This window comes from Python bivittatus, unplaced genomic scaffold (assembly GCF_059951505.1).
Source record: "Python bivittatus isolate LINGU-HERP-01145 unplaced genomic scaffold, Pbiv_v1 ctg000700_np1212, whole genome shotgun sequence".
Classification (NCBI taxonomy): domain Eukaryota; kingdom Metazoa; phylum Chordata; class Lepidosauria; order Squamata; family Pythonidae; genus Python; species Python bivittatus.
Window position 1 is genome coordinate 30,387,904 of NW_028277098.1, and position 288,358 is coordinate 30,676,261.

A 288,358-nucleotide genomic window follows, 5' to 3' on the forward strand; every position below is an offset into this window, starting at 1 on the left:
AAGGTTGAGAAACACTGCTCTTAAAGGTAGCAAATAAATGTTTTAGGAATATCTTTCATTTATTTATCAAGTGTGGTTTCTGTCTGCCAGATCCATCCGACAGAGATACATATATATCTCACCAGCCAAGCTGAAGCAAATGATATTCATCAACTTGCATTATTCTGCATGTTAAAAAAGAAGCATCATTTTGGTTGTTCCAAATTTAGATCATTGTAATAAGATGAACAGGTCTCAAGAACAGCAATCTAATTGTAATCTAGGGTGCTATCCAATAAATCCAACATGGAATGAGGGTCTAAGAAGCTTCAATACATTTCAAACTGGGAAATGGCTGAAGCAATTGGGTTGTGGTATCTTATCTTGTATGGCAATAAGGTGTGCTGGAATGAGATCCAGCACAATTCTCTCTCTCTGAAAGTTGAACTTGAGAAGGACTGCATACATAGAGATCATTATCAACCAATTACAAATAAACAAAGAGATAAGTTTTATTCATGAATGTATTTATATGGTATAATTTGAAAAATAGTTGTATCAGAAATACTGGGGTTAACTTTTTTCATTATTGTTCATTAGCGTGCATACACAAACACATTTATTCAATCAATGATCAGAACAATAAAAGAGTTGGACAGCAAAATTACACTGCAGTAATGAGAATCAGTTTGGTGTAGTGGTTAAGGCACCAGGCTAGAAACCGAGAGACCATGAGTTCTAGTCCTGCTTTAGGCACAAAGCTAGCTGGGTGACCTTGGACCAGTCATGCTCTCTCAGCCCTAGGAAGCAGGCAATGGCAAACCACTTCCAAAATCTTGCCAAGAAAACTGCAGGGACTTGCCCAGACAGTTGCCAGGAGTCAAAAACTGACTTGAAGGCACACGCACACACAAAAAAGCATAATAAAAACTAATTTAAAACCATATGTAAAATTCTACTGACATAACATTCAGCATAACCCACCCTGGGCAAAATATTTATTCTCTGTTGCAGCAGATCTAATTCTATAGTAATTTGTTTGCATACTTTAATAACTACAGCAGAAAATGTAGCGCCATTATATGTGACATTAGGCTTATTGTCTGATAAGAGAAAAGCAAGATAAAACTTATCATCCTGGCAGATGTTCCAACAAGAGAAATGAAAGATTGTCAGCTACCTTGGTAAAATATGAGCAGTACAACAAAACATGTTGGGTGGTTTCTATCAAATTTGAATTGCAGGGACAAGTTCTTCTAGAAAAAGGAATTTTGGCTAATCTATCACTGAGAACTGCTGTAGGTAGAGCACCGTGTCTGGCTCTAAAAAGGCTCATTGCTGAGCAGGGGATATAAGCATGATTAAATATCTGCTTGGTTCCTATCTAAGGTGTTTTAAATGATGTGAAATTAAACTAAGTTTATTCTGTTGTTCAATATCAAGTAATCTTTCTTAATCATTTGAAAGGTTTGCTTATATTCTGAGGACAATAGCTGCTCAAGAAGAAGGCCAAGACAGGCAAGTTTTCTGAGTAGTAGCAGATACCAGGAATACTGAAATTGATCTGTCAAAACTAGAGGGATCAATCCAAAAAATGGCACTTGAGCCAATAATTAAATATGAGTAGCCATGCCTTTGCTTCTGCTTTCAGTGATCCTACCTCCAGTCTTAGTGATGCATTGGTACACATTCAGGTACATGGAAAATTGCTTGTATGAACCTTCTTTAGACTGTTTCTAGGGAGTTATAATTAGGGAATAGTCCTAACTGAGTGCCATAAAGCTTTGAGGCCATCACCTTTGCCTCAAATAACTTCAGTGCTGCAGGAATACATTCCCTGCCTTGGGCATGAAGGAAACTCAGTATTGCTGCTGAGTTCCTGAGGGCTAATTATTTCATGTAATCTATATGAGTTTTCCAAGAGCCAATAGCATGTAGGACCATTTCTGCTCCTAAGAGTTTAAAACTCTGAACTTGTTCAATTTAATTCCCACTTAGGTTTTTAAGGCTTTTTAGCAAAGATCACGACTTTAGTTTTCTGGTAATTCATTGCCAGTTGTTGTTCTTGGTGGTAGTCAGCCAAGAGATCAACTAAGGCCAAATGAGATTTGTGAGATAATAAGTTATGCCATCAGCATATAGGAGAACAGGTAAACTAGTGCCTGCAATCTGACATAAGGGTATTTTTGTTGTTGCTATTGTTTATTAGCTACAGAGATACATTCTTTTATTTTAGTTTATATGACTGTGCAGATTTATTCTATATCTCCAGACCCAAGATTTCTACAGTGGGTGACTGTTCCTACTAACCTTGGCTGATCTTGGAAAACCTACAAAGGAGTGGACCTGGTTAGGACTTGGAGATGGACTAGACAGGGAAGTAAAAGCAAAAATAAAAAATAAGGCAATAGCAAATCACGTCTGTATTGTTGCCAAAAAACTACATGAAGCCACCCAAAAGTGACTGTGATTTGAAGGAGATTTTATTGTTACTTTCTGGATGGACTGGGAATAATTTGGAGTGATAATAACATTAAAATGTTAACCTGTCTCAGTGAAAATCATACCTTCTTGCATCTTGCTATGTACCAGGCATATCTTTTTAGGAAAGAAACAAGAGAGTCATGCAGTGCCATGAAGGCTAAACAAATGGTTATAGCAAATATTTGTACTATTGAATGGCAATGATGATTTGTTAGTCTATAGTTCCACAAGGCAGTTTGTTCCCTTGGCTGAAACAGTTGAACATGATTACCACTCAGGAAATTCATTCAAAGGGAGGTCCCAGGTCGCAAAAGCGGCCCAAATCATAGGGACAATATGACTATGAACAGACCTGTTATGCCTTCAGAATGAAGTACTCCTTGCTAATTTCTCTTCAAGACACCAGCTTAATTGCATTTTAAACAAATGGGCTGCTTTGCTGGCCAACTTTTAAATGAGATAACAGCAATGTTCACTCTCCAGCGGTGATGAGTGCCTTGCAGTAGATTCAAAACTCTGTTCAATAACAGGTTTAATCTCACACCAGCAGATTTACTGCAGAATAAACTGCCACTGAGCTCATAATTAGTGAAAAAAAAAATCAAAAAAAAAAATCCAGCCTACTAAATATTATTTCCAAAGCAGCAGGCTCTATTTTAGTGAGAAATTTCCATCGTGTTCTTTGTGTGTTTTATTGATTATATGTATGATATTGGGAATTCATGCTATGATTTAAGATAATGGTCTTTATCGATCACTTAAGCAGTTGTTTAGCTACGCAGTAACAAAATGATGCTCCTATTCATAGAACATGTGAAGCAGACAGCAGGGAGACCTCAGTGCTTCAATCTTAATGTTTATTTGTCCCCCCACCCCCCATCATATTCACGGTTGGAAAACAGCAATAGCAAACATTTGTGCTTCAGAAACAATCTTCTCATAATTTCTTTGTTGCAGCTATTAGTAGCCAATTGTCATTCCCCAAAACCCGGCTCAACAGATGTTCCAGAAGATATTCTGTTTAGTATGGAAACAAATATTAATGAACTAATAGAGACAATTGAGAAAAAGAAAACAGAGAATGTTTATTTCACAGAGTGAAAGGTTGTGGCTTTTAATTCCCCATCTACCAAGAGATGGCAATTTTCAAGAAGGCTTCAACCTCCAACCCTATTATGCATGGAAGTTTGCAGATTTTTTTTTTAAAAGCTTCTTTTACGTTGATAGAGTAGTAATAAGCACCCTAAAACAAACTTTAGAGAACAACATCCAGGTTTTAATGGTTTGATTTGGAAAGGATTCTTCTTGTCACCAAATATCTTTTCCTCTACTAATGATACTAATAGCTTTCTCAATACAGAAATAAAAATCTGTCCCACAAAATGCATCAGTTACAGAAAATTAACAGCAAAACAAAATGTAACATAAATACTGTATTTTTTCCTCTTAAATATATACACATATAGGTGTTGCCAACTATCTTGAGCATCCACAAAATAGAAGAATGTAATATGCAAATTGTCTGATCACAGAAAATGTTCAGCAACTCTTTAACATAGGCATTCTCCTCCACCCTGCCAATTTTGGTTTGAGCAGAATGAGACCTCTAGATATCTTTCTTTCTTAATAAGCAAGTTTTAAAAACTAAGTAGGAATCTAAAGGTCCCAAGAAGTTATGGAAATATTTCCATATTTTGGTTTGTCATTCCAGTCTTCTTCATATATCACTATGGAGGAGATGAGGAATAGATGTTCTGATCCCCATTCATCTGTCCCTGATCAACTGAAGCCTGTCTTCAGAGCCTGTTTCATCAATAAGGAAGATCACATGTGAGCATCCATATTGTGCTCCATAGTTCCAAATATTTGAAGGTGACATAGGTAATGATGACATTCTTAAGAATACCAGTGTATGCTCTACTCTGTGCCCATTGACTGAGGATATGAATCGTTGTCTTCATATTTTCATGATATTATGGCACTGTCACAAAACTAATCAGAATAATGATAATGTTCCTTGATCCTGTTTTAAGAATTCTTTATATAAAGGGGTGATGTCAGAACTTCATCTATGGTTTGGCAATACACATTTCTCAACCAGCGCTCAGGAGCTAACTGTGGCTTGGATAAATAAGTTGTTTTATTGCAGACACGCAAAGCTACTGCAGAATCTAGCAATCCAGCCCACTATATGTAATAGCCCCGAGGCTTAAAACTTACATCTCCCACCCTGATGTGATAACATATTTCATGCTGTTCATTTCTCATCCTTGGATATAGAGTACACCTGTCTGGTCTTAGGCTCTTTGTTTCCAGCCTGTGCAGCTTCAGCCCTCGCAGGTGACAATGTAATCGGTTGTCACAAGGTTGCCCCCAGGCCTCTGCAATAATTCTTTCTCCGAAAGAAAGAACTGGCATTGGAAGTGGCACTTTGGAAGCCAAAGACTCAACTTGAATTCCTTTATTGGTGCTAAATAACCTTAGTGAATATGAAGAGTAGCTTTTGACAGGCCAAGGATCTGGTTGCATGTATATGCATGCCCCATGATTTAATATGAAGCTTCTTTCTCTCATTCTTTTGTAACAGCTGCTTGCAGTCTTCTTCTCATGCTGGCTAGTTGGTTGCATCTGGCGTTTGTTTACAGAACAGTAGATTTTCATACTTTCCATCCCCTGGTTCTTCGTTTCTTACCTTATCAACTCCAATCTGCAGAGCAATGACAACATCTTGGACTGCATTCACTATAGTTCTCCAGTGACTACAGATACTGAAAGGTAGGAGCTGGCTCATTCAATATTTACTTAAAATAATTTTACTCAATAATGATTTTCTTCCCTCTTTATATATAAGCTTATTTCTGTGGATGTATTTATATATACAAATGAAATATTTATTGTTTTATGTTGTAACTCTAATCTAAGCTCTTGCAGCCCAACTCATCCTAAATTCTAATATAATTAGAGGAGTATATCAGATTCATCCAATTTCAAAGCCAGAGTCAAATTAAACAGCTTTAGAGTGATTATGACCAAATTAGGTCCATCAAAAGCCATTATATGCTTTGAGACATAGGATTGCATTCAGGTTTACCCTGGCAAATTTTAGGGACTATATCTAAGTCAAAATATGTGTCACAACTTTTTTTTTAGCATTCTTAAATTAAAATACCACCCCCCCACCCAAAAGAAAACAAAACTCTTCCATGAAGTTGCCTGGTGTTTGATATAATTTATTTTATATTGTTTGTTATGTTTTATTTTTACAAGCCCCTTCATAGATTATTACCTTATAATGGGGAAGGGGCTTGTGAATTCCAAAGACAGTATTAGTTACTTAATGACAGGCAGGTCACAGACAAGGAATTAGACTAAATACAATGCACTAAAAAAAGAAATGGCAACCCACTCCAGTATTCTGCTAAAAAAAAACTAAACTGCCAATTGCAACCATGATACTGGAAGACACAGGACAATGTCAACATGATAGTAGAAGAGAAGCCCCAGAGGTCAGAAGGTATCTAATAAGCTGCAGGGAAAAAGTAGAGGGCAAGTACAAGTAACACTAGTGAATTAAAGCCAAAAGGACATCTAGCTGCTTATATGACCAGAGGTAAAAGGAAAGTCTGAGGCTGCAAATATATATGTACAATTGCTACATAGAATGTCAGAACCATGAACTAAGGCAGACTTGAGGTTGTCAGAGCAGAAATGTCAAGAACTGAAATAGACTAGAATGGGTCATTTTACATCAACAGTACATCAGATCTTTTACTGTGGACAAAGAGACCATAGGAAAAAAAATGAGTAGCTATCATTTTGAACCAAAAGTTGTCAGAGTCAGTGCTTGGATACACCGCTTTCCCACCCACCTCCCAGGTGATAGAATGATCTCAATTCAAGTCCAAAGCAAGCCAATCACTATTGTGGTAATCCAAGACTAGGTTCCACTCACAGATGCAAAGGAAATGGAAATTGCAAAGTTCAATTTGCAACACTTTGTCATTACAGCACCACAAGAAGACAACATGCTAATTATTGGAGACCTGAATGCTAAAGTTGAAGGTAAAATTTAATCCAGAATAATGGGAAAATTTGGCTTTGAGGTATGAAACAGAGTAGGAGACTGAGTAATAGAATTCTGCCAAGAAAATGCAATGTTTATATCAAGTATCTTTTTCCAAACAACCTAAAATATTCCGTATGATTATGGAGTGGCAGTAAGTTTTAATAGATTAGATTTGATAAACAGACTGTCTGAAGAACTGCAAACTCTGAATTCATGACATCATTAAAGATGAAGCAAGCAAAAATATTCTGAAATGCAAAAAGCAAAACCAAGTGAAATGGGTGTCTACTGATATATTGAAAATAACTGAAAGGTAGAAAGCAAAAGGCAACGGAGACAGAAGAAAATGCTGAGTGCTAGAAAACAGCAAGAAAACCCAAGAAGTTATATCTAAATGAGAAAGGGTTTATTTAAGAAAACTAAAGAAATCAAGGGGATTTTCTATGCAAAGATATGATAAATGACAATAAAGGAAAGATCTACAGGAGAAATAAGATATAAAGAAGGGATTACATAATTATATTGCAGAATTGTGGGGGAAAGATCTTAAAATTGATTAAATATTATGATTACTGAATTAGCATCAGATATTTTAGAAAGTAAATATGGATTCAGAAGAGTCAGGGACACTCATTGCTAACATCCAGTGGATAACAGAAAATGCAAGGGCATTAAAAAAAATCAATTATGGTTTTATTGATGATGCAAAGACCATTGTGTAAATCACAACAAATTCTGGCTAGTCCTTGAAAATATGAGTGAACTGGGCTACCTCAACTGCCGTATTGAAGAATTTATGCAATCGTCAGGAAGCAACTGTTAGCATGGAATATGTAGCATCTAAATGATTCAAAATTGGAAATGAGTGCACAAAATATGCATATTGTTATCTTGTTTATTTAATTTGTGTGCCAAATATATCATGAGAAATGCTGAACTGGAAGAAACAAATTTGAATTAAAATTACTGATTGATGGAGATGAAGAAGACAAGGAAACCCTTGTTAAAGATGAAAAGAATGTACAAATCTTATCCAGTCTGCTACACAATAGAGAGATAGAGAGACAGAGTCACACACACACACACACACACACACACACACAGAGGGAGAGATCCCTAAGATTATATTAACAGGCAACGCCAACCCAATACAAATAGGTAGATAAGATGTTGGACTTTAGTGACTATACACATGAACTAAAGACATGTTTGCTATTTGGGAGAAAAGCTATGACATGCACAGACAAAATGTTAAGATGCCCAGCCACTGGCAACAAAGGTACATATAGTTTTCTCACTTGTAACATATGGCTGTGAAAGCTGGATCATCAAAAAGGGTGAATGTAGAACCTTTGAATTGTGCTACTGGAGAAAACTACTTGTGAATACCTTAGATGGAAGGAATACATTGTACAGATTGTACAATGGAAACACTAATAATGAAGCTAAAGTTGAAAATATTTTGAATTCATATTGTGAAGGCAAGAATCATTGGAGAACACGTTGGTGCTTGGAACAATTGAAGATTTTTTTCATCTTCGAAAAATATCAAAAAAGGCTGATAGAAAACAAGGTGACTTGATATTATTATTGACACAAGCATGAACTTACTAGAATGGAACAGAGCAGTTATAGTTAGACAGTACTGCTGGCTTTAGCATTTTGAGGTTGGATACCAAAGATTGTGTACACAAGGGAAGACACCAAGATGATTACAAATAATAGAAGTTTATTAATAAAGTCCTGATACTTATAGTATCACAGAGATTCCACCTCAGCCTGCTGTGGTCAGCCAGAGTAGCAGCAAAGAGGAAATGGCATGGTACCTGCTCATAAAGGGGTTGCTTTCATTGGGAAGGTTTGATAGCCCTTCAACCTCTCTCTCTTCCCCACCTCCCCCCAGTGGGTTAGTTTGGGCATCAGCAAGGGAAGATTACATATGAATGAAGATTAGCTACATTGTTAAGTGTTTAGCAGGTACTGGGTGCTTAGTTAAGTCAAAAGAGGGAAATAATTATCTAAGAGGGGTTAGGGCAGAGCTCAAAAATAAACAGGAAGAGCTAGCTTGTCTAAGCAGCCTCTATTCCAAGTGTTAATTAAAAAATGTGGGTCAATCACAGGATGTCCACTGGGGCACAAAGAGTTGGAAGTGATTAAACAACTGAATAACAATTTTCCCAGAAGGGCAGATATATTTACAAATAGAATTTAATTCTGTCCTACTGCTCCAATAGATTATAGCTATTTATTGTTTAAAGTCAGAATTTAAATAAACCTAATTCCAAATATCTTGTACCTTTTTATCTGGCACTAACTGTTTTGGCTAACTTTTGCAGTTTTCATAAATATGGCCCTATAAATAGTTGTAGGATTTTTTTTTTTAAAGTATCCTAAACCTGTGAAGTTTTACTTTTCATGACATTCCTGATCTTCTTTGTCAAATATTTAGAATGTGTTTTTCATTAAGCAATGTTTTTCATTGTTGTTCAGTCGTTAAGTCGTGTCCGACTCTTTGTGACCCCATGAACCATATTGCGCCAGGCCTTCCTGTCCTTCACTGCCTCCCTGAGTTTGCTCAGTTTCATGCTCATTGCTTCGTTAGCAATGGTAAATAATACTTGCAGATCATTAAATAATGGTCTGCAACTATTATTTAATCCTGACAAAGAACAATAGTGTTTCAGTTTCGTAAAAAGAAAATAATTAAAAGAACCATTGCACTTATTTCCATGGAGACAGTCAGACTTGATGTCATAAAAAGCATCTCCTATTCATGGAAATTTTATTCCATTTTGTTTCCATATAAAAATGATAGCTGTTTGTGGTTTTTCCCATGTTGGTCCATGAGTGTCATAGAGCTTGCTTTATCTCAGATCCCAAACTCAATTCAGTAGCCTTTGATTCAGTCTGAGTAAAATCAGACTATTTTGTAAACCATAAAAGTGGGCAAATTTGGTGGACCATACACAATATCAATTATAAGGCAGCCTAAGCTTTCAGTATAGCAGTTGTTGATGTACAAGTAAAAAGAAAGGGAAGAATGCCTTCAAGCCATACACAACAACTAATGATTGCATCTGTGGACTGTTCTTGCGGCTGTCTTCTACCGAAGTAGTTTTTCAGCTTCCCAATCTAACCAACAGCCCTGAAATTCCCCGGTGGTTTCCTGTCCAAGAGCACGTATGAGGCTGGATTCTGCTTTGCTTCCAAGATCAGCTGAGGTTGGCTAGATGCTGCCACCTGCTGAGGTTAAGACATGGAGCTAATTGTCTGCATCTACTTTAATATTTAATACAGTGCAGACCAGGAATACAAACTGATTTATTTTAAGATAATCAACCCTCAGCTTTTGAAGCTGCTCTCTTGCTAATAGGAAGAACTGAACCAAGCTATTCTGGCTATCTCCTCTCATTTCCTGCATAAAGCAATCTAGTGTTAACACCATTTCGTTAGATACAGTATGTAAGATCTGCACAGGGACCTATTTGCAACAGATTATTTCAGAGTGAGATAATTGGTTGAGAAGATTAATACTCTGGCATAGCCCGTATCTCAACATATCGTGCAAAAGACATTAAAAAGCAGTACATGGATCCTTTAATTTTGCATAAAATCAGTATTAACCTCTTTTTGCAACCCTTTCCCCAGTATGTAAACATAATACATCTGAAACACGCTTGATTTTAAATAAATAAATAAACCCCTTAAACTGTGACAGGATATGTAGATGCTTTTGAGGGATTTGATTGAAAGAAGCAGGGCCACCCAGCTCTTCAGTCAGTCAGTCAGTCAGTCAGTCAGTCAGTCAGTCAGTCAGTCAGTCTCTCTCTCTCATATTCAGATAAAAGACAATCAGGAACAATTTCAGCCAAGCTTTATCAGAAGTCGAGCACTTTCACTTTCTCAGCTCCAAGCCTCACTAACAGTTTTTCATTCTTTCACTAACAGTTCCCCTTCTTGAATGATAGCCTAACCCAGCCTGATGCAAAAGAACTGAGTAAGTATTCTTTCCTGCTCTTTACTTGTAGCTTCAGAACAGCTCTTAGGAAGTTATGATATTAGTTTAACATCAATGTGTATCTAGCATTATGTACCTCATTATGTTGCTAATTTCTACAACGATTCCTATCTAGATTTTAAAAAGGGCTTATAGAACTTGGTGGTGAACTTTTCTTCTCTTTAAGTCAAATGAATGAGCAGTTGACCTGGATCCAGTTGGTGACTCTCTTCAATGTTCTTATCTTCTATCTATCTGGGTCAGCCCCCATACTGCTTTTCTTTTTTGGTGAGTCTTCCTCCAGGTCTCACTTTTGCACACTTTGTGGACTTTCCCCCAAACTAGGAGCTGCTCCTTCTTTCTATCAGCACTATGTCCTGTGAGAATCTAAACTTCTCTTATCAGCAAAGCACGGCACAGAAAGTTAGTACAAAGCTTGTTTGGATACAAGAATATGTGAAGCACCAGAGAGATGCTATAGGGGAAAGCAGGCTTAACACATGAACTTTTTTTCCTCTTTTTCTTTAATAAGCAGTTACTTAGCTTCCATTTCTTGCAACATCTGAACATGCTAAGTGAGTCAAGTGTGGGACTGCACTGAAGAGGCTGAGAAAAAATGATTCAAGAATATATCCAACTCTTCAGTTAAAGGACAGGCCCTTCAGATTAATTTTTTTTTTAAGAATCAAGACATAAATGTAAGAGCTGCAGATTGATCTTAACTACATAAAGTGATGCAAGTTCAGTTGTAAATAACTGTTCAAAAAGGAATTTTGTGGTTGTGATACATAGCTGGAAGATAACATTAACCCAATGTTGGAATTAACTTGGCTGTTTTCCTGTAGACATTTCATTACCAGACTAGGTAGCATCATCAGTGCATGGGAAAGTGAAGTTTGTTGGTTGTCCATATATAGCAGCTTGTCCGGCCAGTATTGGTTGGGGTGTGGATTGTTCCTTGTCGGTTCCTTGAATACGGTGTTGTTTCTTCCCTGATTGTTTATCTGGTGCTGTTTTCTGCATATCTAGGTATTGACTGCTAGGGAGTATGAACTGTGGGTTATTTGTTTCCTTCCTTGACTTTTGGTTGTCTCTTTTAAATGGGATGTAGATGGGATTTGTTGATGACTAATTCATCACAATGGGGCAAAGGCAACGAAGTGGATAAGGCTAGAACAAAAATGTAACTAGGTTTCATACAAACATAAATTTAATTTACGTTAAAGTAATGCAATACAATTAATACAATTGCTTTAGATGTATGTAATCACTTCCTCTCATGTATTGCATAATTATAATGTTACTATGTAACTTATGTTATAATTTAATAATAAAAGAATTATATTAAAAATTACAAAATTCTGCTATAGGTTTTTGAAGGGACTTTAGAAATCCTGCACGCAGGATTTTGGATGGTGAGTTGCAATTACTTATGGTCTTCTACCCTGCATATGGTCTACCTTGCATCTTGTTACTTAAGGCCTTGATTTCTTTTTTTTTAAAGCAAGTAAAAGGGGAACTTCTTGATGATTTATATAATAATTAGAAAGACAGTTTTGTCTGTCTTTCATTAAAAGTGTGGTTATCCAGGGAAGATGAATGGTGGGAAATTTAAGACAGACAAAAGGGAAGTACTAACAGGACTGCTCTCTATGAAAGCACCATGTTCCACTTGATTCTCTCCAGTCTGAAGAATTAACAGGCAAAGCCTGCTTGGTATCTCATATCACGCACACCTAAGAATTGCAGCAAGTGTTATGTAGGTTCTTCCCCAGTCATATCCCAATTGAGGGATGCTCTCCCCAAAGAAACCAAAGAGCTCTTCCCCACTGCACAGTTGCCCATGAAACTTTTTTGTTATGTAGTCCTCCATGGCAAATCTACACTTCCTGCGGTCAACATGAATTTCTTCCTATTCTCTTGAATTGCAACCTGGTGATATGAAACATACAATCCAAGATGAGGACATCAACGTGTATAGAAAGTGGGGTTCAGGGAAGGGCTGATATTTAGATTAGCTAGTACTTCTTGTGTCAGTGTCAGTTGCTGCAAGATTAATGCCATGAGCTGGCTAACACTTGTTCACAGTTGGGTTTTCGCTAGTCTTTTTCTGCAGCTGCTGCCGTGTGTGTTGACAGTTGTTTATTTGGCTTTGGCTGGATTGTTTTGGCTCTGCAGGAGTTTTCGGCTGCTCTCTCTGCTTTCCAGCCATTCATCATGTATTTGGTTTATTTCCATGCATTCTACTCATCCTCAGGCCTTTTTGGAAGAGTCAGAATTGGCTGGCAGTGTGTGAATTAACTAATTAGAAGACAACCAGTATTCCCTGTGGAGAAAACAATGTGCTGGTGGCCATTGACTGTGGTGTACTGCTTTAGGTAGTTGTGACCTATGTTTTCCAACTCAACCAGAAGAAAAAAGAATTGAGGAGGTAGAGAGGAAAAAGCATTCAGGTTTACACTAAGTAGGTTAGGGGGTTACAGATGTCTATCCAAATGGTTCAAGAGACTCTTAAGTGATCCCACCTGTAGGTCACCAGATAAAATTCTGTCCACACTGATGAGGTCTGTAATTATTTAGTTTAAGAAGTGTTAGCTGGCCTTGTAAATATGTGGAAGATCTAAGCTTCAGAGTGATCTAGGCAAATGTTAGGGATCTGCAAAACCAGTGTCATGGTGGTCTGAGCTGAAAATATCTGACTTGTTTGCGAGAGAATGGGGCGTTTTTATTGATCCTTCTAGGGACAAAAAGGAAGGAAAGTTCAAATCTATAGTAAGAATGGAGGTTGGACAATTTATCTCTGCTTTAAAAGCTCATCTTCCAATAGACTATGGGTTTTTTTTCCCCTATTAAATAAGCATTTTCAGTCTGGGAATGCCTTTGTTCATGTTTAATGGGTCTAAGACAAAAACGTTCTGGAATTATGGCAATTGTGTTCATTATAACAAAGAGGAATTAATATATAAAAAAGAGTGGAAAACAGCAGCAAAGAGAATGCCAAAAAAAAAAAAAAAAACCTGACTACATCAAACAGCAAAAAGTAGTTGAGGGAGGAGGCAGAAAGATTACAGGATTACATTAAGAAAGCCACAGAAAAGATTAAACAAAAGTGTTCAGAGTGGGTGCAATGAGTAGAAAATGTCTATTAAGGCCGCAACGGGATAATAAAAATTAAACTTAAATATTATTGGCATTATTACCAATATTGTCATCATAATTACTACTATTACACCACTGATGGAAATAGTAATGGAGCCTTGAAATAAAATATGCAATGACTGGGGCTACCATACCAAGATTGCAAACATCCAGACAACTGCTAGATGTCTTTTTGCAGCTATTGACTGATCATGTGGATTTGTGCGGCCCACATAAGACTGTTCTATTCTACTCCATTCTCCATCACTGCTTTTTTTGGCCACCTCTGTATCCCAGCTGAGCTTTCCAAAAGTCTGAGGCTACTAATCATACCCAGCATTAAACTTCCTCAACTGAACTTTTATTCCTTCCAGGTGGAGTGGATGGATTCTTTGATATAAAATTAAGACAGACACATAAGGATATGTGCATCAGTCTAAATTCAGTTCATAGTAGCTGAACTTCAGTTCATAGTATCAGATGTTCGCATATGATCCAGTTTTATCACCCATGGGGCTACTATTTTTAACTCTTTTTAATAATGTTAACAATGGTTCTTTGTGTGATTTTTGAATGGATATTAAGCCTGTGTAAGATGGCAATGCTTTTTCCTGACAAGGAGCTTAGTTCCTTGGAAGCAACAAGACACTGTTCAGAAGGTGACATGATTCTAAGGCATTTGGAATCTTCTCAGGACCTGCTATGGTAGGCACAGAGGCTGGAAGAAATTTCTATCCTGTGCTGAATGTAAACTTTTCCAGCACTTCCAGTAGCTGATTGGAAGAAACTTCTCTGTGTACACAGACCCTCTTTTGGCTATTAAAACTACTTGATGAGGGGCTTGGCATGACACACAAAGAAGCAGTACAGTGATTTTGCTTTAGTTTTAGACATGAGGGTACAAGGTCAGTTTTCTTGCTTTCAGAAGCAGCTTCAAAGGTGGGGACTCTTTTGTCAACATTCCACCTCTTAAGTTACTGTTGGGCTGCACAGTGGAGGGGCAGATAGTCTCTTAAGTCTTTCCTTCATTTTTTTGCAATTCTACAAACTTGGCAGAGTCTGCCAAGAATCTCTTGTGCAAGTATGAGAGCCAAGGCTCTGGGCTATGTTCATAAGAGTACATGAACTTATCTTGGTATTTCAAAGAATGAGGTGTTCCTACTTTGCTCCTCTACTCAGAACCGTTACATCAATGAAACGTTATCAGCAGAATATATTTATTTATTTATCTTTTGAATTTGTCACCGCCCATCTCACTGCAGAGTGACTCTGGGCGGTTTACAGTAAAAACAGAATAAACATTAATTAAAATAGATAATTAATTAATTAATTAATTAAAATATGCTACAGTAACAAACGTCCAATATAATACTTCCAAGAGGCTGATGTTAATTAGGTGTTAATGCACTCAGGGAGTATCTTCAAGGTACCAGCCACCCCCGGGTCAGTTGTATCTTTCCACACCCCACACAAATCGGCAGAGCCAAGTCTTCAATTCCTTCCAGAAAATTGGGAGGGTCAGGGACTGCCTCACCTCTGGGGAGAGAGTATTTCATAGGGTGGGGACAACAGCAGAGAAGGCTCTCCTCCGAGGACCCACCAGTTGACAGTCTGTGTCAGTGATGGGATCCGCAACATACCTTCTCTGCTGGACCAGGTGGGATGGGTTGATGTAATGGGGGTGAGACAGTCCCTCAGGTAACCTGGACCCATACCATGTAGGGCTTTAAAGGTGATAACCAATAATATATTGAAAAAAGTATTGATGAAAAAGAAAGCTCGCTCAATCTAAAAGAATGATAAAGACAGAGAGACAAGTCTCTTCTGATGTTGTCTTTCCGGCAATTACTACCCCATGGGTATATCTGTGCTGTATTTTCTATCCTTTATTGTTCACTTGTGTCCTGTTGCGATTTCTGCTCTCTGACCATGAAGTCTGAAGTATTTAAGCCATTCTACATGTGAAAGTTTCCTTTAAGGTTTAAGCATTCTGAAACTGGAGGACATTTAACACTGAGTTCCAAGAGCAGGCTTGAAAACAGTTTGACATGGGATAATCTATTTTAATCCTGGAATCAATATGCCACCATACACTGAAGATCCATGGTGGGGAAAAGTGTGTACCTAGTATGGTGGGATTCAAGAACAATTCCTTCAGCAGAGGTCTTAAAACTTCTATCCCAAACTGCATATTCTCTGTTTCCTTAAAAATGTGACCACACCTTCTCTGGATGTCTTGAACAGCTAGAAAGCTACTTTTCAAGTCTATAGGTAGTACTTGATTATGTATCATCAGGTAGGTGTTGACTCTTAATAACCACACAGATAGACCTTCTGCAAGAAGATGTGTTTCCAACCTGGCCCTTGAGGTCTCCCAGTGGTGCACCCATTGCCACTGTAATCAAATCCATCTACCTTGCTGCTGGTTTACCTCTTCTCTTTCCTTCTACCTTTCCAGCATTATTGTAGAAAACATGGGGGATGATCTTGAGGGAAATAGGCAAGAATCATTATCAAGGGCTGAAACATTCCTTAAGTCCCAGAAAATAAGATAGCATTTAGAATAGACTCAAGCAGGCTTCTCCCTGATTTATTGAGATATAAGACATAAAACATGGCCAGGCTTGAAATATTCTGTTACTGTAGCCTGTATCAATAATGTATCGTTCAATTCTTCCAGTCAAGACTGTTTCCTGATCTGGTCTACCCTAAAGCATTGACAGTTATGAACTTCTCAAAGAAGCTGGGTCTTCACATAATGTATCCAAAATATGATAATTTGAGCCTGATCATTTGTGCCTTAAGTGTTTATTTTCTTGGCTATCCATGTTATTCTTAGAAGTCTTCTCCAATACCAATATTCAAAAGGGTTGATACACTTTCTATCTTGCTTCTTCAATATCCAACTTTTACATCCATAAAATGTCACAGGGAAAACCACTGCCTGCACAAATCTGAGCTTTGTAGATATAGCCATATTATGACATCTGAATATCTTTTCCAAAATCTTCATTGCTACTCCACCAAGTGCTAGTCTGTAGCATATTTCTTGACTGCTGGTTCCTTCACTGTTGATAGTTGATTCTAAAAGGCAGAAGCTATCCACCACTTCAGTGTCTTAATTGTCAGGTGGTTGCTGTACCTGTTGTCATTAGTTTGGTCTTCTTTATACTTAGTCATAATTCAATTTTTTCACTGTGCTCCTTGACTTTCATTACTAGGGCTTGGAGATCATTTGCGTTTTCAGTTACCAGAGTAGTATCATCAGCATAAGGCAGGTTACTGAAGTTTCTTCCTCCAGTTTTAAAACCATGCTCATCTTCTTCCAGTCTGGCCTCCTTCAGTGTGTATTTTGCATATACTGTAGTTTGAGTAAATAAACAGAGAGTATACAATGTCAGGGTAAGCGGCTTAATGACGCTGAAAGTTGCCGGCCAGAAATGGTCGACGCTTCAGCGGTTCGAGTCCAGCCTTCGTGTTAACAGAGTGAGCTCCTGTTTCCGCCCCAGTTCCTGTCAACCCAACAGTTCGAAAACTCACGTGAGTAGATAAATGGGTACTCTCACTCTGGTGGGAGGAAAAATGCTGGCGGCGCCTTGCAAAAAAGGAGTCGGGAGCAGTTGCCGGTAAGTGCGAAAAACCGTGCGCGCCCGAAAAGGGCACGAAGCAACGGAAACCCCGCCTCCTGTGCTCACCAGCTGGGCTCTGCTCTAGGAAGGAGGCTCTGGCAAACCACTTCTGAAACAATTGCCTTGAAAACTGCAAGGACTCGTCCAAGCAGTCACTGCAGAGTCGGTAACGACTGGGCGCAGAAAAAAAAAAAAAAAAAGCCAGGTCAGGAAGCAGGCACCACAAAGACCACAGGAACTTCATTTTATTGCTGAAAGGTATAACAACAGAATCTGGAAAGTCTTTCCCTCTGCTCCTTTTTATACCAAAGAGAATCAAAATGGGGTTATCTTGAGTTTCCTTCTCAGCCCCTCTTCCTTTCCAGGCTAAGTTTATGTTTACTTAATTTTTGTTATGTTCCTTCTTAAAGGTTAATTCCGTACCTCTCTATAACAACCTTGTCTCATTCCTTTACCAGTCTGGAGCCAACTTGTTTTATAGTGATCCACCTGGCCTCTGGCTTCCTATCTTGTATATAGGTTTCTCATGAGGACAATGAGGTGTGCTGAGATTCCCATTTTTCTTTCCATTCCACAGGTTGACATGGTCAACACAATAATTGACTATTTTCTATAGTCAATGAAGCATCTATTGACTTGTTTTTTATATTCTTTGGTTTTCTCAATTATCTAATATGTATCAGCATTGATGTCTCTTGTTTCTCAGCCTTTTACAAGTACAAATAATACATCAATATTATTATTTAATGTATTTATTATTATAAACATCGAATCACACTGATTGCCCATTTCCTTTACAGATGGTTATTCAGAGCCACTTTCTAAAACAAACAGAGATTCAAAGCAAATTCTCTTCTATTCACTAGGCTATGTTATCTTTCCAGGTGCCCTAACGGCATACTTAGGCTGTATTAAAAAGATACCTTAATTATCTGAAAGTTTATAAAAGCCAAATTTACTATGTTCAAAGAAATCATAGTACAGCTAGGCCTACAATAACTATTACAGTTCAGCTTCTGTCAGTGTTTATTCTGCAAATCCCTTATTTCAAGGATTTACAGCTGTGCTGTAAAAATTCCTCAGGGATGAAATTTGGCAGATTAGGGCTAAGCTAGAGTTGGCCTTTCCTTCTTTTCATTTTTCTTTTTTTCTTTTAAAAATATAAATGTGAAAAGGAATGGGATAATTTGGTTTCCCATTATTAATTATTGAATATATCTATTTAATATTTCCCACCACATCAATGCAGTAGAATCCTGCAAAATGATATGAATGAAAGAATAACAATTTCCAATCCAATCCAATCCAGTCCAGTCCAGTCCAGTCCAGTCCAGTCCAGTCCTGTTTTGTTTTTGTTTTGAGCCTTTCAGTCAGTCTTGACTCCTGGCAACTGCCTAGACTAGTCCCTGCAGATTTCTTGGCAAGATTTCGGAAGTGGTTTGCTATTGCCTGTTTCCTAGGGCTGAGAAAGAGTGACTGGCCCAAAGTCACCCAGCTGGCTTTGTGCCTAAGACAGGACTAGAATTAAAGGTCTCCTGTCTTCTACCTGGTGCCTTTAGTATTAGCTTGTGTGTCTTTGGTTTCCAAGTTTGGTCTACCTTGCAGGGCAGACATCAATCTTGCAAGTTTGAATGCACTTCTCCCTTCCCTCCCTTTATCTTCATGAAAATTAGGGAGATCCTTTCTCAATTTGCATTTCTGCCCCACACTCAGATTTCTTTTATCTGACCATTATCTTGGTTGTGGCTCTTCCTCCTCTTCCTCAAAGTGATTCCTTCTGCCCATTACCCTTACACTAGTTGAAATGGATTGTCTTTCAAATCAGAGAACTAAACTGGCTTTAGTGACAGTCTCAATTTTATGAAAGTACTGCTGCTGAATGCTGGGTTCATTAATAGGTAAATAGCCATCTAGGATGTCCTAATTAGGCAAGGCAAGATTGGATGTCATGGGTTTATCAACCTGAGTTCTTCATGTAGCAGCAGACAAGATCTGGGCAGTGACATGATGGAGGTGCATAGTTATTTCATGATTCTGTCACCCTGACCAGATGCCCCCTTCTGCAATCATCCAGTTTTATACATGAACATCTAATAATTGTTACTGGAAGGGGTGGTATGTACCAATGTGTCTCAACCTTGGCAACTTTAAGATGTGTGGATTTCAGATCCAAGAATTCCCTCATTCTAGAAGTTGAAGTCCACACATCTTAAAGTTGCCAAGGTTGAGAATCACTGGTATATAAGACTCCTGTTCATTGGTATGGCTGCAATGTGCCATTTGTATTTTTTGCTAGTAAACAAAAATACATGAAACTACATGAAGCTGTCCAGTAATATGCTGATAACATCCAAGCACAGGGGTGCTTTTAGTCAGCTGAAAGACTGATGAAGAAATCAAGATTTAACCAATGCTGGTTGAAGTTATACTCCCTAGAATCTCAGATTCACAATTTATGTCAGTGTTCTTTTATAAAGAAAACACTGTTTGTACAACAAGTTTCAACATGGGTCATTTGTTTACTAGTTGCTGCATAACAACAAAGTTCTTTCCTTCAGTTTTTTTAAAATGATAATGATAATGTACAGCTATTAAATGTGTGTCACTCAAAAATGAATTAAAAGGTAGCCTTTTCAGATCAGTAAGTTAGCTGATAAATATGGATTATTACCCAATCATGTTCAGTAACTAAATCCACTGATGATGATGGGGCTATAAAGACATTTCTGTATGGCTGGCTGGGGAATGTTGGGAGTTGAGGTCCACATATCTTAAAGTTGCCAAGTTTGAGAAACACTGATTTAAGTTTTTTATGTCTTCTTTGGGGATATTTAACGAATATTGCATCTCTATCTAAAAGGCCACAGCATATAAAATTATGAAGGAATTCATGTGCCATGAATAAGGGTATGTGTGTGTGTGGACTCATATTGAAAGAAAGGATGGTAATGATAACTCGTTTGTAATTTTTTCTAAAGGTTACCAAGTCTTTTTTTTTTTTTTTAATCCACAAGCTGCTGTTGGGATGTAATTGAAAATTGTTTAAAATAGATGCTGGCTAATGAATTCAGAAGATTGCCCAAGCTTTTCTCAATGGCATTTCTGTGGTCAGTTTTCTTCTTTTTCATAAAGGACATATTGCAACTTCTCAAAGCATTACAATAAAGTCTTCTTTGAACTGAACTTGACTTCTTGTGACGGCAACCATGTGGTTATTATTGCTTTCTTCCAGGATGCTTTTTCCCACCTTCTCAGTCTCAGCTGCATCCTAGGTATTTCATATACTGTATATTGTCTTTTCTCTGATCAAACAAGTCAATCTGGCCATTTCAGCAAGTTCTATCACCTTCACCAACCATCCCTTCATTGTAGGTATTGTTGAATTTTCCATCTTTGTCCATACAATAATCATGCTGCGGTTATCATGTAAAAAAACAAAGTTCCATGACTTTTTTCCAACTGTTTGTCCACCAGTCTCTAGAGGAAGACTTCTGGTCTCAATTGTATATTAATCTTTCAAATTCTTTCATTTCTTCTGTTTCAAATTTCAATAAAAGTTTATACATTTTAGCAATTACATGTTCATCATTTATACACAATTCTATTTCAAACTCAGTCTTACAATGTTTAAAACCATAAACTCTTTTGTTAAATTTAAATCTTTCTGATAAGTGTAAAGAAGAAATCCCTCTGCCACCAATTGTTCTTTTGATTTTATTTTGTATGTCCCTTGACAAAATTGTAGTATCTCACAATAAGTTAGCCATTTGTGTTTGCCTATTATTTCTCATCTATAAAATGCTTCTCATGCTGAGAGCCACAAAGGTGTTTTCAGACAAAACCTGGATTTGTATCTATCCCATATTCTCAATATGACACGTCTAACATAATGATTTTTAAAATCCACATTAACCTTGACTTTATTGTACCACAAATATCCATGCCAGCTAAATCTCAGGTCAATCCTTCTAACTCCAAAAGCCTTCTAATTTCTCAGCAACACTCACTCTTTCATCGAAACCAAATAGCAAGCTGCAAAATACCATTCCAAATCAGGTAAACTCAATCTTCCTCTTTCCTTTCCACCTTGTAATACCTTATATTTAACTTGTGTTTTTTCCCTTGCCGCACAAACTTAGTTATATCCTTTTGCCACTGTTTAAGTGGTGCATCAGTTGTCAAAACAGATATTGTCTGAAAACCCTAGGTATTTCCTAGAGATCGTCTTTCCAAGTTCTAACTAGGCCCAACCCTGCTTAACTTTGAAACCCAGGCAAAGTCAGCTAAGGGCTGCCATCTGATAAGACATCCAAACATAACTCATTGAATAGCAGCCCCTCTTTTTCAAGGCAAGGGCCTTGTTCTGAGATTAGTGTTAAAAGGAAAATATTTGCCTACTGAGAGTGTGGAAAAGAATAGAATGTTTCTCTAACACAACCTCCCTCTACTTAGATCCAATTGCATTGGGACTCAGCTCCCATATTTCTGAATAATGGATAATACCATTTTTACGGTCTCTCTCAAGAAGCCCTTCTGCCTATGGGGTATGCACAAGCAAGAGAGTAGTGACACAACATGTTCTCAGCATGGGAAGACAAGATCAGCCCTGGCTGTCCAGAAATGCTTTTTCTGAGCAGCTAATCTCCTTTGATTAAGCGAGATAGTTAAATTCCATCATAGTTTCTAATCTGAGGAGACCCTTTACACTGGATCAATTTAATACTTTACCTTCAGCTGTCCTTGAAGGAAGATACAAGAAAGTGCCATACACCCTTCAATTATGTCCATATGATACTGGTTATGTAGAATCTCCTGCCCATGTATTATTCTACTGTTGGTTCTATAAAGACATTATAGTCCATTTTATTTCCCCTCTTTTGAGAAAATATCCAAATCGTGCCAATTTATTTTACATGCAACTCCTCTTATCAGATCAAATAGAGTCTATCTGTGGACATTGCCAGATTTCTTTATGGTGCTAGTAAAATTAGAGGAGAGATGATTGCTTCTCTGACTTCATGAATATTGAAATTTTCAATTTAAGTTTTTCTTCTTGGCTTGTGTATCTTAAGTCTAACTATCAGTTTATAGTAATAGATTCATAAACATAGATTTAATGGGAATTACAGATTTATAGTTTTAGTATTAACAATAATAGTTATTTTAGTCTTAGGAGTTATAGTATTAGTAGAAATAAACATTTTGTTTTATTCTGTTACCTTACTGATCTCATATTGAAGCGCAGAGTTTCTGGCTTTGATGACTTTGTTCTGATCAAATTTCAGGTTGTGTAGTGCTATGCTGGTCAATTACCAAAATAAAGATTAGATTGATTAATTGATTGATTATCTAGCCAAAGGCCATATTAGCTGAAAACTATAGGAGATGACTAAACACAGGAATGTATGTATTTTGGCTTCAGGGCAACATATGGTCCACCAAAGCCTTGAGTGTAGCTTTATCCTATACAAGTTGCTACCAAATTGCAGTTATTAATATTAACAGAAGGTGAATGTCATTAAAAACCTAAGTATCTCCTTCATTTTATTTTAATTACATTGAAATGAAATACAATCACATTTAGTTTTGTTCTAGCCTTCTCACCTCTTTGTTTTGGCTTTGTCTACTTTGGGAAGGATGTAGTTGTAATATATATGGAGAGTATCAGCCTGAGGACCAGCTGCTCTAATTATAATTCTTTTTGAAGACTGTCCTGATTTAGCAACTTGAAGGAGATATATTGGCCTAGCCAGTATTATTATTTTCCAAGATTTCATTCCACACTGGAGTTAACAATATTTGAAAGTGTCAGGCCCAGCCCAAGAACAATGATAAAACAGTGCAGTCGAATACAATTCCTTTATTTGCTTATACCTTATAGACAGAATCTTGCCAAACGAAGTCTATACTACAGCAACTAGTGGATATACCCTAGGAGATTCTAGGGAGTGGCCATCCTGAACCTCTTTTGCTTCCCACACTCCCCCTGTGGACTGTGTTGTCTTTTGTCTCCTTTCCCCTGCTGGAATGCCACCCCTCCTTCCTGATAGCCTTGATCTCCCTCTCCTCCTCGTAGATACATTCCCTCACAGAAAGCTTACAATGACATGGACTTTGCCAGTTACATGATCTTTTTGTTGATCCTATGTAACCTTATGATTAAGTCACAATAACTGGGCAGAAAGGATGCTCCTAATTGGCCCCATCTATATGGTTCTACCTTGCGCTAGTCTTTACATATGTTTTATCATGAATATGTTGGATAAAGTCATTGTAAACTTAAGGGTCTGTTTCCTTTGGATAGATGCAAGGGTGAAAATGAAACCAGAGAACACAGTCTCATTTCCATCTTCCATATAATTACTATTGTAAGACACAAAGTATTATCTTCAGACTCTTTCCCCACCTAATGTTGTCATCAAGTCAAGGATTTGCAGTCCTAGAACTAATTCATTCTTTAACTATTTTCTAAATAGCTTACTAGACAGTAAAACCAGTTACACTCAATGAGTTTTATTATAAGATGTATTAGTAATGAAGTACATAAGGAGGGGAGGTGTTACCCTCCAGATGGTTGGAACTGTAACTTCCACAATAGGAGAACTACTGCCAATGCTGTCTAGAAATTATGGAAATAAAAATCCAAAGCTTCTGAAATCCATGAAGCTATTCCTGACCTAGGGATTAAGTCTCAATTTAGGAGGATTTTTTCCCCCTTAACTCAAACAGTTGGCTATGTTACAATGCTATCCACCAATCCTTGATCTGGCAGAAAATATGGTGACATTAATTGAGCTGACCCCTTTGCCAATCATTATTTTGAAACAGTAATAGGCTGGTGAAGGGTGCTTCCTTACATACCAATTGAGGATCAGTTTAAGGAAAGAGGTTGGTTGATTTCTTCAGCTTGGTTTCTTCCCCAGACATGGATGGGAAAAAAAAAAAAAAACACTAATCACTCCCCCTGATGGGGATGAGGCATGACTGGGTGACAGTAGGTGGTTATTTAGAGTGACAGGTTTAGCCATTTGTCAAGAATCCCAACTAACAAGTCATAGGCATCAGGAGAAAGAAATGAGACACCCCCCTTCCCCCTGATGCTTCTGCTTGTTATAATCTCTCCTTCATACCTGAGACTTGGGCTAATTCTATGGCCGTTCTGAAAGGGTGCTTAAATAGTGGTCTAAAATAACCCAGCTGATCATTCACAAGCATGGATGTGGATTGAAAGATGAAACAAGGGTTAATGATGATGAGTACACTCCATCTTCAACTAGTGTTACAAGAGAATTAGAAATCTGGCAATGAGTGTTCTGACCTCCTACTCAGAAGTAGCTGGTGGCTACCCATGGAGAATATGCAGTTGTGATTACCCCATGCATTGCTCTCAAAGATGTAGTGCTGTCATGGTGTAGTGCTGTCAAAGCTGGAATGAAGTAGGTAAAATGCTCCCCTTCCAAAAGCAGTCATAAGTATGGCAACGCAAAACCACATGTGGGCAGAAATAGTAGAAAACCTATAATGCACCTAATGGTGACAGATCCAGTAATACAAAGCTAGCAAAACCTGACTTTCTTTCGTGATTTAAACCAAACGTCCATAGAGCATATGACTAGTGCTCTCTTAAGAGCTGTTAAAAGAACAAAAACGAAAACAAAAGAATGCGACTTCTGTGTTTAAAGAGCAGAAGTAGTACTCTTTCAAAGTGGTGTTAGACCAATTTTTAAAGAGTCTGGATGAGACCTGACAAGCACTTTAGAAAATGCTGGTCAAGCATTATGCTGGCATATCGTTGTGCTAGCCAGATGTCTGGTCTGTTTTGCAGACCAAGCCAAAATAGCCATGGATGGCAATTTCCAGCGACTGGAGGATGGGCTCAATAGCACATTCCAACCCCTGACTGCATCAACAATGTCAGTGTTTCTCAACCTTGGCAACTTTAACTCCCAGATTTCCTCAGCCAGTTGAAGTCCACATAACCTAAAGTTGCCAAGGTTGAGAAACACTGGTGTAGATGAATTATGCCAGAATGTATGCAGAGCAAAAATGATATCAGGAAAAAAGGTAAAACTTAACTAAAATTGAAATAACTAACAATGGTATAAGATTGCCTTGGCTGGAGATGAGATGAAGGCAATGTCATGAGAACATGGCAGAAAGCATTGGTTCCCAGGCATGATGGTGCTGCAGTTAGGTGGAAGTGAGCCCAAAGATAGGTAGAGCTGGTTAAATTCACACATATGTAGAACCTTTCAATTATTTGCTAAATCCATTTAGACAGCACTTCATATATCAGGTGTCTTTATTTATTTATTTTATTTGTATGCTGCCCATCTCCCCCAATGGAAATAATTAAAATTAATCAAATGGATTCTTATGTTGAAGTCACTGTTAACATAAAGCCATGGGAGGAAGTAATTAAAAATATTGGAAGGCAAAGTCTGTACTGGACTCCTGTTAATTATTGTGGCTGTGAAATTTCATTGGTAAACATCATGATTGTCCTGTTGGTTCATTTGGGATGGAAAAAAAAATATTTATTTTGAATAAACTCTAGATTTTCCTTTGAAGCTAACCAAATGTTTAGAGCTAATTATTTTCAAAGATATAGGCACACATTAAAATGTAATGTGCAGGTGAAGCAAAGGCATGTTTGTAACCTAGGTGTCATACAGGATGCTTATTTGAGAGCTACGATTGGCACGTTGAGTGAGTGATGAACAATTCAGTGATTGTTTATTTATTTATTTATATGTCACATTTCTATGTCACAATTCTCTGAAGTCACATGCCTGAATGCACTTTGTGCAAGGAGCTATATTCTGTCAGCTGGTTTCGATTAAGAGAATTAAAGCTCACTTCAATGTAATTAGATCTAATGAGGTACACATGGAAACTACTGAGGCCTCCTTGTAACCAGATTATATGGACTCAGTTGGTATTTTAATCAATTAGTTTGACCTTTTCTGCAATCTATAAAAAAGAAAGGAGTTCAAAGTCAAGCTACCTAGTTACCTGATCAGAGTGTGAGAAAAGGCATTTGCTACTGGATTAACCACCATGTATGCAAAGGGCCTTTGTAAAAAGGAACATATTCCCAGGGGCTTTGAAACATTTGTCTATTGCACCAGTTAAAGCACTGTATACAATGTTGATATCCACACTGCCATTCTACCATACTGTTTGTGCATAAAGTATGTAGAGGAGCAGAAGGTTACATTTCTTGAGAAACAGAAGACTACGGTGCCAGATTAGAGGTCTCCACATTTTAGGTATCTTTGCTTGTTTTACCTGGATTCACAATATCCTTTTCATTCTCTTTCTTTCTTATATATTTCTGTCCCTTTAAAATAGAACAGTTTTTTCCCTTATTGAGTGCTACATTTCCTTCAGGGGAATCTGTTTGGGGTTTAATGTGTGTGGGACTGAAGCAAAGGAGTGGATTAGTCCAGAAACGGAAAATGTGTGTGGACACCAATCCTCTCTGAAACATTTTTTTCTTTCTTTTGCCAGCCTCCTCTCATTCTCTTACTCATTTTCTGACACCCTCTTTTCACTCAGGTAGGTTTGGAATAGGCAGATTTTCTTTACTGATCATTTGCAAAGAGCTTTTGAAATTTGGTTAAGATCATATCCACCCTAGGGGCAAAGTTGCCCACTATGGCTTTAAAACATTGGTGAGCAATGTAGCAATGGTGGCTAGCCCAAGTCACCCAGTGGTTCTCCCCAGTCCAAATCCAGCATCTCTCAGGCCAATTTATCTCATAGGATTGTTTTAAAGGTAAATAGAGGGGAGATTCCCCTATGCACAGTGTCCTTTCCTCCTGGATAAAAGTTATGACATACATTCCATAAATTCCTTCCCCTTGTTCATTTTCTGTTATGTCTTATTTTGTTGGTGTCTAAAGCCATGTTGTAGCATATCGCTATATTTTTATAAAACTTACGTTCTTAAACTTTATTATAGCAAAAAAAACACCCAGCACGGAACAGTACAGTACAAAAAAATAGAAAAATAATAAAATGAAGGGCAAACATACTGAGGAGAAAAACAATTACTGCTAACATTTTGTAGAAACCAACATCTTTCTGATCTTACATGCTGCCACACTAAAATTTCACCACCTTATAAGCTGTGGTAGTGTTCTTCTTGGACATTAGGAGAGATGTATAAACATGTTGGGGCAAGCTGGAAAATCTGCTAGCAATGATGTAATATACTGACTTCATATATGGCTATAATATTGACAAGCAAGTAGGACACAGTTGTTTCTACTCCCCCATCCTGATCAGAGACAATAGGGTTTTTTTTTTTTTTTTAATATCTTTCCTGTGGCACTGTGGAGGGAAGAGCACCATATCTTGCCAGGGTGAAAGCTGTTCTGTGCCTCTGGATAAATCAATTTAGTGAGATATCAGGCAGGGTTTAGGAGCTGTGCCTAACTCAGCTTGGCACTCCACATCCACAATTCATGTTGTAGTGGTAATGCAGAAGACCATTGTTATTTTGTTAATTTGATTTCTCTTGCATATGTTAAGAAAGCTCACTTTGAATCATAATAATATTTAGCTGGCTTGTTTTTCACTTCTACTTAGAAATGGGGGGGGGGCGGGGAACCCTCAGGATTGTTTAGGTTAAGCACTAGCTTATCTATATAGTTCCCAACTCTAGATTCTTTGGATGAACAGGTGTAACATCTGGTCAAAGCCACTTTCAAAGCCCCTGACTCCAAAACAGAGTCATGGGATTGCAGTGCCAGACTTTGATAAAAAGCACTGGCATTACCCCTGGAATTTGGAGCATGGACACAGGCCTTGGGATTAGGCACTGTGTTGTCTAAACCATCTTGGGGTCTCTCAGCTGTCGCCTTATGGTAGCTCCTGACATTAGGCAAAGCGTTTTATCATCTTGCTTGGCATGTTATGCTTTTATACTATGCTTATGTATTCCTGTTTAATTCTATTTTATGCTCTTGTATTCCAGTTTAAATCTGTTTGCTAGAGTTAACAATAAAGCTTAAAATCTTCTTACCTACTGGTGTGTTCATTGTCTCTGGATCTAAAAAAAACTAAAAGAACCACTTGTCTTGCACCTGGCCAGTGGTTTGACAATTGGCAAAACACATGTCAAGGTCACAATAAACAATGTTGCTTGATCATAGTCCCTTTGTAATACTTCTTGTATGGGAAGACCATGTGTCTGTAGTGTACTTTCAAGGGAACTCATTCAAGAGGACTTATTTGACAGTATCCAGGGGCAAGGTCCTCAGGTACTTATAACATGAAGTTCCATCACAACATGGCAACATGACTCACAGAGCCCCATTTCTCCAATCTACCTCAACTGGTCATTTCTCTTTGCTTTCTGCACACATGCAGCAATGCACAGAAGCCATGGATAAATTTCTTATTCAGCTTTTTCAGCTGACTACAGTGTGAAATTGACCAAGGTGTGTACAGTGTGGGTGTGCTTGCTGTGCATGTTTAATAAAGATGTGTTAGGTTTCCAAGTCAACCTTCTTCCAAGAATCCATTCAGTGTTCCAGCATATAAACACCAGAAAAGAGAAACAGAGATTGCAGATATCAAGTAAGAATATGAATGGGCAACCTGGGGGCCACATGAAGTCCTCACATGCCTTGAAGATGCCATCAGGAGTCCCATTCACTCTTGTTTCCAGGAAGATGATTAGCTTTATCTGCTACCCAGTAGAGAATAGAATGTTGATTTCCCATTGCTAATATCAGTGAGAAACTAGTGATCTGTAACATAGTTGATAGAAAGAAAATGGAAGTCTTGCTGTTGGCTTCTTTTACTAATAACAGTAATCTGCTGTGGGGAAGAGAGGTCAGGATTTTCCCTTTCCAAATACCTTGAATATATGTATAGTTAGTGTGTAGGTGTTGCAATATACACATGCAATTGTGCATGGTCCCCAGCACTGCAACCAACATCGTCCCCGGAGCAAAAAAAAGTTGCTCTCTCTGCCACCCCCCAACCCCCCCCCCCACTTTAAAATAGTCTTCATCATCCTGGCACCCTCCATATGTTTTGGGCCTTGTGAGGTTAGAATTTTGGGATTCTTAAAATTGTCAGGCTAGGAGAAGGTGCCTTAAAACATCAACCTGGGAAACTACAGATCTGTCAGCTTGATTCTATATTGGGTAGTTTTCAAGCAAATTATCAAGCAGAATGTTTCTGAAGACCTGGATAGACATGCTACAATTAAGAGAAGCCAGGGTAGGTTTATCTTTTATCAAGTGTGCAGATGACACAAAGTTGGGAGTGGTGGCTAATACTTCCCAGGAAAGAAAAAAATTCAAGAAGATCTAGATAGGCAAAATGAACAAGAAAGAATTTAACAGCAAGAAAGTAAAGTTCTGAATCTGGATAGGAAAAGTGAAAGGCGCTAGTGTAGTAGGATGAAGGAGACCTGGCTTGATAGTAATACATGTGAAAAGGATCTGGGTGTCCTGGTCAACGGTATATTAAACACGAGGCAACAGTGTGATATTGCTGCTAAAAAGGCAAATGCTCTGTGCATTAACAGGAGCATAGAGTCCAGATCATGGGAAGTAATTGTTTCACTCTACTTTGCCCTGCAATGTTGTTAGGCATCACAGTATAAAAAGAACTGATAAATTGGAATAAATTCAAAGGAAGCTATCGGGCTGATGAGGATTCTGGAAACCAAGCCCTGCATTGCTGTTTGTCTATCATGTAGCAGCAGGTGGACCCCGTATTGACCATCCTGCCACAGAGTCACCCTATTGTGATTTCAGACCAGCATCTCTTTCTCTGAATCTGCACAAAGCATGCCTCAGTGATGAGGAAAAGTATTGGATGAAGCCCAGTGATTGGTCTATAACAGTGTTGTCCAAACTTGGCCACTTTAAGATGAGTGGACTTCAACTCCCAGAATTCCCCAGCCAGCCATGCTGGCTGGGGAATTCTGGGAGTTGAAGTCCACTCATCTTAAAGTGGCCAAGTTTGGACAACACTGGTCTATAAAGTGTGCAGTTGAAGGAATGAGTGAATCTAAGCGTGTGTGAACTGAATCAATACCCGGATTAGAGATGCATGCAAAGTTAACTATTCAGAATCAGGGATACAGAAATTATCAGATGAGGCTGTTTTTTCTATTTGTTTCAGTATTTTCTCTTCTGCCTGGCAGAAGCTTTCCAATGTTTTAGGCAGACGGAGGTGATTCCCATCTTTTAACTGGCAATGCAAGGAGACAGAACATGACATTTTCAGATGCAAACAACATGTTCTACCACTAGGCTACAGCTTTTGCCATCTAAAAGGATATATAATCCAAAGAGCAAAAAATTAGATAAACTTCTACATAGTATCTAAAGTAAGTTTGCAAACTATTCTTATTCAAGAACAATAGGGTTTTTTTTCATACTACACTTTTAGAAAGAGATGATGTATGAGAACATGTATATTTCAACAGGAATTGAGTATGAATTCCTGGGTATGAGTCACAATAAAGAGCATTGTCTTCTTTCCAGCAAACAATTCAGAATAATATAAATTTCCTTCTTTTTATGAGCCCCTAAGAACAAAGAAGAAGAAGAATATCTCTTTTTATCTTACTGGCAACCTGTGGCCTGCATACAATGACTTACAATCAAACTGATAAGAGGACTGCAATGTTTCCAACTCATTGTTTGAGAGAAACAGACTCTGAATCCAAAGTAGAGCCAATTCACATGATAACTATATTTTATTCTCTTTTTGGCAGAAATATGTATTCATCTTATTTTGTACAATCTATTTGCTTCCATAAATCCATGTATGAATTATGAAAGGTTGATCTGGCGATGGACACACTTTTGATTTGACATAGAACTGACTAAGGGAGAAAGTTTTCATCCAGCAGGATGAAAATGAAATACAGGTTTGTGTTTCCACTTGGGAAGCAATCAGACAAAGTTGTAGGGTATTCACTGTTTATTGCAGTGGAGACTTGAGAAGGAATACAGTGAAATTCCTACTGAAGTGAATGGAGAGATGTTCCGTGGAATACCATCCCTGCTTCCTAAACCACATTAGGTACGTTGACCTGTTTGCAGATTACGTGTTTTTCACTGTGACCTCAAGAAGAATTATTGCTACTTGCTAAACCACTTTTGTAGTTTGGTAATTGTACTCAACTATTTTTGAAACATGAAAGTGTGTGAGTACATTAAATATATATGACATTTATGTGAATAATGAGAACAGCAAGAGTTCAGCTAAAATCTTTTTATGAGAGCTATAAACCAACAGGCTTTAGGATATAAACCTATTTTTCTGATATCCTGGGATGAATGATTTCCATGGCAGCCGAATGTTAAGTTTCCTACTCCGTGTCCATAGTGTGTAATGTAAAACCTACCCACGTCTAGGAGTAATCTTACCTATTATAAATACTAAATATAGTTATTCCAGAAAACTTTACAGAGAGAAATGTGATTTGGGTATGGGAATACCTTTTCCTGAACCCCTATTTATTATTACCTTTGCTTTGCTGATTATTCATTTTTACTGTCTAACAAAACCATTATTGTTCTTTTGGAACTAAGCACACAGGACTAATTATTATTACCATCATCATCATCATCATTGAAGTGATCATTATATTGGAAGCAGGAAAACAAACAAACAAACAATATATAATGAATTAAACAAAACAGATTTCTTCATCCTTCACTCACATTTTCTTCAACCAATATTCTGTAATTATAATAGCTGAAATTGAACTAATAATTTCTGTTTTCTAACATCCCCCAAAACACTTATGTGTATGTGTGCTATATATGCATACATACATACATACATGTATGAGACAAATAGAAAAAGAGGTTGAATGAGAAATAGAAAGTAACAGTCTGGTATGTGCATAGTAGATATTGAGTCTAAATGTAGTGAATAACTCAAAGCTTTATAACATGAGAAAGCAATGTTACAAAGCTATAACAAAAGTTTATTGAAAAGCCAAGGGCTATGGGTTTGGCAACAATATAGAGTAGACACATCAGTCATCTCAGCAGATCTGGACTTTTTCATTTTTCTAAGTTTTTCGGAGCAGTTCAAATTTTTTGTAACTCTGTTATGCATATCTTAACTCTTACCCTACAATTTTCATGTGTTTCCCACTTGAAATGGCAGGAAACAGTGCAATTAGATTTTAGCAATCATGAGCAGATCTGGCTCTGGTAATCTTAAAAAATGGGTTTGAATTCTGTGTAGTCCTGGGAAACAGATTGAGAATTCATTGCATATTTTTATTGAGCATCTATGATAACTGATTCAGAGCTCTATGAAATAAGTGAAATTTTTATAGAATTCTAATCTAAAAATGGAGGCTAGAGTAGAGTGAGCATACTCAACTCTTGGCTCAGACTATCCATTTTTCCCCTTGGCCTTGCCCTATTAACTATGAGGGATCATTTTCAGCCCACATGGAAACAGGCAGTAGCAACTAAAATCTCATCCTTGGGCTTCTCTCCAGGTCTTCTATTCAGCATGGGATATGATCAGGCCAAAGCTCTCATTAAACAATGTGTAGCAGACACAGAGTACCAATTGGAGCTAGCCAGGTCCCCAACCTTTATTGCCAGTGAATCCAACAGGTACTCTACCTCCCCTATGGTATACTTAACTAAACGTGAAGTACCTAAACACTGGAGGGCCTTTACTCTGGTATGATGTCATGCCCTCCCTTCAGCTGTCCTTGAAGGCTGATATAGGAAGATCCCTTACCTGGACAGACAATGCCCCTGTGACTCTGGATGCATGGAAACAACACAACATGTGCTTCTCCAGTGCCTGTATTACGGAGACATTCATACTAACTTCATTTCACCATTACTGCATTAATACCCAGAGTGCAAAGGACAAATTTACACCTCCCTGCTGCTTTCAGATACCAACCCTGCTACAACATAAAACATTGCCAGGTTCTGCGCAGCAGTGATTAAAATTCGTCATGTGATGATCTGTGGCATAAACTAGACTTAATGAGCATATATTTTGTCATACTACGGTGCTCTAAAATTTGATATAGTCTGCCATATACTAACCTTTATGCTCCCCCACACCCATCTAATGCTTCTACCCCACCTTTTTTAGGTCCTTTTAGATTCTTGTTTTTTATATATACTTTCTGTTTTATATCTTTTAGCTTTTCAAAACTTTTTTTAAAATAAACTTTGATGTATCTTTTATGCTTTTTAATTGTACCCCACCCTGTACCCCACCCTCCTTATGCTGGTCTATAATCATAATAAAGATTTGATTTGATTTAACTAATCTATAATTAGATTTAAACATTCTTTTGCTATGGGCCTGTTTTAAGCTTTTGCCAGAGACAGACTAATATAATTACTAATTTATATTAACAGTGGTCTCTGAAGTGCTCTATAAACTTTGATATATATATATATATATATATATATATATATATATATATGTGTGTGTGTGTGTGTGTGTGTGTGTGTATGCATATGCATATGCATATGCATATGTATATGTATATGTATATGTATATGTATATGTATATGTATATGTATATGTATGAACTTATGCCCCACAATTTTTTTGACAACTTATTTCCATCTCAAAGATTTGGCCATTCTTGGGCTTGTCAAGATTTATTGGACCTTAAAAAAATGTCCTCTAGTAATGCTTGGTTTGCTGTTGAATTGAGATGAATAACTTTTGGATTAAGAAGATACAAAATTTTAAAAAAACAAAAAACCACTGTAGGTAATTTATTTGAAGTGACTTAAGGAAAAAAAATGTATATTTGTTCTAGTGAACAAATCAACTTCAGTTATGTTTGTAGCCTTGGTGGGAACTTTGGACGAAGTTTTATGGACATTTTAAGAATATTATTTATTCTATTATTTAAAAGCAAATACTTTCTATCCTATTGGTTACATATTATATGCAACTACAAAGAATCAAATTGTCTTTATTTATAGATGCTGAATACAGTTTGGACCAGATTCTGTATGAATTAGACTAGATTACTCTATTCAAATAAGGAAGTTGATTGAGATTTGAACTAATTTCCTTCTTTTTGGAGGAAGGAAAGAAGTCAACCATCTGTTTCCTGATGCATTATATCTATGAAAGTACTGAAAAGAGCAGTATTTAATAACCTCATTTAACTTTTGATTTCTTTAAATAGTTATCTATTATAAGTAGATTTATTTTTTTTATCACAAACAGATTTTGCCAACTGCATTGAACTGAGCCAAAATGTACTTTCTCACACAAATATACCTACACACATAAGTAAAATTGAAATAACTGAGCTTCACGTTTTAACTAGATGTTATGGGGAATTCATGGAAGCCACACACTCATCTTATATCTCTCTAATACACATCTGGAAAGAATGCAAGAGAGTGCTATTGTGCAGTATTTCAAACAGGGCCTGCAATATCAGGTTAGGCCGGCCTTTCATTGATACCTCCCCCCAGTCAAAACAAGTTAGTTTCACTTATTTAACATAACATTTTGTCTTGTACTCTGCTGCCATAGATTGCTAGAAAACCAATCAATGAAAGTGTGATAAAAGTAATAATCAAGTGAAGTTTTGGGGGAACTCAGTATGTCCCTGAGAACAATATTTTTATTTGTTTGTTTGATTATAATTTTTAAAACAGAAACAAAAATGAACAAACAAGCAAAAATGGAAAAGAAGGAGAAAAAAAAGAAATTAATTGGTACAGAAATACAACATATGTAACTGGACAAAGTAATTACCAAGATTGTACAGTTAGTGTTCAGCGTATCTTTGATTAGAAATTAACTATGGAAAACATTAAATTATATTTAAATGCATTACATTTTTTGTTTAAAAATACACAAAAAAGGGGAAAAAACAACTAAAAATATTATGGATAAATAATAGTTTCTAGCTTCCCCTTTATCGTACTCTGACAAGAATCAAAATATTTCAAGTATTACTAATAAATTAATTAGACTACCCAATTTATTTCAAATTCTCACAGTCATTAAATTTCATGGTCAGCTTACAGTTCATGGTTTACTTTGCAGGAGCAATATGAACGCTTATGTCTTGATGTGCTACTGGCATCAGTCGAAAAGATTAAATGCAGTCATAGTAAATTACCACCACAAGGAACTTGTAGTCTGGTGTAATAATAATGTCCAAGGTTATGGGAGAGAAGTCTGTGGCACAGTAGTTGACACATTATAGCCACCTGATCAATATCATGTCCCTGCGCAGGCTTTTACATTCATTTTGCACATAAGAGGCTTCAAACCCAGAATTTACCAAAATGAGAACTGTCAGAGTCAGAAATGTTCAGATTCTCATCAGCTACAGCCAAGATCTGAGGCATGTCAAAATATAAGTACACCTATTATTAATACACTAGATGCCTTCATCCATTTGATTCAAGATTCAGATGTGACTGCCAGACCGAGGAAAGCAATAGGTGAATCAGCATATTTTTGATTTATTCCAATTCTGTCTGTGATTAAGTCCCTTTTCTCCATATATCTTCCCATTTTTTTTGCAAGATAATCTCTGTATGCATTTACACACGTCTGCACAATAATGTATTTAGTTATACATTTTAAATAAATGTCCTTCCTCTTTTCCTCAATATACCTTTGGCTGTATAAAGAGATTCTTGAAATCTGGCAGATTGATCAGATTTGACCCAAATATTATTATTTTTTCTTTCTCTGATCTATAGATTCAGTGCCTTTCTTTAACCAAAGAGGTTTCTCTCTACAGTGATGCCAACCAATTTGAATTGGTCAATTAGAACTGAAATTCAGGTCAAATGCCTCAAGCATCCCTAACTGACAACCCAATCCTAGTCAGAAATAAGTTCCATTGTGTTAATAGAGCTATTTCTGCATTATATTTCTATAGAATTGATGCCTGTAAGCGACATTGCCAGGCAGTATTCATAAGAAGGATATACAATGAAGTGATAGCATTATATTTATTCTGAGCAAATCAGATACATAACTTCCTAAAGCAAAAATGCTAATTATTTCACTAAGATTTCATTGTAGCCAGATTTTGTCTTTAGCTTAAAAAAAAAAAAAGTTAGTGTTCTCTACTGCAAAAGCATATTCATATCTGGATCAAAAATTGTATTCAGCCAATTTGGCCAGTCTGTCATAAACTAAATGCAAATATACATCTTGATATGTATCTGCATACATATTCACTGTTTATAGAATATATACCTTCCTAAATCAGGATGTCCCTATCTTATTTCTTTTTCTTCTTTTCTTTGTTCTCAACAAGATTAAACTAAGCTGTTGTCAAAATGATACAACTAATAGGCTTTTAAATTTATATTGAACTCATTTGCTTCCTTTGTAATTCATTTAAAACACTGAGATGGTTTTCCTCCTAATCTAAAACATTTTCATTTAGGATGTGACCTACAATGCCATGCGTATACAATGTGAATGATGATGGGGGGCAAATCATAATTAATCTTATTACACATGTTATTTGGTTTATATGATTTGTATTTGGAAATAATTATCCCAGCAAACTAATGCATCAGAAACATTTGCTGGATATTTGGTTTCAAACCCAATTAGAATGAGAAAGAAGAATAGCACATTACAATATAAATGTGATATGTAGTTCTCCTTCAGGAGATATTCAGTTTGTAGTTTTCAACAAATCCCTGAAAAGCTTTAGGGTTCTTAGGATACCAAGAGTCAATCTGGAGCATTTTTGTGATTTTCTACAGAGATTCTCAATTCAAACTCAATAAAACACTGAAAGGTAGTGTTCTGAGCTGCAAAGCTTTTTAAAGGTTCTTTATGTCAATATGAGATCCCAGGTGGATAAAAGTAAGATGTGAATAAAACATCTCATCGTCCAAATGAGAAGTAAATAAGATAAATCTGTTAACATTCCTAAATACAACTTTGCTAAATATCTACACATTTTCACTGTTCTCAAAAGAGAGTTTTCTTCAAATCAAACAGACAGATGTATACAAGTTTGTGTAGAGAAGAGATAGGTAATTTGATGCCCTGCAGACATTTTGAACTTCAGCTCTTATTGACCCCCATGGCATAATCAATGGCAAAGCACTCTAGGATTTTTAATCCAAAATATCCAAAGATGGTTGTCTATCTCTTACTTTCTGTAATTTTCTTGTATTCAAAATAACCAAGGATTGATAGTTCACTTTAACTGATTAATTTCTATCCCACAAATGTATTGTAACAAACTTATTGTAAGGTGGCTTACAATCTTCAAACAGTGAAAAGAGATTGTCCCATCAACACCCAAACAGCCTCCGGACACTAGGAGAGGATATTTGTATCATCTCCAGCATGGTCAAAGATAGAGATGCATAACTGGGTATCATCCCTAGATGGGAAAAATGCATTGGCTCTAGTGTCATTTATGCATAAAATAGGTCCACTAAAATCAATAGAGCAATATGACTAAAATCAGTGGAACTGGAATTGGCCATGAGTATCTCAAGTCTATTGAGATCAGCAGGTCTACTCTGACTCTGACTAAATCTAGATCTAACCTTCTCCAGGTAGACTGGACTGGACTATGAAATCAACTCCACAAGAGGGCTAAAACTACTTTTATTTTTGTAAATAGTAATTTTATTAAAAATTATACTTACAACAATAAAAACTAATACAAAGGAAAAGAAAAGAAAAAGAAAAAATAGAAGGTGCAGAAAAGAAAAGAAAAGAAAAGAAAAGAAAAAAAAAGAAAAGAAAAGAAAAGAAAAGGAAAATAGAAAGGAAAATAGAAAGGAAAGGAAAATAAGAATATAGTAAAGGAAAAGAAAAGGACTTCCAGGGAAGAAATGGTGAACTGAAGACGGCTCTGCTAAAAGCAGAGCCAATGACTGCAGTGGAATGAAAAGCAGGTGGCTTTTCATAGTTCCTCTCTGGACAAGGGGAAGACTTGAGATTGCCCATAAGTGCTCCAGGCAGTTGCTCCTTGCTATCTTCAGTTTGCCTTTTCTTCTCCAGAAGTCCTAAAACTATTTTTACTGAGATTGGCTATAATAACAGAATCTTGGAAGTCTGATTGTGCTCTCTGTCTGAGTTGCTTCCAAATATTATCTAATTTTGGACTTAAAAGTATTTTGGCTCCTTCTGTATATCTCCATCAATGTCAACTCTCTACACTATCCCACTCATCTCACCAGATAACCTAGTGTTGTCCACAAGCCTGCAACAATCAAGGCTGTTCTTTTCTACCCCCAGTGTTATATAAAAAAGGAATTTCAGTCATAGCTCTTGTGACTACTATTGGGTTGACTTCATTTAGTTGAATGTGTATAGTTTGGAAAAAACTCTCCAATGCATATGTCACCAATATCATTCAAAGTTTTGAAAGGCAAAATATTAGAGAAATATTAAGATAGTCAAAGGAGTTTTGAAAATATTTTTTTACTATTGTGGGCTAATATAGAATACCAGTATAAATTTTCTTCCTCAGTATTAATACTTATGTAGCAGAATAAAATAGGATCATGACTTTTTTCTCTTGGAACGTCATTAATCTGTAACGCATAGCAACTTAAAACACATAAATAATGGAGCTGTTACACAGGTTCGATCAATCCACCTTAGCGAGATGTTTTGCTCCAATGGAATTTGATTCTGTACATGCACTGCTTTGGACCGGTGAAGTGAAGTCACTCCAGTGAGAAACAGGATGGCATGGCATCTCACAGAGGTATTTTGAAAGACTTTCATTTGAATGTTCACCTAAGCAAACTATCCATTTGAAGATCTGAACAACACACGTGCACAAACTTTTAGGAATAGATATTTCATTGCTATTTTCCCACTTTATCACTCTCTTTAAAACGTACTCAGCAATATTGTTGTAATGCCCACAGTGATTAAGAAGTACAATTTCAGTGGCACAGTGGCACACAGGCCAATGCAATATTCTGGTTTAATATAATCAATTCCATTGTAAACATTGACTTGCCACATGTATCTAATAGAGTCCATCTGCAACTGACTGAAAATTTCTGGAGTCAATGAATTACCTTCCTTTTATTCCTAAAGCCTTTTGGATAATCTCTAAGTAACCCCCCACCTTACCTCTGAAGTATTTAATTTCTAGAACTAGAAATTGTCATGATGAAGGATATGTAGAATTCTGAATCCCTTGCAGTGAGGGGGAAGGAACAAAAATTAGTGGGGTGTTCTGAAAAAAGGTCTTGTTTTAAGCATGCATAGCATTTTAGTAACCTCTTGATATAAGGGTGTGCCAATATTGGTTGTTCTGAACAGTGCCAGAATGATAAGTAGAAATTAGTATGCAGAAAGCACATGCTGCCAGACCCTTAAAATGTGATCCCATTAGATAAGGTTGCATAGCATGTTGCTGTAAAAGGCAAAGCAGGGGCTTCTTTGCTTGCAAATGATAGAGTCCTTTTTCACTCTTCTTGACAATAACTCTACTTCAGCTGGACAAACGGTCCTAAGGTGAAACATTACTTAGTTTTCTTTCAATTCCTTGGTACTAAAAAAATTAAGTGAGCATACTGGCGCCTTGGTGTTATTATTATTATTATTATGGTTGGTTGCACAGTCAGCCAGATGTTTAGACTGGATTTGGCATTTTTGTCCACCTATTGAGTCTTTCCCAAAGACCTGGGATAGGCAGTTGTTGTTTAATAATATTAAAGGTATTGTTGCAGGATGTAAGCTTTTCCAAGTAAAGCTGCCTTTTGCAATTGACTGGTGGTGATTTTGTCAATGCCGATGGTGTTCAAGTGGTACTCCAGATGTTTTGGAATTGTACCCAAGACGCCTATTACTATCTTTGCTTTCTTTTGCCACAGTCATTCTACTTCTATTTCCAGGTCTTTATATGTTGTGATTTTCTCCAGTTCTTTTTCTTCTAATTTGCTGTCTTCAGGTATTGCAATGTCTACTATCCAGAATTTTTTGTCTTTCTTATCAACAATTGTTAAGTCTGGGGTATTGTATGGCAGGTGCTTGTCTGTCTGAATTCTAAAGTCCCAGAGCGCTTTAGTTTCTTCATTTTCTATTACTTTGTCTGTTTTGTGGTCCTACCTGTTCTTGCTTGCAGGCAAATGGTATTCCTTGCAGATATTCCAATGTACCATGGTTGCTATTTTGTCATGCCGTTATTTGTAATCAGTCTGTGCAATCTTCTTCCAGAAGCTAACTAGATGGTCCACTGTTTTTTCAGCTTCTTTGCAGAGGCGACATTTGCTGTCTGCTGCTGTCTTCTCAATTCTGGCTTTGAACGCATTTGTTCTTAAAGCTTGGTCTTGTGCAGCCAGAATTAGCCCCTCTGTCTCTTTCTTCAACTTTCCTGCTCTTAGCCATTTTCAGGTCTTGTTATCTGATTTGCCTGCTAGTTTTTTTTAATGTACTGGCCATGTACATTACCTTACCATGTCTCTTTTCTATGCTTCATTTGATCTTTCTTATAAGCCAGTTTGGTCTCTTTGGTATTCAGTAAGCCTTCATGGCGTACTAGCTTCAATGCATCTTCTTCGCTGTCCTTCAGATATTCTTCCAAGGCCCTTTTTTCTTCTTCAACTGTCTGGTGTACTTGCAACATTTCATGCCCACCAATGCTCCTTGGTAGGTAGAGTCTGTCAACATCACTGTGTGGATGAAGGGCATGAGTCATTGTTATTATTTTTCTGGTCTTCCTATCCAGGGCTTCTAATTCAGCTTGTGTCCAGTCCACTATTCCAGCTGTATATATTTAATGACTGGAATTGCCTAGGTGTTAATCACCTTGATGGTATTTCCACCACTGAGTTTGAACTTTTAAATCTTTTTCACTCTCATGATGTAGTCACTACTAACCTTTTTGACTTCAGTGTGCTTGATATTGTCAGCCCGAAGGATGCCCAAGTATTTGTAGTGATCTCTTCATCCAGACTCTTGATGTTATTTCCATTGGGCATCTTATTTCCTTCAGTTTTCACTATTTTTCCCTGTTGATGGTAAGGGTGGCATATTTGTCCAGTCCAAACTCCATTGTAATATCTTGGCTATATATTCAGACAGTGTTTAGCAGTGATTCAGTTTCAAATGATGTTTTTCCATACATCTTCAGATCATCCATGTAGAAGAGGAGGGATAGTCTGGCAGATGTTTTTGATGCTTGATAGCCATGTTCAGTATTGTTGACAGAGGAATCAATGCAATGACAAAGGGTAGTGGTGATAGTGAGTCTCCTTGAAAGATTCCTCTCTTGATGTTAACCTCTCCCAGCCTATCACCATTGACCAGCAACTACGTCTTCTATTGCATCATTGATCTTTGCATGAAGCTTCTGATGTTTCTACTGACTCCTGAGTGGGTGCAGACCAGTCAGATGTTTCAGCCAAAAACCATGCAGTTCATCTTCACCTGATGCTGACCAATTCTTGATCTTCCTTGTTCTTTTCTCCATCATTTCTGCTGTTATTATAAGTTATTTCATTTCAATTTCTTTTTTTTCCTTCTCCACCTCCTTTATCCAAGCTACATTCTTGTTGTAAATCTTTGGGTTTAATCATAGCTGCATCCAGACCTGCACTGTTTCTTCTTTGTCAGGTGTTGGCTATAGCTGTTATTTGCTGCTTTTTTATTTCCAGTGCTTCCCTGATCTTCCTTGTCTCTAGGTGATATTTCCTGATCAGGTATTCTTTGGTTTTCTTGTTCTTCAGCTTCTTTTCTTTCATCTGTTCTAGATTGCTTGCATCTGATCTTAGTGTGCTGATTTTATTTTCCAACCTGATCTTCCATTTTGGTGGTGCATTGTTTGGCTTTTTTTCTTGTTTGCTGATTGTGCATCCAAGATCTTCAGTTATAACTGCAGCTGTGCTGTACATGAGTTGGTTTGTTTCTTGCAGTGAGGTGTGCTTATATTTGATATTACAGTATTGGCATCTTTTAATACTTGTGCAAGCTGCTTTTTTTTGTAACAAGCTTAAATGCAGGTAACCTTATTCTGTTCTTTTTGTGTTGTTTTAGATGCTCAGTTATTCTTTGTTTACGTTCCTCTTGTTTTTCAGTTAGAGAACTTTGTTCTTTCTGAGGAGAAGGTAGAGGAGAGGGGGGTCTGATTTAGGAATGAGAACGGTTCAGTAGTGATGCTGACTTCCTCTACTACTAACTCCCCCGTCTGAGCTACTACTGGCAAGGCTTTGATTTCTTTGCCCTGGGTAGATCTTTGCAGTTCTTCCAATTCCACCTCTGTGAATTCTTTATTTCATGTTATAAATTGATGATCTGCTTGTCTCTGTTCTGTTATTTCTGATTCTGGATGTTCTTTCCAGAACTGGTGCATTCTTTTCAGATATCCTCTTCTCATTGGACTTGATTGGTAATAGCAAATCATTATTTCTTTGTTTTCAGTCTTTGTATATTTGTGATGGGTAAAGAACTTTTCTTCCAGTAGACCTGCAGCTGCTGGCCCTGGTTGCTCAGCCAACAGTCCTGAGTCCTGTAGCCCACTTGTTACCAGATGACACCTAGTATGGTCCTTGTTGACCTGGGCGATGACTGATCCAGTACAGGTTTCTGTAAGTTATGTCTCATCATATTGTTTATGGGAGAGACACTCTTCATCTGGCTCCTCTGATGAGACCTGTCCAGAGTCGAACCTCTGGCATAGCTCTCATCTTCCTCAGAGCACAGAAGCCCCATAACCACATCAAGGTAGGGCCTCACTGGAGGATGAGGAGGAAGAAGATGATGATGATATTTATTAATCATTCCAGTCTTACGACTCTAGGTGGTGTACAACTAACTAATAACACAAACAAAAATAAGACAGAATAAAACATTTTAAGATAATATCAGCCAAATATATAAATACAAAGAAGGGCATTTACAATCCTCCAGCTAAAATCTTGTTGGAATAGGACATTTTAATAATCTTCTGAAATGTGAGAATGAAAGAGGTTGATGATGATATATTGCAACAGTTTGGAAATCTTAAAGCAAAGAAATCCAAAACTTTTTTGAATGGGCCTTGGGGCCTCCTTAAAATGCAACTGCTGAAAAGTGACAGCACAGAGAGGAAAAATATAGCTAAGCTCTAACATAGGCTTCACACAGGAAGGAAGGAAGGAAGGAAGGAAGGAAGGAAGGAAGGAAGGAAGGAAGGAAGGAAGGAAGGAAGGAAGGAAGGAAGGAAGGAAGGGATTCCCTGTATATAACACAACCAGCCCATTTGCATCTTTGTTGCACACAAGCTGTCAGCCAACCTAAAAATGTCAAGTGAGGCCTCCAGCCACCAAAAGGCTTACTACCCATCAGAAAGATTTAAGATGCATCTTAGAAAGCACAAATTAAGTCCACTAGAGTATTATCACTTGTGCAGTATGCACTTATTGTGCTCATGAATTCCCTCTAAATTTTTAAAATTTCATAACAGCAACTTAAAATTGTTTAGATTGTTTTTTCAATGTATGTGTTTGTTTTTAATATAACATTATACAGACACACGTGTACATCAAGATTATCAGCTGAGTAGCGGGTGCTTGGAAAGTACTACTGCATTGGAAAAGATTCCCAAAGCAGTAACATACTCCAGGCAAACCCACAGATCACTTGCTGGGAATAGGACTGCTGAGTTCCCACTGTCAAATAGACAGAAGGAGGAGCACTGCTAGGAAGCCTTGGTGACTGGACTGTCTTTGTGAAATAAAGGGGAAAGCCATGGTTTCTCCATTGCTCCCAGGAACAGTGGTAAATCTTATAGGGTAGAAATAAATGGGAGGAAAGGAACATAGTAGCCTATCTATTGGCCTTTCTACTTAAGTGGCTTGAGGTCTTTTTTAAACCAACTGGCCCATTCAAAGCAGAGGAGGGCTTAGGAACTATAGAGTCAATTCCATGGGACACATAATTACAGCTTTTGTTTGTTTAGGGAGTGGATTCCATTTAATTTTCATTTGATATTTTCCCCTCATCTATACCCATGTGTTCGCTATATCGACACACATATTCACACAAATACAAATTGACCAACAATAAGAAAAGGCTATAAGCAGTGCCCTGCTGGATTGGACAACCGGCCCATCTATCCAGTAGTCTGTTCTCACAATGGCCAGGCAACTGTACAAGGAAGCATGCCAGTCTCCCAGCAGATACATGAAATGCTATGTTACAATGAACTTCTTTATCAACTTCTGATTATTTTCTGGAGGAGAGTAACATGGCTACCATACAGACAATTAAAAAAATGATTCATTATGATATTCAAGCAAAATTTAATGTAGGGAAGAATGACAGTGTGAAAAAAGAAAAAAACAGATTACAATTGTATAAAAAAAGTTCTTCCACAATTAAATATATGAACCAAAAAAAAAAAATTTAAAATACACATCATTTCATTTATCTTAGTTACCATTTGGTCTCCATCCTCAAAAAGTTACAAGAATCAGGATGTCAATCAATTCTTTTTATTTCTTCATCCCCCCCGCCCCCAGTCTTCTACACTACTTACAAACTAAGCAAATGGACCATTTAGCCAATGTGTTAATAATTTCTACTGGCATCTGCAAATTTAATCTTATCACTGAATCATGTAATTTGGCAAAATAATTTCAGAGGAGAGAATGAATGGGAGATATTTTTTTTTCTTTTTAGCTTGTCATATAAATTGTTTTACTAATCCTGGCTGTGCGTTACCGTCTTGAAATGATGCCTCTTGGTGACTAAATAATTCTTCTCTGTGGAACAAGAAATCAGTTTCAATAAATATAACTGAATCACCACCTATTGTGTATGCGATAAGCAAAACTGAAGGTGTCTGAGGTATATTATACCACAAACCTAAAGAGACCAGCTTATCAAGCCTTTTGAAAAGTAGAACAGTTTGGATAGGTGTTTATCTGGCCTGGTTATCTCTATCAGTGGCATTCTAGTTGTAATCTTATACCTACTTGCCTGAAAGTAGGTCCACTGAATTCAGAAAGGTTTACTTTTGAATAGGGGTTTCTTGGATTGCACTGTTAATCAGTGTTTCCATTTCTTAGGTACTCTCTGACCCATTCGGCGCAAGGATATTTATGGCTGCCTGTTTGCCCTCTATGTTCTTGTTCCTTTGATTAACAAAGCCAAGATCCTGATTCGGTTTGGCACAAAATTTGTACTTGCACTGAAATTTTGAACTCGGTTGGGGAGCTGCCATTCAGGCAAAATTTCCCCAGAAATGTGGAGGGAAGGTTTTTTTGTTGTGATTGTTTTGTTTTTAAAGTAGTTTGATTCAGAGGGTGATATTCCACAGGAGTATTGGCTTTTGCCACAAGGGGCATTCAGGACACGTTTGGAGCATCTTGTCAAGATGAACCATTTGTAGGAAGTTCAAAGACAGTCAAAGAGCATCAGACCAGCAAAAATTCTCAGCTTAAAAGCACTTTTGCCATTTACAGTCATTGTTGCTTTAGATGAGAACCTGGTGTTGCATCTGACTAATATTGTATGGTTTGCGGACTGTGGTACAATATTCAGCTAACCCTCTTGTCACTGTGTCACACATTCCCACTTCACCCACAGCAAATCTGTCATAAATGACAGGCAAACTACCAGCATGATTATCACAATGATAATGGACAACCGAAGAAACTAACAATGCTTTGTAGCCAATGCCAGTCTTTATAATTGTCTTTCCATTTATCCATGATATGAACATTTTTTTTTTTTTAAGTTTGGATTAGGCTGCTTAGATTGCAAAGTTCAAAGCAATATTGTGTGCAAAACAAATGGGCACAGCTGCCCTCCTAATCTTAATTCTCTCTTGCATACACTCACAAGAGTTTTTTAATGGGTGCTTGGAGCATAGATTTGTTGAGATGGCATTTAGATCTCCCACAAAGTCATGTTGCATCCCCTGCTAGCATCTTCTGCCCTTAATTTTTCAAATGCTATTTGAACGATCATGATATGCAATATAGATATATTCTTAAAACTAGCAATTTTGGTCCTGATATAGCTGCCATGAATCTAAAACATGGGAATGAGTGACTCAGTCTAATTCCAATATTGTATCATTTTTGAGTGTGCTTGCACGTAATCTACACTTTCACATTAATTTGTTTTAAAAAGTGTGAAATTTGCATTTATATGTCAAATACTACTCTGAACACATTTCCTTTAATAATACTTTGATGTGGAGTATGCATTTTAAGCTGCATCAGAGAGGACAGCAATGACCTGTACGAAATATGGTTAGCTGTGTGTTAGTCCATTCTGAGAAGTGACAGTCAAGTCACTTCTATTATGGATAAGTAGTTGATCACATTTATGCATTTGTTTTTCTAAAATGTCCATGTGCATTTTTCTATTAGTACGTTTAATTTTGGTATGCATTTATTTTTTAAATAAATATTAAAATATTTATTTTTGTGTGCATATTTATTTATTTATTTATTTATTTGATGCACGTGGCCACCCCTTTTGCCATAGTGACTTTGACTAACAACATATAAAAACAAAAATAGAAAATGGCATTGAAAGCAAGCAATGTATAAAACCTATAACGACCACTGAGGTGAAACCCAGTCTACAATAAAAAAAGAACGCCACATGGACTCCAGCTAACCTCCTGACCCCTATGGCTGGTAACACATCCAAGGTTTTAAAGCTTTGCAAATGTTGGCAAGGTCGGGGCCAATCTAATCTTGGGGGATATGCTAAAAAGTACAGTTTTCAGCATACATTTTTGTTCAGGTTCAGTTGTAGATTGGGGAACTGGGGATTTAGATTTTTAAAATCTTTTTTATTATTATTTTGTTTTCTAATGTACAAAGGAAATGTGAAAAATTTTAAAAAATAGAAGAAAAATAAAACTGGATCTAGGATAAAGAAAATACACACCAAAACCTGTATATAAAACATAAACACATTATAGACTGCCTTATTGTTTGAACAACAAATGAAAATTTGACCAGAGTCTTATTGATCAGATTTTCCAGGGTCAGTTCAAAAGCAGAAACTAAACAATTTTTTTTTCAGTCCAAGATTTTACAGTTGAAGTGTAGTTTCTTTTTAGTCATGCTTTATTATCTTCTTTGCCATATCTCAGGACTGATTATGCCCAAAGTTTCTCACAGATCAACACATTTCAAATGTTTAGTGTTTAATTTAATATTACATACACAGCTTTAAGCCTTAATTCTCTTTTCAATGCTGTGTATCAAACAAGCAAAATGGGAGAACCAAGGAAAAAAAATCAAAATCATTTGTATTAAAAAGGTCCTTTACACTAGCATGAAAGAAAGAAAGAAAGAAAGAAAGAAAGAAAGAAAGAAAGAAAGAAAGAAAGAGAATAATAATGACAGCCAACGTCTCTTGAATGTCTGCTGTGATGTCCAAAATGAAAAATATTTTTTGATGAATTCATTTCATCTTAAGACTATAAGACACATATCTGACATTATTTAGAACTCAAAACCACTGATTTGATAAAATAGGATATTCAACTTTGTTCTAAAGTTTTTGTAAGTTATCAATGTTTATTTTATTAATGCTCTTTAATTACTGATATGACTGAGCTGTAGCTTTAGAGTCCACTGAGATCTTTTCCAACATGCCCCAAAACTGAGGAGTTTCAGAAGCTGACAATGTGTCAGATTAAAACTGAGAGATCAGTAAATGTTTTAATTGTATATGTTGCCATTAAGCATTTTTAGGCAGTACAAATTCTTTTTGCAGTGACTTAACTGTTTTAATCTTTAAAGATCAGTTGATCTAAAGTATTGATTCCCTTTTCTATTCAGGTGCTTCCCTCCCCACCCCCCCCAAAAATACCTGCCATGTGTAAATTAGAATTATCTCAAAGAGTCAATTTCTTCTGGGAACAAAGATCAAACTTTGATGCCTCGGACCTGCACCAGACACCCCAGTTTATCCATAGAAATTTGGATTAATTGCTTTCAATAATCTTAAAATATCTCAAAGGAATTAACACTGTAATTCCTCTTAAAATATTTATTCTTTCCCACAAATTTATAGGAATTATAAGCCATCTGTTTGTATCAAAATTTGAACAAATGTATTTTCTATCCAAAACAAAAAAATTCCAGACTACAAAATCATTCAGGTAGCCCTAACTAAATATCTTGTCAATACCAGTTTTTATTTATTTTATTTATTTTTATTATCTTCACACATATGGGGCATTTCTCCCACAGTTTCCACCAGACACTATCAGTTCCTTGGCTAGAAGCTCACAACTGTGAGATGGAGTCAGTTTTCTATTGTCATATTGGGTAGCCAGAAATCAGCAACATTTTTTCCATAGGAGGGCATGGAATGCTATCTAGATGGTTTGACCTGGTTCTTCTGAACCAGTTGTTTAATTCTTGCTCTGAGGAACAGAGAGAGGCTAAGCAAGCTCAGGATGGGTGGAGAACACACAATCTCTAGCAGCAGGGATGGGCTGCTAACCTTCCTGCTGTCATTAGCTGTGCCCTACCAGCTGCTTCTCTACAGCTATGGCGTCTATTGGTACATGTATTGCTGTGGTCTGAGAAGAAGACTAATCTAGTTCTCCACTAGATAAGATCCAGAACAAAAATCCAGCAGGCTTGCCAAGCTGGAAGAGGAGGAGCCAGGACAGAACTAGTTGTTGCCATCAGAACAGTTAATTATATTATGTAATAAGTCCCACCCTCATGGTTTTTCAGGTAGTACCATGGTGTGATTCCTTAGAAAATTTCTCTGACTGAGATTTTGGGGATTGTAGGCCTCAAATCTGTAGAGGACAAGACAAGAGTATGCATGCTTCTTCAAAAGTGATTATTTGCTTTATAGTTACATAAACCAAGTCAAAACAGATAACCTGAATGCCCATCTCTTACCCACAGCAAACAAATTGTCCAAATGGTGGCCAATTCCATGATGTAGACATTTCTTGATGGAAAGTTCCCTCCTACGGCCCTTCAAAAGATTTTCATCGTCTGAAAAGCTAAAAACAGCCAGATGGTTTCTAAGGCAGAAATCCAAAATGAACTTTTTTGGCCTCTGACTGCTAGTGCTTGTGACTGCTAATGGGAATCTGAGGGAAGAGGAATTCTCAGGAACCTTCCAAGTGATGGGAAATAATCCCAACTGTTTTGGTTTAAAAAAATGTATTTGGGGGAAATGAAGTTTTCAGGGTTTGTTGAATAAACAAGCTGCTGAATGGCACAACAAAACCAGATGCAATCCATCTGCAGCTCTATTTACAACAGGCAGCCCAGAATTTGTAAAACCAATGACATAAGGGCCACCAGAAGAAGAACAGAAGAAGAGTCAAAGCCATCTGGGCTGGGGGATAGACAGCATCTGTACTGAGGGAACCAATAATGACTCCACTCTCGTCAGGCTGAGTGGATTATGTCTGACGGCTGGGTTTCCAGTTGCACAATGTAAATTTTTTATGCACTGTGGTTAGTGGCTAAAACCATCATTCTTAAAAATGTTCCCTGTGACTAAAATAAGCTATGAGTTATAATGCATACTTCCCAGAAAGCCTCACAGCCATAACTCTCCAGTATGATGCCCTTCACAATGATGGATATCCACATTTCATTTTCATATTTTAAAGAAGACTTGCTTTCCCTCATTGGCATTACCTGTACATAACTCTCAATATTTGGAATGCAGGTGGTGACTGTTATGAAAGTACACCTTCCTCTGTGGGGAATGATGGATGGGAAATAGATACACAGGGCTTCTAAAAGAAAAAAAGGGGGAAACCCAAGAACTGATACCAGTTTTTATCATACCATAACATAACGGTGTGAAGCCTAAGTTTCATAATTACATTTATATTCCACTTTTCCTTTAAGGAGCAAAAAGTGGCACTGTTAATGATACAATTTGTACCAAGAGAAGCTTTTGTCCATATTTTAATTGTTCTAGGCATATTTCCTTTGATATCATACCTGAGGAAGGAAGAGTTCATCCTCTCTTCCCCAAATACCACATTTCTCAGGACAAGAACCAATTCTTCCAAGCATGCATATGTACTAGATACTTTTTTTTTTTTTTAATCTACATCATTATGAGTCTGAAGCAGAGATGCACAACTATGGGTGGGGGCAGAGAGGCACCAAAGGCTATAAATGGTGTTAACCAATATGTTGGGGGCTACATTCCCCAAGTAGACAAGGTTAGGAGAAGGAAGTATCTGGATGTGATTTGATGTAATTAATTAGCTAATTAATTAAAATATAATATAATTGATGAGTTGATGTAATTGTTCCCCATGTAATTTTCCTTTCTGTTGCATTAAAGATTACAAATTGGCAGTTATTTTTGGAGCAGAACTTGGCTGATCTCAAGGCATTTGAGAAGCATTTTGCCCTTAGGTCTCAGATTATGCACCTTTGTTGCAGATGTATATTTTCTGTGGGTGAAAAAGAGAGGGATGGTCCCAAGACCATGCAGTAATTTTCATAACCAAACAGGTCTTTCTAGACCTAATCAGATAATCTGTTCTTACACCATACTGTTTCTCATTTTTACATTATATCTGTTAAACTCATCTGTCCTTATAATAGATAGAACTTCCTTAGTATCTAAATCAGAGAAATTATATCTCCAGATTTTTCGATATTGCTGGTTTCACCATCAGGTGGATAACTTTATCCCAATGTTTCCAGTCCAAGGAGGCTCTTGACATCCTAAACAACTGTCAGGAGATATTAATAAACTGAATGTGATCTAGCAACTGATCCAGACAAAACAGAGATGCTCTAGATTACTACAACTGTTCCAACAGTTCTGGAATGTACTTATTTGTATAAACATTTATATGCCACCTTAGTTCAAAAGATTGATGGTTCAGCTTATGCTGAATGGGGTAACAATCCCAACGGAAAACACAGACTCATAGCTTAGGGATTCTTTTAAACCTAGCCTTGAACATGGAAGTTCAATTATCAGCAATGGCCAAGAATTCCTTTGCCCAGAGTAGACTGGTGTATCAATTAGATTCATTAGCAGAGAATGCAGGTGTACCTAGAGTGACACATACCTATGATATACCATGGCTGACTTATTGCAAAGTACTCTGAGAAGACTGCCTTTGGTGAGGCTAAAAATTGGTCCAGAATGTAATATTCCATTGCTGGCAGACATGGAAAACATGGAGTGCATTAGACATATTTAGATATATATTTAAATAGATGGAACATATTTTGAGAGGAGCTGGACTATCCTCCCCATCTTCCAAGATTATTTGTAAGGCATGTTCCTCTTATGAAAACACTTGTACTGGTTTCAATTTTTTTTTTTTTTAATATTTAAAGTGGTGGTGTTCTAATCGTGGAGTCCTTGGGGTTCTCTGAGCTTGGTTTTCTTCTTGAAGATCTTTCATTACCTGGCTAGGTAATGAAGATGCTAGCACTGAAGATGTTACTTAGCCAGGTAACAAAACGTTTTCAAGAAAACAACCCAACTCAGAGAACCCCAAGGACTCCGCAGTTCAACCCTGAACTACATATATTCTCTTCTATTGATGCTTTAATCCTCAAACAGTTTAGGATCAAGATATTTTGTTGGTTTATTACATTGATATACTGCCTCTATTTTTTTACAATTATGAATTAACCTTGGGAGCCTTCTTGTACATCTCACTAACCAATGAGATCTCTTTGATTGAAATTAGAAGGAATTTTAGGTGGCCATACTTGAGGCAAACTTCTGGGAATTGGTGATGACTTTCCTTTTTATGAATGCCTACTTTATGTAACTCTCTCTCTTTTTTTTTACTCTTTTAACCAATTTTTATTTTTTTAACCTGCTATCTTTTTTCTGCTCCTGTTTTGTGTTCTTTTTATATTTGTGTTTTGGAGTAATGTTTTCAAGTTTTATCTGCTGTGTGCCCCTAGAATTCTCCAAAGGACAGGTAGGTGGTAAGTATATTAAATAAACAAATACAGATAATAAAATGTTAAAAGTGAAATTAGCATCCTCCATTGGAAATTCAGGTGCAATCAAACAGCCAGATTCATATATTCAATCATGTATCAAAAAACATAAACCCATCTTCCCCCAATGCTTTTAAGACATACAGTACTGTGCAAAAGTTTTAGGCAGGTATGAAAAAATGCTGTAAAGTAAGAATGCTTTCAAAACTATATATTGCAATTGTTTATGTTTATCAATTTACAAAATGCAAAGTGATCGAACAGAAGAAAACCCAAATCAAATCAATATTTGGCATGACCACCCTTTGCCTTCAAAACAGCATCAATTCTCCTAGGTACGCTTGCACACAGTTTTTGAAGGAACTTGGCAGGTAGGTTGTTCCAAACATCTTGGAGAACTAACCACAGATCTCCTGTGGATGTAGGCTGCCTCAAATCCTTCTGTCTCTTCATGTAATCCCAGACCGACTTGATGATGTTGAGATCAGGGCTGGGTGGGGGTCAAACCATCACTTCCAGGACTCCTTGTTCTTCTTTATGCTAAAGATAGTTCTGAATGACATTGGCTGTATGTTTGGGGTTGTTGTCCTGCTGCAGAATAAATTTGGGGTCAATCACATGCCTCCCTGACGGTATGGCATGATGGATAAGTATCTGCCTGTATTTCTCAGCATTGAGGACACCATTGATCCTGACCAAATCTCCAATTCCATTTGCAGAAATGCAGCCCCAAACATGCAAGGAACCTCCACCATGCTTCACTGTTGCCTGCAGACACTCGTTATCGTACCGCTCTCCAGCCCTTCAGTGAACAAACTGCCTCCTGCTACACCCAAATATTTCAAATTTTGACTCATCAGTCCAGAGGACCTGCTGCCATTTTTCTGCACCCCAGTTCCTATGTTTTCCTGCATAGTTGAGTTGCTTAGCCTTGTTTCCACATCGGAGGTATGGCTTTTTGGCCACAATTCTTCCATGAAGACCACTTCTGGCCAGACTTCTCCAGACAGTAGATGGATGTACCTGGGTCCCACTGGTTTCCGCCAGTTCTGTGCTGATGGCACTGCTGGACATCTTCCGATGTCAAAGGGAAGTAAGCATGATGTGTCTTCCATCTGCTGGTTTAAGTTTCTTTGGCTGACCACTGGGTCTACAGTCCTCAACGTTGCCCCTTTCTTTGTGCTTCTTCAAGAGAGCTTGAACAGCACGTCTTGAAACCCCTGTCTGCTTTGAAATTTTTGCCTTGGAGAGACCTTGCTGATGCAGTCTAACTACCTTGTGTCTTGTTGTTGTGCTCAGTCTTGCCATGATGTATGACCTGTGACATGAAACTGTCTTCCACAACCTCACCTTAATAACAGAGTTTGGCTGTTTCCCACCCACTTTTAAGCCTCCTACACAGCTGTTTCTGTTTCAGCTAATGACTGTGTTTCAACCTACACATGAAATTGATGATCATTAGCACCTGCTTGGAACAATTGGTTAATCATACACCTGACTCTAATCCTACAAGATCCCTGACTTTGGGCAAGTGTACAAAGTGTGCAAGTGTAAGAATTGATGCTGGTTTGAAGGCAAAGGGTAGTCACAACAAATATTGATTTGATTTAGATTTTTCTTCTGTTCACTCACTTTGCATTTTGTAAATTGATAAACATAAACAATTACAATATATATTTTTGAAAGCATTCTTACTTTACAGCATTTTTTTACACCTGCCTAAAACTTTTGCACAGTACTGTATACTTCAGTCACCTACTACTTCCTTGATGATCCCCTATTTGTCTCCTTTGCCCACTTGATGGTTGGTCATTGGGATGTCATAAAAAGCTTGCAGTGTTGAAGGCAGTTGTCTTGGTATAAAACAATACAGTGTAAAGAGAAAAAAAGATGACCATTCTCTCCATCTTTCAAAATCATGTTTTAAGGTGTGAACCTCTGCTAGGCAGTTGTTTGTGGCTGATCTCATTGGCTATCATTTTTGAAGGGTAGGTTACAAGCTTGCCCAAGAAAATCTATGTTGTAATTTATAAACTGCTAAGAAGTGTATAAGATTCTACCACTATTTTCCAAAGTTCTAATACATGTGAATCAGTTATATGAGTAAATGGTGTTCTTATTCTCAATCCATGAAAGTATAGGGCCTATCCTAATATTAGACAAATGAAGTCATCTCAAGTGGTAGTATTGGGAACAGTCACAGGGGAACCCCCCTACTATTCCTCCCAGACCCAGTCACAGTCTCTTTTCTTGTAGGATAGAGCTCTGCTTATCATTCAGCCTCTCTCACATTCCCTAACACCTGCTGCCCTTAGTGTTGCAGGAGACCATACCCCGATGGTACAAAAGTGAAATTCTCATCTACTTTTCTCTGTGAGAGGATTGGAGGTACCATATTGTCTTTATTTCTGATCTTGGAAAAGAAATTAAGCCATTGATAATAAGAGTCATAGCATTAGAGAAAGTTCTGTATAGTAATTATCTCAATGTTTTCTTGAAACAATACTGTGAGGGCATGCTATCATTATTACTACCCATGTATTTAGGCAGTGAAGATTACCCCTTAAATAACTTGGTTTGAGACAAGATTCGAACCGAGGAATTTTCTATTTTAAATTAAGCCAGTGCGCATATTCACTGTGCATATTCAGAATGTTTAGTAGAAACTCTTCTAGAGCTTCTCATAAATTTAGAAAATTTAGATTCAACATGATATAATAATAATAATAATAATAATAATAATAATAATAATAATACTATCTCACACTCTTTTCTTTATCAGTTAATGAGAAACTGATAACCAAACTAAGCATTTGGTTAAAGGTGAAATAGTTGCTGAATTAGAATGGTAACCTTATGAAGAATAACAGGAGTTTCCTATGTATCACTAAGTAATGAGTATCAGAGCAAAAAGAATAACTTGTCTGTTTCCATTCCTGTAATTCTTTCTTAAGTAAAAATTTGGATCATATGCAGTACAGGGTGATTCTTCCCCAATAAAGGTTTTGGATGACATTTAGTGCATTGGCTTGTATTCATTCTTTTAATCTGGGAGAAGAAATAATGTTGGTTTTCCAGTTCCTCGAAATCTGGCACATCTCTCTACAGTTACATCCCATAAAATATAGGCAAAATAAACCATTCCCATGAATTGCTACAATAGCAGTGGAAAGTTTGGGAAAAAAGAACAAACAAATTATGCTAGTCTGCACAATGGCCTTTAAGGTAAAAAAAAAAAAAGTTTGTCAAATATAATAAAGATTATTGATTTCCTTAGCTAGTGACATTGGAAAATTAATTTCCTGAAATCTGGATACAAATCAACACATACCCTCTTCTTGTCTTTAGCCAATTTCACCACAGTGCCATCTAGTTTGTTTTGGGTCCAATATCCCAGTGCAAGACCATAGAGTCTTATTTTCTGAGATGTCAGGATTGAGTACAGGACCTTCAGCTTGGAAAGCTTACACTCTGACACTAAGGTAAGGAGCCTCCCAGTGTTTTAAATCCAACTGCTTTTCTTTCCCACCCTTTGGAGAAAAGTTAATTCCCTCTAATACAGGATCCTATGTGAAATTATTCTTCTAAAATAAAGCATAGTAGTCATGGGAACTGTGCCTCAGACCTCAGATGACATAATTGCAGAGAAATATCATTAGGAAATTATTGTCAAAATTGGCCAAATTATGTCACACTGAGGTCAATGGGACTTACAGTATTCCTAAGGAACTGAGCATGACATTTCAGTCTAAAATAACCCAGGGTATCTGGACTCTAATATGAAGAACCGAAAAGGTTTAATTCTTCTTCCTCCATGACCTCGATGTCTAACCACCAGAATTTCTGCTATGTAAGAATTTTTAGAAATCACACATTTTTTAATAAGCAAAAATGGCATTTGAGATTTGGCTATTTTCAAATTGTTACCTTTTTCTGTTTTTTCTTTTTTTTAAGTATTTATACTGTTCTACTCCACTGATACCATATAACTGCTGCTATTATATTATCATTATATTTTAGAGCCATTTGTCCTTTACAGATTGTGGTTTTGTGACTTGTAATATGATGAAAAGTATATACTATAATATGCTCTGCACCACCTTGAGAAATTTAGTCTCAAAGTTATATAATATAAATGTATAATACAATCTTTCGTTAAATAAATTCATGTTTGTTTCCTTCCTATTCCCCTTCTCTTTTCTTCTTCCTTGTGTTCTCATCTTTTCTGTCTTCTTTCTTTGTGAACCTGGATCACTTTCATCCTTTGTGCATCACTTTTCTTGCTGCTCTATTTCTGTGATACGGATTGCTTTTTCACATCCACAACAATTTTGGCTACAACTTTTAAGCAGCATTGGGAAATGTACCTTTTGTCACAACCTTTTGATCTTTGGCCTCATCCAGTCTCTTCTTTTGGTTCCCTGCCTCTTTTATCATCCTCTTTCTTCTTGTTTGTTCTCATTAATATTACTTCTGGGTAGGAGTGAGAATATTTTTATTCTTCATTGTTTCACTGGTTCTTTTACTGTAAACTGAATTCCAGAGTTCATGAATTCTGAAGAAGCACGTATAACTGACTGCAGACTATTTGGGCTTATTTGTAATTCTTCCTCTGTGTCCCTAATGTCTGTGTATGCTGTAAAACAATACCACAAAAAGGAGCAAACACCACTGCACATGAGTAAAACTCTATGCATGTGAAATCTTGATACAACAGTGTGTACAAACACATCAAACCTGTTTTGTGTGCCAACTGTATTTATTTATCATGCTTGTTATATCATTAGCTTTAGACAGGCAGGCAGGCAGGCAGGCACAGACAGACAGACAATGTTTCTAGGGCCTTTAAAAAGCTGACAAAGAGCTCTATTTATTCAACTCTGCAGAAACAGCATTCCAGAGACTTAGGGCAGCTAACAGAGAAGGTTCAGCACTTGATAATATAAGGAAATGAATTCATGGCAACTGGAGGTGGATGATGCCAATAAGGTGTATGTGGAGAGTGAGATCACATAGAAGGAGGTGTTTTGTCAAGTAATCTGCAGCCAGTGTCACCTTTTGTTACATATTTATATGTAGTCTCATCCAAAGATTCTAGCTGGTTTTGACAGAACAAAATACAGCAGTCTGTATTTTGTTTGGAAGTAAACCAGTTTGTGTGTAATATCTTTATCACAGGTTTGATATTGCCTCTTTGAGTTCCTCCAGATACCACTCTGGCAGTTGGATTCTGCACTAACTGAAATTTCCAGTTTAGACACAAAGAAATTCCTTATATTCAAAGAGAATACACTACATAGAAAAGCCTGGAGCTTACCAGCCTGATTTTCACCATTTTAAAACAGTTGTTGCAATGCGTAAGAGCAGCTAAGCACCATACCAAAAGAATGTAATGTCGCATATGTATAAACATATAAGAATTGCTTTTTTGCATGTTTGTATAATGCATTATAAATGCCACATTGGGTTGTAATCAGTGGAAGTTTGAATAATGTGATATTTGATTTAGTGTGAATTGTAAATTGATACCAGGTCACATTTAATGTGACCAACATTCAGTTAATGTGAGGCTAGTGCGTGCAGAATTGAGGCTAGCACATTCACAGTCACAGGTGGGGTTTTAGACACCGCTAATGTTCATGTGTGCAAAATGGAGGAAAGGAAGATTCCATCAGAGGAAAAAAGTAATGTTCAAGTGAAGGAGTTGACCACTGTTCAGGAATTTGAAGCTATCTTTGAGTGGTAGAAGTCATGAAGCAAACAATTATGAATGCTGACCCTAACTTCGATCAAAACATGCAAATTCACCGAGATGTGGCTAAAGCACTCTGTGTCTACCAGCATATGTATAAAGATTTAAGATTTAAAGTAAGAAAAAACTTGAAGTTCAGTCTACACTGCTAAAATATTTTAGACAATAAAGGAGTTTTTGTCAGTGTAAGCTTACCTTTAGGAATGATATTTAGATTTTTTTTTAATGTTGCTTTCTATAACTACACTGTGACTTTGTTAGCCATAAATTAAATTATAAGTACATTCTTTTTATCCTTTACTGTAATATTTCATTAATATGCATATAAAAATTTATGTTTAAATTTTTTCATTGCCTATTTCCACTAAGCTGGAACCAATTACCATATTTTCCATAGAAATATCACTTTGAATAGTCCAAATTCAAATAATACTACCATTTCATGGGATTCATTAACCGCATTAATCAAGACCTACCTGTATTAAAGTATGTGTGGTAGAAAAAAAAATACAATTTTGATTTTGTTGATGCCATTATAATACAAAAGTCCAACATTCAGAATCAGCAGAATTTGGGCTTTCTCATGCTTAGGGAATGATTCAGCCACTTACATTACCATAGTTGCATGCAGAAGTTTAAATGCTCCTGGTCAAATTGTATATTTCAGTGAATCCCTAAGTGAACAGAATCTGATACAACCTCTTCATAATATGAACATAACATCTGTCCAAAATATTTGATGCATACTTACAGTTTATGCAGAGTTGTTAATAGATTCAAAATAAGAAACAGTGATTATCACAAGTGCAGAAGTTTGGACATTCTTTTCAGTCAGTATTTTATAACACCTCCTTTGGCAGAAATAACAGCTTCCAAATGTTTCCTATATCAAGCTAAGAGTCTTTCTATTCTTACTTTTGGATTATTTCCTCACTTTTCCTTTCAGAACTCTTCCAGCTCAAAAATATTCTTAAGTCTTCCTGCATGCACTGCATGATGTAGATCTCCCAACAGATTTTCAATTATATTTAAGTTTGGCAACTGTGAAAACCATTACAAAATCTTTACCTTCTTTTCTCTAAATACTTCATGGATGATTTGGAGATATGTTTCAGATCATTGTCTTGCTGAAATAGCCAACCTCTTTCACTTCCATGGGGTATTAGCTTCTGGGATTTGTTGATATTTAGTTGAAATTACTCTTCCTTCCACCTGCACAATTTTTCTAGTGATACCAGCTGCCCCACAACCAAAAAGCATAATAGAGCCGCCCCTATGCTTCAAAGTTGGCATACAAGGTATTCTTTTCTTCTAATGGGTGATTTTGGCTGAACAATTCAATTTTTGTTTCATCAGTTCAAAACTTTTCAAGCTTATCAAGGTTTTCCTTTGAATATCTGAGATAATGACTTTTGTGATGAGGTCATAGAAAAGGTTTCCTTCTGACAACTCTTCATGCAGATCATGTTGTATAAGCAATTCTGTATGGTAGACAACTATTCCAGGGTTAACTAGAGTTTTCAACAGTCTGCTTGCAGTGATTTGACCTTTGCAGCTTTCAGGCAGTCCTAGTAGCTTCTCTTGGTCTTGATCTTCTAGATCTTGCCTTGACTTCCAGAGTTCCATGTATATTGTGAGTGTATACCTTTAATTATCACACTAAAACTTGCTTAATCAAACTAGTTTTCCTTCCCTCACCACGATTAGATAATTATTCCCTGGCGTTGTCTTAACTAGGTACCCAGTCCCTGCTAGGCACTTCACAATGTAGCTAATTCTTGCTCAGATGTCATCTTCCTTTGCTGATGCCTAAACTATGCAGCTATTTCCTGACTTATTTTCCCAAAAGCAATCTAAGCAACCGAGCGGGGAGGGTATGTGTGAGAAGCTGAAGGGCTATAAAATTTGCCCAACAAATTTCACCATGGCTGACTACTTCCACTGTTTGCATCCATTGTAGCTGATTGGGAAAGGAACTCTCCATGTAAATATACAGAATGAATCAATAAATCTATACAAATGTTTGTTTAGCTTTTGTCATTCATTCCTTTTTGGAATCCACACCGCATACACACACATGCACACAGATGCCTTTCCTTGTTACTTTGTAACAGTGAAGTATCCTCATTTTCAAAAGCTTAGAAAGATACTTAGAGGAGCCCATGATTGTTGAATGTAGACAGAACAATTACAACCATGAGAGGTTACTTATGGAATTGTCTTCAGCTGGTTAATTGTAGGCTAATTTTTGGGCCTTATTAACAACTTTATAGACAGAGATGAATCAACTGGAAGAAAATCCAGTTTCTGCACTTGCCATATTCAGAGTTTTCTTATTTTGAATCTCTGAACAACTCCCCATAAATAGTAAGTATGCATTCAAATTTGCAGAAAGATGTCATATTTAATTTTGTACAATGTAGAGGTTGTGTCAGCTTGTGTTCACTTAGGGATTCATTGAAACATACAGTTTGATCAGAGGTGCCTAAACTTTTGCATTCAACTGTATATAAATCTATTACTATCAATAGAAAAGACATTGACTTTCTTCTTTCCAACTCCTAGATAATGAGGAAAAATAAACTCTAAAGAGATGGACTGTATTTCTTAGCCAAAACCTCATAGCTGTAAATCTTAGAAACAGTGCCAGAATATTCTATCAAGAGAATCCAGGCAAATCTAAATTTTTGGATGATGATTTAAAATAGAAGTCTCAGGGACAGTGTTTAAAATAATAAGAAGAAACCAGTTGCCTTACAGACACTTTCAGACAGGATGATAAACATGTGTACACACAAACATTTTCTGGCTTTTTAAAAAATAATTATTTTAAAGATAAATAACATTGATATGCACAATACATGATGTTTTTAATGTAGCTGTAATAAGATGCCTAGAGTTATTTGAGTCATACAAATAATTGTAATAAAGAAATTTACAATTTAGCTACTCCACTGGGATGATTTTCATAAGAAAAATTGCATGGTGAAGAAAACTTTAATCCATGGTCCCAATCTGAATAGTGTCTCTTGAGAAATAGCTGCTAGGATAATCTCTTACAAAATTTTGGAGATCCTGTTCACAAACTCTTCTATCATGTCTAGTTCAGTTCATAGTTCACAGCATAACCAAAGCTTAGGAGGGCTCACATTCTAAAGTACAAATAACCACAAAATGAACAGAAAAATTAATTCATAAATGAAAAGATCATTGAGATTTTTAATCAGCATTTTTGAAGAATTGTTAAGCATATCTAAAGGTAATTAGACTGAATAAAAATAAAGATTTGTCTCACTACAGTATTAGATATCACAATTATAGCTAGTATTTCATCCTTTCCTATGCAACATATCTATTGTGCTACTGATCAAACATGGGCAATGGGTCTGGTGAATACACCTTCAGTGTGCTATGTGAACAGACTAGTAGGCATTGTATATGTGTATGGTATATTTATGTCTCGTTCCCTGATAGTGTGCCTGTATAAATGTTGAAATCAATAAAAGGAAATGGGAGAGAAAATATATCTTCTTTCATCTGATTTGGGAGGTTAACTTTATTTACTCTGTCATCATATATTCAGCTTCCAGCTTCCTCCAACTGTTATATCAGCTTCTGATAGCATTAATTTTCAACTGAGTTTCTAGGTTTGCACCAAAAATACCCTTTTAGGAATCAATGGTTATGCATTATGACCATTTAATAAAGGATTCCCCCAAACAGAGTGTTTTGCTTTTAAAGAATGAGATGGATAGATGAGAAGCATGTGAACTTTGACCCTGAAAGGTAGTGTAGATTTTAAATTTTACTTTAATATACATGAGACTTCAGTGCATTCAGTATTCCCTACTTTAATTACTCATATGCTTGAGAACACTAAGTCCCAATCATTAGCAGCCATTTCCCCCCCCCCCAAATTATTGCTATCAGCATTGTGGATAAAGCTATCATTGTTATAGCGAAAACAATTCTCTGTTTTAACCATCAACTGCTGCACTGATTCTGAAAACAGATGTTAAGAGATATAATCAGTAAACTGAAAAGTATGGTCTAAGCCACAATTTCCTCTTTCATATATCAAGAGCACAAAAGAACAAATCATAATAACTTTATAGATGTTTCTAAATCAGGATTCAGCTTCTAACAAAAAAGGGTGTATCATAATGTTAATACATCAACTCTTGGTTGTGAAGTTACAGAACTGGTAAGAAATTAAAATAGGAAATATGGAAATTAAAGGAATAATTATATATTCAGGCTAATAATACAAACCTGTATTTTACAATTGAACATAAAGCCAATACCCTACCTCATGGATTTAAATACATAAGCAACAAGCAAGCCTACTTATTGTTTAGAGTTTTGACTGATGTATTATTAGAAGTATTCAAGATTTTGTTTGGAATCTGATGCACACATCCTCCCTTAAAAATCATAGGGCAACCTGTTTGTTTACTTCCAAATGAATTATAAACTGTTTCAAATTCTGTATTTATCTGGATTTGCAGTTCAGCCTGAAAACAACAGCTCCAGTTTAATAAGATTAGGTGTCGCTCTCCTCCCCATTCATCTTTTTGCTTTGCGGAATCTTCTGATAAAAATAACACATCAGATCCAGGGAAATGAATATTACAAAAACCTATTACTCTCACAGGATTCTTTTTTTCTTAAAATATCACTTTACAAAACCTACATCTTTTATTAAGATGACAGATATGATCCACATTTCATTGCATAATTTGATTAATTTGAAAATTAAATGAAATGAAAGTTGTAGAATTGATTCAACATAGAGCTGGAATAGAAAGCTTTGGGTGTGCATTTGTGTGTCTGTCTGTGTGTTTATGGGGAGGAAATTCTGTAGAGTGTTGCACTGGATAAAAAAATAAGATGTTCATGATAATATTGATAAAGCAGTATCTTAACTGTATGTCTGTGACATAATTTTTGAGATGATATAATCCCTACTTGGGATGAACTTCGCCTTTTCTTCCAAAAAAGAATGCAAGATTTTCATGGCCACCAAATACATACCAATAACTGAATTACTGAAATTATAGAGAGTTGCAAAAGGTGATTTTGAGAATGGCAAGTTTCCTATAAAAGTTATTATTTGTTTTTATTAGATTTATATCCCATCATGCCTGGAGCTCAAGGTGGCTTACATAGGGGTTTTATGTTACTCTTACAACAGCAACCATGTGTGGGAGGTTGGGCTGAGGGTGACTGGCCAAAATCACTGAGCTTCCATGGATGAGGATTAACGTGAACCTGGGGTCTCCCTTCTCCTAGTCCAACACCTTAATCACAAAGGTGATTAAGCACTTTATTTAATAGACTGGAGTTTCTTTAAATAGATTAAAACCAAATAAAAATGTTCTGTAGTTTCCATTCCTTTATAATCAGACATGGAACACAATAGTTCTACTCACATTTTCTTAGGTCAACAGTTCAGGGATTGGCTGCCAGACCCTCTGACTTTGTCCAATAAAATCGAAATTAAGTTTCCTTTCTTTTGGGGGAGAAGGTTAGGAAAAGCAGTAGAGTTTATAGCACAGAGAGAAAGGGGGGTGGGGTGAAACTTTAGTGTTCTCTTTCATTGATATCCCATATTCCCAGGCACAGGCATTTGGAGTACAAACATTGAAGTGTCAGTGACCAGTTTCTAGCAGGGACATCTATGGGTGTGTGTATGGGAGGCAGGGGGAATAGATTAATACCATCAAAGTGATGTGACCAGACAATTGAAGACCCACCCTTTTTTACTTGCATATGATGCATGCAATCCATGTAAAAAGGGGTGGTGCAGTAATCACCCAGTCACACCCACCCTTATGATATTGCTGATCCCCTCCCCCATATGCACATTCCTAGCTCCAGAAAGATCTCTTTCGGATTCCAGAATAAAGTAGATTGATATTTGTGTTAGTTTATACAGGTAGTCCTCATTTAACAATTGCCTCAGACAGCAAATGTTCATAGTTATGACAGTGATGAAAAAGTAACTTTGCAACCAGTGCCTGCATTTATGACCTTTGGAGCAGCTCTCTCTCAGTCACACATTCACCATTACAGTCAGTTAGGATGTGTTATTCTGTGCCTGACCCTTTCCCCCGCTCCTCTTTCTTTCGTTTTCCTCCCGTCACAGACTGGAGAGATTGCCTAAACAGGTTACAGTATCTCTTCCTGAGCTGCTTTTCTCCACTGGGAAGCTGTCCCTAAAAAGTGCTAACTGCAAGTTAACAAGCTCAGCTGTGACCTTAATTAGTTGACTAGCCAACCCTCCAGATGGCTCACAGCTGCTGCCTGATACTGACAAGACTCTAATCAATTTCACACTGAAAGCTTGCTTTTTTGCCTCCTAAGCTGCTGGTGGCTCACAGCTGCAAGTGCAGCAGGCAAACAGCTGGCACTAGTGCAGTTCTTTCAATGTGTATTGACCATTGTGTGCCTGCTTACTCTCTTATAATCCCTTCCTCTCCAATGAATGGAAATGCAATTCTCTTCTTGCTAATTATCCCAAGGCTGGGGAGTGGGGAAAAAGGGCTGTAAGATTTGCCATTTTACCCAGCTTCCTCATGAGTCGTGTTCCAGAAAACTTCCCCACCATTTGGGCTCACCTGGCTGTTTGGTGTTGTATTCTTCTGATGCTGTAAAGCAAAGGAAAGTTGAAATAAAATTGTAAGCACAATCAGTCACATGATTTTTCACTTAGTGACCACTTTACTTTATGACCAAGTTGTCAGTCCTAATTGCTGTTGCTGAACAAAGACTACCTGTATTTCTATCCTTTTTAATATGATTATGCATTTTGCAACTATGTATCTTCTTCAAGTTCTGCCTTATTACCAGTCTTGTTCATCAAATTAAATAATTTGGAAATTGTTAATGAAGCTGTTTTGAATTCAGGATCTTTCTGTACTCCAAGGGGAACAGAAGGGGAGGCCTTGTAGGAGTATGGCCAAAGGGTTATTCCTTAGTTCTGTATATTTAATGTATTGAACCCAGTATGAAGAAAGTGTTGGGGAGTTTTATTTGTCCTAGACAGGGGGAGACAACAGGAACCTGGGCAATTGGCCTTGAGGAGGATAAGTGGTGGAGACCTAGCTAGTGAACCAGCAGATCCAGAGTTGTATTCAACCAGAAGAGACTTGGGCAAAGGAAGTTTCTCTGGCCTACTGGTCATTGCAATATAATTTTATTAAAAGCCAGAGGCTTGGTGTAGTGGTCAAGGCATCAGGCTAGAAACTGGGAGATAGTGAATTCTAGTCCTGCATTAGGCACAAAGCCAGCTGGGTGACCGTAGGCCAGTCATACAAACATCTCTCAGCCCTGGGAAGGAGGCAAGGGCAAGCCACTTCTGAAAAACCTTGCCAAGAAAACTGTGGGGACTTTTCCAGGCACTCCCAGGAGTCAACACTGACTTGAAGGGATCGGGGGTGGGGGGGGGGGGAAGGCCAGAAGTAAGGGAACAGAACCTCAGTACTAATAGCGACTCATCCCAACAAAAGATCTTGCATTGCTTGATGATGCAGTGATGCAGGATTTTATTAGGTCCATATTAGTATACAAAGTGATCTGATGTACATTTCTAAATTAATATGTGCTTTGGATTGAAATTTTCCTTTGGTTTTGCACTTCTTTGAATTTAACAATACAGTTCCTGGTTAAAAAGGAACGTTCCAGGATTCATATAAAATATATATTAAGGGTAAAACTCATAGGAAAAAACACATAAAATAAGCGTGTTCTGTGAAATATATGTTCAAAAATAATGTAATTTTTTATGCTGTCTTGTTGATGGTATGTAACTAACTTCATAGTTTTCATGTCGGATGCACTTAACTGATTTCATAGATTGATGTGAGAATAGGGGAGAACAGCCACCTGTGAAACCGCCAATGAAACAAATTGTGCAGCTTTGCATATCATAAGAAATGCATCATGTGCAGAATTCCACAGATAGTAGAATAATATTCTAAATTATATTACAAAGTATGGTTATTAAATCATTCTAAGTGGATGGTAATTTCAGGTATCAACTCAAACTGAGTCCAGTAACAAATAATACTTAATTCCATACAAAAGTAGTCATTTAAGATTTATTGATGGAATATTGCCCATAGCAAAAACTCATCGTGAGGCAAGGATAAACTCCATGTACAAATAATATGTAGATGCAAGATGTTTCTGCATATAAATTACAAACAACAAAAATCAGAAGAAATTTCCCTTGCTATATGATCTAATAAAAGTCTTAAAAGACTTTGTAAAAAGGCAGAAATTACAAAACCATGCCTTTCCACATAATTCCACATGGAAAATATAAGTAAACAGTTTTGAATCATGGTATGTTGTCAACAAATCTCAAAACAGAAACAATTTGGGGTTTGCCTAAATAATTAGAGTATAGGGATGCTTTGTTTGAAAGAAGGCCAGACAATCCCACTTCCTGTAAATTACAATTCCCAATCTGTTTGAAATGCAATGTTTCTTTAATTGCATCCAGACCTCTCGTAGCAGGACTAAGGATATGAAACCTGGCTTTCTGTCCACAATTTACTGGATATAGCAGCTGTAGATGCAGAACATTTTGGTGAAAACAAATCTTATAATCCTCCAAAATCATGTCCTATTTGGAAACCAAATCAAAATGTGTGGTTTAGAAACTTTGTATAAATCCTGCAAAATGCACAGGGACCGTAATCATTGCAAAATATATTTGGTTCCAGCATATGTAACCACCAGTTGTGTAAGGTTTTATTCAGTCCCCTTTTGCTGTTCAGCCAATTTGTTGGTGAGATGGGGGCTTCTACAGCATTTGGCTTATATTCCATAAAAAAAATCCTCCATTTGCAGAAGCTTGTATGCTCATGTAGATAAACATCCTATCCGCAACTCAGAACTGGTAGGTTCTGGGGAGGTAAGTTAAAGCAGTTAGATAATGCTGGCTTGGAATGAACATGACGTCATTGTGCTCGTCATGAGTCCACTGCATTCCTTTAAAATGCAGAGAATGACGTGCGGTGAATCTGTATAATGAAACAAAGGATAAGGATAAGCTTACCCGTGCTGATGGCACACACATGGACCAAACTTTTTTCTTCCTCCTAAAACTCCAAGAATGTTGTGTCTTTTTGACCTGAAAGAAGGCAGATATAACTGTCCACGGCTCTTTTAACCATCCGTCCCTGAGTTACAGAAAGTCAAGGAGGTTATGTGACAGATACTCCTTATTTAACATTGGCCACAGATTAGAACTTGACTTATTCCAGGACACACTATATATCCATTTAGCCGAATATAATCAATGTTAATGTTAATTGATGATATTGGACTCTAAGTAAAGGGCATTCCCACAAATTGACCTTTTTAGCTTCAGATGTCAGAAAAGGAATTTAGAATCTTTTTAATGCAGGTAACGTAGCCTGCTGCAGAATAGAGATGGGGGATTATATTTCAGCTCTCACTCCTCACACTTCTATATGAAGTGAAATGGTATTATACAATATACAGTGGGCCACTCTCCAAATGCCTATGTAAGGAAAGTGAATACAACTGTGGTTCTATTGGCAAAAGGAAGCACAGGAATGCATTTAGGAGAATTATTTGCAAAAACACATATATCTGGGAAAATATCTGTATCAAGTTTTGTAACCAAAAGAAAGTCTATATACAGATTGATGCAGAAATTACTAGGAATAAACAAAAAGTTAGAAAAACAAATAACTTAAATCAATATAGTTATCCATCCTTAATATGGTTGGATAAGCTATATTCAGGATCATATAAAATATATATATAATCTGAGCCAGAGTTAGGAAACAAGTACCTAATTTGACATTGAGGACAATATCAGTTAATGATAAGAACACAGAGTGAGTGCCATCTAATATCTGATACTGACTATTTCTAATACATTTCTTCTCTCTTTCTCTATCCTAAAGCTATGGCTATGTTTCTCGTATGAATGATTTGAAACACAGTGTTTCCAAATGGTTGGGTTGAGGAAAGCAGATTTGGTCTGGGGAAAACAGATTTGATCTCAGATATGCAATTTTTATATTATTATCCTGTTCTAGCTCCCCGTCCATCCCCCTTCACAAAAAAACAATGCTCAGCATGTTTGGCAAATCAGGAATTATGGAAGATGCGGGTAATTTGGCTTGGTGAGTTAAGAAGTGTTGGTAACACTTTAACCCACAATATTTGAACTTGAAGAAAGTTTGCAGAGATTTTTCCAAAATTCACAAGAATTTCCTCTGCATGGGTCCTTTTGAAACAATAAATTTTACACATAGTTGTCCTTTCATATATTTTCATCCAGGAAACAGAGATTTTGGAAAAATTCAAATCAAGTCCTAAAGTTGTAAGTCTCTAAATTCTGAGTGTTAGTGATACTGATCTTAACTCACCAAACTTGTCCATCTCCCAGGAAATATAATCAATTATGGTTCGGATTGGATTCTGATTTTTTTTCTTTATATGTCAGAAATATTTAATAGAGACTGGGCTCACACAACACAGTACATTATACCATGGTGTGTTTGTGGCTTTTTAAACCCAGCATTGTGGATTGCAAATTAAGGCTTATGATTTAGCATGTTCAATGAACCCAGCCAATTATGATTTATTCAATATGAAACAGCAAGCCATAGGTTAATGCTTTGAATGAACAACAACTATTGTGTAGGAATATCTATCTTTCCAGTTTTGCACTGTTGGTTGTTGAGAAATTGTGCAAGTATTCCAAATGTAAGCAGGAAAGAAAGCAAAAACATTAATAGTCTAAAATCAGGGAGATTCAAAACACAACTCTTTGTCTGGGATTTGGTCAGCTGGAAAGTTTTTTACAAGAGAAAATTAGGAACAGATGGAGATCATCCTTCTATGAAATTTCAGGCCAGGATGATGTCAGTATGCATTTGCCTGTTTTACTTCACATACTGGTATAAAGCAAAAGCAGAATGCCTTCCTTCCTTTGCATCCAGGTGCCTCCATGGTGTGTGTGTGTGTCAGAAAAGTCAAGATGGAAGCCATGATTGCATAACTGAAGCCCCACCCACACTTTTATGTTTGTAACACATAAATAAAGGTGAGGAACTTTGATCACACAGTCACAGATACTATCTTGACTTTCCTGACCATCTCTTCTGAGTGGATGCCTCTGTTAACATCCTTCAGGTGTGAAGAGTCTTACTTGTAATTTAAAATATAACAGTCAGTGGATCTTGAAACAAACTTCCTCTCTGTCCTGATAGCTTCTCAAAATCCAATAATCAGCTGGACTCATCAGATGGATCCACTAGAACATGTGTGCTGGTATCTACTATGATATGATGGCAGCAACAGTAGTGTGTGTGTGTACCTGTGGTTGTTTTTTTTTTTTTTTTTGTCTGTGGTCAGTCATTACTGACCCTGCAGTGACTGCTTGGACGAGTCCTTGCAGTTTTCAAGGCAATTGTTGCGGAAGTGGTTTGCCAGAGCCTCCTTCCTAGAACAGAGCCCAGCTGGCAAGTGCAGGAGGCGGGATTTCCGTTGCTTTCTGCCCTTTTCGGGAGAGCGTGGTTTGTCACTTACCGGCAACTGCTCCCGACTCCTGTGCAAGCGCCGCATTTTTCCTCCCACCGGAGTGAGAGTACCCATTTATCTACTCACATGAGTTTACAACCTGTTGGGTTGACAGGAACTGGGGAGGAAACAGGAGCTCACCCTGTTTAGCGCGAAGGCTGGACTCGAACCGCCGAAGCGTCAGCCATTTCTGGCCAGCAACTTTCAGTGTCATTAAGCCACTGCGCCACCGTGTCCCCCTTGTACCTGTGCGCACACATGTAAATGCAAGCATATCCATGCTTCTTCATCTTGCTTGCTTATTAGGTTACTATCCTGCTTTTTCTTCAGGAACTCAAGGTGGCCCAATAAGGATCTCCCTTCATTTTACTCCCATAGGAACAATTTTGCTATGTAGTAGAGAGAGTGATTGACCAGCAGGTTCACTTCAGTCTCCTTCCTGCAAGCTGAGCTGGTACAATCCAGCAACAGATTCAGTATAGAAAACCACTGATAATTTTTGTTTTATTAATGTATTATTATGCTGATGTCCCTCTTCTCTCAAGGACTTCAGGATGGAATGCAGAATCTCTTGTCATTTTATTCATAAAAGAATAAACTTGTGTATTTGGTTGGGTTGAAAATTGGTGACTTCATTGTTGCCCCATGAACTCCAGATGAAATGAATGGGTCTCCCTGTTTCTTGTGCTACTTAGTTGTACGAACTACACCCACCAATCCAAAGTAGTAACGTTACAAGATGTGGTTCATCTCAAAATCCAGAATTGTGTGCTTGTGTTTCCTCATATAGAAAAATGATAGGGCTATATTATTAAAGCTAGGGCTAGTGACTATGCCCTGAGAATGGGCTTTTTAGTCTAATCCATAAGTTTGCTTTTTATCTGATGCAGTGACATTTTCAACCATAGGTAGCATTTAGTCATGTTCTTTAGGAAGCCAGTAAAACACCTATATGTGATTTCCTCTATTCATTCTCATATAGTACAGTCCCCAAAGACCTTCAGGATTTTGGAAAGGAGAATCTTAAAACAGTAAGGGCTACAGGTGTAAGTTCCTAACCACAGTGATAACAAAATGATGACATGCCTGCCATGACATCTTGAGTCAAACTTGTTCATGACTTTGCAAACAAATATGGAAAGTGAGGAGTTTGAATTGTCACATTGCAGGGCATCACCCCCCTTTGTCTGCCCCTTGCTGATACTTATGGCAAGAGTACTTGTGAATATCTGCCTTGATTTAAAATCCCAGATATACTGTCTAATACAAGTCTGGCTACTTGTACTGGCCTGGGGCTCGGAAAGGCAGCGGTCTGAGCATTGAGGGGCATTTTGCTCCATGGAATAGAAGAGGTAGCTACATTGAAATGAAACTGCCAAAGACTCTCTGAAACATTGCAGTACTTCTGAATAATGAAAGTTCATTTAATAGGATGTTCAAAACTTTAAATAAATATGAGCATTACCATACAAGAGATGCTGCCACTCAAGTCAACATCATGTTTGGTTCATCGAACTGAGAATGTGCAGCAATGTGATATGTTAAAAAAAAAAACAACCACCCTAAAACTCAGAGTGGTAAGGAACAATAATTTCCTTCTCTTGACATGATGGGAAAAAATGCTTACGTAAAATTCTAATTTAACCTAATGATATTCATGCATGCACTCTGGTTCCTCCTAAATGTTGAATATCTGTCTGCTGATATGCAGTTTGAATTGCCCATTTTCCATTCCACTGCTAACTTTTTAAAGGGAATATTGCCTTTTCTCACTTTCTCATTCTCCCAAAATAAAGATTCCAATTCATACTTCTAGTTTAGAGTAGTCTTAATGCTAACCAAGTTTGACAAATCTTCATGTCAGCTTCAACTGTGAATGGCCAAAGGCCAAGTGATGGTTAAATGGATTTTGGCACCAGATTAAAAATTAAATCTGTTTCTATTTCCTTTTCTTATGCTAGAGATACATTCTTTTCTTCCAATGTTTTTCAGTGTTACATTGTGTACTTTTGCTGTGGGTTGGATGATGAGGTAGAGGAGAGAGAATCTCTTTAAAAGCTCCTTATTTCAAAATGTGCTCTTTGAAGAATTATACCATTTCTGAATGCCTACATTTGTATTTATTTCTTATTCAGTCATGCTAAGAGGAGAGGGTTGGAGAATACACCCTATTGGCTTGTAAAAGTATTTGGTTTCCTTTGTCACTGTGAATCCTTCAGCAACTCAAAAGCAGATGCAAGGAACCGCAGGGTGCCACATCTCTCTAGGTTAATATTTATGTATCAGACAGGAATGTTTTGTAAAGTTCACAAATCCATTGTAATACAATGAAACCTTGAAGGGAAAAGAAAAATTGGGGCAGATTTGACTGTCAAGTGACTTATCTCTTCCCCAGGAAACAGCCAACTTGGATCCTGAGCAAAAATTGGCCAATTAAAGTTGAATGACCAATGAATAGCTGTACTGGAAATGTCTTTCATTTTTGGAAGAGATATAAAACGTAAGGATTTTCATCAGTTGAAAGATGTATTTACTTCTACAGGAAGGAAAACCAGAAATTAAATCTGTCACTAAAGCTGCCTAGCTTGTATGGAGGGAGAGAGAAAGAGAGACAGAAATAGTTTGATCTACCCCCAAACAGAGTGAACTAAAACTTCTGTTCTGGAGTGATTGCTTCCTGTGTCAAAGTACTACAGTTCTGAATGCTAGCTAGCACGCCAAAAACTATATGCCATCTGCATTTTCTATTTTATGGACATTTAGCTCAGTAGGTGAGAGCATGCTTTTCATGCAGGAATTCCCAAGTTCAAGCCTTACTGTCAGCAGTTTTAACAAAAAGGATGAGATCATCAAGGGCATTTAGAGTAGACAGTGCAAGGATAAATGTGACACGGTGTAAGACAGTTTCTGATTTTCCAGGAGATATTTATATAAAAGCAAATGTGGTCATCCAAATCCACAGACAGTAGCCTAAAGGTGGGGAATATGTAATTTGAAATTTTACCTTAATTTTCTCTAATTTCCATTGTGCATTCCATTGTTCCAGTGTACCATACAGATAAAGAAGTTATTTCTTTACTGAGATTCCTTATGTGTTATGTGTACTGGAGATATGTCTTGCAAATACAAGCATGCTAAATGGAAGGAGTTCTTCATCTTCACATGCCTCACATTATAAGAAATATGTTCACATTCCCTATATTACAAGAAATATGTGAATGCCTCTGAAATTGCATCAAATGCCTATTACATTTTACTCTATTTCACTGACTGCTACTGATAGAAAAAGTCTCCACGTACAGAGAAAGACTACAAATAGTGGAGGAATTATTTTATCTCAGGAAAGGAAGATATCATCAGTGTATCTCTCCTCCTCTGAACGCTTATTTCATCCTTCTCCCCCTTCTTATATATTTCTTTCACAACTGATTACAAGAGGAAGAAAACTAGGTAAGAAACCTTTAGACTTTCTAGTTTTGGAATCACCTTGGTGTAATTCTGTGGAAGTTGTGGAAGCAACTTCTCTGACGTACCTCTAATATGCCCAGGGGTATATTGCCAATTTGATAACAGGCCCTCCAGTCACAAATGGGAGGATCAGGAAGGGATAAGATTTATAACTTAGTGGTCTAGAAAAGCAAAAAACATCCTGTTTCTTTTACTTTCTTTGCCCTGGAAGCAAGTTAATTGAGAAAGATGACTCATTAATACCACCAGGTAACTCTACATGAGCCTGCTATCTTGGGTCTTCCACTTGTGTTCTCCCATCTGGTAACTCTTCCACAGAATTGAGATGCAGCTTTTATAATACATGCATTATTTCCATCATCCCTGCAGACACGACTAGGCTGCTATGAGCAGACTTCCTTGGCGCTCTTCTGTACGTTGTCTTGCCATTCTCCCTGGTTGCAATATCAAATGTTATTTCTTTTTAAAGAGAGTGTCTGATAAAGAATGGTTTGCAGTTTGAGAGTGTTCCTTGATTCCCACCTGTCATTGGATTTTCAAGCATTGCCTATAGTAAGAACCACAGCTCTACAATTACAGCTAGTACGCTAATTGCAGCCTTTCCTGGCTGGCCAGACTTAATGACAGTTATCCACACCTTAGTTATAACCTGTCTTGATTACTGCAATAGCTGTACATGGAGCTGTCCTTGAGAAGCAACTAGAAATTGCAATGAAGGCAAAACATGGTGTCCAGACTGCTGACTAGCACAAGGGACTGGGTTCCTATGCTCCCTCTATTGAAAGATCTCCACTGGCTTCCAATCACCTATTGTGCAACATTTAAGGTGTTGGTACTGATCTTTATAGCTCTAAATGTCTTAGATCTGACTGTCTGTGGGATCGAGATCACACTGTGACCCTACCTACACCAAGATCACACTGTGACCTACATACACTGTGACCCTACATGAGCTCATCTAGATGATAAAGGTTTTTTATCAAGGTTTTTCTCCTGTATGTCTCCCAGGCTACAAAATGCACTCCCTAGTGACATAAGCTTGACAACCCTTCTCCCATTTTCCAGAAGGTTGATGAAATCACATCTCTTTAACTAAGCTTTTAACTGTTAATATGAATGATTGATTTACTGTATATACTTGTGTATAAGCCCATCCATGGATAAGCCAACCCTTGAATTTCTAACCAAAGTACCATAGAAAATGCACCACCCACAGATAAGCCAATCTGCATTTTTCATGGTATTTTAGTTAAAAATTTGAGGGTCGGCTTATCCACGGATGAGCTTATACACAAGTATATATGGGAAATATGGGTACTTTAAAAAAGTATTACTGAATTTACTTGTGGATAAGTCCATCTGTGGATAACCCAAACCCAATTTTTGGGTGTATTTTGGCACATAAAATTCTTGGTTTATCCGTGAGCATATACAGTAATTTATTTTCTTTAAATGCTTAACTTGCATCTGGGTTTGATCTAGATTGTTCTTTGGTCTACATTTTGTACTTCTTTGACTCTTGTAAGCCATCATGATAATAAAATAGATAGGTGCAGTATAACATCAATGAAATAAAATAAATAATGGTCCCATCAGCTCCAGCCATGTCAGGTTCAGCCCAAAGAACTCCACAAGACAGTACAGATATAGTTCTATCACATTTATTAGCTTCCACCTACAAGACAGAATCTCACCAGACTGAATCTAAACTTCCCAAGCCAGCAAGCAAACACTGTGAATTCCTTAGGGTGGTGCCAGTCTCATCCTCTACACCTTCCCACACTCATTCTGGGGGCTAAGGAAATGCTTATCTCCCCAAGCGCAGCCTTCACCAAACCATTCCATCACAAGCCAGCATGGAATTAGTGATCCAAAATGTCAACAGGGAGACACCAGATTGCCTTCCCACCATCTAAGTGGCTATCATACTTTGTGGAAGGACAGACTAACTGAGCAGATTATAAGCCCCTGTGTTCCTTCCTCCCCCTCCCTTTTGGCCCTCCCCCTGTTGTCAGGACAACACAACTGCTAATCAAATAGCAGCTTCCAATCAGGCAGCAGCAGATCCACCTTTCATCTCATTTTCAAAGCATAACAGAAAAAAATTGTCGATAGTTGATGGGTCAAAGTGTTGCACCTGTATGCATGGTTTTAAGAAAACATAACCCCTCTGCAGCAAATGCAAGCAGCAGCACTTTCAGGGGCAGGAGGAGGGGAGGGAGGGAGGGTGGGGTGGGCTTCATGGACCATCCTAATGAGGCAGGAGAATCCTAAGAATCAGTCTTAAATTCATCTTTATTATGGTTTACTATTGTTTTTGTTGCTTATGGCTTTTACTTCCATAGTTATAACTTTCTAACCATAGATATCTGTGAAGAATTATATGGCTCTGACTTTTGTCAGAGGAAATCATTGACTTCACACTATCCTGACTAATAGGAAGGGGGGAAAACATGGTCTTTTTTCTATTAGGAAGCTTCATGGGGAATCATGTCATTCAGTGCCTGTCCAATCTCAGTTCATATAAATGTGGCCCGTTATTGCACTCAGGATGGCGGTTTTTCAAAAGACTGCAGGCCCAGGGTCACCAATAAAGGAGTTGCACAAGCATCTGGCAGAAATCCATTTGAAGGCTGATCCTGGAGGCTCACACATACCATCTGAAGCCCTGCTAACCCAAATTGTAAAATAAATCAGAACCTAAACCAATCTTAACCTTTTACAGGACTCTGAAGGTGTTCAAATTGCCATCCAGTATCTCAAAGTTTCACAAACCCACTCCTGTTATTCTGAAGATCCCATACTTTGTGTAAGTCACAGTTTAATTTGAAAAGCTTGAGCAGTCTATCAAATGAATGTAAGGGAAGCTGTTGTTATAAATCATCACAACTGTAAGATATGTAATCTTTTCTTCTGTTTTTTTTTTTTTTAACTACACATACTAATCCCCGCAAAAGTTATTCAAATATCACATTTCCCAAACAATTCCTGGAAAGAAACCCAAGGCATGCTATGGAAAGACAGCTACCCCCAAATGATCTTTATAACTTATTGCTCCATGTATGACAGACAAAGTAAGAGTCATGAGAGGGATGCCTGCCAATTCTGAAATTCCAAAATAATGGAAGAGCCCGCTTTTTAAATTGAAACCTATATTCAAAATAAATCACAGAACAGAGCAGGTATGTTACCTCAATACCTCAATTAATTCAAATTATATGTCTGAATTAATGTTTTCGGTAAAGCCATTCATGCTTAATTGCACAAGCAATTGATGCAATATACTCATCATGGCAAGGACTAAATATTCTGTAATTCTAATATCTGCCTTAGAAATAGAAGAATTGATGTGGCTGAAAAAGTAAAATCACTTTATCAAATTTTTGTCTTATCTTCATTCTTTTCAGTAACATTTTATGACCTTTGTAGCTTTTTCTCTCAACAGCTTTATATGCTTTACTGAAGGAGTGAGCAGCTGATCTCAGTCTTGGTGGAGGGAGGGGACACTCCAACTTTCCATCTTGTCTAAGAGTCTCAGGAAGCAAAGCCAGTGATATTATTATAACAGAGTGAAGGGGAATCTAGCCTTTTCAGATCCTTTTTTATGCTTTGAGGGATTAGAAGAGGAGTGTCTCCTGGGAGGAGGGGTGTGCTAAAAAATCAAGATGGCAGCTACAACGATGCAATTGAAGCTCTGCTATGTTTTTACATGCAAGGTTGTGGCCACCTTCTTGATTATTTTTGACTATCATCTGGATGCCCCTGAATCGGAGGAGTTTTAAAAGGGAAAATGACTATAGTAGTCCTTGGGTTACGATGGCAATTGGGACTCCAGGGACCTGTCGTAAGTCCCCTCATTCAGCACCATTGCAAGTTTGAATGGTTGCTGAACGAGTGGTTGTGTGATGGACTGTATCTACAAAGGGGAGGGTGATGTGGTAGATTACAGCAGAGAGCAAGGCTATCAGGAAGGAGGGGTGCATTCCAGGGAGGGAAAGGAGGCAAAAGACAACACAGTCTGTAGGGGGAGTGTGGGAAGCATAAGAGGTTCAAGATAGCCACTCCCTAGAATCTCCCAGGGTATATCCACTAGTTGCAGGAGTATAGATTTAGTCTGGCAAGTTTCTGTCTATAAGGTATAAGCAAATAAAGGAACTGAACTCAACTGAACTGTTTCACAGTTGTTCTCGGGCAGGGCCTGACAGGTTGTAACACAAGGAGCACTTGTACCTTACACCTTGCAGATGGTTAAAGCTCCAGTTTTGCCTTTTAATCCCCTCAGTAACAAAAAGCCTTAATCCTCTCAGGATTGTCACTGAAAACCCCATCAACTCTCCTACCAAAACACAAAAATAGTTTAAAAATGTCACCCCTTCCCTTTCTGATGGGTACTTAGGGCTATAAATAGAAGTGTAATGGGCACAAATTTGCGCACCCCTATTTTGTGCAAATTGCCCATGTCCTCAGTCTCTCTTATTTGCACTGGTTTATTTATTTATTTCCTCTGGAGCTCAAAGCAGTTGTATTCATTTTATATCATCTAATAATAGTCAACCATGATGCCATGGGCTACCACAGGTAATTAAGTATGCAAACTAGTATGGACAAATAAGGCTAATGATTGTAATGTCATGGAAAGAGAATTGTGCAAACACCAACACCACCTCTGCTGTACATAAAATATTACCACTAGTATGCACAAACCAGAAGCATATTTTAACTTTCACAAAAATTACCAAAGATATCCAACAATTTGGGATCAACCCTACTTGACGATTTCTGATATCATACAATATCAGCAGGTGAAATGGCTATTGGAGGTTAACTATTGTAGATAGAGCTTCTGCCTCTTTCAGTGTGGAAAAAAAGTAAATCTGTACAACTATATTTATAGTTTAATTTATTTATGAGTCTTTGGAATTATCACCTTTGCATGCCTCCATCTATTTCTCTATCATGTTTCTATCTAGTTCTGAAAAGAATGGTCTTGAAGCACCATGAAAATAAAAGGAAACTGGCAGGCACATTTTGAAATGACAATTATATGTAGAAATGTAGCTATCTAAAAATAATAACCATTTATTTTGATATGCTCTGTGACAACCAACTCTTTCTTATAGATTTTTTTTTTTAAATCTGCTCTCAATTAATGTGGAAGCTTCTCTGGGGAGCTTCAAAATGAGAAGTATCACTTGGCTTCAGCCATGGAGTCCAAATAAGCATTTGTAAACAAACCACAGTAGAAACAATGGAATTCAACTAACCCCCATTTCAGTGTCTCTGGAGAGAGCAGCTGCCTTGCTAGTAAAGCTTCCTTCCCGCACTGCAATTGTGACTAAGCCATTAATATTAATACTCCAAGTCTCTCCCAAAGGCCACTGGATTTTTTTCCCTCTGCTGGAGTCTGGCACAGTTCAGCATGCCTGGCTGTGTCTTCTAAAGCTTGGCCAAGCCCCAGAGCAGCAGAAGGAATTGCAGGTCAAAGCTGTGACTCAATGGCAGCATTGAGAGACTCTTGCACAGGGCTGTCTGCCTCCATTATGAATGGTACAGACTTGAATTTGTCAAGTGTTATATGCACTAAAGCTCATCAGAAGTACAAAATACATGTAGGCGGGTTCATCTTTCTCTCTGTTGCAGTCTGAACAATATGATGCTTTGATGGCTGTTGTCAAAAGTGTTGCAGTGACCCAAAGCTGAATAGTGTCTCGTGCAGGGCAGAAGAAGAATTTCTGGAGAAAGCAGGGTTTGCTTCAGCTTTATTGTTGCTGCTGCTGCGCTGTTATTGTCATTGCCATTATTATTTTGGTAGGATCCCTTTTTTGTAGAGTAGTTAAGAGAGGAGTCATTGACAAACAACTTGGCTGCTCACTTCCAACCCACTCAGCAGACTTCCCCTGCCAATTCAAAGGCCAATTCATTCAGTGAGAAAACAGAATGTCAGTGGAAAGCATGTTGATTTACCATTACACAGTTTTAGAATGCCTACTATATATGCTTAGTTTGGTATAACCCCACTGAAACTGTAGGTTTACTTTGGAGTAAACATGAAAAAAGTTGCACTGTTTAAAGCCTTTATGTTTTTATGGAACTCAGCTTAAGCAACCTCTCATGAAGCCAACAGATCCAGACCTGTTTTGCATGTCTCCCTAGACCAGGAAATACGTCATCCTGCATCCTGATTAGTGCTGTGCTGACATCTTATTCTACACCATGTTCTGTGTGTGTGTTTAACAATTCTCATTCAATTTGAATGGAAAGAAATTGTTTTATTTCATGGCAAAGAACAAATGTTTTCTTTAAACTAGAAAATGATTTCTCTCTATTGCTTCAAATAATTGGCAATTAAGTTGTGCTTTCAGGGGGTTGTATTGGCTTGGTTGGTTGATTTTAGCATTCCCCCACCCAGGAAAATCAAACCACACTATCAGTGATGGACAGCATATGCTTAACATGTACATCCTTTTAGGATCCCCTTTGAAAAGTTCATTACCGCTTTTATGCAGGTTTAATTCCTCCCATGCAGAATTAATGCCTCATTTTATTGTATGAATGCAGCCTTAATACTAAATATACTGTAAATTTAGTATGATAACAACCTGTACCTGGCTGTTTTAATTAATTTGTTTAACCTGAACATGCTGCTTTAAATTTATAAGACTCAGTCTTGATAATACTCATAATAATTGGCTGTTCCACCACATGAATGTGCTTTCTATTGTGCAGGATATGGTCTAAATACTGCAACATGCCAATAGAAATTGTCTAGTTCCTGGAAACACACACTGACCCTTAGCTGTGTCTCACACAGTAAATAACCTTCCAGGGATCAATATTATCTATCTATGTGGCATAATGTAGATGGCAGTTGAAGAGAAGATTAATATCACCCTGTGTGGTACTAGAATTTCTTCAGTCTGGAATGTACCATGATTAATGGAATTCATCAGGTTTGCTCAAAGATGATATGAGTATATTTGAAGTGGAACAACAGGCTAGCTTGTGGAGTTCTATTCCTCAAGGCTCTATCAACCAACCCAGACTGCATTCCTGAATAACTTATATCATCCAGGGCATTTTATTTTTCAAAGACTATCAAAAGCAGCCAAATTATTAGGCGAAGAAGGGAATCCCTCACCAAGTACAAACATAGGAGAAAAGCAGAGATGGGAGTCAACTGAAAAAGACTACTCTTTGTGAAAGTTCATAACATTAATCTCCTTAGTTTTCATGCTGGTGGGTGAGAATACTGTTTCATTGGTTTTTAGCTGAAATTGCCAACATTTGCAAATTTCTTCCAAAGAAATTTGTACTGAAAACATGTGAGATTACAAGAGCAAAACAGGCAGATTTATGCTTCCAGGTAGAAAGACTTTTTAGTGCTTAGTTTTTAAAAGTCTGAGATTTATTGTATTTGAACTACTGTATAGCGTATAGAGTCTGTATAGATTGGGAAGGCTGATAAATATTGTTAAAATACATATATATGTGTGTGCATACATACACACACAAACACATACATAAACAGTGTCATATACATATACTGTACAACAGAAAGTATAAATATGACTAGAAGCATGATAGCCATGTTAAAACTATGGGTTTTTAATTCTCTACATTAAATAGTCAAAACAGAAGGTCATCTACATTAAAACGCCCCTTGATAAATTTTTCAGGCTACTTTTTCTTGTTTGTTCTGATTCCTATCTTGAGATTTCATCAAACCCCTGCAGTTCTTTATATGGTACAATAAATGCCTCCCTACAATGTTTATTATATATTGCATTGCTAAACTTGAAAGTTACATTCTGTTTAATATATTAAGTCCTGGCCAGTCAGTTTGCTTTTGCAAGTTAGAGGATCAAACTACATGTTACATTAATGACATAGCATGCAGCTGATCCTCTTAAACTAAGATAATTCACTAGTGATGCTTCATTATTTTGGTCTACTATCATTTCCATAACTCTGGCCACAAAGAAGATGGGATTGTTGAGGGCTTTTTTCAGGACACTATAAATAGGCCATAAAGACGAGCTCTCCCACATCATAAGCGAGGGAGCAATTAGAGAGTGTTTCTTCTCAATAGCCATTTCACAACCCTCTGAAAAAAGGGTGTCAGTGAGCTAGCTTTCATATTTAAAGATACAGAATGAAGAATGTGAAAATGTTGTCAGCCAAGGTGACATATACAGAAGCTTCATTTTGTATTTCTGTCAAATTAAACAGCTTCATAACAGCTTTTCTCTTCTGAAGCAGTAATAAATAAATTGTATAAAAGCACTTTAATGACACTGATGTTTCTTCTGCCACATCACAAATCTACCTCTCTCTGTTTTGTGTGTTTCAGTCAGTTATGCATTAACCTCTTCCCTCTCCCATTCCCCAAGCCAGATATCTCAACCAGCTTTAGCATTCTTCCCCACTCTTGCCAAATTGTTGATTAGGACAGATCAATTTTTGAAAATGATTCCTATAAACAATTATTTTGGCAAGTGTGTATCCTGGCATTTGTCCAGTAGAGACCCTCAGATGCAACTGTTATGAAAACCTCATTCATTTACTACAAGTAATTGAAATAATAATAATAATAATAATAATAATAATAATAATTCCCAAAACTTCTAGAGCACCACTTGAACACAATCAGCCTTGACAAATTACCATCAGTCAATTGCAAAAGACAGCTTTACTTGGAACAGCTTACTGTATATCCTGCAACATCATCAAACAACATCTGCCTAACCCAGGTCCTTGGGAAGGACTCGAGAGGTGGATAAAAATGCCAAATCTAGTCTAAACAACTGGATGACTGTGCAACCAACAATAATAAAATAGCAACAATGGTGCACTGGAATATCTGCAGAAAATACCATTGGCCTGCAAGCAAGAACTGGTAGGACCACAAAACAGACAAAGTAATAGAAAATGAAGAAACTGAAGTGCTCTGGGACTTTAGAATTCAGACAGACAAGTACCTGCCACACAACACCCCTGACTTAACAATTGTTTATAAGAAAGACAAAAAAGTCTGGATAGTGGACATTGCAATACCTGGAGACAGCAAAATAGAAGAGAAAGAACTGGAGAAAATCACAAAATAGAACAACTGTGGCAAAAGAAAGCAAAGATAGTACCAATAGTAATAGGCGCCTTAGGTGCAATTCCAAAACATCTGGAGTACCAGTATCATCAGCAATTCCAAAACATCTGGAGTACCAGTATCATCGGCATTGACAAAATCATCATCAATCAATTGCAAAAGGCAGCTTTACTTGGAACAGCTTCCATCCTGTGACAATACCTTTAACACCATCAAACAACAACATCTGCTTATCCCAGGTCCTTGGGGAAGGACTCAATAGGTGAATAAAAATGCCAAATCCAGTCTAAACATCTGGCTGACTGTGCAACCAACAATAATAAACAACTTCAGTTTTTGTCCCCCATTTGATATTCCCTACTAATGAGGGACTCAACATTTTCAGCACAAAGAATGGGTATTACAAAATATCCCCAACTGTAAATTAAGTGAATCAATCATTTCAGGTTTCTGAGAAGGAAAGCTTTGCACATTTTTGCCAGAGAACATCATTTATAACAATTTCCAAACCATGTACAAAGCATGAATTACCACATTAGAATTTTTAAATTTTATTTTAGCAATATGATAAAAATGGGACATGTTCACCAGTAGTTTAAAACCAATGATTAGAAAACAAAAACAACAGCCAGACTTTTGAAAAATCAAGGTGAATTTTAAAAAGCCCTCCAAAGTAAAAGAGAAAATTTTAGATAGAGAATTCCAAAAGTGGTGCATCACCGTCAGTTTGATTGGACCATCTGACAATCCTCACATACTCACAATTTACTGAATGTCAGAAGGTATCTGAGGCCTTGGGAGGTAATTATTCTATTGAACTGGCAGTTCGTATGAACCAAGTAGTCCTTTAGGTCTCAACTGACACAGGACCTTCCAAATAAGAACTAGCAGTTTGAATTGCACTGACAAAATACTGGCAACTAGGAGTGTTGTTGAGACAGTGACAAGCCTGGCCCTACCATTACCATGAAGTGGCTACCAGTGAACCTGAAGGACAGAACTATCTTGAAATGCAGATGAGGATGCTCCCTTACTGCCTATGTTGACATAGGATGCAATACCAGACCAGTTTTTATGTGTGAATTTAATAGGAGAGCAACATCCCATCTTTCATATCAGGCAACAAATGGCTTGATATAAACAAATACATTTCCAATGTCAGTTCCCAGCTAAGATCTAGTGGCAACATATTGCACTTCTTGATTCCTCAAACTAAGCTAACTACATTTAAGTCATAAAAAAGGTTGAGTAACCTGTGGTCTTCCAGATGATGTTGGACTACAGCTTCTGTCATTCCATACCACTAGCCATGCTAGATGAATTAGAGGAATGTCAAAGTTCCATAGCCAAATCTGGACAACCTCTGCCTTAAATAGTCATTCTGTTGTGTGTGAATATGTATATATTGCACACACATAGACATATACACCTTTTTTCCCTTAAACTTGCAATTCTAAAGAAGTTCAGATTTTCATCTGATGTCCAACTTAATTATATCTTAACATATGGAAAGTACATTTCCATGCTGACTGACAGGCTCTGAAAAAGCTGAAAAAGCTGTCACTTATCAAATGCACTACATAATTTGTGAATAGTGTTTTTCCCCCTAAAAAAAACAGTATGAAAAGTGGTGCTTTCCTTTATCTTTAACAGTAAAGAATGTACAAAAATCCTTGGATTAGTATTGCAGCTGAAGTATATGAAATATGATTTCATGTACACCTACACATCTGGTTGGATCAACCATTTAAAAACAATTCCTTGCTGATTTTTCCTCCCAGCAAAATAGTGATCAGAAGCATATATATATACATAAAAAAAGAATAAAATGCTCTACACTTTTATTCCTCCTGGCAAATTTATATTGGATTGAATCCTAAATTAAGCCTACTTGGAGAAGTTCATGGCAAAGTTTTCCAGTTCCTTCACACACAGAGCCTTCACACACTCTTTTTCAAGACAACTGGGCATCTTCTGAACAATTGGGATGGCATATAAGCTGTTACTGAGTGACATGGAATTGCCTCAAACACAGTAGTTATCTGCTCAGTTTTGACATACTGTTGAATACAGGAAGGCGAGTACATTGCATATTTGTCCTGTATTCACAGATGCCAGTGGATAGACTGCAAGGCAACTAGTATAAGAATTGCTTGGAAATGTCTCACTTCAATAGTTTCTACTTTGGGCCAGTTTCCATAGCTTTCCTAAAAGCAATTTGTTTTGATATGGAAGAACAAATAATGGCACTGATAAATACAAGGAAATAGATTCCAGTTCCATTACTTTAATCACTGACAGTGAAGATGATATTTGCTAACTGAAGGTGGCCTAAAAGTTTCCCCTTCTAGTGCACCAAGGCAGAAGTGGTGACTTCTCCCTGTCCACAAACCTTCTGCTAATTTGGGCTCATACTTCATCACTATAAGATCAATGAGGGTGAAGCTACAGGAGGGAGTAGAGCTTCATGCAGGTGAATCAGGGGAGATATATCTTTGGGGATGGGGCAGATTTCATTGAGGGAGAGAAGCTGGTCTTCTGACAATATACCAACCTCAAGTTGGTGATTTGAAAGTTCAGGAGCTTAAAAGGGTTCCCCAGTCCCATATTTCTTTACATCCCAATATATCTACCAAATACTAGAATTTTGAGAAGAATTTTAATGCTCATATTTTGCTGGGACATGATCTCTGCACTGAAAAATGTTGGATCAAAAGTAAGTTTAATCATTGCAATCTATGCTAGATGGCTATTATATAATGAGGAGATGCAGATCAGACAAGGTCCAGTTCAAATCCAAGTTTTACAAATGGCAAGTCTTCATTCAAATCTTCAATCTGAGATTAAAAAACAATGAGATTCAATTTGAATCAGTTCAAGATCTGATTTCAGAAGATTTACCTTTACGCTACAATAGGGCAACATCTAAACACTGGCAGCTGATTCCTTTTTGGGCATAATGTGCTGAAAATAGCAGAGATAAGGGTCCTTTCAAAGATAGCAAGTTTGAAAAATTTCAGCCAGATAGCTTGGAATATATAGGAAATACTCCCCTTACACTTTTAAAGTCCTAATAGCAGGAATGAAGAAAGCCTAGCAGTCTCCAAATTATCCAATGAAAAGCTTATAAAGGAGTTATGCTGAACCATGCAGAAAGTGTACCACTCTAACTTAAAAAGGGAAAAACTTTCACAAACATTTTAAAAGTAAACCCTGAGCAAAGATTAAGAGTCCACCATCTCTGATTGCTTGTATTTTTGAGCAGGCATGCTGATGAGCATGGCTCACTGCCAAGGTTAATCTCTTTTGGCAATTATGTGTTACATATTGTTTCTTCAATAATTCCTTAGACATCTGAGAAAGAAGTGTGTCATCAGTATTATGTAAATAATATACAAGATATGAATTAAACTATATATGTGTAATAAACACAATAAGCCCATGATTTCAGATGACAAAGACAGATGACCAAGATGGACAAGAAGCAAAAAATAATTTATTTTTGGGTTGGGGCAGCTGAAAAAAATGAAAGAGGGACTGAAAGAACTAAAAACACTGAAGAAAAGCTTGATACAGTCTAACAGAAAGTATTGTCCAGGTCAAACAGGCACTGAGTTAAGAAATTCTACAAAGAGGGTACAGATTTAGGAAATGTAGAAGAACACACAAATCAACTCAAGAAAGAGTAGCAGTATAATTTTGAGTCTCTCATTCTCTCTTTGCCTAAACAAATACTAACCAAAGAAAGAGACAAAAATAACAGAGCAATGCTCCCCAAGGACTTTAACAGACAGGTTTTGCAGAAATAATATTCACTGGATAGCTGATCAACTCATGTCAGTTTGCAGAAGGAAAACTGCAACACTGTTTGAGGCTGTGCAAAGCTGGAACATCCACTAAATCTACCAGTGGCTTTTGAATCTCTTTGAAATGATCAAAGCACTTAATTTTAACACTTCAAATTTATTTTAAGATTCAATTAAGTAACTCAAGTTAATCTCATTCAAATGGAATCAGCCCATCGAAGCTTCACACAACCTTTTTATGTAAGAAACTGTCCATTGTAAAGAAATAGGATGTTACTAAAGAACATGATAAAATGTGCCAAGTGATCAGTGATCCTTTTATGTTCTCGACTCTTCCTGCTTTTCTTGCAATTTTTCTGCCATGGTACATCATTGCCTTGAGTAAGCAATTCTTTTTCCCGAATGGAATGGCCTGAATTGTGATCACATATGTTTAGAACCATATGATCCCTAGGCTATGCAACAGGTCAGATCAGCTGTCATACCCATGGTAAAACAATGCTGGACTGGCTACATTTGTGGTCCCCAATCTTCACAAATTAATTGGGATTGTGAGAATAAATGAATTAAAAGCATAAATTAGTGTGCTCAAAAGTTGCAGAATATAAACATACCCTGAGAAAGAAACAGTACACTATTGTCAAAAGCTCTATTGTTTTTCTGATTTCTGCAAGGACAACAGTGGTGACCTGGAGGCTTTGTTGCAGGTAGCCTGGAATGAAGGGAAGATCAAGTGATTCCTTAACTGATAGCCCAGCTTCCAGACTCACAATATTAAGTTCCTCAGCTGTCCCTTAACAAGGATGCATTCAGAAAAGCTGCACAATGGTGCTATTGATTTTTCTCCAGCTTAAGTCTTTCAAAAGCTGGAGCATAAAGGAACTTAAATGAATCATATGCTTATAAAAATGAAACTGAAGCCATCTCTTTTTTTCTAGTTTTGAATCTCCTGCTGGTGTTGTTGATAGTATGTTTTCTAAAGTGGCCAATGACAGTCAAAGACACCTGGCGTGCTAGGCAAAAGAGAAGAAGCAGCACTTTCCTCATCTCCACAAGCCCGGTAGAAAATAGTTTGCTTGTGAACAGGGATTTTAGAGACTTTTCTTTTTACTACATTCTAAGAGGGTTAACTGTTTCTGCTTTGACATTTTCCATCCTTTGTCTCCTCAAGGAGTGGCATAAAACTTTCCCATTCACATCTTGCAGAAGCAACTGAAGTTTTTACTCCACTTTGAAAATCTTCTCTTGACCAATTATGCTTAAAGGCCATGCTTGCACCGTGGCTTGGATCTTTCAATGGCAAAGGCAGGAGGCCTGTAATCAAGCAGCCTTGACTCATAAGGGCCCACTGCTTTCTAAATTCTACGTTGCTACTTTATGCTGGCCCCCATTTTAAATATTGGCCAAATTCCATTCTAGGTGCTTAAAGAGCCACAGCAACCTGGTAATTGTTTGTACATATCTATTGCTTTTGTTTACCATAGTTGATCACCTAAGCAACAACTAGGGGTAATTTGATTTCCTCCAAGAAAAGAGTTGATAGAAATACTGACCATCCCCCACTTGTCCACATCTCCTGAGCATAAACAATGTGTTTCCTTTATTCAAAAATCTTATTTTTATAATGTATGTTGTCATAAATCCACAGATCATGTGGAGGAAGAGGAGAGAGAGGGGCAAGGCCCAGACTGGTTCAGTCAAACTTCTGAGCCACGTTGTGTTTCTGTCCTAAAAGAATAAATACATTTTATAGCATTCAACCTAAAATATGGCATAATTAAGAAAATGTATTTATTCAGCTAAGAGTCAACACTAACTTGACGACACATAATCAATGTATTCACCTTGGGTCACAATTGGGATTTTTTCTGCTATGAACCATGTGTGTGCACTAGTAGTAAAGGTCTTTATTCACTGAGTAAAAAGAGTTATGATTCTCCCCAGTGTCTATGTAACTTTATTTTTAAATTTCTTTAGAGGCTGAAACGTGGTGTAGCATAATGGTTAAGAGATCACACTACTCATTAGGAAGTCCCTGGTTTGAACTCTGTTTCAGCCTTCAATTCAGTAGGTAGCCTGATGCATGCCTTCATCTCTCAGCTTCATAAAGTGAATTGATTTATTAATTTGAGTAAGCATTACAATTAGATGTGACGTGCTGTGTTCCTGATATATTGGAATCCATAACTGGCAAAGGATTATGGGAACTACTGTTCAAGCCTCTGAAGCACACTGGGTTAGAGCAGGCTACCATAGATGATGCATCTGAACAGCTTTGACATTTTAAAAGGACTGTACAATTGGTGAATGTTATTATCTGGAGTCTGTCAATGCTATCTGGATTATCCACCAAGGAATCAATGCCTTATCACGTTATAATATTTTTAATACTTTGCCTGCTCATTTTAAGTATGGCTGTGCAACATTCCTCTAATATGTTTCATGCATTTGCTTTACTCCTTTTCCTCTCACTGTCTACTCACTGTGTGTATGTGTGTATTCAATCATTCAACCAATAAAGTTTTCTTCTGTGGTAGAATGAATGAGATCAATATGAATTAAGTCAAAATCTATCAAGTCTATCTACAGGAAGTGATTGCAGACATGTTGAATTTCTGCCTGCACGATTATTATAATTAGTGGAACATGGGCAAAGCGCTATCCCTTGTACAGATTCATTAGATACAGTTTCATAAGATTTATCTTTATCAAGGAACTGGGAAAGCTGAATCTCTTGAATGCTTACCTGGATATATCATTCCCCAGCCCAAGGTTGACCTGAAAAGCCAATCCAACCTAAAAAAAAAAAAAATACCAGTATGGGGTTGCAGAAACCTTGATTTCTAAATCCATTATTCCCTGCAAGAGCGAATAACATCTTTCTAGATTATGTAATGCACAACACAACAGCTGATTTTATTTTCAGTTTCCTTGGTTTTAAAGCACCAGTGGCAGTTTGAATGGAATTGTTTGTACCAATTTTTTTTTTTTTACTTTGTCCTTTGTCACACTTGTGTTTTGTTTTTGTTTGTTCACAATCCTTGCAAAATATGTTTAGATCTTATATGCTCTAAAATGATATCATGGTATTATTTAAGAAAGAATATTCAGGTTCACATCCTAGATGGTGGCATTTATCTCCTCTGGCCTGAGAACTGTGACTGGAAGAGTGATCTCAACATGTGTCTGTGTCTTCTATCTCCAACTATTTATAAGAGGGAAACTAAATATCCTACATATGGAGTAAGAGCTTAGCACAAATCTTTTCATTAAACAGCATATCCTTAATACATGTGACTAGTATTGTTTATCAATGTCTGTGGGCCTTATTGGGTATAGCTAGCAAACATACAGAGCACTCATACCTAGATTCTGAAGTTCAGGTCTCTAACCCACGACTACAGCTAATACGAAAAACTGTTTAAATTAATTTCTTGTAGCAGACATATACAGGCACATAAGTCATGCGTTGCTAGTACTACTTGCTTCTCATTTTCAAGGATATTTTTAATTGTGTGCTTTGATGTAATAGCTCTAGGATAAGGTACAGCAAACATTAAGATTAAAGAGGACAGTAGATAGAATGGAGATGATTTTCAAAGCAATAAAACATCCAGAGCTCCAATTCCTGAAAAGGTTCACTTTGCTCAGAGATTTCCTCTAAGTTAAGCAAAGTGAATTTTAAAACCACATTATATATCTTAATTAGCTTACCCATGAAAAAATGTCCGTGACACATCTGAATGGCATATTGCTTATGCGTTCTCTATTTCATTTCTTTCTGGCTTTGTTGTTTAGAACTGTTACAGATTTTCTGGCACTTTCATGCACCAGGTTCTGGAATGCTTGATTGCTTGTTTTTTATTCGTGGGACCAGCATTTAAATATTTTCTATGATAGTTAATGGCAGAACAATATTAAACAGGTAAATATTAAATGATATAATACCTTAACTCTTCAATTTTTGTAAGCATGCAAGCATATAAACTTAGGGATCTCCATCTCCTGATTTGTTGGGTAATGAGATTAAGAGGAGACAGGGAATATAAATTATCAACCTTTATATCTATTTAAAATATACAAAAAGGAAAAACTTAAGCATAAAATATATCTTCCACAATACAAAAGTGACAACAAAGAATATAAATCATACAATACAAATATACCAGACAGCAGGGAATAAGCAGTGAGCCTAAAAAGGTAAAATCAGGAAAGCAGCAGAACAAGTAAGAAGAAGGATGCTTCTCTTATACAGAGTTTGCCACCTGATTCTAATAGTTCACAGCCAAAAACAATCTCTATAGTTAATACTGTTAAAGGTGTAGATCTTGCAAGTGTCCAATACTAAGAAGCATGTGTACCTTCAAAATCCCATTGTATCATATGCATTCTCCCATACATATATACACACACAGTGGCACACGTGCATACATCCTGCCATTTACACACCAACAGTATCTGAGGTCGCTGATGTTTCTTCCAGACATTTTATTTCTAATTTTTATTTTTTCTAGTTTAGTATTTCTCATGATCTACATAAAAGTTAAATAAATAAAGTGACAGTGTACAGACATGATATACTTCCAATTCTGAACCATTTAAGTGCTCCATATTTGGATCTTAACTGTTCCTTTCTGCTAAGCATGCTCCCCCGCCCCCAATAAGCAGATAAGGTAGCTAATACGCCTCTGTTTTGAATTACTATCCACAATCTGGTCAACACCTTACTATAATCAGTAAAGCAAAAATAGAAATAATTTTGGAATTCCCTTGCTTTTCCATTATCTTCTGGATGGACAGAATTTAATTTCAGGTGCCCCTGACTCTTCTGAATCCAGTTTCTATTCATAGTCTCTTTCTCTCAGTTTAATACAAGATGATTATTATCATCATCATCATCATCATCATCATCATCTATTTATTATGAATAACAATTGATATCTTGAGACATGCTGTCATAATCTTGTGAATCTATGACCCAATGAAAGCATCTTGTGAATCCATAACACAATGAAAACTTATGCCCTTCTGCAAATTTTCTCTGCATTTTAAAACCATCCTAATTAAATCTGATGAAAAATAAACTATATGCTTGGTGAAATACTCAGGACTGGGGTATAAGTTTCTTGTATTTGACTTACAAGAACACTGAGAACTGTGAGCCTGTCCTGCTTTTCACAGTGCAATCATATTTTGGGGAACCTGCGGGCTTTCACCTTCTCAGGCTTCAATTAAATCCCAAGGGAAAACGCCACCCTTGAGCTTTTTTGCGGGGGGTAAAAAGGGGGAATCGTGTAAAGATATATAACAAAACCATAGTGATACCTTATTTCATTCTGCTACAATTAAAAAAATGTGAAAAAGGTCGCCAAAAGAAATGCCAAAGAAATTTGAAATCTTAAGAAGGAGGTAGAAATATAGTAGTTTCTTTTACAAAGATTTTTTTCCAAGGAATTTGGAGATCAGTATTTTAATACAGTATTAATATAAAGAATCATGTCGCTTTCTCTTCTATTGGAACCATGTCACTTTCCTTCCCCAATGGAGAACTCTTTTCAGTTGCAAAGCAGCAAATATCACTCTTTGATTATGTGTGACTGGTGATTGACCAGAAAAGAGGTCATGGAATGATGATGAATAGTTCAGTGAAAATGTCACTCCAATGTGGGGTGGCTGTTAAGCAGCATTCCACACTTGGAATCTTCAATAAAGGAGTTGAAAATAAAATAGCTTATATAATATATAACCTTATATTTTATATATATTATATTATTATTATATTATTATATATATTATTATTATATTATTTTATATATATTATATTATATATTATATTATATATATTATATATATTATATAACCCTAACCCTAACCCTTATATAAACCTATTGTGATATTGTAGTTGGAGCATTGTGTTCAGGTACTAACCTGAAAAAGGATATAATACTATTGGAGTAGGTGAAAATCAGGAGAAATACAATAACTGGGGGACAGAGCAGTTCCACTAGTAAGAAAGAGTATATTATCCGGACCTTTTTACTGTGCAGCAAAGACAGGTCATGAGAGATGTGATAGCTGTATATAAATCATACATGATTTACTGCCCTTCCCACAATGTTAGAATTTAGGCATCCATTAAAATGAAAGATTCAGGAATGATAAAAGAATGGTCATTCTTTGCACAATGCATAATTATCTGCTGACATCTGATGTCCCTATGACCATAATTTTAAACGGGTTCAAGAAGGGACTGGACAAATTTATGAAGGTTTGGGTTATCAGTCCTCCCTACCACTAATGACTGCTTGCTACCTACAGAATCACAGGTAGCATGCTGTAAATACTAGCTGCTCAGGAGTTAATATTCCCCTCCTGTCTAAATTAGAGAGCATCTGGTTAGCCTCCATGTGACACAAAATGCTGGACCAAAGGAGTCATTGGCTTAATCCAGCAGGGCTGTTTTATGAATTTATGTTCTTATTTGTATCAGTGTGACTTTCACTTTTGTGAATCCATAACTACTAGTGGAAAAAAAAACCATCATCAAAACCTTCTTATTGTCTAGAAAGGCTCTTAGAGATGAAGTGGGTGGCTCATCTAATAAGGATCAAAATGTCATAGTTAGAATGTTCTCACTAATTGCCAATACCATTTGCCAGCATTTTGTAAAAAGAAAAGTAAAATTAGCATAGTTGTTGTGGCACTTAGTATGTACAATCACCTTTGTTTTGAATAGCAAATTTCTAGTTTTTCAGCACTGCAGTATGTTACTAGTGCCCCAAGTTCACCTAGAATCAACAGAACATACAAGCAAGATATGCTGCTTGTGATTGGAGACTGGACCAAAATTGGAAATATTAAGATGGAAAACGTAGTTGAACTGTATGGCCTAGAAAGCTGAAATGAAACAAGAGAATGACTTATCAATTTCTGCAAAATAATGACTTCTTCATTGCTAACACAGCCTTTGAACAACCAAAACAATATCTATAAACATGGACATCACCAAATGGAATACACAGAAATCAAATTGACTCTGTTACTTGTAGAAGGAGCTGGAAGAACTCAGTTATAAGAGCAACGACCTGGTCAGGAGCTGTCTGTGGAATAAATCACAAATTGCTCGTGTGAAAGTTTCAAGTAGAGCTGAAGTGGAAGATGAAAGCAACCAGCTTCCAATGATATAATCTTGAGCATATACCCACCATAGTCAAAGAGAACATCAAGAATCACTTTGAAGTCCTGAACCTCATTAATTAAGAACTAGAGGAACTATGGAATGAACTTAAAGACTTGGAGATGTATGTTAAAAGAGACTGCTAAAGATTAAGAAGAAGAAAGAAAACCAGATATCAGAACAAACCATGAAGATTGCCAGAAAGAAAAGAGAAGCCAAAGCCAAGAAAGACAAAGATTTCAGGAAGGAATTTAACAAATAATTTCAGAGAGCTATTAGAAGAGACAAGAAGCAGTATTATAGCATCTGTTAAAAACATCAAAGATGGGGAAATTTTTTTTTTCCAAAAGATCTCTGAACTCAGAAGGAGATTCCAAGCTTGAATTGATATGTTAAAGGATGTCAATGGACAGATAGTAATGGATTCAAAGAAGATCAAACAGAGATGGAAGGAGTATACTGAAATTCTGTACAGTAGGGATGTTAATATCCAAGATACCTTAGAAGATATTCTCCACTTATAAAAACTTCTAGTACTAGATGATGTTAGATCATTACTCTGGTCATTACCAAGTCAAAAGGCTACAGAAATTGATGGAAGATCTACAGAAATATGACAGAAGAAGAATCAGTAAGGTTTCTAACCAGGTTATGGCACAGAATAACACAGTGGCCAACAGATTGAAAGAGGTCAAGCTACATACCAATACCTAAGAAAGGAGATTTAACAGAGTGTGCAAACTATTGTACAATATCTTTCATTTCACATGCTAGCAAAAATAATTCTTAGGATCATCCAGTGCAGATTAGAGCCTTACATGCAAGGGGAGATACCAGATGTTCAAGCTGGCTTTAGAAAAGGCTGAGGAACACAAGACATTATCACTGATGCATGCTGGATAATTAAGAAAGCCAAAAAATATCAAAAAGAAGTTAGTATGTGCTTCATTGATTATAAAAAGGCCTTTGATTCTGTCAATCACATGGAACCTGTCAATCACATGGAACCTGCTTAGAAACATGGGAATTCCAGAACACCTCACTGTCTTCGTGTAAAACCTATACACAGGTAAGGAAGCCACACTATGGACAAAACATGGTGAAAGAGACTGACTCCACATTGGCAAAGGAGTGAGACAAGGCTGTATACTCTCACCTTATTTATTCAACCTATATGCAGAATATATATTGAGTAAAGATAGATTGGAAGAAAAGTGTGGCTTTAAAACTAGAGGAAAAAACATCAATAATTTGCACTATGTTGATGACACTACTCTGATAACCAAAAATGCAAATAATCTAGTAATGAAAGTCAATGAACACAGTGAAAAAATGTGACTAAGATTAAATATGAAGAAGATTAAACTAATGACGACAGGTACAGTAACCACTCTTAAAATTGACAATGAAGGTATTGATAGCATCTCTCTTTTAAGTTTGATTATCAACAGTAAAGGAAACAGCAATCAAAATTAGCACTTGATAGAATAGCATTGAAGACCTTTAAGATTCCTTGATGTGTCTATATCTACAAAGATCAGAATCATGAACTCAATGGTTTTTCCTGTGACATTCTATGAAAACAAAAGTTGGACTCTGAATCAGGGTAGAAAAAGTATTTCAACTGTATTGTTATTAGAGAAGGTTCCAGAAAATACACGGATAGCCAAGAAAACAAATAAATGGATGATTAAACAAATAAATCCAGGCTCAGATTAATATTATGTTTTGGATACATTATGCAAAGATCTAAGTCTCTTGAGAAGCCTATAATGCTTGGAAAGGTAGAAAGAAAAAGATGAGGATGACCAGCAGCAAAGTGGATGCCCTTGATTATAGCAATGATGGATGCACTATTGAAGAACCTGAAGGACCAGATTGGGGACAAATTGTCCTGGGGGAAATCTAGCTCTGTGACTGCTAAGAATTGATACTGGCTCAATGACCCTTAATCAATCAATCAATCAATCAATCAATCATCAGATGTGAATGAGTGAACCAACTAATCAGCATTTCTGCTCCATAGGCCTACATTGGCAACCTTCTGGAAAAACTGACTTTTGTCAAATTTTTGAAAGAATTCTGAAACAAATTGGTTTCCATTCTTTGTGAGTTAATGCTTCTACCATAAAATACATAGCATATGAATTGAAGCCAAGTAAATAATGCTGTTGGAAACTTATTTTTTTGGCCTTTCTGTGCTTATAAATGACAGATGCGAGTTTGTCTCAGATTAGACTGTCTTTCTACATGCACACACATGTACATGCAGAAGGAGGGAAAGATATTAATTCAGTCTTAAGATATAGAAAATTCCTTTTTTTAAAAATATATTTTTCCACTATCAAGACTCTTTTGTTGCTTTCCAAAGGCAATCAAAAACACCAGGAAGGGTGGGGGACCTACCAAGTACAGATGGTCTCAACTTCCAGATGAATAGCTCAGCCAGCTGCAAAATCATGACTTCATCAGGTTTCCAGAGTCTTGCACAAGACTACAGTTCTTGTTTGGAGCCTGTTTTTAATCCATTAAACCTTTGCACTATATAAGCATAAAAATACACCCACACTACCTCAACTCACGAGATGAGGACTGAATGGAAACTTGCTTCCAAAGTTATTAATCAAAGGTGAACTCTTGGTTTTCAGAAGTTCTTTGAGAGAAGTTCTCTCAAAATGACTTTTATTTGGGGGAAAAAAATAAAAAGGGAAAATTCCCTTTGATGTGTAGAGGATACTAAATAGCAGAATCTTAAAAGTACTAAATAATTATCTAACTTTTACAGGAGAGGGCATATGTCTGACACTTCATCATCATTATTATTATAATTATTATTATTATTATTATTTCTAAAACAAAACAAAAAGGGAGACATGAGGAATCATAAACATTCAATGAGAATCTGAATGTTTGCAGAATAAAAAGATTTTGGCTGGAAATGTACTTACTTATATTTACTTCCAACATTTATATCTTGCTTTACAGCCTGAAAGGCTCCCAGAGAAGCTTTACAAGATAATAAAACAGTGTCTGCTTTCAGATTAAAAATCAACAAAGATGTGACACTGACAGAAAAGAGGATGGCATGAGAAAAGGATAGTAAGTTTTTAAATGGTTCAAAGTTTATATTTGCAATGAAAATGGAAGGGACACATAATACTCCCCCCAGCTGTTGGTCCTTCTGTTCTTTCTAGAGAAATTGACTGTTGTAAAATGTACAAAAAGTTACTCGCTGAGTTTATATTTTTAATAGATATAAAGTCAATTTTTTTACATGTCTAAGGCCCATTGCATTTGTATGCTATATATATGGAAGGGGAGGAAACCCTCATTATATTCAGTAGGATTTTATCGTAAACATGTATAAGATTCCACTACTAAATAGTAATGTTTCACCAAAACATAAAACTTTGGAGTGCAATAGCGAATGTGGTAGTGGTGGGGAGCCCCTGCTTACCCATTTTTCAAAACAATGTGGGGAATAAGGCTAAGCTGATTTCTTCCTTTTGACATGCCATGTATGCCTTGTTTAGTTGTTCTGTTTTGTTTTGTTTTAGGGACTGGTACTTTAAAAAAAAGGGAGCCATGGAATTGTGGCTTTACCATAAGGGTAATAAAAAATGGCCTTGAAGAACAAATGAAAGAGCTTATGGTCTGATAAGAGGGTCTTTAGCCCAGGCCAAGAAAATAACTTGAGAAAATGCCTCAGAGGAACCCCTCCCTCATTCACATGAATATAAAGTGAGGGAGAGGGAAGCACATTCAGACTTGCAAGATACTGTTACTATAGCTGTTACAGTAAAAGTCCTGACCTATATGGCATTGGTTTCTTAGTCTGGTCTACCTTCCTGGACTGACAATGGGCAACTTTTCAATTGTGATTGTCACATACAATGTTAAGTGATAAATTGGTGGGAGCAAACAAGTCCACATGTTCTCATCCATGTGCTCACTCCCTCCAACACACATCCAGTATAAATGAATTTAGAGGTGAAATAACCTTGGGGAAGGTATGAAAGAGCCATTAAGGGGATAAAGATGGAATGAGCCATTAAGGAGTAATGGAGAAGAGATTACATAGTCCTGAGATAGAGGAACATGTGAGAAAGAAGCTCAAAATAATCCAGCTTTGATTTTGTTTAGTATAAGATGGGATAGAGTGTGACTTGAGAGACTTTCAAGATTCTGTTATTGTACCTTACTACACTAAAGAGCATTTCTGATTCCCTACCATGCCTTGACTTGGTCTAACCTGAAGGGCTCACACCAGAAGCAAAAGACTAGCCTAAGAGATTTACTACCTGAAGAGAAGGATAAGGTAATATCTGTTGTCTATTCCATGTTCAGAAGTTGACTAGCCTGCCAATCAACTTACTTCCTTTTTAAATGGCAGCTGGCCATTTAAAAATTACAGGACAGATCAGGAAGGACTCAGTTAGAATCACTGCAGAAAGGAGAATATGGCCCATTCCTGATGAAATCTGGGCCCTCTGAAGTATTGAGCTCAGCTCAAGGAATCACCTGTGAAATTTAGAAGTGTATGAATTACAAATATCCAGAGCTATAGGTGACACTTCTGAGAATTTTCCCATTTCTGTGGTTTCCCTGAATGTATCTTATATGCCAACAAATGTTTACACAATATAATCTCAATTATTCAAACACCTCAATAATGCCTAAGATGCCTGAGATCTTGAATACAGTTCATTCAACTTGTTAGAAAATTGTTGTAGGTAATTTCCAGTTTAGTTTGCCCCCAGCATATTCACCCTCAATCCCTACATCTAGAGCACAGCAAGAACACATGCCACAGAGTTCAGTTAGTAAAACTGTAGTTTGATGTTTCTTTATTAAACATCAGCAAACATCAAAACAGTTAACTGGCAAAGTGGGATAAAAAGCAGCCAAAAACAATGAGAGAGACATCAGTGACAGGCAAGAGTGATCTTGCTTGCTCTCTCTCTCTATATCTATCAAAAGGGTCAGAACTTCTCAGAGGCTGGAAACAATACTGTGGGTAATTAGCATAGACAATTCCAAAGGGAGTGGCCTTTTCTTGTTCTGGCTTTAACCCTTTCATGTACATGAAGGGAGAAAAAGAGAGACAGAAAGTAAGACTCCAGATAATCCCTCATCTATTCTGCACCATAAAGGAAACAGGGATGGTCTACCCAATGAAGATGGTATATTGATACCCTTATGTTAAAATACTGTTACTTAAGAAATAAATATGGAACAAAATAGATCAGGGGAATCAAACAGCCAAGATCATATACAGTAAAAGGATTCTTTTATTATTCAGTTATTATTATAGCATTGCTGTTATTGTTAGATATGAAGCAAAGTATCAAATATGATACTTAATTTTATAGCATCTGAAACCTAAATTTGCATGACCTGCTTGCTAGCACACCTTTATATTTATACTCTTTTTAAAAGGAAAACTCCTTTTACATTAAAAAGACTGGACTGTACAACATCAGGAGGAATACCTATCCCAGGAAATTATTATTTTATAATTTCACATTTATAATCGGTTAACCAATAGATCCATGATATCTTAAGACAATCAGATTTTTTTAATGGATGCTATCAATATACTTTCTAATATAAATGTTGTCAATGGGCTTTATCTAATCATTAAAACAACCAGTAAAAATGCAATCAACATAAATTTTAAACAACTTAGTAGTAGAAAATTTTGGACTGCTAAAACCCATGAAGATAGGATGAGTTTCATGCTAGCAGTAATATATTTAAGACTTATTATGCAATTATTCTTAATCAGGCTATGCAGTGTGAACTAATCTTTTTTATCATGTAAAACCATAAGTCTATTATCTGTTAAAGTTTATACCAGCTTACTCTGACTTATTTGCTTTGATCCATTCCACAGGAAGTAAAATCACAGTATGCTTAAAATAAATGTTCGGGCTTCTGGGGAACTTATTTTTAAATTGGTGTAAGAAATTCTAGATCCAGCTATAGCTACTGTCTCTGAAGATCAGAAGAGAGCAACATGCAAACTGTCTAATACAAATTAATGCAATGTTACATATCCTGGTGGCAAAATATTAAAGAAACACAACTTGAAGGGCAAAGCAACCCAGCAAATGGACTATGAACTGCATGTAAAGTTAATGACAGAGTTTGTCTCAAATGCACTCTGCAGTACAGAACAACAACTCTGGTACATTAACTTTGTGGGAGTGCGATAAAGATTCTATATTATCTCATAAGACCTCTAATTGCAAAGACTGTCTAAAATAAATGTATTCATAAAGGCATAACTGAAAAGGTGATTGAAAAGGACCTAAAATATCCCTTCATTGGGGAAAAAACAACAACAGTGACTTATATGACTAAAACAAGACAAATAGCAGGCATGGTTGCTGGGAATTCTTGCATTATAGATGCCATTTCAGAACTATTGGTTATAAGGTGTTGCATCCATTTAAGCTCAAGCCAAATTATCAAATGTGATGCTTTCTTGGAATGACCAATTGTTTTCTGATGGGAATCTTTAAGTAACATGACTGTGTGGCTGACCAACATAGTCCAAGAAACCATAGCGCTTGGCTCATATGCATTCAAGATCGTTCATATAATTCTGCTCTTAGTTTTATATTATTACTGATCAAATACAGGCCAGAAAGAAGGAATAAACCAGTTATTAACAAAGCAATGTCACTGCTTCATAAAAGTTGCTTAATAGATTTTTAAAATTGTTGCCTTTATCAGAAAGAGAAAGGAGCCTTTTTTGTCATCTTTAATCCAAGAAAGAGTATTTAATTGATCTTCATATGTCTCCAGTAGAAGATAATTTATGTAGCTCAGGGCTGAACTAAGGAGTCCTTGATGCTCTCTGAGCTTGGTTGTTTGTTCGCAGACATTTCATTAGCCAACTAGGTAACATCATCAATGCAAGTGAGAGTGGAGTTTGCTCTCTGTTTATATCCATAGCTTTCCCTGCCAGTGTTGGTGGGGGGTTGGAAACCAGGGAGAAAAATGACAAATGAAATTTTAGTCTGCATCAACAGAAGTGTAATTTTGAAATCATGAGAAACAATAGTTTCAGTTTATTCTGCCTTGCATACTGTATCTATACTTTGAGATAGATTTAGACGAACTGGAACAGGTTTAAGAAAGTGTGAGAAGAATTATCAGGGGACTAGCATCAGAATGCTTTAGGAGTCACTGAAGGAATAGGAGAAGACAAGACTGAGAGGAAAAAATGATAGGTCTCTTGCAATAACAGAAAGGATGTTACACAGAATATTCTCTGTTATTCGAGCAGAGAGGATGGAATAATGGATTTAAGTCACTGGAAGGCAGATTCAACTGAATGGTAGAAAATCTTCCTAACACTAAGAACAGTTCAACAGTGGAACCTATTACCTAGGGAGCTGGTAGATTGCTATTCACTGGATATATTTAAGAGGATGTAGAAGCCATTTGTCAGGCATGCTTTAATTTCTGCACTAAGAAAGGGGGTAGATTCGGCTGAAATGGCCCCTTCCAGACATTATTGTATCCATCATTGCTTCTTTATGGAAATAAGTTTATGACTGTAGGAAAGCTTCATTCCAAACACTAGAGGAAGTAGCAGACACCTTGAACATTGCTGATGCAGATAGTATCATAGCCATGAACATCAGCTCCCTGCAGTTACAGTCTTGTCCATGGACCTTTGCAGGCTGCTCGATCCTGTCCTCTGTGATAAAGAGCTTCTGTGATACGGGGGAAAAATAGCACCATTTTTTTTTAATGCAAACAAAGTGAATCAAATACTGAAATTTGAAAATTACAGGAAGATACCTTGACCCTGATACTGCTTGGAGTACTAGTAAAATAAAACCTGACCTAAAGATTTTGCATAACTAGATATAGTACTTTATTGCTGCTGGAAACAAAATGCTATCGCAGAGCTGGATTATTGAAAATGCCAAAGGTGTAAGCTGTGCAAACACCCTGCTAGATTCCCACATTATCTGTTCTGCATTGTATCTTCTTGATATGCAAGCAAGATGCATACTGCCTTTTGAGTGACTGATCTCAGAATTGCAGATGTTCAATTGATCCTTGCGTTGAAAATCTCCCCAAGCTGACATTGCACCAATAAAGTGATATGAGAAGACAGCTTGCCCAAATTGATTATTTAAATATGTGTTGCATACAGATAAGGGTGTTGCTATGATCAGAATGTAATCTTAAGATGCAGGAGTCAGGCTTCACAACCTTACCTGCCCAATTTTATTCTGTTTCTGAATCAAATTGCACATCATAATGTCAAAGTAGCTGCCACAATTATGTATCTGATTCTGCATCTTCTGGTAAATGTTTATTTAAAGAAGATGGCAAGTCAGCACTGGTATTTCATACGCCATTGGTTGCTACTTGCATGGAAGGGAAAACATTGAATGAAGCAAATCTGCTTTCTCTAAACATTTCCAGGGAGACATGGGTGATGGGTAGAATCAAGAAGGTTGTGTAAACATAATTATAGGTAAGTTAGCCCTCTGAAGTTCCCAGATCTCTAAAGGACTGGATATGACTGAAATATGTCCAAAATGAACAAGACATCTCCCAAATCTTATGAGAATGGGTATTTGAGGGACCACATATCTACTAGTTTTTGTTTTTGTTTTTTAAAGTCTGGTAAGAGCTAGCAGAATTGGTGTGCTCTAGGTCCCTTCAATTAAGCCAGTGCTTCCCAAACCTGGGTAAATTACCCAAAATTGGGTAAAAGTGTTTTTTTCTTTCGGTAACGACACATGACCCCCTTACCCATCACAACAGGGACATTTAAATTGACTTAAAGATTGCCACGTGCACTAAAATATATTCAAAAATCTCAAAGTATTCCTATTAAGATGAAAATCAATGAAATTACCAATGGTAATTTGTTGAAATAACATAAAGATCATTGAGTGATATTGTTTTTATAATACAGGTAGTGCTCAAGTTACAACCATTCGTTCAATGACTGTTTGAAGTTACGATGGTGCTGAAGGAAGAGACTTATGACTGGTCCTTGAAGTTCTGGCTGTTGTAGCACCCCTGCAGTCATGTGAACAAAATTCAGGTGCTCAGCAACCAGCTTGTAGTTACAACTGGTTGCAACACACTGCAGTCATGTGATCACCATTTGAAAACTTCCCTGTGGTTTCCAACAAGCAAAGTCAATAAAGAAGCTAGCAAGGAGGTTGCAAGTCACTTGGCTAAGTCTCCCCCACCCATCCTGGCCTTTCTTCGCTCACTGGCACTGCACCCTCCTTCCCACTTCGCTCACTCACACGCACCGTGTCATCCTTCCCCCTTTCACTCTCACACATGTACCTACCAGCATCCTCCTTCTACTAAGTGGTTTTGGGTAATGAATAAAAAAGTTTGGGAAGCGCTGAATTAAGCAATGTCATCTATTGAGACCCTGGAAGTGTGCCTTCCCTATTATGGCACCTGCCTTCTGGAATGAGATTCCCCCTAGAGATCTGTATGGCTCCCACATTGATGGTGTTCCAGATGGCTTTGAAAACCAGGCTGTTCTTCCAGAGAGACTTCCGGTGGGGCCATGGTGAGCTAGACATCCCTGTCTTAGTACGACAGCATTCACAGCGGAGATCACAGCCAGATGCTGGATCATGGCTGGCAAATTCTCTCCTGAGAAAGGAGAGAGTATGAGATAGTCCATACACATTCTGGAATCCACTCCTTGTGTGTAAAGCACAGGAACTGAGGTTTTTGCGGTCAGCTTATTAGTTGAGAGGCTGGGAGTCAAGGGATTCCATCTAAGCTCACAGTCGTGATGCAGCCTTTATGGACAAAAAGCTTGATGGGCCTCATTTCTAAATTACCTTTGAAATTACTTTTTGCTGCTTTTGAAATATTAAGAACCTTCAGAATGGCAATTTTTTATTGCATTCATTGGGTGAGTTTCCTTCTCCTTCATGAAAGAAGCTTTAAATACGAGTTTGAGAATTTAGAAAAAAATATTTTTCAACAGAAAAAGGGTGTTTAGAGTGTTGATTTGCAGAAGATAAAAATGGACTAAGGTTCCAGATGGATTTGGATTTAATAAGAATTAAAAATTAATTATAAGAATCCTTCCCATGGGAAACTGTGGTTGTTTTGGATTGCTGGGAAAAAAAGACATGATAAGATGGGACTTTAAATGTTGGATACTAGAGGGAACCAGAAGAAATTAAAGATTACAATTAAAGGAGAAGAATACTTAGATTTGACACATTAATACAGAATGGAGCAAAACACTTTAACAGTGGATGTTTTTATGGAGATGTGTGAACTATGAACTCAGAAATTAATTTTAAGCATGTAACTTCATAGATGGATGGTGTCCAGATGTTGTTACACAAGAGGGACAAGCTATACTGGATGAAACTGAAATTGATTTGAACATGCATTTAAACATGACAAGTAATACAAATGCTGTAGAAAAAGATGATATACTGGATATACAAATGAAACCAGTTGATGTCTTGATATTTGAAAATGACATACAAGTATCAAATCAGAAGACTGTTTTAGATAATTTTTTTTCACTGGATTTATAAAGTTTTGAAGGATTTGCTGAGAGGAAACAAAGAGAAGATGGAAAGAAATCAAGTTCAAGGACATTATTTGAAGGGATTAAAAGCCAAGATAATTAAAAGTACAGGGAAGAATATAGAGTTGGCTTATTTGACCAAGGTTAAAATAGTTATGTAGTTATCTCTGGTAGCCCTTAATGGACTTTTTGCTGACTAGGAATGAATGATGAGGCTTTAAGATTTATAGTTAAGATGTGGGAAGAAGGGAGCATTTGTTGTATTCTAATAGATGTACTTGTTATGATGAAGGGGGGATTTACTTTTTTTTTCTTATTATTTCTTTTTTTCCATATTTTTCTCTCTTTTTATTTCTTTTTCTGCACTTTCTATTTTTCTTTTTCATTTTTATACTTTTTGTAGTTTGTGTTAGTTTTTATTTTTTCTAAGTGTAATCTTTAGTGAAATTATTTAATAAAAAAGAAAAAGAAAACCAGGCTGTTCTTCCAAGCTTTGGGGTAGGCTAGATATGGTCTCCTCGTTAGCTGTGTTTGTTGGTGTGTTGTCTGGATAGAAGCTGATTTTTTGTATGTGTAGTATTGTACATTGTATTCTGTATATTGTGGTTTGGCTTTAAAATGTGAGCCACCCAGACTCAGTTTGGAGTTGGATGGGATCTAAATTTCATGAAATAAATAAATTCTATGAGGCTTTTTAAAGTTTGGTGTCAAGGCACGTAGCTATAGTTGCTGCTTCTGAAGCTGATATCTGAAGCTACCCTAAAGGAAACATCTTTCCTTTGTCCACAGGGCTAATATTATGGTTGAATACAATGGCTAGTCTACCCTGGTTTCCTTGCCTCCTATTTTACGTATCTTTTGTATTTCCATAAGTCTGCATTCTACTTCAGTCTGTTACCATTTACATTTAGTTCTAAGATTCTTCCATCTATAAAACTTATTTTTCTTCCAGCCTGTTCCACCCCTAACATATTAATCTAAATGCAGAAGTCTCCATGTACATAATAGTTTGTTGTGTGTGGGAAGTACATGACACTTCAATTTCTGTTATTTTTGTCAGTGGATTTTTTTCTTTGTAGTTTAACTGCAAATGAAAGTATTATTTGTTTCACAGTAGCTGCAGAAGAAATAATAATATGTAATGTTGCAATATACAGAAAGTGACAGTAGGTGGTGAGCAGACTGTAACCTAGGCAACAAAATCTTTTTTTTTTAACAGCAACAAAAAAAGCTTGCAGTTTAGAGAGAGTTAGCTAGCTGAAGTAAAAGACATTGAGATCTTGGCTATATGATTCACTTATCATGTGAAAAATAGCCATGGCTTAGCCCGACAATGATTATGGAACATTCTGAGAGCTGCCCTAGAGAAGGGCGGAGAAAGAATAATTGAAGACTCTGTAGATATTTGGGCCATTTGTCTCCATCTGCTGTTTATCCAAGCTTGTCTTTCCTTCAGCAGCAGATTTTCTTGGGGGATTGGGAGAAAAAGGGCCAGTGACAATTAGCTATTAAAGAGGACTAAGTTAAACATAGATAAACACTTAGAGAACAAAGACAACTGTACCATCCTTTCCAGCGTTCTTTGCCTAAAGTCTAAGGAAATCAGAATCATCAGAACCTAGCTTAGATGTGCTACCTTTCTCAGGAAAAGTTAACATCTGTCCAGGATATATGATCTAAACATTTGCAAGAGATCCCATAAGATCTTTAAGTAAAATACACAGTTCCTAATATAACTTGCCTATGGGTTGCAAGTGAAAGGAGGAAGAAAGGAAGAAGGATCCTGTACAATGCTAGAAAGAGTCCTCAAGAAGCCAGCTGTGTGCTAGTCTATATCCCACAATCCTTTTGCTTGAGAGTCTATAAGGATTATTTTTCATTGTATTTTAAATAAGAAGATTTCTATAACTATCTATAAATTCCATGCTTCAATTTTCCATCTAAGCACCTCTTTCCAGAGGATAGGAGGTGGCATCATTTGAAGATACATGGGTTAGATGATAGACCATATTTCTTCTGGGAAAAGAAGGAGGAGGAAGATAGACAGACAGACAGACAGACAGACAATTCCTTTCTAACATTTATTCCCCAGGTGCAGGGCCTGCTTTTTTTTTTTTAATGATCAACCAAATGTTGATCCATTGGTTGCAACAGGAATTGACTGACTGGCTTGTTGCCCTTGGCTGATGTCGTGGGCTGAGAGAGAGCCCAAAGTTACCCAGCTGGCTGTCATGCCTAAGGTGGGACTAGAACTCACATTCTCCTGGTTTCTAGCCTGATGCCTTAACCACTAGACCAAAGTGGCTGTCCAAAGTTCCTAATATATGACATAATAAATAGAAATGGTTTCCAAATTGCAACCAATTTAAAATCAGCTATAACTTTGCATTTACTTGTCTACTCAGTTTACTAATTTCAGAGACTAACCAAATCCTAAATCCTATATTTTTTTTCAAAACATTTTTTTCCAGCAGGTCATGAAATTGAAAGAAGATTTGAGTTTCTGGGCTTTCAGGGGAAGAGGGCAGACTGAAGGCAGCTCTGCAGACAAGTGGAGCTGATGTTTGCAGTGTTCTACAAGGGAGCCAAAGCAGATCAGCTCCTACAATCCTCTCTGATCAGAGAGAGATGTGAGATTGCCCAAGCTGTTTCTCCTTACAGTTGTTCCTCTTCCTCGTGAAGAGACTGTAAGTCAGTGATCTTGGGTGGGGTGGGAGGAAATTGGGAGACAGGGGAATTCACCATATTTGCTCTAATAAATGGAGCCTTTCAAAGGACACTAAGTTTGTGTATTTCCCTTGCTAACTATTTTCATAAATTGCCTAGTAACTGTTTCAAAGAAGTCAGACACCTGCAGAGTGACAAGACTGGAAATACCAGGTGAGTCCTTCCATTCCTCAACATAAGAATATGAAAATCTATTTTTATAATGTTTAAGAACTTAAAATAAACAGCAAAAAGATAAGGTTTTGGCTACAGAAAGTTTTAAGGGCTCAGAAAACATTGGAGTTTTGGACTTCACACATTAAGATTTTGAAATTAATAAAAAAATTATGTCTGTGGAAAGAAAAATTGTCTTTGAGATTGAAGTTATGAGACAAGCAACTTATAATGGCGTTTAGAGATGTATTTGAAGAACTGCGCAGAGACCTGCGCCATGAAATGTCAGCTATGTTGTATCTTCTGGCGAACAGTTTGTTCCCAGACAAAGGTGTTACAGAACAAGATATGCAGCAAAATTTACTTGAGGAAAATGTGACTGAGACTCTGAATAAGAATCTGTCATCAGATATAGAAAGAAAACTGGATGAGGTTTTAAAAATCAAGAAGGAAAGAAAAATGATAATCCCAGAGAACAATTGGAATAATTTCCTTTTGTTGGATTTACAAAAGAGACTGCTTAAAGTGCTTAAGAAATTTCTAACAGTGGAGTCCTTGGGGTTCTCTGAGCTTGGTTCTTTTCTTGCAAATGTTTCATTACCTGGCTAGGTAACATCTTCAGTGCTAAAATGGGATGGGGTTTGCTATCTATTTATATACTGTGGCCTGCCTTGCCAGTGCTGGTGGGGGTTTTGTTTTGCTCCTCTGATAGTTCCTTGATTCACATATGTTTACTGCTTGATTGTGTGCCTGGTGGTAACCTTTGCTTATCTGGGTGATGACTGCTGGTGAGGTGATCTTCTGGTCTTTTGTCTCTTGAATAGTATGTAAATGCTGTTTATCTCTATGTGTCTGTTAATTTCTGCCTTGTCTGAATACCAGGCTTCCAAAAATTCTCTTGCATATTTGGATTTGGCTTGGTAAAAAATGCTGACAGTTTCCCAGTTAAAACTGTGGTTGAGTCTGTCCATGTGTTGTGCAATTAAGGAATTTTCATCATGTCTTCTGACTGCTAGTTGGTGCTCGTGGATGCGCTCTGCTAGTCTTCTGCCTGTCTGTCCTACGTAGTGTTTGTTACAGTCCTTACACTGTGTGTTGTAGATGACTCCTCTTTTTTCTTCTTGTGCTACTGGGTCTTTTGGTTTACTTAAGATATTTTGGAGTGATTTTGTTGGTTTGTGTGCTACAGAGATGCCATTTCTAACAAGGATCAATAATCATCTGAATGTCGTACAGAGAAAGACTGCCCTGTATAGAAGAAAAAAGGACCACAAAGTCAGTTTATTCGTCTAGTGATAAAATGGGATATGTTATTATTCTAGGTGTTTTTTTCTGGCTTTATTGATATCTTAATTAGAAAAATGTGATGTACTGGATTTGCTTAGAGAATTTATCTTTTTAAAGGAGAAATTATTTCTCTTCATTTTATTCGAAGAGAAATAATTTATTCGAAAATAAATAAATTTTAGTCTTTGGTTTATATTAGGATACTGGGATTATTTTATATTTATGAAATGTGAATGTGCTTATAGTTTAGAATGGAGATATGGAATGTGCATTTGAATGGGATAAGTTGTTATTTGGAATGTTGTATATTCGAGCTTGTCTTTTGTAAAGGAGAAATTGTCTCTTTTTGTCATGTTAAACTTGGGTTTTTTCATTTTTTTATATACATTTTTTTCTTGCATTTCTTTCTTTCTTTCTTTCTTTCTTTCTTTCTTTCTTTCTTTCTTTCTTTCTTTCTTTCTTTCTTCTAGTTTCTATTATCTTTTATTGTTTTATTCAAAACTTTTAATAAAAATATTTGGGGAAAAAGGAAGAAGATATGAGTTTGTGATTCATTAACAAATATCCAAGGTAATTAAGTTAAAAAAGAAAAAAAGAACTTTAGTTGCTAGACAGGTATACAACATATAAATGAGTCATAAATTGGTTGGCAAGCTGAAAGCAGATCTTAGAATTTTTAATCCTTCCATCTGGAAAAACTACATCTCATTAATTCCATTAATACTCAATTATTTGTGTTCATCTTGGAAACTCCTTTATAGTGACAGCATCAGTCCTAGATATATGCCATAGGATGTTGAATTTTAACAAGGTGCATCATATTTATTTTGATGGCAGTGATTAATGGTGCTATCATGAAGTCAGCATTCCCCAGTGATGAGATCCATCTGAGAACTTTCTTGAGCAATTGTAATCAAAACTCAGCTTTTTGAAAAGAAATATCCATGTGTTTTTCCACATATGGATTACCAATCCAAAGAAATTGTATTTGTGTTCTTTCAGAGTAAATGAAGTATCTTTCATTACCTTGTCCAATGTGTTTCTGCCTTCAGCAACAAGTTACTCAAAAGCAGACATTAATTTTAAACAATATGTAAATGTTAAACTGCAGAAGCTTAGTTCCAAAGGACAGTGAACAAGGCTCTGTTTTGTTCACCTAAGCAAATCCAGGCACATATTTTTAAGGGGTTATGGTTTGAATCAGACTTCCCATTTAAATAGGGGAGGGATCCTTCCTGTCTGCTCCCAGAGAATGACTCCCAGGCACCTGAATTCTGGAACTGTTACAAACACAAGGAAGTAAATGATCTGGCAAGATTCAGGATTGCAACATGTCATCGTATCATTATAAGCACCTCTCAAGCAGCTCAGTGATGTTGGTTTTCTAAAAAGCCTTTCACTTGGACCTTTCATGCTGATTTCACAGTTGACAAAAGACAGAGCATAGCTTTTCTGAGGAGAGACCAAAGCCATTACAAAACTCTCTCTCTCTCTCTGTGGAGAGGAGAGAGAGAGAGAGAGAGAGAGAGAGAGAGAGAGAGAGAGAGAGAATATATATGAGAGTATGAGAAGCTGGAGAAGTACCAGAGCCTGAAGGAGGAACTAGAGAGAATGTGGAAAGTAAAGGCCAAAGTGGCCCCAGTGGTGGTAGAAGTGCTCGGGGCTGTGACTTCTAAGCTGGGAGTGGGGCTCCAACAGATCCCAGGAGCAACATCAGAGCCCTCTGTGCAGAAGAGTGCAGTGCTAGGAACAGCTAAGATACTGCGCAGAACCCTAAAACTCCCAGGCCTCTGGTAGAAGACCTGAGATTGAGGAAGACAGATACCACCCATAGGGGTGAGAGGGGATTTTTTTAATATATAATACATATTTTGTGTGTGTGTGTGTGTAGAGAGAGAATAATTTAGGTGCCTCTTTATAGACTGATATTACTTCCTCTGAGTTCATATCAAAAGAAAATGTTTGCCTAACAAGCAAGGGAAAGAGAAATATAGATAGGTGAGGAAGGTTGGACATGAGTGCTATTGCTACCTAATTCCTAATTCCTCTGACACTTATACAAAATCATAGCATTGGACAAAGGACATGTTTAACCTATTTCCTTTTGAATCTCTCTCTCTCTCCTTCTCTCTCTCTCTATCTCTCTCAATGAAAGTTGAAATCCTATGGGGTCCCATCTCATTTAATGAAATACATAAAGATAATAAATTCAAGTCCTTGTTATACATTTTTCTGTAGTCCTGAGTGGAAGTGAGTGTTCTTTTTAAGCACACACTAATTCAAAATTAAAAGAAAGAGACTCATTTTAAAAAGTTGTTATCTTGGAAAGACTGGACTAGAATTCATTTCTCAGCACTGTGGGTTAGGAAACAACCTTCCAATTTAATGTATTTTTTTTTCCTTTTTAGAAAAAGTGTGGAGGGGAGGGGGAGACAGGAAAGAAAAGGAAAGAAAGATCACCATTCTCTTAGTTCTGTCAGGAGAAGTCTCACCTCACCAGTCCACTGCCATAAGCTAATAACCTGGAACAAAGCTCATATTCAGAAATGTCAAACATAATGAAAAAGGAAAAAAAGTTGAAAGAGAGAAAGTTGACCACAGGTGCCCCTCTGAGGCCTATCCTTCTATGCTCCACAGGTCTATATACAGCAGCCACACCCCAGCTTGGTGATCGGTAGTGCTACCAGTTGGAACTGAGGGGTCATCCGTCAAAAGAAAAGTGCCTGATAAACAGCCGGGGGTCAGGGCTCTTTGCTCACCCAAGATAACAGTCTTATTACTGAAACTTGGCTGGAAACCTTTCCTTTCCTTTTCCATTCACAGCCTAAAAAATAAAGTTGAAAAAAAGGAGACCGGCACCCATTATTAATGTTCCTGCAGTAGGAAATGGCTCCTACATTTGTTATCTCACTCGATCCATATTAACAATAATAATAGTCATCATCATCATCATCATCATCATCATCATCATAAAAAGAGGGGAATGATAACACTTCACTGGGAGAATAACAAGAGGGATTGAGAGAAGCAATGAGGAAAAAAGGAAAATCAGGAATGAGAGAGGGATAGTTATAGCAGGGGGCAGGTAACCAAGAAAAGGAAACTAAACTTACATAATCTTTTTTTTTCTTTTCTTTTTAACCCATATATGATCTCCACAGATTGTCTAATATGACTCTATGGCTATAAGAATTAAGACTTGAGGTATCACTGAGTTGTGCCCCGACATACTTTTGATGGATTTACAAATCATGGACCACATTAGATGTATGTCTGTGTCTGTGTCCTTTTTTATCAGAATGAGTAGGTGGGGAAGAAGAAGGAAATCTATTCCCTAATGTATCTTAACTCATCATTTCTAGCTTACCTTGATTAGTTTCTCCCTGAGAAATTTATTTCTGGTGTTGAGTACTGCTATCCATCTATCCATCTATCCATCTATCCATCTATCCATCTATCCATCCATCTTATCTATCCATCTTAGGGTACTTTTATATTGCCCAATAACAGAAGTTCTCTGGGTGATTGCTGTTGTCCTGTTGATTGCTTTGGGTTTATTCTTGGCATCCATTGTATATTTTTATGATTTGTTGATATTCTTTTTGTTTTTAATGTGTTGTGAGCCATCCAGAGTCACATCTGTGAGATGGGCAGCCATATAAATTGATATAAGAAGAAAATGACAAACAGTGTCAAGCAACATAAATTCCAGCACAACAAACAAGATAAAAATTGGGTGCAGCAGTACTAACAAGGATAGCATGAAATCATCATAATTAAGCAGAAACAAAATATCGATGTCCTAAAAGATCAAAATAGCTCTTAGAATTCTTGGTAAAAATAATTCACTTGGCAGTGAAAATACTAAAAATGGAATATCACCTCTGAAAGGGCCTTTTCTCCTGCAAACATCTGCCTTCACCATTGGTAAAAGCAATAAGAAGGGTGAAAATCTCATGGTCCTGATAGCTAAATATGGGAAGAGATATTTCAGCCTAGTTACAAGCCTTTGAAGGTTTTATAAAATAATACAAGTACTTTGATTTAGGCTTGGAGACACCAGCGCAGATAGCACTGCTCCAGCAAAATGTGATGGTATCAACCTTTTCCAGTTAGTGATCTAGCTGTCCTGTCCTGACCATCTTTTGCATTATTTTCAAAGGCACCATGACATATTAGACAGTGCAATACTCCAAATGAACAGGGAGAACAACTCAAAGTAGTCATGTCAGGGATCAAGCTGAGAAAAGGATGGCAAGAAAGGAATGAATTTCTCACCTCTCCCCCACATGCTTGCTTTGGTTTAAAATGTAGCCTCTCAGTAATATGCAAGTGTGTCTTTAATTGTAACTTTCTCTACTTATATTGGTTCAGGTCATGGCAATATGAGAGATTTGTGAAAATTTGTTACATTCAACCCAGGACCTTGCTAACATCTAGAGCTAGGAAGCCTACTTTTAGAATTTTATACTCCAGGGGAATTTGGCTGAGAAGATCTGAACTTTCTTCAGCTCCCATGATTTCTTGTCCCAGGTATCTTCCTCCTGTGCCAGCTGGGAGAAAAACACAACTGTCCAGCCTAGCTCTTAACTGCAGACAACATCTTGACGATACACAGTGCGCTTGCTGGTTTCCTTATGATTATCTTTTTACAGCACAGAACATCTGCTACCTACTTACTGATTGCTGCCACTATTAAAAAATTGATATGAAATCTCTTTTTCTCTTTTTTTACTCCATAACAACCCCAAGGTAGTAATTACACAGTCTCATATCTAGACTATTAATGATCCTATTAGCCAGGAATATAGCCTCATTAAAAGCAAACCTAGGAAGAGGTTTATTCCCCTTGATCCCTTTTCCAAGACAGGCATTCTAGAAAGTCTAAATAATTGGGAGGGCTCAATAGGCTCAGCCACTAAATATAGAGTACAAAAGATAGGGGAGGAGTTCTTTCCAATTGGGAGCCAATATACTGTTGCTGTATCACTCTTCCTTTTTCTTGTCATATAGCCAGGCAGCCTGTATGATACTTCTAATCTGCACAATAGTCCAAGTTATAATAAACCATAATAAAAATAATAATTATGGGAGAGTCTAAAATTGTGACTTAGTACAGGGAAAAGACACAAAGGAAGCAATCTTTTCTTCCATGTTAGGAGGTATTAGATATTGTAGGAAAAAATATTTGGCTTATATTAGGTTAATTCAGATATTATGCTGTAATACTCCATTCATTTTAAGAGTGATCCTTTGTTGCAAAGAGATTATTCATTAGCCATCTTTGGGATTTTAATAGATGTATCAGAAGGTGAAAAGCGAAATAATTCCACCCTGAACATATTCACAAAGTTCTTCATAGAACTCATGTATGTACTTCTATGTGATTGGGAATCCATGAAGACAGAAAACCACTCTTTTGCATACATCATTTATATATGTAGGTTTTATGCAGGTTTTTGAATGAATGTACATAAATCTGGGCAACTTATCCCATCAGGATCTCATCCTTTTTCCAGTGTATATCAGCACTACTCAGACATTTTTTTTTTAAAGGAATTAGAGTGGGAGGCAGGATCTCAAATACTGGTACCTTGATAGAGATGGAGATATCCAGTTTATAAGAACTATGTATGAACAAATGGTTGAAATCTAGGATTTGCTCACATGGTAGATTCTTGAAGAAACAAGAAACCCAGTGGTGGACTTATGGATGAACCATAGGGTCTGATATTAGAAAATATGTCCTGCGCTACACTGGTAATATATGACCATCTCTGCAAGGATTGGTAGCATTACATACAGCAATACTAACAAATTATTTTACATATGATGACTGTTAAGATGGGCATTTAGTACTCTACAATGGGTTGTTTGTATCTGAAGCTCTGCTTCCTTCAAATATGATTGAGAAGAAATGTCCCTGACCTTGTATGAGCATAAGCACAGTACCTTCCTGCTAGCTGTTAAAGTAGCCTGTTTTTTTTAGGCTTCCAAGTTAGCCCAAGAAATGCATCTGTTTTAAGAAGTCAGTTCATTAAGCTGAATGTATCTCTTAAAGCAGCCACAAACTTTTTCAGGCTCATTCATGTATGTGCTGTTTTAAAGAATAGGAAATAGGTACAGGTAGACCTCAGTTTAAGAACGAGTTCCATTCCCAAGGTCTGTCCTTAAGTTGAATTTGTATGTATGTATGTAAATATCATTGTATAAGTCATATTGTGTAATTAACTTGAACCATTGTGTATTTAACTCAAATCATTATGTATTTAACTCAGATTTTGCTACAATAGGCTCTTTTCTTAACTATGGGTCATCGTTAAACTGGGTGTTCTTAACTCGGGCACTGTACTTGGCACATGTACTTGACACATGCAAAGTCCAAATCATGTTCAGTCCTAATTCATATAAGTATCTTTTTATTTCTCCAGTAAAATGTTCTTGGAGGTGTTTCAAATTCCATTAAATAATTTCCCTCACCCCCAGACCTATTTAGGATCCAGTCTTGTACCTTGCAAGGAAAACTTAGGACAGCTGATTTTTTAATGGGTGGCTTAAAGCAGATTTGAGGCAAGCTTATACATGTGGGCTCTTCCTGTTTTTTGGCTGCCAAAAAGTTTTTGCCCATCAGTGAGTTTCGTACACCAGTGTTGGCTTATTTCAGCTGTCTTTTGCTTTCCCCCCCCTCTAAATGGATTAGGGCTAGATTTAGGGTTAGGGTTATTGATGATGGTTAACAGTTTGAATTTGTACCCACATCATAATTACAAGGCTATTTCACCAATTGGTCACAGCTGCAGTGAGTAAAAACTTTTCAGACATGATTTTAACACTCGTGGTGGCCAAAAAGGAACAAGAACCCATATGTATGTTATTTTAGTAACAGGATTCTGTTTCAAAACTTCTAGCAATGTTATTCATCTACAGAATCCCAAAACTCAGATTACTGATTGATAGTTTTACTTTTTTTTTTTTTTTAGTTTCCTTGGTTCTTCCTAGTTGAAGGAAGGCTCCTCATTCATCAGTATTTACTCTTGAACTTCATTTTGTATATGGTAAAGTTATCCCTTTTATAACCATATGATTATTGCTCTTCTGTTTACTGCTTTTGGTAAAATTGCACCTTTTTCCTAATGTACTTCCTCCCTCCCCCCCCCCATTGAGTTTAGCATAGTGTCTCTGTTTCTTGCTCTCTCCTAATTTATCACAACTTTAAATAAGAGAAGTGGGGAGGCAAGGCTGGTGCGACAAGTCCAATCTTGAGTACTTGCCATCAGCAGGAGTGGCCTACTCCCTTTAGCTACTGAACTGCAGCAATCATTTAATCATGCCAGTATTTTCAACACAGTAAGTAGAGATTAAGTGAGGCCCAGAATATTTGATGCATCGCAGACCTAGAAAAGATTTATGATTAATGTTCAAGTAGTTCTATTTTTCTTGTGTTTATTCAGAAGAAGGCGGCTGTTATAAACCATATGTTAGTTATCATGTGATAGAGAATATCTGTGAATGAACCTGTTGCCCAGTCCTCTCTTTCTATGGAAAAATAAGTAATCGCTCATTAGGCCCCATTTTCTACCAAAGATATTCAGCCCTTCTACATTACTTTTAATTTAAACAGCATTTTATATTTACATTTCAGACACCAGTGCCTGTAGTTACTTGTATAAGGTTACTTGCCTACAGTGGCATGACATACAGTATAATAACAGATTAATGATAGTGCAACGTAGTAGGACTATAGTAAATAATACCAGCAAGAAGATGACATTAGATTCACTAGTTTTTGTTCTGTTTTAATCTTTCAGTCTTAAGAGGATTAACCTTTGTAAAAAAAAAGAAAGACAGGGTATTATTACTGAGAAGGCAGTGTGGCTAACCTGAAAGAATTAGCTTTAAAAACTTCATGAGGTAGTTCATTAGGATCCTTATGACAAAAATAGAATTTTGTCAGCTGCAAATCCCTAATTTTCTCACAATCAGTTGCACAGATTTCCATTATTTGACAAGGTAGCCCACACAGTTTTAGGTCTTGTTATTATTTATATTTGTTATCCTTTAAGATAACAGAGTAATGCAAACTTATAAAATAGAATATACATTTCTGGAAAAATCTATATCTTATAATTAAATCATGAGGGTAAATGAACTCTGGACAATTTCAGATTAAGCACATTTTAGCTGTTTTATGGAGAGAACTGGAAGTGTAATGCATATCGTTTACTAGTAACTAGATAGCAGCCACCTTATTTCTCATTCTTCTGCTTCTGTCTGTATTCCTGGAATGTGCTTATGCCAGAAAGAAAAGAAAAGAAAGAGCAAACAACAATGCTTTGGGTCAAATCCTAATAATTCAATAACTTACTGCTAAGTTACATTTACTTAGAGCAGTTAATATAAAAAGCTTGTAAGAGTTTCCCTTGTATTTACTTCTTTATTCCCACATCAGCTGTTAAAGAACATTCTCATTTTCCACATCAAAGCCACAGGAGTCATTTCATAGCACAAACCAAGCAGATCTGATGCCAAAAGAATGAAGTGAACGAGCATCTGAATGGTGCTAGTTTTGCTTTGCCCATAGGATTTATATTTACATTTATTCTGCTGAAGGTCCTCAGATAATTTAACTGCTTTGCCCAGCACTGCAGAAAGAAAGCCTCTTCTGTTCTGTTGTATGATTCTTAAAATTGTATGTCCAAAGCAGCTTTCCTTAAATTAAGTGGCATTCATTGTGCATTAGAATAATCAGGAGAACTACACATTTTAAAGAACAAAGCTATTTTAGACTATAAAAGGAGGCCTAAAGCAAGATTCTAGAAATGAATGCTTGTGAAATTAGCATGCAGAAAATAGAATGTAGCCAGCTCATTCCCGTCCCAGTAAACTGAGAGTACTAAGAGTGGAAAATCAACATTAATTCACATGTTTGGACTAGAACCTGAAAGGTGGGCAACCTGTGGCCTCCAGATGATACTGAAGTACAATTTCCAGGAGCTCCACTGTGTCCTTGTTATCCCCTTCCATAAATAGTGGATCAGAGAGAGGCTGCTTCAGAGGTTTCTCTTCTAGTCTTATAGTGAGGATCTGTTAAGAAGTTGATTCCTTTGTGGCTTTAGTCCTGCAGCTAAGAGATGATATGCTGTGAATATTTTACAAGCCCAAATATGCAGTTGCCAAATGGCACCTTTGCTAAGAATAGGCCAATCTTCCCAGCTAGCTCAAGGATTAATTAAAGCCATCTCCATGGGAAGCAAATATATTCCTTCAGCTAAGATTGGGTCCTAGGTGGGAAGGACCCAGCTAGCTTGTTTTCCATTCATTTCTTTTTTTTCCTCTTGCTGAGTGGAAGAGTGGTGTCAGATTCCTCTGCTAATCAGAATGCCTGTTCTGCCTCTTCTCTTCTAGTCTGCTTCCACTGACCTCTGAGCTTCTCAGGCTGGCTTCTCAGCTTGACCCAATCCTCCCAATCTCTGCTGCTGTGGTTCTGCATTTGGAAGCTGGCACGTCCCAAGTTCACATCAATTGTCATTGCTTTTCCAGACAACAGCCTATCCAGAGTTTCCATCAAGTAATGGAGGGGCCATTAGAACAGAAAGTCTGGCAGCATCTGATTTGCAGTCAGTACAGTCATTATTAAGGGATGTTGGGTGTTTAGCAACATCTGGTATTCCACAGTTTCCCTACCACAACCCACTGATTCCCTGTAGTTCATGTGTGTAAGTCTCATTAAATCCCAAGACCTTCCAGATGTAAGAAAAGTGAAAGAGCTTTGCTATCATCAACTGAATGTCAGCATTATTTTCAAGGTTCATGTCCAACTATATTTTTAAGGTGGGTGAATATGATAATTGTGTAGGCGTGAATGAATGAGGCCCCGAACAAACTAAAGGAAGCTATACTATGGAAAACTCCAGTCCCTCTAAATAAGAGCAGGCAAAGCAATAGAAATCATTCCATGCTTTTTTTTTTATGGCTACAGCCAGCCCTCCCCCATTAGGAGGCTCTTCTACCACCATCTCCCTAACAGAGAAGTTAATCTGAGAGTTAATATTAAGTCTCAGTTAATAATACCAGCTATTTCAAGATAAAATGGAAATCAAACCATCCCAATTTATTAGGAAATCTGGTAGAGAAACTAAGGGGCAAACTGCCTCTTCCTCTCCCTTATTTCTTCAGTTGCTAATTGGGAGTCCAAGACCTTCAGGTAAAAGTCCAAATAAGACCAATATTATGAAATAAACAATGTTTTATCATACAAGCTAAACTCCAGTCTGTTATACCCAAGGTCCATCCAAGGAAAGACACAGCAGATCTAGGAGTCATATTCCTAATACAGCTGGTTCTCTCTCTCTCTCTCCCTCCCTCCCTCTCCCTCTCTCCCTCCCTCTCCCTCTCTTCCTTTGAGTCAGTCTTGACTCCTGGTGACTACCTGGACAAGTCCCTGCAGTTTTCTTAGGAAGGTTTTTTGGAAGGGGCTTGCCATTGCCACCTCCTTCCTAGGGCTGAGAGTGAGGGACTGGCCCAAGGTCACCAGCTGGCTTTGTGGCTTGGGGGAGGGGCTTAGAACTCACAGTCTCCCAGTTTCTGGCCTGATGCCTTAAACACCAGACTGGCCCTCTGGTATGGAGTAATGCATAAAAATGCATAATATATAATAGTCATCATCATCATCATCATCATCATCATCATCATCATCATCATCATCATCAATGCAGCTGATTAGCTGGTCCTAAACCACTTATTCTCCTTGCTTTCAGCCTGTTTCGGAGGTCTATCATTCTGGCAGTGAGACAAGCTAGGCCAGTGTCCTCCACCATTGAATCTCCAGCCTAACTGGAATAAGCCAAGTTCAGATGACCACCATTCTTCTGTCTTTTTTTCTCATAATAATCCTTTCCCAGCCAGTCACTTATTCAGACTAACAACTTGAAGAAATTCCTTCCTCAGCAGATTCAAGTGAAGGCTGCCACCTCACTGTTTTTATTAAATGTATAGCTCATCTTTTTTTTTTCTTGACAACTCAAAAGAACGTACATGGGGATACTTCATATTTCCATAGCAATGCTTTTGTGGGATAGGTTAGACTGAGAGAAAATGTCTAGCCCAAGGTCTTCCAGAGAAGTCTGTGGTTGAATAGAAATTTAAATCTGGCTTCCTCAATCCGAGTCAAATATTTTAAGTCCTACATTAAACTGACAAGAGTCAGGCTTTGCCAATGCCTCACTTTATTCAAAGGAAAAATGCTGCTTCATGGCATTAACAGCACCTTGAAACAAACTCCACAGAAGAGAAGAGCCTGACCTTCTGGACTTCCTTGATGTGTCCCAAGACAGATGAGAGCCAGATTTGATCTGCAACTAGAGTTTTCCCATCCCTGATCTAATTCATTCTCTCTCTCTCTCTCTCTCTCTCTCTCTCTCTGTGTGTGTGTGTGTGTGTGAGAGAGAGAGATTAGTTTTCCTTAGAATTCGTATTTGTTTTGTCTGTTTGTTTTGGTACCTTTGAATCAGTCTTGACCCTTGGAAACTGCCTAGAAAACTTCCCACAGTTATCTAGGTATCATCCTCAGAAGTAGTTTGCCTGCTTCCTAGGGCTGAGAGAAAATAACTGGCCCAAGGTCATCCAGCTGGCTTTGTGCCTAAGGCAGCATGAGAATTCAGTCTCCTCATTTCCAGCCTGGTGTCTTACCCACTACACAAAACTGGCTCTCTGGTGTGGAATAAATAACGAATGCAATATATAGCATTCTCTGTTGTCTAAATAGGACCTGGAGGATAAGACCTTCACATTTCAAGTGACCACTGCATGTATTTTTGAGTTTGCCATTGTTTTATACAACTTTCCCTTTAATATTAAAGGTGCTGTTCTAAGCTGTATACCAAAGATTCTTTCTAAAAATGAACAATTGTGTGTGTATGTTTTTAAACACACACACAGAGAGACATATATACCACCATAGCATTTTTGTTACTGCTTCACCTCTTTGATACTTGTAGGAGTCTATTGAGAGCAATGCTCTGAAGCCTTCATTAGGGATGTATGATACTCATAGATTCTGGGCATGAAGCCAGAGGGAATCAAGTGGTAAAATATTCAAAGCTAGTAGTGCAACCCTCCCCTTTACACTCACATATGCCAAGGAAAGCTGCTAAGATCTGTGGCTCTAAGAAATGGGACTTCATGTCTCTTGGTTAGATTCCTTTTATTTTGGAAAGATTAGGAAAATCTGGTATGAGAAAGCTCCTCTCCCCCCCCCCACACGCATAGAGTGTATGTTATATTTTTATTGAGAAGTTGTGGGGAAAATGTCCACCTTTCAGAAGAACCAAAGCATTTGGAGATTTGCAGCAAAGTGACTTTATTATCATGCAAGAGAATATAGTGATCATTGAGCTCCCAAAGAAGCTGAGAGCCCCAAACATTCAAAGAAATAAATATTATACAGTAAAGAGGAGGATGCTAAAGGTGTCACAAAGATGTCATGAATAATTAATTTATGATTCAGAGCTGCAAGGACAACAGTCAGATAATATGAGTAGATGGTACTTGTCCTTGGTAAGTTGGCACCTTCATTTCCATAGAAAATTCCTGCTGCCTGCATTTTACATATCAACCAAATAATAGTATAAACATTCCAGAATCAGCTATCCCTGTACTACAGCGAGAAGATGACCTTCACACTGCCCCAGGAAATACCATGCCTGGGTTCTATTATCTGTCTCTTCAGTAATTCACCCCTAAGAGTCACTGGCTCATTGGAAATGCAACACCCACCACTCCACTGTGAGACGATTGTAATCATTTTGCTGGCCCAGAGCCTGGTTGATACTTACAGAAATTTAATATAAAGAGAATATACCTACATTAATGGAACTTAATGAAACACAAGTTGAATGTCAGTTAGGTTCAGACATACATATCTCTACAGAGATGTTATGATATATTCTAGCCTCTCTTTAAATTGCTCGTGCAGAGAATGCCTTTTGGATTTATGCATGTGTTAAGCATTGGAGAGAACTACCAAAGAAATAGTAAGATGACTTGCAGTAAGATAGATTTGACATGTAGAGAAGAACTGGGTCATTAAATAGAGTGCACTTTTAGTTATTTTATTCACCATCGCTAAGAAAGTTAGGATGTTCATTGTGTGAATGGGAGCATGTTTTGGGATCACAATAGGGTTCATGAAGGGTAGGAATTTGATGAAACATTGTCATAACTTCAAGGAGAATAGTACAAATCAGTGCCAGAAACGTATACAAGGTCCTGACTTAGTAACAGTTGACTTAATAACAAAGAATAAAACCAACAGTCAGAGTCTGTACCTCTGCAAAGGAATTTAGGCAGATGATAAAAAAGCCAATACTATTACTATGCCATCAAGGCACATGGCCCATCATATATGAGAATAATCCAAAGAAATGTTTCTATCTCAAGAGCTTGCAGTCAAATGAGAAGGGACAAATGAGAGAAGTAATAGAGGGAGGGCATGATGGAAAGGAAAGAAAGAATAAATCCATCCAGGACTGAATTTGAGTCATTTGAAGTTCCACGTCTACCTTAGAAAACTGGCTTGGGAGGATAGGGACAGCGGTGAAGGCTGTTTTACAGGGAGATGTGGTTATTTCAAGCCTAAAGCAACAGTGATGGTACATATATTGGGAAGAGAAAGAGAGTGAAAAAGAAAAAATTGGGGTGAGTCAATGGGGGCATGTACAATTATATATGAATACTGTGAATGTATGAAATACTACTTTTTGGGGACTCCGGTTCTATTTCATGCTGCTGCACAGCCAGCTACTTACTTTCCAGAAGCCAAAGCCAATAACATTTCCTGCTTCTCTCTTAGATCATATTTGGAAACCTATACTTGTATTGCCTTACTAATCTGACAGAAGGTGGCCAAGTTGGGCCTCTCGATGATGTATTTTTCTCTCTGATTTTGGGATGTTTTCCTTAAAAAAGTCAGCCTGGTACCAACAGTGTTGAATTGTCAGTGCCACATCAAACCATACCAGTGCTGTTTTGGTTCAACTCATGATCCTGCCACCTGGTTTAATTTTTGACACCTCAAGTACATAATATTTTATGATATTTTACTATTGTGTGAATTACTGGACTTTTAAAAAATCCATCTTTTGTGGGTTTTGTTTATTTTTGGTTTGTGGGTTGTTGTTGTTTTTTTGCAGATTTAACTGTTTTATTGTGTGTTGTGAGCATAATAAATGAATAAACACCCAAGTACATAAATGTAAGTCATTGGTTTTTCAGGGTTATTGTTCTGCATTCTATTCACAGCTGGCTGTGCCTCACTTAGATCTTCCAATATAAACACAATATTTGGATTGCTTTCAAAGTAATAACGCCCCAAAGCTAAATTTAATATAGAAAAACAGTGTTGTTTGCAAGTCAGTGCAAGGAGCTAGAGAATGTTTATTGCTTGGCAAAATGACCGTAGGTTACCAGATCAATGTTCCTCCCTATTATACTGTATCAGTGGAGAAGTCTGATGAGTGTCATTTTTAAGTTTTGTCTTGTAAGGAGTTGGCTAGAGCATTAGTGCTTTTATGTATGACAAAGTGCCCGAAAGGAATGATTAGTTAGCCTCATATCAATTAATTTAATAGCCAGAGATTAAAAGTTATTTGAATGGAATGCAAAACTGAGCCAGAACACTTTTGCAAATAAACGTGGAAGGACGTCGTTAGCCTGTGCTTTGTCTTATTGTTAGATGTATTGAAGGATCAAGGAAATACATACAGAGGTTACAACACAGGATGGGAAACTGCTGGTTCAGAAAACCCATGGAATTACTCCTTGCACAAGAAGTGCCATTAAGTCTCAAATTCCCAAATGTTCCATACCTCTTCCACCTTTGGGTTTCCTCAAGGAGAAGTTCATTCTTTACTACAGCCATCAGAACAAAAAAGAGTCACTCTCCTGTAGATATGGCAGTCCAGTGAATAACTGTCCATACATCTGAAGACAGGAACGTGTTGTCCATATGTGAATATGTGTAGGTCCAAATTGGTCATGGAGTTCTAAAAGGGGAAGTGTAAACATGGCCACATAAGCTTAACTAGGCACTTGTATACACTACAACAATGGAGCCTCCATTCACTGAAAGTAGGCAGTTCCCAACACATCTGTCAGCATAAAATGTGGCTCCCCCAGAGCCAGCCCTTGTTTACAGGCTAAGCATTCATTCCTTGGGATGCCTGCCAGCAATAAAAGAGTGTACTAATATAGGCCTTAGGATGACTATTGTGTATGTTAATGCCTTTTAAATCAAAAGTGAGGTGAGGTGCAAACTAAAGGCATTAGCATTTGACTTCTAGCAGCAAGAGGACATTATAAGCCCAGCTCATATCCTTTCCTTGCTTTTTGGTCTTATATGATGTAGCCCATCTCTCCTATCCTGTGGCCATACAGGAATAAAAAACGTCCAGTATGCTAGAAAAACTAGAAAAAGCTAGAAAAACTAGTTGGAAGGACCAAAGGAGTGACAAAGCCTATTCCATTATTAGCGGGGAAGTAATTTAAGGTCTTAATATACTATGGCCAAACCAGAAAGTGCTGATAGGGTAGAAAAAAAAAATCTGTTGGGAAATATCTGTTATTCTTTGCTGCTACTTACAGCCATTTTGACATTTACAACCAGGTAGTGGCTATACTATCAGTTGATCAGTCTTCAGACCCAAAGCTGTCCTATTCCTGCCACTAAAGAATAGGTATTTCTCATTCAGCTTCACACCAATGGCTTTCTTTTCCGCATCCAAACATAATACAACTAATCATTCAGGAGATTTTTATTTTTAAAATGGAATATTATGTTGTCCGTTTCCAAATGCAGAAAGAAGTACTATATTTATAGGAAATGATGGGATATGGGCTTCAATCATTTCCAGGTATACCCCCCCTTCCATTTTTTTCCCCACTCCTGTGAAACTAATATTCGCTTATGATAGAAGATGACTGGATTCCTTTCACTCTTAGCATATTACAATGACAGCTAACACCCTCAACATTTCATCAGATTGTTTCCCTTCTAATTTACCAGCCTCAAACTGAAGCTGGTTTTTTAGTGTGGCACTGAACTTTAAAAGAAAATCCCATTCCAATCATCTTTTAAGATCATTTTTATTAAGATCAAACTGCTATGTAGTGAGGAGGGATTATATCACTTTTATTTTGTTCTGTTTTTGCATGATTTGCCTTCAAGGAAGGAACAATAGTACTTATGCTAATTCCACAAAAACATTTGTGTGAACCAAAGAACAACATGGAGAAATACGAGAGGGGTTGATTTGTACCAGTGAGTATAAAGTGGCATCCATGATGTCTTTCAGGAGCTGTCATACGTTTCCCTTTTATTTTGCCTTTCTTAACATTCAGAAGTTTCTGGACAACATCCTTATTCTTGTGTAAGGCCTCAGTTGTACAAGTACAAACATGAGACAGATGTGCAATCAGTTGGACCTCTCTGATACACAGAGATCATCATATGCCTTTGTATCATTGCTGAGCTAAGCTATAGCTGAAACAACAACTTGCTCCGTAAGCAGTCTCCTTGCTGTCAGCAAAAGTGCTCATAACAGAAAACTCCAGCTGCAAATTAGGAGATGGAAAGATATAAGAACTAGTCCAAAGGTGAGGAAATTAGAGAGCACAGGAGTGAAAAACCTAACCAATAAATACAATTTTTAAATAAATAAATGGAACTGTCATATTTGTTCCCCTCAAGATTGTCCCTGGGAACAGTGACATTTCATAACAAAACAGCATTCTCATGGAGCTTCCCATCCCATATTATAAAGCAAATACCTCTGGGCTGGTGCAAGCATCCAAACCATTGCTAAAAGTGGCTGTAAAACTCATCTCTCTCTCTCTCTCTCTCTCTCTCTCTCTCTCTCTATCTATCTATCTATCTATCAATGGATGCAATTTTTTGAGTGAAGAGCACAGACTGAAAGGCTCAACAAAACAGAACACTGGATTCTTGATATTGCTAAGACTGATCTGAAGCAGTTTAGGAGGAAAGATTATAATGGCTCATTTAACATATTGCATTGTTAGTATTTTCCCCTATTAATAATTTAATCAATTTAATTATACGATTAAACTTTGTTTACTAAAGCTCAGTTGAGATGTTTTAGGAGATATAAAAGAAATAATTTAATAAGCCATTCCTGCATTCATTGCCTTCCAACAGTAATGGACAAGTGGCTTAATCCCTGGTATGACGACCTCTTAGAGTTTGAAGTCTGAAGAATGGCATGAGAACAGTTTTCCAGAACTCTGAAAGCTGATGTGCATCATGTCCAGGTGGTGTTTAACAGAAGGGGTCACCGCTTGTTTAGGATTGCAGCAGACAAAGGCTAAAATTGGAATTTGCCATTCCCAATTAAAATGTGTTGATTAATCTGCCTATTAAACTGATTGAAGCTTGCTGCTTTAGTTAAGCATTTTTTAAAAAGTTCTGTAGTTGAGTCATAGCATGCAGCCAGCAATGTCCCTCTTAATAAGCTGATTATCCTGCACTACATCTGGTCTCATTCAGTAGTCTTGAAAAAGTACTCATGGTCTAATTTGTTCAATGGGAATAAAAACAAAGGCTACTAAACAGGGAATGTGCTTTCTCTGTCTCTCTTCTCACAGAAGTAAGCTTCACTTATTTCCATGGAGCTTAATCTTAGGTAGGTGTGCATTGACTATATGCCCCCTATATATTAAATGTGAAGATGCATAGGTTTGTCTTTTTTAAGCATGACTATCACAGTGTAATTATTTCTTAGTTATCACACTCCAAATCCTGAAACTTAAAGGAAGAGATCACGGTATGTCTTATGCTTCAAGCATCGTATGTACTGCTCATTAAACTTCTCCCACCTAAATGTGATTTCCTCTGTTCCATCACGACATTTCATCCTAGAGAATAGGGATCTGATTCCAGCATCTTGACATATTCTAGGCCAACTGTTTTTTATTTGCATTTGTATGGTAGAACTTAAAAAGTGGAGGAGCAATGTGTCTCCACAATATTGCAATGTCTGTCTTTAGGGACATACCATTTTTCCACAAGTACAAATTAACTCAATAAGACTCTTCATACCATAGGCCTTGGTAAAATGCAGAGGATATCTAGGGACAGAAAAAAATATTGCATATTTATGTGTATAGCTCTATGAGTAGCCATATTTTTTATATACTGGCTGGAACATGTTCCAAAGTTGGGATCTCCCAACCATTTCTTATCAAATTCCTACCCAAACTCCTTTAACCAGACTGCTACCAACTTGCCCATTGTCAGGGGGTCTAAGAGAGAGTACTGCCTCCACAGATCCAATCCGACTTCAAACACTTATAGTTGTGAATGGGCAACACTCTTTTACTTTCTTGCTTTCAGTACCAAAGTTTGAGAACAGGTCTATTTTCTTGCTGCATTAAAACAATAATCATAAGGATCTACAACCAGATTTACTCAGATACAAGGCTAACTTTACACAACAGTGACTACTGAACTCCATGCTCAACACCTCTCTCACCTACTCCATCAATTTCCTGAAAAGGGAAATACATTTTCAACCGCATAGTACATACAACTTTCCCTCTGACAGAGATACTCAGACATAGCTGCCTTACAACATTCTCACTTTAGGTAAGTCGGACCTCCTTGCTGGGTCATCCAGATCCAGTCAGCTCTTTGTCTCTACCAGTCTTAATCTGCTTTCCCTCAACCATCACACACTGGGGGCACCTCATTCTTCTCTCCAGCTGAAACACTGGATGATTCCTTTCAAAGGTGGAATTTGCTGGCTGGTCCCTTGAACTCAAGCTTCAGGGAGGGAGGCAGGCAGGCAGGCAGGCAGGTAGGCAGGCAGGCATGCCAGCAGGGCAAACAGCAAGGCAGGAAGGAAACCCTTGTGCATTCTTGCTTGACCTTCCTCATGAGTAATCTTTCTGTCCCTTGTGTTCCTAACTGGACCGCTTTGTCTCTTATCACCCTTCCTCTGACTCATGAGGAAATCTCATTTTAAATCAGATCATTTTTATTACTGTCATAGACCAGCATAAGGAGGTGGGGTACAGTCAGTTAAAAAGCATAGACAATACATCAGAGTCTAAAAATCAAAATTAGGAAAAGCTAGAATATATAAAAAACATATTAAAACTAAGTATATATAAAAACAAGAATCTGAAAGGAGGGGTAGGAGCATTAGATGGGTATAGGGGAACATAAAGATTAGTATGTGGAAGGCTATATCTATCAAATTACAGAACACTCTACTATGGTGAACTAAGTCTAGTTTATGGCACAAGTCATCATCTGACAAATTTTAAGTGCTGCTGTGCCGAACCTGGCAACATTGTATGTTGTAGGAGGTCTGGTATCTGAAAGCGGCAGAGAGGTGTAGAATTGTCCTGTGCATCCTGGGTATTTATGCAATATCGGTGAGAAGAGTCTAGTATGAATCAATAGAAGAGAATATATGTAGCTCAGGGTTGAACTGTGGAGTCCTTGGGGTTCTCTGAGCTTGGTTGTTTTCTTGCAAATGTTTCATTACCTGGCTAGGTAACATCTTCAGCAAACCCCACTCCATTCTAGCACTGAAGATGTTACCTAGCTGGGTAACAAAACATTTTCAAGAAAATAACCAAGCTCAGAGAACCCCAAGGAATCTGCTAGTACGAATGTCTCTGTAATACAGGCACTGGAGAAGCACATGCTCTGTTGTTTCTGTGTGTCCAGAGTCACAGAGGCCTTGTCTCTCTGGGTAAGGAATGTACCTGTATCAGCTTTCAAGGACAGCTGAGGGAAGGACATGTCACTGGACCAGAGTAAAGGCCCTCCAATGTTTAGGTACTTCAAGTTTAGTTAAGTATGCCATAGGGGAGGTAGAGTACCTGTTGGATTCACTGGCAATAAAGATTGGGAAGCTGGCTAGCTCCAATTGGTACTCTGTGTCTGCTACACATTGTTTAATGAGAGCTTTGGCCTGATCATATCCCATGCTGAGTAGAAGACCTGGAGAGAAGCCCAAGGATGAGATTTTAGTTGCCACTGCCTGTTTCCATGTGGATTGTAAATCATCACTCATAGTTAATGAGACAAGGCCAAAGGGAAAAAATTATTGCTAATTGGAAACTTTCCCCTCATTTTAAAGTTTTGTTTTTTCCTTCCTTACTTTTGAATAACATTTCTATTTCACTTTAAACTCTATTTATAACATTTCTATTTCACTCTGACTCCTTTTTATAAACTTAAGTTTTCTGATGCTAACCACTCATTTTCCTTTCTTCAAGCCATTTCTTGTGGTCTTGCTATCTCTTGGTCAAACCTGTTTGTATCAAGCAGGGTTCCAAGGTCTGTTCTTTGCCCCTCAGACTCTGTTCTTGTTACCTGCATCTATTTGCCCCCAGAATTCCATATTTTTAAACTTTTTTCTATACTGTTCAGGGTGACCTCCTCTCTCCTTTACTCCAATTTCCTTTCAGGGTCTCCTTGGTCTACTAAGGAACTCTTCATTTCATCCTGTGACCTAATTATTTTCCCCTGTTTACTTTTATATCTGAGGTCTGCTAATCACTTCTCAACCTTTGGGCTATGATCAAGTGTAGTACATGTACCTCTTGCTAATTACCAAGCCTAAGCACCCAGATTCCTAACATGCAAGTTATTTCTTGTTTCTCATGGCAAATTCCTATCAGTTTGCACCAGCTTCACTCATTTCTCCAATCCCTGGGGTTACATATATCCCTATCTTTACAAACCACATCCATATGATCTTTTAATGGAAAAAGAAACCCTTATGTCTTAAAGAGACAGAGCAGGCATAGCCATAACAGTGGCAGGACCTGTTATAAACAATATCAAAAAAAAAATTGTTTTTTTTGGCCTGTTGCTTCCATATGTCATATCCAAAATGCTACTATTACTTGACTTTCCAAAAATCCTCTCAACCATGTCAGAATAATCATGTGTGAATTATGGAGAACTAAGACCAGAAAAAAGGTGGTAACAGTGGGGATGATGATTAAAAATAAATCTGAAAGATGAACATGTGTGGATGGCCAGTGAATGTTGTTATATCTGACAGATAGATGTAAGTAGTTTTATCAGATGACTCTGTATTCAAAGTCCTTATGAGAATTGTTGTAGCCATTAAGAAGGAAAAGAAATGCTCTTCACTTGTGAATTATCTCCAAGAAATGTACTGACAGACTCTGTTTGCCAAGGATCTCACTTTCTAGCCCTCTAAAGTGGTCGGTCGGATGAAACTGATTATTACCGTCCCCACAATGATGACTCTCAATAACTCTGCAGCTTCCCAGAACACCTTCTATTTAACCCCACACAAAATTTATGAAGTTTGCGCAGTTGTTGGTGTACATACCAAGTCACTTCCTCATTATTAAAAGTGCACTTTTCTAATCCTGCTGCATCTTGGCCCTCTATTTAAAAATAAAAATCAATATGCATGGCAGAGGAGGCTTTTCATCTCTCCTCTGCTTTAAATCCTTCTGCTCTAGTTCCCCATTACTTCCATAGCATACCATAAACATAATAGGGGGAAGTCAGGCAGCATTAAGGCCTTTTAAGTCAAATTTCTTTCTATGGGGAATTCTTCCCCATGTGTTTAAGATGGCCATTAAAATGAGCAGAACTTTAAAATGTTTGGAGTGTCTCAGGGATCATAGAATTATTCAGATTCCATCCTCTGGGACTCTCCAACTTTGAATTAATCTTCTCTCTCTCACACCTTATCAAGCTGCAAGGCTAGAAAGAAATGAAAGGAGATATATTAGGTATAGGTGAAAAATATCAAGAGGACCCATGGATTTGTTGGATCATAAGGCCACTTACATTCTCCCAGACCAGTGTGTAAGTAACATCAGGCCTGAAACTCTCATGGATTTCTGTCCATTGGTTTCAATCGGAGAAAAGGCTTTTAAATAAATCCATGGAGAAGGGGAAAAGGACAGATGCCTGTTCTCCCACATTTCTTCTGAAGGAGCCCAACAGTATTGGATCTTCCAGTATTGGAGCTTTCCAAAAAAAATAGGTAGGATTTCTGGGTAATTTGTATGAAAGTAGTTCAATATTTTCCCCATAATTATATTTTCATTTTTAATCCAAGCAGACAGTTAGATAGACAGACAAAGAAAAAAGATATTAGGAAGACTAGACTTTGGCATACCTCTAATTTCCCCATCAAACCCTCCCTGTCTTTTTAGCCCAAGCTGTGTTTATTCCAATATATAAAACAAAGCAAAAAGAAAGGGTAGATGAAGTCATGAAAATATCCAGTCCCCAGCTGTCTGTACATATATTCATTCATTTGTGTAAGTAGGGTCTTGAGCTTTACTCAGTTTGTCTCATCTTACTATACTTGGATGACCATATTTGCCATCTAATAGCTGTCTAGACTTTTGCAACCCTGATATGGTAGCTCACAGGGACTACATCTTATTTTAGAGAGAAATGAAAAAAAAAATGTAAGGGAAAAGAGATAAATAATATTCTGAAAAGCAAAAAGAAAAGAAAATATCCCAGTAGGATGCCCTGAGAAAAAGGAAAGGAAGTAGAGGCAAAAATCTGCACAAAATATGCATTTAGCAATTATTACACTAATTTAAATTAAAATACAGCATATCTGTCTATGCAGCTTTGTCTTTAAACTTGAACCGAACTGGATAGCCTTCTAAACAGAGGATACCATCCAACAGATGATTGTCTTCCACCATCTCTTCAAATGGAGGGTTGTTCTTCACAACGTAGGATGCATAACCATCCAAGCCAAATGACAGGTTTGCTCGGCTGAAATTTCCACTATAATGCTAATTAAAGGGAATGGCTCAGATGAACACACTTATCTTTGGTAGACAAGATAATAGGCATTGTAGAATTTCCCTCTTAATATATTATTGAGATAATTGCTGGAATAATATCTCAGGAGCAGCATAATGAGAAATTCAGTCCTCAGAAAATGTGAAAGAGTTTACAAAATAGTTACATACTGGTTATGGAAGGCCATTTTACAAATTCCAGACAATGTATCCTTTCAAAAACAATATTGTATAAAAAAAATCTATAAAAGCTAGGCAATGCTTGGTCAGTACTTAGTAGCAACATTGCTATATTGGAATAATATATCATTTGTTAATAAATTAAGTTGTTGCTGCTGCTGTTATTATTTTGGTCTAAAAATATGGGAACATGCAATCTATATAGGACCTGCTTTTACTGAGCTCTCATTTTTTTCACAAGTGTTTGTGCTAGAATGTCAAGGAATATATTGTGACAGACCATTTTTTCCCCAATCTGATGCCTTCCAGATGTGTTACAAATCCAAATTTTCCCAGCTAGTATAACCACTGGATTACAAAACTCTTTGTCCAAAGACTTATAATAATTATATTTTATGTGACATTCAAATATCTTGCTAAATAAAAATTATATAAAATAACAGCATTTTGTGCTTTGAAATTGATTGATGGAATACAGTGAAAATATGGACAAGGCTTTAGAATTTTCAACAGACAAAAGAAATTAGAGTGGGTTAAGCTTAGGATCTTTTTTGAAACAGCAGCTCTTCAAAACCCTTGTTAGTAAGCAGCAGGATAAAAGGACTGTAATAGGATCAATGCAACATCTCCACAAAGAAACACAGAGATGGAAAAAGGAGCAAGAACCTCTGTTAAATAAGATAAGAGCTGTATGTACAAATAATCAGATTGTGGTGATGGCTGATAAGCTCAACCCATGTATAATACTGATATAGAAAACCTTTCATATAAAAATAAATAAATATCTGTTATGTCTTTCTGGTACCAGGTGTTTATCAGAAGAAGTTAATGTGTAAAACTAGACAAAATACAGCTACTGTTATCAAATGATCATTTCTTAAAAAATCGTATTTATAAATACAAAGTATAACATGGTGCCTTTTTCCCAAATGATGTTTGACTTTTAATTTCCAGGGCTTCTAGCTGCTGAAGTAAAACCTACTTCGCATCTGATTTTAGGAAGGGATCATCATACGTTTCTGGTATGACCTACAAAGACAACACTTGTGTAATGATATTATAAAAATGATATGAATCATGTAATTTGCCTCAGTCATGAGTCTCAACTGACACTAATTCCATGATGGTGTCATTTGTGTGATGATGTCATAAAACAAGTGATATCACTTCCTCTTCTTTGCTCCTCCCCTGGACACCCATGAGTTACTTTATGCATGAAAGCTGACTGGGTGACTTTGGGCCAGTTGCTTTCTCTCAACCCAACCCACTTCACAGGGTTGTTGTTGGGGAAAAAGAAGGGGGAAGGAGTATTACATATATTCACTGCCTTGAGTTATTTATAAAAAATAATAAAGGTGGGATAAAAAATCTAATAAAACAAATAAATATATCACCTAAAACAAGATAGCTAAAATGTATCAAATGATGAATAAAACAGAAGTGGTTATTTCTGTGACCTGTTATGCCTTATTTTCATCACAGCAACACAAAATTTGGCTACTGTCCAAGTGATAAAGGGGTTTGAATCTTCTAGAAGATGGTTCACAGTAACTGTCTTGCCTTCCTGGAAATTTACATATTAAAGGCAGAATATAAGCATACCTTGTGTTCCTGTATAATTTACAATGTTATAATACATGCGAGATGGTTTTGATCTCCTTGTTGCCATGTGAGCAGATATGCTCCATCAATGGGGTTTTGGAGTATCTGCCTTGCAGCAATACAGGTAACAGGTTATGTATGTATGGCTTTGAAAAATGCTACCCTCAGCTTAGGGAAAGTTATATTTTGTAAATATCTTGCTGGTTCCCTAGTGCCCTTATTTATCCAATTTCTGCCATCTTGGGACAGCCTATTAACTTCAGCCTGAAACTCCATATCTCTTGTTCTTTGGTTTCTGTGTTGATTGAATATTATGGTGTGAATTGTACAGTATGGAATAGGGTGTGGAAGGAGGCCTACACATGTAGTTTTTGCCAACACCATCTATCTTCTGCTTTTACCTGCCATCTGCCCAGCTAACCTTACTGCATAAGAAAGATAGGATTCCCAATCCTTATGTACTTTACAATCAAATACAAAGGAAAAGAAGATGATAGAAATGAAACATATTGTATAGCTCCACTTCCTGGACCTGGAAAATTGAGGTGTGTGACTAGGGAAGTCAGCACCCGCCCCTCTGGAGACAGATCAATCTCACAAGAGATATATAAAATTATTTTTTAAAAAGGGGGGAGAATAAAAATATTCCTTTTGTTGTTTTATGCAATCACTTGTAAAATATTTGATGGAAAGGAGACTAAAATATAGGACAGAAGATGACTTTAAAAGGAACTTGAAAAGAAAAAGATAACAGAATATGTAATGTTCTGTCTAGATCACAAGATGATAATGGGCTGCTTCAAAACCATCACAAGTACTGAGCTTTCATAGATAAAATAAACTTCATAAATAATTACCCGAAACATAAATCAGATTTAAATGCGCACAATCAAATAAAGCATATAATCCTAATGTAGATTTTAAGATAAAATTATTTATCTATTGCTTAGAGACAAATTGATTTCCTGAATCAAAAGCTTTTTCTTTGTTCCCTTGATTGGCCAGATTCTTGTAGTGTTGTAACCTTTAATATAAGATTCAAGAGAAAAGGTACCATAGCAACTTTTCCCACCCTGGAATCCAGATTCTGCTTTTGGTTTTAGAAAGTTATAAAATGGTTCTTTCCCAGAAAAGGAATGAGTGAGGGGATTTCCTTTGGCTAGATGGTCAGAACAATGCCTCAATCAGGGAAATACTATCAGACACAGAGGGATGTTGATTCTATGTCTGGGAAATAGCTGTCAATCTTGTGAATGCCAGGTGACATCACAACAAAATGTATAACATATGTAGGTATAGTTTCTTCAAGAACCATGACCATCTAAAATACTACTGTTCTCCCTGCTGTGTCCCAAAATATTGTGACTGCATAGAAGATTGTAGTCTAATCACAAGGATCATTCTGATTTGCCAGTGTGCCTATTAGTGACCTATCCTCAACAAGGAATTTTGTGAAAGCAGGTATCAAAAAGTCTTTGTGCTTGGTTTTCTAAAATAATTTGTTTCCATATCTGGCAGAGTTCTCAAACTATACAGCAGAGATATAGGCTCATGGAAGATTCTAAATCAGGGATAGGCATCTTGGAGCATTTCTCCCTAAGTTAAAAACTACCCAGATTGTCCTGATCTGCTCTAGAATCAGTATTTATGCCAAGTCAGTACATAGCTTTATTATGTGAAAGATGCTAAAGTCACTTCTAGAAGGAGATTATCTAGACCCCTTTGAGTCAGGACTCAGGCCTAGGTATGGGATGGAAATTGCATTGGTCATGCTTTTGGATGATCTCTAGTGAGAGTGGGATGAGGGTTGTGCATCCATCCTTGCTCTGCTTGACCTCACAGAGGCCTTCAATACCATCGACCATGGTATCCTTCTGGATGGGCTCCAGGGACTGGGGGTGGCGGCATTGTATTGTGCTGATTCTCCTCCTTTTTCTGGGGTCAGTTCCAGTCAGTGGTGATTCGGGGAGAAGATCCCACCCTCAGCCCCTACTATGTGGGGTGCTGTAGGGTTCAGTGGTCTCTCCACTCCTATTTAACCTCTACATGAAGCCACAGGTGAGCTATCTGTCACCAAGGGGTTTGATATCATCAGTACACCAACTATCATCAGTACCCAACTATATATCTCTGCCCCTGGCAAATTAGGCAGTGCTGTTGATGTCTTATCCCAGGGCCTGGAGGCTGTGGGGATCTGGATGGGGAACAACAAGCTTCAACTGAACCTTGGCAAGATTAATTGGCTCTGGGATTTGGGGCCTGCCAGTTCTGGGACTATGGCCATCTTTGGTACTGAATACGGTTGTATTACCCCAAACAGACCTGGTGCACAACTTATCTGGAAGCTTCAGCTGGTACAGAATGTGGTAGGTGTGGGCAGTTATGTGTGCCTAGAATGGCACCTCTGCTCTATGAGTTGCATTGGCTGCCAGTTTGCATCTGGATGCAGTTCAAGGTGCTGTTTTTGACCTTTAAAGTCCTTAATGCCCTGGGCTGGGCTATTTGAGGGATTGCCTCTTCCCTATTACACCTGCCCATCCCATCAGGTCCAGCAGAAGAGGTATATTACAGGTCATATCTACTATGGAGCTACACCTGTGGGGCCAAGGAGTTACACCTGGCAGAACCCAGGAGACACGCCTTTTCTGCTGTGGTGCCCACTCTGTGGAACGTCCCCCCCCCCCCGAGGTGAGGTTGGCCCCCTCCCTGTCAACTTTCCATAAGTCCCTCAAAACTTGGTTGTGTCAACAGACCTGGGATTCTCAAGGGAATGGTGAGCTGATGAGGAGGCTCCATTGTCTGTAAGATCTGATGATTTCCCCTTGGCTTTTAATTATATATTAATGTTTTAATTGTTGATTTCTTTTATATTGCTATTTTATAGTTTTTATTGTAAGCCACCCAGAGTTACGTTTTATGAGATTGGCAGCTATATAAATATGATAAATAAATAATTTTATATCAATACCTATGGGTAATATATGGATCTTTTCTCTCTTTTTGTTGATTAGCCTTTTTTTTTTTTTGGTCATTTTTAGTTTATTTTAATCAGCATAATATAGCAAGATTTTTTTTTTCACTATTTAACTGCCATTGATCTTTCTTTTTTTCTGTTGGTATTGTAGTTTTTGTATTTCAATAACAACAACAGTCCTTCTGATCTTTCCTGATTTGTTTCAAGTAACAGAATAACTTCATCTCTTCATTTTATTTCTATGGTCACTGTGGGCTTGTAGTCTTCTGGTATTGCAAATATCTGTCTCTGTTAGGCATAAGAAGTGATAGCAGAAAAGTCAGTATGATATGAAATGGAACAAATAAGGTAGAATAGCCTTGTGGCAGGGAAAAATTAATCATTCCCCAGTAACTTCTAAAGAAATTTACCAATCTTGTCTACAGGCACATCTTTCCATATGTTGGCTAATGTAAACCTATCGTTCTACTCTTTACCTTTTTGAACAGAAACTTGAGGAAGCACATCTTAGAAATAATGGCACTTATCAAAACACGGCAATGTGGCTGACTCACTGTTTGTATGAACAAAAAACAACATCATATTTAAATGACAACCCTAGCTGAAAATGTTGAATCAGTTATTTCCCAAAGTCCCTCTGAAATCAGTCAAATAGTTCTGGAATTTACTGGTTTAATTCTGTAGCCTCAGTGCCATTCTGTTTTCAGAAATGATTTTAGAATTTAAATGAAAATACAAAAAACATCCAAACATCATGAGTTGCTCAAACTCATTTATTAACAATTGACATGCGGGTACCTGGAAGTTAACCCGTATCTACTACTGACATTTTTAACCTTCTTTGATCTATCAAAGAATTACTAAAGAACGTCCCTATTGATCATCATGCATGTTCCTTTTGCCACTTATCTCACATCCGAAACAATGAACTCATATAGAGAATCTCCTGCTATCCCAACTCTTCCCAATTCCCATAGTCTGACCACTGAAGTTCACAGCATACTCCCCTGTTTATGCTAACAAGCTAAGCTGAAGCACAGTACTGAATCCAGTTTCCTCTACATGTGAGAACTCAGAAGGTGATAGTGCTTGTTTAAATGCAAACATAAAGCAGAGATTATGTAGATACAATCAGATTTCTAAAAACAAGACATCAAAAGCATGGATCAGACAGAAAGCATTTGTTTTCGCAAAGGAAAGTGTGTAGATCAATTTTCCCTCATGGTTACTTCCAGACTAGTTAAAACCTCATAACTCTATATTTCCAAGTTCAGAATGGCTGTCCTCTCTCAGAAAGAGACCTACTGTAGCATCGTTCTCACTTGCGAGATTTGGTAATAAAATTCCCATTCAAGGAAAGCTGCCAAGTCATGAGGACCCAATACAAATATACTGTATCCTCTCTGAGTATTAGCAAGTGATCAATTGAGCAATAGATAATCGTCCAACCATTCATGTAATGAATCAATGCCAGCTTGACTATATTTATTTATGGCTTTCTGGTTAGCCCCTGTAGGAATAGAAAATAGGATTTGATAAGACACTATACTAATCCAGCAGGGGACTTTTTCAAATAAGTAAAAAGTTGAAGGGTGCTTACTCTCAAATTAGTCTGTTGAGATTTTCTGTCACATTCTCTAGTTTTTCTCCTGGTAACTGCTTATTCTGCTTTTCAACATTGTTATTAAAACATTATGCCACCATATATGTAATATATAGCCTGTCATTAATGACATACAGACAAAATGATGATTGGAAGGTGCTATGAATTCTTAGTGCAGAAATACTAATGGTAAGATTGGTGAGTTCATGCAAGTTCTCCAAGATTTGCACAAGGCACAGCTTTTCACATAGCTGAAAATCTAGATCAGGGTTCCTCAACCTTAGCAACTTTAAGATGGGTGGACTTCAACTCCCAGAATTCCCGAGCCAGCCATGAAGTCCACCCATCTTAAAGTTGCTGAGGTTGAGGAACCCTGATCTAGATGAATAAATGGATGGAATATTATTATCATTAGTCAGATTTTTATTTAGCCTTTATAGTGGGTCAACTCAAAGTGGCATATATAACATACTTTCTCCCAGCAACTCTATGAAATGGGTTGGATTGAGAGAGTGTGACACACTTGGTGGACATGTAAAAAAGCTAAAAAAAATTGGATTCAAATACATACTTTGATACAGAGGATTTTAAAGATTAATATTAAATTGAAGCTAGAACTTTTCCTTTTAGGACTGATGGATAAACAGAAAAAAGCTATGGAAGATTATTTCAATATATGATCACTGTGGCGAGATTATTATATGCAGAGAGATGGAAAGATTCGACACTACCCCCTATGGAAGAATGGTTGGTGAAATTGACAGATCTTGCTGAGATGCTTAAACTAACTTCTTTGATTACAGAAAAAAACACTATCTACATTTATTGCTGACTGGAAACCTTGTATGGACTTTTTGCATACAAATGAAAAAAATGAACTTGTGATTTATGGTTTCGATGATTAGACAGGATAGATTATAGAAAGAAGAAGATTATGATGTAACTTTAGAGAGAGAGTGTAAAATATAATTGTACTTAAAACTGCTATGAAAAATATCAGAAGCTACTGCTTGGTATGTTTCCTTTTCTATTTTTCTTTAACTTTTTTTCTTTTCTCGCACTTTTTGCTTTCTCTTTGCTTTCTTTCTCTTTCTCTTTTCTTTTTTACTTTATATTAGTTTTTATTAATTTCTATCTTTTTAAAAAAGTGTTAATAAAAATATATATTTAAAAAAAGAGAGTGTGTGTGACTGCCCCAAAGTCACCCAGCCAGTTTTCATGCCTAAGGCAGGATTAGAACTATGCACAAATTACCAGTGGTAGTTTAGAATGTAATTCTCTGAAAGCAATCAGCTCCTAGCATTGAACAGGGAAGAGGGGATGGTAAAGAGAATCAGTCATGTTATTTAGAGATACTGTAAGAAAAAAGTATGACATCTTAGTTTCTGTAGCTGCTTAGTTGCTGAGTGTTTAGCAGCACCCAAGGTGGGCTACTGAATTAATGAATGTATTGTTAGCTGTTCAGTACCTATGCACCTAAGCAAAGTTAATATGACGTCTTGCAGGCAGTTACCGATGATAAGTGTACTAAGTCTTCTCTCATATTTGTCAGAATTTGGCAGCACATAATGGCATCCTTTAGCTAATTATCTGATGAGCAACTGTGAAATTGGAAATGCAGAAATGATGGTGTGAATGGTCCCTTTCAAATGGAAGCATTTCATTTATTTAATTTAGCACCTAATTATTATAGCCTGACTAGTCTCTTCTCAGCATTTATCTGACCTGATAAACCATTTTGTATATTCTTTGTGTTTTTGTCTGATGTAATTTGAAATGTGTAGCCTATTAAATTAAAACCTGTGGGTGTACAATGCAAGTTCTTCAGAAGGCTCTTGCTAAGCTATATTAGAACAATCTCAGTTGTTGGATTTCTCAAGCAAGAAATCATCAGCTTGTAGAATTACTCATTATAATCCTATTTGTGTTTATTAAGGATCACCAGAAGCACTCACAAACATATCTGAAGTAATAGTTGAAATTCACTTGCAAAAGCCTGTGTCTTGCAGCCAAATCTCATAAATGTGCCATTATTAGTATTGACCATTAATTTGTACTGCATCAATTGAATTCTGTAGCAGTTTAAGAGGTATTATTAAACTTCCCCTAGGCAAGATCTATAGGTAGATAATTATGTCCACTTGATATGCATAATTGATGCTGCATATAGAACAAAATATGCAATTATTGAAAGAAATTGAGAAGAATCAGTGAAGGATGGTTTCCTCTTCCTTTCACTCATTTGTGCAATTCAGAAGCCCAGCAAATAATGGGAGCATTCCAACAGCATCTTCTTTCATCCATTCCCTCCATAATCAATCCTTAGTTTTCCTTCAGGCTTGACTGCCATGGTGATATCAGCAGTTGATTTCTGGCAACATTGTTTTCAAGTACTCATTGCATGGCTAGATATGCGCTGGCTGCAGTAACCACAAGCTGTTCATACAAGTCTCATTTGTAGATATTCTACCAGGTAGGAATACTGGAGTATTAAAAATTAGGGCTAAATGAATCATTGGAGAGGCACATCAAGAAGTGAGTGAAATGCTGTTCTGAAGCCAGTGCTCAAAGTGTTGAGGATTCATAGCTTCTAGAAGGCTTGCATGACTGATCTGAGATGTTGTCACATCATCTGAGCCTGTAAGGCCAGGCACAGATGACCCTTCCATTGAAACAGTGCCCCTATGAATGGTTCTCATATTCATACTACAGATCCGTACCTCATGTGAAGTCTGCAAGGTTCCATATGTAAAATTTGACACAAGCTTCTTAAAGCTCCTTGGAAGCAGGGTTCATATGGAACATATAGAAGGATCCTCTGCCACTTCCAGGTTTTCCAAAGGGCTATATGCTGCACTGTATACATGTGCAAACATCTGATAATTGTGCAATTATGCCTTTTATAATTAGGAGCACCTATTTAGATTTTGTAATTTTTGTTACATTCTATAGTTCTATAAATAGCAATATATAAATAGGCTCTGAATATTCAGGAGCCTGAAGATTTGTTTCCTCTTTATGAAGACTACTTAAAGACAGTATTTCCAGAAATATCTGGAGAGGTACAGTTGGAACAGGACACTGCATCAGATGGGCTGAACTAGCAAAGTGCTTTTTCATCATTGATTCTACTAATCTATTTCTGAAAGAGTATATTGTATAAAAGAGTAAACATTATTTAAAATCATGGAGAGATAAGGAAAGACATTTGATTCCTTTCAGATGCTATGATTAATCACAGTTTATTTTTATCATTTCTTGGAAACAAGCCAATTTCATACCATGAGTTCTGAGGCTGTGTTGTTCAAACAACCCTACAGTTGACTGATATTCTGAGTTGTGGTACATAAAAGTATGAGAATAAAAACTTCCAGAATTGTCCTTAAAGACAAGCAGAGAGCAGGGATCACTGTAGCCTTAGGGTGCTTCATGGTCATTCCTAGTACAATCAGTCATAATTGTACTGTACTAATAGCATCCAAACAGAGCTATTAACACATTATTAACACACTAAAGAAACAGCAACAATTAAAAGCAAACTATAACATCATATTCCCAAAATATATCTCAGGAGGAAGGGAGACATATTTGTCCCAAGGCTTACTATTCATAGAACAAATTGTTTAATCTGTGTAAGTCAATGCAAGGCTAAATGTAGAATTCAATATTCATTGTTTTAAGATAAGTGTGTGTGTTTATAAGGCAGATTTTTTTTTCTTGGATTGGATCCACTTTTTGGTGTGTTAATCCATTCGTGCATGCTATTTTACCTAGAAATTGAGTTCTAATAACACCCACCCCCATGACTCCCCAAATTTGCTTCAAACAAATGGAGAAATCTCTAGAACAAATTAGAAATGTGCAAAATCAAGAGGGGAGAACAATGGAAAATCTGAGTGCATGGGCAACAGTAGTTTGTGTGAACAAGATACATATTTACTGCCCTTTCTAATTTTGAATTTTTCAATGTATTAGATATTTAACTATTGATTAGATTTTATACTTTTTATGCTACTTCTCCTTCAGGAGCTCAAAGTGGCTCCCTCCTCACATATTAGCTTCATCCATTCTTTCTTCAGTTATGCTGCAGATGTCCATCAGAGATGTCCACCATCTGGTAATAGTGAACATCTCTGGTGGACATCAAAGAAAAGCCACAAGCAGCCTTAGCTCCCATTTTGCAACTCCCAGAATATCGCCAGATCATGCCACTAAAATTTGGTGGTGAAATTGTTGATTTTCACAGCATGATTTTTCTGGGGGCCCCTTTTGCCCTAAGTGATATAAAATGTCATTTGCACTTTAAACTCCTTTCAAGCCTTACCTTCACAACAATAGGAAGACAAAAGTGTTCATATACATACCTCTAGTGACATCACTGTATCACATACAGCCTTCAAAAGGCTGGATGTATAAATCAAGTATACCCCAACCCCTCCATCCAATTTAAAAATTTTATCTGCTCCTGGTATTGAAGCTTTGAAAAATATAGTAGTAATATGACTGGCTTCCATTCAGGGAAGGGAAGGGAAGGGAAGGGAAGGGAAGGGAAGGGAAGGGAAGGGAAGGGAAGGGAAGGGAAGGGAAGGGAAGGGAAGGGAAGGGAAGGGAAGGGAAGGGAATAGTGGGAATCTCAGGAAAGAGAATTAGGCTTTTAAAAAAGACTTTTCTGTTAGGTTTCAAACCATCAACCTTCCTATACGTGCAGGCAAGCTGTTCCGCAAGAGAAGTTCCACCAATCATAAGCCCTACTCTGGGGTCCCTGTATATGGAATTTCTTGTGCCCTCAGCACAACTTCTCTCCCAGTTTTAACAGGATGGACAGATTCATTTCAGAAAAGATGCTCTTGGAAATAGCAAATTAGCAAAGTTATCTGGCAAGTGTGTGTGTGTGTATGTATATATATATATATTTTTTACAAATTACCTCATTCATTCATTGATTCATTCAGTTTAGAGGCTGCTCAACTCCAGATGATTCTGGATGGTTTATATATATAAAAAATAGGCATGCTTAAAAGAAGCAACAGATTGTAAACACCCAAAAGACAGACTCTGAATTTGTTTTCAAGGGCAATCTGTTATGATCCACTGTTGAATCTTCCCAGGTATCTATGTCAGACTGACTTAGCTCTGGTTCCCTGGATCCTCATTTTCCCCTTAGCAAGTGCCTTTGGTAACCTTGGACACAATTCATTTGGCCCAAGAGATTTAAGTTTATTCAAAGTATCAAATGGCATACGTTTTTCTGAACTACAGCTCACCTTTATGGAGTGTTAATCCTGTCTCACAACCAAGGGTACATTTTCAAAGTGATTGCTATGTATTGTCTTGCCATAGTAAAATGTAGGCAATAGGTCTGTGGATATAATGACAATGAATGGGGTAGAAGCTGAAATAGTTTACTGAAAAGCAAAAGAATAACTGTAACTGCAGTGTATAGTACAGAAATAAAATATTTGCAAACAAAACAATAATTATGATGTGGTTTCATTCATTAGAAGAATAGGAACACAAAACAGAATCTCACATTCCTTTGGTGGCTGGGAGCCCTGTCCCCATCAAAGACAACAGCAAACCATCCTTAGATTATTTCTGCTAGTGTGCGGTGCCTTTCCCAGGTAGGTCTATACTGAAGTACATCTTCAGGAAGAATTCCCAAAGTTTATATAGTATAATTGCAACTAGTCATACTTGCAATTACAAGCAGTCCTTAGGGTATGGCAACATTTGGGACCAGGAACTCTATCACTAAGTGACATGGTCGTAAAGTGCAATATCACATGACTGCACCACTTAGTGATGCCAATTCCAGCAGTCCTGGCTGCCATCATTAAACGAGGACTTTGTGGGTCATTAAGCGAAAACCTCACCTGATTGCGACTTCTGACTTCCTGCTGGCTTCCCTGTTGACTTTGCTTGTGGGAAGCCAGCAAGGAAGGTCACAAATCACAATTGTGTGACTGTGGCTTGCTGCAATGTCATAATCACGAGCCAGCGTCGAGCACCTGGATTGCAATCATGTGACCATGGGAACACTGCAACAGCCAGAACTCCAAGGAGCCATCATAAGTCCCCTTCTTCAGTGCCATCATAACTTTGAATGGTTGCTGAATGAATGGCTGTAACCCGAGGACTACCTGTAAGCAAATCTATTATTTTGCCTATTGGCTACTGAAGTACTTAACTCACATATCAAACTCTGATATTTTTGAGCTTGCAGAAAACTTCTGAAAAAGAGAATGCTCTCAAGATAGTTGTTTCCTCATCTCCTGATGTAGCTTAAGAAAAATAGTTGAGATGGAGAAGATGGGACAAGCTGAATGTTTGCTTTAGATTAGAAGGCTAAGTCCTTACCTGGCCATGCTACGCTCAAGTATATAGAAGAGAAGCCATTTTATACAGGAAAATAGAGGAAGAAATAGAGGAAAAAGGGAACACCATATATTCCTCACCATGCAATAGTCATATATAGAACTAATTCAGAACTGAAAACTAATTGTGGGTAACATCTGTGATTATGATGATTTTACTGGTCACCAGGAAGGTTTTTCTGCCCAGAAATTCTTGAAGGTGCTAATATTATTACGCACAGATTCAGAGAAAAATCAGAAATAAAGGTCAGATACGACATAGGTGGCCATTCAGTTAACTATAGGCTGCATAGCAAATGTTTCTACTCCTCTAAAGTTCTAATCTTGCTCTCTGTCATCGTCATGTTTTCTAGGGAAAAAAAAATATTGCATGTTGGCATATTGCTTCGAAAGACTGAAGATTAAGTTGAGATAGACATTTTTCCAGATTCTTTAAAAGTGCCTTTATATTATACACTTTATACTTCATGCAATCAAACAAATATTATTCTTTGTTGGTTGCTGTCAGGAATGGGTAGCCCATAAGATCCCACGAGTAGCCAATATTTCTGGTACCAAGGAGTTTGTTGAGTTAATCAAGGAACCCAACTGAGATCACAAACCTAACACTTTGGAGATGGGGATGGGAGGAACTGAACTGAACAAAAGTATCCCAAGTGCCGGAATGGAATTTACAGTATTTGGGGGAATTAACTAATGTTCTCGCTGGGCCTCGACTGCTTTCATAATCTCTCACTTATAGAGACTGTATTTCCATCACAAACCAAATATGCCCAAAAGCTACCAGGTAGCAAAACAGCCTAGAATTTCAGTAAGACTCCTGTGGAGATAATCAATAATACAAGGGCTTCCTAGAGATCACATTGATATACAAATTAATAATGCTTAAGAGCTTGTCTACACAGAATTTTAAGCAGTTAATCAGCTTGGGTTGTTGGTATCAGAGCTTTTTTGAACTCAGCTGTTTATTCTTTCCTTGCATTTTTGGAAATTAACTGTATGTAGCCTCAAAGGTAGTCATAATTTTATTTTTAAGGAAAACAGCTTAGGAGCTTTTAAGCATGGTGGAAGGGGTACTCAGTCCTTTGCTCATCTGTTAGATCCCCATTGTGCATGGCTTTTGTGGGGCTTTCTTTGATATACAAACTACAAATAAATATTTACCTTAGCTCTTTTGGAGGGAATTGGTGGACAAGAAAGGATAAAGAGCTATGCCATCACTTCAATGTCTAAATCATGCTCAAATGTAGTCCCTTTACTTTCTGTGCCACTCATTCTGGACAAGTTCTAAATCTGTAATGTTGATTTAAACATGAGAGAACTCTGGAAAAAGATAATTATTTCATTGCAGCATACCAGGCAAACTTCCATTCCTATATCTGCTCACTTGTAAGTTACACTAACTTCATTGACACTTACTTCTAATGTAGATCAGAGGTGGGAATTACCTTATGTAATTTAAGGTTCACCTATTTTTCTGTGGAGAACATGAAGAGCCACAGCTCCCCATATTGTCTTCCATGGGAAGAAAAAAAATCAGCCTTGTACAGTGTGAACCTTCATTGAACAAGGAAGATACGCTGATAATACCCAGCTATATATCTCTGCCCCTGGCAAATTAAGGGACGTTGTTGATGTCCTGTCTTAATGTCTGGAAGCTTTTAGGGTTTGGATGGGAAAGAATAGGCTTTGGCTCAGCCCTGGCAAGACTAAGTGGCTTTGGGTTTGGGGTCTTCTGTATCTGGGACCTTACCATCTTTGGTGCTGAGCGGGGTGACATTGCCTCAAACAGACCCTGAGCACTATCTGGGGGGTCCTTCTGGACTCACCACTTCTGCTTGAGGAGCAGGTGGCAGTTGTGGCTCGGAGGGCCTTTGCGCAACTTCATGTTGTGTTCAGTTGCACCTGTTCCTTGATCAGGAGGCTCTACTCTCAGTCCTGCATGCCTTGGTCACCTTCTGAATTGACTACTGTGGCATGTGCTACATGGGGCTGCCCTTGAAGAGCATCTGGAAGCTTCAAGTAGTGCAAAATGCAGTGGCATGGGTAGTTATGTGTGCCCCTAGATCAGCACATGTTACACCTGTGCTGCACAAGCTGCATTGGTTCCCAGTTTGCTTCCAGGTTCAATTCAAGGTGCTGGTTATGATCGCCTTTCCCCGGTTACATCTATCCATCCCATCAGGTCTAGCAAAAGGGACACGTTATGAGTTCCATCTGCAAAGGAGTTTCATCAGATAGGATCCAGGAGGAGAACCTTTTCTGCTGTGGCACCCACTCTTTGAAACATCATTGCCATCCCTGAGGAGAGATTGGCCCTGACCCTATTAGCCTTCCAGAAGGCGCTGAAAACTTGGTTTTGTCATTGGGCCTGGGGATCCCATGGAAATATCAATCCCACCAAATGGCTGCATTGTGTGTAAGATTCTGATTGCACTCTCCCATGTTTCTGTTTCCTGTTTATAGTTTTTAATTGTTTTTAATGGTTTTGTTGTAATTGTTTTGACATTTTTCTCTCTTGTTATTTTAACTGTGTGAGCCACCCAGAGTCACATATGTGAGATAGGCAGCTATATAAATGCAACAAATAAAATAAATAAAATGAAGATGTGGGACAAGCAGATTGATTCTGCTGGGACTTGTCTATCATAATTTTTAATTGAAGAAAATACAGAGCAGCTCCTCGGGCTTTACCTGATGAGGATCTTTCCCAACTTGGAAAATGCATATAGCAAACTGGATTAAATTGAAATGGTCTGGTGCAGTCTCTAATGGGTGAGCACTGAGGTGGCAGCTGCTTCAATACACTCCATCTTTATTGGGGCAGTGTAGGTATGTGCTAGGCAGATTCAGTCCTCCTAGCACATCTATCAGTAGGTTCATGAAGAAGGGCAAGAGTAATGGTATTAGTGGGAGAGTCCTGTATCTCCCCATCCTTACTTCTGTATCTCACACATTCACTCATATATATATAATCATTCATTGAATATATATGAATGTATAACCTATATTTTCTTGGGGAGCAAAGAAGGGAAAAAATAGGTATCTCCCTTTACTTTATGAGAGCAACAACCCTATGCAGTAAGCTTGGCTGAGAAATAGTGAGTGTCTTGAAGTAAATTAGTGAGATCCACAACTGGATGGAGACTTCAACCTAAATTTCCCTGGACCCAATACAACACCTTAACCACTAATCTATACTAGCTGCATGAACACCTGCATTAAAGTAGAAGAGAAAGCAATTTTTAGATGACCATCCCAGAATGCAAGGACCTAAAGAACCAAAGGATGTTGTATGTCATAGGTACATTCAGCAGAGGTCTGTGGTCCTCCACTCCAGTCCTTCAAGATGGGTTTCCTCTCTTTTTCTTGTCCAGCCATGGACCTGGACTCCTTGGAGTGCCCACCCTCCAACTCCAAGAGCTTTTAAGAGGGTTTTTTTTCAGGATTTCCAGGTTTCCTCATCTTCACCTTGTCTTTCAGGCAGTTGGGTTTCTCATAATCCTTACCTGTTGCTCAAAGTTGTTCTTATTGTTATATTTTTGTACTTTGCAAACTTTTTTTTTAGTTAATTTTAACAGTTAGCTGCTTTGAATGACTTTTGTTGGCAACTTTGCTGATTATTAATCCAGCAAATCAATCACTTAACCACCCTTCCATTCTGAATGGTATTATTTATTTATTTAAATTTATTATAGCCACCCAGCTTCAATGGGCTCTGGGCAGCATACAATCCCCCCCCCCCCCGCCAAAATCCATAAAACAGATAAAGCCTAAAAGCACATAGACAAACCAAAATGGTCTAAAAATGACCAAAATCAAAGAAAACAAAAGAGCCCCCCCCCCAACACAATACATTAACTCCAGGCCTGGGACAAAAGCCAGGTTTTAAGAGCTTTGCAGAACCCTAAGAGAGAGGGTGCAGTTGTCACCCTTGCAAGGTAGTCCAGACAAGAAGCATACCCAGATGAACTAATTCTATTTTATTGTAAGATTACATTAACAGAATCTTGCAAGTCTGAAAGTACATTTCTCCCCCGTCACCTTTACAACCCAAGAAACTAGGGAGGGTCCCTTCTGAGACATTTGCCACACTCACATTCCTACTGCAGGCTGAGCTACCTCTTATCTGACATTGCCCTGGCTGCGGCTCTTCCCCCTATCTCCCAAGGCCATTCCTACATACCATTACATCAGTCCTTATCTCTGGGGGGATGCTATTCCAGAGGGTGGGGCCATGACATAGAAGGCATGCTTCCTTGGTCCCACGAGATGACAGTGTTTAGTAGAGGGGACCTGGAGCACACCCACTCTGCTGGATCATACTGGGTGGACAGAAACTATTGAAGATAAATGGTTCCTCAGATATCTGGGCCATATGCCTTAAAGGGCTTTATAGGTAATAACCAGCACCATGAATTGCATTTGGAAGCTGACTGGCAACCAATGCAGCTCGCATAGCAGTGGTGATGCGTGGGCATGCTGACAGTTCCTTCACTTGACCCTTAAAGTTAGACCATTGTAATACAGCTCAATTTGTGAGTACACTTTCCCTTTATGTCCTATCTGTTCCTGATCAGGTTTGGATGTGAGACTTCTCCCATCACAAATGGCTCCCCTTTCTACAGAGAGATGGCACAGAGGTTCCATCTCATACGGGTGCAAGTTGCTACACCCAATTTTCTTTTTTCAGAAAGAAAAAGTAAGTGAAACAACTCTTCTTCTTCTACAGTTTTTAGAGATATAAGAGTGATAGTGAATCTCGCAGAAGAGCCATCAATGGTATGCAGCTAAGCCTAGATGCTGTCGAGTCTACAGCAGGCAGTCCTCCCCTCTGGTATGTTTATGAGACTGTAAGCTTTCTGTGCCGGAAATAAAAATTGGAAACACAGCCAGTGCAAATCACCCAGCATGGATACCATTGATCCCTCTGGACAAAGGCATTGATCAACAGTGCTATTTGTTCTAACAACGTGTCAGGCTGTATGTAGATTTGTTTTTCCAGAGTATACGCAGTAGCAAAATGCATTACAACAGAGGAATGAATTTTCAGCCATCATCACAGTATGAGCAGTAGGAAAGCTCTTGCTTCAAACAAAGGCAATTACTAATGTTAATTATATTCATTCTTCTTCATCCAACTTAAATTTCAATCATTTTGGCAGGGCTCGGTTCAGGATGTATTGTTGGGGCCCGGCAGTCTCCCCGGGGTAAGAACTGTGCATCATTTCTTTATTGACAAGCTGCTCCAGAATTTTGCCAGAATCTCAATTGTCACAATATAAATGAAGATGATCATGTAATATTTACTGCTGCACCAAGGACTAAAACACTGCCTTTCAAAGTTAAAGATATATGCTTGTGCTTGAACTGCAAAATAAAACCTCTGTTCCACAGATCACTTTAATGTTATGATGGCCTGTTCATCATGAAGCTATTTGAAGCCAAGTATGTGGGAATTGTGCTACAGATATTGAAAACTTGCTACAGATATCACAACATAAGTAATATGAATAATTGACTGTTAACTTTCAGGACTTCGAAAGAGAGTTGGACTAATGTAGTAACTGGGGGTGGAATGATACACAATTCTAAGATTTGTAGTAGATATTGTAGAAGGAGTTTACTTTTTGTATACATGATATTGAGGTTCTCCTTTTACTTAAGTTTTACCACCTTTGTTCTTTTTCTCATGAGCATTCTTTTGATGCTTGGGAATTTCAATCTGCCTACCCTAGGAGCCAGCTCCAATAAGTAGGACCCATTCAGATGCTCTGCCCCAGATGCCTAATGGATCTAATGGTTTCCAGTGGGCACTTGGGGAGATTCCCTTAACTCTGACAGGGAGTACACTATCTTGTACACAACTGGCAGCAGAAAGCATCAAGGTGCCGAACACCATTGCTCCCAAGCAGCTTCTTCCATATGACCAATCCCACTTGGTACCTTGGGTTTCCAATGCCCTCCAGGAAATAAAGCATTATAAATGTTGGTTGGAGCATTGCTGGAGGAAGAGAAGAAATGAATCTGACCAAGCATGGGTACATAACTGTATTCAGGTCTATACCATGGCAACAAGAAGGGTAACATGAAGAACTCCCATCTGGCTGCTGTGATTAATTTGCACAATACTTCATTGATTAAATTCATTCAGATTCACTAAATCCTTGACTGGGTTGGCAGAGTTCTTACTGGTGATTGGGGCACTGCCTTGTGATGTTGTCCAGGACTCCTTTTGATCTGTGATCTTTGAGAAAGTGGGTATGGTGCTGCCTAAGTTGTTGTCTGCTATTGTCTTTTAAAAACCCTATCTGTTCTGGTTGTTGTAATGCGAAAGAAGAGATGTGACCACTTTCTGGAAGGCTGTCAATGCCTCCTTACTGGAGGGGAGTTCCCAGCAGTCTTGAAGGAGGCTGCTGTGAAGAAGCTTCCCTTAGATCAGAACACCCAGATCCTTCTCACCAGTACCTTTGCTGATCCAGGTACCACCTATCTTGTACCTTTCCATCTGAATTTTCCTACTTAAGTGCAGAATTCTACATTTCTTGTCACTGAACAGTATTGTATGGGAGAAGGACCAATGTTCAAGTCTATTAAGATCCTTTGAATCTTGAGCCTCTCTCCTGGGGTGTCAGCAATTCCCCCCAGCTTTGTGTCATCTGCAGATTTGCTGAGCATCCTTTCTATTCCCTTGTCTAAGTCATTTATAAAAATGGTGAAGAGCGCTGGCCCAAGATGGAACTCTGAGGTGCCCTATTGCATACCTGTTTCCATGTAGGCATAGATTGATTAAGGATTGGGCACAGTTGCTCAAGCAAAACTGAATCCAACTGATAGTGGGACCATCCATTTCTAATTGTAGTGTTTTATCAAGAGAAGGCTATGGTCAACTTTATCAAATGCATTACTGAAGCCCAGGTATGCTACATCCACAGCATTCCCTTGCTCTAATCTAGCCACTTTGTCAAAATAAATAAATAAATAAAATTAATCTGGTATGACTTATTTTTAACAAGCTCACGCTGGCTTCTAATAATCATCTTATTCATTTCTGAGTTCTTGCCAACCTATTGCTTGATTACGTTCTGTAAGTTTTTCCAAAATATTGATGTCAAGGTGATTGGCCTCTAATTTCCTGGGTCCACTTTTTCCCTTTTGTTAAATACTACATGTTAAAGAATGTTAGCTCTTTTCAGTCTTCTGGCATTCCCCCTATACTCCAAGAGTTCTCAAAGATGATAGTTTGTTCTGAGATCTGAGTTCACATCCACCAGTTCCTTTAGCACCCTGGGATGTAGTCCATCCAAACCCAGCAACTTGAATTCATTCAAAGCTCTAAGTGTCCTCTCCCCAATTATTTACCTATTTTGATTTCATCTCTCTTCTGGCCCCCATGATGCAGGTTCTGACAGGTTGGACCACTTTTTTTTTTGCGAAAAGACAGATGCAAAATAGGAAACAAGCAGTTTAACCTTTTCCCTGTTGTCTGTCACCTTCTTGCCTTCTTCTCCAGTCAGTGGACTGACCATTTCCTTGATTTTCTTTTTGTTCCATACACACCCAAAGAAACTTTTGTTTTTTTTGGTTATTTTTGGCATTCATTGCAAATCTCGGCTCATTTTGAGCCTTAGCTTTCCTGACTCCATCCTTACAGATCCAGGCTACTTTCTGATATTCTGTTTTTGTTTATATGCCCCTCCTTCCATTTTTAAAAACTTGTCCTTTTTATTTTTAGTTTATCAGAGAGTTCTTTATGCAACCCTGCTGATCTTATCAGCTGCCTCTCATTTTTCTTTCTGTTTGGTATTGTGTTTGGGTCTTAATTATTGCATTTTTCAGAATTCAACTCTCTTGAATTGTTTTGTCCTTCAGAATTTCCATCCATGAAATGATTCCTACTTTTTCCTTTTAGCTTTAGTCAGCTTTCTTGAAATCCAGAACACTAATCTGGCTACCTTTGGATCTCCCTGTCTACAATATGATGAATTCTAGGTTCACATGATCATTCCTTCCCAAGGTGTCTTCAGCTTTTACTTCCTCAATGATCTGATCCCTGATAGCATATATTAAGTCCAGTGTAGCTGATCCCCTAGTTCCCTCCTCCACCTTCTGAACTTGTCAGCAGGTACAAAAGATACCACTGGCCCTGGTGCCTTACTGGATTGCCTACGAAGGTTGGGTATTGGAATAACTGTTTTGCAGTGGTCCTATTCCCCTTCATGGATCACTGCCTTGTTGGGGCGAAGGGGCTTGCGTAACTCAGTGAAGCCATGAGCTATACCGTGCAGGGCCACCCAAGACAGACAGGTCATGACAGAGAGTTCTGACAAAATGTGGTCCACTGGAGAAGGAAATGGCAAGCCACTCCAGTATCCTTGCCAAGAAAACCCCATGGACAATGTTAAAAGGCTAAAAGATATGACGCCGGAAGATGAGCCCCTCAGGTCGGAAGGTGTCCAATATGCTACTGGGGAAGAGCAGAGGGCAATTCCAAGTAGCTCCAGAAAGAGTGAAGCAGCTGGGCCAAAGCCGAAAGGACGTTCAGCTGTGGATGTATCTGGAAGCGAAAAGAAGGTCCGATGCTGTAAAGAACAATATTGTATAGGTACCTGGAATGTAAGATCTATGAACCAAGGCAAGCTGGATGTGGTCAAACATGAGATGACAAGATTGAACATCGACATCTTGGGAATCAGCGAACTGAAATGGACGGGAATGGGTGAATTTAATTCAGGTGACCATTATATCTACTACTGTGGGCAAGAAACCCTTAGAAGAAATGGAGTTTCACTCATAGTCAATAAGAGAGTGGGAAAGGCAGTAATGGGGTACAACCTCAAAAATGACAGAATGATTTCAGTGCGTATCCAAGGCAAACCATTCAACATCACAGTAATCCAAGTCTATGCCCCAACCACTGATGCCGAAGAAGCTGAAGTTGACCGGTTCTATGAAGACCTACAACACCTTCTAGAACTAGCACCAAAAAGATGTCCTTTTCATCATAGGGGATTGGAATGCTAAAGTAGGAAGTCAAGGAGTAATCGGAATAACAGGCAAGTTTGGCCTTGGAGCACAAAATGAAGCAGGGCAAAGGCTAATAGAGTTCTGTCAAGAGAACAAGCTAGTCATAGCAAACACTCTTTTCCAACAACACAAGAGACGACTCTACACATGGACATCACCAGATGGTCAATACCGAAACCAGATTGATTATATACTTTGCAGCCAAAGATGGAGAAGCTCTATACAGATAGCAAAAACAAGACCAGGAGCTGACTGTGGCTCAGATCATGAGCTTCTTATTGCAAAATTTAGGCTTAAATTGAAGAATGTAGGGAAAACCACTAGACCACTCAGGTATGACTTAGATCATATTCCTTGTGAGTACACAGTGAAGGTGATGAATAGATTTAGAGGATTAGATTTGGTAGACAGAGTGCCTGAAGAACTATGGACGGAGGTCTGTAATATTGTACAGAAGGCAGCAACTAAAACCATCCCAAGGAAAAAGAAATGCAAGAAAGCAAAATGGCTGTCTGATGAGGCATTACAAATAGCTGTGGAAAGAAGGAATGTGAAAATCAAGGGTGAAAGGGAAAGATATAAGCAACTGAATGCAGATTTCCAGAGAATAGCAAGGAGAGATAAGAAGGCCTTCTTAAATGAACAGTGCAAAGAAATTGAGGAAAACAATAGAATGGGGAAGACTAGAGATCTCTTCAAGAAAATTGGAGATATCAAAGGAACGTTTAGTGCAAAGATGGGCATGATAAAGGACAAAAAAGGCAGGGACCTAACAGAAGCAGAAGAGATTAAGAAGAGGTGGCAAGAATACACAGAAGAACTATACAAGAAAGATCTTAATGTCCCTGATGTCCATGCTGGTGTGGTCACTGACCTTGAGCCAGACATCCTAGAGAGTGAAGTCAAGTGGGCCTTAGGAAGCATTGCTAACCACAAAGCTAGTGGAGATTACAGTATTCCAGCTGAGTTATTTAAAATACTAAAAGATGATGCTGTTAAAATGCTGCACTCAATATGCCAGCAAGTTTGAAAAACGCAACAGTGGCCACGGGATTGGAAAAGATCAGTTTACGTTCCAATTCCAAAGAAGGGCAATGCCAAAGAATGCTCAATCTATCGCACAATTGCACTCATTTCACATGCTAGCAAGGTTATGCTCAAAATCCTACAAGCTAGGCTTCAGCAGTACGTGAACCGAGAACTACCGGATGTACAAGCTGGGTTTCGAAGAGGCAGAGGAACTAGAGATCAAATTGCCAACATTCTCTGGATCATGGAGAAAGCACGAGAGTTCCAGAAAAACATCTACTTCTGCTTCATTGACTATGCAAAAGCCTTTGATTGTGTGGATCACAACAAACTGTGGCAAATTCTTAAAGAGATGGGGGTGCCAGACCATCTTACCTGTCTCCTGAGAAATCTGTATGCGGGCCAAGAAGCAACAGTTAGAACCAGTCACGGAACAACTGATTGGTTCAAAATAGGGAAAGGAGTACGACAAGGCTGTACTGTCACCCTGCTTATTTAACCTATATGCAGAGTACATGATGAGAAATGCCAGGTTGGAAGAATCACAAGCCGGAATTAAGATTGCAGGGAGAATCATCAATAACCTCAGATATGTAGACGATACCATCCTAATGGCAGAAAGTGAAGAAGAACTAAAGGGCCTCTTGATGAGGGTGAAGGAGGAGAGTGCAAAAGCTGGCTTGAAACTCAACATTAAAAAAACTAAGATCATGGCATCTGGACCCATTAATTCCTGGAAAATAGAAGGGGTAGAAATGGAAGCAGTAACAGACTTCATTTATTTGGGCTCCAAGATCACCGCAGACGGAGACTGCAGCCATGAAATTAAAAGACGCTTGCTCCTTGGGAGGAAAGCTATGGCAAGCCTAGATAGCATATTAAAAAGCAGAGATGTCAGCTTGCTGACAAAGATCCGCATAGTCAAAGCTATGGTTTTTCCAGTAGTAATGTATGGCTGTGAGAGCTGGACCATAAAGAAGGCTGAGTGCCGAAGAATTGATGCCTTTGAACTGTGGTGCTGGAGAAGACTCTTAAGAGTCCCCTGGACTGCTAGGAGGTCAAACCAGTCAATCTTAAAGGAAATCAACCCTGATTGCTCATTGGAAGGACTGATAATAAAGCTCAAGCTCAGATACTTTGGTCACCTAATGCGAAGAGAGGAGTCTTTGGAAAAGACCCTGATGCTGGGAAAGATTGAAGGCAAAAGGAGAAGAGGACGGCAGAAGATGAGATGGTTAGATTGCATCACTGAAGCAATGAGCATGAAACTGAGCAAACTCAGGGAGGCAGTGAAGGACAGGAAGGCCTGGCGCAATATGGTTCATGGGGTCATGAAGAGTCGGACACAACTTAACGACTGAACAACAACAACAACAAGTGGTTCTATTCTTTCCATGTGGGAGGTTTCAGTCAATGGTAGAATAGGAGAAGAGGTTGGCCCAATAGTCTCTGACTGGTGGAGAGCCACTGGGGCTGGTCCTCTCTCCCCTGCTTTTTAACATCTTTATGAAACCACTGAATTAGGTAATCTGTTGGTCAGAGTGTGGCATCATCAGTGCTGATGATAGCCAACTTTACATCACTTTTCCTGTGGTGGTGCTGTTGTTTTAGAATGGCCTCCTCTTAGAGGTGAGACTTGCCCCTTTTGGTTTCTTTCTTTCTGGAACTTAATGAAAACTGAATTATTTCAGAGGACAGATTCTTGATTTTCTGCCTTGCACCATTTTCATCATTTTTATTTACTTTTATTTTTCTTGTCAGTTATGTTGGTATTTTTACTGTGGATATTTTAATTAAGCCACCAAGAGTTGTTTGATTGTGGTGGGCTATAAGTTCAATAAATAATATAGTAATATGTAATATAGCTGTCCAAACACTAATTCAATATACTAGGCATGAGTTTTAATCAGACCCCTAATGAAAATTGCTCATCCTTACTTCTCAAAAGCAAAGAAATGGGGGGAAAATGAAGGAAAGGGAAGAAAGAAAAGTCTATTAATTGGGAGGAAGGGGGGAGAGAGAGAGAGAGAGAGAGAGAGTTAACATATAGAAGTTTAGCTCCTTCTGCTCTGTCAAGGCATAGAAGAATTGGAAATAGTTTAATGAAATCTATAAATTCTTCAGATTTATAATGACTGCAAGCATTAAGTTCAAAGAGAGAGAGAGGAGAGACAGGTTTGCTATTGTCAAAGGGTCAAGTTAGTTTATAAAAGAATTATTAAAACCACCTATGGTGAGACTGCCTACTGAAAACTGGAGAGAATACTCTGTGAATCACTTCTTTTTGTATATGTGTGAAATGTTTAAAACCTAGGTACAACTTTTATGAATATGCGGAGATTCAGCCCTGTAAGCTGAAGAGTATTAAACTAGTGTCAAAGACTTAATGCAGATGATAAAATGTCCAAGCCTGAAATTTAAAAAAAAAAAAAATCATTTACTCTCAATGCATTTTTAATAAAGAGGATAATATAGAATAAAACTATTTCAATCTGGAAAGATAATTTTTTTAAGGTTAGTGCATAGTTTAGACAGCCATTCCGCTTATATTTTTTAAAATATAGAAACACAAGATTTTACTACCATGCTAAAAATTCAGCAACAACCCAAGCCACAAAGGGACTATGCAAAGAAAAGGTGAGGATCCTAATAAAGGACTAACAAGATTATGGGGAATTATGGACTATTAGGGATGACTTTAGAAGGTGACATCCCTAACAGCAATAAGAACATTTTTACAACCTTTTGCATTGGCCTGGAAAAGTTAGTCAAATTCTTTAGATTTATTTTGGAAAGAAATTAACTGGAGAACTTCTGAATTAATCTAAAAATAATTTTGATAAGCTGTTTGAGCTTTACAACAAACCAGTATGTGTCAGGCATTTTGGGGGGTTCTTTCTCCTTCAGAAGACCAGCATCACTTAACTAGAAATCACCTTATGATATTATCATATCGTATATCCCTGTGGTTATATGATTCTAAAACATCTATTACATATGCCATGCAGGCAGTAGCCATAATAAGGAAAAAAGACACTTTTGCATTAATCTTATACACACGTGGTTTTGTTCTTATTCTTATTCTTATTCTTATTCTTATTCTTATTCTTATTCTTATTCTTATTCTTATTCTTATTCTTATTCTTATTCTTTTTTTTTTGCTAAGTGGGCAATGTATCTTTCACTCGTCCTCCTCCTTTGTTTTTAAATAAGATCATCCAGCCTCCTTCACCCACAGTCGTGAGATTGTTGCAAATCAGTTTGACAATTTGACATAAATTATACTTATCATTAATTTAATTATAAAACTTGGAGCATACAATATTTAACATTTATAATCTATGATACACATATTTCAACAGAACTAAGAGAGAGTCTATTAAATGCTTGGCCACCTTCAATAAGTGTTATTATCAATTATATCCTTAATAATTATGATCTGTCGTATAATTATGTTCTATGAGTGAGTACAATGCAGAGTTGAGGGGTTATGTTTCTGTGTCATTAATTTTAAACTTGAGCAAATGAGAACATGTTTGGGAAATTGCTTTTTGATTCGGCCTTTTCCTTTAAATGATTAATTTGAGAAGATTAGGGGAGTTGGTGGGAAGGGTCTATTGGATAGTGCAAAATACTAGGGTCATCAGTCTGCTTGGCCTCTGGCTATGAAAAAACTCATATAGTAACTTTACGCTGCAGGTATTTGGAGTTGACCTTTTCTGCATGAAAATCAATGGGAAGTCTATTTATTTAAAATTTTATGACATTCCCTATTAGGGATATTTCTGTCACATGGTTCTCTGCTAAGAACAAACTATGCCCTTCTCTCTTAGGGATTGAATCTGGGGCTTCCATGAGCCAGTGGCATGAAAAACAATTTCGAGGTATCTGAAGGCCTGAACTTGTTCAATATCATTCCCATTTGTTTCCCACCTATGATTGTGTCTAGAAGCGTTCTTTGAAAAGACCATAATTTTTGTTTTTTCATAATTCATAATGAAATCATTGTCTGTGCAGGAGGTGGCAACTGATTTTAGAGCTCTCCTCAAACTGATGGGTGAAGTAGAAATGATGGCTGCATCATCTGCATGCAAGAGAAGAGTGACAGACAGACAGGTTTGGAGGATGATGTTCTAAGTCTTGCTGCCATATCATTAATATAGGAATTAAATAATAAGGGGGCTAAAATGCAACCTTGATTTACACCCTTATAAGTAGGCACCGGGTCAGAAAGACCTTGCGGTGAGGGGGAAATTAAAACTGTGGGTCATGTGTTGCTGTGCTGCCTTTTTAATAGAAATCTACAAGATACACACACACACACACACACACACACACACACACCTTCAGGTATAACACAATACCCGGGCAGGCCAGAGAATGATTACCTTAGTCTCTTGCTAGCTAACCAGGTGGCAGGGATTTCAGACAACATAGCCTAGTTCTGTATCAGAGCTACGATTAGACATAAACAACTCCTCCAAAGGAGGTGATACTGAGCCTTCTCTTCTTTTAAATATATACATCCCATTCTATGTTTTATTTTGCTATTTCTTTGTTATAATTGGTTGGACTTTAATTGTCCTGATCCCAACAAATCCTAGCAGGGCTTCAGCACGTATTAGACTTAATGTAAGTTAGCATAATTTTACATTCTCATAGTGGTTTATAAATTCTAGTATTACTTACATCCTTTTATAGTTATCTATTCTAGTTATTTATAACTTTTAGATTATTCATTGTAAAATTAATTGTAATGTTATAGGATTTTTTTCTAATTCCTGTACTTTATAATTTTACATTAATAATTTTCTTTACCTTATTTCATTCTATCAATGTGACTTTTTATTTTTATTTCTATTTTAGTGTAATTGTTATTAGTTCTATGCTGGCCTGTGATGGAAATAAAATTGATTAAGCAAACTATGTGAAAGTGTTATTGAAGTAGATTATAAATCTCCTAGATATCTTTTCCAGCAAATATATTGTAAGTTCATTTTAAAATGCATAGCAAATATATTTAATGTGGCAAATATAATGTTTCCATCTGGAATGTTAGCAGCTCCTAGAAACTATGACCTACAATTATATTTGAATATAATGTTTTCAGGTGCTTACTATTGGACTTATCTGAATTTCTTTCCCCACAAAGTAGGGCCCAAAAATATAGATGAAACTAATTCACTTAATTGGGGGTCCATTGAGAAATGTGTTTTCTTCCATTCAGGGAAACAATTTTATAACAGATTTAATACATGATGATAACATAATACTATATTACAATAGATTATAGTAATTAACATTATATTATAATTTAATGAGTTTTTAAGCTATAAACATTAGTTTAAATGTTTATAATTTAAATCTATCTGTATAATCAACTTTCTCAGGTGTTTCACCCAGAGGTCCCACAAGATCCCATACTGCTAAGAACGTCTCTATAGGGTTCTGCAACATTTTGAGAGCAAGTGGGATAGTGGGCTGTGGCGGTGGAGGGGGGGGGGAGCAGTTCTATTAATAGGAAGCCTCTGCTCCATTTCATCCACTGCTTTTTTTTTTTTTTGGCCTTGTTTTTCTTTTAATCTCCAAAAGCAATCTGATTATTTCTGACCACCTGATCGTTCTTTGGAACAATATTTGTCTGAAGCCCACGGAAGACTAGATAGAATATGTCTCAGTATCAGTATTATGCAGGCACGCTGGCATGATTAGCTAGCTCAATGATTCTGACTCCAGAATGCACAACAACATAGTTAGTTCAACTCATGTTTAATGATCATATATTACCGAATCTGAACGTACTATATGGAACATTTAAAATAACCATGTTTCCCTTAGTTAAAGCAAAAAGAAGAGAGAAAGCCGTTAAATGCTTGGTCACTTTCAACAAGTGCTGTTATCAGTTATAACTAGTGTTTATTGTTTGTCAATATCTGTACCATGAAAAGAGGACCTTCATACTATTAATATGCGTTTGCATATTAAAATATATTAAAAAGTAGCTAAAATATTTAAAAATAAACTACACTGATAACTCAGAGGTTAACTAATAAATCTGTTTTACATTATACGGTGCAAAAACATTTTAAAATATTAAATATTTAAAATATACAATCCAAAAGCCATCCACAAGGAATAAAGTACTTTATTATGAATACTAGGCCATATCTTTTGATATTGTGTCATTTTTCAAGGTCTGAAGTTGATCACAAGAGAAGCTCCAGCATGGTGAGAAAGTTTGCATTCCATCAGTCTAAAACGTTACCTTATGAGATTTTCTAATGAAGAGAACAGAACACCCCAAGCATTTTTGTATGCATTATAAAGTGTGTTTACAAAATGTCTGGGCTACTCTATTTTCTTCATTATATAAATACCAATTCTGTAGATGATAGTAACATTTATTTAGCCTTCTTTTGTAATTTCATAATATTAGATTGGATACAGTGGTCTGAAGTAATAGCTAAATTAGATTATGCTCTTTGTTCAAGCCACCTACGGTGGCACTGTGTCTCTAGCAACTGGAGAACATACTTCTACAAAACAAAATTTTAAAGTGAAACGTTTAAAGTCTAGATACACCTTTTACGACTATTTAGAAATTCAGCCACATACAAGAAAGGGTGATAAGACAGAAGCAAAGATCCCCTGTAATTTTCTGTCACCATCGCACACTCACAAACACGTGCCACCAAAACCAAACGAAAATTTATTTCAGTACTATTACTTAACTTTTTTTTCCCCCTTAGCCTGAAGACTGAAGGATTTGGTGCTATTTTTCTCTCTGTGTGGTGCATCCCACCACACAGAGTTGGCGTGCTTGCAGAGAGGGTTACAACATCTATTTTTAATAATGTGCCTCCACTACTGTGAGAGCATCCAGTGAGTTTGTGGCTGCATTTCACTGATGTTGTAAACAGAGAAATTACTAAATATGATATACCCCATGTGTCTATCTGTGGGGTGGAACACCATGCAGAGACAAAAATAAGACCTAAACAGCATTGCAAAGCCACCTCCAAATATCTGAAAACTTCAAAGGTAAGTTCAGTTCCTATTCCCTTTCCTGTTGAAGTTCCAGTTATGTATTATCAAGATAGTGTAGGATCTTCCCACTTGAACTAATTATGCTCAGCCCTTTGACATACCATATTTGCATATGCCTAATTCTAGGACACTGGCCCATAAAACAGGACAACATTGTCAAAAGGGACATCCAAAGAACATACGTGGTGTCCACAGAGAAATGGGAAAGGATTCTTATTCTTGCATGCACGTAGAGTGATTCTACATGTTACAAGCAAAACAACTACATGCAAAGCTGCTAGTGGTATCAACTAAGTAATCATGTATACGGTGGAGATCAACCTTCATACTTAAAATATAAGAACTTTTGGAATATCTACCCACAAGTTCAAATATTTTGGTAATTAATCACCAAGTTGTCCTTCATTAGCTTGCTTTTGTTTTCAGTCAAACTCTGTTCACTTTCTTATTGCCTTCATGTTGGGTGCGTGTGTGTAATTTATGGGGATGTTTCTCTACTTTGAAATTGTTTCTAGAGAAGCAGTCAGCTCTTCTATTATTTATTATCATTATATTTATCTTCACAGGAAGTCTTAAAGATAGTTTAGGCTGACTGGCTGTAGCAGCCAGTGAGTTTCATGACTAAGTTGGAATTTAAATTTGGATGTCCCTAATCCTGATTTAGAGAGCCAGTTTGGTGTAGCGGTTAAGGTATCAGGCTAGAAACTGGGAGACCATGAGTTCTAGTCCTGCCTAGGCACAAAGCCAATCGGGTGACCTTGGGCCAGTCACTTTCTCTCAGCCCTAGGAAGGAGACAATGGCAAACCACTTTTGCAGGCCTTGTCCAGGCAATTTCCGAGAATAGGACCCAATTGAACAGATTAAAAAAAATACCCTGGTTTAATGCTCTATTACTACAAAACATTTGTACTCACCCTATATTCCAATGGCCAATAATAACTTTTGTAACCCCAGGGCACTCCTGGAGTGAGCTGGGCTAATTTTTCTGTGAGGCTTCACTGCAGGAGATAGTAAATCTTAGCTCCCTAGATATTTAGTACATTATTCAGCCATTGGTTTCACTTAGCAAATCTCTCAGATATGACTTGACTAAATTATAATCTTTATTATGGACAAGAGTGAAGTTTAAAACACAAATATGATTTGCCTTCTGCAGGACATAGAAATGAAAGCCTTCATATGGGTCTTTGTTCAAGACTTTAGGCCCCAGAGGCAAAACGGATTCTTCTTTAGCTGGATCCTTCTGAATTTCTCTTAAGCAAATACCCTAGCCACATAGTCTAAAACAGACCTATCAAAAGTATATTTCTCTAGCTCAACTTCAACACTGTAATTAAGAAGGTGTTGAAGAACTGCTCAAACTTAATCAGTATGGAGGGCAGCAGTCTCAGTGCAAATCAGCAAATTTTCTAGAAACACAATCAAAAACTGGTTCAAAAATAATGGAAAATATGATTCATAAATTGTTGGAACACTAACAATGTCAATCATTACAAAAGCCATTACCATACAGTATATTCAAACTTCCCATAACAAGAATCAAAGGCAATTAAATACTCATGACCCTTTTTCATGAAAATCAGATTGTAGGTTCTTGTGAGATTCAATGTAATAAAAATGAATGCCCTCTCCAGCCATTCTGAGAGTTTAGGAATCAGAAAGTCTATGATTATACACTCACAGAATCAGTGAGGGGCAAGGTCTTTCCTTGTCCCTTTCCAAACACATTGTGATAGGCTATATACTTGGAAGCAGTGTAGGAATTTGTAATAGCACAGGGGTGAGCAGGGATGGAGATTTGGGACCCTACAGACTTCGAGTCTTGCTTCCCAGGTAGGCAAGAGTGAAGGTGAGCTGTGGAAGTTCATTGTGCTCATTGATGAGTCCTAAGTATAAGAACTGGCCATAAGTAATAAGGGACTGAACAGGTTGAATAGGCAGATCTCTCAATTCTGCAATAGATTCTGTGCCAGCATCTACTAAGGGTGGTTTGTAGTTGTATTTCATATGCAGTATAAATCTGTAGAATAAAAGGAATGGCTAAATGTTGCTCTGTAGCTGCACATATTTTCTGGTTGTTCTTGACTCTGAGCTCTTAGGGGTTATGTTACATTGGTGCTGGAGATGTAGAGAGTCTAGTAAACCCCTTCTGTAAATTGTCATAAATACATCCTTTTAAACAAGCCATTTTTGTGCAGACATAGGGCACCGGTGTTTAGCAAGAATCTAAGCTCCTGGGATCAACTTTTACTTTCAAATGAGATATCTCTGTATAGGCTGTTCAAAACAGCAAGAGACTTCTTTTCTTTCTCACATTCTTTTGTTGTGAGGGACAATGCTTGTCAGTTTTAAGGATGAAAGTGCATAGATGCAGTCTGCATATGCATCTATAAATTGTTTTTGAAACAACTTTTCTTAAGCAGACAATAGAGCCCTGCTAGCTTCTACCTGCCTGGGTTCAATTTCAGAAGTCTACAATGGTATACATGGATGCACATATGGTGTATGGTGGCCTGGGCCATTACTGACATAGAATCTCCAGACCTTCCATGGCCCTGTGGGACCCTCCCCAGCTCTAGGGGAGATCAACATAGGTATAATGCAACCATCCACTTTGCCACTGACTTATCAAGGAGGTGGTTAAGTAGAAAACCCTTTTATTCAGTAGCCTGACCTGCGCTAGAGGCTAGATCCCTTTCCCAGAATTAGCAGCACACATTTATTAAGAATTCAGATCCTTACAATCTTTGCTATTATGAAGTCATAAATCTAGGAGAAACATTTATAATGAAACGAATAGGAAGAAATAAGTTGCTTTCTGAAAAGGTTAATCTCAATCTCTATCAATTCAGGGAGTAGCTTCTCCTTTAACTCAGGATCTTCCGCAAACATACATCCTAAAACAATTCACACAGCCCAGATCTCATTCCACAAAGTACAACATATACTACAACTAACTTCACTAGTTTGTTGTCTAAGTTCACTAGATTCAGCCCTGTTGTTGCTGGCTAGTCACTCTTCCTTCCCCTGCATTCAGCTAGCCTCCAAGGAGAAAACACAAATACAAAAAAGGAGACAGACTTCCCCTTTTATAAAAACCCTAAGAAGGGAAGCTCAATCTCTTGATTGATTCCTCAGCATTTGGTTTTCCTGGTATTCTGCTGTCTCCACATATTACCTGGGTTGACAGGTCACCTAACTCTTTAACCCTTTCAGTGTTTAAATCTCTTGAAGTGGAATTCCCCATTTGCTACACTTACATTGATACACAAGTAGACCTAGATTTATACTGTCGTGGTCTCTGGGATGCCTTCATGAATGAGTTACCCCATATTTCATCTGATCGTCCCTCTTTGAGCTGGTCAATTAAGCTTCTTTCATGCCAGCCCACATCCAGAGCTAACATCTGAAACTCAGCAGCATATTTCTGCACCAAATGCTTGTGCTGTCATTGGCAATGGTTTTCACAGTTGGCAGTCACTTGCTTGACCAGATCCTCAAAGCTAGCTCTTAGGCATACCACAACATAAGCACAGTTGCCAAATCTAGGATATTCTGAATCAGAAGATGTGTTGCCCATTTTACAGCTCTGTTATCATTACACTAATTACACTCATATGCAGGTTCAGTCAGTGGGAAAGTTATCTGGTCTCATGTGATGCCTAGTTCACATTTGGTGAGGAAGGCATTACATTTGCTTGGATCTCCATCATATTTATTAGGCAAGGAGGGTGATTCATACTGCAGGTTCTTGGACAGGTGTAGAGAGTGAGTGAGTGAGATAATTTTGACAGAAATAGGCAAGAACCTACCTAGGTAAAGAGGGCTGAAACTTTCTTAAGTCATGGGAAACAAGATAATATTTGGAAGTGGTTCAGGCAAACACTTCTGTGATTGATTGGGGTATAAGAAGGAAGGGAGGTAAAACCCAGTCACACTTGCAAGAGTTTGTTACTAGAGCCAATCTCAATAAAGTATAGCTCTAGTTTTCACATAGAACTGATTTTCTGGACTGGGCTACCTAGTGAGGCTGAAAATGGGGATGGTGTGGGGACCACTGATTGTGGTATATTCAGTCCTACCTTCTGGGATATCTGGTTCATCATCTGGGCTAACTGGCCCATTTACATAGCCACTTAATTCTGACACTAGAGCAAAACAACATGGTCAACATTTGGCAGAATTGCAAGAGAATCTGTAGCACTAATTTAATCTTTGGTCACTAGGTGAAGGCTTTCCTTCTGTGGCAATGGAAGTAGATAAGAGAGCAAATCCAGCTGTCAGATGTCACCTCAGGACACCTAAATAAAACACAGCTCTCCAAACACTTAATCCTTATTCAGCACTTGGCCTAACTTGGTAGAAGACTGTCAGGCACGATTTGATTAGATTAGAATCTTTATTACAGACAAGAAGGAAGCTTACACACAATAGATTATATACCCTCTACAGGGCAAAGAGGTCAAACACTTTATATAAGTCTATGCTTAAGTGTAAACTCTTAAGCTTTTTCTTCCTGCCTTTCTGAGTTAATGGAAATTAGCTGTTCTCTTGATGGCCTTGTGAGGCAGCTGAACTACAGCATGGCTAAAATAAGAGTTCTCTGTAGTCAAATACGGCCCACATGTTTTTGCTGGGGTTTTTTGGGGGGGTGGGGTGGCAGAGAAAATCCCATTATGCAGAAGTAGAAATATATATATTTTTTAATTCTCTCCTGAAAAAAAAATGTAATGATGACTGAGCGTGCTCAGTAGTCATAAATGCTCACAGATGACTTCAGGGGGAAATTTCGAATAGCTGGAGCAAGGGTGGTCTTGAAAATAATTGTGGAATTCCATACATTTTAACTGTTTTTTAGTATCAAAACATAAAAGCAATCCTACTGAATCAGGCCAAAGCCCACATTAATACAGAGTTTTATTTCTCACAATGGCTGACCTGAAGCCTCTGAGAAGTTCACAAACAAGATATGTAGCCATACACCTTCCCATTGTTCTTCCTCTGCACCTGGTATTTGGAAACATGCTGTCTCCAACCTGGAGGTTACTTTAAGTCTTCAAGACCAGTAGCCCTTGATAAACCCAACCTTCATGAAGTTATCCAATTCCCTTCTAAAATCAGTCCAGTTAGTGACCATTGCCATCTATAGTGACATTTCTTTATTTATTCCATAGATGAATAATAATCAGCTATGCTTAGTGCTACATCAATAGTTTCGTTTTCAAAAATAGATTTGGAATAAGATCTGATGTTCCTGTAACTTCCAAACTCCTGGGTGATCTTTGTATGCGATTGTCTGCTGATGTGTGACCACGTGCTCACTGGAATAAGAGAATTCTTGTCAGTAGAGTTTTTGCGGTAATAAAATTCTTCACTGCTTCCTTCCCCAATTCCACCCCTTCCCCATATTTCCATGAACCCTGTCTTCACTACATTTCAATTTGTATAAACTTTGGTTAGCCATGGGCATGTTTGTAAAAACTTTGTACATTTATGTTGTATGGTTACAGAACTAGGGTCATTGCTCACTTATATGAAAACAAGACATGGCATCAGGCTATATGTATCTTTCCTTCAAGGTCAATGATCTCCTTGGCTGATTTTTGCTTGGTTTTGTATCTGTCCATTTCCAGACATTTTGCTATGACATTCTGTACACTGAATGGCATGAAGAGGATAGCAGTCCTTTAACTAATATGATTTGGAAAGTATCAGGTTTATGAAATGTTAACTTCTGGTTCCACCTGCTTCTTACATTCACACTTTTGCTGAACTAACTAATGGCTCAATTAGAACCATAACATTCCTTTTCTCTTTTCTCAGACAAGTGAAGGGCCTGGGTGCATCTGTGAGTTGAACAACATTACTTTTAATTAGGATAATAGCCTGCTATATTATTAGGCAGGAACTTCAAGGAGGTTTTAGTTATAGGAGAACCACTGGATAAATATCACAGTGGTCATCACACATCTGTACATTTTCTGCTGGGTAGTAAACACAATGCTTTGTTCTGTTTAATCATTGAAAAAAGTTTCACACTGTGGTTATTTACTGAAAACGGGCTGTCTCCCCAAGGAGCTTTTCTTGAACTTGATTAGAGTTTTGTTCAAACCTGGTCAGACAAGTGCTATTTCTCATTTAGGGAATCAAAAAAGGAATTTAAATGCTGTGAAAGTAATTTGAAGTATTATTTCTTTATTCCATTTCTAGTAAGATAAAAACTCCCTTGAGTCAAGTTCAGTTCCTGGTGATATGTCTATGTTGTTTTCTTTCTATGAAAGTACTTTGCCATTGCCCTTTTCTGGATTTTTTTTTTTTAAACTTCCCAGTAATCTACAGCCCTGAGCTTTCCTGATACTTTCTCATCCAAGTATTAATCCTTGCCTAGCATTTTTGAGATCAGCCAAAATCAGCTAGATGCTGCTACCTGTTCTCACAAGACAGCTGATATTTTTCTATGAAGTACTAGAGTAAGCAATCTATACAGTACCTTTCAGAAGTTTTGGATTTCACTTAACATTAGCTTCAACTAGGACGGTCAATGGCAAGTGATTGTGGTTGCTCCCATTGAAAATATCTGGAACATACTACATTGCCTAGTCTATTCTATTTCTAAGGCAATCATTTCATGAACTGTTTCTGAAGTAAGCTGAGTTGATCCTCTACAAAACTGTGGACTTCCGCATGATCATTTCTGAGACTTTTGAGTCAAACTCCAGACATTTGAAGGGAAAATAGATTGGGAATGGTAGAATAAATATAAGGCTTCACTTTGGAGGATGGGAGGTGGGTTAGACAACACACTCTAACCGGCCAAAGCAGGTTAAGAATGTGAGTGGAACAAACTGTGTTGAGAGGCAGCTTAATCCTTTCCAGTCCTGTAAAGTACAAAAGCAATCACTCCCTAGTCTGCTTTTTCACCTGCTGGAAGAACACTGTGGCTTTTTAATCACAAATGAAAAAGGCAGGCTCAGAAGGGCATCAGCACTGTCAGCTGACAAGTGCCCATTTTAAGTTACAGCTCAAATATGAAATACAGTGGAAGGGCTTAAGCAAACCAACTCCCTCTCTCAACAGATCACTGGAATTATCATATTGCTCCAGCAGTCCTGCTTAATTGTGGGGCAAGCTCACCAACACATGGAGAACAATTGGAGCTTAATTAGAGCCTTTATACTTAGAGTCATCCTTCCTTCTCTGAAACACATTTCTGCTTTGCAATTCCTTTGGTCCACTAGGTGAATACTGGACTGTGCAATTCTGGTTGCACAAGACCAAGCCTTAAGAACAAATGAATACAAAGCCAGAATTGAAAAGACAGCAACAGACAGCAAATGCTGTCTCTGCAAAGAAGCTGAAGAAATAGTGGACCACCTTGTTAGCTACTGCAAGAAGATTGCACAGACTGACTACAAACAAAGTCATGACAAAGTAGCAACAATGGTACATTGGAGTATCTGCAAGAAATACCACTTGCCTGCAAGTAAGAACTGGTGGGACTACAAAACAGACAAAGTAATAGAAAATGAAGAAGCTAAAGTGCTCTGGGACTTTAGAATTCAAACAGACAAGCATCTGCCATATAACACCCCAGGCTATTGATAAGAAAGACAAAAAAATCTGGATAGTGGACATTGCAATACCTGGAGACGGCAGAATAGAAGAACTGGAGAAAATCACAAAATACAAAGACCTGCAAATAGAAATAGAACGACTGTGGCAAAAGAAAGCAAATATAGTACCAATAGTAATAGGTGCCTTGGGAGCAACCCCAAAACATCTGGAGTACCACTTGAAGACCATCGGCATTGACAAAATCACCACCATTCAATTGCAAAAGGCAGTTTTACTTGGAACAGCTTCCATCCTGCAATGATACCTTTAACACCATCAAACAACATCTGCCTATCCCAGGTCCTTGGGAAGGACTCGATAGGTGGATAAAAATGCCAAATCCAGTCTAAACATCTGGCTGACTGTGTGACCTACAATCATCATCATCATCATCATCATCATCATCATCATCATCATCATATGGGCCACTCATGTTAGAAAGTGTCGAAGAATAAGTGGCTTTACCTTCAGGGTGAAATCAATTATTACAGAAGCTGGAAAACTGTGGCCAGTAATTCCATTCCATTCCTTCCTTCTGCAACATTTTATAATGCCAGAAGATAATTAGAATATATAATATGATGCTGTAATGTAATGTGGTCTTGTCACATAATATGGTATTATAACATTACATTACAATGCTACATCTGTCTCTCTTTGTTTACCACGTACATAAAATTTCTCTCTTCCCATTGCGCAGGATTAGAGATTATTTCAGAATGCTGGGTACATTTTCCAAGGACAAAATCTATGTAACCACCCTAAGGGCACTTGATAAAGATTTCCCCGATGTTCTCAGTGCATTCTTTGACAGTAGAGGTGTGAAAGCACAATTCTGAATGTGTTAGTCTGACATGAGGATGTTGTGTTTCCTTTCCCCACTCTTTTGCCCCTGGGATCTGGAATTTATTCAAGATAAATGCAAAAGTGAAAGTACTGCTTTTATCTGAGTTGTTGAGATAATGGTAATTTATCACTATTGGTAAAACAGCAGATATGATATTGAACTGTGAAATAACAAAATAAACAAGAGTCAATATTTCTTCATTTCAAGCCGGGGAATACATATATGGTATTTAAACACCATACCAGGTTCAACATAATATCTTGTTCACAGGGCAATAGTAACATAATTGGATCCAGGACAGAAGGTATATTGCTTTTTTCTTTTTAATGCATACGATTGCAAAACAAACAAAAAATATCTATCTATCTATCTATCTATCTATCTATCTATCTATCTATCTATCTATCTGTCTATCTATCTGTCTATCTATCTATCTACAGTACCTACAGTATCTACAGACATAGTGTATGTGTGTGTTTGTGCACCTGTAGACAGATAGATAGATGATATTTGGGATACACATATGTGTGTGCATGTCTGTCTGTGTGTGTGTGTGTGTGTGTGTGTAGAAAGAGCCAAAAGGAACTAAACATTACAATTAAAGGAGAAGAACACTAATATAAAATGAAGCAAAATATTTTAACATTGGACATATTGAAGGACATTTTTGTACAATGGGCCCAGAGGTTAATTTTAAGAGTGTCTGCCTCTATAGATAGACTGTATTATGGAAGAGGAACAAGTTTTACCTGACAAGACTAAAACTAATCTGAAAGTGGATATTAAAATGACAGGCTACAAGAATGATATGGAAAAAGATGCTACACTGGACGTACAAAAGAAACTGGCTGATGTTTTAACAATTAAAAGAGAGATACAAATTGCAAACAAGAAACCAAGAGAATGACCTGGATAATTTTCCTATATTGGATTTACGAAAGAGGCTTGTAAAGCTATGAAGAATTTTGTAAGAAGGGACAAAGAAAAAATGAAAAGAAATCAAGTTCTATGACATTATTTGAAGGGACTAAAGATCATGATTGTTAAAAGTAAAAGGTAGGAATATAAAGTTGGTTTATTTGATCAAGGTTAAAACAGATATGTTGTTATCTTTGGTAACCCTTAATGGACTTTTGCTGATTGGGACTGAAATGACAAGGCTTTCACAATTTGCTTATAGATAAGAGATGGAATGAGTTCATTTGTTGTATTTTAAGAGAAGATGGTAAGTTACTAAAATTGTTTATACTTGTGATGAAGGGGGAAGTCACTTCCTTATATGTTTCTTTTCTTTTTCTTCACTATACTCTTTCTTTTCTATTTTTCTTTCTATTTCTTTTCTGCACCTTCTATTTTTTCTTTTTCTTTTTATTTTTTTTAGTTTGTATTAATTTTTACCTTAACAATTGTAATTTTTAATAAAATTACTATTAAAGTAATAATGCATATTGCATCTATCTTCATCATAGCTAAACTCCCACAGACCTAAAATTATTTATAATGAATGTATTAATCACATTTGCAAGTCAGGGAGCCATATGTGATACAGCTGTTGTTTATTGCTATAAAACTACTACAAGACTGACCTGGCTGAGAAAAGGTAAACACAGTTCACCTAAAAATGTAATATTATGTACGTCTACAGAATTTGATAAGGGTTTTTTGTTTGTTTTTGTTTTTTTAAATCTTAGGGATATTCAAGATATTTCTAAATTTGTATGGCAAGGTAAAAAACCAAGAATAAAATATAAATTTTTGTAGGATGCCAAAGAGGTGGGTTAGGTCTTCCAGATTTAAAGTTATATTTTGATGCTTGTTGTCTGGTGTGGATGAAAGAATGGGTGATTTTAGAAAATAAGAAGTTATTGGAATTGGAAGGACATGAGTTAAGATTCGGATGGCATGGATATTTATGGTATGATAAAGTGAAAGTTAATATTGATTTCAAGAATCATTTCATTAGATGTACTATATTGAGAGTCTGGAACAGATACAAGGTAAGTTTATCTCCAAAAGTTCCTCTGTGGTTGTCACCCCAAGAAGATTTTTACAGAAGAGAAATGACACTTAAGCAATCATGGTTGACGTATGCAACTTTGTTATTGTTTTCTGAAGGAGAACCTAACCTGAAGAAGAGAGAAGAATTAGAACTGGAAAGTTATATTTGCCAGTGGTTTACATATGCACAGTTGCTGGAAAGATTTAAATTAGATAAGAAAAGTTATGAATTTACCACTGAGAAAACTGAGTTTGAATATGCCTTATGTATTAATGATGAACACCTTGTTGCTAAAATATATAAACTTTTGTTAAAGATGAATTTGGAAGATGAATATGTTAAAGACTGTATGGTTAAATGGGCAAAGAATTTGGATATAACATAATGCTGAAGTGAGAAAATATGTGGAATAAAGGGTTAAAATTCACTCTTAATTATATGTTAAAAGAAAATTTTTATAAAATGATGTACCGTTGGTATTTGACACCAGATAAATTGTCAAAGATGCATGAAGGAATTTCAAATGTTTGCTGGAAATGTAATCAGTGTGAAGGTACATTCTACCATGTATGGTGGACTTGTGAAAAAGCTAAGAAATATTGAAATATGCTATGTATTTTGATTCAAAAGGTTTTAAAAATAGACTTGCAATTGAAACCAGAGACCTTCCTTTTAGATATGATGGATAAACATATGGAAAGAGAACATGGGCATTTATTTCTCTATATGATAACTGCAGCAAGACTTTTATATGCGCAAAAATGGAAGGATTGACAAATACCTACAGCCAAAGAATGGATATTGAAATTAATGGCACTGGCGGAGATGGTGAAACTGACTACTTTGTTTAAGGAGAGGGCATTGTCTAGCTTTGTTTCTAATTGGAAACCACTCTTGGACTTTTTGCTTGACACTCAAAAATATGCAATTTTGATTTTGGGATTTGATGATTGATGTTATGCCTATAGAAATATATTGTACAAATCATATGTATTGTTGAAATAGATTGATTCTATGAATTTCTTTGAATGTTAAACTAATAATTATTTCCTATTATGTAAATTTTTAGATACTAGGGTAAGAAGCGAATATACTGTATTTTACATTTATACCTGTACCAAGGAAAGTTGGAAGCTACTGTTCCTTTTCTATGCTTTTTCTGTTGATTTTTTTCTTTTCTTTTCTCCCCCCCTTTTTTTTTTTTGACTTTCTTGTATTTTAATCTTTTGGACATTTAATAAAAAATTATAACTAAATCTTAGGGATGTTAAAGAAATTCATCACTGAGAATAATAAGGAGGAAAGGTAGAGCATTGAAGTTATCTTTGGAGCTGACAACACAGCACCCCAAAATTTAATATTATAATTAAAATATAATAATCAAAACCTCACAAGATTGCCAAATATTATGAGATTTTTGCAATCTTACATAAGGACATAAAATCTGGCAAAAGCTACTTAGATTCCACTGTTTATACAAGAGATCTCAGATACTAGGCTGAGATCTCCAAAATCTTGAGTGAGTGAGTGAGTGAGTGAGTGCTATCAAGTAATTTTCGACTCCTAGCAACCACATAGATAGATTTTCTCCATGATGATCTATCTCTAACCTGTTCTTTCAAATCTTCCAATGGTGCACTCATCACCACTGTAACTGAATCCATCCACCTTGCTGCTGGTCATCTTCTTCTTCTCTTTCCTTCCACCTTTCCTAGCATTAGAGCCTTTTCCAGAGAGCTGGGTCTTTGCATAGTGTGTCCGAAGTAGGATAATTTCAGCCTGGTCATTTGTGCCTCAGGTGAGAACTCTGGATTGATTTGTTCAGTGATCCATCAGTTTGCTTTCTTGCCGGTCCATGGTATTCTCAGGAGTTTTCTCCACACCAAGGTTCAAAGGCATCAATACTCTTCCTATCCTGCTTCTTTAAAGTCCAACTTTTGCTTCCATAGAGCATCACAGAGATTACCATGGCTTTCACTATTCTGATCTTTGTAGGTATAGACACATCACAGCCTTTGAATATCTTTTCCAAGGCTTTATGGCTGCTCTACTGAGTGCTAGTCTGTGGCATATTTCTTGACTGCTTGTTCCTTTACTGTTGATGGTTGACTCTAAAAGGCAGAAGCTATCCACCACTTTGATATTTCCAGTTTGAATTCTAAGGCTGGTTGTTTTACCTGTTGTCATTAATTTGGTCTTCTTTATATTTAATTTTAGTCCCATTTTTTTCACTGTGCTCTTTGGTTTTTAGTACTAGGGCTTGCAGGTCCTTTGCATTTTTTGGCTATCAGGGTAGTGTCATCAGCATAGCGCAGGCTATTGATGTTCCTTCCTCCAATTTTAAAATCATGCTCATCTTCTTCCAATCCAGATTCCCTTAATATATATTCCACAGATAGGTTGAATAAATAAGGAGAGAGTATGCAGCCTTGTTATACTCCTTTGCCAGCCTGGAGCCGATCTCTTTTACTGTGAGAAAAATATATCTTTGGGTGAATCTTTGGGTAAAAGAAACAAGTTTTTAGAGGCCGATGAATGGGATCGCCTTAATAAAATTGGAACATAAAGGAATGTGCAGCACCCTTGAAGCTGGTATGAACTAGGCTGATTGTAAACCCCTTATCACAAACACCCCCAAAGCAACATAAGGGAGGATGTCTTCTTCCTGGCAGTTGGTACCTTGAACAATTTGTTTGTTCCCCTCTGACACTATTGCTTTCCTTATAGATAGCAGTTGTTCCATCCTTGTAGATAGTGGCCAAGAACAGGGGCAGGCAGTAACTTGAGAAGTATTGCTCATTTAGGTATGCCTGCATCATCATATGAATATGTATACGTATGTGTTATTTTCCTTTCCCTTTTCTTGTAGAGCTGTATAAATATCAGGGCATCCATTTTGCCTACAGGGGAGTGTCTCCCACTAACCTTTGGTGGGGTCCCCCTCCAGTACGTACTGCCTAATAAACACTGCAGTGAAGCTGATGTGGGTCTTCCGGGCTGTGTGGCCGTGTTCTGAAAGATGCCGGTCACAGATGCTGGAGAAACGTTAGGAACCAAAACTTCCAGAACACGGCCACACAGCCCGGAAGACCCACATCAGCCATCATATTCCGGCCGTGAAAGCCTTCAACAATACACTGCAGTGAAGCCTTGATTATTTTACCTTTGTGTCCTGCGTTTTGATTCCACATTACCATGTGGCTTTCTGACCTGTATATAAGTTTCTCATGAGGACAATGAGATGTTCTGGGATTCCCATTTCAAATCTTGAGATTTGGAAATTATTGGGGAAGGCTGGTGCCTGGGTCATCACAGAAGACCACATAGTGGGGCTCAGGCCTTGAAAAGCTTGCTGAAACCTGCTGATGACAATAAACTGAGCAAGCACATAATTGGATAGCAGACTTCCTCTATTTTCTGTTCAATACAGACTTTAGAACCACTGAGAAACTTTGGTAAACTTTACTTAAGTAGATAATTAATTAAATATATACATACAGAAAATAAGATTTAAATTTGCATGTAGGCATATAAAGATGCTTATGCAACTTTGTGTGCAACTATTTTTGTTTTGATGCTGCTATTTGTTCCATTATTGATTTGTTTTCCATGCATAGCAGGATATTCTACACATGAAGCAGGTGATCCATGCAATGTATGTATGCATTTTTAAAGATCTGAACACCGTGCATATGAGCCTCTGGGTGGAATCTAGGCTGCCTATCACAAGGTATATTTTGTTATTTGCCTAGTAGACTTGTGGAAAACCTACGTGCCTCTCCATTACACAAAACCAAATGCAAGCCTCTTAATTAGCAGAGAGCCAGTGTGATGTAGTGGTTAATGGCACTGAGCTACAAACCAGAAGACTGTGAGTTCTAGTCTTGCCTTAAGCAAAAATCCAGCTGGGTGATTTTGGGCCAGTCACTTTGTCCCAATCCTAGGAAGAAGGTAATAGCAAACCACTTCTGAAAAATGTTGCCAAGGAAACTGCATGGACTTGTCCAGGCAGTCACCAGGAGTCAAGACTGACTCAAGGCACACAAGCACGCACACAAAGACATATAAGCTATAATGACAGCTATGACTCTCCACATGAACTGTGTAGCATTTAAACATACACCCCTCCACACATGCTCATACAGTTCCAGCTTTGGAAATTAACTGCTAATGACAATATTGGACTTTATTTCCTTTCATAGCCCATATTTTTTATGATCGCCACATCTCCTGATTGATATACTCTTCCAAACAATTCTACCTCACCATCGCTGGAATTATGTAGATTCTAATGTCATCCTTCCTCCGCTTGCTTAGATTTCGAGAATAGGGTTGGAGAATAAACAAAGACAGTGGGAAAACAGCCAAACAGATTAACTTATTGTAAATGTTCTCCTAGAAATGGGGGGCATGAGCAAATATCAAAAAGCAGGCATTTAAGTTACATACTTGCCCCAGGCAGATCTAACATCCATGCAGAGTCACTGCTACTATCATAAGCGCCACACCGCAGGAAACTACTAACACTACCAATGTCCAAAACAATCTTGTCTTTCCCGCATTCTCGGTATAATTGCTCTAATGAACTCACACAGCATTAGAAAAGTTTCCAACATACTGTAGTAATTCACTATTAAAAGCAACTGGCTGCATACAATGGAGTCCTGTGTTTCCATCCTATTAAGAAACTATTTCATCACTACCTGGGTAGTAATGGACAGTATGGAGTAAATGACAGGCACTTGCAGGTGGAAAGTTATCTACAGCTGGCTATAAAATAGGATATAATTCTTGTCAGAGACAGATTAAGACCACAAGGTCTACTTCATTCATAGTTTTAAGTCTCCCTGAAGGATTATTCACCCATTTTCATTAAAGAGGAGTTGTTTTGCACGTGTTTTGGGTTAAAGTCTGTTTCTTTAATGGTGTCAACAGACCAAGTGATCATGTTAAAATAAAGTTATTGTAGTAGCCTCTGGCTTGGGCAAGATATATGTGTGTACGTGTATATTTATATCTGACCAGGATGGAACAAACACCAGATTCCAAGCTTGGAAATGAAACCTGAACGGTAGTTCATTTCTCTTCAGGAATATTCAAAAAATACATCCTTGCGGAATCCTGCTTCCACAGTTTTTCACTTACTTTAAAGGAGTTGTGTAATTTCTGACAATGACAAAGGTGGGGATCCAAAAATGTGCTTTCATGAGCAGTAGTAGCTTCTCTTCATAGAACAGAAGGAAGACTCCTTCTTCATTTATAGGCTCCTCTTGCTCAGTCTTAAAAACTGTTCCATTGTGTCTCCCGATCCTTACAGCCCATTTATAAAATATACTTGGAGATAAAAAAAGAGAGGAGGATAAGAGTGAAGTCCTGTTTCAGAGATGAAATTCCAATTGTATAATATTTGATTCTATTCAGTCCTTTTCCTGGCTTTAATTTTAATTTTAAAGGCCAGTGCCCCCTATTTGAGTCAATATTGGATTTAAAAATGAGCATTTTTCTCAAAGATTGCAAAATATACAGTAACTTTGGTAAGTAAGCATTATTCATAATTTGCAACAAAAGGAAAAGAAAAAAGAGGGGAAGCCAGGTAAAAAGCACACTAGGCTTTTCACCTGTTCCTTTTTCTCTCTTTTTGGTGGGCAGGGGGATGCCTTCAAGTCAGTGTTGACTCCTGGCATCTGCCTGGACTAGTCTCTGCAGTTTTCTTGGAAAGATTTTTGGAACTGCTCTGCCACTCCCTTCTTCTTCCTAAGGCTGAGAGAGAGTGACTGGCCCAAAGTCACCCACCTGGCTTCATGGCTAAGGTGGGACTAGAATTCATGGTCTTCTGGTTTCTAACTTGGTGCCTTAACCACTACACCAAACTGGCTCTCATGTTCCATCTAGATAGGGCTTTTTTCCCCTTAAAAAGCATGCCTTTATTTGGTTAATTGGTTCACTGCTTGGGGCTGTTTTAATACATCCATTGCATTGTCTGCCTAGATCTTTGATGGACTCCCCATCTCTGTCTTCAAACAAGGCCTGAGTGACCATGTGTTGGGGATGGTTTAGTGAATTCTTGCACTGAGGAGTTTCTGTCTGTCTGTCTGTCTGTCTGCTGTCTGTCTGTCTGTCTGTCTGTCTGTCTATCTATCTATCTATCTATCTATCCATCTATCTATCTATCATCATTTAGATTTATAAGGCTGCCCAACTCAATATGGACTCCGGGCAGCATACAAAATAAAACAAATGCAATACATAAAGCAAATGAAAAAGAATAAACATATCAGGAGGGAACAAACATATGCCCTCAGTGAAACAAAACCCTGCACATCAGATGAATGCACCCAACTAGAATTGCGGGGGGAGGGGGGAATCAGATTTTCAAAAATAATTTAAAGGTTTGCAGGAGCAAAGCAGTCCAAACCTCCAGAGTGATGCTATTCCAAAGAGTAGGCACTGCAACAGAGAAGGCATACTTCCTAGGTCCCATCAGGTGAACATTATAACATAATAAACAAGACACTAAATATGTTCATTCTATCAGATCTTACAAGACAGGCAGAAATAATGGGAAAGAGACAGTCCCTCAGACAGCCAACCATTAAGGGTTTTAAAGGCGATAACCAGCACCTTGAGTTGCCTTTGTAAGCTCACTGGTAGCCAGCATAGCTTGCATAGCAATGGTGTTATAGGGGTGTACTGAAGTGCACTTATAACTACTCGTGCACCACATTTTGGACCAGCTGCAGCTTCTGAGAGGTCTTCAAGGCAGCCCCATGTAGAATGGATTGCAATAGTCCATACATGAGGTGACCAAGGCATGAGTAACCATGGGATGGTTTTTCTGGTCCAGAAAATGGCACAATTAATGCACAGGGTCAATCTGTTCAAAGATCTCCCAATTGCAGTTGCCTCCTGCCCTTTCAGCAGGAGCTGTGAGTCTGGAGTGACACATCTTTCAGAACCAAGGAGACTCTCCGGCACCAGAAGAACCATACATCCATAACTACTTGGTCTTGTCAGGGTTGAGTTTAAAGCTGTTGTTCCCCAACAGCCTCTAGGCACTGGAACAAAACCATGACAGTATTGATTGATTAACCAGGGTCAAGTTATACAGCTAAGTATAATCAACATAGTGATTATATATATCCCCATGTCAATGGATGATTTTACCCAGCAGTTTAACATAATTGTTAAGCAGGAAGGACAGAAAAAATGAGCCCTGAGGTATCAGGGCTTTAGGCTGGATCTCTCCCCACATAGTAACACTAACTGGAACTGGCCATGGGGAAAAGTTGAGAACCACCACAATGCTGTGCCTTCCATTCCTAAACCCCTTAGCTGGTCCAGAAGGATACCATGATTGATGATATTAAAAATCACTGAGAGATCAAGGACATCTAGAATAATACGCCCCTCCCCAGAATCCTGGCTCCCCAAGATGTCATCAACAAATGTTATCTGCATGTCTCTAACTGTGCCCTGAATGAAACAGATCCAGACAATCCACTTCTTCCAGGGTATCTGAAGCTGCAGTCCAACCATGTTCTTAGTGACCTTATCCAAAAAGGGAAGGTTGGAAACTGGATTAAAATTGTACAGAAGCATTGGATCCAATGACAGTTTCTTGAGGAGGGGACATACCACCACCTTCTTCAAGGCAGGTGGAACCACCCCTTCTTCTCCAAGGATGAATTTACTACCATATGGATCCAGCCACATGTCAGCTTCCAGGAGGCCTTAATCAACCAGGAGGGATATGGATCTAATAAACAGGTGGCTAGATTAACAGTTTTGAGAACTGAGGCCATTTCCTCAGGAGTGCCAGGATCAAACACTCTCCAGATAACAGGAAAAGACCATGCCTTAACCAATTTAACCAGACTTGCCCAGTCAGAATATAAACCAGAGCAGATCCAAGCAACTTCACCCATCAGCTGCCTAATATGGAATGGATAAGCTAGAAAATCATCATCATCACCATCATCATCATCATCATCATCATCATCATCATCATCATCATCATCAATATACCCCAATAGGTATATTAAATAAGCAAAAAAATTGCTAATTAAAAGCTTATTTATGCTATATTAAAAATATATTACCAGGTGGAAATATGAATGCACATTTAATAATTAAAATATACATGCCCCCCCCCCAAAGCCAAACAAATTTCAGCATAAAAGTCATAGAACATAGAAAGAACTTAAAATTGAACATGGGGGGAAAAAACTGAGCAGATAATAAGATAGGCAGCAGGTAACTCTTTCTATGGAGCTTGTTCCCTGGCTGGGACACTGTCATTGAAAAGGATTTTTTTTTTTATAGATGCTTATTCTTCAGATGAGAGGACATTTCAGTGGATGCAATTAGAACATGAATGGAATTTCATTAATGCAATGAGATTTTCTTTTCTCATTTCCCCGTAGGCCCTGATGTTCTTCAAAATATCTGTTCTGGGTGTTCCTCCAATCTTCCAGGAGAGAACCTTAAGGCCATTCCAGGAGCTTAGAACAATAGAAGGCTACTACTGTATCATTTCCTTTTCCTTTCGACTGCTAGAATTGCTACTTCAACTGGAAAGCTCCAAGGGGTGTAATCCAGTATGTGCAAAGCATATGTTTCTAAACCATAACTACAGCATGGCTAACACATGCATAATCCATTCAAATAACACACTTCATCCAGTACACCAAAGTAAATGCACTTGTATGTTCACTTTTGAAGCTTCTGGGACAACATCCTAACAGAAATTTGCACAGTCCAACTCATATAAATATTGCATGCTTCTGTTAAGAATAATTATCCTGAATGGCTTCAGAGTTTAATAGAAAAAAAATGCTCTGTCCCAAAGTGTGTTCTAAAGACTACAACTCATCACTGGAAAAAAAATGTGAAGTAATAGTCCAGAATGGGAAAATATTTCTCTGGGAATTTGCCCTGTCTATAATTCCCATGAACAATTTCATTCAACTAACGTTCAGTTAAAAACAGAAGTCTTTTTACCCTTGATGTGGTGTTAGCAATACCAATCAACCAAATGTAGGATACAGGCCAAGTTCAAAAGTCCTAATTGCTTTGCTGATTTTTTCCCCTCATGATTTATTATATTTGCCCCAGTTCTCCTTTCAAAAACCCAGAGAAGCTTCCATAGGTTTCTAAGACACATGATGCCTTTCTATACTGTGTGAGACAATCACCTCATTTCGCCTACTTTAGTGACAATTAACAAGTAGTAGATCTCAGAACAAATCTATTCAAGACTTCCTACTTTACATCTTTCTAACTATTCTAGAAGATATACTCTAAATATGATCCAGTGGCACTCCAGGAATTCTCCTATACTGACTAAACTATAGACCCATTCAATGTGTGTTTGTAAAGACTGTCATAACCATAATAGTTTTCAGCACATGCAGAATAAGGGTATTCATAATATTACTCTATATGGTTTTCTTTTACTTAGAAGCAAGCTGAATGGACATGTCCAGGATAGCACACTCACTAGCAAGCCAAAGTGAAGCTATGATCGGGTGGGCACCAGGGCCAAGCAGTTCTATGGATAATCCCATTTAGTGCTGTGCCAAGAGTTAAGAGGTGCTGCCTATTGCCCTAAGGATTGGGATAAGTTTCGGAACAGCACTAGACCAAGACTTGGGAAAAAAGCAAGAGGAAAGCTTAGTCATCCAAGACCCATTTAAAGGCTGTCAGGTAAGGACTAAGGAGGATTGTATCACAACTTATGTGAGTGACCTAAAGCTGAGAAGTAGAAAGAAGGAATGAATGGAGAAACATAGGTCATAGGCACAACACAGAATGTCTAGGAAGTCATAACTATGTGTGTATTTGGCCAAAGATGGTTCTAATATGAGGAACATACATCTACCAGCTTTATATCTGACTTCATTCAATGGAACATGCATATAACTATGCAGTTATGCTTTGAATGTTTGAAACCTGGGATAACTATACTTTCTAGTCATGCACAGTTGTATGCCTCTAAAGTTACTATATTGTGCTCAAAAGTTGGGTTCAGACTAGTAGTATCCACCAGTTAAAGGCTAGCAACTGGCATAATTCAACTGTACTCATAATAAATTTGAAGGGCAATATGAGATATAGTTTAATTACAGATCTAATGTCTTTGTGTGCATTATAACATGGTTAACACGAAAATCTTTTGCACTATTAAAAGTACTCTGAAGAGTGGTGGCCTTTGGTTGATATCTAATTCATGTGCACAGCTGATCGTTTGTCAGGTTTACATACCTTTTTTCACATATATTAAGAAGGGAACTGAAAGCAAAACACTCTCCCCTGTTTGTGTCTTTTTTTACTTCAAATGTTAGTTTAATTTGATCCAGCTTCCTCTAAAAAGACCGTTGAGAATAATGCCATTAGATAAATAGCCATCATCAGTTTATGCAGTAAGTGGATCAATTGAACTGTGAGGTAGCAGTAAATCATGACCTGTATATTGTAGATAATATATGTTTATTTGTTTGTTTGTGTCTGGTTTCCCTTCCTTTTTTACAGACTTCCTGTGACAATGGGCCGGATTAATCATTATCCTATGAACAAGTCACTGTTGATACACCTGCTGGGAGTAAATGATCTGGGGCAACTCTATCTCAAACAGTGGACTTGTCCTACTACCTGTAAAAGAAGTTTCCACAAACCAGAACATTCATGTCTTTTACAGGAAGGAACAGGAACCATCTGTTAGATTTTGCTTTTGATGTTTACAATCTAACACTTTTAGTAGGTTGTCAGGTTCTACTTCCCTGCTGATTCTTCTACAGTAATCATCATCCCTCCAAAGCCTGGATTCATAGAAGTATGAAGCACCTGATTACTTCAGGCATCTTGCTGAATTATGGTGTGGAACAGTTTTACAGTTATGAAAAATATAAGTCAGCAATTATTTGAGTTTTCATTGTACTTTAAAAACGATTGTGGTTTATGTTGATATATAGAGACCATGTTCTTTGCAATGGCTTATTTCTATTGCAGGGATTTGGCAGTGATCCCAACAGTATAAAAATACCCGGCGGGATATTTCACTACTCCACTGTCCTATGAAAATAAGTTTATGAGATCCTCTTCAGTTTCAAAATTAGTTTGTCATACATTATCCTATCACATGCTAATTAACCAACACCTTTTAATCCTGATTTTTAAATTTGTCCAGATTTCCATGGCAGAGATTTCCTGTAACAATAGGACTGGATTAATCATTACCCTTTGGATTTGATAGTATCCTGAAGTAATGTTTGTGCTGAAATTGAAAGGTTTACCTACATATTTAGACAACATACTTGTTTCTTTGCCATGTAAAGGAGAAATAGCTGAGTTCAAATATATGTCAGGATCAGGCCAACCAAAAGTGTGAAATGGCCCTGCTTTATGCAGTGACTTATTTCTAGTGTAATTTTAGTCAAAAACAAAGTTTAATTTAATCAAACTTGCTTCTTCACAAGGGAATCTGAACACAGATAGCCCTGTTTTGTTGATGTAATTATGATTACTCTTCATTTAGGTGACAAATCTGTGTCTGGGGTGTAACCTTTCAGAGTCCAAGTAGAAGTTCAAATGGCTGAGTGTTCCTTTATCTAACAACCAAAGATAAAAATAAATGGTCAAGGAAACAGAGTTGTAATTATGCCACTTTTCTGACATGAACAATTGTAAAGTAAAATGAAATTTTACTGGAAAACTGTTTAGTCATTTCATGCCCTAGTATTTTACTTAACATTTTAAGGAAGGAAGCAAAAGTTCTCCCTTCTTCTTTTTCCACATCATGCATCATTTGATAGAGCTCTGTCACATTCCATCTTACTCACCTTTGCTTTGAGCTAAAAGACCTCAAATGCTATAATTTTTCCTCTTAGGGGAGTTGTACCAGCTTTTTTATCATTTAGGTTGTCTATAACTGCTTTTGCAGAAGTTCCACAATATCTTTATTGAGTTACAGGAATTGTATCTAGCATGATTGTACATGGATTGATATAAATATATTATAATGCTGGCAGCTTTATTTCTCATTCCTTTCTTAATGATTGCCATGATAGAATTTGCCTTTCCAACAGCAGGGGTAGACTACGTCAACATCTTCATTACAGCTCATTTATGAACAAATTAAAAAACTAATTCCCCTTAGAGGAACCCACTGCTTCCAAATCCCAATCTTCTCATTTTTAACCAGTTATTAGTCCACAAGAGGACTTCTCCTCTTAATCACCAAGGTTTTCTTTGGAGTTTTTAGTCAAAATTAAAAGTTCAAGTAAAGAATTTCTACCTGAACACTGCTATCTATATATTTGTCAGCATTACCTGAAATATTGGTAAATATTGGTAACTTACCTTTGCAGAAGCCACACTGATTCTTTCTTAGCAAGATTTGCCTTTCTTATGTTTGATTATTTACCAATTACAAGGTTCTTTATCAATTTATTGGAAACTAACCAGCCCTACAACTTTCTGGACTTTATCAATTGAGCTAGAACATTACTTCTTGTTACCATTTGCCTTAATTTCTCAGATTTGTTTCCTGAAAATATCAGTTCAGACACTAGTGTTTGGCCTATAACTTCACTGAGAACAGACATGAAGAATCAGTTTAGGTTATCTACAATTCCCTTTCTTTCCTTCAATGCGCCTTTAAATTTCATGTTATCCAAAAGTCCAATTGCCTACTTGTCCAGTTTCCAGCTTGTAATATGTTATTTATTTTAATTATTAGTCAATGTTATTAGGGTCATGTGATCCTGAAAATAGCAATCTTCTCCTCTCCCTTCCTTTAATATTTGCTTACATTTATATACCATATGATTTGTTCTTTTCATTCAAAAAAGAATTTTATTTTCTGAAGGAAGCTTTATTTTTTGTAATAACTTCCTTGATACTGTCTTCTTTAACCATGGACATGGCAGAAATATTCCTAGCTTGGCAGTGGGCCTTATTCCCAGGTACATATGCATAACACTGCAAACTACATTTTCTTACTAATTAAATTCATTAATTGCATTACACATTTCTCATGATTAACAAAACATAGCCTATCTTTTTCATCCCAGGATTAGCTCTCCCTAGTACAGTGACATTTTTATAGGCATACCAGAAGCTATTAGTAGAAGTCACATCATAGAACTACCATGCATAGTATTATCTATGCTGGCTGTGGCATTCCAAAGTTTCTAACATGAATCTTTTCCAGAGACATTAATGACTGTGTATCTGAGATTTTCCAGGAAAAATGAAATTATTACCTAGGTAAAGGAGATATGTATAAAATTAGATGTAAACTCAATTTATTTACATGACAGATGGACTCAACAAGGTGTCCTCAGGTCTTAGTTAAGGACTTGTGGGTATTGTAATTCAAAGGTTTTTTTCCTCTAATGTAGACAGTGTCCAGCTAGAGTTTCAACAAGGGGTACTGTCTAGAACCAGAGTTACTTAGCTTCAGTACAAAGTGCCAACATATGACTTTAAATTTAACCTCAATCAATTTTGTGGAAAACTGATTCAAACAGTGAGAACACTGGTGCAAAGAATAATTTAGGCTCTCTTTTTATATCAGGAATCTTTTCAGCAAGAGGCAAAATAAAGAAATGAACCAAGCTGGTATATGGATGTTTAAATCAAGGCAAACATAAATCATTAATTTTCAGTGAGCAATATTGTGAAAATAATGTAGAACTGGACTCTCCAGATACTACACTACTACCACTTCCATCACCAGCTCCTCTTTCTTTTTTATTCAAACACTGATAATTTACATTTGTTGACGAATCCAACCACATAGGTTTCATCTACCACCTCTCTCCCCACCCCACCCCCATAATGTAGTTTAGATTTCCTTAGTGTCAGTTATATGAATTAACATATAAATTTGTTAGCTTTTATTAATGGACTGGGGCAGTGAACATACATATTATTGTAGCAAAAATTCTCTGGAACATAAAGAGCTCCCACATGATAAAGTATATGCAAAGCAATTTTTCCACATTCATTTGTAGCATGGATGTGTACAGTGTCTTGAAGGTGCACTCATGCCTTCAAAAATTTCCATCTTCAGTCTTATTTTTCCTTTCTTCTAGAGATGAAGCAAAAAAACTAGTTATGTTTCCATTATGAATTCATCTCAAAGAATAATACAGACAGGACGGACCTGTGCAATATGGATTGTAGTAAATTTTGTGGCTGGAATTTTAATGGATCCTTAGCCATAGTTTGGAACTGAATTCTTATTTTAGAACTTTCACAATATGGGTAAACACTGGGTTAATATATTTCAATTTCAGGAACAATGGGAAAGGTAATATTTAAATATCCTCTTTCGCGCCTCTCTCCTAGCCCTCAAAAAGCAACATTTCTCATTTTAAGTATTGCAATATTTCAGGGATTGCTATTTCATTTCCTGCTGACATGCAGACTAATCAACTCAACAATAACACATGACAGTTCAATAGTTAAAATCATGGTTTTCTGTTACATGAATGAGCCATGGCAAACTTCAGGCCTGTGGACTCCTATCCATCTTCCCCTTTTACCCTACAGATGAGATTAGAAACATCCTCCTCAGTGTAAAACCAACTTGTATTTCCTGGGGTATTTGAAGTTAGGAAACTGGGGTGTATTGAAATTATGGCTTCAGACAAGATATGATTTGATCCAGGCATATTGTTACTAATTATATTCTAAACGAACTGTCACTGGCTATCGAAAATGTGGACTGTTTAAAACCAGAAGCAAAAGCTGTTATTTTCTGCCCATCAGAAAAATGCAATAAAAGGGATGATAAGATAACGTAATAGAAATATAATGCTTTCCTTTACTTCTAAATTGGGCAATTGCTATAGTATTATACTGTAATCAATGCAACTTTGCCATCTTTAAATATGAAAACATTACCGGCAATAGAGTGACTTATATAGTGAGATGGGTGGCATATATAAATTTGAAAAAAAATAAAAAATAGCTTACCTCCCATACAGGCAGGCAGTGGCATAAAGAATTCCTCCTCTCTTCTTTGGTATGGGTTTCATAATATTGCATATGTGCATTGTGTGGCCTTAGAAGTGGCCTCCTTGGATAGGGTTACCAGACGTCTGGCAGAAGGAGGACATGTCTTCCTTTTTGTCCTCATGTCTTCCTTTTTGTCCTCATGTCCTCTGTCCTGCAGGCATAGCTTTAAAATCAAACACTGTCTGGCTTTTTGGTGTCTCTAACCCTAAGCAGCTTTTCTCTGTGGTGCAGCACTTCCCTAATCAGTGCTAGCCACAAGTTAACAAACTCAGCTCTGTGACCTTAATTAGTTAATTAGTACCTTTTGGAGGGCTTGAGCTGCTCCCTGAAACTGACAAGACCTTAATCAGTTACAAGATGAAGGCTTTTCCCTCCTAAGGGCTCTAGCGCCTTCCTATGATTGAAAAACCAGTCTTCCTGATGCTCAAAAAAATTCATACACAGTTTTCCACTGTAATTTTTGTCATGGATGCCAAGAAAATTACACAGTTAGCGTGTCCTCCTCTCCCCCCTCCCCCTCCATTTGTCTGTGTTCTCCTTTGCCTGTTCAGATCTCTGGTAACCCTACCATTGGATGACCTAGTCAAATCATTGATTGGAATTCAGCAACATCATCCTTTACCATGGGTGAGTGGGAACAGGGTTGTAAAGAATCACTCACCTTTTTTAGTGTAACAATAGGCCACAATGGTATTCTGGTGACATGCTGCTTTGCAGATAGCTTTTAATAAGTTTAAGTTTAGTGAATAACTTCTCTTCAGCTAAGTTAGTCCTTCGAGGTAGTCCAGACAAGAAGCACAACCAGGAGCACCAGCACTGTCTTTATTGTAAGGTTACATTAAACAGAATCTTGCAACACTGAAAGTATTTCTCCCCTCCTCTCTTTTTAGTCTCTGGAAAGCTAGGGAGGGTCCCTTCTGAAACACTTTCCTCACTTTTCTCTCAATTGCAGAATGAGCTGCCTCTTGTCAGACTGTTGCCCTGGCTGGGGTCTTTCTCCTGTCTCCCAAGGTCATACCCACGTACCATTGCAAGCTGCATCTGTCACGGTAAAAAAAAGGTAGGCATGCACTCCAGGTTTCAATAAAACTTAATGGCAGATCATGGTATTCTATCATAAGAAGTATTGTAATTTCCTTTATTTCTGATTTTTAGTAATATCATATCTCAGTAATGTTTCGAATTAGGGCAATTGCTTGGGACTTGTGTCTGGCAACTCACTACTGTATTTTTGACCAGACATTCTCCAGCTGCATGCAATCTCTCATCACTTGCTGACCTCTGGACTGATGAAAGTTGGACACAAAATGCAGAGACTGCATTATTGAGGCCTGCAAATCTATCTTTTATGTCCAATGTTGTAAAGAAGACACTCATTCTGAATTGGCCGATTGTAGATATTGGCCTTTGATTCTTACAAGGTCATCATGGCATGTCTTCACCCATGGCACATGTTAGTCTTGAAATGGGATGACGTTGTGCTGTATTCTGGCAACTTGCAAATGATTGAGAGAGATGTGGAGTAGCCCTGCAGTTTGCTTAGAGCAGTTTGTGGTGATTTGGAACAGTTTTGAAATGCAGCTGGTACATTCTAAAGTTTTTATAACCAGCACATTCAAAAAGACAAACTGGGACTTCTCCATCTGAGATTTCAGAGATCTAGCTTCTGTTATTTCATCTCTCCTTCCCAGGAAAATAATCTCAGTCAGCATGTTGTGAATGTCTCTGAAGAAAAAAGTGAATGGGCACAAGAGCCTCACAGTGTGGCAAGCATCTTGCTGCATACAATGCCTTCAGTGTAGCTTTGGATTGAGAGGTCATACATAGAGAAAATGAATGCCATTATTAATGCAGCGCATAAAATCATTATAAAAATGATTTACAGTGCCACTGAAGTTTCCCACTTCTAGAAAGGCAGACTTCAGGACTAAATAGATTCTTGTAGGGAACACAAGAAACATATGTAGCTCTTGGTTATTGTGTTATATTTCTAGTGCACAATCCGTTCAAAGCTGCAGCTTCATCATTGGCTCGGCCTTACAATTTTGACATGTCTACTCCATTGATTTCAACAGTTTTATGCCAGGCATCAACCAGCCAATGATTGATCTACTTCTGAAATACCTCCAAAGAACTCTAGAATCTTTATGCCCAGGCATTCACCCACATTCCTATCAGTAGATAGATAATAAACCACCTGACTGTGCTTATTTTCTTACACAATCATCCACAATCCATAATCTTACACAATCATCCAGTATCCATAATCATAGAGAAAAATGGAGCCTTCTTTATAACTTTTACTATTCTTTTCATTACAGAGTTAGAAATAATGCTAATCAGTTCATTCTGCATGTCATAATTCAGGTACTTTATTGTTCCATTGTTCATACACCATGGGGAGCGGGGGGGGGGGAGAGAGAGAGAGAGAGCGAGAGAGCTGAGGTCAGTGTGACATTGATAATTCTATCTAGCACTGGCCTCCAAAAGTTTGTCTTTCTTTGGACAACCCTTTCTAGTCCTGCTCACAGGCCAGTGTGTCCTGTGAGCACTACTTCTAAAGAATCACGCACCCCTGGAGATGAGCTTCATGAATCACAATGTTGTTTTTTATGTAAGATCAGCCCCAAGGACCGGCTATCAGATTCTCCTTTTGTTCCTGCTTGAAAAAAAACCCAACACATCCATCAACAAATTTTATCTAAATTTGGAGAATAGTAGAATCATTCACACTGAACTTAGATTTGCTTTGTGGTTGTATAATAAGATTTTTAAAAGGTTATGTTAGCATTTTGGAAATGGATCAGGGGCTGGTATGGTCCATTTAAAACAATGAACACTTTTTATCAGCACTCAGGGTTCACTAAAATATGCTCTGTCTGTGGAAAATGCTGAGAGGCCAAGGTAGCATGAAAATTACTGTCAGTTGCTCTTGGCCCCTTCATTAACTGTGGCTTACACTCTGGGGTGCACTCAGTGGTTTCCTGTAATTAAAGAGATCCCTTTGGTCTATAGGAAAATCTTGTCAAGGTATCATTCTATGAATGTTGTGTTTCAGTTTGCTTCTGAATACCTTAATGCTAACTTCTCTTTTTGGATCTTCTATATTTGTCCTACTATGTCTTTGAAAAAAACAGACTAATTTTTGGGAGCTTTTCTACTTTCTCCTCTGGCTGTTTTCTCAACATTTGCTTCAAGTTCAGTGTGAATGATTCTACTATTCTCCAAATTTAGATAAAATTTGTTGATGGATGTGTTGGGTTTTTTTTCAAGCAGGAACAAAAGGAGAATCTGATAGCTGGTGTAAAATGCTGTCTTCTTTTCACCACTGCTACTTGGAACTGTTATTTTAAATGTTGTCTCATTGACTCTCCTCAGTTTTGACTTCTGTTTCACTTAATTCTTCAGAACAGGAGGCTGTTTCATACCTATGACTATGAAGGAGGTTGAAGTGCATGTTGTTCTGGACAAGGATTCAATCAAGCATGTTTTATATCTGAGTGGACTGTAGAAATCCGGCCAGTGGTGGCTTATTCAATAAGCCATGGTTTTAAAATATGGCATAAAGTGATCTGGTAATCCAACCATTGTTTTAATGGACATTCTTGTCATTTCTGTTAGATGCAACTATACTGGCTGAAGGTCTATACAGTGTGTGTGTGTGTGAAATGCTTGGGAGAAACAGGTGGGCCCTCCGCACAAGGAAAAGCTGAGTGAGTCAGGTCTCATTCCCAACCCAGAGCTGGTGAGCTTGAGGAGGTTTGGTGCCTCTAGTTGCCCAGCCTGCCTGCATGTGGAGGGAATCCTCCCGCTGCATCTGTTGGCCACAAGAGTGGAGCTGAAATCAATGCCCTTCCCACCATGGCTGTCAGCCTTGCAAGGTAATCCAGACAAGAAGCACTCCCAGAAGAACTAGCTCTAACGTTATTGCAAGAATTTTGCAAGTGTGCAAATACATCTCTCTCCCTTCACCTTTACAGTCCATGAAACTAGGAAGGGTTCCTTTGGAGATGTTTGCCATCTTTTGTTTCTTTTATCATATAGAACTGTGATCACATTGTACACATGTGTTTTTATATGTAACTTTTGTGTATACCTTGTAGATGACTTTGCCTTATATACATATTTTTGGTATGCAGTTCTGTGTTGTCTGCCTTCAACTTTTCCATTCCTTCGGAGGATTCAGCTGCTGCTTGTCTGACCATTGTCTAGTCTGCAGCTCTTCCTCCTGCCTCCCAAGGTCATTCCCACGCACCATTACAATGACTTACTGCAATCTATGCTCTACTGTTCTCCCACAAGTCCTGGAAGGAAGAGTGCCAAGGATCTTGAACGACCCTGCTTTGCCTACCTACTATGCCTGTTGTTGAAGGAGGATCTGAAGCCATCAGGGAACTAGGGTGGGCAGGGCCAACTTCATGAAGAACATTGAGATAATATGAAGCCACCTATAAGTTGGAGGATGGCAGTGGCAGCCCCAGTTGCTGGGCAGTCCCCAGCAAAATGTCACAGTCGATCATGATAGTGCTACTGAGTACTGATTATATTTAGGAACTAGAAAACAGTATCTGTGTACATTTCACATGTTACTCCTATAGCAAAAAAGAAAATGTAATACCTACAATGTTCCAGACAAAATCTTCTCAAAATACGTCTTGAAGATCTCCAGAAAATTAAATTTATATTAATTAATATTAAACGTATTATTTAAAAAAGCATTTTATTGCCTACTGCTTATGTTGTTAAAATTTCTCTCTTTCTCTTTTCAAGCTAAAACTGTAGAATTATGTAGGTATTATTTCTATGTAGAACAAATGTGTTATGAAACCATGGGATCATATAAATAACATAATTGGGTTTATAATATTATACATACAGTCTGAGATCTCATTTTTATTGGTCTGGGAACATAAATAAGATGAAAAATGAGATCTCATTTTGACAATTTGAATAGAACCTATGAATATACAATTCTTTTGTCATATAGAACTGTGTTCACATTGTACACATGTGTTTTTATATGTAACTTTTGTGTACACCTTGTAGATGACTTTCCCTTATATACATATTTTTGGTATGCAGTTCTATGTTGTTTGCCTTCAACTTTTCCAATTATACACATTTTAATTGACTTTAGAATCAGACTTTTACTGTTTTTAGAAAAAGCCTTTGACATCCTTATATATTACTAACGTCTACACAGTTTTTATATTTCTGCTTCTATACGCCATGTTCTGTTCTACTTCCTAGTCAGATTAAACAGATATTCTTTACTTTATGACCACTGAAATTGTTTTAAATTACCTCCTTTCTTCAAATTTGTTTCTCTTATTGCTCCTCAGTTGCAGTTCAACTTTCCACATACAATTTACATGCCAAAATCTTTATCAATGTTGAGACATTATTGATCATATCTCATGTTTCTCAATATTATTTCTATGGAATTTACCACCATATAAAATCTGTCAGATTTTGTAGATACTTTCAAATAACTATAACTCCATAATAGTACAGATAGCTTGTTGGAACTGCCTTCATTTAGTTTCTCTGACGGTCTTTTAAAGGAACATAATTATTGATCTGAATTTGTGCTGCTGCTCCTCTGTTAGATCTTCAAAAGAAGGAGATACATTAGTTGTATCTTTGATATCAACAGCACTGGTCACAGAACTGTCATCAACATAAGAAGGGACATTCTCAAGCATGAAAGATCCATGGTTGTCAGTGCATGTTGGCTGGAAATCAGGGAAAAGGGACCATGAAATTATCTTTTCTGAATTGATCATTACTAAAGAATTTGTACTAACTCATTTCGGAAATGAGCATGATCGATTATAATGCAATCTTCCATAACCTCTTTGCCCTACAGATGGGCAGATTTCATTTCCCAGCCAGCTTGACCATTGCTGCAAATTGAAGTCCACCCATCTGGAGGGCACCTGAATTGGAATGAAATTACTGTATAATGGAAGCTGGAGTTATAAAGAAACAGTCTCTTCCATGACTAATCTGTTCTTAAAAAAGAACTATCAGTGGATAATTAAGTATTTGGATTTCTGCATCACTTCTATCATGTTTAATATGAAATTTGAAGACAATGCAAAAATTCTAGGCAGTCATGTTAGTCCAGTAGAAACTAATCAGGACTTAAACAATATCATGTTGATTTGGAGGATTAATTACAAATTACAAAGCACATATTTTTCAAGTCCGATTAAAAAAAAAACTTAACAGTTTTTAAATCTGATTTTATATGGTGTCACCCTAATTATAAACCGATCTAAAGGTTATACCCCAATAAGAATATATACAAATTGAAAATGCTTCATTTTTAAATGTTAAGAGTGTTGAAGCCTATCTTAATGATACTCTGATACTGCTAAAGCCAATTGTTAAAATGACATAATTTCTATTGAACTGAGGATTGCTTATAGTCACAAAAAAAATCCTTATTAGCTTTTTCAATAGTTATTTGAAATATATTCTTGGAAATAAAAAAATCAAGCAGTACTTAGTTTATCATCCCTGAAATAAGCTACTTAAATGTTTATTTTTAAATTTTGAATGTGGAAAATTTAGGAGTGGTAAAATGAGACTTTTAAAACATTGATTTACTAGTGCACAATGGATGAAAAGTTCTAGGCAAGAGAATACATCTCTTTTCTTTTCAGTAAACTTATTTTTTAACACAAGACATTACAGTTAAGCTATCTCATTATCTTGACATTTATCATACATCATATTTTTATAACAATCTTCAAAAAAGGAGGAAAACCTAGATCCAAGCTACTGATCTTTTGGATGCTCCGTATCAGGCACTTTATATCCTCTGTGCTTTGACCAGTAATCTCTGCATGACCATGACAGTTGAAATAAAATCAGATTCTATGGCTCACGCTGTAATATGAAGCTAACTGTATTGTATCATCTTATATTCTGTTTTATGCATTTATATCACTGGCACTTCAGAGCACTCCGTGGCAATATCTCTGAACATGGACATGGAACAAAACCACCTTCCCAATTCTGAATGTCTTTCAACTAAAAAGAATGGATTTGTAACCTGACCCAGATTCATTCAAGAGTGGGATGCAGAAAAAAACTCTTCTTGGAATGTTCCTTTACTGTTTGTGTTGCAAATGTATTCTCATTTGAGCTATCCTTTAAGTAGCATTGAGGCATGAAGCAAATCCTTGATCACTTCCAGAAAGAAGGCTGAAAGAAAAGACCACCTGTTCCTAATACAGTTACCTGACAAATTCACAGCATTCAACACTTTTCTCTTCCATCCATCAACTAACCTCTCAAGAGCTTTCCGACTTCTGCTGTGCCATAAAACTGTAAAGAACTTCACAGCCCCAGCCTGTCTGAACAGTATGCTAAAACCTAGCATGCAGGTTTCTGTCTTCCTCCTTCTTCCTCCTGTTCTTTTTTTCTACTCAAACGTAAGCACCAAGAACTTGATTTGGATTAGGACCCATGAGGAGGGTGGTAATATAATCCCCCTTCCCACACAGCATACTGAATTCCTAATCCAGATTGAGAGAAGTGCAGTTTGTACAGTAGAAGCACTCTGTTGAAGTGAATGGGACAATTATGAAAGATGGCGCTCCCTTCAATATTTATTTTAGGTTATAGCACAGATTAAAAAGAAAGAAAAAGAAAAGAAAAATCATAGAAGTATAGGAAAATTGCTTTTCTAGTTCAGACATTTAAAATGCAACTTTTTAAAAAGAAATCACTGCAATAACAGACATGCTGGGCTGATTTATTTGCCTTTTGGCATAAATTTATATTCCAATATTCAGTAGGCAAACTTTGTATATCAAAAAGAAACCTATGCAATTTTAGAGAGTAACCTTTTCACAAAGAATTGCACCAACATTATCTCTAGGCCATTAACTGGAGGATAGGAACACATTTGTGCATAATTCACATTGTGTGTAATTCTTCACAGTACCAGAATCTTATTACTTTCCCAGTAAAATATAAATACAAAGAAAGCTTTCAGTCATACAAAACACTTATGACCTTCATATTATTTTATTAAGACTGTAGAATTCTGCAGGCTTCTTTTGGAAGAGATCATAAACTACCCATATAATCTTTCTTTTAACAGATATCTTATTCTGTAAACCTAGGTAGTCTTGCTAGATGTCCATAGCACAGCTTCAGGGGTGGGGGTGGAGGTCAGGGAGCTGTTTTTGAGACATCTCAGACTACAAGTCTCATCATATCTGGGGCACACTGGCCCATAGTCCAGAGCACATGCAAAGTATAAGATTAGAGAAGGCTGCTTTACACTGTCCCCTGCATAAACACTAAATCTTCTCCTCAAGCTTTGCTTGAAATGAAAAGAAAAAATGCTAGGCAGATAAATTCTTGTATCTCCCCCCTTCCCCCCCCCCCCCATCAGTTCTCATTAAATCTGACGAAAGGAAATTTGCTTCTGAAATTCTTTCAAAGGAAAAGAACATTTCAGAGAAATCATGGATGGCATGGAATGTTCTTCAGCTTACTTAATTATAATGCGTAAATATCCTGCTTCTGCTGTTCTCTCATCTCTGAAGTGGTCTGCAGCCTCCTTGACTATTTCTATGTCAATTAAATCCCAAGAGAAGACATCATGATGGTATTCATCTCACTTGCTCAATTTGAATAGAAAATGACGGGATAGTGTAACAGGTATATAGACAGTTGGCCAACAACCCCACAGAGAGTAAGCAGCTGAATAGGTCATGTGGTCTTTGATATAATCACAAGTTTCTATAAACTTCCATAAAAATGCTGAAAGAAACATCTTCAGAGCAACTCTCCACAAATTTTGCAATCCTTAGTGCACCCTTTGGAAATACCATGTCATATTCTGTCTCATGCTGTGCTATTCACCCTTGACACCTACAAATTCCTTTTCATCCCTTAAAGGTATGATTACATAGATGTTCACATTCAGTTAGTGTTGCCACTCACAAATCTGGTGGTTCCTCAGGTAAAATTGAAGCGCTGAAGGAAACTGGAGAGCATGTCTCAGAGTACATCCCCAAATGAAGTCTGAGATTTTCCACTGTGAAATCTGAAATCAATGTGGAATAATTTTTCTTCTTGGGAACATATCTGAAGAACTCCTGAGTTTTTCTTTGAATGATTATATATATATATATATATATATATATATATATATATATATATATATACAGGTTATAACATTTTCTAGCAGAATCATGTTGGAATATAAAAGAAGTTCACTCCTTGTACTGGAAACAAGCTTATCCTGAACAGCATGCCTTGAACCACTTATACTACAGCAAAACAACAACTGTTTTAAAAGTATTTCAATTTCAATTTTATTTTGGTCATAGACCAGCATAGAACTAATAACATAACTATCACTGTAAAATAGAAATAAAAATAAAAAAATCATATTGATAGAATAAAATAAGGAAAAGATAAAATTATTAATGTAAAATTGCAGAGTATAGGAATTAAAACACTAGAGAATCCCATAAAATTATAATCGATTTTACAATGAATAATCTAAATGCTCTAGATAACTATAAAAGGGCATAAGTAATGCTAGAATTGATAAAACACTATGAGAATGTAAAGCAATAGTAATAGTAACAAAAATATATTTTCTATGGTTGGTAATTTTAGAGCAAACAGAACTAAGAAGTCACGGGATCTTGAGTTCAAATAAAAAGGCTGACTGGGCATTTGAGAATGCTAGGATGGCTGTCAGTTCCTCTGCTAGGTGTGTAAAATCACCGGTTCCTGTAAATGCTGACTTAGTTTTACCATTCTTTTTAGCTGTCTGACTTTAAGCAATGTCAGATATATAAAATACACACATACGCACACACAGCAACAACAACCATCATAATCCATTTGATTTTCCTTCTTCCCAAAAGGGATACTTTTGACAGATGATAAATAGCAACTGCTGACAATCATCAATGTGAAGCTATCATGCTTTTACATTAAATACAAAAACAGAGTTGTGAAATCGCTGGGGAAAAGACTTTTGACATATAAGGGACAAATATATAATCCTCAGAACTAAATCATCTAGATCAAAGCAACTATAACAAAGCCCACCTGATTTAGGAATAGCAGAAAGTCAAACTAAATCTAACCGAAATCTGATCTAGCCCATTATTCCATACCACTAAACATATTTGCAAGTCTTGCATTCAAAAGCATTAGTGGAGGCTTATGTGCATACAGTGAACAATGAGACCGATTGACTGATGATGTTACCTAGTTGGGTAATGAAATGTCTGCAAGCAAACAACCAAGCTCAGAGAGCACCAAGGACTCCACTGATTGACTGATTTAGTTAGTTGGTTACGTTTTAACTAAAAATATGAAGATGACCTTTTTAGTCCTGCTTAACAAATAAGAAATTCATAGAACGTCTTTTCTTAGGGTCTTTTTTAAAGTTACCCTTTCCTTTCTATTATATGTTTTCAGTGATTTGTAACACAACTAAATCATAAAAAAGGAAATAAAAACAACAGACCACTTGTCCGAGTTCTGAACTAAAAGAAGAAAGAGAAGGAGCTAGAAATACAGGATGCCAGAATGTGAGCTTCTTTCTTATAATTCTCTTATATTTCTACAAAAATGCATAGCATCCTTTTCTTTAAACTTCGTGAGAAAACTTTAGAAATGAACCATACATTTTTTTCTAAATTAGCAGGAACGATTCTACAGAAGTACATGGAATTTTATAAAATCCTGACTTGAATCAGGCTGATCTGAAGAGACTTGACATTTTTTGGAAACAAAGCAGTGCTCTTCTAAAACAAATTGAACCCTGCAAAAACTTTAGTAAAGAATCAGAATTCAGAGGAATAGCACTAGAAAGAAAATCTTCCTGAAAAAAAAAAATTACCCTAGGTTTCCCTATTACTAAAATCATGGTAACTCCAGGGTATAAACATACTGATCCAAGGCATGAGCCCCCATAAATCCAGAGTAGATCTTTGATTCAGCTCCTTCCTGATTTCGAGCACTACAGCTTCTACCACAGTAGACTTAAAAATAAAACAAAAACAAAAACACCCTGTTTCTGCAAGGTCCAGAGGCCACAGAATCTTCTTAGTGTAGATGATTATTTGCTCTAGGACCCCCAACATGGTGCCCAGGAGCACAGATATGCCCAGAGACATCTCTTTTGGTGCCAGCCACCCCTGATGTTTTGCATTAAAAAAAGGAAACATTGAAGAAAAGTGGAAAGATGGGATACTGCAAAATACCAGGCTCCAGCATCACAATCGTGGCGAAAAAGAACTGTGAAACCAAAAACTTTCTTCCATCATTTTTATTTCCTGCTTGTCTAGGAACTGTGTCCATCTGCCCCGAAAAATGACAAAAGTAAGCAGAGTAGGCATCAGACCCCAGCAGTGGTGGCTGCATGCTGGTAAGCTATTGTTGTTTTACATACATAACCAGTTCTGTCCTCCCAAATAGTCATTTTGGGTTTTTTCCCAATAATTTTATTCAGGTTTTTGGAAAGAGCAATAAAAGATAATACAAGGTAAAAAAAAAAAAAAAGCAAAAAATGCTCTCCCCCTTTTAAGAAAACGACTTCTTGTCCTCATCACAAGTATAAACAATTTCATAATCTCTTCACGCCTTTTAATTAACAAATATAAAACTCTTCAACCCATAACTGATCACTTAGTAATAAACAAACCAAATAAGTAACATCTTCTCCTTATTCAATCATCAGCAAAAATATTAAAATTAATTAACAAATATAAAACTCAACTCTCCATGTCTTGACTCTCAGCTGTAAGCAAAGCCCCATTTCAAAGGCATGAACAAGTCCCAATATCCTAGTATAAACAAACCAAACCTAAAGTTTAACATAACAAAAAAGAGACCATTTCTCCTTTTTTAAAAAAACTCCAATACACAACCCATTCCAAATGCCAACCCTTCCAGAGATAACCACCCCAAATAGCAACACATCCTATTCAAATAATGTTCCATCTCAAGTCTAAACTATTCACAAATATAAAATAAGTCAAGCATCCTAATAAAAAAAAAAAGACTAAAATTTAAAATAACAAAAAGAGCTAGTTTCTCCTTTAAAATTTTTTTTTTACATAATTAGATACTAAGCATTTAGATTCTAAACAATTAGGATGTAGAAAATAGCTATAAAGTGAAAAAAAAATTAAATGCCAAATAAGCAAATCCAGTATATCACATTTTTTCCAGTGAAAATATCAGTAAATCCAAAAAGAACCACCCAGAATAACAACAAAGCCCATTTTAACCCTGGTCAAATAAGCCAACGCTGTATTCCTTTTTTTATATAAAACAGTCTTTCTCTGTAATCCATTCCAGTAGCTGTTGATCTTTATTGCAAATTTCTTCCATATTTTAAACAGTCTCTTTTGTAAATCCAGCAAAAAAGAATTATTCCCATTACTCTCTGGGATTGTCTTTTTTACTTCCTTCTTAATTTTTAAAACTTTGTACAGTTTTCTCTTTGCATCTGATGGCGGGTTCTTATGCAAAGTTTCATTCACATTGCTCTCAAGTGGAAGTCTTCCTGTGAGCGCCATGGTGAGCTGATGTCTTACTGGCTTGCTGGCTAGTAAGACAGCTTTTGTCTGCTACTTGTGAGTAGACCATGGAAACTCTCATTGTATGGTCAGTGGAGTATCTGGGAGTTAGGATTATATCAAGCTCACACTCGCAAGCAGCCTTATGAACATTAAGCTCAACCAAGCCTTTTATATTAATCAGGCTTTTGGATTATTTATTTATATTTATATTTATATTTATATTTATATTTATATTTATATTTATATTTATATTTATATTTATATTTATATTTATATTTATATTTATTTATTTATATTTATTTATTTGTTTGTAAATTAATTTGTATATTGAAGAGACCCTTCAGATCGGCAAAGTTTTATTGTATTCATCTGGTGAGTCTCTGTCTCCTTAAAAGACAATGGTGTAAAACTGATCTTAAACTTTGTGAAAATATATGATTGTTTTGGACTATGCAGCAAAAAGGTGCTTAGTATATGAATTTGGAAAGTTAATAATGGATTAAGGGGCCAGAGGGATCTGGAATTACAGTTTTGAATTAATTAGAAAATATCTTCTCCTGGGAAAATGGGGTTTGCTTTGGTTTCTTTATGATAAGGAGACCTTGAAGATTGGACATTACAGGGAGCCAGAGGACAAAGAAAATGAAGCAGAAATCCTTAGTGCAAACTTTTGAATACCTCTCAGCCAAGTTACTGGATCAATTGTTTGAGAAACTGGACAGAACATGCTTTAATGAAGTTGAAAAACAAGAACAAGTTGCAATGGATGTCTATGAAATTAAATTGAAGGAGGATTTAAATGTAATACACATGGTTTTGATGATGATTTATCCCCTAAAAGAGATGAACAGATACTAAGCCAGGAAATTGATTTGGATATTTCTTCTGTATATACAAAAGAGCTCTGCTAAGGTTTAGAAAAACTTTTTAGAAGTGACAAGCAAAAGGATAAACTTTATCTAATGGACATGCAAAAAACATCTGTTAAAGTTCTGAAGAATTTTTGTTTGATGATAGATGACCATAGATGACCATCAATCAACTCTGGGACTTTTTCTGAAGAGGTTAAAGACTAATTTTTAAAATTCAGGGAAGGTTTAGAAGGTTGGCTTATTTGATCAGGGCTAAAAGAGTAAAATAGTTATATCTGGTTGCCCTTACCGGACTTTTGCTGACAAAGAATGATTGATGAAGCATTCGGATTTTGTTTTTGTTTTTTTTTTACCTAAGAGATGAATTATGGGGAGAAGAGTGATAATGATTTATTTAGAGACAGTGATAAGCTATTAAAATTGTTTTTACCTGCTGAGATTAAGGGGGACATTTCCTTTTCCTTTTCCTTTTCCTTTTCCTTTTCCTTTTCCTTTTCCTTTTCCTTTTCCTTTTCCTTTTCCACACTCCCTTCTTCCCTTTGTTTTTGTATTTTTATGTTTGTATTTTTTGTAGTTTGTACTGACTTTTATTCTTTTCATTTATAATCCTTAATAAAATTATTTGAAAAAATACCCATATTGTTTTCAAGTGGAATTTGTTGTATATCTTGTTCTATAGCATCTTGTTCTGAAGAGAGACTGTTCCCAGAAAGATACAACATAGCTGCCATAATTGAGTCAAAGTCTCTATGTAGTCCTCGGTGGAGTTCCTGAAAGGTATCTCTAAATGCCATGATAATTTATTTCCCACAAACATGCATTTATTTTTGAAATTATTTTAATATTAATATTATTATTATTAATAGTCTTAATATTCAATATTCAATATTTCAATGTTTCCTGAGCCCTTAGTCTTTTTAAAACTTTCTGTAGCCAAAACTTTGTCATGCTTTTCACTGTTTATTTTAAATTCTTAAAAGTTATAAAAATAAATCTTCATTTTCTTATATTAAGGTTTGAAGGCACTTGCTCACTGGGTATTCCAGCTTTGTCCCTTTGAAGAAGTCTAACTTCTTTGAAGTAGTTAATAAGCAATTCCTGAAGGTAGTTAGCAAGAGAAGTGCATGAACTTAGTGTCCTTTAAAAGGCTCTATTTGCAGCTAGAGCAATTATGGCAAATTCCCCCATCGCCCCGTTTCTTCACCACCACCTGAGATCACTGCCTTGCAGTCTCTTTGTGAGGAAAAGGAACAACCATAAGGAGAAACAGCTTAAGCAATCTCGCGTCTCTCTCTTTTATCCAGAGATGAACAAAGGATCCAATCTACTAACTGGTTCCTTAAAAAAGTCCACAAATGCTTTTTCACTGAGCCATCTTCAGTTGGCCATCTTCCCCAGAAGCCCCAAATAATCATTTCCTGAATGGGCATTCCTCTAAATCCACTATCCATTGGAAGGGCCTCCACGATATATGCTAAAAATTCCGAATGTGCCTACCAGCATCCCCCCACCACATTGATCATTTTCTACAAGGCCCAGAATATTAATATCTCCTTTCTACGAGAGCTAGAGTGCCTAATACTGAGAGGATTCCATGGGTCTTCTGCACTGCAAAGTTGTTATACTAAGAGGCCTCTGTAGTCTCTAGACCTGGCAGAAGCAGATTTGATAGTCAGCAAGGGCAGTCATGTAGTTAGGGGGCAAGTGTTAGGACTAATCTTGCAATCTCAACTACATTAGAATCATTAATGGGCAAAATTATGTGTGTGTACATGTTCATGTGTAAGGAGTTCTGCATGTGTGCATATCTGTCCTTGACCCACTACTTGCCACCCTTGACCTAATTTTCCAGGACTTTTACCTATTAGAACCATAAGTATCCATTAAAAAAAAAAGTGGTTCATATTTTTATCCAGGACTGGAAAGCATTGGATACCTGGAATTGGAAACAGCTATAAAATGGCTTTGTATGTGAGGCATTTTTGTTCAGAAAAGGCTGCACAATTTTGTCCCACAAAAGCTTGAATGTGTATATAGTCCTATGAAATCGTGGCCTTCTCCTATCTTTCCTTCCCTGATTTCAAGGCCCACTTATCTCTGCTTCCAACAGCTGCCCATCACACATTAAATAGATTTAACATACCTAATCTTCACCTCCTTTACTATATCCCTATTCATTATTGTGCTTTAACTTAGACAGACATTAGGATTATTTCTGGTCCCTCATCTCATTACCTTTTATTTCTTTGCATGGAAATGCATAAACTACTTAGCATCCCTTAAGCTTAATTCTGTCCAAATCATTATGACTTTGTTTGCTTTGTTCCTCTGTATTTACCACCTCTCGGTTCTGTGCCATCAGCAGATTTAGTCATTCTGAAAAAGATGTCCTCTGGAAGGTCACTGCTGCACAAGCCAAATAAGTACAATCCATGTGTGAACATTCATAATGCTTTGATGAGTAGTTTAAAGGTATGCCTGCATGTAAGCTCCCTTTCCTCATTTCCCAGTACATTGGTAAATAAATAAAAAAATCTGGGACCATTTCTAGAAGATGGCAGTTATACCTCATCATTAGAAAATGGCAAATACATCTGCTCTTTGGACAGTCCCTGGGATGGTGTTTAGGCATTAGCACCATAGGGATCTTGTTGAGGACTGTGCACTAGTAAGTGACTTGATGCTAGTCTTTGGAATCTCCTAGCTGTGCTGCTTCCCCACCTTTTTGCTATTCCTTCCTGTTTATGTTCCCTCTCTGTCAGGTTCATCCCAAAGAACTCCACGAGACAGTGCAGATACTGTTCTGTTGTGTTTATTAGCTTCCACCTCAAGACAGAAATCTCTCCAGACTGAATCTAACTTCCCAAGCCAGCAAGCCACAACACCGTGAATTCCTTAGGGTGGTGCCAGTCTCATCTTCTTAACCTTCCCATGCTCCTGCTGGGGGCCAAGGGAATGCTTATCTCCCCAAGCACGGCCTTCATCCAACCATTCCTTCACACTCTCACTAGCAAGCAGTGTGAGTATCAAAAAGAAGGAGCCATTTTGTCCAGCTTCTTCAACTCTTTCTCTTTCTTTCTTTGGGAGCTGCAAGAGCCACAGCAGCTATGGCAAAGTTGAAAGAATGAAGAGGGTATTTAGCAAAGGGGGCACTAAGAGAATTCTCCTAGCTGGTGTGGGTCTTCCGGGCTGTGTGGCCATGTTCTGGAAGTTTTGTTTCCTAACGTTTTGCCAACATCTGTGACCGGCATCTTCAGAGGGCAGGAGCACAGACAGGAGCAGTTCTCTCTGTGCCCAGGATGATGTGACCCTGCTGTGGGTATTTATAGAGATCAGCGAGGGTGCCTGAAGGGGTGGGGTGTGGGGGTGTGGGAGTGTGTGGGGGGCATGGGGGGTTGGGTTAATGAGTGGCTGCTTGTTTTGGTGTCAGAATATGTGTGTATCTTCCTGGGGATTAGGCAGGGTTTTTTCTATTGAGCTGTTAACGAGTGGCTGCTGAGGATCTGTGCACCCTCTGAAGATGCCGGTCACAGATGCTGGCGAAAAGTTAGGAAACAAAGCTTCCAGAACACGGCCACACAGCCTGGAAGACCCACACCAGCCATCGTATTCCGGCCGTGAAAGCCTTCGAAAATACAATTCTCCTAGCCTTTCCCATCACCAAAATATTGAATCGAACACTGAAGAACTGCATGCCAACTTCACAAAGTCAACTGTGCAAGCATCACCTCCAACAGTGGTTCTACCATTCCTAATATCCAAACCGTGGGGCATCAGTGTAGGTTCCAGTCCTGTCAACCTTCCTTCTTCCCTGAGATCAGTGGAGTGAAGCAGAATATCTGGTAGATAACATTTTTTTTTCTGTAAATTCCTTTCGTCTACGACAAGTGAACAGGAAAAATCTGAGGAAAAACTAGAAGATGATTTTTTAGAATCCACACTCACCTTTTCAGCAGAAAAATACCTGCCAAAGAGAGAGCTGCCTACAACATCCAGGCACCAGAACTTACAATATGTCTCTGATAAAATGCAATTTTGTATTCAAAAGGGTGCTTCCTCTGCCAAGAATCGAAGGTGGTGGTGGTGGTGAATAATTAATCATTTGAAAATACCGTATATAAACTTACTCAAATGTATTCCAAGTTAAATTTGCCCATTTTCCTGGCACTTTATGCTGAGCTTCAAAATGAAAATACACTTGTGGCCTCATCCAAACTTTATATTTTACTACCAATGCCAGAAGTAATTGACCATTTATTAAGATGACGAGGAATCCTGCCACAAAAAGAGGCAGGGTGAAGAAACCCATAGGTACCCTTTAAATATATGCAGTTCCAAGGCTCATTTCTCATTTCAGTAGGTGAAGCAGATCTTAAGGAGCAGGTCATGTGAAGACCTTCTGTCTGAAACATTGGACTACCGTGACCCATCAGACCAAACATGGACATTTATGAATTTGACAGAGCAATGGTCAGACTGAATAGTAGATGATTAGAAGACTTTTGTGCAATGCCATGTTGCCATTCAGACAATGTGTGGTTCTCTTTTGTGCAGCTATTAGAAGAAGCATTTCCTCTACCTGACATGGGAAGTCACTGCTGAATGATGCGGGGAGAAGGATTTCGCATATACATCTACATACGTATGCACTTAGACATGAAGCTGGGAGACAAGTAAAGAGACAGCATGGCTATTGAAAGACAGCAGGAGGTTCATTTAGCTGAAAGCAAAATGAATTCTTTGCCTAAGTGTTCCCCAAAGAAAGGGAAGACAGCATTCCTGAGACTGCAATACATTCTCCTTGGGGAAATGGAAATGTTAAAAGGTTTTACCATCATACTAGAGCAGATAATTAGGCAATTATGACTATTAACTTTGACAGAGCACCCGGCTTAAATGCATTACATGCCAGCATTCTGAAGGAAATACCAAGGGAAATAGTAAAATCTTGGGTGAATAATGCTGTGAGTGTCTTTATGACAAGTGAGCACCCGAGGTTTCAGTGGTGTGAAAATAACACCCGCATTTGGGAAAGGAGCCAAGAAGATCCTAGAAACTACAGGCCAATAATCCTGAAGTTTACATTAATTATTCCAAACATTTATAAGAAACAGTGCTGAGAATAATTAACAGTACAGAATCTAGGAAAGCACAGTCAGCATAAAAGCAACATTAACCTTGGTAGCTCTGTTTTAACTCTAGAGCTGCCCTGAGGGCACTGGTGGTAGAAGATATAAATCTCAGAAATAAATAAATGGAAAGAAAGAAAGAAAGAAAGAAAGAAAGAAAGAAAGAAAGAAAGAAAGAAAGAAAGAAAGAAAGAAAGACATAACAAATTATAGAATTCATGCAAAAGTTATGAACTATTATTTCAGAGTTGCATTCCTTTGTGTATGCTACCCCCTTCCCCACACACACACACCAAGAGGATGGATATTTTTCCTTTTTACTTGTCCTTTGCAAGTGTTTGATGAACAATAAATAGTAGTTTGATAGCATTTATATTGTATATGTATTTGTTCTGGATTTCTCCATTCTTTTTGAGTGCAGCTTTTGGAACAACTAGGCTACATGCTATGCCTGCCTCTGCAAAATTGTTGGCTGCTTGTGAAACAGCCTTTAGCCTTCAGCAGGGAAGAAAATTATTTCTAGACATTTCATTTGGAGAGTTAGATGGACAATAGCCCTTTTTCTCTCTTTTATTTTATTATGTTTTTAAAGTTGCTCATGATTGTTCATTAAAATTTTGGAAAGTCTCAGTAACATGGCACTCTTCACATAACAGCTCTCTGGCCAGCAATGCTTCATTCTGCTCCTGGACCATATGACACTGGGACAAAAGGTGCCCCAGTGGAAGCTTGTCTCCACACATTAGATCCTAATGTAGTTTCTCTCTTTTATTATTCAGTCAGGCATGCATGGACTAAGTGAATCCCAAGGATGGTCCATACGTGGAAATCCTGCCTCTGGCATTCCATACATCCCTTAGTGTGTAGAAGGCCAGTGCAAGCCTACAGTCCTAGGATGTAGAGGGTCTCTAGCTACAACATCACACATATTTTGGGGGGAAACAGAAACAAGAAGAGAAATTCTGCCTCGCTTATTTACTTACCCTTCCAGCAGAGGTCCTTTGAAGAAATTAAAATGCCAAGCATGTATGGATCAGCCCTCTGCAATACAGCCAAACTTGAAGAATAGCAAGAAAGAAAAAAAATGCCAGCACCACATATGGTGAAAATGGAGGGGAAAAACAAAGAGAAGAGAATGTATCAAAGAGACAAAAAAAGGAGTGGCAGGACAGGGGTTTTCAGAAGAAAAAGAAATTCAGAGGAGGAGGGCTCAGAAATGGGCCATAGAATATATTTTGCCAAGAACCACTCAATTATGGAAATTTTGCCCCAAAAAGCAGTGGAAATGACTGCTGGCAGTTGATGACAGGGAGTAGTATGGGAAATTAATTCACTTTTCTTTTTCCTAAAATACAATATATGCTTAAGCCAGTTAGATAGATAAGACCATCACAAAGCATCTTATGACTTCTATGGATAGTAGAAAAATGTGGAGAAAATGCTTAAAGAAAGGATTGTTTTTAAACTTCTCTTCACCTCCCCAGTGGTTTGGATTGGCTAACACATGGTTGTTTAATCACAGTGGGAAGACTACTTCTTCTGTCCACCAAGATGCTTCATTTCCTACTTGGATTTTCAAAAGAAGTCTTGATAAAGTCCCTTACCAGCAACTGTGGAATATATGGACGAGTGCTTTAATGGATTAATAACTGGCTTAAGAACAGGCCAGACAGAATAGGAATGAATAGAATCTCCAGCTATTGACAATAGTACCGTATTTCTTATTTGTATTTAATTGTCCTGGAGTTAGGAATAAGCAATAAGGTGGCCATGTTTGCTGATGATACTAAACTGTTTATAGTAGTAAAATTAAAAAATGGATTACAAAGAACTCCACAAGGGTCTTTCCAAATGGGTGAATTAACTTAAAATTGTGGTAAGCAATGTAAGCAAATGGAGACTGATGCATGTTGGCAAGCAAGAGAAGGAGAAGGAGAAAGAGAAGATTAATGGAATCTAAGCTGGCAGTTGACTGAAGCTTAGAATTTTTAAGAAAGGAAATGGAAATAAAACATCCAATTGAATGACAGCCTTATAAAGCCCATGGAAGGTCTGCTTGGCATATTACATGCCATTATGGTCACAATACCTCAGAAAGAATATCACGGCGCTAAAAAAAAGTATATCTAAATTCCATCAAAATGATTAGAGAGGGCAATTCCATCTTCATTGTTTGTGGCTTGTTAGCTTAAGTAAAGGTGGTTAAGGGTTATCTATATAATCATGCGTGGTATGAAATTATGGCTAAGTGTTTTGTTTATATGTTGGTGCTCATACACAGAAGATGGGGAGATTTAGGACCAATAAAAGGAAGCACTTATTTAGGAAAAGCATAGTTGAACTATGGAACTCACTGCCATCAGATGTGTTGATAGCCACCAATTTAGAAGGTTTTTAAAGTGCATAATTTACGAAGTGAAGGCTATCAATGGCTACTAGTTTTGACAGCTGTTTACTGGCTTGGTGTTATAAAGTGCATTTTGTTTGCTATGCCTCAGCAGATGGCAGCACCAAGCCATTCTTAACTGATTTAGAAAACTAAGCAGGGTCAGCTCTGGTTAATATCTGGGTAGGGCACCACCTTGGAAATCCAGGCCTGTAAGTTCGACTTGTAAATTGAAAAACATAATGGAATAAGGCAGTGACAAACCATTTTGGTATCATGCCAAGAAAACATCATGCATGTGTCTGTGTAAGTTAGCAAGAGTAGAATTGGACTAGAAGGTAATTTTACTATTTTTGAGATAAATAGAGACAGGAGGCTTTTAAGCAGTCCACAGTGACATTCAACTATTTTCTCCAAGCTTGATACTTTAAAAAAAATACAACAAATTGTACCCATGACTTTCTATCTATATGAACACTATTGTGGTGAAACAAAATACTAACTTTATAATCCAGGATTATGTTATGAAGTTATTTAAATTAAGTGAATGTTGACTGAGCAATATGGTATGTGAATATATTTTCATTCCAAGGAGAGGGAAAAAAACCTTCCTGAAAAAAATCATTTCTCCACCTTGAGTTTTCCAGAGGAAGTTTTTCACAGTTGGTAGAGAACTATTTTTGTATGGAAATATTTATAAGGTGCAAATCAGTTTTTGGACAGCTGTAAAGTGATACATCAGCCAGAATTTTTTTAGTCAGCTGCATCCAAACTACACAGATGTTTTGGGGGAGTTTTAGCAGGAAGCTCAAAGGGAGACAACATGCATGCACACACATCAAGGAATAATAATAATAATAATAATAATAATAATAATAATAATAGGCTGAAGAAACAGTGGACCACTTAGTTAGCTGTTGCAAGAAGATCACACAGACTGACTACAAACAACAGCATGACAAGTAGCAACCGTGGTGCATTGGAATATCTGCAAGGAATACCATTTGCCTGCAAGCAAGAACTAGTGGGACAACAAAACAGGCAAAGTAATGGAAAATGAAGAAGCTGAAATGCTCTGGGACTTTAGAATTCAAACAGACAAGCACCTGCCACAGAACACCCCAGACTTAACAATTGTTGATAAGAAGGACAAGAAAGTCTGGACAGTGGACATTGCAATACCTGGAGACGGCAGAAGAGAAGAGAAAGAACTGGAGAAAATCACAAAATACAAAGACCTACAAATAATAGAAGAATGACTAAGACATAAGAAAGCAAAGATAGTACCAATAGTAATAGGCATCTTAGGTGCAATCCCAAAACATCTGGAACACCATCAGCATTGACAAGATCACCATGAGTCAGTTGCAAAAGACAGCTTTACTTGGAACAGCTTATATCCTGCGATGATACCTTTAACACCATCAAACAACAACATCTGCATATCCCAGATCGATAGGTGGATAACAATGACAAATCCAGTCTAAGCATCTGACTCTGTGACCAACTATAATAACACCATCAGACAATACCTTTTATACCATCAAACGATACCTCTAACACCATCAAACAACAATATCTGCCTATCCCAGGTCCTTGGAAGGACTTGATAAATGGATAAGAATGCCAAATTCAGTCTAAACATCTGGCTGGCTATGTGACCAATAAATAATAATGCCCAAATCTGTAGGATGAATGCATTTTCACTGAAGGTTATAGACTGTAGCTCTAACTTACCCAGCCAGCTTCCATGCCTATGGGAGGACTAGAATTTAGCCACTGTGCCACACTTACTCTCCCATAGGTACACAAAGAAAGTGAATATATAATTATTTATTCTCAAGGATGTATTCATATGCTCGAAAAACCACTGTTTCTCCCCAGAGTGTTCTGAGATTTATTAGCCATGGAATTAAAGTAACAATATATAGCAATGCTGATCATGTGAAACTAGAACGAAATGACAAATTCACACGATTTGCATGTTTCTCCTATACTTTCTCTGTGTTTCAGACCCAGCCGAGCACTATCATCAGCACGAACTCACACTCATAATAATTTCCAATTGACTGTGTGGTTTCTCATTTGCATGTAAGAATATAAGTAAATGGTTTATATTTGCTTAAATTATTCCTCCCTCCCCTCATTTCCTAATTCTGTCATACAGATAACACAGGCTATCTAAGTCTTCTAAATAGAAAAAAATTCTAGAACCCTAAAAGATTAGACAAAATGTTCAGCTGAATATCCTGGTTCCAACAATGGGACTGTAAACAACATAAGCCAATAAACAACGTATTTCCCATTTCTACATCTTCAGTATCTGCCAACTGAATATTGAATATTTGTTTCTGAACAATTTAAAAAGAGGGTATGGTAGGGCTGTGCGTGAAATGGAAAGTGGGTTTGTTCTGAATCCCCCAAAAAGCAAATTGTATTTCAGAAGTTTTGACAAATTCTTCTGAGTGAGCTGTGGATGAGCAGAACTATAATCCAGAACATTTTGGATGCTCTCAGTTTGGGCTGAAATACAGCCCAAACTGATTTTTCCCCTAAAGGGCAAGTAGGGAAAGACCTTGCCCCTTTCTCTTCTCTGCCACATGGCTTGTGTGGTGGCCCATCTGCTGATCTTCCTCTTCTGCCTGAAACATGCATTTTTAGTCCATATCCCAACTAAACATAAGTATTTCACTCCAGATATGGACTATCTAGAGTGATCTGTTCTCTGCACGGAATACATAGCAAACTTCATACATACCTCTAAAATATAGCTCAGAATTAAAGCAGATGTTTTATATGCAGATGTTGTAGCTTGATTTTGTATAAGGCAGCTTTCTGTGCTGAAGCTCCTTTTGCTATGTCTTGAGGTCAGAGATAATACTGGACTATAAGAGATATAATTCATAATTAGACCATATATTTGCCTGCAAAAGGGAGGAAGGAAGGAAGGAAGGAAGGAAGGAAGGAAGGAAGGAAGGAAGGAAGGAAGGAAGGAAGGAAGGCAGGCAGGCAGGCAGGCAGGCTGGCCAGCCAAAATCTCTGTTAATATACAAATAACTAATATATATTTATAAAATTATTTGCTCTGCTCTGAAGCATATTATTACAAGAAAACATTGAAAAAATTACCCCAGTTTTCTGGGGTAAGTAGTACAATGCAAGAATAACTTCATTTTATTTTTGTCTGGTTTTCACAAGCTCCACTGATCACCTTGATCTTACTTAAAATCCTCCTTCCTTACAAAAGAACAAGCCTATCTTATTTACTGTGTTCATTTCACCTTTAGAAATGATACATACAGTATCACTGCAGAAATGTGAATATTATCTACTTCATAAAAGCTGCCAATCTTTATAATTCATTTGGTGCTTCTCACTGCCTGATCTTCTCTTCCAGTGTAAGGATCATAATTTCTTTGCATGGTACTACAACTTTATGTAACTTTCAGTAGAAGAGACTATCTGTAGCTTAGGGTGGAACTGTGTTGTCCTTGGTGCTCTCTGAACTTGGTTGTTTGCTTGCAGACATTTCATTACCCAACTAGGTAACATCATCTTTGCCAGTTTCCATAACTTTCTTGTTTCCCAAAGTCCATAAAGAATATTTATGTTTTTCAGCATTTCTTTGTTTCACTGGGTTTGCCCATTTTTTTACAATATAGGTTCCTAGCAGGTTGTGGTGGGCTGAGGGAGATACAGGAGGATAGGGTAGGGTAGGGTAGACAAGGGGGAGGGGGTATCAGATAGCTGTCCTTCCTGACTAATGTGACCAGTTGGCACAGCAATGTGCCAATGTAGGCTTTCAGATTCACCAACCTGCTAGCTATTAATGGGGAGAAGTCAAACATGGTGCCTGGGACTTTTTTTTTTTTTCCATATTATCTAGGAATCATATTGACTCTAATAAAATAGATAGAATACTCTGTAGTATTTATTCACCTATCTGTGTCTTGGATCCCTACTCTTGCTGGTACCTTCAGGGGGGAAGAGAGGTTGTTGTCTGATTCAGGAAGTTATTAACACCTTGTTTCAGGAGGATGTGTTCCCCAAAACCTTAAAAATGGTTTATGGTATCTCTTCCTTAAAAGCCCTCCTTGAACTCAGCTGTCCTTGCTAATGATTATCATATCTCTAACCTCCCCTTTTTAGAGAAGATTATTGAAACTATTGTCACTGGGGAATTAAGGAGCACTCTAGAAGAAGCAGTTTACCTCTTCTTCAAAAGGTCCTCTTAGACCTTTTGGCAGCCTTTGATACTATTGACCACAGTATTTTTCAGGACCATCTGAGAGGGTTGGAGGGTTCATGGTGTTCCTACTTCTTTCTAATGGATGGTTCAAGTTGGTGGTTACTGGGGTAGACAGACTGCTCAAGCAGTCAATCTCTCTGAATGAAATTGCAGGGACAGATAATCCATTAGTATGGGATCAGTAGTCTGCTGATAATACCCAAGTTCACATCATTGCTCCATTTGAGGAGAAGATACTGTTGATTTTTGTTCCCATGTTTGGAGGCTGTTAGGGTTTGGAAGGGAATGAAGCAGGCTGAAGTTGAATCCCAATAAAATTGAGTTCTTCTTTGTTCATTGAGGGGGTCTGACAGCTCCAGTGATGTCTCAAGAGTGGGTGGGCAATGTCCCTGAAAGAGCAGATCTGTTACTTGGGAGTTATCCTGGATTCACAACAACTGCCTCATGGAAGGTGGCATGTGTGGTCAGGAGGCCTTCACCCAGATTTGTCTGGCATACCATTGGTGGCCCTATCTGTGCAATAGTTATTTGTGGCCTCATCTTAACTACTTAACTACTACAATCTGCTCTACTTGGTACTGCCCTTGAAGACTACCTGGAAGCTTCAATTAGTCCAGAATATGGCAGCATCTGTAGTAGCTGTTACTCACCACCATGGCATCTGTGAGCTGAATCCGGCACTGGATTCTAATTAGCTCCTAAGTGCAATTTGTGATGCTGGTTGTTACTTATAAATCTGCATAGGGCTTGGCACTGAAGTAACTCCAGGACTGCCTTCTCCCTCTGGAATCAACTTTCCTGAGGAGTTTATCCAAGGAAAAATGCTTTGTAGTCATTTATATGAACTACGCACTATGGGGGCTCATAGGTGCGGTTTTCCTATGGCAGTGTCTATACTTTGAAGTACCTTCCCACTTGAAGTGAGGTCATCCTCTACAGTATTTGGCTTCCAGAAACTAAAGCTAGTCCTCACTTAATAACCACAATTGGGACCGGCAACTCCATCGCTAAGCAAAAAGGTCATTAAGCAAAACATCATGCGACTGAACCTGACTTACAACTTCAGTTCTGCTGTTCGTTAAGCAAATCACCTGCAGCTGTTAAGTGCAATGTCATGTGACCATGACTTGTGACTTACTACCGGCTTCTCCACTGACTTTACTTGTTGAAAGCCAGCCGTGAAGGTTGCAAATTGTGATCATGTGTCTGTGGGACACTGTGATTGTCATAAATGCACATTGGTTTCCAAGTGTCTGAATCACACTTATGTGACTGCAGGGACACTGCAACAGCCATAAGTTTGAGGACTGGTTGTAAATCTACTTTTTCAGTGCCGTCGTAAGTTTGAATGGTTGCTGAATGAGGCAGTTGTTAATCGAGGACTATTTATTCTTGAAAAAACATATTCTGCAGACCTATAGTAATGTATGGTGCCTAATTTTTTTTAATGTATTTTATGTTCTCATTACTTCCACATCATACTAATAGAAATTTGGGGAATGCAATGAAACATTAATAATAATAATAATAGCAGCAGCAGCAGCAGCAGCAAAGAAAGTGTGTGCAGGGACTATTATATCTACTATTATACTTGGACTACTTAGCAAGGACCAGTATGCAAGTAAGATCTTTTAACAAAACAGTACTTAAAAACTAGGCATTCCAGAACAAAGACAGACCACAAGAATGGCAGCGCTGAAGCTCAACGTTTTGCTGGGCAAAGTTTCCTCTGACTCAGTTGCCTTTCGCTTTTCGCTTTTCTTCAGCTATTTTCAACAGCAGATAGCCATTAAAAATATTTTTGCCTTATTTATTTAACAAAACAGAACAGAGAGAGAGAAAATATATGAAAAAGAAGGCAAGAGAAGAGAAACAATAATAACAATGCAATTACAACTAGATTGCTTCTTGAATAGGGGATTTTCTAATGGGATTTAAAGCTGATACCTTTAGATCTTTTTTTTTTTTTTTCCCTTCTGCACTCCTGTATTCACTGTAGGGTAATTTTTGGCTTATTTCCATACCTTATCGAGTGTTCTTTATCAAGGGAGAAGTCTGGAGCAGTGGTTAAGGTGCTGACCTAGGAGTGGGAAAACCCAAGTTCTAGTCCTGTTTTAGGCTCTAAAGCTGGCTGGGGGGATTTGGGCAAGTCGCTCTCTCAACTCTAGGGAGAAGACAGTGGCAAATCACTTCCAAAAATGTTGCCAAGAGAACTGCAGGGACTCGTCCATGTAGTCATCATGAATGCAGATTAACTTGAAGGATTCCCCCCACCCCAAAATCTTTATTTTGCATTCAGGCAGTTATCAACTCTTAATGTACAACTCTGTCAATAAAATTAATATATTTATTACAAGAATGCCTTGTACTATATAACTAAAAAACAATTTAGATCTTACAAAATGTTGCTACTCGAGTGGTACATATTTGTGGGCCAAAAGAATACATTTACATTACTGAATTTAATTAACCTTAATGTGAAAGGATTGAGAGAATCAGGGAACAACGTGTAGTTTTAAGCTATTCCAAATGTTTAAAGGCTGATGCCGCTTTCTTACAGGAGACAGATCTAATAGAAGAAGATAAAAGCTCTTTGGTTAGAGACTGGGTTGGAGAGGTCCTTTAACTCAGGGTGAATGAGGTAGCTATTCTGATTCATAAACACTTCACTTAACAGGTTCAACAAGTTATAACTGACATAAATGGTCATTTCTTAATTCTAGTTGATAAAATCTAAAAAAATAATTCTCATATAACTATGGTTATGATTAATGTTTATGGTCCTAAGCATAACTCCTCTGCCATGTTCTATGAGTATCTTCATCATTTAAATGATATCTGTTATGACCATATTATTGTAGCAGGAGGTTTTAATGAGACATTAGATCCTGAATTATATAGGAATACACCTATTTTGCAACTTATGAGACACCTTCCTTCACAACCGATAAGTAATTCCTTGGGGCTTATTTTTGGGACTATACTTTTAAAGGAAGAAATAGAGTATTAATTTGAATCTGATTAATTTGCAAAAAACTGGATGACAAGCGGAATTTAAAAGAGACTTGAAAGTTATTTACAGTGAAAAGGTAAGATTTATTTGTTAGACTTTTTTTTATAAAGCCAAACTCACACAGGACATACTGAAAATTCAGAAGGATGGAGGTTAACAATGCATCTTTCCCCTTTTTGGAGGGAACAGAGGTGAGGGGATTTTTCTTATTCCAAGACCTCTGATAGCTCAGGAAGTATGGCAGTGCCTGGATGATGTGTTTTGAATTCCTCCATTGGTTGGCAAAGAAAGCACTGATTGACTCATGGGGGTTACCTGCCTTTTCTCAGAATTTTGAGGTTGGCAGAAGTAAAAAAAAGTTTGCATAGTTGGCTTTAAAATGGCTCGGTGAACTTGGGAAATGGAAAATGTACTGTATTGAAGTCCCCTCGTGATTTCCCTCTATGTGAGTATCAGGTCATATGGGCTAATATTTAACTTATGACTCAATTCTAAGCATGCTTGTTAAAGAATATGCCTAGCTGAAATAAATCTGAATAGATGTTAATGCTAGAGAATAAACAAATTAATTGAAAAGGTGCTTTGGAACAAAAATCTCAGATTGCTTCAGTCATTTATGAAGTAAACCTGTTTATGCAGTATATTTCTGTGGGCTGCACAGTGTTAAGAACAGAAGGTAAGGGATGATAGATGATGATTACAAGTAACTGAATGAGAACAATGCAGGATGGATGGATGATACCAGATCAAACCACCCAACCAACCAACCAACCAACCAACCAAAATCACAGATGACAGCTCTGCTGGACTGATTTTCTTGGTACCAGGAGTCACACAATTAAAACAAAGGTGAAATGAGACAAATGGGAAAACAAAGAAGAAGAGAGGAGAAAAAGAATAGAAACAAAAAAAGGCTGAAGGCAAAACAGTCTCAGTCGGAACCATCGCAACTGACAGCCCATATGACAGTCTTGCTAAATTCTATTAACCTGTTTGTTCAGTAGAAATAATTTCTGTATGACAGATGAAGAAAAAATTATTATATTTTTCACACACATCCATCATCCTGCTAAAATAAATTTGTGGTGAGGCAAATTTTTATCAGAATTTTGCTACTTTGCTCTCCTTTACATTGAAACTACAGTGGTCTCTCTCTCCCTCTCTCTCCCTCAATTGCCCATAACTTTACCCTACTGCCCTACCCAACTCAAATATCTCTAGCATCTCTATTTAATACCTCCTGGCTGTGTTGTCATCTCATTAGCTTTCATAGCTCTGTCTAACTTTGGAAAGACACTTTCAAAAAAGTACTTACATTTTTTAATAAGAAAGGGGGGTGAGGGAGAGTGAGAAAAATCATTTGTACATGTCAGACCCACACAGACCAAGGACACCTGGACATATGTTAACAAGACATTTTAATCAGTTTCCAAGAAACAAACTTAACATCATAGTTGATGTCACTGTTTTCTACTATCTGAAGACAATATCTTAGGATGCTTATGCAAGCATGAATGTGTACGGTATTGTTAGCAAGCTTATATTCCCCAAGGGACTTGATGAAAAATGAAGATGTCTGGTTTTTTATTGTTTTCCCTATTGGAAAATCCTAGCCTACAGTCCATTATCAGTTGTTGGATGAAATAAGTGATGTAGAAGTCTTTAGCTGATTATCTGTACCCCTGTCATTAGCTTCCTTTGCAGCATCAGGGACAGAATAATGCAAGTCCTAAAGAATCTAGTCCCTGCCCAACAAAATATACATGTATTTAAAGGGGAAAAAAAAGTTTGATCTAATCTTGCTAGAATGTTTCTCCACTAAAACGTGTACATTGATGTAGCTGCATTGCTATTGTAATATATGCTACTCCAAAGCTACCTATAAATTAAAGGTCTGTCACCAGTTCCTCTGGGCCTCTTGGGTATCCAACTCATTAATTATCCTTCCTCCAAAGGATCATTTTCCTGTTGTCTTTTATTATTATTTTTATAACAATAAGAACTTAGAAACTGCCACCCAAAGTGAAGAACCTTAAAACCTAGAACAGAAAGGGGGTTCTCAAACTGTGGATCATGACTACCGGGGGGAGGAGGGTCATGAGCAAATTTGAGGAAGGTCACCAATGGGGAATAGGTTATGTGCATGCAAATCAGGATCTCTGTTAGCTTTTGCTTCTACTCCGCCTGGCAGTTGGCATCTGGCTTGTCTAAGTGAAACCTGGAATGAGTCCTGACATGGCTCCAGTACTGGGGGCACATGCTTCATAGCATGACACACCCAAAGCTGGATCATGGCCAGAAGTGGCTCCCTCTGGGTCTGGTCAAGCCGGCAGCAAAGTTAGGATTTTCAACAATTGCTGCTAGTTACAGCAAATTTCTATCCAAAACAAATGGGGCATATGAAACGAGAGCAGCTATCTCAAAACTAAGCAAGCTCAGCCTTTTCATTAGAAATATGGTTTTAAATTTGATTGCACTATTGCTGATTTCCAATGAACAGGTTTTATTTTATAAAGTTCTATCATTTTTAACCTGATATCTAGATTAACATGTAATTATGAAATGTAAATCATGTATTTTATTACCTAACCCTAATCCTAATGAAATCATTGCTTTTATTCTTGGGGATAGTCCCACAAATTCATTTATCATCTTAGAACATTTGAGAACTCCTTACTAGAAGAGAGAGGTCGGGAAATGAGTACAATAAGAAGAAAATACTAATAACTGTGTAATCAAGGGTGGGGGGGAAAGGAGAGTCTAAAATATACTGAGATATCCAGTAATAAATTGATAGCACTGATCATTATTCTAAAACAAATGAAGTAATGCCAATTATATAGTGATATTTCCTCAAAGCTTTTTTTTTTTTTTTTTTTTTTGCTTCAGCTTTTTGGCCCAAACCAGATATGTCAGTAATTGTGTAACTTTTTCATCTGCTGATAACAAATATCCCACCTAAGGTACTTCAAGGAAAAGGCTTTCACTGGCATCAAAGGAAGCTTCCTTTATGAAGCAGGTAACCGTTGAGAAAAGGCATCGTTTATTGAAATCTGATAGGGAAAAAAAACCTGGTTAATCCTATTGGTATCTTCCTATGGGTCAGAAATGGAAGTCGTTCCCTTCCTATGCAGACTCTTCAGCAAAGGTCTCCAAGAACATTGGAAAGTTCTAATTAATCATTATTGCCTTTAAAGAGGTTCTGGGTTTGAACCTTACTCAGATGTGTTGTGTGTGTGTGTGTGTGTGCGCACGTGCACGTGCATGTGTGTGTGTGTGTGTGTGTGTGTGTGCTGATGGTATTTCTGGTAACTCTAGAATACTATTATTAATGTCTCTCCTTCTTGCTTATTTTTATTATGTACTATATCACTGTCCTTTTCTGGTTCTTGACCATAAATTAAAAAAAAAAAGTTTTTTCACAAGCACCATTCTCATTTCTACAAGTGCATATTAATTACATTCATGGATTATCATCAGGTATTGTTTGTTCCTTTGTCAGATGCTGCTATCTAAGGCCTCTTGTTGATCTATACTGCAGCTGTGTATTGAGCAATACATCTACACTGAGCAAACGTTTCACAAAACTTACCCTATTTTGTATGTGTTCAAAATAATTCATTCTTTAAACACATTAATTTTCCTGTTGGTCTATTTGATGGTATTTAATTTCTTTCTCTTGATGAACTTCCAGAAGATAGGGTTAATAGATTATTAATAGGATTAATAGATAATTAATAGGTTAATAGATAATTCCTATGACAATCTGTCCTCTTCTGGCCTTAATGCAATATAGTTGTTGTCAAGAAGAAAAGAGAAAAGTCTGGGTTTAGAGATGACTTTTACTTCGAAATTCTACCAGCAGTGATCATGGGGATGAGGTGAGAGAAAATTTACAAGATGGCAAGCAGAGCTTTACAACTGGGCAGTGATATTTCATACATATACAAAAGGACTGAGACTTTGAACACAAAGCCACACCCACAATCTTGCAGATTTTCATGCTCCTCCCCCTCTCCCCCGAGACACTCATGGATGCTACACTGGAACTACTGAGCATATGCTTAGGACACATGTCCTAAGAAACAATACATACAAAAATATAGAGGTCTCATTTTGCAAAATACAAATTACTTTACACTGTTTCTATGCCACTACAATTGTACTACTCTGAATGACTTGCAATGATTAAAGACAAATACAACTATGATATGAACAATTAGCAATGCAAGTTTAAAATTAATAAGCCTAGCCATTAAATATAATAGTAGTAACTGTCAATAAATTGAGATCCAGAAGCCTAGTAGAAGATCATCATTTAAAATTCCCTCCTAAATGTCAGCAGGGAGGAAGCTATCCTTAGCTGGGAATGGCGTAGGGGGAGCAGACTACTCTACAAGCCAGGGTTAGCAACAGAAGAGGCACGTTTCATAATTCCTACCACTTTACAAGAGGTGGAAACACACAGTTTATTTTACCAACTCAGATATGTAGGACAGACCATTCCTAAGGTAATTAGGACCAAGCCTGGAAGATATTTATAGCACGTAGAATTATAGCCAGAAATCTTTATGTAATATTATTACCATTTGGTGAACATACTGATATTTACGCAATTAGAAATACTGCTTTAAGGAGAAAAATGGATCAGATGTTGCTGAAATTGTGAATCTCGTGAAATTATGTGACTTGTATATGAAAAGAGTATAGCTTCAGTCCCTGATTCTGGGACACATGTATACATCTCTACATGTGTGTTCCTTCTTACCCAGCTTTTGTTAGAGCTGGTTCACATTAAATGTGAAATACCAGCTGCTGAAGGTATGAATGTTCATTGACGTTATAATTGAAGGTGAATGATTCAGTTACTTGCTGGAATTCACAGGATTTTTTTTCCGTCCAAGTCAGTCTCAACTTTGGACTTCAGTGTTGCTCAGAGGATGTCATGGCTTGCTTATATTTTGTGCATCTGATCTTCCTTGTAAGTTGGCACTGGCCAACTTGCCAGCTTGCCAGCTTGCCACCATCTGCTTCTGTTGTCTGTAGCGACTATTCATTAAGGATGTGAGGGGTCTACTATCCTTCCCAACCCATCTGTTTCTCCCAGTCCTACTCATAAGAAAGTTTCCACTTTTCCATATTATACAGCATTAGTTTAAAGTTGCCTAGGAACTGCCTAATTTAGAAATCTTTATAAAATTAGCATTTTTATCACTCACACTTTATTTAACAACATGTAACAGGCTCATCTATTCTCAGAAATGACTAAAGGAGCTACACGTTATCCAGATTTCAAGTAATCTGTTTAACCTAATTTGGGCCATATACACCACCCATAACTAAATTGCTATATTAGCTAGGAATCCTAGGAATTGTAGTCTGTTTTATGGAAAAGACACTTTCTAGGAATTTTGCTTTATAAATTGCTTTTATTAACAAAATGTCTGTATAAACATGGTATCATCATTGTAAACAGATTTCAGAAATGGATGATTTTATTATAATTACTAGTGCTATCTTTACATATTTTTATAAACACCTTTATAAAATATTATTGTAGTTATTGTTATGATTAAATATAATATATATTAGGAATTATACCTGAAATAAGATCCACAAATCTATTGTTGGATCCTTTGACATATTTTATTGTTAAATATACAAACTCTAATGGAACAAGACAATATATGTATTTCTCCATAACACTGAAAATTAATGATATTCAAGAAAAGAGAAGCATTTTGCAGTCAAATAAATATATACTCAGTGAAATGATCAGACAGTTAAAAATGCAATAAAATCTTCCGAAATTAAATTACAACTCATAATAGTTTATATAATATAACTATATAATAGATTTCTTAGAAACTGCTTCATGTCAGCAAAAGCTCTGATAGTATTTGCCAGAAAGGCAAGAGTAATAACTAAAGGAGTAACATGTTTTGTGCCAGTCCTTGAAACGAATTTGCACAAAAAGAAATGCAATTTTTGAAAAAGACAAAGCCACCTGCAAGATTATTGGGACAGCATTTACGGATAGATTTGTGCTTAATTTAAGAGTCTATTCATCTTTCTTTCATGCAAATGAAATCCAGAAGTTGTGCTTCTAAAATGCATTTCCAGGAACGGACGTTTTGCTTTGGAAATTTTTATTTCAGCAAGATCCACCAATCGCTCTGCCTTTATGAACTTGGCTCATGACGTCTCACCTTAGTACTTAAGTTTTGGGTTTTCCATCATGATACCATGAGACACATTTCATCTCTGTCCCCATGGATGGATATGCATAGGGCTGCACATGTTTCATATATGATTCAGAAGAAACCCATGATTGAGCACACCTTTCTGCTATTAACTAAAGCAGATGATCTTTCCTCAGACTTCTACAAAATCCTGAAAAACAAGTTGTCTGCTTTGGCTCCTTAAAGATGAGGTGACTCTTCAATCTGCATTATTATTATTTTTATTTTCAAGCTCACCCAGAAGTCTGAAAATGAGCTACTTTAGTGTTCAGCAGAGATGCGCTGTGCTATCACTTCTATAGGCTCCGAAGCACTTCTTCTGAACCATTTTTGAACTCTGCACAGACCTACTATCCCATTAATTTAAATGGATCTATTCTAAGTGGGACTCATCTACATCGTTCACAATGTTTAAATAGATATACATGCAACATTAAACAATTTACCAACACCTTTAAATCATCACAAGAACCTAAGATACAAATATGCTGGCAAGCTAAAGATTGAAATATATTGGCAGGCAGTAATTTGTTTTATCACAAGCCTGCTAATAATAAATACCCCACTAATTCAAAATGGATGATTGAAAAGTATGAGTTTATGATTAATCCTTTATATATAGTACAAGGCTGAATACAAAATATGCCATATATAGATGTACAAGGAGTACAAAGACATTGTGAAATAATTTGCTAAACAGATGAGATGATTGATAAAATTAACTAATGGGCAAAGGTTAGAGGCAATTATGCACTAGAAATTCAGTCTATTGATTTTTTAGGCTACTATATTGGTTAAATTTGGCAAGCGTAAGGCCAAAGCATTCTGGCCTTATGCTTGCCAGATTTAACCAATATAGGTTGGAACATAGATACCCAAAATTGTATGTTTCAAAATTGGGATGATTCTTTAATTAACAATTTATATTTTTGTTTTATATTATGTATTATTATGTGTATATTATTATTTAATTATTATTATTTATATCATCAATAAATAATAATAATTAAATAATAAGAGGAGGTAGAATGTGGCCTTTGCTCAACTATGAATTGTGCACCAGTTATACCCTTTTCTGGATCAGGAGTCCCTCCAGTCAGTCACTCAGGCACTGGTCATCTCCTGTATAGACTATTGCAATGCGCTGTACATGGGGCTACCCCTGAAAAGTATCTGGAAGCTTCAGCTTGTTCAAAACACAGCCACATGGGCAATTTTAGGTGCCCCAAGGATGGAACATGTTATACCTTTGCTACGTGAGCTGCATTGGGTCCCAGTTTGCTTCTAGGTCCAATTCAAGGTGTTGGTTATCACCTTTAAAGCCCTACATGGCATGGGACCAGGTTACCTGAGGGACTGTCTCATCCCCATTATATCCATCCATCCCATCCGGTCAGGCAGGGAGGGTATGCTGCAGACCCCATCGATGAAAGGATGTTGACTGGCGGGGTCCAGAAAGAGAACCTTCTCTGTTGTGGCCCCCGCCCTATGGAATAGTCTCCCCCCACAGGTGAGGCAGGCCCCAAGTCTCTTGTCCTTTCAGAAAGCAGTCAAGGCCTGGCTCTGACAACTGGCATGGGGCAAAAAAAAGGGCAACCAACCTTGGGGGTGGCTAGCACCTTGAAGATGCTCCCATATGTTAACATCTTACTGACCATCAACATCTTGGAAGATATTATTTGTATTTGTGTATGTGTTTGGTTTTTATTCTATTTTTATTGTATTGTATATTGTTTTTAAAGCATTTTAATATTTATTGCTGTTTTATTGTGAACCGCCCAGAGTCACTTTTTTGTGAGATGGGCGGTATCTAAATTTGAAATATAAATAAATAAACAAACAAACAATATTATTCAGTCATATTTTTATTATATTACTATACATTGATCTTGTCATTCCTTACATTTTTAATTTTAATAATAAATAACAAAAGAAAGTTTACATGAACTCCATGAAATGTCCAGTGCAGTTTAATGGACAAAGTTTATAGGAGCCAGATTTCTAAACATCTGGAAAAATTCATATCTGAAAGAAGCAAACGTGTACCTTAAAAAAGAATTAAAGTGTCTCTTCTGCCTAAATAAATATTATACACTACAAATGATTAATTTCTCATGAACTATTGAAAAACTATCAGTTGGCTTCTTTTGTCATGTTTTCAAAATGTGTAAGTGATATTTGTTCAAAAGCTGAGTATCAAAGTGGTCTTTTCAAGCTTTCAGAGAGGTCCAAACTTCAAAAATAATTTTGAACTTTTTCAAAGCCTTGAAGTGGGCCCAAGAGTTCTGTACAGTTAAATCTGACTTCTATACTTCAGAAAGATTTTGACAATTTAACATGATAATAAAAATGTCATACAATTGGAAAGATTAAATAAAACACTTTTCTGTTTTGGTTAGGAACAAATATAAATCTTAATGCAGTATGCTGCTATTTGGAGATTGATTAACTTGGAACACGGTGTTCTGGAACACTTAACATTTAGTTAAGAAGGTAACATTTGTAGAAAATGCTAACATATTCCATTATCTAATATCGGTATGAGTGACAAGCACATACAAACACACACACACACACACATACACAGATACCCAGACACAGACACAAACAGACACAGAGGGAATAGCCACCCAAGTGATGGAAGTGGCTGATACATCTGGCAGTCAGCCTTGTGGAGAGGAGGGAGACTTTGTACCTTTCCCTATAGGGTGATATGTCTATTTTCAGTAGCAACAAACCATGTAAAGTATGATAAACTTTTTCACCATTTTGGTAGTGTTCTGGAAGTGTTTCCAGTGGCTGAAAAAATGGTGGGAGAGAGTATAACTTGCATCTTCTTGTTATCAGAGCTAGCTTTGACAATGGAATGCTTTAGCAAGCAAAAGCAGATAATATCACTGGGTAAGCCCAACCAAAGACCTTGCATTGTACTTAGATGACATACGTTGCTCAACGATGTGAAAAAAAAAATCAACTTCTTGAATAAAGTAGACCTTTCCACTAGCAATTCCTTTTAGTCAAGACTTGTGGCTCACCCAAACTGAATCTGATATCATTCCAATGACCACTGCAAGACTCATGGAAAGGGGGCAAAACTCATATATAAGTTAATATACGAACTGAAAATTCTTACACATGTTTATAAGATGATTCTTACATATACAGTTGCACATTGTACTCTTCTGAATTGGTTTAGGATCCTCACCGGACCCAGTTGTTCTCACAAAGCCATCAGTAATTGGTTTATTGAAGAGACCAGAAAATCTGTTATTAAATTCATTTTTCTTTTGAATTGTGATGCTTCCAGCTTTCTAGGCATTCGGCTTGCCCATGGTAGAGATTTCTTGCCTTGTCTCCCAGTTTAGGGCTCAAGTCAGCAAAGTAGCTGTAAATGAAACTTTTCTTCCCTCTCTGTGCCTCATAGAGGCTCAACCTTTGTTCATGGAGTTTTCATTGTCTCTTCCTATATATATTGTTTCAGTCTGACCTTCTTTTGCTCTCCCTCCCCATTCCATCTGTGCTACAATAGTTGCAGATGTTGGAAAGGCACTTCATTGTAAAATTGTTAGCATGCTTTCATGCTACTTTCATAACACCCAGGGGGTTATGATGCAACAAAGATCTGGTGAAATGGTAACCGGGAGGGCCCTAGCAATTTATTTTATTTTAATTTTGAGGGAGGAGAGTTACTTTACAATTGGTGTTAGTTCAAGGAATGGGGCATTTATCTGTAGGTCAGCAATGTTGGTGAGGGGGAGAGACAGAGGAAACAGAGAGATGGACAGTATATATATTTAAAAAGTAAATAGATTTCCAAACAAAATACTGGATTGATGCAACTTACAGTATTAAAGACCTCAATTCACTTTGCAATATGTCATCTCTCCATTTCATTAAAAATAAACAAAGAAAGAAACCTGAGAAAACATTTTAAAAATCAGGTGGGAGAAAGAATTTGGTGGATCCCTGGTCTGTTACTCCAGGAAGTGCAATTGCTTGTATGCATTATGAATTCAACAGGCTATAATGTCAGTTCAAGAGTATTTCCATGCTACTGGAAAAGGTCACTGGAAAGGCCTAAATCTGAAAGGAAATGCAAAGGAAGAAGCCATAGTTTTAAAGTAGACCAACTTTAACTCGGTTGCCAAAATTATGATGACCATCAGAAGACAACGAGTCTTCTGCATCTCTTTGTTACCATCTCATGGTTAACTGGATTTAGATAGTAGCACTGTTTTAAAGAAGCCTTGTTTATTCCGGATGCTTACTCCAAACTAAAATATGTAGACATAGACTGAAAGAAAATGAGACCTTCCATCAAAGAAGGGCATCCCATAGCAAGAAATATGGCCATTGCACAGAGCAGTTGTGTCTGCACCAGACATTTTAGAATCAGCAGGGCAACAGGCATAACATGTATGCAAATTGCCCAGTTAGGTGTAACCTGCTATTGGAGAAGCATATGAAAAGGCAACAAAAGAGAGCAGAAATCATTCTGAAAGACTGCAATGCCAGTTTCAAATTGGTTGCAAATTATAAATATAGAACACTGTTTTTGTTGTTGTTAGTTTGTGTGCTGGGAATTGTCTGGATCCCATGAAATATGCAGTTCTAAAAATGTCAGGAACCCTGTATACATAATAATAAGGGTGTGACATGCAGGAGTTCTGGTGAAGAACAAATGCTTTCCCTCTGGCTCCAGTCTCATTGGAAAGGTCAAGGTTTCCATATATGTAAAGCAGAAGTCAGTATCCTATACTAATCCTTAGGGATGTGAACTTTCAAAGAGCCAAGTGTCTTCTATGGCATGCTGAGTGCACTGAATTTATGTTGATTACAGTGGGAGGCCACTGAGACTTGAAAACACACACTTTTCATTCTATCAACTGCCAAGTAGATTTTTCCTTTCCTTTCCTTTCCTTTCCTTTCCTTTCCTTTCCTTTCCTTTCCTTTCCTTTCCTTTCCTTTCCTTTCCTTTCCTTTCCTTTCCTTTCCTTTCCTTTCCTTTCCTTTCCTTTCCTTTCCCTTTTGCATTTCACCTGGCAGGGAAAATTGAATTACACTTTCTACCATCACCACAATCCAGAATGGATGAAAAGCTGACAACACCGGGAACCACTAGGAATTTGCCAGGATTAAGGTCATTCTGCTAGCCCTCACACACCAATTTTTCTTCTGGCAAGCACTATACTATACCAGGTAGCTGGTCCCCTGGAGCATTGTGAGAAAGTAACAGGGTTCCCAAATGCAGTAACCTAGCACATCTGGGAAAGCTTAATTTATCAAAAATTAAGGAGGTTGCCACGTCTTGCTGTTCACTCAGCAAGTCCAATTCAGGTGCCGTTACCCAACTTGGCAAGTCAGTCAAAGCTCACCAGGAATGTCTTGCCTCAGTCTCCTCCCACCCAAAAGGATGTCCCTAAGCTTCTTTCAAAGGTATCATCACCCTGTTTTAAATACAAAGCCACCCTTGGCATAGTATTGTCCCAACTTCATGTTACAATTCAGTCATAGATTCTGTGGTGCAGTGAAAGCATAAAAGAGCAGTAATGAACACTCTGTATACTGTTTAATTCACTTCAAATGTCCTTAAATGAATGAAACTTTAGCAAGTGAGTGCAACATCCAAAACTAGGTAAAGAAGAAGAGTGACCAGAATACAAGTCATTCAGAGGCTCAGGAATCCTTAGAGTTCTATCTAATTGATTGTAACCATATTATAATACATTTGAACTCATCTCCTTTGGAACAATATTTCTGAATATTTGTTCAAGAAGCAATACAAAATACTTTCCAAAACCTGGTTAGTTAAGTAATCAGTTCTTTCTAGAGGATTGTGTGCTGCTTGCATTTAAGTGTGCATTTATTTTCTATTTGTTAAATCATGTTTCTTTATTGGATAAATTGAATGGCTTAGATATAGCATAACTATAATTAATTGGTATGCCTGCTTCTTAAGAGGGCACAAACAACTTGTGTTATTAAATGGTGTCATGTCAGATTTAATGGATGTCATTATAGAGGTAGCTTAGGGATCCATCCTTGGACCATTGTTATTTATGATCTTTTTAAATGAACTGACAAGTCGGCAAACTGAGCGCAGCATTCATTTTTATGCTGATGACACAGTCCTGTACAGGCACTTCTAGTCATCCATTGAATGTGAAGCTGACCTGATTAGGGATTTCCAACAATTCAGCATGTGGTGTCATGTGTTAGGAAGCCAAAACAATGTTATCTGCAATGTCCAGTGTGCAAAAATGCCTGCCTGTTGCTATTTCAAAAAAGCAAAAAACAAAAGCCATACTAGTGTATTGTATTAGCATTTAGAAGAGCTAAGACAGAAACTTTCTCCAGAATATACTTCTTTTTAGAAGCTTTTATGAGATATTTCTAGCTACGGCTTATGCATTTTCAGAAAAGATGACCCAAGCGCTCCAAAAGGATACAAATTAGTTCTGGAAATTTAAGTTATGAAAATTAGAAGGTGCATGGGATGAGAGAAAGGAGAAAAGAACATGGGGAGGGGAGTTTCAAAAAGGGAAATTGGAGGAGGTGAAGGAGATGGGGAAAGAAGAAACAGATGAAATGGGAAGGGCAGCTGAGAAGAAAGAAGAAAAGGAAAAATATTCTGTGGAACATCTTAAATAATACAGTAAACGCTGATGATAGACAGATTGTATTACAACAGAAATAATTCCAGGAAAAGATGAAAATATAAAGAGCGTAACCAGTATAAGAACAACAGCAACACAATAATTAACAGTATTTAATTAAAAAAACCTTAAAACTGTACACAACATATCTCTAATCTTAAGGATAAGTACATAAAGGGTGAACATCCAAGTTTAATATTTTCACTTAGGAAGATATTTTTTACAGACAAAAGCAGTCTATTAGAAACTATTTGATTCATATAATGGATACTAACTTAGAATAAAACTATCCTTCAATGGTTTCTTCAAAATCCTATTTTTGTCATCTTCTTTCTACTCCTCCTCCTCCTCCTCCTCCTCCTCCTCCTCCTCCTCCTCCTCCTCCTCCTCCTCCTCCTCCTCCTCCTCCTCCAGCAATGCTATTTCTTATTTAACCATCAAAATCCTATTGATTCATGTACTTCAGTTTCATAAGGGTAAATCTTATTTCTAAAAAAAGAGAAATTAATTTATTATATTCCAAGAGTTTATTATGTGTGGGAAATATGAACAATAAAGCAAGAGTAAAATTCATTGTTAAAGACTGATCAACATTTTCTTTTTTATCATAAAATTCATAATTCATTGTTTCTTTAATAAATTAAATGTATAACCCAAGGTTCATGATATCTTCTTAAGAAATAACTACAAATGTCCATCAAACTCTGTATATTAGTATTAATACTGATGTCACCCCTATTTGTCATTGTTCCAAAAACAAATGCACAAAATCAAAAAGGGAAAAAGAAAAGGCAAAAAACATTGAAAAAAGAAAATAATAATAAAATAACCATTTTGAAAACTAGATAAGTCAGTAAAAACAATATTAAGTTCTAAATTCCCTCCCAATGTATCCAACTTATGATTGCATCAAAGTATTTATTAATTTTGAAATTGCTTCTAATTACTGTCTTTACATCAATTGTTCCCCCCTTAAAAGCCGTACTGTAAGCGCCTGAGTTGTCTTGCTGTGTGACAGACGATATAAAGGGGAGCTATTCTTGCTTACATTAGTCAAAATTCTGTTCTGAATGTATCCTGTTACTTTCGCCATTGCGAATTTCTCCAAGTTTGGTATTCAACAATTTTTCTGATTTCCTTAAAGAAGTTTGACCACAAACTTTGAAGAATTAAATGAATATCATTACTGCAACTAGTAATATACAGTCTATCAATATTTGACAGTAAACATACTAAAATGCATACTAAAGAATATTAGCAAAATGTTAAAAGATATCATCACCCATTGTTAGTGACATCTAAATACTGTATATAGATTTTAATTTTTTACAGAGATAAATACACCAGCTTTATTTTTTTTCCCCTTCATATAGAGTCAACAAGGCAAAGGAAAAAAAATGAATAGTAAATAATTCTAAACAGATCTATTGAGAAGTAAGTACTATTGAGTTCAGTTGGATTTATACCAAAGTAAATATGGTTGCACACAGGGCAATTTCTGATCGCAAGGGATCAAAAACTATATTGTTTCCTCCATCCCTCTCATTTTACTATAGCATAACACCTTGCAAGAAAGGCCAGTGCATTTTCTTAACTTAAATAACGTGTTTCATTGTAGTCCTATTGTTTTGTTGTTATTTGCTTATGTAGCTACTGTATGTTATTTGTGTGGTAGTCTTAAATACAATGTTATAATTTGTTTTAGAATTACAACTGAAAGTTGTACTCAGTGCAGTTGAAAGTCTGAATGCATCTCCTGTAATCCTTTTGCCGAGGACAAAGATTACATAATTATTCCAAATCAAGATACTATGAATAATATAATGCATATTTTGGAACAGATGTAAAACGTATTGAATTATCTCTCAGGTGAACTCTCCTGCTTTTGTGCTTCTTCCTAACATCTCTCCTTTATTAACATTGGGTGTTTAATCTTTACAGCATACTCTTTGCTTCTCATCTTATTTAAAATCAATGTTCAAATAATCACTTATATTTCAGTAGCAAATTGGCTATGTTTATGGTAATGACATACCACCTAACTGTATGTCTCTTTGGGGGAATCCTAGGAAATGTCACAGAATAGTTTTGCTGGTAATAACTGGCCAATCTATTAACAAGAGAATCATGCATTTTAATTATGCCAATAATTTGGGCCAATGGTTCAGTGCCAGTGCTAGTACTGTATGTACAGTACATACATAAATGTTCTTGGTAGGCACTCTGTCCAGTCAGATTACTTAAACATGAAGCTCAGTTCTCCAGGTTGTATAGTAAATTGCCTTAGCCCTGTATAACTCCTGGTCTAAAGTTAGACAATCTAATCTGTCAAGCCAGTTGGGACCTAACAGCCTCTATGCCAACTTCTTTCTTCTACTGACTACGTTACAAGGAGAAGCACCATCAAGCCTGGGTCACCTTCATTCTGCTTAAAAGGATCTCTTTTAAGTTTACTGTCATGAGTCTCACTAAAGTTGCAGTCAACTGATGGAAGAAAACATAGTGCCCAGTCATTGGTATGCAACATTTGTGTATATGACACTATTTGTTCATGGGAATGGCATGGCCAGAATGAAATCTTACGATACAATGATCTAAACACAGGTTGGCAGTAACTCCCTCCCATGTAAAATGATTCTGGCTTTATGACTACCACTTTCAATATAGAGAAATCAGGGAAAGGAAGGAAAGGACAACATGCTTTTGACCCAAAACGTCATCCCAAAATCACAAAACAAAACAAAAACCTTTTGGTTTACCAAGGGAGACAGACAGACATTCTAAGCCTATCATGGCAATAGGATTCTAAGAAGCGTTAGTACTGAAAGGCTGAGAACAGCTATAAAGGTAGAATGGTGCTGGGGGAAGAGGCCCCGTCCCTTCACCTGCTGCCTATTCAGAACACAATTCAAGCTACATCTTCAGAAAGAAATCAGTAAAACCAATGGGGTTTTTTTCCCCCTCTGAAAACCTCTCTCTTCAGACCAGCTTGAAAGGGAAGAGAAGAGAATGGGAAGAGAAGTTTTCTCAGGGCAGATGGAATGGTGAGGCAAAGTGCTTTCTTAACAGTTGTTCTCCCATTTGTTAAGCCCCCAGCTCAAATGCATTATGCCAGCTAGACTAAAGCAGAGGACTGAACAACCAAGCTTATTGCTTGTAGGCTGGTGAAAAGACTTATCATTTCTTGCATGAAAATACTCCATGACAGATGGTCGATCTTTAAAGAAGCTGACTGTGAACAAAGAATCTTTCATTCCAGGACTATTGTTGGTAATAAAATAAAACATTGGATATGGGGAAAAAATATCTAAGTCAGATGCCCAAAAGTTTTCAGTGGGGATCCTTTATCATCCTATCAATAATGTAACCTTACAACAGTATCATTATTGTGGAAGGGCTATGGCTACAAGATCTATTTTATGGTACCAAATATTCTGTTGTTGATTATGTGTGTGTGTGTGTGTGTGTGTGTGTACACATACACACACACAGTAGTTTCTTCTCTATTTGTATTATACTTCTTCATTCAGGGCTTAATTAAAGCTTATTTGCTTAGCACACATTCAGCAAATGAGTTGCTAGGCCATAGATAATCAGACAATTTATTCTTTAAAACACTTCATATTTAAAACTTTTATTTATTGACTGGTGTTTTTTTTTTTTTTTGCTTGCCACAATTGAAAGACTCAGCAGGCTACAAATTATATTACATATTATTTTCATACAATGTAAATTATACGTATATGTTATACGCCCAATTATATAAAAAGTTGGGGGGGGGGTTAAAGGTATTGCTTTAATAAAGCAACTATTAATTTTTACTATTTCATTTTCTATAAACACCTAATTACTCTGTTCCTATTTCCACTCCGGTGAGATCACACAGATAGATTCAAAGGCCATTCCCGTTGGTCATTCTTCGATTTTCCAGGGTGAATGCCAGAAAGGATGCAAGCACAATCAGAAGAAAACCAGCACAAGCCACCAGAGATGCTATGCAGAAACCGAGCCCATTCAGGAAGATGGCTTCGTTGACCAGGAGTTACTTATTTATGAAATTTCTAAATGAGTCAAGCATATGCTTCTCAACTGACTTCAAGAAGAATTACAAACATAATGATTAATACATTAATAACTTGCAGTAAATAAAAAATTAAAGCTGGTGACCTAATTGGAGAAATATCAACCTTCATATGGTGAGACACAAGATGTGTATGTTATGGGTGCATGCGTGTGTGTGTGTGTGTGTGTGTGTGTGATTTCAGACGCCACCAGGATTACATCATCCACCCCAGCTCTGAGAAAATATTAATATAAAGTCCATGGAAGAATAGGAAACTGGGAAATGACTGCAGCTGTTGCCAATTCTTTGTTGTCCCATGGTAGGTATGGCCCAGGGATACATGACTCCAGAGGAGGTCAGACTAATTAATGGCTCCTTTATCTTAGGGCACTGCCACACATTGTGTCTCAGTTCAGAAACAGCTTCAAAACCCAAAATTCCTAAAAGTTACTGATACTCAAAAACTGAGAATCCTTCTCTTCTCCCCTCCCCTCCCCTCCCCTCCCCTCCCCTCCCCCCCTTTCCTTTCCTTTCCTTTCCTTTCCTTTCCTTTCCTTTCCTTTCCTTTCCTTTCCTTTCCTTTCCTTTCCTTTCCTTTCCTTTCCTTTCCTTTCCTTTCCTTTCCTTTCCTTTCCTTTCCTTTCCTTTCCTTTCCTTTCCTTCTTTCCCTGGTTCTATGTCAGTTTATCTGGAAATGGAGCAATGCTGGCCTTTTCATTTGCAAGCCTGAAGCTCTGCAGCATGTATGGAGAGTTGATCTTCCCCAGAGCAGGAAGACCTGCCTCCTCCTACCTCTGGGTTCTGAATTTCAGTCTTCGGTACCTCTTGGCTGCTTATAGCCATTCTATATAGTGGGTATCTCCCCAACTCCAGCTACCATAGAGGCATGCAAATATGATAGATATATTGGGAAAAGGATTGGTTGCAAAAATACTGAAGCACTATCTTTTCACAGTCAAAGTCTGTGATAGGAATTTAATGGCAAGGGGAAATGTGGCTTTGCAGCTGGAAAGTTGGGCCTCATAGCTACTGTTTAGATTTGTCTGTTTTCCAAGGAAGTGCATGCAACATAAAGTAAAAACTGGAGGGAAAGAGCGAGCCATTTGTTTCCCTTTTCTTGTGAATGGGAGTGAAGGAATTGTTTCTAAGCAAGTTTTCAGGCTTGGAGGTTTATGGAAGTGAATATGAATGCAGATTGGCTTCAAACTGCTTTGGAAAGACCACAGAGTAGAAACAGCCAAACAATCCAATCTCAACTGTACTTACTATATATTTAAGGTGAATGATATGCTATAATGACTCAATGCATAAAAATAGAGTCACATGCTTGATATTCCTTAATCTTCCTGGAAAATGAGAAAACCCAGCATCTGCAAAATTTAAGGGGTTTTGGTTCTAATGTCTGAGCTGCAGGTTTCTGAAAGCACAAGCAATAAAATACATTTTTCACAATATAAACTGCAGATGGTAAAAGGAAAAAAAAAATCATTCCTCTACCTTCAGTGATATGCTCCTGATCTGGATAGCCTGACATTATTTTTACAAAAAAGAAAAAAAGATTAAAAGCCATAGCTGCCAGCTGTACTTTAAAATAATTTGGCCCTAAAACAGTTGTTACAGTTGGCAGATTGTTATTTTTTTTATAATTAGGAATTATAATCATAGCTCTTACTAATAATGTCTTTCCCCTAATTTTTTAGGTGTTGGTCTAGATACAGGAAGCACAGCTACCACTCCTCAAAGTCAGTTTAATCTTAATCTGCCTGGAAGTAATTAAGTGGGATTCATGCTCACTTCTGTGGCCTTGCTTGTTGTCATTGCAAGATTGTGCCAAGACATATTTGTGTGTGTGTGTATGTGTGTGTGTGCATGTATGCAAATATGTCTTGGCACCATACACATACATTTGTTCATATATGTGTTTTTGAAGGAAAGACATGTTTCTCTTTCTGACGCTGAGTTACTGTGCGGAAGGCATTATCTCCTGAATGGGCAGAAAGACCTATCCATTATCATTTTCTCTCACTACTGAGAATTCAACTGAGTTGCTCAAATGAATTTTAGGGAAATGATCAGCTTCCCAGTCAGAGTTACTTGATATGTGCTTTGAGCTGAACCAGGACTAAATATTTGGCTTTTTATTGAAATGCCTCAAAAGATAATAGTGGCCATTTGCATTAACCTGTTACTTAATCTGTTGTAGCGCTTTGTAAAATAATTTGCTGACTACCTGAGTTATGCTGTGTTATTTCTAGGCAGCAAATACATTTGCAAGGTTGATAAAAGGCTATGCCCGTGCTCAGAAAGGTTTAGAACAGGAGGGATGTGTGCAAATCAATTTTAACAGCATAGGAACAAAACCTAGCCATTGCTAAAAATAATGATGCGAAAAGGTTTGGTGGATTTATGTTAGGAGGTATATGTGCATCTCGGAACAACAGGAAACACTGTCAGTTTTATTGCCAGCTGAACAGCTATATAAGGATGTATATCCATTGCTTCAAGCCAGATTATTTATTTGTTTGTTTATTAGATATGTATGACTGCTCAAGTTGCAAGAGTATCTCTGGGCTACTTAGTTTGAAGAAACATGAAAACAAGGAATTAAAAATAAATTAGAAGAATAAAATAATAGAACTTCAGAAAATTTAAAACAACAAAATAATAGAATACAGGTAGTCCTTGTTTAACAACCATTCAATGTTGCAACAGCACTGAAAAAGTAACTTTATTTATGACTGTTACAGCATCCCGTGGTCACATGATCATGATTCAGGCACTTTGCAACTGGCAGGTGTTTACAACTATCATGACATCCCACAGTCATGTGATCACCATTTATGCTCTTCACAACCAGCTTTTGACAAGCAGATTCAATGGAGAAGCCGACAGTAAAATCACAAGTAACAGACATGTAATGTCTTGCTTGATGGTTGTGGCAGAAGTGAGGTCGTAAGTCCGTTGTGGTCACATGATGTCTTGCTTAATGACCACATCGCTTAGTGATGGAGTTGCCAGTCCCAATTATAGTGATTAAGTGAGGACTACCCGTAACAATAAGAAGAAACAAGGCCAACCAACAGTGTCTCCTTCAAGGGCCTTAACATGCTGCGTATAAGCAGAGCTTTTTATATGATCTGAATGTGAAAGAGTTAGGGTCTATGCCCCCAGTTTTCACCCACATGACTGTTGAATTTACATTTTCCACAACTACCTAGGACACAATGCAGTCACATTGTGTCTGTGTGTAGCGTTAGTACATGCGATGCCTCAATTCTTATCTTTCCATTCAGACTTAGAAGAAGAATGGTGGCCGTGATATGTAACAACATTTCTATTTCACTGAAGTAGGATTATTATGCAACACCAAATATTGTTAGCAAAGGGTTCCTGCTTCAGTTGGGCAGTTGAAATGTGTTATTTTACTCAGATCAGTCATAGCTCAGGAATGACAAATGTCACCATCAACAATTACCGTAAAACTCTTCAACAAATGGAAAATTTGGGTAGAGGCATAGCTGGGAAAGGAGGCAGGCAGGGTGGTACACAATGGCTTTTTTAAGAATAAAGAATCAGCAAGGTCTTCCTTTATTTGTTTTTCCAAAAGCATCCCTAGGTATCATTATGGAAATTAGAGAAATGAAAAACAACTGCATGTTTAAAGAGACTGTGGCAGATTATTCATCAACTTCATTTAAATGTGCTGGTGGCTTCTTTATCCTCTCTAAGGACCAAATTAGCTGTGGTACATTAAATGCATTATCACATGTGCATCTCTTTAATATTGGGGGGGGGGGATGCTTTCCCTTCTATCCAAATTAGATGATGATGCAGGGAGGGAGAAGGCTGGTACTTCTCCATCATGCTATTTTTTAGGTAAAACTGCCCTCCCCCAAATATTTGCTTTAAAGAGGAAATGGCTACAGTATTAACCTAACACATGACATGACATGACATGACATGACATGACATGACATGACATGACACTTCTTTGGATAAGCTGATGTTTCTTATCATTGTTTGTTCTAAACAGATACCTAGAAATACAACTCTTGCTTCATTTTCTTTCATCCCCCCACAAATACCTGACTTAATTTGTTTACTCCATAAGTTATATTTTCCTGAGGAATGTCTTCAAACTTAATTCAACTGCTGTTGTATAAAGTCATATACATACTGTATACATATACATATACATATACATATTTGGCATTGAGTGAGTGTCAAAGCCACTGTCCTGGATGAAACCCAGAGCATCCAGGAGTACATCAGTAATATGGCACTCAAAGATGAACTGCTGAGAGAATACCTGAGGCAGCAGCAGACATGGGAGAAGGTTCAAGCAAAGGAAGTACCATGACAAGACAAGCCCCTGCATGGGATGTACCATCAAAAGATAGCTGAGGTGGTTGACATTTGGAAATCCTACTAGTGGCTGGAAAGGGCTGGACTAAAAGACAGCACTGAGGCACTGATCATAGCAGCACAAGAATAGGCACTGAGCACCAGATCCATAGAAGCAGGGATCTACCACACTAGACAGGACCCAAGGTGCAGGTTGTACAAAGAAGCCTCAGAGACAGTCCATAGTGGCAGGGAGTAAGATGCAGGCAGGGCTAGCATACACTGAATGGCACAACCAAGTAGCTGGCATTGTGTACAGGAACATCTATGGGCTAGACCTTCCCAACTCCAGATGGGAGATTCCACAGAAGGTCGTGGAGAATAACAGGGCTAAGATCCTATGGGACTTCCAGATCCAGATGGACAGGCAGGTACTGGCCAATCAACCAGTCACTGTGGTAGTAGACAAGGACCAGAAGACAGCAGTGGTGATAGATGTAGCAGTACCAAGTGACAGCAACATCAGGAACAAGGAGTATGCCAAGCTAGAGAAGTACCAGGACCTGAAGGAGAAACTAGAAAGGATGTGGAAAGTAATGGCAAAGTGGTCCCAGTGGTGGTAGGAGCACTCAGTGCTGTGACTCCTAAGCTGGGAGAGGGGTTCCAACAGGTCCCAGGAACAACATCAGAGCTCTCTGCCTAGAAGAGTGCGGTGCTAGGAACAGCTCAGATACTCCACAGAACCCTCAAACCCCCAGGCCTCTGGTAGAGCACCTGAGATTGAGGAAGACACATACCACCCATAGAGGTGAGTAGGGAATTTTTTTATTTATATATATTATATATAAGTATAATATTATTTATTATTATATAACAAATCAATATTATACATATGTATGTATGTATGTATGTATGTACGTATGTATAAAGTAACAACTTCACATCCAGTATTAAAAAAAACCCAATGCTTCTTTTCCTTGACTCTGCAGACAATCATGTTTTGCCCTGAATGTACTACAAAGGATACTTAGTTATATCATGACATCCTTTTTTAGATATTTGTAGGAGATGGTGGTCCCTAGGTCAGCAGACCCATTTCTTATCTCCGCTTTCCAAAGTGAAAAATAAAAAATCTTATGTGTATCAGAGAGAAATTGCAGCTATGATTTAGACTATTAAACCTTTAACCATTCCCCTTCTTATCGCCTATTCCTAATGACATGATAATTTCTTTAGATAAACAGAAACCGTGTCACCATATTCTCAGCTGCAAAGAAAGATGATGACTCATTTTCAGATCAGTCTTGTGTACAGTAACAAAATCAAGAATATACAGTAACAAAATCAATTATATTTTCATGTCTTGTGTTCTAGACCAATACACTACCAGCTTTTAAACCAGATGTTAAAAGGCTACATTATTTATTATTCTATCACAAAGGCATCACTTACTCTTATCAAACCGACTTAAGTTTGAGATCATCAATTCCTCTCAGTCTAAGTTTTTAAATTAATATGCTTGTGACAAGGTTTTCTTGTGATCATCCTGGTTCTCCTTGATCTTTCAGTGGCTTTTGATACCATTGATCATTGATCATTTCTTCTGAACTGGCTACAGGGTTTGGGAGTGGGAGGCACAGTGTCGTGATGTGGCCAGTTCTTCTCTGTCGCCAAATCCAGTTGGGGCTCTAGGAAGCACACCATCTCCATCTGCCCTTTGGATAGCATTCCCCCAGAGGTTCAGACTGCCCTGGCCTGCAATCCTTTAAACAATCGTCAAAACCCTATATTCCCCAAGATCTGGGATAGTTGGGATGTGACCATTTGGTGTGCAGTGTCTGTTTTGTTCCTTCATTGTGTTTATTCTTTTGGGCTTGCTGTTAGGTCCTGTATCTGTTTTTAATCTGTATGATGCCCACAATAAGTCAGCAATAAGTCTGCTAACTTCATAAATCTATTTATAAATAAATAAATGTTCCAATTTTGACACACAGTGAAGCTCCACTGATCAGTTATGACAATTGTGCAAAATCTCAATATATCCCATTTTATATGTATGGGGCACTACTTTTTCAAATCAGCTCACCTCTCAAAAACAGGCCAGTCTCTCTCACACACACATGCACACACATACACACAAGCAGCTTGTCCCCTTCCACACTGGCTCATTTCCTTTAAAAAAATATATATCTCCATTTAAAACACTGGATGTTTTCTTGTTTTGCTAATTAACTGTTTCTTGCTTTATCTGGGCTCTTTTATGGTTGGGAAGTTACAGTGAAGGACCTCAGCAAATAAATCCACAACCCAGATGAAATTTGTGTGCATATTTTTACTGGAATTAAAGGGACTGAGTGAAGAAAAGGCTGATTTTTCAGAAATGTCCATAGTAAACTGAATGGGATCATTTCTTAGAGTTATTATTTTCTCCCTAGACGCCAAGAGTTCAGTCAAACATAAGGTCTTGGATTAGAAACCAGTTGATTCAAACTAACAAGAGAAGGAGAATGCAGAAAGCAATCATTTACATTAATGCACATAAAGAGTAAATGCGTATGATATTCCTTGGTGTGCACATAGTCCCAGTGATTGGTATTCAGATTTTCATTTCAGTATGTAGCTGGCACTGAAAGGATTTATTTAATATTGCTATGCAACTGGCCTCAATACAAGCAAACACATTCAAAATCAAATTTTCCCATAGTTTGCTAAGTTGACACAGCTTTCCACTTTTGGGACAAATAATTGAAAATGCAAATCAAACAGTCTAAGAGCTTATATCAGTCTGTTGCTGCATGAGGAAAGCAAAAGAAATCAGAGTTCAAGAATGAACCTATTCTGTTCACAGAGTTGAGAACCTAAGCACATTTGATGTCATATTTACATCAGTACATAAGGATAGCCTTACTCCTAAATTCAGAAAGAATGAAGACGCGAAGGATTCCACCTAAATGAAAGTTTTGGACATAACCTTTTATGCATGCCCTCTCAAATATGAGGACAATCATCAATTCATTTTCAGATGTGCATGATATAATCCATATGTTCATATGAACATCCATGCAGAAATGTATATATACGTGCCATCCAGTTGAAATCTTTGCTCAGACTGCATAAGAATTTATAGTTGCTCCAAGGAGGGTTGCTTTTGTTGAAACTATGACTTTTCCTACATAGAAAGCTACTGAATATTGGTCAGTCGGTATCGAAGGACATTGGTCCTCTTGACTCAGTAGAGTCACTTTTCCCTCTGAGATAGACCTATATATGCAATCACATAATACTGGTATCAATGTGTTTTACATGTGTGCATTAATAATATGGAGGGGGAAAATACTTAAGTGAATTAAGGCAGTGTCCAATTACACAGGTGCGCTAGTCTGTATAGATGTTGATGTTTTAAATTTATAATCAATCAATTCAATTTGTTTTGATCAAAAATCAGGAAAAAAATAAAAAACTAAGGTAAACTGGCATTTAAATACCAACAAGGTAACAAAAATGCCTAAAATGACCCATATGAGCATATTACTCAATAAAATCCAAGGACGTTTATTAATGGATACTGATAGCAGCCTTTGAAAACTTTGCAATATTATATGTAACAAAAGGTATCTTCTTTGATAAAAGGAAGTGGCATAAAATTCATCAGACCAACCTGGGACATATAATTTCACAAGATAGGAGGTAGCAATATGTGAAGGATGGATTTAACAGCATGGGAGTTGCAGAGGCAGGTTCTGTAAGCCACAGGGACTTGATTGAATTTTCCATTTAGAACTGCTGAGGGTAAGTTGTTAAACCTGGCTCCAAAAAATAATCTGGAATGGTAAAATATATGATGTAACATGGCTAGCCAGTTGCCATCAATGATGTTCTGTTCATTCTCTCGTGCACTTTGAAATAGACCTGTTTCATTTTGGAATTCAGTATTCAAAAGTCTTTGTTGATTTTCTTACTCTAGGGTAAATTCTGAAAGATGTAGAAAATCTACAGAGAGGATATAAGATTAGAGTTTGCCCAAAACTGTTTGAGATCATGACGACTGAAACTGGTAAGACAGGTCAAGAGGGATCAACCCTATGGGGAAATAGCGGCATTTAAGCCAATAATTAAATATTAACAACTATGCTCTTACCCCAGAATTCAATGACTAGCCTTTAATCTCAGGACCTCATCGAATACATATGTGGGTGCTTGAAACACCGCTCTTGTGAACTTAGACTGAACTTTTTCCTGTGACTTGTAATTGGGGTAATGACCCATCTGTGAAACACAGAGCAACTGAGCTAAAGGTCTAGCAGGAAATTGTTTCAGAGATGCAGGAATGCGTTCTCCACCTTTTGAGCAGAAGAGTTTTAGAATTGCTGAAGAGCTTCATTGAGTCCATAGGACCACAAAACTCATGTGTGTTTTCCATGAAGCATTATACCAAGGTATTTATAATTCTTCACTTATTCAATTTCCTCCCCTTCTATTATCCAACTCAGCTTCCTAAGGTTTTTTTTTTGGCAAAAGCCATACTTTAGCTTTCTGAAAATTACTTACCAGTGGTTTTCCCTGCAGTATTGCATTAAGCTTTTGAGGGTTCATCTAAGGCCAACCGGAGTCTTCAAGATAATAGCTGCATCATTTTCATACAGCAAAGAGGGGTGTTCGTTTCTCTATTCTAAGGGGGTGGAACTTCAATCTGAACATTTCTTTGCAAATATCTTCATATATAGGCTGAACAGGGAAGGAACTAAAATACAGCTCTTGTATAAAGAGATTTGATCTAATAAATCTTGTGGTTACATCTTGCTCTGATTATGGAATCTTCATACGGTTTTTAATAAGAAAGAGCAGGCACTGGTCAGCATTAGTGTCTGGGAGTTTTTCCCCATAAAAAAAGATCTCAAAATTAAGTCCAATGCTCATTTAAAATCAGCAAAGATCACACAGAGGAAGCATTTAGCTTTATCACTGTATATCTCAATCAGATGGCACAGAACAAAAATATAATCAAGAGTGGAATGGCCAGATCTGAAGTTTACCTGTTCATGACTCTGAATGGCTTCCTTCTCCATCCTTTCTTACAGTTTCCACTCTGGGTGCTGAGCATAAACTTTGCTAACTATACTCACTAAACTGATTGTTAATAGTTAGCAGGTTATATTTATTTATAATAAAACTTCCACTCATCTTTTTTCCTTCAAATTCAGATGCTATGAAAGGGCATTAAGCATAAAAAACAAATGACCAGATAAATAAAAAAGAAAGGATGCAAGCTGGAACAATGATTTAAACTCTTAGGGCCAGCGGTTCCACATATGAACAATTGTTACATAGAAAATCATTGCAACCTCACCTTAGAAAGATCGATCTATGCATAATGGCTTCATCAGCTGATTTTAAAGCATTGACAGTTGCATGTAGAATAAGATGATTCTTTGTATAGATTATTTCTATTTATCTTTAATACTTTGGCAAGCATTTTGCCTGCCATTTTCCTGATTTTTTTTTTTCTTCCACAGTAAAAGGAACTTTTGTACTTCCATCTCACTGTCAGGATGCTTTGGAATTTCTTTCCATGGATTTTGTGTGCATGTACTGTATGTAGGTGTTGCTTGGGGCTGTTGGGGTTCTCAACTTTACAGTGACCTAAAACTTCCTCACTTGGCAGCATTCTCAGTGACCTAAGTTTCCCAAAATGAGGCAGGGTGGTGATGGTGGTGTTGGGGAAACAGGCAACAGGGCAGAGCTTTTCACACTAGGGTTTATTGAATTTTTTGAAACTTGGGAATTTATTCAATTTATTGAAACTTGGGAGACAGAGAAAATACATACCGCACACATATGCACTCACTGGCCATTTTATAACTAAGAAATATTGTCAGAACCAATATTCCATCTGTGACCATTCCATCTGTTTTTTTGTTCTGTGAAAATAATTTCAAAAGCCATTTCTTTTCTATCAGATTCAAAGAATTTGGTTAAAACATGCAGAATCAATTGTATTGTTTGTCTTATTTTATTGTAATTTGTGCCAATCGTGTCCACACCAGGGCACTGAAGATAGTTAAGAGACAAGCAAAAGCAAAAAAAAAAAAAAGATGAACATTTAGTTTAAAACAAGAGCTCAGTTCATGATTAATCTAAATCAGAAGCCTTGCTTGAAGTTCTCCCAGGTGGTTGATGTTTTCCCACTAGAAAAAAGACAAGAAAAGGGGGGGGAAAAGTACCAGGAAAGACTCAGTTCTGTCCAGCCATCAAAGCAGAAATGGCCACAGAGGCACAAAGCCTCATGGCCAGATAAGAGAGGATGGTCCTACAGTGGGCCATCCAAATTCTGCATGTGACTGATGTCTTTCAGGGTGATATAGAATGTTTGCATAGGAGGTTTTTATTATATTTTCCAACAGAAAACACGACTTTCTTATTGGATCACCTTGATCTGGCTTCAGCTTTCTCCAGCAGCAGGCTAGTATTGAAATGGAGGCTCCTTTATGAGGACACATTCTCAATGAATAGTAAGCAGGCCATCTTGCAGCCAAGGCAAAGAGAGTGTAAAGGAGCCCTCAGTGAGTCATACTGTACAGGTAGTCCTCGCTTAATGACAGTAATTGGGACCAGAATTTCTGTTGCTAAGTGGTGCGGTCATAAAGCATGATGTCACATAACTGTATCACTTAGCAATGGCAATCCCAGCAATCCCTGTTGCCATTGTTAAGCGAGAATCATGGGTTGTTAAGCAAGGATCTTCTCGCAACTTCCTGCCAGCTTCCAACAACCAGTGGGGAAGTCAGTGGAAAAGCCAGGAGGAAGTCCTAGGTGGCTTGCAAACAGGCCAGCAGGCAGATAAGTGGCTGCTGCTGGTGAGGGAGGGTACGTGGAAGCCTGCAATGGCACACACAAGCAATTTCAAGCCCAGGGGTGGCTGCTGCCAGGTGGGGGAGGGTGTGCAAGTGGCTGCAACAGCATGTGTGAGAGATTTTGGGCCCAGGGCTGGCTGCTGCTGGATGGAGGAGACTTAGCAGAGCGACTTGCAATCTTCCCTGCCAGTTTCCCCATTGACTTTGCTTGTGGGAAGTTGGCAGGGAAGGTTGCAAATTGCGATTGTGTGGCCATGGGGTGCTGCAACCATTGTAAGTGCGAGCTGATTGCCAAGCACCCAGATCACGATCACATGATTGCGAGGGGGGTGGGATGGCTGTAACTTCAAGGACAGTGCTGTCGCAACTTCGAACAGTTGCTGAACGAGTGGTCGCTAAGTGAGGACTACCTGTGTGTGATTTAAATGTAATAAAATGTATCAAGCAATATAAGATTAAAATACTTTAATTGTGTGTGAATGTGTGTGCATGTATATATATATGTACACATACACCATTCCCTCCCTCCCTCCTCTGTCTCTTTCTCTATATATATATTTACACAAACACACCCACAAACACAGAGAAAGATTGCATTAACATCATACCAAAATGTCATATGACAAAGTCAATAAAAATATTGCTAGCATGCATCTAAGAGAGCCAGTTTGGTATAATGGTTAAGGCACCAGGCTAGAAACCACGAGACTGTGAGTTCTAGTCCCTCTTTAGGCACGGAGGCAGCTGGGTGACCTTGGGCCAGTCTCTCTCTCTCAGCCTGGGAAGCAGGCAATGGCAAACCGCTTCTGAAAAATCTTGCCAAGAAAACTGCAGAGTCTTGTCCAGGCAGTTGCCAGGAGTCAACATTGACTCGAAGGCACACACACATAGCATGCATCTAAATTGCAAAAGAGAAATTAATTGAACAAGAGAAATACAAGCCACATTGGTTCTTCCTAGTAAACCTCTGCCTCCTAGGACTTTTTCAAGTTCACAGTTCTTTTTCTCAGATTTTTTATATCAAATATTTATTTATTTATTTATTTATTTACCACTCTACATTGTACTTGTCAATACAAACAACTTTAACCTCTTTCTGTCTTTACAGTTAGGAAAGCATATATAAGGTATTGAAAAAAAGGGATGATTATGACTTTGCTTCCTCACTGTTCACGAAAGGAAACAGTGCAGATGACTAGATCATTTACACATGATGAGGGTCTGACTGTCTGGCCAAGCTTCAGGTGGTCTTTGGAGAGCCATTTGTACATTTAACTCATCATTTGAGTGTCAACATTTAATGTGTTCCTGCACTATCAGTAGTAGAAATTGCTGCAAAGATTGGCCTTGGAATGATCTGGAGCTTTGTTGTCTGACAAATTAGAGGAGATAATATAATCTAAAAGTGTTGAACTATGACTTCATCTCAGGAGATGACCCAGGCTTTATAACCACATCCTCTGCCCCCAACTAGCTAGGCTTGAGTATATTTCTCATAATGGGCATATCAACTTCAGCCTCTTAATAGCCATAGAAAGAGATATTGTCTGAGTCCACTGTAGTCACCGTTAAGACAGAAGGTATAACAGGCATTGATGTAGCCGATGGTGTGGAGAAAGGCAGAAAAGTGTATTTTGTTTAAAAAGCTCTCTTGACTCCAATCCCCATTTTTAACTTAGAAATGCTTTCCAAATTGCAACCATTTCAAGAAGAGAGTCGATCCACAGAGAGATCAGCAATGCAGGAAATGGTCACATTTTCATGAAATGCTCTACGAGTTTTCTGAACAGCATTTCTTAAAGATGCTGCCTTCCCCTTTCACGGACAGCACAACTTAATGAGGCGATGGCAGCTCACCGGCTGATCATGTTTTGTCAACTATTAAATGCTTCAACCAACCTCATCCCTGTCACTTAAAAGTTACAGTGGGGGCAGAGGGCTTAACCGCCTGCTTTCATCTTGCTAGATCACATGCTGTTCAGGGCTGCAGTGTTTTTGTGGCAATCTAATCTTAAAATCCTAATGTTTTGCAGTCAAACCAATAGAACGTTTCCTTTCGATTAGGAGTTGCCAATCTTTCGATGTTAGTGAGCACAAGTGGATAATTGAGAGCATGTCGTAAATGCTCCCATGAAATGATGGATGCTAAATGGGGCTGTGGAGGGGGGGGTGGCCAGTCACAAACACCTAAGCACTAAAAGACAACCGGGTGAGGAATCCCATCACCTCTCTTGCTCTGCAGACTGCTCTCTTCCATCCCAATGTCCATTTTTTCCTTGACAGGTGGGCGAAGAATAACTTTCAACTCTTGGCCCAACTTCAGTTCAAAATCTGTCACAAAAATGGAGAGGATACTGGTGATCTGCTTTGCAACATGCCAGACTTTTGTTTAACCTTTTCTTAAATTAAAAGCAGTTACCTACAAGTTGGAAAGATGGGAGTCCTTGTCTTAAGCTTCCCAGAATATTCATGGGGTAATGACTAACTTACTTTACTGCATCTCAAGGTCAAACTATGTTTAAAGTGGATAATTAATAAAATCATGTTTTTAATACAAAGCCTGGGCCATTTCTCACAAGGACCCTGGGCCACAGGAAGGGAAGTTTAGCTCATCTCTCTCCAGTGGATTTCCTGTTGACACCCATTCACCAACCCACTGCTTGCAAAGCAGTTAAGAAAATCAATGTCTCATTGGGGACAAAATACCAAGAGAAAAAAAACATATGGTTAATTCTCTTATAAAATATACCCTTTCAATAATGTATAAATAATCATCATTTCTGTGCATATTTGTCACTGAATTCTGCTGGCCTAAGTTAATGTTTCAATGTTTGTCTACAGCAATCCATGAGTTCTACAGCTTTCTGATGGAATGCAATATTTATGTTAGCCATTGTTAATGAAAAAATATCTATCTCTATCTCTATCTCTATCTCTATCTCTATCTCTATCTCTATCTCTATCTCTATCTCTATCTCTATCTCTATCTCTATCTCTGTATGTATGTATATAATTTGTTCAGTTACCATAGCAATTCTAATCAGTGTACACAATATCATAGATATGAACTAAAAACCACCACAAATAGCAATATAAATGTTTAGCAACTCATGTTTGGGAAACAGCAGAACAATTATGTAACGTATGAAACATGAAGCAAGATCAAAAGGAAGGTCACTGATCATCTTACCCAAGGTCTGCTGAAAAAGTCAGGTCTTCAAGGCTTTCCTAAAGAACGACAGGACTGGGGCTGTGTAGACTTCAGACATATTCTGTTCCACAGGGCAGGGGAACCCAGAAAGAAGGCAATATCCTATGTTCTGTAAGATTATACTGCTTTAATTATGGGACCTGGACCATGTTGACCCAAATCTGATCAGATTTGAAGAAACAACAAGTGGTCCCACAGGTATGCAGGCCCTACTTCATGAAGGACTTCATATGTGACAACCTGCACCTTGAATTGCACCTAGAAGCCAATTGGTAACAAGTAAAGCTTGCAAAATAGAAGTGTCATGTGACTAAAATGATGTAAGCTCATAATGTCCCATGCTGCTGAATTCTGGACCAGCTGTAGCTTTCAAATGGTCTTAAAGACCATTTAAGGCACATTGCAATAGCCCAGACAGGAGGTAACTAAAGTATGAGTGATCATGAGAAGGTCCTCCCACTCCAGGAAAGGACATAACTGGCACATCAGATTAATCTGTGTGAGGACCTCCTTGGCCATAGCTGCCACTTGCTCATCAAGCAAGAGCAGACAGTCCAGAAGCCCACTCCCTGCCTGCAAGTATGCTCAAGTTCTCCCTGGGGAAGTACAAGCCCATCAAGAACTAAAGTTGGAGAACCTCTTGGAATGGAAGGATCTTCCACCACTTGGGCTTGCTAGGGTTGAGATTGTGCTTGTTCCTCCCCACTGAAACCCTAACCTACTTCACAAACAAGGATAGGACCTCATCAGCATTGTCTTTTCAGCCCAGGGTTGAGAAAAATAACTGGTTATCATCCACATATTGATACCTGACCTCATGTCATTGGATTACTTTTTCTAATAGCCTCAAATGAATGTTAGATAGGAATGGGAAATCCATAGAACTCAGAGGAACACAGCAAAGCAGAGGCCTCAGGCTCTATCTTACCCCCCGTCCCGCCTGCCATACTGAACGGAACTGACCCCAGAGAAAGGAAGACAACCACCATAACATAGTATCCTACACTTGCAACTCCTAATAATGGTTCAGAAAGATACCATGATTGATGATATTACAGTCACTAAGAGATCAAGTAAGGATGGGTGAGTCATCCCAGTCCCACCAGAAATCATCCACTAGTACAATCAATACCATCTCAGTACTAAACCAAGACTTATAATCTGAATAATCCATCCTGAATCTATCAGGTCTACCATTTGTTGTAAAAATATATGATAATAATTTTCGGATCCACTTTGGTGGTAGCTGGTTGTATGTTGAATACTATATAAAACATCTTACCAGAATAATTTAATATGTACATAGGGCTAGGAAATATGTATAAGTCTAATTAGAGTGTAAGAGGAATTTCCATCAGGATTGTGGTTGTGAAAATGAAGTTTACATTTCTTTTATCTGCTTTGCTTAATCCCAGTGAAAACAAGCTTTACACCTAGTATTATTTTTTTTAAAGACTGGATGAGATATTTCACTGGTTCCATTGACTGATGCCTGATTAAAAGCAGGTATCTTTCATTTTATGCAAATTACATAAAATCACTTTATATTTTACATATGTAGAAGTTCCTTAGATGACAGATTTTTTAAATATCATATAGCATGTTCTTTACATTGGCTTTACTTGCTTTTTAAACAGGAATTGGTAATATTGAGCCTAACCTGATGAAGATGAAAATAATGGGAGCTGACAATGTAATATGTATGATGAAGTTATTATTTTGCCTAATCTCCTTTCAAATCATACCATATTTCATGACCCTGAGTCAATAAAAGCCAGAAGCAAACCAATCTGAAAATGGGCCAGAATGCTTAGAACTGATCTTCCCATTATAATGTTGTAATTGAAGAGGTACTAGATTAAATTCTGAAATTTGGTGGCAAACAGATGCAAGTGACAAGATTTATAGTAGTCTTTAAAAGCCCATTTTGAATAAATCCAAGATTAAATTGCAATAAATAAATAAATAAATAAATAAATAAATAAATAAATAAATCTTTGTTGTTCCTTTTCACACCATACCAAAGCATTTCATTATCAAGTCATTTTATTATGCCTTTGGCATTTACACATAGTGCATGCTTATTTGGTTAGCTTTCATAGAAAGCTAAACATAGATGGATCTGATTCATACTTCCATGGCAGATCACCAGAAAGTGCTATGCCATAGTCTACTTTGGGAAGTTGTGTTTTGTTTTTGTTTTTAATATTCTAAAGATGGCCAAAGCAAATAAATTCTATTTTGTTGGGTGCAAGAAAACAACACGGATCATGAAGAGCCCAGCTCAGCTTAAGGGAAATTCTACAGTTATTTACTCAGAGAGAAGAAAGAGTCATTTAGACATGAGTTCTCCTAATGAATCACCACATGAAGTTTGAAACACAGGGATGAGGTCATAGGCATTTGAAAATCAGACAAGAATTTGAAGTCTGAAGGTAATTCAAACCAATTTAAGATTCAGACCAATAAAATATCTGACCATTGGCTATAAAGGAAATCAGCACTCCTCCAAGTTCTCTGATTGGTAAAATTTGCAGAGATGATAAAACTTATTTGCCAATTACTTAAGTCAGAACCAGAGACCCTACCACACCATTCATCCTCCTCAGCTTAGCTGCAAATAAGAGCTCAAAAACTCACAAATGTGAAACTATCTGGTCACCCTAGTCACTGTATTCATTTATTATATGGATGAATGGAGTCTTCCAAATAACCAGTGTAATTCCATAAAATTCAGGGTTCAAAACACTAAGATATAGATTTTATAAAACTCACACAAAGAAAGCAAGTCCACAAAGCTACTTGTAATTATTTGCATTATAGGATGTTCTCCAGATGTGTTGGCTTGCAACTCCTCAGATTCCTGTTTAGAAGTTATGGGAATTGTATTCCAACCCATATGGAGGGCACCATGTTGGGGAAGGCTGTTTGGGTGATAATGGCTGTTTTTATTTTTGTTTTTGTGCTTTCAAGTTATGCTGGTCTATGACGGTAATAAAGATTTGATTTGATTTGGGCCTTCAAGTCAATGTTGACTCCTGGCGACTGTGGTTTTCTTGGCAAGATTTCAGAAGTAGTTTGTCATTGCCCACTTCCTTGGGCTGAAAGAGAGTGACTGGCCCAAGGTCACCAGCTGGCTTTATGCCTAAGGTGGGACTAGAACTCACAGTCTCTTGGTTTCTAACCTGGTGCCTTAACCACTACATCAAACCGGCTCTCTTTGGTTCACCTAGGTTACCTTGCTTATTGATAGATTGGAGAGAATTCGACAGAGATTGGGAGACTGGATAATGGCTGTAATGGTGATTAGGTTCACTCATTTTCTTCATAGTTTGCAGTGGCAAAAGGAAGGCAATACAAAAATTGTGTATAAAACTGCTAAGCTGGCAGAACAAAGGCAGTATAGCTGAAGAGGTGCAATCATAAACGGGAGAGCGAGGTGGGGGAGATGCTAAGAGCAGACATGGAGGCACGCAGATTTGGCAGAAGGTGATGGCATGCCAGGAGGTACAGAGATGACGGCAGAAATGAAATGATGGATATTTGAGAGAAGAGCAAGCAGTGAAATGCTAAAGGCTTTCTCTTTAATTTAGTGCCAGATCAATATTGCTGGAGACTCATCTTCTCTGTTTATCTGCTCACCATGAAAAATCTGGGCAGCATTTCAACCCTTAACTTTAACCCTCCTGAACTCATAACATGCAGAAACTACCTCTCAAAGTCAGAGGATAGTGCATGTTCAGATCTTAATATATCTCCAGAGGTTACTAACTACTAGAAGGAAGGCATATTTACCAACCCAGAAATGTTTATGTGCCAGTCTCAAGCAGCTCTATTTGCCTAAGCCATTAGGAAGCCTATGGATGAAAATAATTCAAAGTAACTATTTATCTCATAAGACTCAGGCATGGAAGGCGTACAAGTACATCTGGGATGGGGGGGGGAGACATTTAATGGGTTCCCCTTGGTTTTGTTTGATTTGCATCTCATCCTCTTTCCCAAGTTGCTTAGCTGTTCTTTTCAAAGTTGAAGATGGGAATGGAATGGAACATTGAATGAAACACTGACAGACACACAAAGTGATGAGAACAATTTTGTTCTGTTTGGTGTTTGTGTTTCATACAGTTGAATAGTTGAAGATTTCCAGGTGGCTTGAGAAAAATGGTTGCTTGGGCATTTTCTATGTTTGCTTTGCCCGCCCCCTTCCCATTTCTGGAATCCAAATAGCCTTTGTAGTGACAAGGCAGGAAGACCATCGCCCACATTCACCAACGGCACAGTATCCCAGATTGTCAGCTGCAAACTCAGACATCCAATGTTCAAAATCTGAGGGGAGGGTCTTCCCAAATGTTATATGCTCCTGCTCACATGGGGAGGAAGAGATCCCCCCCCCCCCCAGAAAAGACTGGAAGCAGAACTCCAAGGAAGAAACAGCAGAAAGTTGTTGGATGAGAGGCTGTGAAACAATGGGCTCTACCATCTCCCCTCAGCAAAGATTTAAGTTTTGAATTTTCAGAAAGCCAAAAAAACAAAAAACAAAAAAACAGGAACTTCTGATTCAAGGAATTGTTAATTGTGTAGGCATATAGGTATAAGCCTGGTTACAGCTGACCTAAGATTATTCTTTTCTTCTCCGTGGTTAAAGTTAATTTTATGTCCTCCATACATGCTCTTGTGTGCAAAGTGGCATTTTTCTGCATTAAAATAATTTCAGATATGCAAACCGATATCATATTAGGATTTGCTCAGAGTCGTATCCTTCTTTGAAACTTTATTGCATGGGAGAAGCTTTTTTAAATCACTGTCTGTGATTTGGATCAAACCTGTATTTTTACCTCCCCACTGAGTGGTTTTGGCAAGGGGCTACCACAAATGGAAAAGGAAGCATTACATTTTCTTTTAATGTATTGAATTTTAGATTATACCTTGTGCTATAGATCTAACTCCCTGAAAGAGGGAGGTCTGTCTTCCCTAGTCACACACCTCAAAGCTATAACAACAAGGAAATGGCGCTATAGAACTTGTCTCATCCTTTCATCTTTTTCCTTTTTTATTTGCAAATAAAGCCACAGGCAGTGAGGTTCCTACTTCACATCTGGTGCTAAAGAAAAAAGACATCAGGTAAAGGCATTCGCCAAGAACATTGGTGATGGCAACAGTAAATACCAAGCAGCAACTTCAGGGTAAGAAGCCATGCCGGGTATATGAAAACCCGAGGGCTTCTGAGAGATTTATTCTTTCTTTCAACCTATGGACTCAGCCTCCTGCTACAGCTTCAGAATTTGGGAAATCTTCTCATCTGAACTTCAGAAATTAAATACCACATTTGATTTCTCACCCTTCAGACCCAATGACTCTTTTTTTTTTTAAAAAAAATGTCATTTAGATTTGTCATTTTAAGCAGACAGTTTTTCAGAATTTACATTATCTATCTATCTATCTATCTATCTATCTATCTATCTATCTATCTATCTATCTATCTATCTATCTATCTATCCTATTCCAGACTTGGATGAATATCTGCCCATCTTCTGCAGTGAAAACCAATACTAAGAAGTTATAAAGTATTTTTGCAATCTCTCAATCATTCTTTGGTGATCCTTTCATCACACTTTTATCCTCTAATGATCCAATTGCATCCCAAGCCAATTATCTGCTTCTGATTTTCAGCCTTTTGAGGGTGGGGGATGTCTTTAATAAAAGAGGTGTGTTAAGCTTACTAGAGGCTTAATGCATCACTTTTATAGCTTTAAAAAAATGAAAAATCACACTGGTGATTTGCAAGTATGATATTTGAAGTTTGAAGAGCTGCAAAAATGGGTCTGAAACAGGTTGCCTGTCCTTGCTTTAAAGGAAATTTTCAAATAATTAACTTGATTTCACTAATTAACCATTCGCTTGATATCTTTCCTAATCTGTGTATATACTTCATCTGAGATTCAGTTAACACACTGTATCTTTCAGACAGCTTGAAGGGATTCCACCTTCCTGATATTTCTCTGGTTTCTTTTTAAGCAATCTCTTCATTATTATTGTTTTCTTAGCGTTCTCTGTTTTTGAAATTAAGCTTGACCATGTTGGATTTTATATATAGTATGAATTTGATAGCACTGGTATCCAAAGCAGTTGGACAATGCAACTCAGAACCAAGCTAGACAACTGGTGATGATGTCAATCACTCCTTAAATAAAAATGGTGGCCTCTAACATGTACAAATTATTCTTGGAGTGTCTACAGTAAGGACTAGAATGTAGTAGGCATTGATGAGTAAAGTCTTCTTTATTCCCTATCTGTGATGAAATGGTTTGATGAAGGCCGCGCTCAGGAAGATAAGCATTTTGTTAGCTCCCAACAGGAGCGTGGGAAGGTTAAGAAGATGAGACTGGCACCACCCTAAGGAATTCACAGTGTTTTGGCTTATTGGCTTGGGAAGTTTAGATTCAGTTTGGAGAGATTTCTGTCTTTGACGTGGAAGCTAATAAACACAACAGAACTGTATCTGTACTGTCTCGTGGAGTTCTTTGAGCTGAACCTGACAGTATCCTAGACTCTAGATTGGAGTGCTACATTTGCTATAGATAATCCTTGTTCAGCAACTGCCTGATCTAGTGACTGTTCTAGGTTACAACAGTGATGAAAAAGTAACTTTATGACCAATCCTCGCATTTATGACCTTTGCAGGTCTATAAAGCACAGTCCCAGTTTCACTTAGCAACCACTTCTCTTAATGACTGAGTTGCCGGTCCCAAATGTGGTCACTAAATGAGGACTACCTGTATTTACCTTTCATGAGTCTACCTGATCAGGGCTACAATATTTCAGAGGACCACTAGATTGCAGAAATGAGTTGAAATATTTTTTAACCCTTTGCGGCATCTTATGGTTGTCTGGATTTCTGCAACCCCAATCTGGTAGCTGTACTTTTAAAAAATCCACATAATTGCTAATTAACTCTCAGATAGTTTTATCTCATTCAAGAATTTACAGCAGCATTCATGACTGAGTCAAAGGTTGCCTTCACTCTAATCCAGTGTTTCTCAACCTTGGCAGCTTTTAGAGTCATGGACTTCAACTCCCAGAATTCCCTAGCCCGCAAGGTCGTCTGGAGAATTCTGGGAGTTGAAGTCCACACCTGTGAAAGCTGCCAAGGCTAAGAAACACTGCTCTAATCACCTCCATAAAACCATGTCCTGAAGTACAGCCCTAAGTCTTTTTTTCCCTCTCTTTCTTGTTGGCTGGATGTAAATTTAACCAGGCATTGTGAGGATAGTTGAAGTCACTTGCTATTATGTCATTTCTCTCTTCTAGCTGCTTTCCTGCTTTCTTTCTTCAACTGAAAATAACCCTTTGAATCCTGCTGAAAGGGAGGCAGAGTGTACTGTGTCTGAAGAGTTATGTTACTTCTGGAATCTGATATGTTTAGGGAAAAAATATTCTGTGAAGGTTTCTGTTCCTCTTGCGTGTTTTAGTTTAGTGGACTCTCTGCTGCCTTATTACCTGCAGAAAACCCCAAACCCATTTCCACGTACATGCATTATTCCCCAGATTATTTTCCTCCTAGCTTTTTGTGCCATTGTATATCCAGTTTTGCAAGGATAACTCCAGTACTAAAGGTGTTGAGGATGAATGATGTGACTGTATTAACAAAGCTGAACAAATCTTTGTAGCAAATTAAACCTTTTGCCATTCCTCATACATCTGATCCCCCACTGCACCAAACAGATGGATCCAAGTAGATAACACATGCATGCTTCAAACTAATCCTACAAGAAGGTAATAATGGTAGGACTAAATCTACACTCAAAAATAAAAAGCACTGAGACTCTTTTTGCTTTCCTGAGCAATTTCCTTCAATACTCTAGGCCAGTGTTGTCCAAACTTGGCCACTTTAAGATGAGTGGACTTCAACTCCCAGAATTCCCCAGCCAGCATGGCTGGCTAGGGAATTCTGGGAGTTGAAGTCCACTCATCTTAAAGTGGTCAAGTTTGGACAACACTGCTCTAGGCCAAGGTTCCTCAACCTTGGCAACTTTCAGACAGGTGGACTTCAACTCCCAGAATTCACCCTTTCTCCTTGAGAGCTGACCTTTTGTTCTGTCCAAAGCTGGTTCTTTAGGCAGGCTGAGTACGTCCAGGCACATGCCTGTGTGTGTACATTTGTCATTAAGAAAGCCCAGTTCCAAAGAAATAGATTTGTGATTTAGGCACTTAGGTCTCTTGTCACTGGGCAGGCTTGGCATTAATCACTCAGCATTTCAGAGAAGAAGTTTCTCAGCTTTTTAAAAGAAGGAAATGTTTCTTTCTGTCTTGTGTTTTTGTTTTTACAATAGATTGGACATCTGCCATCTGCTCAACAACAACACTGAACACCACCCTACATTTCAGGCAGGCAGTCTGGCTTCTTCTGTTTATCAAAGTGGACCCTGGTTAATTGCTTACATTTCTGTTTGATCAAGTAACATACAGCCTATACAGCATTTGGTTCTAATTTGATTATCTTCTTTTCATCTTCTATCCGCCTGCTATTTTAGACTCACTCCCCCTTAGTCCGGAGAGGGAAGAATGATGACAGAACCAGCATCTCCTTCCCTTCTCTGTCATTACATAAACACAGGCATTTGTAATACCCAAAATTCTAACAATCCAATTCCTATCACTTTCTTTTTTCTTTATAAGCATGATACTGATAGGAGTTCTGTCTAACTAGTTTGATGATAGAAGTAAAATATAACAGGCTTCTTTTAGGAACAGGAAAAGGAATAGGAAGAGTATCTGGAAGCTTCAGCTGGTGCAAAATGCAGTGGCACAAGCAGTTATGTGTACCCCTAGGGCAGTATATGTTACACCTCTGCTCCGTGAGCTGCACTGGTTGCCAGTTTACTTCTGGGTCCAATTCAAGTGCTGTGTTTGACCTTTAAAGCCTTTCATGGCATGGGGACGGGTTACCTGAGGGACCACCTCTCCCCAATTATATCTGCCGGTCCCATCAGGTTGGCACAGCAGGCATGCTGTGGGTCCCATCTGCCAGAGAATTACATTTGGTGAGTCCCAGGAGGCGGGCCTTCTCTGCCATGGTGCCCACCTTGTGGAATCTTCTCCCCCCAGAAGTGAGATTAGCTCCATCCCTCTTAACATTCTGCAAGTCCCTCAAGACCTGGCTATGTGATCAGGCCTGGGGCTCCCGGGGGACCAGGAAGATTTTACGATGGCTCCCTTATTAATTTTATCCCTTCCTTGTTTTGTATGCTTTTATAGTTTTTTTTTAAAATTTGTAATTGTTTGTATGTGTTTATTCTTTTTAATTGTACACCACCGAGTCATGTTGTGTGAGATGGGCGGCTATATAAATATGATAAATAAATAAGTAAATAAAATAAATAAGGTCGCATGAGGACCAATGGAAAGACATGCAATGAATACTTCCCAGTGAATTTTGTTTTCTCTTCTTTTGCTGGAGGCACTTTCCTATATAGGCAAAAATTCATTCAGATTAGCTTTGACCCACAAAGGCTAGATTTTTCCAATATTCGATTAAAAAGCAAGTACTAAAGGGAAGGTGATCCAACTAGAATCTACAAGATTAGCATCATGACTTTGTAGTGGCTTTTGTTAATCTCTGGAGCTTCCAGGTCATGTTTTTCCTCCTTGCTCCTGTTATCTTCCCTAGGCAAGAATCCATGAGTACAGTCAGAATAAACAGCATAATATTTGTCTGACATTTGTGGATTAGGTTCAGGAAAGATAAGCAAGTGGACAATGGTAACATTGGGTTATCCCTGGAAAATCTCACCAGGCTGTTGTATGTTGTGTGGACAATATACATATTTTTAATCAATATTCTGGCCTTCAGAAATGTCCTTTTTTTTAATTTCTAGACACTGTGCCTTATTTTATATGATTAATAGTGTTCCCTTCTGCTAACTGATGAATCAAAAGGGACATAGGTGTAATCTTCTTTTCCTGCTACCAAGTGTTCCCAACCAATCAGCTGAGTAGTACAAGAGGATCTAGAAAAGAGTAGTCACAGCATTTTCCTCTCCCTGAAATTCAGTTGTAAATCTGATATTGACTGCTGTTAAGATAAGGAAAAGTCTTAATGGAAGTCCACAGGGAATGATCTTCACCGGGATTGCAAGGGAGAAATTATACTGCTGATTGGCAAAGAGCAGCTGTACATGGTCCTCTTTTGTTTTAAATGTCCTAAATAACATCAGTGTCAATTTTGATTGAATAGTGTGGGTTTTTAAGGAATTTCCCCTTAACAATCCATATGGAAATAGGACAGATTTGACATAACAGTGAACACATGTGTAACAAACACATATGGGATCAAGTCTATTCTGTCAGTCCTAGTTAGGACTAAATGACAGGTTATATTAATGTCTCAGCTGGGAGACTTGTTAATTTGGGTACTGAAGCAGGTGTGGATAGAAAATCTAACCTAGGGAAGAAATTTAACTCTTCCTTCCCATACAGTGATCATAGGAAAATCCCTTAGTTGTCCATTAGAAACAACTGCTCATCTGAGAGTAATGTGAAATTTCCTAATGCTAATTTCAGAAAAAACATGTTTTTTTTCATTCCTGGGCCTCAACACTGTGAGAAAGGATACCACCCCAAGTCATGTCTGCTTGATACATACTGTAAGTCTAACAAATAAAACAATATTTGTGTTATTTGTTAGATTTATAACAATAAAAACAAATGTAGATCAACTTTAGAGATTGACTATATTTATTCCTTCTCATTTCTCAAAATGGGAAGGATTTGCCTCGCTTACCCACCAAAGGTGAGCCCAGCGTGGTGTCCATTCTGCTAGATAGTACAATACAGGAACTTTCTGAACAATTCATTTCAAGTGTTAAATATAATTTTTCCCTTATTAAACTAGTTTAGTTTGTTCCAATTTTCTCATCTGTTTAGCCCAAGCAGGAATCTCCAAATCTGAAATGTTAGTTTCAGTCAAATTCTGTGGCAATTTTGGATCATTCATTTTAGTTTTACAAGTAGTTGGAAAACAATCTTAGTTGTTAAAAAAAAAAAAAATGAACAGCACTGACATTACCTATCTACAAATAAAAGATGTCCTGGGAAACAAGAAACCAACAATACTCAGCAAAGGAATTTTTATATAAAACTACCAATAACTAGATAACAGAGAGAACTAACTTTTGAGAGAGCTAAAGAGATTACTGTTTTTAAAAAAAAAAAAAAAAGTCAGAAGCACACAGACTTCACAGATAGCATTTTCCCTCCTTCAAGTACAAACTGGCTTGTTATTATTTTGAATGGAAACCCGACTGATACTTAGGCTCTAGTTTATTTTCCCATCCACAGAGATTTCTTCATTTTTTTTTTCTTTTCTTTTCTTTTAAGGAGTTTGGGCAATTTTGTACCACTTAGTATCCTGCAGTGAATTAGCCCTTGATTCAGTAGTAACCTGCAATAGTTTTCCACAGAACAGTCTTCAAAGAATAAAATGTCTGTATAAAAAAGAAACACTTATTCTTTAAAGCATATTCATTTCTGAGTAAGAAATCATCACATTTGCATTCTGCATTCAAAATGGCGCTATTGATGTCTGCTAGAAGCTAAAACTAAACTGGTGCTTTTGCAAATATTTAGTAAATATATGTTAATGTCAACTGGATTAAAAAAAAGAGCAAGCAAGAGAGATTATTTCAGAAAGGATGAATATTGTGTTGGCTTTGCAGGATTTAAAATGAGCTGGAGAAAGTGCTAGGTAATGCTTATTTGTTAATACAAATCTGCTGAATTTTTTCTTTTCTTTTTTTCATGAAATGAGCCAACAGGTGTTCTATTACTTCTGTATTTTCAACCTGGTTTTTAAAAAGCCAACATTTATCCATGCTAAAAGGCCAACACCCTTATTCAGTCTTGGAAGTTCTACTTTCTGCCTGCTGTGAAATCTATCAGGAATTAATGTGATGACTAGAAATGGTTACACTGGGTATGAACATGAACTCTGTCTCAGAGCTTTCATGTTCTTAATCCCAAACTTTCACAAATTGGGCAGAGGTTTGGAGGTGATTTCTACTCATTCTATGCATGAAGATATAATTTATGGTGTACTCACCAGCCCTGATTTGTTTGGGTTCTTTGTCACTTTGATTGATTGATTATGTGCCATCAAATCAGCCTCCACTTTTAGCTACCACAAAGATATTTTTCCAGAATGATCTGTCCCCAATCTGGTGCTTCAGGGCTTCCAACAGTGTACCCACCATATCCGTAATTGAGTCCATCCCTCTTGCTGCTGGTTGTCTTCTCTTCTTCCTTCATTAGAGCCTTCTCCCAAGAACTAGGTTTCCACATAAAAAGTCCAGAGTATAATAATGTGAACCCGGTCATTTGTGCTTTGATTGGGAACTCTAGGTAGTTGTTTGATGATTCAGTGATTTGTTTTCTTGACTAGCCATGATATTTTTAGGAGTATTCCCCAGCACCAAAGTCCAAAAACATCAATGTTCTTTCTATACTGCTTCTTCAAAGTCCATGGAAGTAAATGTTTTTATATGATCATCAGCCCTGTTTTGTTTGAGTTCTTGATTGTACAGGGCTTATATCTGCAATTGAGAGGATATAATGGAAGCTCCCTTCAGACGTTCCTGTTCAATATGAAACCATCAGAGACTTAGGGAACAGGGCACAGACGTCAAATATGAATCCAATTAATATCCCCTATCCCACTTTTTAACTTCCACATGAGCAAGCTGAATATCTCCATACCACTAGAAATGAGGACTTTTCAGTGGTGGCCCCATATCTAAGGAATAATGCCCTTTTAAAAAGTGCATAGTTTTATCTGGTTATTAAAAATATTTTTCATGTTTAACTTTTTTACTTTCAAACTTACACTTTTGTTTGCAATTTTAGAAGTCTTTTTTTTAAAAACAACAACTATGAAACATGAAGTATTAATTTTTCCAAAAAAATAAGTAGAAATGTGAAACCACCAACACAGTAAAAAATGGTTTGTTTTTTTCCTGCTGCATGTTCTCTTCTGTGTTCATTTAGTTTTGCACTGACATCTGTAATAATGAGAAATTATTGAAATTTGGGAAAAATGCAAAATGCAGGATAGGAGATTGCTGGTTTCCAAAGGCTTACCTGTTTTTAGTGTACATGACAAAACATTTAAGACTAGATCTCCTTAAAATAGAACAGACTGTAACAACATACAGACAAAACAGGAAGAATATTTAAATGTCTCTCTAGAATTCACACATCATTTTAAAAGCCTTCAAGTTGTAAATCTGAATAATACTAAACAAATCAAATTTGACAAACATTTCTGCTAAATGCCTTCTGCTGAGAGCTGAATGCCAGCTGTGTAATCTCTTCCCTTACAAAAAGGATGGTGAGACTGGACTTAACTTCATCCCACCCTGGAAGGTGCAAATGGTATTTTTGCCTCTGGCTGCATCAAGGTGATAATGAACTAGAGACGAAGTTGTAAAAAGGATGCAATGGCTACATGGATGTACCGTGCTGATATTAAAATGCCAATAGAAGCATCACATGTGTATAGGGTAAGGCTCAAGAATGACAAACAGTTGGGTTTCATACCATTATGGATTCAAGTCACTTTTTGTGCAGAAGTTAATATGCAAAATAGTGAATTGCACATATGTCAGGCCTAGCCCAAGGAACTCCAAGAGACAATGCCAATTCAGTTCAGCTATGTTTATTAGCTACAACCTCTAGCAAGAATCTTCCCAGACTAAAACCCCAGTTCCCAAAGTCCAGCCACAACAGTGTGAATTCCTCAGGGAGGTGCCAGTCTCATCCTCTTGTTCCTCCCACGCGGTTCTGGTGAGCTAAGAAAATGTTTATCTCCCTGAGCTTGGCCTTCATAATTCCATTCCATTACACCATACCAGATTAGACAATGCTTTTCCCAGTCCCCTCCACAAAAATCACAAAAGGATATCTTCAAATATTCTCTGTTCAAAATCTCCCCTTTATACCCATTATCCTCTTGTGCACATTAACTTTCCTTCTTCTTCAGTCTCTTGGTGTACAATCCCATGTCACTACGTTCCAAGTCTGCCTTGTTGTAGACACATGGGCACTTGGCTGTTGGAGTACAGACAGAATCGGGAGATATCATAACGGTCCAAATGATTTTATTTCCTATTAGCTATGTTTGCAGGCAAGGAAAGGAAGCAAGAGATGTATGAGGGAAAGGCAGAAACAAAAAAGACAGTGAGTAAAGGAAAGAGGTGCAAGGAAAAGGACATGGGGGTCATCGGAAAAAAGTAGATGAGGAAATGAATGCTGGAAGAAGAAAAAGATTGACAAGTGAGAATTGTGAGCAGTTTTGTGTGGGGAAATTGGAGGCCCTTTTATTTTTCTTTGACTAAAGGCCAAGAAATCTGTCTTTGGCAATGACTCACACCTAAAGAAGCCAAGTACATCATCAGTCCTCCTTCTACACAACATGTGCCCAATTCTGGTGCTGAAATTATTCTGGCTGCCTTCTAGTTTCACTAGCAAATTTAAAGAGTTAAGAAATAAGTCCATCAGAAGGAATGTGTGTCCTCCTTCACTCTCTTCACCTAGCAAGAACATTTCCAAGCACAGAGTACTACTTTGTTCAGACGCTGCTGCTGGCCCCTGATTTGAGGGGGAGAGGCGCAAATGAAGAAATTGCGGTACAAACTCTGCCCCTATATGAGATGTCACAACACAAGTATGAAAGAGCAGAGCTTTGGCTGTAATGTCACAATTCACATTTGGCATGATTGTGGTTCAGAATAGATGTCTGTGCTGCAGCCATTTTATGCTACTGCCTTTATTTCATTTCCTGACCCCCATCCTCATCCTCGTTATCCTCTTCTCTTATCTGTCACCTACCAACCCTGCCCCTTGTTGCCAGCACCCTGCCTCCCCCACTTGAAAAAAGGATTCTGTTTGCAACAGTTTCTGCTTCAGCTTTTTACAGTTTAATGTATGGTTTGAGAACAATTTAGGATTCAGAGTCAGCCTCTAACTGCCCAGGTAGAGGTTGGGGATTAAGTCAGGACATAGAAATTGTGGGGCAGCCATTTCTGTAACTATAATTCTAGATTCCACAAGAGTAGCTCCAGTAATCTTGTTGCTCGGTTCATATGATAATAGGAAAAGGTACAGGGCATCTTGTAGATATATCAGCTGTCAACACTGGTGGCCTGAGAAGATTTCGGGGAGGGGAGTTTGGGGAGTGAGATAGGTATCATTCATGGCTCCTTCAGGCCAGACTAGGTCTACTTACCAGAGGCTTATAGTATTTGGCTTAAGTCTTTGGCTTAGAGTATTCTGAGAAGGCTTCCTGCACTGAACTGCAAGTAGAAACATTTTATTGAAGGTCTCCAAACTGCAGACAGAGAGTTCAGATGCAAGGATGCAAGCACGAAAATGGGAGGTGTTCCTTTAAATTTCCTAGCCCAACTAATTAGAATGCCAACGTGATTCTTCTTGCATCCCCCCACCACAATCTTGTCAAACATCTTTCTTCCCCTATTATAGTGCACCTGGATTCCTGCTTGCCCAGGGGAAGGGAAGCAACCCAGAAAGTGAGAGCTAGGAAGAAGCTTATCTAAGGAGACCTCCCAGATTTATAGCTCACTCATTGTTATATCTGGGATCTTGCCAGCAAGTCATACTCCCAGCTAATTTCTACACCTAAATATATCAGAAAAAAGTGGGCCGGGGGGGGGGCGAATCCCCAAAGACGGAACTTTTTATGACTCATTGACAATTTGAAGAACAGTGTTCAGAAAGATTCCTGTTGTCAACGTAATCACCTTGGGCCATTCTCAGTCATTATTATTCCCTTTTAGATGTATTAAATATAATGTCGAAAGAGAACAGATAATATTTTTCTTCTAGCAATTAAAACAAACATTTGTCCAACTTGATTTCCTAGCACATTTTTTTGTACATAGAGGTTTATTATGAAATGAAAGGTTATATAACTTTCCACCAGTTTTTGATGAGATACTCATTTTGAAGCTTTGTGTCAGCAGGTATATGAGCATTATCCATAAATGTGAAATGTATGCAAGGTAGTCAGTCTCATGCTGCATTTCAATGAACGTTTGGGTTTCAACGTCATGACACTCTGTCAAATGTTAACAGAAATTAAAGGTAAAATTCATATACAGCTTTCACAAATCACAGCCTTATCTGTCAGCATTTTATAATAACCTAACATGTATGATCTATCGGGATACTAAAGTGTAATTCTTAGCCCCAGAGGAAAAATCATGACATTCTCAGACCACTATAATAGTAATATATATTTCCATTGAGCAGAATTGTCAAGGTTTCTTTTCAAATTTTGCTCACTAATTGCATTTCAGACTAGTTGCATTGTGAATTCTGGGACTAATAGTCAGGGAAAGCACCTGGCCTGTTATAACTTTAAAATATTTTGATAACCAAGGCTCAAGTTTATTTAGTGTAGCATTCTTTTATCTTTTTTTTAAAATTTAAAATAAAAATATATGGTTTTCTTCATAAACCCACACTGGGGCGGGGGAGCTGTCTTTTTCTTTTAACAATCTACAAATAAAGCAGTAAAAAGGTATCAAGCATTTCCTGCTCTTCATCAGTTCTAGTAAATTTCCTTTAGAAACATCTGAGTCAGATGAATCTCCACAAAGTACAATAATTCAGCTTTGTTTTTATTTATCACATTTAGAGGCCGGTTCATTCACAATTTGCCGTTCTAGTGGCAACAATGAAAATAAGGCAAGAAACCAAGAAAAGTCAATGATAACAAACACTACAATTTACAAAAATATACACTGAGGAAACAATAAAACCCATGACAAATTAATGAGCAATGCGGTTAAGGTCCTGGCCTAATACCTGAAGGTTGTGTGGGTCTGGATGGGGAGGAACAGACTCAGGCTCAATCCTGACAAGACCAAGTGGCTGTGTGCTCCCCAACTCCTAAATTTAGAAGGGCTTCATCACTGACTTTCAGTGGGATGGCACTTCCATATTCGAGGCTTGTATGCAATCTGGAGTCCTTCTTGGACTCTCAGCTCCTCCTATAGCAGGTGGAAGCTGTGACTAAGAGGGCCTTTGCACAGGTAGATCTTGAGTACAGTTGTGTTCTTTCCTGGACTGGGAGGTCCTTCATACAGTCACTCATGCTCTAGTCACCTCATGACTGGATTACTGTAATGTGCTGTACATGGGACTACTCTTGAAGACCATCTGTTAGCTGTAGCTGGTCCAGAATGTGGCGGCATGGGCAGTGATGGGAGCATCATGCTATACACTTGTGACCCCACTGCTTTGAGAGCTGCACTAGTTGCCAGTTGCTTCCAGGTGCAATTCAAAGTGCTGGTTATTACTTTTAAAGCCCTTAATGGTATAGGGCCTGGCTATCTGAGGGACCATTTATCTCCAGTTATCTCTATCTGTCTTATTCGATCCAGCAGGGTGGGTGTGTTTTGGGTCCCATCAATTAAAGAATGTCCTCTTGTGGGACTCAGGAAGAGTGCCTACTCTGCTGCAATTCCTACCCTTCTGGAATGACCTTCCCCCAACCCCCAGATTTGTATGGCTCCCACCCTTACGTTGTTCAGGAAATGACTGGAGACCTGATTGTTCTTCCCAGGCCTTGAGGACAGGGTGATTGATTTCATATAGTTGCCCATCTCACACAGGTGACTCTGGGCAGCTTATTGGATAAAAACACAGAAACCCACCACACATAACTCCCTGGCACCATAAACAATGACCCTATCCACCATCAATAATAACAGGGCTCATCTACCCACCTGACCCAAATGCTTGGGGAAACAGACAGATCTTCAATGCCTTGTGAAAGTCTAACAGGGCTGGGGCCATCCTGTTCTATAGGGCAGGTGCTGCCACTGAGAAGACATGATTGTGGATCTCCCTGTTTGGTTTGGTTTTGATTTGTTTTGTTTTTGTATTTTGTATTTTGCTGTTCTGTTGGGTTTTCTTTTAATGGCTTCATTTTTAGTTGTAAGCCGCCCAGAATAGTTTGGGAGTCACATGGCCTAAAAATAAAATAATGAAATAAAATAATAAAATAAAATAACAAAATAAGTAAAGCAAAGTAAAGCAAGATAAGGTAAGGCAAAGTGAAATAACTAACAGACCCTTCTAATATGAGAAAAGAAATTTCAGATATTAAAATACAGTATTTATCCAGTTGACTATACCAGAAGAACTGAGCCAAAAACATAGCATGTATTTGAAAGAGGGATTTGAAATCCCAGGTTTTCATATTAGTTTTAAATTTTAAAAATGTTGATAAAACAGTTTTTATGAACCTGTGTCCTCCCCAGAGCTATGTTGTTGTTCATTTGTTAAGTCGTGTCCGACTCTTCGTGACCCCATGAACCATATTGCGCCAGGCCTTCCTGTCCTTCACTGCCTCCCTGAGTTTGCTCAGTTTCATGCTCATTGCTTCAGTGATGCAATCTAACCATCTCATCCTCTGCCGTCCTCTTCTCCTTTTGCCTTCAATCTTTCCCAGCATCAGGGTCTTTTCCAAAAAGTCCTCTCTTTGCATTAGGTGACCAAAGCATCTGAGCTTGAGCTTCATTATCAATCCTTCCAATGAGCAGTCAGGGTTGATTTTCTTTAGGATTGACTGGTTTGACCTCCTAGCAATCCAGGGGACTCTTAAGAGTCTTCTCCAGCACCTCAGTTCAAAGGCATCAATTCTTCAGCACTCAGCCTTCTTTATGGTCTAGCTCTCACAGCCATACATTACTACTGGAAAAACCATAGCTTTGACTATGCGGATCTTTGTCAGCAAGGTAACGTCTCTGCTTTTTAATACGCTATCTAGGCTTGCCATAGCTTTCCTCCCAAGGAGCAAGCATCTTTTAATTTCATGGCTGCAGTCTCCGTCTACGGTGAACTTGGAGCCCAAATAAATGAAGTCTGTTACTGCTTCCATTTCTACCCCTTCTATTTGCCAGGAATTGATGGGTCCAGATGCCATGATCTTAGTTTTTTTAATGTTGAGTGTCAAGCCAGCTTTCGCACTCTCCTCTTTCACCCTCATCAAGAGGCTCTTTAGTTCTTCTTCACTTTCTGCCATTAGGGTAGTATCATCTGCATATCTGAGGTTATTGATGTTTCTCCCTGCAATCTTAATTCTGGCTTGTGGTTCTTCCAGCCTGGCATTTCTCATTATGTACTCTGCATATAGGTTAAATAAGCAGGGTGACAGTATACAGCCTTGTCGTTCTCCTTTCCCTATTTTGAACCAATCAGTTGTTCCATGACCGGTTCTAACTGTTGCTTCTTGGCCTGCATATAGTTTTTTCAGGAGACAGGTAAGATGGTCTGGTACCCCCATCTCTTTAAGAATTTGCCACAGTTTGTTGTGATCCACACAATTGAAGGCTTTTGCATAGTCAATGAAGCAGAAGTAGATGTTTTTCTGGAACTCTCGTGCTTTCTCCATGATCCAGCGAATGTTGGCAATTTGATCTCTAGTTCCTCTGCCTCTTCGAAACCCAGCTTGTACATCCGGTAGTTCTCGGTTCACATACTGATGAAGTCAAAAAGAGATTGGCTCAAAAGTTGCCCAGCTAGGTTTTGTTTCAAAACCAAATTACAGGTAGTCCTCAGTTAATGACTGCAATTGAGACCAGGAGCTCCATCACTAAGCAATGCTGTTTTAATGCGAAAAACCATGTGACCACCCTGACTTATATTGGTAGTCCTGGCTGTTCTGGTTGTAGTCATTAAGTGAATCAAGCGTGGTCATTAAGCGCAATATCACATGTTCACAATTTGCAACTTCCTGCTGGCTTCCCCATTGACTTTGCTTGTCAGAAGCTGGCAGTGAAGGCTGCAAATGATTTCCATGTGATCATGGAATGCTGTGACAGCCACAACTTTGAGGACTATAAGTCTCTTTTTTCAGCATCATCGTAACTTTGAATGGTCGCTGAACAAGTGGTCACTAGTAAGGACTACCTGTATCTACAGACTGGACACTGTTGCAAGCTTCCAGCATGGGCTATTCTGTGAAGCTGCAACATTTCTAGAATAGTCTTCTCCATTCCATCTGATTGATCTCTAAAAACTAGGTCATGTGCCTTTCAAATGTATTGGACTTCAATGTCCAGAATCCCTCTCAGTATGGCCAGGATACTAAGCGGGAATTTGGACATAAAGTGTTCTCTCCAAATTCTTTTACAACCCTGTGAAGGAACTGTGTTACTTTTTAAAATTGGGCAGCTGAATTGTGCTCTCTCAGGAGACAGACGTACCCTAACAGAATATGCAGAAAGATACATTGGGAAACAGAACTAAAGATCTCTACCCATATGACTGAGACCAGGATTTGGCCCACCAATTGGTTTATACAATTTTGGCTTGATTATTTTTTTAAAAAATATTTAATATTTATTTTTTCCAACCACCTAAATGTTCATGGCAGACAAAAGAGAGAAAGAGAGAGAACAATTTATTGTTATTTGTTTTATACAATTAGAGATGATGTGGAATGCTTATATCCAACTTCCCACTTTGACATGAACATCTTTGATGTGCTTGTCAGGAATCCCTAGCCCATGATCAAGACCAAGGTCACTGCTCTAGAGATAACCAGTGAACTATGATTACAAGGGCAGTGATTATTCTTTTCTTATCAAAGTGTTATTGCTTATTTCCCAGCATATGTGTAGGGATTAAACTAGAGAAGAGACAGCAAACAGCACTGGGATTATATGAGTGGGGAGGATAACCTAAAGTATAATCCTAATGGGAATTGATCCCCCAGCTATAGACCAACCAATCAGCCATCAACTAGGTTTATTGAAGTGGAAAGGTGGGGCAAAATGATTGAAATAACCAAACCTTAAATTTGTGGTGCTGTTGAACTGAGATGGGGAGGTTTGAAAAAAACACTCAACATTGTATCATTATCCTGAGACTAAATCTTGCTGTATTAATGCTATAATGATAAAATTCAAGATATGTAAATGGGAAGCTTCTTCAAAGTAGTCTGGAAATAATGTATTTCATCTGTACGGATGGGGCATTCATAAGATATAGTCATTGTTATTTCATGCTTCTCTCTTGGCTTCTCTCTCTCTCTCTCTCTCTCTCTCTCTCTCTCTCTCACACACACACACACACACACACACACACACAGGTCATTGTCTTTTGTTCAGATTTCTTTAGCAATCTTAAGCAAGTTCTTGGTCCAATGATCTTGAGTAGAGTCACTACTAGGCAGAAAGTTTCACACACACCCTTCCCTTTCATGGATCACTTCCCTGTTTCTTTGCTGCAGGCTAATCAATGGGAGTGGGAAGGAGGCTGGTTCAGTGAGTCCAGCTCGAGTAACCAAGCACTACCAGCAGCTTACAATTTTGCTTGGCAATGCTATGGAAGAACAGCAACTAGTGCAATCTTCTTAGTGCTGCTACTCTTCCACCTTCTTAAGAAGCATTAGTTCAACGTGTGCAGTCATGTAACAATAACCTACCACCACTCAATTCAGCATCACGATTATCCTTTCATTTGGAACCATTTTATTACCCTATATTTTTATTATTTTGATATCAATCTTTTGATTAGCACTCAAAATGTATTCCCACAATTTCTTTAAATAAAAATTTGCACCGTCATGGTTAATTAAATACTGGTATTATGCTAATTAAGACTGTGATAAAAAGATTGCTGACTCCGTCAATTTCTTTTCTTAAAGTAGGCTTTGTGTTTCTTATGCATTATCTTCTTTTCATTTTATTTGACATCTCCAGATCCATTCTGGAGGCTGAACTGTGTGCCACTGAAGAGATGGTCACACTTTTTATAGCGGGTGAAAATTTGCCTCCAGGAGAGAGAAGAAAGGCAGAAAACATGAAAATTGTTTGTGTGGTAAAAAGACTGGTTAGCTCCAGAATCCTTTTCCTCTCATTAACCCTTTTGGGGCTACTTACCTTATTTATCTCCATGCAATTTGATTTATTACTGTATTTAAATACTGCCATTAGCAACACATTCTCTAGGAATAATACAGAAATAATATATACTATATATAAAACTTAATCTTAAAAACAGTTTGGTGTAGAAGTTAAAGCTTCTTAAGCTAAAATTAGGAGATTGACTTCTAGTCCTGCCTTAGACCCAAAGCCAGCTGAGAGACCCTGGGCCAGTCCCTCTCTCTCAGCCCTAGGAAGGTAGCAATAGAAAACCAGTCCCGAAACCTTGCCAAGAAAACCAAGAAGACTCCCTATGGGTGGTATGTGTCTTCCTCAATCTCAGGTCCTCTACCAGAGGCCTGGGAGTTTTAGGGTTCTGCGCAGTATCTTAGCTGTTCCTAGCACTGCACTCTTCTGCACAGAGAGCTCTGATGTTGTTCCTGGGATCTGCTGGAACCACTCTCCCAGCTTAGGAGTCACAGCCCAAAGTGCTCCTACCACCACTGGGACCACTTTGGTCTTTACTTTCCACATCCTCTCTAGTTCCTCCTTCAGGTCCTGGTACTTCTGCAGCTTCTCATACTCCTTCTTCCTGATGTTGCTGTCACTTGGCACTGCTACATCTATCACCACTGCTGTCTTCTGGTCCTTGTCTACTACCATGATGTCTGGTTGATTGGCCAGTACCTGCCTGTCCATCTGGATCTGGAAGTCCCACTGTATCTTAGCCCTGTTATTCTCCACGACCTTCTGTGGAATCTCCCATCTGGACTTGGGAGGGTCTAGCCCATCCATTGTGCAGATGTTCCTGTACACAATGCCAGCTACTTGGTTCAGTATATGCTGTTCCTGCCTGCATCTTACAACCTACCACTATGTGTTGGACTGTCTCTGAGGCTTCTTTGCACAATCTGCACCTTGGGTCCTGTCTAGTGTGGTAGATCCCTGCTTCTATGGATCTGGTGCTTAGTGCCTGTTCTTGTGGTGCTATGATCACTGCCTCAGTGCTGTCTTTTAGTCCAGCCCTTTCCAGCCACTAGTAGTATTTCCCAGTGTCAACCACCTCGGCTATCTGTTGATGATACATCCCATGCAGGGGCTGGTCTTGACATGGCATTTTCTCTGCTTGAACTTCCTCCCATGTCTGCTGCTGCCTCAGGTATTCTCTCAGCAGCTCATCTTTGGGTGCCATCTTACTGATGTACTTTGGGATGTTTTGGGTTTCATCCAGGACAGTAGCTTTGATGCTCACCAGACCCCCCTGCCCTTTCTGGCTTGTGTACAGTCTCTGAGCATTGGGCTTGGGGTGGAAACCTCTATACATTGTGAGGAGCTTCCAGGTCTTCACGCTGGCAGCCTCCGTGTCCTCCTTTGGCCACCTCACTGTATCAGCAGAGTATCTGATGACTGGAAGACATATGTGTTGATGGCATGGATCTTGTTCTTCCCATTGAGCTGGCTCTTTAGGACCTGTTTTATCCTTTGGTGGTACTTGAATGTTGCTGTCTTCCTTGCCTCCTCATCGTGGTTCCCATGTGACTGTGGGATACCAACATATACCTGGTCTGTATGTCTGCTATGTGGAACACTAATAGTTCCCTCTCTTTACTACCATCCAGCCACACTTCTGCAGTCTGAATGACATCCCAATGTCCTCACTGTAGATCTGTGTCAGGTAGACCAGCGAGTTGATGTCTCATTCTCTCTTAGCATACAGCTTGATGTAGAAGTGGTGGCTGATGGTAATTACGCTCTTGAATTTGTGTCCGTATCCAGTCCTTGTGATTATCTGGCTGAGGGGATTCAAGCCTATGCAGAACAGCAGCAGGGACAATGCATCACCTTGGTATATGCCGCACTTGATGGCCACTTGTGTGAGCTGTCTTGAGTTAACTTCCAGTGTTGTCCTCCACAGTCTCATTGAGTTTTTGAGGAAGGTCCTTAGTGTCCTGTTGACTTTGTATAGCACTAGGCATTCACAGATCCACGTGTGTGGCACTGAGTCATAGGCTTTCTTGTAGCCAATCTAGACTGTGTTCAGACTGGTTTGCCTTGACCTTGAGTCTCAGACAACTGCTGTATCTATGAGTAACTGGTGTCTGAGCTCTGGTTTTGTTCCCAATGCGCTTCTGAGCTGTGCTCATGTCCTGTTGCTTGGTGGCTATGATGCCTGATAGGAATCTCTCTCTCTCTCTCTCTTTCTCTCTCTCTCACACACACACACACACACACATCTCACAAGTTTGATTCATTTTGATGCTGTTTAATCAGTAATTCTAGAATCTATAACTTTAGGGAATTGCCTAGAGTTCTGTTTTCTAAATTTTAAAATTTCCCTTAATATTGGGGGGAAAAAGACTCATAGGATAGATCTCTAGTGATCCTTTCTGCAGGAAGATTTCACAAATGGGGTAATGCTACAGAATTAAACATGTTTCTGTTGGACACATCTGCAAAAGAATTTCTGAAGATGGTTTAATTTACATGAGGTTACAAATCAGTGTGAGAAGGAAAAAAGAAAGAAAGAAAGAAAGAAAGAAAGAAAGAAAGAAAGAAAGAAAGAAAGAAAGAGAGAGAGAGAGAGAGAAAGAAAGAGAGAGAGAGAGAGAGAAAGAAAGAAAGAAAGAAAGAAAGAAAGAAAGAAAGAAAGAAAGAAAGAAAGAAAGAAAGAAAGAAAGAAAGAAAGAAAGAAAGAAAGAAAGAAAGAAAAGAAAGAAAGAAAGAAGACAGACATAATTTATTTGGAACAAAGTAATTATATTCATTTGAGAATAATGACTCATAATTTCCTTTCTTTGAGAGTGATTTCAGGGACGTACTGTGTATTTTCTATGCCAAAAATGTAAAATGTTCTTTATATTAAACGTTTATTTTTACATGCATTGATGATTTTGAACAAGGTGCACATGTGAAAGTAGGTGCTTCAGATATGACACTGTTCATTTAAAAAAATAAATATCCATTCCTTTATGTAACTTTTGTTACTTTTTGCTATCCAAGTGCGCAATCAAGAAAGCAGACACTTCAAAGCAGAGCAAATTAAAGAGATAAATAGGGGTGCCATCTTGAGCGGCAAATTCTGGTTCACAAAACTCAAGAGACCAGAGAGAAGAGGCTTGTGATTTGCCTTTCATCACTTTTGTTCTTGCTGAAGGAGACAATATGGGCTGCTATCACATACATATTATCCTCAGAGAAGAGGTCACTGGCATGGTCTTGCCATCTGTTGTAAAAATGATGTGCTCCAGGCACTGCAGCGTTCTGGCAAGAGATGGGCTGCTAAATGTATTCTTCATTTGTGGTGGTTTTCCTAATACTATAAGAGAGACAAACAATTATCTCCTGATGTTGTGCTTTTATGCTGATGAAATGGGTTGAGTATCATGTTAATAATATAAACAAAGATCCAGGTTGGACCTGAATAGAGCCTAACACAGCTCATGTTCCAACAGAATAAGAGAGTGGTGCTGTGATCATCATACTTGCTGTCCTCTATAGCCTCTTCAACTTCAAAAACTTGCTCTGGAGTGTTGGAGAATCCTCTGGAGCAGCACAGGGAGCATTTTTTTTTTTTAGCAGAGTGGAAACTAGGAATCAGTAAAAATGGTCTTCCTGACTGCTTCCTCCACAGGGAACTCTTTTTTCTGGATCTTGGTGCCAACTCAATAGAGGGGCTCTTCTTTTTACAGAATGGCCGTACTAGATCCACCCTTCTCAGTTGTGGCATTGTGGGATATTTGGTAGACACACTGTCTTATAAATGGAAATATTCAGCATAAGAAGATATGTCTAAACATTTATCTGCCTGAGCAAGACCCTGCAGAAGATTACATAATAATGTGAGTCCTTGAAGTTAGAAAGCAATATTTGATAACTGCATTTGTTACCCTCCATCTGTTTTCTACCCAGAGGTAATAAATATAAAAATCACCCAGGTGGCCAGGAATCTTTATTAATAGGGGATTGATAGCCTTAAGCAGAGATCCATACAAAAGTTACAAGAGTTCAATTAAAACTGAACCCCTCCAGTTTCTCAAGGACAAGTTTTTGTATGGCTAGGATGTTACTAAATCTACCCTCTAAAATGCCTGATTACGTCCCATCAAGTCATTATCAACTCTTAGCAACCACATAGGTAGATTTCCTCCATTATGATCTGTCCCTAACCTGGACCTTCAGCTCTTCCAATGGTCACTACTGTAACTGAGTCTATCCACCTTGCTGCTGGTCATTCTCTTCTTCTCTGAGGGGAAGGCATTAAAAAGATTCTGGTAAAGGGGTAACAATATTCAGGATCTATAGGTGACTTTAGGTAATCCACTGGAAGATCTCTTTGTCTTCCTGTAAGATAGTGATTCAGGAGGTAGCCCAGACAGTGGTCTTTTTCAAAAACTATAGCTGGGGAAAACTGCCTTGACATTTTCCTGAAAGCTGCATATGCTACACCCTGCCACTCATCTCTGTTCTATCTCAAAATGTCTGAGAATGAAGGTTCCAATTTAACATTTCAGAATACTTTTTTCTTCTTGGCTGGACAATGCTCAGTTGATCTAACAAGAGGATAAGTCCAGAGATATGTGGAAACCAGCTCAACAGGACCTGGTTTCAGCCAACACAAAAAGAAAAAGGAGATTCCTTCCATTGTTCAAGCCGGAATCAGATATTTTTTCCAATAATAGTCCCCATTTCTGTATAGATCCTCTTACAGAGGGACTGGCAGTGAGTCTCACTGTTCTCAGAAATTCAAATTCAATTGGTTTCAGTGCGGAAGCTTTCCAACCTGAAATCTACATCTCCACCTCAAAGTTCAGACTGGCTCAGATTTTAGCCTTCAACCAAATTCTACAAATGCAACAAATGAAGGAATGTGTGCAACATTTTATCTGCCTTATATTATTAGTTCTTGATGTGTGTATGTATGTGCTTATCCTCTAATGGAAAACTAGTATACAGATATGGTAATTATAAAGATCAACTATAAATTATGGGGAAATGATGCATTTTTATTAGTGTATGCAATGATAGTTTTCTGAACACATTTATTAGCTTATAGCCATGTAAATTACCATTTATTACGCTATTGCATCTCCAGCACAGTCTATAATTTGATATATTAGAACTGTAATAAAGAGGCTCATTCCTGCAACCTAGTGGTAAATTCTGTCAAGTGGAATCAAGGACAATGTTCTTGGAATGTTTTCATTTATTGTAATCATGATTAGGAAAAAAAACTCTGCTTAGTGAGCTCTCTGTGCACAAGATCCCAGTTTCAGTCCTCACTATCTCCAAGTAAGGCTAGCTAAGTAAGGCTTTCTGTCTTAAGCTCTGAAGAGCCATTGCACCCTTGCTTCAAGGCATGACTATAAACTCTCTCTCTCAGCTCCTCATTGCCAGATAGGCACAAGTTTAGATAAGCAGTTCCACTACAAAGAATTAGGAAGCTATACATATTCAAGGTGTTTCTCTCATTGTGAGAGGAACTCTCATTCTCATTGTGGGGAGATGGGCGGGGACAAGTCTATTAAATAAATAAATAAATAAATATAAATAAATAAATAAATAAGAATCAGGGGCCCTCACAAAACCTGATTCAGCTCTTACATATTGATATTATTGAGTGAGATGGATAATAATTTATTAAACTTGTATGCCACCCAACTCTCAATGATTCTGGGCATCTCATAATCAAAGAAATTACAATCAAATCAATAAAAAATATTAGAAGATAAAAAGATCACTGGACTATAAGACTTTTGCACACACACACACGCATACATACTGTATACATATACATATATGCCACATCCTTAGGCCCTAAATTACTGCCCTGGAGGTACATTGCCATGCTCCTACATTGACATGATCCAATCTAGAGTTATTGCTTCTCATCTTAAAGAAAGAAGGATGAACAGTCTGGATCCAGACTGGAAGTTGGCTGGGTCTCTCCTGCATTCCTCATAAAATTGTCTTTTCAAATTAGCCCATGAGAATATACAGAGATTAATTTCCTGATTCATATATGACATTGTACTGTAATGAATCAGGTTACAATGAGTTTGAACAGAAGAACAATGCCTTTGAAAAGGACAGATAAATACAGATGTGATTGGCATCAAACAGCTTTTGAAATTTGTTTGCAAGTTCCACCTTCTTCCCTTTAATGAAGGACTTAATGGGTATGTTGAAACCCAAAGGTTAGTTATGGAAATAAATGAGAGAAAAAGAATGAATGTTATAATTGCAGAAATGGCTCAGGGTACAAAAGGTTATATTGGAACAAGAGAAAATTCATTTTACACCCAAATTCAGCTAGTAGTACTGAAGAGACATAATCAGGGAAGACAGAGGGGAGTAAGAACAGAAGATACAAAAGATAAAGCTGTGTATTTTGAGTAAGATGGTTGGGTTCCCCCCCCTCCCCCGCTTCAAAGGGGTCTTTTCTACATGTTACATACTATTCCTTTGGTTCAGAACAAATTGCTGTATTTTTCTTTTTAAAAATGTGTACAAAAGCCCTCTGATTAACATGAGGAGGACACTTAAAAGAACAAGGTGGCTTTCCTTTGAACAGGGATTTTGAAGGCTCCATTGGAACTTGATTTAACCATTTCTCATCTTTATAGGCCTATGAAGAACCCAGTGTCCTCTGTCAATCTGAATCATTCAATCTTAGGAAGAATGTAGGTAATTAGATCTTGAAAAGGAATATCACCACAATTAAGGACCTTGCATAATTTTTCCAAGACAATGGTGAGGAGTGATTTGAAAATATGCAGAATGGTAATATGTGAATTAACAGGCTGATGCAGTTCTGCACAAATTTCCTAGGTGCACAGATCCCCAGTGAGCTGATCCAGCACCTGAGCCATTCAATGCACATGGATAACCAGTTGTTAATTTGCTTGTTCTCACCTGTTTCATGAATTTTCTCATATTTTTTTTCCTATCTGGCTGAGAAAAGTCACAAAGGAAGTTGTCCCTAGAAGAATTTAAGCATAGTACCCATTTATCCTTATTTTTGCAAAAGGACACTGAAGACTTCTTTCTAATTCTGTATACATGTACAGAGCTGGGGGGGGGGGCAGGAATGAAAAAAAGTAAGTACAAAAACATGCACAACTCTAATCATTATGCTAATATTCAGAACAATATTCTATCTTCACTGTCTTCTGCTCTTACTGAGTTCTGGGCTGCCTTAATATAGAATCGTATGTTTACATTGTGCTTACTTTCAAGTAAATATATGTTCTACATCAAGTACACAATTAGTGCTTTGTGCCTGAATATATATGCAGTTTTATTAATGTACTCAGCACTTTAGAAAGTATAAGAAAATTCCTACTCTTTGAAGCTTACAATTCCATACTCCACGTAAATGCTATTGTATTTATGCTCTGAGTTATGATTTAGGTTCTAATTTACAATAATTATTGGAAGCCCTGATATATGCAACACCATCTGAATAGGTTATTGTGTAACTGTTTGATAGTCTTTTCAGTAACAGCCATCCAATTGTGGAGCTCTCATCAAACAGGATGAAGCTGGCTTTTTAATACTTTGTTTAGATGATGCATTGATTATGTGCAGGCGTAATGTTGTTTTATTTCTTGCTTTTATGCTTGTAGTGTGATCTCCCCAAAATCACAAGACTGATATGAGTGACTTTATAAATTCAATAAATAAATTCAAAGTTTTGAGTCGCACAGCTGAGATTTAAGACACACTGGGCAAGATTTTCAGTATCATGCAATGAGAGGACACAGTGAGCTTGTTTAAATACATCAAGCAGAATATTTCCACTTAGGAGCTGCTTAGCTCCTCTGCCAGGGTGGTCTTGCCCCTGCCAGCTCTTAGTCTCAGCCTGTAGCTGCATCTCTGTTTGCACTCAGTTGTTTCTATTTAGGACTGGAAGAAGGGAGGATATGTTCTAGTGGTTCTTCATCACCATCTATTTCCACTTCTGGAGAAAGGTTTGCCTCCAGCACTTCCTTGACAGGTGGCTGGGATTCCCCTGTTTCCCATGAATCTTAGTCCTGAAGAGGCCCTACCAACTCTTCACCTTTATCAGAGGACTTTTTCAACACAGTCCTGACAGAAAGAGGATGGTATCTTTCAATTTACCTGAGGTTATCTCAGGAGCACAGGAAAGGCTGCATGCTGTATCACAGCTGCTCTCTGCCCTGAGTGCTATTTCCTGCCCTCTCTTCAGTCCTGTTGCCTATGGTGGCCCTCTCAGTCTGTCTAACACCAGACTGTCAGGTTACTTTCCTCAGTTAATCTTTAATAAATGACAACTGTTATATCACACAGCTTCTGCTGAGAATCCCCTCATCTTACTCATCAGAGACCTGGAACTCTATTAAGTTTTTAATAATAGATAAATGTGTCTGTTGATCTCTGCTGTAATTTAAATTCACCAGAGGGGGAGGAGGAAGAAATTAGAAATGTAAAGCATAAATTTGTTCCCCATCTTCTACTCTCATTTTTCTATCTTGTAAAGCATCTATCTCTGAGATCAATGGATGAAACTTGGAATGAGGAACAGGCCACAAATCCAACAAAATAAGGAGTTATGATAGTCCAAAAGAGTGGGATTGTTCTGCCCTTTTAACAAGAAAAAAAAATGAGACGTTTCACTACAAATTAACATTCTCCTTCCCTTTACTTCCTAAGCAATAATGACTCCTCAAGTTTGATCTCCTCAAGTTTGATTTGTCTCAGAACTGGGGGGTCAAATGTGATATAGTCCATAAAGGATCAAGGCTTAAATCTCATTTCCCCACATTCTTGACTATTCTGACACATTGTCAGAGCCTAATGCGTTGTCTCAAGGGAAATCCATTTAATAAAATGAGGGACTATTATGGTTAATTGTTATATATTCTCTGAATAAAATTGCCTTTTCCCCCATCATAGTGAAACATATTTTCTCTTACTTAAATGCACTGCAACAATTATTTAAACTGATTTCAATTACCATTTTAGTTTGCACTAAATTAACTGTTATTATGAACCCCAGATAGGAGCTCAACTTGACAGAAATGATTCGGTTCTCTGGCATAGCAAAATTGAGATGATTAAAAAAAGAAGAAGAATGGTGCTGACTGGATGAACAGAATTGTGCTAAATGGATGAACTGAAGCTCATAGGAGGACTTGAAAGAAAGGAAGAAAAATGGCCTACATTTCTTCAAAATATCTGTGTTGTATCTGAATGGGCACATTGTAGCTGTGGATAGATTAAAATAATGCCATTAAGTTTGGCTTTTGCCCAGTGACATAGATAAAATCAGGTTTGTTGTGAGACAACTATCATGAGAGGGCCCCTTTGCACGTGTCTTACAAATACTTCTAAATATTTTCACATCTCACTGTTAAGTTAAATAGAAAAGGCAAAAAGCCATTGCCCATTTCAGAATATTTGCATATCTATTCATCTTGCTTTCCTAATTCATTCTGAGAAGCAGAAATTCCCAACACTTCAAAGAAGAAAAGATCCAAATGGCTTTCAGAATAAGTAATCATGATGGCCAAACAAAGATAGAGGATGAAAGCTCTGGACAACAAGGTTGCATGACAAGTGAGCAGAGACTTTCAATCCCAAGCAAGAAAGGGCAAGATTATCACCATCAAGAATGTCAACAATGAAAAGGAAAGGAAAGGAAAGTATAACAAGATCAGGGAATTTACAGTAAAATGTATAGCTAAGGGAGGAATACTGAAGATTAATCATATAGGCAAATAGGTTATAAAGGAAGATGAGAAGACTACACTGCAACCCTTTACAAATGGGATCATAGAATGACATAAACATTTGCAGAAACTGTATATATTCAAGGACTCACTCTACCACAAATTAGGTATTAGGCACAATGGACCAGCTGTTGGACTGAAAAGGAGCAGGCACAGATAAAATACTCATACAACTTTTTTAAAATTTCAGAAGAGGCAATTAAAGTGCTAGCAGCTCTATATCAAGAAGTATGGCACAAGTACATATTCAAGAGATTGGATGGGAAATTGGTGCCTATACCTACAGTATACCAAAGAAGGGAAATGCAAGAGAATATGCAGGTTACTACACTAATTTCTAGGGTTTATTTAAGATCTTGTAAAGAAGAGAGAAATATATGGAGAGAGATAAGGAAGCAAGTTGCAGCAAAGACAGAAGAACATGAGGTAAAATAGCTAACATAAGAAGGACAGCAGAGAGAACACTAGAATATAAGAAGGAAATTTACCTTTGCTTTATTGACTTACAGCAAGAGTTTTGATGGTGTGGTTCATGCCAAAATGTGGAAAAACTTAAAGCCAATAGATGTGCCAGATCATTTGATTATTTTTCTAGGAGTCTTAAAGTGAAGAAGAAGCAGTCGTAAGATGTGAGTCTGAAGAAACATGGTGGTTCAGAATAGGAAAGGGAATGAGACATGGATGTCCTCATATCTGTCTAACTTATTCAGTAAATATATTACAGGAATGGCAGGATTAGAAGAGATGACAGCTGGAATGAAAAGCTGAAGCTGTAATACATGTTGAGATATGCCGACAACACTACTCTGTTCACAGAAAGTAAAAATAACTTAGAAGAGCTTATTATGAAAGCAGAAATGAAAAGTGAAAAATCTAGATGAATGTGAAATATTAAGAAAATGAAGATAATCTCAACTAGCATGCTTAGTGAACTTAACAGTTGATGATGAGCAACTGAAGTTATTTTCTTAGACTAAGGAATAGGTAAAAGAAATGGCATTTATAGTGGTGATGTACAGTTGCAAAGGCTGAACTGAAAGAATGAGATGGAGAAGAATGATGGTTCTGGAGATGGCTAATAAGAATACCATGGATTGCACAAAGACCCAGTCAATCAATCTTGGACTGAATGAAGATTAACTGCTTCTTTGAGGCAATGATCAGCAAGCAGAAACTCATACTTTACGGATGTGATTCAAGAGGATGATGGACCAGAAAAAATGAATATGCTGGCAAGGTTGTAAGTTATATTAAGTGGTTCCATAAAGCTCTGTTTTATTTGTTGTGCTGTTTAGCATCTATGTAATATGCTATATAATATTCCTATGCTGTTTAACATTTATATGTGATATAATTAAATTGCTAGAAGTGGTTATCCAAAGAAATAGGGTGGACTGAGGAATTACTTCTCCTTTACATTAGATCCAGCTGAGGCATTGGAAAATTTGAATTAGTATTCAGTATTTAATAGAAAGCACAAGAGCCAGCCAATGAACTTAGTCTAGACCAGTGTTTTTCAACCTTGACAACTTTAAGATATGTAGACTTCAACTCCCAGAATTCCCCAGCCAGACATGGGGAATTCTGGGAGTTGAAGTCCACATATCTTAAAATTGCTAAGATTGAGAAACACTGGTCTAGACAACAACATTTGCCTATTGTTAATGTTTTTATCTTTCCAGCATCAGAATATTTTTTTAATTTTCTCCCAGACTTCTTAATTCTTTGTCTATGTTTGTATGCGTGTGTAAGATTGTTTGAGTTTTCTAAATATTTCTCTCTTGTGTGTTCTGCTTTTCAAAAGCTGTACGTTTTTGTTCATAATTTTAATTCTAGGTTTTATTGTATTATTTTAATTTCCATTTACTGACCTGTCCAGAGAACTCAAGCTATTGAACAATACAGAAATAACACCAGGGGCTGCGGGGAGGAATTTATAAAGAAAACATTTAAGCTTTTCAGAATTGCAACATGCCTGCCTGGATGAAATTGAACTGTCCATTCTAACTCTTTCAAAAAACTTATTTTCTCTCTCTCTCTCTCTTTCTTTTCCTGGCTTTTTGGCAGCTACTACTTTCTAGGATATACTTGGCCTAAGGATTACATATACAGTACTGTATAAGATATACAGTACGCTTTGCCTATTGCTTCTGTTCTTAAAAAGTTTACTTATTTCCAATAGATTGTTTTTCTCCATTTGTCTTTAATAATTTTGATATATTTCTAGATAGATCAGCACTGTAGACAGCAGTGCTGCAAACCATCACCTTGATATATGAATGACAGAGTTGTGTTCTTAGCTTTATACTGATTACTACAACATAATGCAATTTTTATCACTTACAAACTGAAATATTGTACAAATACAATAACCAGAACAGTTTCCAAAGTTCCCTGATATAAGTCAACTTCCCATGAGTTTTGAACTGTTCTTGAAATGTACTTCTTCATGTGAGTGTGCTTTCTTCACAACCAGATGAGCAGAATTCAAACTATGCATTTGTTGATCCCATTTTTAATAGGGCTAGACCAGTGTTTTTCAAACTTGGCCCCTTTAAGATGTATGCACTCCAACTCCAAAATTTCCCAGCCAGCATGCTGGAAGTTGAAGTCCACACATCTTAAAATGACCAAGTTCAAAAACACTGGTTTAGATGCATGAAAGTGTGGCTGAGAAATTACTTATACTTTAGGCAGCAGGTAGGTGCAATGGTGTTAGCTGTGAGATATACCTAAGGAATTATTTGCATCCCCAAACATGCAGAGGATTCACAGCATGAAATCACAATTTCCCAATGACTTGTTGCTCTTCGGCAGCAGCTCTCTGCTTGTTTGGAGGATTGGGCAAGCTTTTAAGACAGAATTGTGACTACAATGCAAAGCACCCCAATCGCTGAGTAAAACTAGTAGTTTTTTGTTTTTTTTAAAAAAAGCAACCTAAATGAACACTGAATAAAGTTTCTTTTAAGAGATTTTCTGCATCCGTTTGTTCAGCAACATAAGTCTTTCTTCATTAAATGTGGTTGTAGTTTCTAGCATTTAGCAAACCACTTTATCTGTTCTTACAGAAGTTTAGTGCAACCCCCTTTTTTTTTTTCAGGAAATACATTTTATTGCTATAAGTTCAAAATGCTGTTCCAAATGAATTCAGCTGGGTCTTCTTCATATCTAAAAGTTTCCAAATTCCCTTTCCTTTTTACCATCCTTGTTCCTCACTTCTAAATGTTTGATAAGATGATGTTCCAATGCAAGAAATGCTTAAGACAAAACTACAGCATAAGAAAGTATATCATAACATTGTCATCTTTCAAGCTACTCAGCTAATGCCTTCTTTGGATCCTCTTGATCATTTTTTTCCGTGAAAACTTATTTCATTAACTGACTTGCTTGCCTGGGGAATGCTATAATACAGATTCTTACTAATACTGGATATGCTTTTGTGTTCTGTATTATGACATGTTTTATTTTCCTTCTATTGTATGTATGCATTTACTGTAAGTACAGTTTTTATCTTGGCACATACCTGCGTGCATTCAGATTTTTCCTACAGATGAATTATCTGACTCCATCATCCATAGGAACAGAGGGAAAGTAGCTGCTTCTTACCATAAATTTATTTTCTTATAAATGTACTGATGCCCTAAGAAATGCAAGAAAGCAAAATGGCTGTCTGATGAGGCTTTACAAATAGCTGTGGAAAGAAGGAATGCGAAAAGCAAGGGTGAAAGGGAAAGATATAAGCAACTGAATGCAGATTTCCAGAGAATAGCAAGGAGAGATAAGAAAGCCTTCTTAAATGAACAATGCAAAGAAATTGAGGAAAACAATAGAATGGGGAAGACTAGAGATCTCTTCAAGAAAATTGGAGATATGAAAGGAACGTTTAGTGCAAAGATGGGCATGATAAAGGACAAAAAAGGCAGGGACCTAACAGAAGCAGAAGAGATTAAGAAGAGGTGGCAAGAATACACAGAAGAACTATACAAGAAAGATCTTAATGTCCCTGATGTCCACGCTGGTGTGATCGCTGACCTTGAGCCAGACATCCTAGAGAGTGAAGTCAAGTGGGCCTTAGGAAGCATTGCTAACAACAAAGCTAGTGGAGATGACAGTATTCCAGCTGAGTTATTTAAAATACTAAAAGACGATGGTGTTAAAGTGCTGCACTCAATATGCCAGCAAGTTTGGAAAACGCAACAGTGGCCACGGGATTGGAAAAGGTCAGTTTATGTTCCAATTCCAAAGAAGGGCAATGCCAAAGAATGCTCAAACTATCGCACAATTGCACTCATTTCACATGCTAGCAAGGTTATGCTCAAAATCCTACAAGCTAGGCTTCAGCAATACATGAACCGAGAACTACCGGATGTACAAGCTGGGTTTCGAAGAGGCAGAGGAACTAGAGATCAAATCGCCAACATTCGCTGGATCATGGAGAAAGCACGAGAGTTCCAGAAAAATATCTACTTCTGCTTCATTGACTATGCAAAAGCCTTTGATTGTGTGGATCACAACAAACTGTGGCAAATTCTTAAAGAGATGGGAGTACCAGACCACCTTACCTGTCTCCTGAGAAATCTGTATGCAGGCCAAGAAGCAACAGTTAGAACCAGTCACGGAACAACCGATTGGTTCAAAATAGGGAAAGGTGTACGACAAGGCTGTATACTGTCACCCTGCTTATTTAACCTATATGCAGAGTACATCATGAGAAATGCCAGGCTGGAAGAATCACAAGCCGGAATTAAGATTGCAGGGAGAATCATCAACAACCTCAGATATGCAGACGATACCACCCTAATGGCAGAAAGTGAAGAAGAACTAAAGAGCCTCTTGATGAGGGTGAAAGAGGAGAGTGCGAAAGCTGGTTTGAAACTCAACATTAAAAAAACTAAGATCATGGCATCTGGACCCATCAATTCCTGGCAAATAGAAGGGGTAGAAATGGAAGCAGTAACAGACTTCATTTATTTGGGCTCCAAGATCACCGCAGATGGAGACTGCAGCCATGAAATTAAAAGACGCTTGCTCCTTGGGAGGAAAGCTATGGCAAGCCTAGATAGCATATTAAAAAGCAGAGACGTCACCTTGCCGACAAAGATCCGCATAGTCAAAGCTATGGTTTTTCCAGTAGTAATGTATGGCTGTGAGAGCTGGACCATAAAGAAGGCGGAGCGCCGAAGAATTGATGCCTTTGAACTGTGGTGCTGGAGAAGACTCTTGAGAGTCCCCTGGACTGCTAGGAGGTCAAACCAGTCAATCTTAAAGGAAATCAACCCTGATTGCTCATTGGAAGGATCGATAATGAAGCTCAAGCTCAGATACTTTGGTCACCTAATGCGAAGAGAGGACTCTTTGGAAAAGACCCTGATGCTGGGAAAGATTGAAGGCAAAAGGAGAAGAGGACGGCAGAGGATGAGATGGTTAGATAGCATCACTGAAGCAATGAGCATGAAACTGAGCAAACTCAGGGAGGCAGTGAAGGACCGGAAGGCCTGGCGCAGTATGGTTCATGGGGTCACGGAGAGTCGGACACGACTTAACGACTAAACAACAACAACAACAACTGATGCCCTGATGATGAAGATACAATGGAAATATAGTAATATATTGCCCATCTAGAAAGCAGTGTTGTTTCTTAAATAACCATGGTTTACATAAAACAAAATGACTTTGTGATGAATGAAAGGATGAATTTCTTTACTCTCCAACTCCAAGGATGGAAAAGAAAAACTACTGTACTGTCTATGGATTCCTGGTGGAAATGTGAGGCCATAAACCTGCACATATCCTTATTACAAATAGACCAATTAGCTGTTTGGCAAGGAGAAGACAAATGAAGAAGACTAAATTTTATTCTCCATTCTTTTCATTGAAAAATTACTTGATGCCATTGCTTGTATCTAAAAAACTGATGCCCTCAGGCCATTAAAGTAAAGTTAAGAATTCCAGCATTTTTTATGTATCTGTGTCCTGTTACAGTAGAGGATTTACCTGCAATTAAAAGCACCCTTTCAAGTGCCTTGCAAAGATCTACAGGGCCATGTGTTTAATCATGGAGTGCTTTGTTTCTTCTGGCAGAAATGGTTTGGATACACGCATAGCTTATGCATAGAGTCCACTTTGGTCAGAACAAAGTAGATGGAAGACAATTTGGCATTTCTTCCAGCAAGTACTTTACCATGTTGGGACAGAGTAATGTTCCTTAGCAGGATGAAGGATCTCACTTTAATTCACACAGGCCTAGCATTGAGGGTTGAATTAAGCCATCTTGAAGGCATAGCTCTGAAACAGGAAACAAACTGACATGACTACCACAATTAAAAACAGAGGCCTGCCTTCACGTGAACAGACTGAAATATCATATGTTTTGAAGAGCTTAAACACCACTGCATCTTGACCCAATGAGTTGAACATCACACAATCTGTAATTCCATTACAATGTTCTAGTTTGACCATGTCTTATGACATCAAACTAAACAATTTCTGGTATTACCCCACCTAATTCATGCTCATTTCTCTCCATCTTACATTAGTTTGTTGATTATTTATCTTTTACAGATTAAGCTTCTTTGTACATTCCTAATGGTTTACAGCAGTTTGACCACCACGGAATAGGGGTAGTTCCAGATACCCAGGGTGTCTGCCTCCAATCCTCCAATATTGATTTGGCTTTTTAAATTGCTTCCATACCTCTTCAGGCGTAAGGATGCTATAAGCATGGGGATATTTACATGTTTTCAAGTCCATAGAGCTCACACATAATCACCAGTCATCAGAACTTGCCATTTGTGGCCAGTTTCTGTGGCTGAGGAGAGGAAACTCAGTCCGTCAGAACCACCCAGTCTTGCCTGCTCAGGTGTGGGCCTAAATATACATCCACTCCCCTTTTCCACAAAAATAGAAAATGTTGCTAATGCTTCTGTGTGTTTCTGTGCTCAGGTCAAGTCAGCCAACCTCTCTCTGTTGCCTTCAAAATACTGACATGCTGGCAGGCGTGCCCTTGAGATCTATCTCTCCATCATATCAGCCCAGCGCCAGAATGGAATGTCAGAAGATCAAGGCAAGCCAAGAATTCTCTCTAATAAAGGCAAAACTGATTCTTTAAGCACAAGGCAGTGATGTGTTGCTATTTCCAAGGTTGCTTTGAAATGGTGCTTCCCTATTCGCAACACCACTCTCAAGGAATATATGGAAGTTGTTTGCAGTTGCCCATGGCTCATGCGGGAGGATCAACAGGAGGAGAAGGCTTCCACAAGTACTGAACCGCACCTTTGTCTCTCACCTTAATCATGACACCTCACTGGTGTGCTGTCCTTCCTCCACTTCCCCCCACACTTCCCCTCCCTTCCTTCCTGAGAAAGAGAGAGAGAGTACCCATGAGGTGTTGTGGTTAAGGTGTTGGAGTAGGACTGGGGAGGTTCTACTCCTTCCTTAGGCACAGAAGCCAACTGGGAAACTTTGGGCCAGTCACTCTCGCTAAGCCCTAGGAAGCTGAAAAACATTCAGTGAAGAGCCCTGTATCCAGCAGTGGATTGATCTGGGCTGATTACTTCCCCACCTCACCAAAAAAAAAAAAAAAAAATGGTTAATATGGAAGTTACAATTGTAGAACTATGTGAATTTAAAGATAAGGGTTGTGTGTAATATCTTCTCTATTTTCATCCTTTCCTCATCACTGACACACTGCCATCTATATATAAACACACACTTCCATTTATACTGGTCACACATAGCAACCATACAAACACTCCATTTATACATCACTTCTTGACATACATATGAGTACACTCTAGCACTTCATCAAGATTTCTGCAATCTTGCTTACTTTCTTCTCTGCAGAAGCCTCTCCACCAGCCCAAACTTTTTTAGTTCATACCACTCTCTCACCATTTTTCCATTGTTTGGAGTAGCTGAAATGCTCATATCATTCCATAATGCAGCAGCATTTGTGTAGGGGAGGGGGTGAATTTCAGTTCCTCAAAATGGAGTTTTTGTAACCATTTGCTGTAATTCAAAAAGTGAAAGCTGAATTTTACTAATTTGCTTTTTGCTTTCCCTCATTTATTTTCTTTGGTTTCTTTTTGTTTTATTTTTGTAGCTCTTTAACTTTGGCATGTTACTGGCAAAATTTTGCTCTTTCTTGTAAAGCTATGTGTTCGGTCCTTAATTAGATGTTCTGTTCATCTTTCATCACTCATAATACCCTAAATATTTGTCCAAATATATCTTTCTCTTTATAAACCTATGATATCCAATCTTTCCTGTATAAAATGTCAATCAACAATAATGGTCATCTTGGGAATTGCCTGCTCCAATGACACTGATGATTACACAAATCAAAGAAAAATAGTATTCCTTAGCAATATAGCTTGCTGGGATGAAAAAGACCTGGAGTTTTGGATCATATGAAAGTTGCATTTTTCTGTCTGGATAACTAGAGGCCAATTCTAACTCAATATTGCAAATGTTTCCACCTACGAGCCAGTTCAACTGTATTGTATTATTGCAACAATAAAGTTATAAGAGTCATTTTTTAATGAGATGGGCGGTGACAAATTTGATATATTGATAAATAAATAAATATAAATAAATAAATAAATGGCAATAATTTTCCATTCCACATGAAAACCTGCTTCGTGTGCATTTCCCTTAACTATACTTTATTGTACATATTTGTCCTACTATACATATTTTATATGTATACATACTATACATACTGTACATACTACACATACATACATACATATACATATTTACATATACATATACTATACATACATATACTATAAATACATATACATATTTTTGCAAACAATGATACCCGAATATGTTTTGTTATATTCACCAGCATTTTCTTTCCCCTTTCCCCTAATGCATGCATAGGTGTGTCTGTGTCTGTATACGCATGGGTGTACTTTTCAAAGCGCTTGTACCAAGCAAGTTCATAACAAGATTCATAGAAGTGAAAATAAAAAATTATAACTGTTCGCATTTGCATATTGGTTGGAGAAGTGTGAATTAGGTAATCTGACATTAAAATAAACATTTTTCCTAGCCCTATGCATCATGATGCTTCCCACATCATGTGTAGAATTGTGGGAGAATGCTTAAGAATACATTACCATTGCAAAGTATCATCTCAGAAAAATATTAAATGTTATCTTGGAGGGAATCAAACTAGGAGGCCCTGATATCATTAAGACCCTGCTATCAACAAACTGGTGATCCAGAATGAGGATGGCCATCTCTGGTCATAACAATTGAAAAATACTCTCCATTGAGGATAATGGGAGAGGATTCATTTAGAGCTATGTGTGGTCTTCTCTAGTTTTTCTCCTGCTGCAGTGGATGTTGAGGACACTAGCACTGGAGACCAGAGACTGGAGAACAGCAGATGTTTTCTGACCTCCAATTGCTACCTTTGAGTTTGCAGCACTGTTTTGAACCTTCAGAACAAGAGATGGGGGAGGGAAACAGCTCACTCATCCAACAGCCCGTATGAAGCTGTACTCTTTGAGTTCCTCTTCCAGAAGAATTGGTTCTCTTCCTGCTTTTCTGCTTACAGAAACCCACAGAAGGAAAAGGAAAAGGAAAAGGAAAAGGAAAAGGAAAAGGAAAAGGAAAAGGAAAAGGAAAAGGAAAAGGAAAAGGAAAAGGAAAAAAGTTAAACAAATTTATACCATACGAACCACATTATGATGAATTTTCAAATTCATCACAAAGGGCATATGCGTACTGCATCCTTAAACTGTATTTGTGTCCCAGGCTCATGATGGCTTAATTTTAAACTGGTTTAAGAAAATCCTGTCCAGACTGAGATACTTTGCAAGGTATGTTTCTGTTCCTAGAAAGGAACTGTAGTCAGATATATATTTCTTCATCTCTCTCTCTCTCTCTCTCTCTGTGTGTGTGTGTGTGTGTGTGTGTTTGTGTGTGTGATTGGAAGGAAATCCCAGCAGCAAGGTGGATGGTTTCAATTACAGCAGCAATTGGTACACCACTGGAAGACCTGAAGGACCAGGTTAGAGACACATTGTCCTGGAGAAAATCTGCCTGTGTGGTCACTAAGAATCAGTACTGAGTCAATGGCACATAATCAAAAAATAGATATTAAACACACTGATATGCATAGAGTTAAAGTGAATAAACAAGTTTAAATCACCAAAATGCACATACAGTATATGCAAGCAGAACAGCGTACTTTAAAACAAAACAAAAACGTTTCTTACTGCCTTATAGGTCTCTAGTGTTTTCTAGAGATATTTTTACTGGGAATGTTATAGTAGTACAATTGTTATGACACTTGACTTCTAAATAGAAGGTTGATGGTTTGAAACCTGGCAGAATTTTTTAATTGCTGTTTTTCTTTTCCTAAATGACTTACTTTTCCCTGTGATTTTTTTTTCTTTTAAATAAACTCAGTGGTACATTTTCATTGTTTTTCCAGTTACTTGATATGAGAGACTTTGACAACTACTGATTAGTTGAGGGGCCATGCTTGCCTCTGTAAAGTAGCCAATATACTGCTGGAATGAACTGTAACAAAAGCACACCAGCCAAAATCAAAAGGAGTTCTGGAGAAGACATAAAGGGAAAAAGCGTATGTTAAAAGCACTGTGAGAATACACACCTGAAAGTCATATTTGCAATGGGAAGGGCTGACTACAAAGTTATGTCCATTCCTGCCCTTCAAAAATGGTTGCTGATCTTGTCTGGTGAAAGAGCAACTGGGCAGTATTGATAAGCCATAGAAGTGTTTCCTTATTCTTTCTCTGTGTAACTCACTGGAAGATAAAAGGGAAATCACTTGAATGCAACAAAGAAAAGGAAAAGCTTAGTAATTAGCATCCTTTCTCATTCTTGGGTTTTGTCATTATAGCCTTCACTGATTTGCTAAAAGCAATCCTAATAATATAACTAATGCTTAATGCTTCAGTTATATTATATATTCTATGGTTAATGCTAGATATTATAATAATAACAACAACAACAACAACATCTGGAGCACCACTTGAATACCATCGACATTGACAAAATCACCATCAGTCAGTTGCAAAAGGCAGCTTTACTTGGAACATCTTA

General features: G+C 37.7%; 1 pseudogene; it reads left to right on the forward strand.

Annotated features, from left to right (window-relative positions):
• The first annotated feature begins 106,752 nt into the window (after window positions 1–106,752).
• On the forward strand, window positions 106,753–222,073 carry LOC148214163 (uncharacterized; annotated as a pseudogene).
• Window positions 222,074–288,358: the final 66,285 nt, after the last annotated feature.